Source organism: Leopardus geoffroyi, chromosome C3 (genome assembly GCF_018350155.1).
Source record: "Leopardus geoffroyi isolate Oge1 chromosome C3, O.geoffroyi_Oge1_pat1.0, whole genome shotgun sequence".
In the NCBI taxonomy this organism is placed as follows: domain Eukaryota; kingdom Metazoa; phylum Chordata; class Mammalia; order Carnivora; family Felidae; genus Leopardus; species Leopardus geoffroyi.
The window spans coordinates 38669249-38926014 of NC_059338.1; the positions used below are offsets into that span (position 1 = coordinate 38669249).

At 41.5% G+C, this 256766-nt stretch overlaps 7 protein-coding genes, 2 long non-coding RNA genes and 1 pseudogene across 26 annotated transcripts; 5 read left to right on the top strand and 5 right to left on the bottom strand.

Annotated features, from left to right (window-relative positions):
- Positions 1-4961: 4961 nt before the first annotated feature.
- NSL1 (NSL1 component of MIS12 kinetochore complex) lies at positions 4962-44381 on the bottom strand. Of its 2 annotated transcripts, none has more exons than XM_045452488.1 (6): positions 44054-44381; positions 40527-40602; positions 36695-36825; positions 35064-35118; positions 11617-11684; positions 4962-5654 (listed from the first exon to the last, which is right to left on the bottom strand). In XM_045452488.1, the coding sequence occupies exons 1-6, from the start codon at positions 44285-44287 to the stop codon at positions 5508-5510; spliced, it is 711 nt and encodes a 236-aa protein (XP_045308444.1). In that variant the 5' UTR covers positions 44288-44381; the 3' UTR covers positions 4962-5507. The 2 variants fall into 2 exon arrangements, with proteins under 2 accessions (XP_045308444.1, XP_045308443.1); XM_045452487.1 differs by lacking the exon at positions 4962-5654 and adding an exon at positions 8566-10101 and having other exon boundaries at positions 44054-44298.
- Positions 35599-35694, top strand: LOC123587084 (annotated as a pseudogene).
- Positions 44382-44403: 22 nt separating the features above from the next.
- Positions 44404-66151, top strand: TATDN3 (TatD DNase domain containing 3). Its single transcript, XM_045452489.1, is given in 11 exon segments — positions 44404-44510; positions 46017-46049; positions 46941-47014; positions 47232-47316; positions 51472-51534; positions 52664-52773; positions 52937-52992; positions 54304-54370; positions 54372-54408; positions 63119-63199; positions 65969-66151. Coding segments are annotated over 11 exon segments (816 nt in total). The 5' UTR covers positions 44404-44444; the 3' UTR covers positions 66113-66151.
- A 9170-nt stretch (positions 66152-75321) lies between these two features.
- LOC123584869 lies at positions 75322-77805 on the bottom strand. The gene is made up of 2 exons (XR_006705713.1): positions 76432-77805; positions 75322-76289 (listed from the first exon to the last, which is right to left on the bottom strand). It is a non-coding gene; the product is annotated as an uncharacterized LOC123584869 (long non-coding RNA).
- A 277-nt stretch (positions 77806-78082) lies between these two features.
- On the bottom strand, positions 78083-109131 carry SPATA45 (spermatogenesis associated 45). Of its 4 annotated transcripts, none has more exons than XM_045452493.1 (4): positions 109024-109131; positions 104515-104680; positions 84009-84323; positions 78083-78148 (listed from the first exon to the last, which is right to left on the bottom strand). In XM_045452493.1, the coding sequence occupies exons 3-4, from the start codon at positions 84283-84285 to the stop codon at positions 78129-78131; spliced, it is 297 nt and encodes a 98-aa protein (XP_045308449.1). In that variant the 5' UTR covers positions 84286-84323; positions 104515-104680; positions 109024-109131; the 3' UTR covers positions 78083-78128. The 4 variants fall into 4 exon arrangements, with proteins under 4 accessions (XP_045308449.1, XP_045308451.1, XP_045308447.1 ...); XM_045452495.1 differs by lacking the exon at positions 109024-109131 and adding an exon at positions 108667-108868; XM_045452491.1 differs by lacking the exon at positions 109024-109131 and adding an exon at positions 104827-104954.
- Positions 88698-101730, top strand: LOC123584872. The gene is made up of 3 exons (XR_006705714.1): positions 88698-88928; positions 89104-89274; positions 101382-101730. It is a non-coding gene; the product is annotated as an uncharacterized LOC123584872 (long non-coding RNA).
- Positions 109132-109196: 65 nt separating the features above from the next.
- On the top strand, positions 109197-146191 carry FLVCR1 (FLVCR heme transporter 1). The gene is made up of 10 exons (XM_045452490.1): positions 109197-110158; positions 115262-115406; positions 120991-121131; positions 129307-129374; positions 130848-130951; positions 140499-140609; positions 141105-141210; positions 141638-141749; positions 142997-143064; positions 143221-146191. Exons 1-10 carry the CDS (start codon positions 109421-109423, stop codon positions 143308-143310), a joined length of 1683 nt encoding a protein of 560 aa, XP_045308446.1. The 5' UTR covers positions 109197-109420; the 3' UTR covers positions 143311-146191.
- A 9890-nt stretch (positions 146192-156081) lies between these two features.
- LOC123586565 lies at positions 156082-178878 on the bottom strand. Its single transcript, XM_045455801.1, has 3 exons — positions 178659-178878; positions 156945-157069; positions 156082-156650 (listed from the first exon to the last, which is right to left on the bottom strand). The coding sequence occupies exons 1-3, from the start codon at positions 178876-178878 to the stop codon at positions 156360-156362; spliced, it is 636 nt and encodes a 211-aa protein (XP_045311757.1). The 3' UTR covers positions 156082-156359.
- On the top strand, positions 178870-230232 carry VASH2 (vasohibin 2). Of its 5 annotated transcripts, none has more exons than XR_006705715.1 (8): positions 178870-179152; positions 188744-188832; positions 194123-194179; positions 194743-194817; positions 202118-202499; positions 203920-204035; positions 217613-217938; positions 229995-230232. XR_006705715.1 is itself a non-coding variant. In XM_045452507.1 (7 exons), the coding sequence occupies exons 1-7, from the start codon at positions 178877-178879 to the stop codon at positions 217683-217685; spliced, it is 1068 nt and encodes a 355-aa protein (XP_045308463.1). In that variant the 5' UTR covers positions 178870-178876; the 3' UTR covers positions 217686-220730. The 5 variants fall into 5 exon arrangements, 3 of the variants coding, with proteins under 3 accessions (XP_045308463.1, XP_045308464.1, XP_045308465.1); XR_006705716.1 differs by lacking the exon at positions 229995-230232 and adding an exon at positions 220696-220730; XM_045452507.1 differs by lacking the exon at positions 229995-230232 and having other exon boundaries at positions 217613-220730.
- On the bottom strand, positions 221491-240375 carry ANGEL2 (angel homolog 2). 10 transcript variants are annotated; one of them, XM_045452496.1, is made up of 9 exons: positions 240121-240375; positions 237349-237674; positions 232539-232795; positions 231776-231845; positions 230230-230651; positions 229082-229208; positions 228619-228676; positions 225309-225472; positions 221491-223442 (listed from the first exon to the last, which is right to left on the bottom strand). In XM_045452496.1, exons 1-9 carry the CDS (start codon positions 240177-240179, stop codon positions 223291-223293), a joined length of 1635 nt encoding a protein of 544 aa, XP_045308452.1. In that variant the 5' UTR covers positions 240180-240375; the 3' UTR covers positions 221491-223290. The 10 variants fall into 10 exon arrangements, with proteins under 10 accessions (XP_045308452.1, XP_045308456.1, XP_045308458.1 ...); XM_045452500.1 differs by having other exon boundaries at positions 240162-240258; XM_045452502.1 differs by lacking the exon at positions 237349-237674 and adding an exon at positions 235433-235682 and having other exon boundaries at positions 240121-240215.
- Positions 240376-256766: the final 16391 nt, after the last annotated feature.

The following is a 256766-nucleotide window of genomic DNA, read 5'->3' on the forward strand; positions in this document are numbered from 1 at the left end:
GAGGCAGTTGGGTGATGCAGCCAGCAAGGACTCTGAGAGGGAGGGTAACCACTGGCTACTTCATGGGGAAACCAAACCTCAGAAGAGTTTGAAGGAACAAAAAAAGTGAAATGCTCAAGTTTTGTATACTTACCATCTGGTGAGGAGGGGCACGGAGAGGATCCCTATCAAGGTAGCACCAGGAACAGAAATGGACGGAGAGCTCCAGGGCCATCATGGCAGGAGTGGGCCACAGAGCCACACATGTGGGCAGCAAGGGAGGCCTTAAAATCTATGACTAGGTAGGAACCCAAAGGCATGGGAGCCATTCTCTGAATGAGGCATGAAAATACAGACTGATCCTTCACAGACATGGGGATTAGCCAGACCAGGGGACCCTGAGGGGTCAGGTTGTCTTATCTGGCTACGCCAGGCCACACAGAAGTCAAAGGAATACAACCAAAAGAAAGGAGGGCTGGAGGGAAAATACATCCGCTAGCACCATGGAGTCAATCCGAGGGGTGTGAATGCCACCTTCTGCTCTGACATCCTCAGGGATATGGGGATTAGACGTCAGCTTCAGTAGCCAGGAGACTCTAAAGCTCTCATTCAGGCAAGTTTGCCAGTCCCTTAGATCCCTTAGACCCCACCCCCTTCCATGTCTCCACTCCCCTCCTCTCGTGGTAGTTAGCCCATCTCCTAACCTCAATTAATAATGAATATGAACATGAATGCCAAGTCATTAACGTGTGAGATTGTGATCTAGGGGGAACTGACAAGTCAGAAATTTGTAGTATGAAATCATTCATTCATTCAACCAATATTAGTGAAAAGCCCACAGGGTACAAGCAATGAATTATGGGAGGACTCTTGAGCTCTGAAGTTTCAAAGGAATAGAACATTAGCTTCCCCAAATCCTTTCATAAAATCTCACCAACGTCTCCAGTAGTTCTCTAGAAAGATACTTTTTCATCATTTTGGTATGTAGAGGCTTGATAATGGAATCTATTTGCAAAACAATAGGTCAGAAAAAAACCCAACCCTCCAAAGAAACCAAAACTAAAACCCTCAGCTAAAAACAAAATCTATAAGTCTTATCTGAAATATACTGAGATAATGGAACTGAAACCCTGTAAAAGCCCCTGGGGTGTAATTTGTCTCTTAATTCTTAATGATTGGAAGAATGGAAGATAGAGTCAAAGATTATTCATATTCACTTGCATACTGTGTGAGTTTTTAAATCACTTAAAAATCAAATTTATTTTTATACAAGTATTACATGCACATAAAGAATCAAATCTATAAGGCTTATAAGCAAAAAACACCAGTCCCTTGGCCTGCTTCACCCACCTGGGTTCATTCACTTTCCACTCTCTTAGCCGTTTTTTTTTTTTTTTTTTCTTTTTTCTGGTATTTACTTGAATAATATCCACATTATGCTGTCTTTTGATTCAGCTATTTCAGAGATCATGCACTGACTTTTCATTGTGGTGAAGATTTCACTCCCCAGCATTCCCATTTCATGGCTGATATTCAGGTGACACAGTTACAACCAAATGAGTTGTTTCAATTCTACAAAATGAACTTCTATATTGGCTGGCATTGAAGCTCCCTCTGTGCCCAGTCCATGTCACCCTAGCTGCTCCAGTGCGTTGACCACCATCTGCCCTGACTACCCAGTGTCCTTCCTCTACTAATTCCCAATCCTTTCATCCTAATAGAACTCTTCCAATTTTTTTTTTAATTTTTTTTTTTTCAACGTTTATTTATTTTTGGGACAGACAGACAGAGCATGAACGGGGGAGGGGCAGAGAGAGAGGGAGACACAGAATCAGACACAGGCTCCAGGCTCTGAGCCATCAGCCCAGAGCCTGACGCGGGGCTCGAACTCACGGACCGTGAGATCGTGACCTGACTGAAGTCGGACGCTTAACCGACTGCGCCACCCAGGCGCCCCAACTCTTCCAATTTTTTATTGAATTCAGATTTGAGGTGTTCCTTATTGTCTATATAAACACGGGTCACTGTGAGGCCCATTTGTGACTATGACTACATTTCTTTTCTTGTACAATATTCTGCTTTTACTATAGTGAATAATTGCCTGATTTTTTTCTTTCTCTGAACATCTGAGTACCACACAATATCTCCTTTATACAATTTTCCAGGTAAACCATCACTCATTTTGTCAGTTATATTTCCTCTTCCTGAAAATACCTCTTCTCTAGTCCTACATGTTCATATTCCAACCTGGTGTGACTGGACTCTTCTCCAGATTTGCTGAAGTGTCCTGTGGACTTGAGCTTGCCACTCTCCATCTTGTAGCCTCTTTGCTAGACCCCATGGTTGCTGCTTTATTGTTTACCCTATGTAGCAGAGCACATTCACTAGCAGTGTCCCAAACAGCATGTTTTTGGGGTTAAATATATATATATATGTGTGTGTAATATATATATTATATATATATATATATAAATATATATATAAAATATTAGAAAAGGGGGGAGGGGCAGAGACAGAAAGAGAATCTCAAGCAGGCTCCAGTGCAGAGCCCAACTTGGGGCTCAGTCTCATGACCCTGAGATCATGACCTGAGCTGAAATCAAGAGTTGGACACTTACCTGAGCCACCCAAGTGCCCCCAAAAATATATTTTTTAAATATATACTTATTTAGATTTTGCATGTTTGAGAATGGCTTTAGGTTAACCTCTCACTTGATTGATAGTTTGGCTAGGTATAGATTGCTAGGTTGCAAATCATTTATACTGAGAGTTTCCAGGTTATATTGCTCCAGAGACTTCTAGATTAAAAATTAGTGTTTAGTAGTTTGATGCCATGCCAATGTCTCTTTCTTTATGATCTTTTCCCTCTACTGGAAGCTTTTAGGAACTTCTCTTTATCTAACGTTTCTCAGTGATGGGCCTTAGTATGGGTGATTTTGGTTTTTTGTTTCTTGTCTTTTTTCATTCCTTGTGCTGAATACTCAGTGGGGCCTTTTCCTTTCGGAATTTTGGAATCCATCTGGGGCTAGTGTCTTATATTATTTCTATTTCTTTACTCTTGTTAAATTGAGATATATTTCACATACCATATTAATTCACTCATTTAAAGGTACAGTTCAATGGGTTTTAGTATATTCACCAATCAACCACCACCAACATCAATTTTTTTTTTAATGTTTATTTATTTTTGAGAGAGAAACAGAGTGTGAACAGGGGAGGGGCAGAGAGAGAGGGAGACACAGAATCCAAAGTAGGCTCTAGGCTCCAACTGTCTGCACAGAGCCCAATGCGGGGCTTGAATCCATGGACCATGAGATCATGACCTGAGTCGAAGTCAGACACTTAACCAACTGAGCCACTCAGGTGCCCCTGCCCATGTCAATTTTAGAGCATTTTCATCACTCCCAAGAGAAACCCTATAACTCCCCATTCCTCCTAACCTCTCCCTTCCTCCATCCCTAGGCAACCACTAATCAATTTTCTGTTCCTATAGATTTGCCAATTCTAGAGGTTTCATGTAAGTGGAATTGCACAAAAGTCTTTTGTGAGTGACTTCTGTCACTTAGCATGCTTTCAAGTTTCATCCACATTAATATGTACCGTACTTATTGCCAAATAATATCCCATCAATTGGATACACCATATTTTATTAACTTATCAGTTGATAGACATTTGAGTTGCTGCTACAAACATTTATGTACAAATTATTGTGTAGACATGTCTTCAATTCTTTGAGGTTTAGAACTTAGAGTTGAATTGCTGGGTCATATGGTAACTGCATTATGTTTAAGAACTTTGACTCCTGGATTTTTTTCTGCACTTTTTTGAAAAGGGTATCAATTAGATATCGGACCCTCTGAATTTATTCTCTTTACTCTTATTTTTTCTAAATTGTCATCTCTTAATCTGGTTCTACTTTTGGGAAAATTTCATATTATCTTCCAGCCTTCATACCGAAATTCTTTCAACTTTTACACCTTTAATTTTCAAGAATTTTTTTTTAAATGAATGGAATATCGATAACTTTTTTTTTTTTTTAATGAATGGAATATCTTGTTATCTCTGGGAGGATAGTAATTATTCTGGAACTTTGTTTTGTATTTATCTCTGGCTTTTCTGAGGTCCTATTTTCTCTTTGGTTTTTGTGTTCTTGTTTTCATTCATTCAGTTAATCAATATGCATTGAGAAACTATCATATGCCAGGTACTTTTCCAGGTGCTTGGGATACATCAGAACAAAGATTACTGCCTTTATGGGACTCAGTCTTTGGTCTCTGCATTTAGACTTTCCTCAAATGTCTGGTGAATCTCAATTTGTATATTTATGATTTTTTAAAACTTATATAAAATGTGTAAATAAGTGCATAGCTAAATAATTACACTATGTATACAGCCATGTGAACAACACTCAGATCAAGATCTAGGACATTTCCTTCACCTAAAAGAATTCCTGGTGGTTATTCCCAATTAATATCTCCCCTCTCCCCATGGATAACCACCATAGATTAGTTTTGCCTATTCTGATTTCATACACTGTATGCACTCTTCTGTGCCTGCCTTCTTTTATGCAACATAATGTCTTTGACATTCATCCATGTTGTGAGTATATCAGTAATTCATTTAAAAAATTGTGTTGGGTTTCATTATAAGTATATGCTATAATTTAGTTTTTCATTCTACTACTGATGGATATTTGGGTTGCTTCCAGTTTTTTATTATGCCCACTTACTTTTGAGAGTGAAATACAAAAATGCTTCTGGAAGTTCTAGGTAAGTGGGACTCAGGCACTAAATGGCGCTACAGGAGGGTAACTGGAGTGGTCAGTTGGACATGTGGTTTGGGATCTCCAAATACCACTATCTGTATAGGTTGTTTAATTTCTCTACAGGATCGTCTAAGATACATGAGCCAAACTGCTAGTATTCTGGAACTTCAAGTCTTACCATTCCAATGGAACATTTTATTCTGACCTTCCCCCCACCACCCCCCGAGTTTCACCCTTATTGTCCAGGGACTCTTTATTTCAATTTTCTCCAGAAAGTAAGTTCCTTTGGCAGAGGCAATTACTGACAGTGAGTGGAGGGGGGACATGATCTCATTTTTAGGTTCCTCTATCTCATCTCAGCCTTTTGCAGTGTCCTCCATTCTTCAGTGTTCTAGAGATTCTGGGAGCAAATTGGCAAATTTCTCTTACCAATGTCTCTCTCTGCAGACACTTAGGCTTGATCTTCCTCTGTCCTGCTAATTCATTACTCTTTCCTCCATACACATTCCTTCTTCATATGCTATGGTCTGGGCAACATACCTCTTGGTTTCTTCAGAAGACGAGTGTGTGTTTCTCTTACTCTTGCTATTTTGGGGTAAATGCTACACAAGGAGAAAAATGGATTCAATAGATCTCCATTTCCTTTCCCCTCCTTTGTCAAAATTAATGGCTTCTCATCACCAATTCTAAAATGTACAAAGTTCTTAACAGCTGACCCTGCCTCTGTTCAAGTTCACCTATAACAAGTTTTTGTTTTCTTTTTTTAATTTTCCTTATAACAAATCTTTTTAGACAAGACCTTTACATCAAGCCTTACCTGATGGTCCTCAGTACACCATGCATTTGGTCTGACAACCACCAGCCTTGGGATATTCCCTTCACATTGCCAGGAATCCTCCTGATTATTTGCCTAAAATATCCAAGACTGCAGAAATGTTACCTCCTCCGCAAAGACTTCCATGACTTCTCAAAGTTTGCCACATATACATCCATATAGCATTTGCTGCTTTGCATGATCATTGTTCATATGGTCATTCTCTTCACTAGAATATAAACTTCTTAAAGACAATGTTTATCCTATGAACGTTTTCATTTCCTTCATCAAACCAAGTATTAATAGTGCTTACAGAATGCTCACTATGTAAACTTTGTGCCAAGTAGTAGTCTAAGGATTTTATATTATAAACACATTTACTTCACATAATAATATTAACATCGTCCCCATGTTACATTAGAGAAGACAGCAACACAGAGAGGTTAAGTAACTTGCCCAATGTTATTTAACTCTTAATAATAACCAATAGGGGAGCCTGGGTGGCTCAGTCAGTTAAGCGTCTGACTTCGGCTCAGATCATGATCTCATGGTTCATGGGTTCAAGCCCTGCATCAGGCTCTGTGCTAACAGCTCAGAGCTTGGAACCTGCTTCGGATTCTGTGTCTCCCTCTGTCTCTGCCCCTCCCTCGCTCACACTCTCTCTTTTTCTAAAAATAAATAAACATTAAAACAAAAACAAACAAAAAAAAAAAACCAATAGATGATCTGGCTCTGAGACTATGCTCTGAACCTGACTTTTGAACTGAGTAGGTGCCTCAAACATTTATTTGTTGAATGGATGAATCAACGTGAAGGTAGAGAAGGAAAAACCATGGCCTTCAAAAGAAGTCAAACAAATTCAGTCTTAGAGATAGCCATATTTTGAAGCCAACAAAAAGTTTTATTTTATTGACTTTGTTCTCCATTGCAGCCCAAGCCATAACGACCCAGAGAAAGGGGGCTAGGATAAAATTTCTGTTGTCTACTGTTATGGACTGAGTATTTGCATCTCCTCAAAATCCCTAGTTGAAGCCCTAACCCCCAGTGTGGTTCTATTTGGAGATGGGGCCTCTAAGGGAATAATTTAAGATTAAATGAGGTTATATGGGTGGGGCTCTGATCCAATAGGATTAATGTCCTTACAAGAAGAGATACCAGCACTTCTACCCCTACGTATACACAAAGGAAGAGAGACCGCACCAGACACCGAATTTGCCAGCCTCTTCATCGTGGATATCAAGCCTCCAGAAATATGAGAAATTGAATTTCTGTTGTTGAAGCCACCCAGTCTGATATTTTGTTACAGCAGCTCAAGTACACTAATATAGTTTGTAATGGCTGAAGTATGGAAAACAGATTTTCCTTCACTTCTTCCAGAAATCAGCTGCTTTAATGTGTTTTCTCTCCTTTGGAACTGGATTTGACCTTCTTGTGTTGTACTTTCATTTTTGTTTTTTGTTTAAAGGAAATTTTAAGACTCCATGCAACCCAGCCTTCTTTATACCACAAGGAGGCTGATGTTTGATTTTGTTTTCCTTCAATACTGCCTACAACTATAGATTTTCTTCCTTTTCATCATCTTAGCTAATTCATGCTTTATGCAGGAATTCAATCTCTCTTCTTAGAAGAAAATACTTCTAATCTCTCTTAGAAACGTGTACTTAACCAATACTTTTACTTGTATCAGCCATGCTTATCCTAGTTAAAAATGGCAACATACTGTCTTGTCCAGTGGTCTTTGATCCGGAACTCTCCTATAACTGTGGAATGGAACTTTGGGCTCTCTGAGGGATTTCAAGTTTCAGCTGTTTGGGACCTTTAAGGTATAACAAACTTTTTTTTTTTTTTTTTAATTATAAAAATTTCCAAACAGACAAAAGAGTAGAGGAATGGGGCGCCTGAGTGGCCCAGTCAGTTAAACGTCCGACTTCAGCTCAGGTCATGATCTCACGGTTCGTGAGTTCGAGCCTCGCGTCCGGCTCTGGGCTGACAGCTCAGAGCCTGGAGCCTGCTTCAGATTCTGTGTCTCCCTCTGTCTGCCCCTCTGCTGCTTACACTCTGTCTCTCACATTGTCCCAAAAATAAATTAACGTTAAAAAAAAATTAAAAAAAAGAGTAGAGGAATGGATACATTATACAGATCCACTATTATTAAGATTTTTGCCACATTTACTTAATCTATTCTTTTTTTCTTTGCTGACATATTTCTGAGAAAATCCAAGACATGAAGTCATTAAATTCTATGTATCTCAATATGTATCTCTTAAAAAAGGAAGACATTTTCTTAGGGGCATGTGGGTGGGTCACTTGGTGAAGCATCTGACTTTGGCTCAGGTCATGATCTTATGGTTTGTGAGTTCAAGCAACACATCAGGCTTTGCACTGACAGCTCAGAGCTTCAAGCCTGCTTCGAATTCTCTGTCTCCCTCTCTCTCTGCCCCTCCCCACTCATGCAGTCTCTCTCTCTCTCAAAAATAAGTAAATAGACATCTTAAAAAAAGGAAGACATTTTCTTATATAATCATCAATGCAATTATCCAGGAAAGTTAACAATTGTATATAGGCTATTGAAGTGAAACACCTCATACAGAATTTTATGCCATCAAAAACTTAGCACTATATTAGAATAGCAATATTCTGTAGGCTCACAACAATTTAATTTTTTTTTTAATTTTTAATGTTTATTTTTGAGAGAGAGACAGAGACAGGGTGCCAGCAGGAGAAGGACAGGGAGAGAGGGAGACACAGAATCCAAAGCAGGTTCCAGGCTCTGAGCTGTCAGCACAGAGCCCAATATGGGGTTCGAACTCACAAACTGCGAAACCATGACCTGAGCTGAAGTCGGACACTTAACCGACTGAACCACCCAGGTGCTCCTGTAGCCTCATAACAACTTTAAAGTGAAATTTAGTATGTTGAGAAATGCAGGATGCTTATTTACCATTCAACTAAAGCTGAGCTCAAGATGCCTGAGATAATTAAAAAATACATAGTTTTAAGATTTCAGTTCTTTGTACATTATTTTAATAAAAAACACACTGCTGTTACAAATATACAGATATCAAATTGTAACATTAAAATACAGAGTGAAATACAGTGGCTTTATAAGTTTTCTTCAATGAGACAGATTTTCTGTCACATTTAGACATTTATGATTAAGTCATAATAAACAAGGGAAGTACAGATTTTCCAACCTCATGATTAGTAAATTCCTCTGCAAGTGAATGAAGTCGTACAGTCATCAAAAGGAGAAAAGTTAGATGGCCCTGTCTGCATTGTATTACTGTGACAAAGAGGTACAGTAAGAGCTATAAGAAACTGTAGTGAAATGTTAGAAGTGTAGGCAACATAGCTTTCTCAGACTTCTACCAATAATTATGTCCTTGATAAATAAGCATCCTTAAATGTAAAATAGTTCAGTATGACTACATCTATTTTTGTTCCGCAATGACAATTTGTCAATGTATTAATGCGATATATATTTTTGAACTGCAATCATGTGGAAATAATGAAAAACCCTAAAAAGAAACTACTAGTCCTAAGTCAAATAATATTTAAAAGTTGAAAGGCCTGTGGAGAGCAGAAGTGTGAACAAGAAATACTGGCTCCATGCCAATTTTTATTTCTAACAGAAAGTCTTATATAAATAAGTCTTCTTTGTCTTACAAAACAAAAGAAAAACACAAAAATCCTAAAAATAACACCACAAATCCAAATTAGCTGAACTTGGAGTAACAAAGTCAAAGCCAGTCTTCTCATCTGCATATCAATGTGATAAGTCAAAACTGCATTGAAAAAAAACAAAAACAAAAACAAAACCCAAATGCATCTGCTCCTGGCTCCTAATCAGAACAGAGGATTACTTTTAGCATTTAAATAAAGATACCTGTTACACTGCTCTTTTTTAGAGAAAGATGTACACCAGAAATCTAATAGAATGTGTTACTCATGGTATTCCACAAAAGCTGTAAGGTAGCCAAGAGTTGATTACATTTAAGGACAGTAAAAGTTTGCACTCTTAAAACCCACTGATCTCTTTGTGCCAATATTCAAAAAATATGCTTTTCATCACTAAAGACAAAATGATAAGGAAACACAATGATTACATTCTATGTCAGCATAGAGCTACTATATTTGTATAAAGGTATCACTAGTTAAAGAGTTATTTGTCTTTTTAAAGGAAGCCCTGTCTAGGCATTAGGCTGTAATCTAAATGTTGATAGTGCCGAATTTCAACTCGCAAGATAAACAAAAAGAGCTGTCAAGAGGTGTCAAGATTAATTCTCTTTGGCCGCAACGGATACCATTTTCTCTGGGGACAGTCTTTAGTTTGCCTTCTTTTCAGTACCACATCAGTGGCTTTCCTGGTAGAAGTCTCTGTTGGTGTGGTTTCTATTTGTGTAATAAAGCTCTCAGGTTTAACATCTGGTTGCTTGTAACAAGCGGAAAAGACTTCTTGGTGGACTCTCTGGAGCTGGATAATAGGCTGCATCTTTAAAACTTGGGAAAATCCATTTCCTTGTTCAATTAATGCAGGCAAGGACTTAAACAAACAACAGTAATACTTAACATTAATCTCGGTTTGAAATACAACCACACAGAAACAGATACAACACTCGAGATTTTAATTCTTTAGGTCAAGGCTTTTCTAAGACCTAATTATTTGGGTCATGGATATTTGCTTTTACCTTAAAATACCAATTTTAAATGCTGAGAGATTTTAACCAAAAACTAAAACTAAAAACATATATTCTATTCCTACAATGTCTGGTAATAAAATAAAACAAAACTTTGGCAACAGGAAGTTAACAGAATTTCAGAGCCAAGGATTTGATGTCTGAGATTCCATATTTTAGGATAGTAAGTATTTTGGAAATCCTGATCATCAAGACCAGGCAGGGATCAGTACATTTTTCCTGTAAAGGGCCTCACATCCCTGTCACAATTACTCAACTCTGCCATCGTAATGTAAAGAAGCCACAGACAATAAGTAAATGGATAGGCAGAGCTGTGACATGAAGTTTTATTTACAAAAACAAGTGCAGGCTGGGTTCTTGCCTGGCTCACTAGTTTGCTAGCTAACTCCTGATAAAGAACATGCAATGGGAGAAGCATGAGCACCAGAAAATCATGGAATCAATACAAACCACAAAAGAATGTCATAGAAAATTATCAGAACAAGGAAGATTCAGGAGTTTTTTAAAAATAATTTTCATATACTAGAAATCCACATGTTTTCTTGTTTGCATAAAATAAATGTCGAGAAGATAAACAATTTTATTATAACACTGAGACTCCAAATTTCCAACATAATACAGTGATTAAGAGTATACTGGGGCTCCTGGGTGGCTGAGTTGGTTGAGCGTCTGACTCTTGATTTCAGCGCAGGTCATGATCTCACAGCTCGTGAGATTGAGCCCCACACAGGGCTCTGCACTGACAGCGAGGAGCCTTCTTGGGATTTTCTCTCTTCCTCTCTCTCCACCCCTCCCCAGTGTGCACATGCGTGATCTCTCTCTCTCTCTCTGTCTCTGTCTAACTAAATAAATAAAACTTTAAAAAAAAAAAAAAAAGAAGTAAAGGCTCGGGAGCCAAATATCCAGGGTGTAAGTCCTGACTCATTTACTTGGGCAATCTAGAGCCTCTCTGAGCCGCAGTTTCTCAACTATAAAACACAGAAATTAGCAGTACCTATCTCATAGTGTTATTTTAAGGATTAAGTAAGATAATATATGTAAAGCAGTTAGATGGTGTCTGACCCATAAATGCTCACTACATGTTAGGTGGTATTATTATCCAAAACTGTCTGATAGACTGCTAAATCTCAGAATTAAAAAATATAACCAATCTTCAAAGAAGTCAGATATATTGGCATATACTTCCTATTAAATGGTAGTTATTCTGAATGTTACTGTCACTTCATAAATTCATTAAAGATCTACTTAAAAGACTACTGAGAATTCCTGTTACAATAGACTAAAATACACATAGATGTTGAAAACGAACACCTAGCTACACATTTCATTCACTTTATAACTGTTTAGCATGTAGCTTTTACCTTCATGGCTTCACTGATCTCTTTAGCTATTGTTTCTCCTCTGCATTTCAAATTTTCCACACGAGAGGCTGCAAAGAAACCACCAAACAGTATTTTAGGTTCTTTTTCTAATACCAAGTCATAAAAGATACACAGATGCTATTTGGACAAAAATCCGTTAAGACTACCCACCTTAGCTCAATCTTTCTTAGCATACTTTGTAATCTATTACAACAAGTGTCCCATTAAATTTATCTAGATAAATAAAAAGACTATGGAAATGTTAGAACCGTAGAGTAAAACTAATAGGTATGATAGGCAACAAGAGTTCTATTAGGAGTAGTCCTAACACTATGTGCCCCTAATAGCCTAATGTTTGTTCTATATGTGATCTACCACTGTATTTAACATCTTCAAGCACTATCATCCCATTTTAAAGTAAATATAGGCTAATATTTGATATTTATTACTCTGAATTTTATACACGTAAAACACATTTGAATTTGGAATAAACAATCACATTGTATTGAGGATACTAGAGGGAATTTCTGGAAAAAAATCTGGAATAGATTGTCAATAATATTAATTTAAAATTTTAATGTTTATTTATTTTTTTTAATTTTATTTATTTATTTTTTATTAATATCCAAGTTAGTTAGCATATAGTACAATAATGATTTCAGGAGTAGATTCCAGCGATTCATCCCCTATGAATAACACCAGTGCTTACACCAAAAAGTGTCTTCCTTAATGCTCCTTACTCATTTAGCCCATCCCCCCACCCACAACTCCTCCAGCAACCCTCAGTTTGTTCTCTGTATTTAAGAGACTCTTACGTTTTGTCCCTCTCCTTGTTTTTATATTATTTTTACTTCCCTTCCCTTATGTTCATCTGTTCTTTCCTAATTCCTTGGTGCTTTACTGATTCCTAATACATTTTATTTTCTTCCAATCTTTGTTATAAATGTTCATGGCTACTTCATAACAGAACTGCATATGCAATGATATAAAAGGACAAAAATCCTACTAAACTCCAAGCAAAACTGGGTAAGAAAAATCCTTCCATTTTGAAATTATCTACAAATTAGTTTTTAGAAGAGTAGTTCTCACTGGAAATTACTTCAGATCTAAGCAAATATATAACCATGTTAGGAGAGCTACAACCTTACTGGCTTCAAGAAAGTGGCAGATAAGCCAAGCAAGAAAAATTTCTTTCATAGCTGCTATTTTCTTTTCTGACTTTCCTTAGGTCAAAAATGTAGACCAGATTTAGGAAAAAGAAAAAAAAAGGAAACGAATAGCAAAAGCACCTGGAAGAAAGAGGGTACTCAAAGAAAGGGAAAGGCAAAGGTAACAGGATGGCCTCAGAAAAAGGGTTCTTAACCAGCTTTGCTACCAGAGATGTCTTTGGCACTTGGATGAAGCCTACAGACCCTTTCTAAGAATAGTTTTAAATGTGTTAGTTTTTTTAAGTGAGGTACAATTTACATACAGCAAAATGTAGATCTCAAGTTTAACATTCAGTCACCTTTGACATATGCAAACCATACATGGGGCACTTCCTTCACCCTACAAAGTTCCCTTGTGCCCCTTTCCCAACCAACCTTCTCTACAAGAAGCAACCACTCATCTGATTTCTGTCATTATTCATCGCTTTTGCTTACTCTAGAATTTTAGAGTGTTTTACAATAAAATTTTAAATACAACTATTGAAGTGTTGTGATAGGTAATACATGTGCTTCTTTATTAATGATTTAAATAAGATCAAGTGGCAGGTCTAATAATTACCATCATACGAAAATAATGAGCATCAACAATATTGTGAGGTATCTGCAATAACTAAAATTGAAAATATCTGTAGCTTTTAGTAGCAAAAAGTTACACGTACTGCTAATTCTACCACCATGATCTACATTCAACACTGAAGGAAATGCTAAATTTCAGTATGAGGTTAGTAAAAATAACAATGTATTTTTTTCTATCCAAATTAATAATCTCCCTGTATTCTAAGGACCCTTGCCTTAGAATAATATGCTAATTTCCAATCTTTTAAGATTTGGGGATATTTAGGGGATATATCCCCAAAGTACTTAGGCAATTATTAAATTTTCTTCTGAGCATGGCGTATAAGTGATCCATCCCTTGGGACTCTTGTAGCAGTCTGGCTTCTAGCCAGGCTCTCACTTATTCTCTCCCCCTCAAACTTGCATACCTGTATGGGAGTTGCTGAGTCTTCCAACATTTATTATGTATTTTCCATGGACTAGGCCCAGCACTGGGTACTCAGAGTAAGGAAAAAGGGTCTCTGCCCCTCAAGGAACTTACCAGTTAGAAAAGAAAGACACACAGAAACACACAGAAACAAGCCAGTTTTTGAAAAGGTTAAACTTGTCCTGCACAGCCTCACATTTCCATGATCCTGCCACAAATTCCACTCTCTGCCTGAATGAGCATTCCCCTGCTACAGACTCCCACAGTGTCCTGAACAGTTCTAGTAGAATAACTGGAAAACTTCATTGCCCTGATTTGTTTAGAATAGTTTCTCAACCCTTTGAGACCCAACTTCCCCCTTTAGAACATATTTCGTAAAGTCCCCTTTACTATTCTAAAAAAAAAAAAAAAAAAAAAAAAAGATAGTATTTCTGTACATATAAATAAAAATACAACGGAAAAACAGATATAATGAAGTACTCAAATAATTGTACCTATTATCCTGAGTAAATTTGGATTTAAGAAAATTTATATTAGAAGTCATTCTACATAGAAAACAAAAGATCATAAGCAGAAATAGAAAAATTAGTGTTTTGGGGTGCCTGGGTGGCTCAGTCGGTTGGGCGTCCGACTTCAGCTCAGGTTACAATCTCGCGGTCCGTGAGTTCGAGCCCCGCGTCGGGCTCTGGGCTGATGGCTCAGAGCCTGGAGCCTGCTTCCGATTCTGTGTCTCCCTCTCTCTCTGCCCCGCCCCCGTTCATGCTCTGTCTCTCTCTGTCTCAAAATAAATAAACGTTTAAAAAAAATTTTTTTTAAAAGAAAAATTAGTGTTTTATAAGAAATAACAGTCTATATTACTTGAACATGATAAAAAAAAAAAAGAGGAAATAATGGAGTATGGATAACCTACCAAGACAAAGTATAGGCTGTTGAAATGGTGAAAATTAGGAAGTGCAGTATTACTACAAATGAGATGGCCTTATTGAAAGTGTCATGTCAAAATAATTCACCATATTATAACATGGTAAGGTATAAGGGAATTAAATCCTACTTAGAAATTCCACCATAATTCAGACTACATTCAGTATATACATTTACTTAAAAAGACTTCAGTGATCATACTGTCAAAAGGTGATGAGGAACACAGGATAGACTGGGCCAAAACAAGAATATGAGAAACTATAGAGCAGATACGTGGTTGCTCTTTATGGATACATTCTGAGTAAGAATAAACAGGAGCAATCCAAAAATATAATCGGAATTTTAAATAGATTTTTCATATTAAAATTTTTAATAGTCACATAATTTATCATTATACAAAAATATAGTTTTTAATATTTAGTGTGGCAATAATAGCAAGTATTTAAAAAATAATTGTTAATGTTTATTCTATTTTGAGAGAGAGAAAGACAAAGCGTGAGCGGGAGAGGGGCAGAGACAAAGGGAGACACAGAATCCAAAGCAGCCTTCAGACTCTGAGCTATCAGCAAAGAGCCCAATGTAGGGCTCAAACCCACGAACTATCAGGTCATGACCAGAGCTGAAGTCAGACGCTAAACTGATTGAGCAATCCAGGCGCCCCTATAATAGCAAGTATTTGAAAATCATTTCTATTAAAAAAATGAGGGGCACCTGGGTGACTCAGTCAGTTAAGCTTGTGACTTCAGCTCAGGTCATGGTCCCTGGTTCCTGGGTTCGGGCCCCGCATTGGGTTCTGTGCTGAAAGCTCAGAGCCTGGAGCCTGTTTCAGATTCTGTGTCTCCCTCTCTCTGCCCCTTCCTCATTGGTGCTCTCTCTCTCAAAATAAATAAATATTTTAAAACCTCTAATTTAAAAAAAATGAGATTTCTACTTTTGTATGTTTCCATTAATTTAGTAACTTTTGGTTCTAGTCCTATTTAAAAGCAGTCTCAAGTCTTCTATTACATATTTTCCATCAGCTTTGTTGCTTTTCTAATAACTACATACTGTACCAGAAACTTTTTCAATTAAAAATTTTGGAAATGCTCCTAAGTAATTGTCTTTGGAAAAAAGGGAGTATGAAAGTTGTTAACTGATAAAACATGGCTTTGGCTGCAAAGATCTGTTTGTTTCTTTTTAGTTCTGTTTTCCTTTACTGCACATGTTAACAAACAGAGAAAGAGTATCTGAAGAAATACGATGATGTAATGATGTAAGTCAGAATAGTGGTTACCTCTCATGGCTAGGGATTACTGACCAGAAAGGAAGATAAGAAAACTTTTTTGGGTACTGGAAGTGTCACATAGTACAGACTGCCCATAAAGTCAGGAAGCAGAATAAGTATGTATTAGTTTCAGATAATATACTATCTTTTTCTTTAAACTCAAATTACCTTTTCAGGTAAAATACTTCTAAATTTAAGACAATGGGTCCAATTGTTAATACATGAAAACTACAATAAATAGACTATTTTCCTTGTTTTTAGACTTTTTGGCCACTTTAAATTGTGCTTATTGTATACATGAAAACATAATGGGCACCTTATTTGAAAATATAAGTAACATACTGTTTAAAAATAAGTTTGTCCTGGGGCACCTGGGTGTCTCAGCTGGTTGAACGTCCCACTTTTGATTTCAGCTCAGGTCACGATCAGCTCAGGTCATTGGATTGAGCCCCATGTTGGGCTCTGTGCTAAGCGTAAAGCCTGCTTAAGATTCTCTCTCTCTCTCTCTCTCTCTCTCTCTCTCTCTCTCTCTTTCTAAAAAAAAAAAAAGTTTGTCCCATGTTTCCTAACTATACAGACACTCAGTATATCTAGATTGAGGAGGAAGCTGCATGTGTTTATGTGTATGTGTGTATATAGATTCATCAAGCTGTGCACTGTATGTTATACCTCAACACACACACACACACACACACACACACACACACACACACACACACACAATAATGAACAGAGTATTTTTTAACATTTACTCTTGAAACTCATCTTACTTTTATTTATAGGATATGGTAATTAATATTATTCTTCATTGTTACTGCATGATTTACAAAATAATCTATTACCCAAGGGATTCCTAATTTTTGCATAAACATGTGCCTCTTTGAAAAAAACTGTCTATAAGCCTACATTGATGGACACAAAAGCTGTTCTCCATCTGTAGCACAAGCAATGACAATGTAAAAGTCGCCAAGAGTAGTTTAAGTGTAAAACGGAGTTAGGTCAGAGACTTGGATAATTATAAACAGATTTTCACACATGAATTTCTGGTGGAATAATCTGAAGTTGTGCTGGACATATAAGACATTTAGTATTCCTGGCTCCTGACTATAGAATGCCAGCTGTGCCCTCTCCATTACTCTGGTAACCAAAAACTTCCCCACTTTTCAAAACTGCCTCTAGGGGGCAGTACTGCCACCAGTGAGAACCAGTGTTCTAACTTAATTTTTAGAACTTCCTTGGGAACATCATTCTCTTAACCTTGGACTCCCTAAGTGTTGAACACAATGCCTGACATGTAGAGCAGGTGCTCAGTACGTATGATGGAACAAGACTATGATAAGAGTGCGCTGTGGAGGCAAAAGAGGGGTGAGGTCAATCCAACAGGAAAACTGAAAGGAGAGAAGAAGTTTCAGAGGTGCTCTAAGAGTTGCCTTAAAAAAGGATCTGGTGCTGGATGGCTGGGGTAAGTGGGAATAGGAGGTGGATGGTAGAGGATGTGCTACACCAAAACAAGGGAATAAATCAAGAAAGAAGAAAACACAGGAACCAGGAAACAGGATTCAAAACAGAAGTACAGGAAATTCCTAGGATGATGAGAAAGGGACAAATGCGACAAAAGTTTTGCAGCAGGCCTAGAGAGCAACCAGTCCTGCTTAGAACAGGAAGACAAAAGCCTCCCAGAGGAATATCTCCAAGAAAAAGGAAAAGGTTTTAAAATGGATTTGATGGATAACCTAAAGTGTTTACCACATTGAGAGGAATTTTATAGTTCTACCGAAGTGTTTGGGAAAGAATTAGTGATAGACACAACAGCAAACAAAGCAAACAGAAAAATAAAGCCATTATCATTCTGAAGGAGGATGGGAAGCTGTTCAAGAAAGAAATATACTCATAGTAATGATTACCTGACTCATACTGAAGAACACTTATATAGTCATAACAATATAAATACTAAATATTACTGATTTCTTGACAAAAGTGAGAGATTAAAAGTGAAGCTGATGACTGTAGATTATTCTTTGAGAAACTTGGCTATGAAAAGGAAATAGGAGCACAGAGAAGAGAAACCCAATGGCATAGTAACTGTCTACTTAATCCCAACAGCCCATTCCTGTAGTAGTGTGGGGTGGCATCCATTAACAATCAATCTTGTGTATTACCATTAGTAACCCTGTGAGGCAAGCAGGTTTCATCAGCCTCCTTTTATAGATAAGAAAACAGAGCTGTGAGAACTGAGAAATGATCTAGAATAGAACTAGAACCCACATTTCCTAGAATTCAAAGCACATGCTCTTTTATGTTCTATATGTAACTTTCCAAAATAACTATTTTGTCTGGAATTATACTATACTCATAAGAATATAACAAATGGTCAAAAATTAGTTCTAACATATTAAAAATCTCTTGAAATAAAAATAAATTATGTCTGGTAAAAACTAAAAATAGAACAATTCTAGAGTTAACTCTGCTTTAACTATTAACATTATAGTACCTTCTTTTTTTTTTTAAGTGAATTAAATTCCTTTCATTGAAAATTAAGGAACATCAATAATTTTAGGAAAAAAACCAAGCACACAAAGATTTTAAAAAGCACTATAAGAGGGGAGAAAACAAACACACAATTAAAAATGATCACTAACATATGTGAATATGTTGCCTATAAATGCATCAAAATAGCATTTTCCAACATTAATATCTGCTTAGAAAATTTCAAAATATATAAAACTTTCACTCCCTCACTCAAGATTTTTAAATCAATTTTTCACTTCTCACTAGTAAGAGCATGTATGTACCCCTGTTACACAAACATCTGACTTAAGAATATATCACATGCAGAGAGCTGGCACCTGCCATGTAGGAGACTGGGGATGGGCTTCCTCTAGAAGCATTCCCAATGGCCGTCTCTCCATAGCTTTCATGGGAACATCTTTGTGACACCACTTCCCTCTCACTGCAAAGGTGTTTAGGGATCCAAACCGTTCCCCCCAAATCCTATTTAAACATCTGTAGTGGAACTAATGTACATCTGAAATGTGATTTTCCTAATATTTTTCAACATTAATGTGTAGTATTTCAGCTACATTGAAGGAAAAAAGTGGTCTTTAAAGGGTAGCCTAGAAACTTACCCATTTATAAAAATACCACTTGCGAACTTTTTCAGGGGGGAAAATATATTTCAAATTCCAAAGCTCAGGTTAAATAAGAACTTCTGAAACATAACCATTTGAAAGCGGGTTACTACCTGTAAATATTCTGGCAGTGGCTTAAGCAAGCCGGCATTATTAGGGAAGAAGAGGAACTATCTCTAAGTCTTCTACTTGTAGGGTCAGCAAAAGAACTGCAAGTATCAAGTCTACTATAGAGAAACTTAAAATAGCTCCTTGTCATCACTATATGTTTAGTGAAGGACAGGGGGAAGAAGGCAGTCTTTTCAATTAACATCAAAGAACTTAAAAAAAAAGACAATATAGAAGCAATTATTAGTTTTACTAATAGGATCACAAAAGGTTATAACTGACAAACGAAAACTCATAGGTAGACAACTAATCAGAGGATTGCTGCAAGGATATTAAAAAAAAAAAGTTTGCTCTTAAAAATGTGGAAGTTAGGCACCCTTGAGGACATTGCCTTCCCTAGTCACTTGCCTTCTAAAACATAGGGAAATGAAAAAGTGGAAATGAAAGATTGGGTAATCAACCTAGTTTTGCTTTCAGGTCACTGCACTGACTAAACTGGGAAACATGAACATCTAAAAGCCTGCACAAATTCAGACATCCAGCAAAAAAGCATTAACTGAGGTCTTCCTTTCTATTTTCAATGCATTTTATGTGCACAAATGAGCAAGCATGCATACCAAGGGATATCCCTTTCTAAAGGGATAACCAAAGGCATGAATGAGAACCATGAATTGAAAAGTAGCACCCCTGCTGAAAACGAAACAAAAAACTAGCAGTGATTTATGACGTTCTAGAAGATAACCCTTTGCTACAACTTGAACATAACTGTTGAACACACCTTCTGGGTAGCAGACACATATTCCTCTGTACCCACTCCCACCTGCTCCTCACCAGTATCTTTAGTACTGAAGAGATGTCTCTCTCTTAAGGTACCATATATTTTCACACTCCTAGCCTGTGTTTGCTGGCCTGGGCCAAGTCTCTAACAGTCTCCTGTAATGTTCTTCCTCTCTATTCCCCCCACTCTAGCCATAGTGGTCTTTTATTCCATAAATACTCAAGATCAGTCTTGACTTAGGAACCTTGTTCTAGCTCTTCCCTGATTGAAAAGCTCTTCCTCTTGATTGTCATAAGACAAATTCCTTCTTGTTACTTCCTCAGAAAGTGTTTCTCAACGTAAACACATCACCCTCTCACTGATTACTTGTTTACTTTTATATTTATTTGTACTTTTCTTCTCCCACTTGAACATAAGCTCCATAGAGCAGGGACCTTGCTTGTGTTGTTGACCACTATCTCCTCCACAGTGAAAACAGTTCTGGCATATGGTAGGCCTTCAATAAATATATTGAATACATGGATGAATAACAGTCGCTTAGTATTTATTGAGCATGGTGCTATACACTGGCCACGTAGAATGCAAACACAAAGTAAAAAAGCTCATGGAACTTTCACTTTTGTGAGACCATAAACAAGAAAATTCACAAATGTAAACAAGTGCTATTAAGGAAATAAACAAGTATTATGATGGAGTACTGGGAAAAGGCTATTGTCATTAGGGTGGTTAGGAAAGATCTCTCTGAGGAGGTACCGTTTAAAAGAGTAAGAAAAAAAAAGAAGATGCCACCTTTAGAAGCACCAAGAAAAAGCATGTGTGAAAGTGAGGCACTTTCAAAGAACTGAAAGGTGGACCATAGGTCTACAGCAAAAAGGAAAGTGGGGGCCAGATCACATAAGGGAATGTTAAGAAGTTTGAAATGTATTTTATATATGTACATATATGTATACATATTTGATTAAAAAAAATTTTTTTTATATTTTATTTTATTTTTGAGAGAGAGAGTGTGAGCAAGGGAGGGCAGAGTGATGGAGACAGAATCTGAAGTAGGCTCCAGGTTCCAAGCTGTCCAGCCCGACATGAGGCTTGAATCCATATGAACATTAAGATCATGACCTGAGCCAAAGTTGGACGCTTACCCAATTGAGCCACCCAGGCACCCCCATATATTTTTTTAATTGGAAGATTTTAGAATTTTCAGCAGAGGAATGAAAACTCTGTGTTTTTAAGAGTAGACTTCTGGTCAAGTTGTTCTTGGAAATTCACAAAACTCCCCAGCTTTGTCCAAAATATCATGGGATAAATACAGAAAATTAAAAAGACATATCCCAAAGCATATACAAAATAAACATTTCTATGAACCAAAAAAAGTAGAAGAGAAAAAGGTGTAAGTCAGGCCAAAGTTGCAGACCCACCAATAGGCAGACAGTAGGTAGGCAGTAGGTAACTAGGAATTTGCTTCCTGTAACATAAAAGGGGCCCAAAGTGCTCCAGAGGAGCAGGAAATGGGAAGAGTCAAATTTGCAGTATGAAACCACAGGTTGAGATACTGAGTTTTCCTACCCTGAAAAAGACCTGCCATTAACCACAGTCAGGAGCTGAGGCATACATTAGAAGTGATGGGAGGCAGACAATATTTCAAAGCCTGGGCCTGGACCAAGCTGCCTGCTGACTTAGTGACTAGATTCAGTATCTCCTAAAGTACACTGGAACAGGGGCCCCATGCTGCCAATGCAAGATCGGCTCTTGCCTGAGACTGTTCAGGAGCAGATGAAAGGCAACCACACAACTACCAGACAGGAAGGGGGGTGGGGGTGGGGCGGGGAAGCAGTGACAATATGAAAATAAGCACATAAATAATCTTAATGAAAGAGTGTTTGCAAATCAAAATTCCAAAATACATGAAAAAATCACAACCATGAATCACAGCCAATATAACTAATTTGAAGGTGAGAAATTTACTGCAGAGGGCATAAAAATAGAGCAATCTGAAAACAATTTTAAAAGTTTAGGATCGGGCGCCTGGGTGGCGCAGTCGGTTAAGCGTCCGACTTCAGCCAGGTCACGATCTCGCCGTCCGTGAGTTCGAGCCCCGCGTCAGGCTCTGGGCTGATGGCTCAGAGCCTGGAGCCTGTTTCCGATTCTGTGTCTCCCTCTCTCTCTGCCCCTCCCCCGTTCATGCTCTGTCTCTCTCTGTCCCAAGGATAAATAAACGTTGAAAAAAAAAAATTAAAAAAAAAAAAAAAAAAAAAAGTTTAGGATCCTCTCATAGCTAAAGGAAATCATAATAGACATGACAGCAGAAAAATAAATTATCAAATAAAAATGAGAATAATACAAAAATAGAAGAAATGATAAAGAAGCAAAGTTCAAAGATTAGGTTAAAGATTTTCTAGAAGATAGGAGTCTTCTGATTAAAAGTATACTTGGAACTGTGAGTGGAAGATGGGAGGAAAGAGGAAGCAAACAAAACAAAAAATCCCACCCCCCTCAAATATAGATATTTAAATAAAATTATGTGTGTGTGTACAAAGAAATTATGAATAAAATACATAGAGTTGAATATTTATTACGCTGTTGAGTGAAAAAAAAGTCATAGAATGTATTACATAATACTTACATAAAAAAAAATAACTCGGGGGGCGCCTGGGTGGTTCAGTCGGTTGGGCGGCCGACTTCAGCTCAGGTCATGATCTCGCGGTCCGTGAGTTTGAGCCCTGCATCGGGCTCTGTGCTGACAGCTCAGAGCCTGGAGCCTGTTTCAGATTCTGTGTCTCCCTCTCTCTGACCCTCCCCCGTTCATGCTCTGTCTCTCTCTGTCTCAAAAATAAATAAACGTTAAAAAAAAAAATTTTTTTTTAAAAAAAAAAAAATTAAAAAAATAACTCAGGGTACCTGGGTGGCTCAGTCAGTTAAGCGTCCGACTTTGGCTCAGATCATGATCTCATGTTTGTGAGTTCGAGCCCCGTGTCCAGTTCTGTGCTGACAGCTCAGAGCCTGGAGCCTGCTTTGGATTCTGTGTCTCCTTCTCTCTCTACCCCTCCCCTACTTGTGCTCTGTCTCTGTCTCTCAAAAATAAATAAATGTAAAAAAAAATTAAAAATAAATAAATAATAACTCAAACCTCCCTGTGCCTGTCTGCCCATATACAAATACACTGATAAAGATCTAATGGGGGATCTGGATGGCTCAGTTGGTTAAGCATCTGACTCTTGATTTCAGCTCAGGTCATGGTCTCATGGTTATAAGATCAAGCCCCACGTCTGGCTCTACACTGGGTGTGGAGCCTGCTTAAGATTCTCACTCTCCCTCTCCTTCTGCCCCTGCCCAGCTCACACTTCACACAGATATATACTTTCTCTCTCTCAACCCCCCCCCCACAAAAACAAACAAAAAACAAATAAACTGATAAAGATCTAAAATCAGACATATCAAACTGTTAAAAGTTGTTTATTTGAAGGTGTGTGGGATCAGGCAGACTTGGAAGGACTTTCATTTACTACTATATATACACTATTATTTTAAATTTCATATTAAACTTACTTTCACTAATTATAAAACTAATTAGCACAAAAACTAATTACAAAAATATAATTTAAAATACTAACAAAGATTTATGGCAGTTAATTGGAAGACTTCCACCATATACTTAAAAGAGTAAATTGCACATAATTTGAATACACGAATCAATTTTCTGTAAAATATATTATGCCCCAAATGTCCAGTGCATATATACTCCTGTATGATTATATGAGTAGAGAAAAATGGATAAAAGAATTCGCACCAAGTTAACAGTGTATATCTGAGAGGAGGCCAAAAACAAAAAGTAAAAAGTAGAATGCTATCCTTATTTTTAAGTGTATGACATGATATATATACACGTATACACAATTTTATGTATGTATATACATATATACACACATATATGTGTATATGTACATACGCATATATATACATACATATATACCAAACACATATATGTGTATATATATACATACACATACATAATATTGTATATTTATTTCACAAATACTTCTTGAGCGTAAAATGTCAGATAATGATCGTAGAGAGCTAGCTAGGGATATAGTAGTAGACAAAACAAAGTCTTGGTTCACAGGGGGTTTATAAAACAGTGAGGGGGAGAGATGAAGACAATAAAATAAACAGAAATTATAGTTAAGTGGTGAAAAAACAAAAGCAGGTTAAGGGGACAGAGTATGAGCAAGGGGGTCAGAAGGGGATGTGATATAGGTTGTCAGGAAAGACCTCTCTGATGAAGTAACACCTTGAACAGAGAGCTGACTGAGGTGAGTCAGGTAGGTGGTTTCAGATAGGAACCAGGGAACAGCCAGATAGGAACCAGTGCGAAAGACACAGGGCCAGTGTGTGGCACGTCCTTGGGGAAACAGCAAGAATGCTAGTGTGGCTGCAGCACAATAAGGAAAGGTGACAGTGAGAAGAGACCAAAGTCAGAGATGAAATCAGAGAATCAGCCATGGCCCAGGTCAGAGAGGATCTTATAGACCACGGAAGCAGGATGGGGAGTCACTACAGAGTGATAAGCAGGGGGTGACATGACCTTATTATGCTTTAAAAAGAATCCTTGGGATGCTGTGTGGAAAACTGGAATAAAAGGAAGGAAACCAGCGAGGAGACTATTGAAGTAATCCTGCTGAGAGAATATGGGTAAGAGAGGTAGTAATGGATTTGGTGGAAAGTGGCTGAATTTGTAATATGTTCTCAAGGTATGGGCAGAAAAATCTGCAGGTGGACTGACGGTATGGGAGTCAAGCAATAATCATGTATGTTCATATAATGTGTTTCTTATCTTTTAACATTTTTAGAATGTGAATGTATTTTAAAATAATCAAGAAAAAGCAATAAAGTCATTTTCAATGTTAAAAAAATAAGAAAAAATACACACCAAACAATACACTAGATAAATAAAAATAAACATCTAGACACATTGTGGTAAACTTGCAGAGCATTAAGAATACAGAGAAAATCTAAAAAGTCAGGAAAGAAAAAACAGACCATCTTTAAAAGAATGGCATTTAGAGTCTCAGGAGATTTCTCATCAACAATGAATGTCAGGCACCCAAATTGGAAAAGGAGAAATAAAACTATCACTATTTGCAGATGATATAATATTTTATACAGAAAATTCTAAAGAATCCACTAAAAAAATAATAGAATAAATGAGTTCCACAATGTTGCAATATACAAGATCAACAAATAAAAATCAATTCCACTCTTTTATAAAAGCAATGAACAAAGTGAAAATAAAAATTTTTTAAATTCCAATTACATTAGCATCAAAAGGATAAAATACTTGGGAATAAATGCAACAAAAGAAGTGCTAAAAACTAGAAAACTTTGTTGAAAAAAATCAAAGAAGACCTAAATAAATGGAAAGACATTTTTTTGTTCATGGATTGGAAAACTTAATATTAAGATAGCCTTACACCCAGATTAATCTACAATTTCAACACAATCCCTATGCCAATGCCAGCTGGCTTCTTTGCAGAAATTGACAAACTGATTCTAAAATTCATATGGAAATTGAAGGGACCCAGGAGAGGCAAACAATCTTGAAAAAGAACAAAGGAGAAAAAGAACAGAAGAATCAAAGTACATTCTGATTTCGAAATTTAACTGCAAAACTTTATTAAAACTTTAATAATCAAACAGCCTAAGGATATAGAGATCAATGAAACAGAATTGTAAATCCAGAAATAAACTTGCACATTACAGTTAACTGACTTCCAACAAAGTTGCCAATACCATTCAATTAGTTGAAAAAATAGCCTTTTCAACAAATGGTGCTGAAAACAGTTATACGTACATATACAAAAGAATGAAGTTGGACTCCCATCTCACACCATATACAAAAATTAACCCAAATGGATCAAAGACTTAAATGTAAGAGATAAGACTACAAAACTCTTAGAAGAATGCACAAGTATAAATCTTCACAACCATATATTAGGCCATGGTTTCTGAGATATGACATCAAAAGTGTAAGCAACCAAAAGAAAGAAAATAAATTTGACTTACCAAAATTTAAAACTTTTGTACTGCAAATAATACCATCAGAAAAGTGAAAGACAACCCAAAGAATAGGAGAAAGTATTTGCAAATCATGTATCTGATAATGGACTAGTTTCCAGAATAATAAAGAACAATTACAACTCAACAATAAAAAGATAAATAACACAATTTAAAAATGGTCAAAGGATTTAAATAGACATTTCTCCAACGGAGATAAAAAAAAATGGCCAAAAAGCACATGAAAAGATGCTCATCATTAAAAATCATCAGAGAAATGTGTATCAAAATCATAGTGAGATATCACTTTCTACCTATTAGGAAGGTTATAAACAAAAAGACAAACATAAGAAGATTTGGTGAGGATGCAGAAAAAATGGAACCCTCATATGCTCCTGGCAGAAATGTGAATGGTACAGCTGCCTTGGAAAATAGTTCAGCAGTTCCTTACAAAGATAAACAGAGTTATCGGCAACCCCATTCTTAGTTATATACAGTCAAGACAGTATATATACACACAAAACTTGTACACAAATGTTCGTAGCAGCATTATTCACAATAGCCAAAAACAAACAAACAAACAAAAAAACTAGAGACATGTCTCTATACTGGGGGTGCCTGGCTGGCTCAGTCAGTAGAGCATGCAACCCTTGATGCCATGAGTCAAGCCCCACATTGGGCATGGAGCTTATTAAAAAAAAAAAAGAGTCTTGGGATGCCTGGGTGGCTCAGTGAGTTAAGTGTCTGACTCTTGACCTTGGCTTAGGTCGTGATCTCATGGTTTGTGAGTTCAAGCCCTGCATCAAGCTTAGTGCAGAACCTGCTTGTGATTCTCTCCCTTTCTCTCTCCCCACCCCGCCTACTCTCTCTCAAAATAAATAAACTTTTTAAAAAATCCCTACACTGATGAATGGATAAATAAAAATTATATACATGAAAGGGAGTATTATTTGACAATAAAAAGAAATGAAGTAGTGATACATGCTACAACATGGATGGACTTTGAAAACACTATATTAATGGAAAGAAGCCATTCTTAAAGGACTACATATTGCATGATTCCATTTATATGAAATGTCCAAAACAGTCAAATCTATAGAGACAGGAAGAGATTGGTGACTACCTAGGGCCAGGGGAAAGAGATGAGAGATGGAGAGAATGGCTAAGGATTTCTTTCTGAAGTGATAAAAATGTTTAAAAATTGATTTTGGTGGGAATGCAAGCTGGTGCAGCCACTCTGGAAAACAGTATGGAGGTTCCTCAAAAAACCAAAAATAGAACTACCCTATGACCCAGCAATTGCACTACTAGGCATTTATCCAAGGGATACAGATGTGCTGTTTTGAAGGGATACATGCACCCCAATGTTTATAGCAGCACTATCAAAAATAGGCAAAGTATGAAAAGAGCCCAAATGTCCATCGATGGATGAATGGATAAAGAAGATGTGGTATATACATACAATGGAGTATTACTCAGCAACCAAAGAATGAAATCTTGCCATTTGCAACTATGTGGATGAAACTGCAGGGTATTATGCTAAGTGAAATTAGTCAGAGAAAAACAAACATCATATGACTTCACTCATATGAGGACTTTCAGAGACAAAACAGATGAACATAAGGGAAGGGAAACAAAAATAATATAAAAACAGGGAGGGGGACAAAACAGAAGAGACTCATAAATATGGAGAACTGAGGGTTACTGGAGGGGTTGTGGGGGGGGGGGGTGGTCTAAATGGGTTAAGGGGCTTCAAGGAATCTACTCCTGAAATCATTGTCACACTATATGCTAACTAATTTGGTTGTAAATTAAAAAAAAAAAATTAAAAATAAAATTTAAAAAAATTGATTTTGGTGATGGTTGTATAACTTTTTTTTTAATGTTTTTATTTATTTTTGAGACAGAGAGAGACAGAGCATGAGCAGGGGAGGGGCAGAGAGAGAGGGAGACACAGAATCTGAAGCAGGCTACAGGCTCTGACCTGTCAGCACAGAGCCCGATGCAGGGCTCGAACTCACGGACTGAGATCATGACCTGAGCTGAAGTTGGACGCTTAACCGACTGAGCCACCCAGGCGCCCCGGTTGTATAACTCTTAAAGCCATCGAGCTGTACACTTTAAATGTAAATTGAGGGGCGCCTGGGTGGCGCAGTCGGTTAAGCGTCCGACTGCAGCCAGGTCACGATCTCGCGGTCCAGGAGTTCGAGCCCCGCGTCACTCTGGGCTGATGGCTCAGAGCCTGGAGCCTGTTTCCGATTCTGTGTCTCCCTCTCTCTCTGCCCCTCCCCCGTTCATGCTCTGTCTCTCTCTGTCCCAAAAATAAATAAACGTTGAAAAAAAAAAAATAAATAAATGTAAATTGAGGGGTACCTGGTTGCCTCAGTCCATACAGCATGAGACTTGATTTTGGGGCTGCTAAGTTTGAGCCCCACACTGGTGTAGAGCTTACTTAAAAATAAAATAATGGGTGTAAGTGATGAATCACTAAACTCTATACATGAAACTAATAATATACTGTATGTTAACTGGAACTTAAATAAAAACTTGAAGAAAAAAATAAAATCTTTTTTAAAAATTAAATAAATAAATAAATAAATAAATGTGTAAATGTGTAAGATATATAAATTATATCTCAATAAAGCCATCCAAAACATGAGTGCCAAAGATAAGGATGTAATATATTCCCTATGGTAAATGAAAGTAAGTACAATACAATTCAAGAGCTAGGATGAAGTAAAAACTAAGAGAGTCAGGATGCCTGGGTGGCTCAGTTGGTTAAGGGTCCAACATCGGCTCAGCCCGCATTGGGTTCACTACTGTCAGCACAGAGCCTGCTTTGGATCCTCTGTTCCCCTCTCTGCCCCTTCTCTGCATGCGCACGCTCTCCCTCTCTCTGAAAAATAAACATTAAAAAAACCCCACAAAACTAAGAGAGTCTACCACCCTCAGACTTTTACTTAAATACCTAAAGAAGCACATCAGCAAGGATAGTGAACCTAGAAGGAAGGTCATGAGATTCAAGAAATAGTAATCACAGAACTTGGAAAATTTTGTTGATAAATTTAATCCTTGAGTGCAGAAAAGCAGTAATGAGTAAACTGTTTTTTAATAAAAGAAAAACTAACATTCTAGACACAAAGAAAAACATTGAGGAAGAGGTGTGCTTATTCAATGGGTAAAGTGTAATAAGGTCCTTGTCTTGCACAGAAGGGGACTTGAAATAATGAACAACTCCACACTATGTTAGATAATTTTAGAAGTCTGGTGTGCTAAAATTTTATAGGTAACACTAAAAGAAAAGAAACACAGCATATAGCTTCCAAACCAGAAAAAAAAAGAATAAAGAAAATTCTACCAACATGATAGAAGGCAAAAGAGAGAGAGAGAGAGAGAGAGAGAGAGAGAGAAAGTAGTCAAAGAAAACACCTATATTTGCAAACTAAAAAATACTCAGAGCTAGACATGTCAAGACTTGGAAATATGGCTAAAGCAGGACTTAGCAGCCTTCAATGTATTTATTGAAAAATAACTCTCAAACAAAGTGTTCAACTCAAGAAGCTATAAATTACAGAGAAAACTCAAGAAAGCAGGAAGACCATACTAAAGATAAGATCAGAATTCAAGGAACCAGAAAACTTAAAAAAAAAAAAAAAAAAAAAAGACAGACTAAAAGCTGACTTTTGAAAAGACTGTAAAAACAAACAAAACCAGGGGCGCCTGGGTGGCGCAGTCGGTTAAGCGTCCGACTTCAGCCAGGTCACGATCTCCCTGTCCGTGGGTTCCAGCCCCGCGTCGGGCTCTGGGCTGATGGCTCAGAGCCTGGAGCCTGTTTCCGATTCTGTGTCTCCCTCTCTCTCAGCCCCTCCCCCGTTCATGCTCTGTCTCTCTCTATCCCAAAAATAAATAAAGGTTGAAAAAAAAAAATTAAAAAAATAAAATAAAAAAAAAACAAACAAAACCTAAAGCAAGATATTACGAAAAAAGAGAAAGCATAATCAATGTTAAGAAAGAAAATAATCATATGCGGAGGAGACTTTTCCAATAGAAGCAGCTAGTATATACAATTTCACACCAACAGACTAAGCACAAGGATGAAACAAATACTACCAAAATATTTTCCAAACAAGTATTACCAAAATCAATTCAAGAAAAAAAAAACTGAAGAAATAAATAATCATTAACTATATTAATGGTTAGAATACCTAGCCAATGGCTAAGTCAAATAGCACCCAACCACCCAGTAGGCTCACAGTTTTATAGATGAATCTTATCAACTTTTCAAAGAGCAAATAACCTCTATGTTTACAAACTGTTTTATGAGGGCAGTGTAACCTTGATGACATTAGAAAAGGATAGCATGTTTTGTTTTTAAGTTAATTTACTTATTTTTGAGAGAGAGAGAGGATGTGAGGGCATGGCTGGGAGAGGGTCAGAGAGATAGAAAGTGAGAGAGAGAGAGAGTATCCCAAGCTGACTCCACACTGCAGAACCCAGAACCCAACTCAGGACTCGAACTCACCAACCATGAGATCATAACCTGAATCAAAATCCAGAGCCAGACACTTAATGGACTGAGCCACCCAGGTGCCCCAGAATAGCATGCTTTAAACAGCACATGTTCATTTTGTGCGTGTGACTACAGATGCAAATATACTAGAGGTAAATATATTAAACAAAGTGTAAGTATAAAGTATATGCAAACTTAATTCCACAGTGTATGAAAGAAAAAATATATTACTAAATGGGGTTTTCCCTATAAATGCAAAGATAACCAACAGAAAAATCTGTCAATGTTTATTTACCATATTAACAGAGTTAGAGACAAAAAGCATACTCTCTAAGGGCACAAGGGAACTTTATGAGTGGCAGAAAGCGTTCTATATCTGAATTGCAGTAATAGTTACATACTTGTATATATTTGTCAAAACTCAAACTGTATGCATAAAATTGATGTACTGTATTATATGTAAATTATCCTGCAATAAAGTTAGTTAACAAATACATGATCTCAGTTGGGGCAAAAAAGTATTCAATAAAATTATACACTTATTCATAATTTTAAAATATTATGACCACTATCACTGCTACTAGTCACCATTATACTGGAGATTCTAATCAATGTAATAAGACAAAAAAAGATGTGCAGGAAAAAGACAAAACTCACCATTACTTGCAAATGGTACGATTATCTACATTTTAAAAAATCTAATTGGAACTAGATAAACCATTAGAACTAATAAGAGTTCAACAATAAAAATCAATGGTGTTCTTAAACATTAGCAATATTCAATTATAATATATAATCCCAAAATGTTACCAGTTATCAACTCTTGATTTCAGTTCAGGTCATGATCTCACGGTTCGTGAGTTTGAGCCTCATGTTGGGTTCTGTGAACTGAGCATGGAGCCTGCTTGGGATTCTCTCTCTCTCTCGGTCTCTCTCTCTCTCTGCCCCTCCCCTGCTTGCACACACACTCTCTCTCTCTAAAAAAAAAAAAAAAAAGGTCCAGAAAAGACCCCCAAATATATGGAAACTTAGCATATTAGAGTGTGACATTACAAAGCAGTGGAGAAAAGATGGGGGTGGGGGGAATTATTATTCAATAAATGATGCTGGGACAACTGGCTATCAGAATTAGATTCCTTCCTAAAAAAAAAAATTCAGATGGATACAAGACCTAAACTTGATAATCGAAACAATAAATATCAAAGGACCTTTATGTCACTTGGGTAGAGGATTTCTTAAAGACACTCAAAGAACAAATCATAAGGGGAAAAACCTGGTAAATCTGATTACATTAAAATTTACATATAATGTCATTATAAATAAAGTTGAAAGACAAGCCAAAAATTGAGAGCAAGTATTTACAGTGTTTATAACCAAACAATCCAGAATATGTGTACATGTGTATGGATATGTGTCTGTATGTATGACTCTTAGAAGTGAATAAGAAAAGCTCAAACAACTCAACAGAAAAACGGGCAAAGAATATAAATAGAGGCAACTCACAGAAGAAACTGTAGGAAACATAAGAAAGTATACTCAACCTTTACTACTAAATGCCTAACAAACTGGCAAAAAAAAATTTTAAATGTGGATATGTATGTGTATATATGTATATATCAGATATACAAATATACATATAATATATATATACACATACATACATATATATACACACATATAGAAAGCTTTACAGTAACAATTATTAGCAAAATATGGACAAGAATATGTACAATGTCAAGAGGGGAAAAGTTACAGAATATGATCAGTATGATATAATTTATATAAAAATTTAAAAACAAATGCCACATATTATTTATGGTTACACATCCATAAAGTAAAAGCATAAAAATACAGATAGGAAAGAGCCACTCAGCTTGAAGATAGTGATTACTTCTAAAGTAAGAGGAAGGCAGGATAGGATGATGAGGGAGTAAAGAGAACATTTCAACTATATCCATAGCTTTTAGTTTCTAAAAAGGTCTGAAACAAATTTGGCAAAAATGTGAAGAGCCCTTAAATATGGGTGGTAGCAACAAAGATGTTCGTTATGTTATATTCCATATTTTCTATATGTTCGAAATATTTCAAGAATTTTTAAAAAATCAACTCTTCCCAGGGTATTTGGGTGGCTCAGTCAGTTAAGGGTCCGACTGTCAAGTTTGGCTCAGGTCATATCTCTTAGTTTGTGAGTTTGAGCCCTGCGTCAGGCTCTGTACTGACAGCACAGAGTCTGCTTGGGATTTTCCCCTTCTCTCCCTTTCTCTGCTCTTCCCCTGCTCACATTCTCTCTCTCAAAATAAATAAACTTTAAAAAAAAGTCAGCTTTCAAATAAATTTAGTATCATTTAATACTCTAACAAAAAGAAAAAAACTTTCAAGAAGTTCCCATAAAAGTTTTCCCATGTAGCTTATTCAGACTTTTAGGTTCTATACAAATTTATGCTTTCTATTTTCCTCCTAAGCCATTTTAATTAATTTTGCATGATTTTACCAGTTTGATGTATTATAAGCTACACAGTATCATAAGGTATGCCACTATAAATGATGGGATTTATAATAAGGTTATTATTATATCGTATTTCTTTACAAACTTGTACTTATGTATTTTAGTTCTATATTATAGAACTCCTTATCTCTTGTGATTGATAATACAACCTCAATAAGTAGGCAGAACAATGCTATAATATTTAGTGACAGAGCTGGAATTAACACCTAAAGCATCAGGCTCCAAATGCAGAACTCACCATAAAGAAACTGAGGTTAAAGAAATCAAGGGACTTGCCCCAAAATATACAGTTAATAAAACTATAAGTTAATTTTGCTATGCTTAAAGAACTTATGCTATTCTAAGTTTATAAATATTATGAAAATGTAGAATGACAAAATCTCAAAATTTATCCAAAACACAGATTCTAATTATTCCTCTGCTTAATTCTGAAGTCAGAATCATATGATACAGAGGATATTTTCCACTAGTACTACATAACTGGAATGGTAGGAATAAAATCACATAGACCTTCAAAAGATCATTTATGTAAATTTGTTTTCCCTCTTAAGATAAAAGGTTACAAATTTCTTTAGAGGAAAATTAACTATATCTAAAAAGTAATACTTGGGGGGCTCAGTCAGTAGAACATGTGACTCCTGATCTTGGGGTCCTAAGTTTGAGCCCCATGTTAAGAACAGAGTTTACATTAAAAAAAAAAAAGTAAGGGGCGCCTGGGTGGCGCAGTCGGTTAAGCGTCCGACTTCAGCCAGGTCACGATCTCGCGGTCCGTGAGTTCGAGCCCCGCGTCGGGCTCTGGGCTGATGGCTCAGAGCCTGGAGCCTGTTTCCGATTCTGTGTCTCCCTCTCTCTCAGCCCCTCCCCCGTTCATGCTCTGTCTCTCTCTGTCCCCAAAATAAATAAAAACGTTGAAAAAAAATTAAAAAAAAAAAAAAAAAAAAAAAAAGGAATACTTGGGTAATTATGATACCACAGGTATCAATTATTATTTTTACGTTGTTCAAAACAAGCATATGTCAACCACTGCATTTTGGCAACTTACCCTTTTTAGTGAGCCATGACAAGCATTAGGTCCCAGGTTAATTTTTATTTGTCAAACACAGTGAATGCTGTGATTTTAACAAACTTCAGAGTATCTTTACACTTGTACATCCCCTTCTTGGTTTATCTCATTGGCTTTAGGAGGTTTAGGAGCGGTAGGGGACATGTTAGAAAATAGTGCACAATTTGACAAAGATTAACTACTCAAAGCCGTAAGTTTATAAATAGCCCATACAAATAAATCAAGGTCTTAACTGTTTTTCTAATAGTTCAGAAATGGTACTTCTGAATGCCAAAGGAAAATACCAAAAGGTCTCTTAGGAAAATCTTTTCAAATTTTTAAATGTAAGAATACAGCATTTAAAAAAATATATAGATCCACATTTTTAGCAATGCAAATTCTATTGCTAAATTTACATAAATTTGTATCAATTTTATTTCTCTGTGTTTTAAAGGATGCATCTAAATGGAAACAGAGTTGAGTTCAAAGGTATATCAAGTATGCATATCTCTTAAGTTCAACATTATATTTTTATTGGATTTTATTTTGTAAATGATGAGAAACCAATGATGGTTATCACCGTGGGAAGTGACACTACGAAACTTTAATAGTATAACTTTAGCTGTAATTCAAAGAATGGATAGTATAGTAGCAGCTAGAAATGGGAGGGTATTACAATAGAAGTTAGAGATTGAAAAGGTTTTATATTAGTCTAGGTCAAGGGAGAGCTTTATACAAATTCAGACACAAATTCAGATACTCCTGGAGATCCTGAGTCAGTATTTTTGGAGCAAGCTCTCATAATCTTAGGTGAAGAGCTAAACACAGATGACTGGTAGTGAGAGCATCAAAGGGAAGATACCCTTCACGCTGACACCTTTAAAAGAATATCATGGACTCATAAAAATTACAAGCGATGCTTCACTTGTACCACAAATGAACACTGACTCACCTGGATCAGGGTCATATTTTAGGTCCAATGGATGTACAACAGGGTGGTACTGCTTCTAAACACAATATAAATTAAACAGATTTAATCGTTTAATCCTTCATATAAACATTTCCTTCAGCTAATGTAAGCACATATACTATTAGTCAGTAGAATCCTTCTTTTTTTTTGGAGGGGGGTGAGATGCTGAAATCTGCTGGAGAGGCGAAAAGTTCAAAGTAAGTCTGAATTACAAACTAAGTCTTTTATAGTAGCGCCACCTACTGCGTACACTAAGAAATAGCACCATTAAAAACGCTGAAGAAAAGCGAACAAGCAAATTAAAGGCACGGAGACTGGATTTTGGATTTAAAGGACAAGGTAGTCTCCAAATTACGGACAGACTGTTTTTCAAAAGTTCCTTTTAAGGCGTCTGGGACTCAGAGCTCCTATGTCCACAGCAACTCTGTTTCACGCTACCATGTCAGCACACTAAAGCCTACACAACTTTTGATACGCTGGGACTGCTAAGAGCGGAAGTACAGAAACAGGACCCACCTGCTGGCTTCGGCAGCACATTTACTAAAACTGGAACAATACAGAAAACTAGCACGGCCCTTGCACAAGGATGACACGGAACAGGATCCACAATTCAGCAAAAAGAAAAAGGAAAATGTTCCGCCTTACTCCTGTCCAAAGCCAGCAGGAGACAAAAATGTTTTCTAAAAGAGCTGTCTTTAGTATCCTTACCCCATCCATCCATTTTTCATCAGTTTTTAAACTTCCATTTCACCCAGGCCTGCTAACTTTCTCTCTTGTATGCAATACTGATTACTAGGTTTCTTTCCAGGAAAGAAGAGGGTAGTAGTAGGGAGAGAGAAAGTAAATACATTTTGAATGTTTTCCCTAGGAAACACTAAAAAGCAGTGGGGGGGAATGGAGTAGGGTATTTCTTTGAGAACTGTTATGGCAGAAAATAAATGAAAAATTCTGCTTATATTTTTTCTCGTGGAATAATGACTAAAAGTTTTAGGTAAAGTAACCATCTTTACTGTCTAAAACAATTCCTGACAAAAAAAGCAACAAGAAGATTTATACGTGAAAGTATGCTAATTTCAAAAATTAATGACAAACAGTATAACATAATCTAAAGCAACATGTATTTCTCACTCCAGAGGCAATGGCATTCCCAGCAAACCTACCCTCGTCCCATCATGACTTTTGGAGCAAAACAAATTACACACAATTCATAAAGCAAATTTCGGTGTTATGAACAGGTACTCAACCTTCATCATCAGTTTAACTAAAGGGTCTTCCAAAATATATAAACATACACAAATAATATGCAAACACAAACGACACACAGAAAGAAAAGGCTTAAAAGATAAATTTATTTTGCCTTCTTGGTCTCAGAATTGTAAAGTCATTGTCAGTCTTTCATCTTCAAATTCTATTTTAAAATCAGCTGTGTTTAAAATCTAGTATGACTTAGAATAGGAAAAAATCTTACAAGAGACAAACAGTAGTAATTGAGGAAGAAAAGGCAAAGAAAACAAAATGTCATTTATGCCACATAGATCTTATACTTTAATTTTTTTATTATAGTAAAATAGACATTACACAAAATTTACTCTCTCAAAGATAAATCATCTTACCAGAATTTCTTGTTTTGCTTTTATGGTTTTGATGACACATTCAAGGATCTTTCTGGGATACTGCTTACGTTTTGTGGCTATATCTACTATGACTTCATCAAACTGATCTTCAAGTACTTTGATATCAGAATCTATTTCAAGAGAAAAAATATTAAAAATTTTCTTAAAATACATTGGTTATATTCTATATAGTAATGTAATACAGATAAGCTAAATTTAGAAAACAAAAAATAATTAAGAAAAACAAATACGGTAAGTTAATGTATGACCCCACTTTGGTGATTAATTCATTTACTCGTTGAAAAATCAATTACTGAGCACCTATGGGAAGCTAGGCCTAAATCAGAAAAATACAAAGATGAATATAACGTGATCCCTGCTCTCTAAGGGATCACAGTTCACTGGAAGAAACAGGAAACTACAAAACAACTTGATAAATTCAACAGAGGTATGAACAAAATGCTATTCAGACACAGAACAATGGAACACTAACTCTGCTTGGGGAATTTAAGACTTTAAACAGAAAGTAACATTTGAGCTGAGCCTTGAAATCTAAATGTAAATCCATTAGATTAAAAAAAATGTAGGAAAAAAATACAGAGAGAAGCATTTTAGTCAGAGGAAGCTGTATTTGCAAGATCATAAGAGTTTTGGGGAAACTGTTCTAAAAGTTCTAAATGGCTGCAGGATAAAGCATAAGGAAAGAAGGATGATATAATTACAAAAGAACTAGACTGTAAAGGGCATTTAATGTCACAGTTCCTAACATGTTTTGAGTTTATTGTGTGCTGCACCAAAGCTGTGACAGTAGCATCGAGTTGGTAAATCTGAAATAGACACAACTGGATAAATAGTAAGAAAAAGTAAGAGACACAGTGACTTTAGAATTTCTTTGATTTAGCTAAAACTCTGTTATCCATTGCTTTCCTGTTTTAAAATAGTGACTCTCAAACTTCAGCAGAATGAAAAATCACATGGGGACCTTGTCAGAAGAACAGAAATTTTGATTCAACAAAGGCCTCTGAAACGGAGCCCCAAAATTAGACACCCCGGATGAAATGAATGCAGATGGTACATCAACCTTATTTTGAAAATCATCTTAAAAAATAAGTAGTTAAAAATACTAAAGAGCTAGGCCATTGGCTTAACTGGCCTCACAGCACATGCGTTCTGCTGTATCAAAGTCTATGCTGGAAATGTATCTATTTTATTGAGTAGAAGCTTCCTTAAGAAGTCTGAAATAGTAATATACATATTTTTGGAAACATTTCCAAACATTGTTGATATATATCAGCATATATATACATACTGGGTAAAGATTAATGACCTATATCAGGTATCTCTCATTCGTGTGACAAATACTCATTAAGTCCAACTAAATTACTTCTTTTGAGAGTATTATGAGAAAATCAGCCATTGCTTACTTTGAATACTCACTTAAGTGGGCAGCCCTCCCTAAATTTTAATTTATCCATTTAAAAAGTTCAATCATTAGCCTGAAATAATAATGTACTATTTCACAGTTAAAAAAAAGTCCCCCAGCTAAATCTTTTATGTAGGAGGAAAGTGGTTTCTCAGCGCCACCTAATGATAAAGCTACAAAACTGAAATGTATAAACAATTTGAGGAGGGAGGATTTTGTCACCCAATGTAACAAGTATTTACTAGGTACCTACTATGTGCCAAGCTAAGTGTTGGAAATATAGTGATAAGAAAAATAAATATAGCCCCTGCTCTCAAGGAACTTACGCTTTAATTCTTAAATGTACCTGGTCAAACCTAAAATCAAGTCCTTTCAGGGTAGTTACAGAGGAAAGGAGAAGGTTGATTTCACTTGTATATTCATTCATTCTTTCATTTCTCCACTCTTTTTTAAAATGATCCTCGTGAACAAAACAGACAAAAAAAACCCTCTCCTTTGTGAAATTTACTTACTGCTTCTGTGTATTAGATCAGATACAAATCCTTTTAATTCTATCTGCTGAATATCCCTTGAACACTTTTCTCTCCTTTCCTACTTAGGGCAAGTCTTCACCATCTTTTACTGTACTACTGTAATAACTTCCCTAAGATCAGCCTGCCTTGAATTTCTCTCTTCTCCAATCCAAACCCTACACAGCGGGCAGGTAGCTTTCTAAAACACAAAGCTTTTCATGTAAATTCTACTTTAAAAATCTCCACTGGTTTTCCATTTCCTACAGGATAAAATGCAAATTTCTCAGCAAACTCTCAGGGCTCTTTGTGATATGGCCCAAATTTATCTATCTGGCCACATCTGCCATTAGTTTCCCCAATTCATTTTTGGTATTTTCCAAACATATCACTCCTTTGTGCCTTTGCATATGCTGTTTTCTTTGCTTCAAATGTCCTTCCTCCTTTTCATCTAGCATGCTGTCATTTATTAAATGCATTTAATTTAATAACAATCCACTCTGTTAGGTCTTCTCCCCCTTCCCAAACAGTATAGTAATTCTTCGTCCATTTCCTTCCATTAACAATGAATTCCTAAATGGTAAGGACCAGGTATTCTCATCTACGTCCTAGAATTTGGTATAATGCCTGGTGTTATCAAGTGCCCATGAAAGAAGGTAAAATTGTAGTATTCTCAACTATTTCCCCTCACAGTTATAAGGAGGAAAAGGAACAAAGAATAACCATACTCCAGCTAGGCTGCCAATTTATTAGAAAATACATATCTTAATCTATAAATTGATGAATCATATTGCTAAAGGCAGCCTGGAGCAAACAATAAAGCAATTCCAAAGTGACTTCACAGAATAAGAGTCAGATAAAGATACAGAAAAGACTGTGTAGTTCGAAAATTCTCTTAGGTGATTGTGATACACCCCCTCTCCCCTACTAACTGGCAATCACTCTGATATTTGGGAAATCTAATGTTACTGCTTTTACCATTTTAACATATAAACCAGAAAGTGAACATCGGTGACTCTGAAGAGATAACTATAATAATCCCAAGGATTAGACATGAAATTTTCTGGGCAAAGTATTATCTTAACGTTGACAAGAAAAATTATAACCACAGAGGTTACTTGATGGGCTTGCAATCAGCTCAAGAGTATAACTGGATCAAGTGATATCAAGCAGTGATACCAAGTTATGCTGGTCAGCATCTCTAACATCACTATGGGGAAAGACAAGACACTCTGACCCTCTTGTCAGGGTAGTCCTTCTCTCAGACACTGTTGCAAAATTCTGCCTCTCTTCCCACATAGATCATTCCTTTTCTACTAATTTTGTCCTTCCTACACTGACCACTTTCTATTAAAACTTTGATTTCTTCAGATACGTCAAAATCATTAGTACAATCAAATCTTCTTTGAAGAAAATAATCTGTCTTTAAGGAGGTTTCTCCATATATTTACCTCATACTTTACATGGTACTCTTATAATTTAACTTCATACTTCTAAGGGTACTTCACTATCTACTCTAAGGATCGCCTGTAAAACTACAACTTGATTTATAAGGTATTAATCACAGAAATTCTCGGGGCCTGTTTTTTTTTTTTTTTTGTCTGGAGATAGCTGTACAGTATTTTCCAGTAAACTACTAACAAGGGTACTTTCAAAGATTAATCAGATTCTTGTTGAGAATGCCAGATAGCATATATATAGAATCAAGGTACCTACTGTATTGTTTGCTTCAGATTTATGGCTTCCATAGTCTTTTAGATTCATTTCCTTCCCCCATCCCCCTAGTGAAGGAAATTTTTTAAATGGGACACTGAAAATGGGGATTAAAATTAGCATCTGAAATAAAGTTAGCTACAAAAATAACTCAGAAATGACACAAGGAAGAAGTTAATACACATACCCATAAAACTATCTGAAGCTTCCTGCCATGCTTGCCCATTAATGCTGACATTCTCTTGCACAGCTGATTCGAAGGTCTGAAATAAATTCACAATACTCAAGTCACTAAAAATAACTTTAAATATTGAATTAAAACATTTTTCAAAATAAGAATTTCAGATTTGTAAATAATATCAAGAAAAGTAGATTAGCTTATTAGTATATTCTTTTCAATTAAGTACTATTCCATCAGTCATTGACTCTTTCTACATTTTAACTCTGATTTAGAGTCAGTTGAATCTCAAAGGTATAAGCACTACCTACATATGCTGCTAAACGAGCGTCGGTGTTAACAACAGGGAAGAATTGCTTAAAAGATAGTGAAATTAATTTCTACTTCATAAAGGACTCTATTTTTTAGAGATGTACACTGAGATATACAGAGATGAAATGGCATGAGATCTGGCGTTTGCTTTAAATTAGGAAGTGTAGAGGCACCTGGGTGGCCAGTTGGTTGAGCATCTGACTTTGGCTCGGGTCAAGATCTCACAATTGGTGAGTTAGAGCCCCATGTCAGGCTCTCTGCTGTCAGCACACAGCCTGCTTTGGATCCTCTGTCCCCCTCTTTCCCTATCCCTCTTGTGCTTGCACATGTGCTCTCTCTTTCTCTCAAAATAAATAAACATTTTAAAACAAATATACAAAAATAAAATAAAATAGGAAGTGTAGGGACACCTGGGTGGCTCAGCCAGTTGACTCTTGATTTCCACTCAGGTCATGATCTTGCAGTTTGTGAGTTTGAGCCCATCGGGCTCCTTGCTGACCATGCAGAGCCTGCTTGGATTCTCTCTCAGCCCCTGCTGATATGTCTCTCTCAAAATAAATAAATAAACTTAAAAAACAATTTTTTTTTAAATAATAAAAAGTAAAATAAAATAGGAAGTGTAATGGGGCACCTGGCTGGCTCATGTGACTATAGAGCATGTGACTCCTGATCTCAGGGTTGTGAGTTCCAACCCCACTTTGGGTGTGGAAACTACTTAAAAAATAAATAAATAAAATAGGAAGTGTAACAAGATTTTGGTAACTGTTAAATTTGGTGATGGATACAAGGGTGTCCACTGTACTAGTCTGTTTTTTGTAAGGTTAAAAATGTGTACATTAAAAAATAAAGGACTAAAGGAATTTGATAGTACCATTAAAATTTTAAATGCACACTCCCTATTACCTAACAATTTCACTTCTAGCAAAGTATCCTAAAGAACTATTCCCAAAAAACATAAAAAATGCATTAGAAATATTTATTAAAGCACTATTTGAAATTGTGAAACATTGAGGGGAAAATCTAAATCACAATTTGGAAAATGGTTAAATATACTATATCCATATCATGCAACACTTAAAAAGAATGAAGTATATCTCTAAAAACCATTGCCAAATAATAAAGACATATTTGATAGAAAAAAAAAAAAAGCTAACCTGCTACATTAGCATGACACTATTAACGTAAAAAACAAAAAACTAAAACAACAAACAGAGAGAGAGAGATGTAAAACCATAAAAAGGTATAGACGGGGTGCTTGGGTGGCTCAGTCAGTTAAGCGTCTGCCTCCTGATTTGGGGCCAGATCATGATTCCACCATTGTGAGATCCAGACCCCAAAGAGCTCTGTGCCCAAAGTGTGGAGCCTGCTGGGATTCTCTCTCTCCCTCTCTCAAAAGTAAACAAATATTAACAAAAAAAGTGGGGGGGGGGGCAGTATAGAAGGATTACACCCTCCAGGCCTTCCATAATAGTAAGTTACTTCCAGGAAGGAAGGGGGATAGGGGAGAGGAATTCAGACTTTTGTTTTATGCCTTTGTTACTATGAGAATGTATTTTACACATTTTGTATGAGTAAAAATAAGCATAAATCAAATAATGACTGATAATTATGGGTTAAATACACTTTAAAGATTTTATAAATTAAAATCCTTACTTTATCCATGGTCATTCAAAGATTATCTCAGAACACAAACTGTAATACATTTCATTGCAAAATCATATCAATCTAATCTTTTTTTAAGTTTATTTGAGAGAGAGTGTGTAAGCGAGGGAGGGACAGAGAGAGGGAGAAAGAGAATCCCAAGCAGGGTCTGCATTGTCAGCACAGGGCCTGGTGTGGTGTTCAAACTTGCAAGCCCTGAAATTGTGACAAGAGCAGAAATCAAGTGTCAGAAGCTTGACTGACAGCTACCTGGTTGCCCCAATCCAATTTTTTTTTCGAATTTCCATTACTACATTATGTGGTTTTAGCTAAAGAGATATGTCAGCATACTTAAGCCTCTGCCTTTTACCTGCTCTTAATATAAAACACAATAAATTCCTTGGTAGTTTAAGTCTTCAAATCTTTATCTTCTAATTCACTTAATCATCCGTTAAATAAGGTATGATAGGTTAAGCCAAGCTCCTTTTTTTTCTGTAAAGTAAATGTTCTAAGTACATTAGCACTTCCTAGAAAGGGACAAATTCTAAGATCATAATGCAATGAAACAGTCTTTCCCCAAAAACTACTAAAAAGGTCCTGAGGTATGTCTCTATTATCGTTCCCTTGCTTGCAAGAACGTAGTAGCAGAACTACTCTACACAAAACTGGAACACAGAATCACTACCCAGGCACTGTTCCTTCCTTCTTCCATTTAACCTTTTTTTTTTTTTTTTTTTTTTTTTTTTTTTATTGTTTGCACTGTGGTCATTCACAGAGTGTGAATGAGTTTTTGAACTTTTTTCCCCCCAACAGATAGACTGTGTGCTCCTGAAGACAGGTGGTATCTATCCCTCAATCTGTTGTGTCTTTCCCCCCCCAAAAAAAAGCTTCTTCAGGGCTTTGCAAAATATGAGAAAGGAAGGGGAAATGTTTTCAGGGCCACTGAAGTTTACAATCAAGGCCCCTTCCTTATCTACTTTAGACTTACAGAGAAAATGTTTTCGCGGACTTTACATGAAGTTCTGAAACAGGGAAATGGAAAGACCTAGTTTAGTGACTGACTGATTTCCAGGATTACCCTTTCCAGGAGTCTATGTCTGCACTGTCCAATAGGGGAGCCATCTGCCACTTTGTGGTTATTGAGGCCTTAAAATGTGGCTAGTCCGAAAGGAGATGAGCTTTAAGTGTAAGACACCAGATTTGGAAAGTTTAGTACTACCAAAAGAATATGAAATTTCTCGTTCATTTTCTATTATGACAAGTTAAAACGGTATCTTGGATACAGATAGAGCGCGCTAAATGAAACATATCATTAAAGTTAATTTCACCTATTTTTTCTTCCTTTAATTTCAAATTACATACATAGCTCCTTGTATTTTTCTACTGGACAGCGCCGGCCTTAAGCGATTAACGATACCCGGCTGACACTAGCATCTATCTCGTCCCCTTGCGTTTCTCGGGCCGCTTCTACGCGAGCGGGCGGCACCGCTAACTTTGCGAAGCCCGGGGTAGGCCCCTTCTGAGCCCTCAGACGGTGCGGGTTAAGGGGATAATAAGACAAGAGATGGCTACTGGGCCCGTACCCACTGCACATCTCGCAGCGCAGGCTCCCGAATCTCCTCTGGCAGCGCGTCCCCCAGCTTTTCCACAACGCGGCCGCACAGTTCTAGCATTTCCGTCACGGCCCGCTTCGAGGTGCAGCGCACCCGGAAGTCCTCTCGGGAGGTGGCGGCGACCGAAGCCCCGTCGTCCGCCCCGGCCACTGTCTCCACGTCCCTCGGAGGGGAAGGGACCACCAACACAGACGCCCGCGCCATTTCTCCTGTTTGAATCGCGGGCGGGAACTCTGGGAGCGGAAGGGCGGGGTCTCACTGGGGAAAGCAGCACGCGTCCGGCCGGAATCTCAACCCGCCGCTGCGGCAGCGTTCCGGCAGGTGCTCGGCGTACCAGTGGAGTGCTGCGCTGGCGGCGGCGATGGGGGCGGTGGGCGTAGGGTTGGTGGACTGTCACTGCCACCTCTCGGCCCCGGACTTTGACAGCGTATGTAAGGGCTAAGCCCTGCCCGTGGGAGCGGGGAGGCTCGCGGCCCTTTACCTTCAGATTGTTTTTGCTCTCCTCCCTTAAGACCAAGCCTCAAATCCTCCCAGGCCTGTTTATGGCCCGGAGTGACTTGCTCCCGGCTCCGTATTTAATCTCAGTCCTCATGATTTTTCTTTCTGATCCTGAATAGCGTTAAGCCCTCTGTCTCCACGTAGCTTTTATTTGCTCTTCCCGTTTGCTGGAGTGCTTTCCCCCTCCCTCCCCTTGGTCCGGCCGTTTATCCCATCCGCCTCGCAACTCCTGGCGGAGCCCCCAGTTTTCCCGGGAAAATTGTGCTTTCGGCACTTTCCCGCGCACCGTGTGTTCCGGTTCTAATGGGGAAGAGAAGCAAACAAAAGGACAGAACACACAAAAGCAGAGTTGCACAGTTGCACAGTTGCAAACTGCTCCATTGGGGATGAGAGGCTGATGATAGAGAAGGAAGAGAGGGGTGTCTTTTAGGGGGAAAACCTCTCAAGAGGGGGCACTTAAGTTGGAATTGCAAAGACAAAGAGTCGGCCAAGCAAGGAGTTGGGTGTACGGTGGTATAAAAAGCAAGCAGGTTGCAGGCCCCAGACAGGATAGAACTTGGCACATTCAGCCTACAAAAAGGCTGGTGGAGCCCACTGAGCTAGAAAGAGAGGGGTGGAAACAAGACTGGTGAAGTAGGCCAGTAAGGACAATGTGGATCCAGTAAAGGTTTTTTGTTTTTTTAAGGGAGAGGGACAAATCTGATTTCCATTTTAAAAACCGTTTTGCTAATGTGTGGCAAATAGCAAGAGTGGAAGCTAGAAAACCCTAGCTTTTGGAGGCATTTACTGTATGTAGACAGATGATGGTGGTTGCAAGGGGGTTTGAGAGAAGCAGATGTTTGGCACATGTTGAGGCCTAATATCCTTCCAAGTGGAAATGTCATGTAGTCATCTTTAAATGTCAATCTTGGGTTCAGGAGAAAACAGGCTGGAGATCAAAATTGGGGACTCATTAGCATAATGGTATTAAAACCTGTGGATGAGATCACCCGAAGTATAGAGAGAGAGGAGCATAGGGTCCTGAAATCTGGCAGAGGAGAGAGAGCCAGCTAAGGAGACTGAAAAGTAGCAGCTAGTGGAGAGCGGTGTTTGCAGGAGTAGTATAGCAGAAGCCAAGAGTGGGAAATATTTCAGGAAAGAAGGAGTGAACAAGTGAGTTCTTAATGCTGCTGAAGGTAAAGTAAGAGGAGGATAGAGAAGTGTCCTTTATATTTCACAATAACAGTTTCTGTTTTAGTAGAGTGGGAACAGAAGTCAGATTTTAGGGAGAGACGAAGTAAACAGAAGGTGCATCACTATTGCTCTTCACATTCTGTCACACTGTTCCTTGCCTTTGTTGTCATTCTTTATGGTGCCTAACTACACTGATATATACAGCCAAAGAGCTATATTATTTATTATCTAAAATAATTGTGATTACTTACACTTGTTTTAGGATCTGGACGATGTTTTGGAGAAAGCCAAGAAAGTAAGTCGATACCTATCATTGCCTTTTGTTTTCCTATTAATTTCAAGCTAGAACAGCTTGAACTTTAGAGACGGTATGCTTATGTTGCTTTGTTAATAATAAGTAACATTAATTAACTGTTTACTATATGCCAGGCCCCGAGCTAAGCCCTTTCTTACATTGTCTCATTTAATGTTTCACAACATCCTTAGGAGGAAGCTACTATTTTGTAGCCAACCATTTGGTAGATGAGAAAACTCAGACCTAGAGATTAACCTATCCAAAGACACGCTGCTAGTAATGTGATACAGATAAGATAGATAGTCTGGATCCAAAATATGTTCCCGCAACTACAGTGCTTACCAGTTATGTGGAACAGATTGGTCCATCTCTCAGTTCTGAAATTAGCTCCGGAGATCATGGAGAAATTACAAAAGTTTCCTGAGACATTTTTAATTTGTTTCAGAAAAAAATGACTAATTTTTGGAAGTATTTATGAAATTCATTATAACGACCACTTTATAGTCTTCTGTAAAAGTGATAATCAGGAATGGTTGCCAATACATTTTACATACACAGCAATCATTCACTATGGCAGCTTAATTAGGAGTTTGGAATTACACAGGCCTAATGATCTTTAGCGAGTTATTTGACTCCATCCAAAACTCTCTCCTGATCTATATAGTGGATTACAGTAGTGCCTACTTCATGGGGTTGTGTAGATTAAATGAGGTAATACTTATATTCACTGAACATAGTGCCTGAAACATAGCGAGTACCCAGTGATAGCCATCCTGATTATATTGATGGTGTGTGAGTAAGAATAACTAGAAGTACAGAAGACTTTAAATTTATTTTCAGTTATATTAAATGTGTATTGTTTAAGATTCTAACTATTCATTTTTGTTTCAGGCCAATGTTATGGCTCTTGTGGTGGTTGCTGAACATTCAGAAGAATTTGAGAAGATTATGCAGCTTTCAGAAAGGTGCTGTTTCTCTCATTAAGCATTTAAAGAGTTGCTAATAAGGATGCAGTTATGATGTCATATTTATAATATCAGAGATCATCCATTTTGAAAGAGAATAAGAAGAAAAAAAGTCACATCGATGTAGCCCTAAAAAATTCTTTCATACTTGTTCTTTAGAGTAGCATTGTTTACTAGTTTAATATTCCTGCTCTCTTAATTTGTTCTACATTTTTAGGTATAAGGGGTTTGTCCTGCCATGTTTGGGTGTTCACCCTGTGCAAGGAGTTTCACCAGAAGACCAAAGAAGTGTCACATTAAAGGTAACAGTCATATAAAACAAGAACCATAAAAAAAATGATACCTTTTTACTTTGTAATCCTCTTCTTTCTGACCTATATTCTAAGGCAATAATCCAGAAGAAGGAAATACTACCTTTCACATAGGTATTTGTTGCAGCATTATTTGTAATAGAGGAAAAAATGGAAACAGCTTAGAGGCTCAGAAACAAAAATTAATTTGTAGAATGTTAAATATACATACATACATATGGGATGCATGCATGGAAAATGAGAATTATAAGGTTTATTTTATATTAGTGATGAAGAAAATATTTAACAGTATAATATAGGGAGAAAAGCAGGATACCAAATGGTTTATTTGCTAGGAGTGACATCCAAGGAAAAATATATTCTATAAGGAAAAGACTGGAGAGAAAAACACAGAAATGGTATTAGCTGTGATGATTGGGCAGAATTATAAGTGACTTGCTGTCACATTTTTTATCATGTTGTCCTATTGCTTTGGCAAAAAAGTGATAAAATATCCAGAAAGTTACAAATTCATAGATGTAGTATTGTAAGGGAGCAAATGAGCAGTGTCTTCTTGACCATTAAGCCATTTCTATAGGAATGCTCTGATCTATCAAGCTGCGTTGCTTTTATACCATACTCTGTGAAAAAAATCCTACCTACAAGATCTCACTGACTCACAATAGCCAATGTGCCTTACATTTCAGACTTGTCTCCTGACTCAACATCAGGGTGATGCACAGTTCTTTAAATGCTTTATTACATAATGGAATTGATAGCCCCCCATTTTGAAGAAGTAAAGACTTTTTGTTACCTATGAATAAAGGAGGCTACAAGGTCTTTGATTTTTTATAATAGTGAATTTGTATTCTTACATTAGGATACGCCAGGTAGCTCTATTTATTTTGAAACAAAATTACTTTTAAGTCACTTAAGGTAAAAATAAATACTTGTCCTATAGCTCTCCTGAGTTGTTCTCCTGATATGATAGAATTAGCTAAATTGCCAAAGAGTTAAAATTCCAAAAATATTGGGGATCATAGCAAGATAGCATTTCTTTCGTTGATCTTGAGATTTCTATTAATAGGCATTCATTTAGTTAGTCAACAAGTGTTTACTGAGCACCTACTGCATTTCAAGCACTCCTCCAAGCAGCATGGAGTGAAATCCCTCTCGTGGAGGCTAGATTCTAGATAGGGGCAGACAGACCATCAACAATTAGATACACAAACAGGAAAACTTTAGGTAGCACTTAGTGCTTTAAAGACAATAAAACAAGATTATGTGATAGGGATTGTGGATGCTGGTTTTTAGATTGTAGTCAAGGAAACCCTCTCTGAGGTGGTGATGTTAGAAATGCAACCTGAATGCTATGAAGGAATTGGCCCTGCAGAGAGAGGCATCCAAGTGTTGTAGGCAAAGGAAACAACCAAGCACGAATGTCCTAAGGTAGGAACAAGAAATAAAGTGCCGATGTGACTGGTGGCAAGGGGAAGTAACAGTGGTGAGGTCAGAGGGACTGGGCAGGGATCATGTCGTAAGGGCCTTGTTGGATTTCATCAATTCAATGGGAGATTTAAGACAGGAGCAAAAGAGGAAGACAGAAGGAGCTAGGAGACTATTACAGAGAGAGAGATGGCGGTAGACTGGACCAGAGTGGTAGCAGCAGAGGTGAAAGGAGGTGGGTGGATTTGACATATTTTGGCACAGATGCAGAACTGATAGGAGTGTTTAATTTATAAAAGTAGTTAAAATACCAACAATAGATGGGTAATTCTAGATTCTTAAAGCAGATATGAACTTAGGAAATCTCAGGATAGCCCTCTGAAAAACACCACAGATAAGCAGTTACTCCTATTTTACTCCTAGTGTGCTTGTCCGTACCCTAGATTCATTTTCCCATATTGGTTAAATTATAAGCCCCTAATATGTGGTACAAAGCTAGGTATGTAGTAAGCATTTGTTAAGTTAATTTGGTTTATAAAATTAAAGTGGCCTAGCATCGCTTCCCGGCCCTTTGGCTAAGATCAAGTGCAAAGTTGCCTAGATCACACAAATCTTCCAGCACATTACTGAATTAATTCATTCAATTTATATTATTACCAGGCAGGGCTTGGACCCTGGAGATGCTTCAGGGAACCAAAATTCACTGTCTGCAATCTAGTGCCCCCTGCAAACAGGGCATGTGCTCTGCAGTTGGCTCTGGTCCCTTCTTGGCCCACTTCATTCATTTGTATTACACACCTGACCTGTTCTAAAGGTTCTGAAGACTAAACATTTTCTTTGATAAAAAATCTTTTGTAATTATTTAAAATCATTCAGAATAAATCTGCTCTCCTTCCCTTTTTCCCTTTGTCCCCTTTTTTCCTCCTCCCTCTTCCTTTTCTCTTTTTTTCTGTCAGCAGCATAGTAGGAACAGCATGGGCTTTGAAGTCAGAAAGGCCTGTCCTACTGGCTTCTGTGATCTGTGGCACTTTGCTAAGTCTTAATTCCCTCTTTTTTTTTTTTTTAAAAAAAAAGAGGCTTCATGCCCAGCGCAGAGCCCAATATGGGGCTTGAACTCACAACCTTGTGATCAAGACCTGCACTGAGATCAAGAGTTGGTCACTTAACCCACTGAGCCGCCCAAATGCCCCACAATTTCCTCATTTGTAAACCATGAATAATTATACAATAGTAGTCCTAGTCATAGATAGAGGTTTAGGATTTTTGAAGCCCCATAATAGAACCATTAGCTATTAAGGAACTTGAGACCTTATGGAGGAAGTTGGAACAGAAATGAAGTCAGAGATAGATTTATGAATGTCTTTATAAAACTTTCTACATCTATTGAAATACTAGAGACCACACACACAAATACACACATGTATTAAGTTAGTAGTATGAATTATATTAATTTCTATTTACTATCCCTGACTTGCCAGAACTTCCAGACTATTTCGTGAGAAGTTGGAACAGTCTTATTATAAATTTGTTTTGTTTTTTTTCACAGATAATACATATTCCAAGAAGCACAATTTTTCCTATATCTGGTCTTCATCCAAATGTACACCTTCTTTCTAAGACTTTCCAAATATCAGCCATTTCCTGGGTAATCCCCAACTTTTCCAGTGCCTCTGAGCTTTCAGAGACAGAGTAACTTGTATATTTGATATGGAAGAAACTTTGGATGACACTGTTTAACCTCCTCGGCTGTTGTCAGACGCCTTCTCTGGTGTCTAAGGTTTTATACTCTTAGCTCCTACAACAATGTTAATTCCTCTTCGTTGAGTCTACTAGAATGTATTTCTAAGGCCTTGATCTACTCTCTCCCTCATCCTTTCTGTCTCTAGAGGTAGAACTGTAAAATCTCCTGTTCCTTTACCATCTGTTTCACCTCCCTCTTCTTAATTCTTCTTTGTTCTGATTATCTTCAGTAGAATTCCTTTGCAATTTACATATCCTGAGACTAAAACTCTCAAAGTAGTTTATAAGATATCCAGAAGCAAATTTTCCATATATGTATTTATTTGTCTTTCCCTTTTCTTACAAGGGAACTCTCATAGGGTGAATTCTCTTTAAGTGGAAATAGTAATATCATGGAAACTAATAGTATACAGTTATTTCAGTAGTTGACAAAGAAGCATATGTGTGATATTTAGTGTTTATGCTATTGAATCTTTAGGGAAAAAATAGGCTAGGCATGACTGTAAAGACAGAAGAAATCAGTGAAAACAGTGCAGGAGGATGTATAGGATTATCACTATGAAAAAACTAAAAAAACATCCTCAGAGGTGGACATACCACAGTGCACTCCCAAAAGCTCAATTACAAGGGTGACTACCTGTCGGCTTTCTTCTCTCTTGCTCAGCTATTCCAGGAGGAAATCCAAATCAGTCTTAAATGCCAGGGAATACCTCTTAAATATTAGGAAGTGTTCTGGTGGAACTTTTCATTGAAAGTCTTGTTCTTGTAACCTGACTGGGTGTGGGATGTTTCTCAACATCAAATTTCCAAATAGTAGTATGTACCATTGTAGGATGACTATTAATACTTCTTCACTGGTTAAAGGTATTGAATGTATGTAAAGGATCCAGTATAGTACAGTGCCTGGCATATAAAATGTTTTTTCTAAAGTATCAGTTCCCTTCCTCTTTATTTAAGCAAATTTACTTCTTTTTCTCCCAGGATTTGGATGTAGCTTTGCCCATTATGGAGAATTACAAGGATCGATTATTGGCAATTGGAGAGGTAACACCAAATAGCCGATCAAATGACTTCCAATCCAGACTTAAATATGATATATGAATATAATCTTTAATTCACTGTTGGTGGTTACAACTGACTTAGATAATTATCTTCACCCTATTTAGCTGAATGATAATTTGTCAGTACTTCCTCAAAAAGCAAAATAGCTTGCGGATAAAACAATAGAAAACTTCACCATAGGCTTATGTTAATGAAAGAAAACTGCTTTGTTAGCGTTTCTAATTATTTTCTTTTCCTTTTCTTAAATAGGGTCATCTCTGTGGTAGTTAACTTGGTGTATACTGACATTAACTAGGCTAGAGTTTGTAATTAAAAAACATTTTTATTATACAATTTACAGTTGTGAAACATTTTTATCACTTGGTAATAAACTCCACTTCTAATCAAAGATAAAAGATAAGAGTAACACTTAAATTTAGAATATAGCAGTGCATGCCAAAATAGTGTCAAGGGAAACAGGCATTATAATCTTCCCTGTCCAATGTAGTAACCACATACAACTGTTCAGCGCTAGAAATGTGACTGGTCCAAACTGAGATGTGCTATAAATGTAAAATACACAGCATTTTAAAGTCTTAGTACCCAAAACAAGAATGTAAAATAACAATGATTTTTTATATTGATTTTGTATTGAAATATTATTACTATATAATAATGATGTTTTTGACATATTGTATTAATAGGATTAAAGTATATTATTAAAATTAATTTCACCTGATTCTTGTTAGTGTTTTTATTTTATTTTTTAAAAAATGTTCATTTATTTTTGAGAGAGAGAGGGAGCATAAGCAAGGGAGAGGCAGAGAAAGAGAGGGAAACACAGTCTGACGCAGGCTCTAGTCCCTGAGCTGTCTGCACAGAGCCTGATGCAGGTCTTAAACCCATGAACTGTGACATCATGACCTGAGCCGAAGTCGGACACTTAACCGACTGAGCCAACCTAGGTGCTCCTTGTTAGTGTTTTTAACAAGGCTACTAGAAACTGTAAAGTTACACATGTGGCTTGCATGTATGGCTCCCGTCATGTTTCTTGGACAGCATGGCTCCATGGCATGTCTTTTAGGTTCATTAAACCATAAACGTGTAAATCTGTTGTATTTTTCCATTACAGGTGGGACTAGATTTCTCCCCCAGATTTGCTGGCACTGATGAACAGAAGGAAGAGCAGCGACAAGTCCTAATCCGACAGGTCCAATTAGCCAAAAGATTAAATTTGCCTCTGTAGGTTAATTAATCATCTTTCTGTATTAATAGCTATGGAGCAAATTAAATAATGATTCTCCTGAGATGGAGCTTTGCATTTCTTTTTCTCTGAATTGCTTTAATAGAACAAAATAATACTTACAGATTAAGTACCTAAAAAGAATTTTTTGTTGTTAAACAGAAATGTTCACTCACGCTCAGCTGGAAGACCCACCATCAGCCTCTTAAATGAGCAAGGTATTTAGGTTCCTGAGAGAAATGTGCCTAATATTTCAGTTTGACAGTTCCAGTCCATGTTCTCACGGAATAAACCGTGTTTCACTTTGATTTCTTAAAGGGAATGAAATGGGGCAAGGGTGGAGGTGGAAACCAACTAAAGTGATTTTGCAAGTCAGTCTACTTCCAGGTGTGACTATGCCATTTAAAAGGCCAGCATAAAGCAAGTGAAAACTTGGATCAAGTAATTTATATTCCCTAATTTAAAAATTGGCAGTTCCAATTTTTTAATCAGCTTAGCCAGCTGATTAAAGACAGGAAAAAACAGAGCAAAGATGTGTTACTGTTTTGCATGTTTTCTGGCTGCTGCTTCAGAAAATGGTAATTATACAGGCTGAGGCCATGATACATAAAATGCACTGTCAACTTCAGCTGCTTCTAAAGTAAAAGTATATCTTACAGAATTACTTTTCAGACTTTATAAAGTGTTATACACAGTAAGAAATATACTTTATTTTGAGTCGCAATATATACACATGTATCCTTTTTTTGTAGTATGACTTTATTTCGAGACTTCGTATGTGTGCATAAAGAAACCTGAGAAACGTTTAAGGAGCAGTATATTTATATGGTATATATAAATATGTGTGCATACATATATGCAGACACACATACATATAAGCACATGCTGGTCAGTCGTGACTCACTAAATTGGTTTCATAGTTCACTTAATAGTCGCAATCCACAAATGATCACACCTACTATTTGAAAAAAAACAGTATCAAATAGTAAAGTAAATGTAATTGCCTGCAGCTAGAAAGTATTGTATTTCTCAGTGATGAGAATCACTGGGATTACTAAAAATTACTGGGATTTTTAGGCAGGCTGAGTGGCCATCCTTTAAGAACTGAAAGTGATCTTGTGAAGCCAGCCCTGACTACAGAATCTCTCAGTCACTGATTCCCTGTCTCTTTCACAAGCATTCTTGCGAAGGATAATTTCACTGCTTAAAGACGTAGTAGGAACAATAATTGTTCCTACTAGAATAATTTCCAAATGTCTAGAAAAGGTTTGATGATAAAGGATGTTTAGAAATTTGTTTAAAAAATTGTATTTCAATTTTATTCTGAAGATTAACAACGTGCTGTATTTTTTATTGTACTGTTTGAACACTGTACATTTACCCATTAGAAGTCCTAGAACCTCATCCTTATGTCCTAGTGATCAACATTTACTTAAAATTTACAATCTATGTTGCCCAATTTGATTAGTGGAAAAACTTCTTATTAAGGAAATGAAAGGAAACTCTAGCTTATCATTAACCTTTGACAGGTGCTGACAAAGTGCTTCTGCATGCATTTGATGGCCGGCCATCTGTAGCCATGGAAGGAGTAAGAGCTCTTCTCAATTCCTCCTTCTATCATAAGAAGTGGACAGGTAAGTTCTTTCATTAAGCCTCAATTTATGCTTTGTGAAATACACTTTAAAATACGAGCTTTTAGGGGCGCCTGGGTGGCGCAGTCGGTTAAGCGTCCGACTTCAGCCAGGTCACGATCTCGCGGTCCGGGAGTTCGAGCCCCGCGTCAGGCTCTGGGCTGATGGCTCAGAGCCTGGAGCCTGTTTCCGATTCTGTGTGTCCCTCTCTCTCTGCCCCTCCCCCGTTCATGCTCTGTCTCTCTCTGTCCCAAAAATAAATAAACGTTGAAAAAAAAAAAAAATTAAAAAAATAAAATAAAATAAAATACGAGCTTTTATTACACACTTGTAATACTTATTCTGGTTACATTACAAAAATTAATCATAGGTCCCTACCGCACACTGACATGAAAATTAACTCAAAAATGGATCAAAGACATAAACACAAGAGCTAAATCTATAAAATTATTAGAAGAAAACAGATCAAAATCTTTATAACCTTGGAATTGGCAATGGTTTCTTAGATATGACACCAAAAGTACAAGCAGTCAAAGAAAGAATAGACTTCACCAAAATTTAAAACTTCCACGGTAAAACAATTCTTGTACTTTTTATGCTAGAAGAGATACTATCGAGAAAGTGAAAAGATAACCTACAGAATGAGAAAAAGTATTTGCAAATTATATCTGATAAGGGTTTAGTGTCCAGAGTATATAAAACACCATTACTACTCACCAATTAGAAAAAAAATAGGTGTGCCTGGGTGCTCAGTCCGTTGAGCATCCAACCCTTGATTTCAGCTCAGGTCATGAATCCAGGGTTGTGGGACCGAGCCCTGTGTCAGGCTCTGCACTGGGCACAGAGCCTGCTTGGGATTCTCTCTTTCCCTCTTTCTCTGCCCCTTTCCTGTTCATACTCTTGCTCTCACTCTCTCTCTCAAAAAATAAATAAATAAATAAATAATAAACAGGCAAATAACCCAGTTTAAAAATGGACAAAGGATTTAAGTAGATTTTCTCCAGAAGACATACAAATGGTCATAAGGACGTGAAAAGACATTAGCCAAAAAGAAAGCACAAATCAAGGGTGCGATGCAGTACCACTTCATACCCACTCGGTTTGACAGTTTCTCAAAAAATTAAACACAGTTGGGGCGCCTGGGTGGCGCAGTCGGTTAAGCATCCGACTTCAGCCAGGTCACGATCTCGCGGTCAGTGAGTTCGAGCCCCGCGTCAGGCTCTGGGCTGACGCTCAGAGCCTGGAGCCTGTTTCCGATTCTGTGTCTCCCTCTCTCTCTGCCCCTCCCCCGTTCATGCTCTGCCTCTCTCTCTGTCCCAAAAATAAATAAAATGTTGAAAAAAAAAAAAAAATTAAACACAGTTAACATATGACCCAGCAATTCCACTCCTTGGTAGATACCCAAGAGAAATGAAAACATATATCCACACACAAACTTGTACGTGAATGTTCACGGCAGCAGGATTCATAATTGCCAAAAACTAGAAACAACCCAAATGTCCATCAGCCGATGAGTGGATAAACAAAATGTGGTGTACCCATATAATGGAATATTATTCAATCATAAAAAGAATTGAAGTGCTCATTCCTGCTAAAACATGGATGAACCTTGAAAACATTATGCTAAGAAAAAAGCCAGACACAAAAGAACACATATGATTCCATTTATATGAACTGTCTAGACTAGGCAAATTTCACAGAGGCTGAAAGTAGACTAATGATCGCTACTAATCATTAGTGACTACTAATAATGGGTAAAGGGTGTCTTTCTGGGGTGATGAAAAGTTCTGGAATTACATACTGCTGATGGTTGTACCACCTTGTGAATATAATAAAAACCATCGAAATGTATACTTTTATTTTATTTAAAAAAATTTTTTTAATGTTTATTTATTTTTGAGAGAGACAGAGAGTGAGCAGGGGAGGGGCAGAGAGAGGGAGACACAGAATCTGAAGCAGACTCCAGGCTCTGAGCTGTGAGCACAGAGCCTGACGCAGGACTCGAACTCACAGACCACGAGATCGTGATCTGAGCCGAAGTCGGACACTCAACTGACAGAGCTACCCAGGCGCCCCTGAAATGTATACTTTTAAAGAATGAATATTATGGTATGTGAATTCTATCAATTAAAAATGCAACAAAAACTAATTTAGGTAATTTACCATATTTTTAGACACTCTTTTTTTTAATATTTTATTGTCTTTGATACTGAGGTGCATGTTACAGTCAATGGCACCTTAAATTCTGTGAAATACGGTAAATTGTCTACCAGTATTCAGAACTAATGTAAGTAAAGAGTACAGAATTGAGGTATAGCCAAGATTTTTTAGAAATGTCTCCAAGGGGCATCTGGATGGCTAATTGGTTAAGCATCCAACTCTTGACTTCAGCTCAGGTCATGATCCCAGTGTTGTGGGATCTAGCCCCACATCGGGCTCCACACTGCCTGCATGGAGCCTGCTTACGATTCTTTCTCTCTCTCCTTCTGCTCCCTCCCTTGCTCCCTCTCTCTCTAAAATAAAATAAAATTTTAAAAAAATCTCCAGTAACAATTATTTATGTTTTATTATTTTTTGAATTGTAGTTTTTAAAATCAGGTTTATTGAGAAATATACCTATTGTGATTTGCCTTTTTTACATACACAATTCTAATGGTTTTAACAAAGGTGTGCTACCACCACATTCAAGATACAGAGTATTTCCATCATCCCAAAAAGTTGCTTCATGCACCTTTCTAGTAAATTCCTCCTTCCACCCCCAATCCCTGGCAACCACTGATTTCTGTCCCTATGGTTTTACCTATTCTAGAATGTGATCTAAATGAAATAATTCATGTAGGCTTTTGGATCTGGCTTCTTTTACTTAATGCTTTTGGATTCATCCATGTTGTTGCATAGATGAGTAGTCTATTTTGTATATGTAGTTTATTTTGATTGCATGTGGATTTTCCAGATTACCCATTTACCAGTTGATAAACATTTAGATTGTTTCCAGTTTCACACTATTATGGATAGAGCTGATATAGACATTAACATACAGATCTTTGTTTGGACATATATTTTCATTTCTTCTGTGTTAAAACCTAGAGATGCTGTTGCTGAGTCATAAGGTTAAGTGTATGTTTAACTTATTAAGAAACTGTCAAACTGACTTCCAATTGGCTGTCCCATTTTGGATTCTCAACAGCAGTAAGCCAAAGTCTTGGTTCTGCCTCCTTACTAGTACTTGGTGTTGTCATTTTTAGCTATTCTGATACGTGCATAACCATCTCTCATTGTGGTTTCCATTGCATTTCCTCAATTAATGATGTTTAAAATTTATGTTCCATGCTGACAGTGCAGAGCCTGCTTGGGATTCTCTCTCACTCCCTCTCCCTCTCCCTCAGTCTCCTTCTCTTTGTGTCCCTCCCTCACTCGTGCTCTCTCTCAAATAAAAAGTTTTAAAAAATTTAAAAGCACATCTTTGCAGGGGTGCCTAGGTGGCCCAGTCAGTACAGCATGTGACTCTTCATCTCAGAGTTGTGAGCCCCACACTGGGTGTAAAGATTACTTAGAAATAAAATGTTTTAAAAAATTTAAAATAAAAGCACATCATTTCATGTGCTTATTTAACATCCATACATCCACGTCTCTTCTTTGGTAAAATTTCATTCACATATTTTGCGCCTTTTTATTTGGTTTGTTTTTTATTGTTGAGTTGGCGAAGGTCTTTATATATTCTGGATGCAAGTCCTTTATCTGCTAAGTGTTTTGCAAATGTCTTCTCTCATTTTCTCGCAAATATATTCTTTTATTTTCGCTAGTGTCTTTCAAAGGGAAGTTCGTTATTTTGATGAGCTTCAGTTACTATTTTTCTTCTAGGATTTGCGCTCTTAGTATCATATCTAAGAAATCTATCTAACCCAAGGTCAAAAAGATTTTCTCTTATGTTTTCTTCTAGAAGACTTACAGATTTAGTTTTACATTTAGATTTGTGATCTATTTTGTATATGTTGTGAAGTATGAGGCAAGATTCACTATTTTGCCTATAGATATCTGGTTCTGGTATAATTTGCTGGAAAGATGATCCTTTCTCCCTAAAACTACCTTGGCACTGTAAAAAAAATAATTGACTGTATATCTGGATCTACTTCTCATTTTTCAATTCTGTTCCATTGATGTATATGTCTGTTCGTATGCCAATATCACACAACCATGATTATGTTAGATTTATAGTAAGTTTTGAAATCAGGTAGTGTGAGTATGCTGCAATAAAGCAGATCTCACAATAAAGCTGTGTCTCAACAGTGGGCTTAGTAATTATTGAATCCCATTGTAAACAGATGTGCTGTCATCCAAGCTTTGTTGTTCCATTTATAGAGCACAAGCAGAATAAATTTAGCATTATTCTTAAGGGCTCTAGGAGTTTTAGAATGGTAAGTAAACATTAAAGTCACCAGCTGCATTAGCACCTAACAAGAAGGTCAGCCTGTCCTTTGAATTTTGGGAGCCAGGCATTGACTTTTTCTCTCCAGCTATGAAGGTCCTAGATGGCATCTTCTTCCAATAGAAGGGTGTTCTGTCTACACTGAAAATCTGTTTTATAGCGTAGCCACCTTCCTGAATTCTCTGAGCTGGATCTTCTGGAGAACTTGCTGCAGCTTCCATGTCAGCACTTGCTGCTCCGCCTTGCACTTTCATGTTTTGGAGACGGTGTCTTTCCTTAAACTTCATGGACCAACCTCTGCCGGTTTCAGAATTTACTTCTGCAGCTTCCTCGCCTCTTTCAGCTTTCATAGAATTAAAGGGCTTTGCTCTGGATTGGGCTTTGGCATAAGGGAATGTTGTGGCTGGTTTCGTCTCCTTTCCAGGACACTCAAACTTTCTCCATATCAGCAATAAGGTGTTTCACTTTCTTATCACTTGTGTGTTCACGGGAGCAGCACTTTTCATTTCCTCCAAGAACTTTTTCTTTGCATTTGCAACGGCTAACTGGCACAAGAGACCTCACTTTCTGCCTGTCTCGGCTTTCCTCACCAAGCTTAATCGTATCTAGCTTTTGATTTAAAATGAGAGCTATGTGATTCTTCCTTTCCCTTGAACACTTAAAGGCCATTGTAGGGTGATTTATTGGCCTAATTTCAGTATTGTGTGTCTCAGGGAGTAGGGAGGCCTGGGGAGAGGGAGAGAGAGACCAGGGAATGGCTGGTGGGTGGACATACACATTTATCAGTTACGTGTACCGTCTTGTATAGGCACAGTTCGCGGTGCCACAAAGCAGTTACAATAGTAACATCAGAGGTCTCTGGTCACATATCAGCATAACAGATATAATAACAATGAAGATGTTTGGGATATTGCAAGAATCACCAAAATGCGAGACAGTGACACAAACTGAGGAAATGCTTTTGGAAAAATGGCGCTGATAGACTTGCTAGATACAGGGTTGCTGTAAACCTTCAATTTGTAAAAAAAAAAAACAAAAACAAAGCCTCGATATCTGTGAAACACAGTAAGGCAAGGTTGCCTATATATTATCTTTTTTATAGGTAAAGTATAGTTTATAGTTAAGTTTCAGATTATTTATTGAAAATCTTCCCTGTTTTCTAATATAAACCTTTAATGTTATAGTTGCATTAGCACTAACCAGTTCTTATAGTTACAATCCACAAATTTTGATGGATGCTGTATTTTCACTTTCTTTCAGCTTGAAATATTTTCTAATTTACCTTGTGACTTCCTCTTTGACCATATTGATTATTTCAAAGTGTGTTGCTTAATTTCCAAATACTTAGTAATTTTCCTGATAACTTTGTTATTAGGATCTGATCACTAATTCTATTGTGTTCAGGAAACATACATTATGTAATTTTAATTCTTCCAAATTAGTTGAGGGGGCGCCTGGATGCCTCAGTCAGTTAAATGTCTGACTTCAGCTCAGGTCATGATATCACAGTTTGAGAGTTTGAGCCCCACATCAGGCTCTGTGCTGAAGACTTGGAGCCTGGAGGCTGCTTCGGATTCTGTGTATCCTCTCTCTGCCCCACCCTCCCCCCACCCTCCCCCCGTCTCTCTCAAAAATAAATAAGCATTGAAAAAAAAATTTTTAATAAAATAAATTAGTTGAGGCTTAGTGGCCCAGAATATGGTCGGTCTTGGTAAATAGAACATACATAACTTGAAAAGAATGTGTATTCTGCTACTGGGGGATGGAGTGTTCTAAAATGTCAGTTAGGTCAAGTTAATTGATAGTTCAAGATTATTTTTATTTCTCCTATTTTTATCAAGTGTGGAAAAATTTCCTATTTGGTAATAATTTTTAGCTGTATCATTTCTTTTCCAAAACAAAAATACTATTTTTTCTAATTTTAAAGACAGTATATGTACATTATAGAAAATTGAAAGACTTCAGAAAAGAACAAATTTCAAGTCAGCCTAAATCCTACCACTCAAAGATAATCATTGATAACATTGATTCAGATCAATTCTTAGTCTTTTTGTTTTGAGTCAGCTTCATGGATATTAGTGTCTATAAATATTGATCTACTTCATCTTTAAAGTGTGTAATATTTCACACTATGGATGTACCATAATTTATTTAATCATTACTGTAAGTAAAGATTAGATCATTTCTAGTTTTTCACTGTTAATGAACAGTGCTTCAGTACTCAGCTATAAAAAAGAATGCATTCTTGCCATTTGCAACAGTATGGATGGACCTACAAGGTATTATGCTAAAGGAAATAAATCAGATAGAAAAAGATAAATACCATATGATTTTACTTTTGTGTGGAATCTAAAAAAAGAAACAAATGAACAAATAAAACCAAACAGACTCATAAGAGAACTAGTGGTTGCCAGAGAGGAAGGGAGCGGGGAAATGGGCAAAGTAGGTGAAGGAGTTAAGAGGTACAGACTTTCAGTTACAAAATAAGTCATGGAGTTGAAAAGTACAGCACAGGGAATATAGTCAATACTATTGTAATAATCTTGTATGGTGACAGTATTAGGGTAACACTTAGTAATGTAAGTATTTATCAAATCACTATGTTGTACACCTGAAACTAATATAATATTGCATGTCAACTATACTTCAATTTAAAGTACTTCAGTGGATGGGGCACTTGGGTGGTTCAGTCGGTTAAGCATCCGACTTCTACTCAGGTTGTGATCTCACAGTCATGAGTTTGAGCCCCGTATCAGACTCTGTGCTGACAGCTTGGAGCCTGGAGCCTGCTTTGGATTCTGTGCCTCCCTTTCCGTCTCTCTCTGCCCCTACCCTGCTCATGCTCTGTCTGTCTGTGTCTCTCAAAAGTAATAAACGAACGTTAAAAAACATTTTAAGGTACTTCAGTGGATACCTTTGTACATCCACAAATACACATGCACATTTGTGCAGTATTTCCTATAAACGGAATCATTGAGGAAAAGGGATACATTTTTAAATTTTTGGTTAGATTGTCACATTTCCTTAAAGGAAGTTTATGACAGTTTAGCGTTTATCTACCAATACTGCATAATATTTCAATGCTTTTTGAAATTTTAATCTTTTTTTTTTTTTTTTTAAATTTTTTTTCAACATTTATTTATTTTTGGGACAGAGAGAGACAGAGCATGAACGGGGGAGGGGCAGAGAGAGAGGGAGACACAGAATCGGAAACAGGCTCCAGGCTCTGAGCCATCAGCCCAGAGCCCAACGCGGGGCTCGAACTCCCGGACCGCGAGATCGTGACCTGGCTGAAGTCGGACGCTTAACCAACTGCGCCACCCAGGCGCCCCTGAAATTTTAATCTTAAAATACTTTATTTTAACCATGTTTCATTTTGTATCATCTGTCACCCATCTTTTACTTTTTTCACATTTTTTTCATTTGGGTATACTAGACACACAATGTTACATTAGTTTCAGGTGTACAACATAGTGATTCACTTCCCATTTTTACTTTAAAAGTGCAGTGGCAGCAGGAGAATTCTGTTCTTGCTTTAAAACTCATGAAGTTCATTACAATCCTTGTAACCCAGACAGAAAATCATAAACAGGAAAATAAAGCCATCTCCTACCCAATCTGAAACTTTAAATGTGCACATGAATTGGTAAACACAAAGCCTTGAGTGACTCACAGCGAATAGTAGGAGCAAACACTGAGCGTGGTGGGTGGTGGTGGTGGAGACACCACAGAAGTCTCTTCCTTGAGTCTCCCTTGGGCGTGTGATACCAGATGTTTGGCTTTCTTGCTGGGTGTGCTTCATCTTTGGCTATTGGTTACTACTGCTCGGGTCCCTGGAGGCTTTGGATAATTTGGGGCAATGAATGTTTCTGTTTAAATCTATCAGTTGGTAGTAGAAGGATGAGAACACAGTGAACAATTATTTTTAAAAAAAATTTTTTTTTTCGACGTTTATTTATTTTTGGGACAGAGAGAGACAGAGCATGAACGGGGGAGGGGCAGAGAGAGAGGGAGACACAGAATCGGAAACAGGCTCCAGGCTCTGAGCCATCAGCCCAGAGCCTGACGCGGGGCTCAAACTCACGGACCGTGAGATCGTGACCTGGCTGAAGTCGGACGCCTAACCGACTGCGCCACCCAGGCGCCCCCACAGTGAACAATTATTGATTGAATAGGAAAGCATGAATTTTAGGTTCCTGGAGAGTAGGATGCATTGGTATATGGGTTTGGTGCACCTTTTTTATCTTTATGGCTCATGTTTTAAACTGGCTCTCTCTTTTCTCCAAGAAGCAGAAACTTGTGAAACAGTTGCCTTTAACTTCAATTTGCTTAGAAACAGATTCACCTGCACTAGGACCAGAAAAACAGGTAAATGCTTATCTAAAATCTACATTATTTAGATTGTCTCTTTCTTTTGAGCTATTTTCAGTTTAGCCGTGTGTCTCATTACAGTGTAAATACAGTGGAATCCTATTTTAATGCTAGGTTGAGAGATTTTATTAATTATATAGCTCTTGTGCTCCAGCACATATTATTGGATATCAGCCATGTCTTAATGTATGTAATAATGAGGGCCAGACAAGTACAGTAAAAAGTTCAGTATCTAGAGTCAGAAAGACCTGGATTCAAGTCCTGTCTCTGCTACCCACTAGCTGTGTGGCTTTGGGCAAGTTGCTTAATCTCTTTGAAAGTGTGTCCTCGGGGCGCCTGGGTGGCGCAGTCGGTTAAGCGTCCGACTTCAGCCAGGTCACGATCTCGCGGTCCGTGAGTTCGAGCCCCGCGTCGGGCTCTGGGCTGATGGCTCAGAGCCTGGAGCCTGTTTCCGATTCTGTGCCTCCCTCTCTCTCTGCCCCCCCCCCCCCCGTTCATGCTGTGTCTCTCTCTGTCCCAAAAATAAATAAACGTTGAAAAAAAAAATTAAAAAAAAAAGTGTGTCCTCGTTTACAAAATGTGGGCAAAATAGTAATAAAATACTTGAGAATATTACAGTGAGTATTAAATGAAATAATGTATATGAATGTCCAGAGCGTCTGGTTTATAGTAGATGTTCAAGAAATGTTCCTTTTTCTTCTGTCAATTAGCGTGTTACAATGAGGCTCTGTTTCTTTCAGTACAAATATTGATATAATCATAGATTTATTGATGTGATCTTTGCTGTACATTTTATTATTGTAGGCCACAAAATGTCATATTTTAAGTATTGCTACCTTTTAAAATTATAACTGAAAGGAAGCCAGAGTATCTGCTCTGTTTGCTTTGGACACCGCCTATTACATTGACCTCCGAGTGTGGCTTACTGAGTGCCCTTGACTGCCCATCAGATCTGTGTCTCCATGCCTACCAGGTTCAGAGGACTGGCACTCAAGACTCAGAAGTTTGGGAGCAGTAGTGATGTGATTTTTAATAAACTATGATTATTTGCGATTGCAATGTGACTTTTGCTAATCAAAGTCCAATTAGTTACATATCTGTGTAAGTTGGCTCTTTAAAGAATATAGAAGACAGAGGAATGAGGAAATAGACGATCACAACTCCAGTTATTTTTTTGTTTGGGTATAGGACAAGATGGTACAGAATTGCTTTCCTGGTTAGCGTATACTAGAAGGAACAGAACGTAGCCATTTTCCCCCTAAACAGAAATGAATTTCAAATGCTGTTCTAAGTCAGTTTATATTTGCCTCTAGCTGATTTGACAAAAATTCTGGGTTTCTGGCATAGAGCCTTGTGCATAGCAGGTACTCAGAAATATTTGTTGAATAAATGAATTTTGTAGCTGGATATACTTTTTGTTAAGTAAAGTGCATTTGTTTAGAAAATCAGAAAGCACAGAAAATCATAAACAAGAAAATAGAACCATGTACTACTGAAAAGTTATCGCTAGAGAGCAGTGGCTACGAGCATAAACCCTGATACCAGATTTCTCAGGTTTAAACCTCATCCAGCCTACAAACCAGCCATTTAGGATTCCTTCTTATCTATAAAAAAAAGTGACGCTAATAAAGCAGATAATAATAGTACCTATCTCATAGAGTTACTTTGAGGAATAAATGAGAAATCCTATGAAAAGTTTACAACAAAATCTTGCCTACGATAAGCACTAAATAAATGTTAGTTTTTATGTCCTTCCAGCCTTCTTAATATCCATATATGTACATATATATTTTTCATAAAAATAAGAATAGCCTGAACGAATTTCATAACTTGCTTTATCTGGTAAACATCTGTATATGTCAATATGCTTTTCTTCATCATGTTTAATAACTGTGTAATATTCCAGTATGTGAACATACCATAATATCCGTAACTTGATATTGTTATTTACATTGTTTCCAACACAGCATGATAAACAACATGATGAACATCCTTGAGCAAAAATCTTGGTGCATATTTTTCATTGTTTTTTTAGGCTAATTATCAAGGTGTTTTTTTTTTTTTTTAATTTTAACAGTTATCTTATTCCCCTGAGTATTATCATCCTGAGTAGAAAACATAATCATAATAGAGTGCTACTGATTATAGATACACCACTGTTTTGTAACAACTAAGAAAGTAAAATCACTGACAATTATGCTATGACATGCCATCAAATGTAAGTAAAACCAGCATCAATTTCAGAGATATTAAACATCTTAGAATCAGTGAAATATCAGTACGTAATCTATTTATTCTTCCAGACACACAATAGCAGTTCTTGAATCCAACTGTAATAAACCTGTGAGGTGAAGAGGTCAGGCAGCAGAGCAGTGACCTTTACAAGCTAGTCACTTATACAACAGACCAAAGCACAGTTAATGCATCACACAGGCAGGTCACCAAGTGTTCACCACCTGCAGACTGCTTTATGTGCTGGGCCCTGGGCCTCAGTGTTAATACCCGAGGACTCTTTTCAAGAATGACATCGACTTACAGTCAACATTGTACAGGCCAATGTTGTGGCTGTAGCTTTAAAGCTGAAGTTCAGGGCCTTCTCCCCAGCCTTGCCTCACCTCCCCTGCCATTAAGAAAAGAAAAAACAAAAAAAACAAAAAAACCTCACTGGCTTTTACCAACTCACTTTTTTCTGCTCTATCTATGGTCTCTAAGATTGCTTCCCTTGAGTGTCATGTCTGATTCACTGTCTGCTTTGTTCTGTTTCAGGTACGAAATGAACCCCAAAACATTTCCATTTCAGCTGAATATATTGCCCAGGTGAAGGGGATCTCAGTAGAAGAAGTTATAGAAGTGACAACACAGAATGCATTGAAACTATTCCCCAAGCTTCGGCAGCTGCTCCAGAAGTAGCTTCAAAACCAAATCTGCTGCAGGGAGCAGCATCCGAGAGAAAGAAATGTTCCGATTAAAACTGAGGGTTCATGGAGGGTGGGAGGGAGGGGAGGGGGGTGATGGGTATTGAGGAGGGCACCTTTTGGGATGAGCACTGGGTGTTGTATGGAAACCAATTTGACAATAAACTTCATATATTGAAAAAAAAAAAAGAAAGAAATGTTCCGATTAAGAGTCTGAACTAGGGGCACCCAGGTGGACACCCAGTCAGTTAAGCATCTGACTTCGGCTCAGGTCGTGATCTCACAGTTCGTGGCTTCGAGCCCTGTGTTGGGCTCTGTGATGACATCTCAGAGCCTGGAACCTGCTTCAGATTCTGTGTCTCCTTCTCTCTGTTCCTCTCCGCTCATGCTCTGTCTGTCTCTGTCTCTCAAAAATAAATAAACGTTAAAAAAAGAAAAGAGTCTGAACTGAAGAAGCCATTATATAAAGGTATAGAAGATTATAATTTTGGAGAAGATATTTCTCCTCAAACTGGGCTTGGATCCCGAAACCCTGGGTTCTGATTCCACTTTGTGCTTCTTTTTAATTATTGGGGCCCTAGGAGGAGATTGGGAAACACCACTGCTTCTTACCCTCCCCATTAAGTAGAACCACCAGATGAACCGAAACCATTTCTTCTGGCAAGGGTGGTTCCCACAGGTAAGATGTGAGTGCTACCGTGGTGGCTAAAGTTTGATCCTTCACCACCTGTTATATTTCCCATAGGATTTATCTGGTGAAAGGAGATCTAGTTTTTTATACTGTCAGAAATCTCTTTTTTCTGGGTTTGTAAAATTGAATTGTCAGGACTTTGAATTACTTCTTTTTAAGAAAGAAATGTATAGGTTCTTATATTGATCTTAGACTTTGACGTGTGAGGCGAATGGTGTGTCTAATCACCATTAAATACTAAGCCCCAAAGGTTAGGTAGTAACTAAGTTTAAGATCCAATCTGAATTTTGTCACATGTTTAAAATGTACATAGGTTTGTGAAAAATGTATCTATTTTTGCATGTAGTGATATTTTATATTTTTAAGTTTTAAAAATCGTGGCTGCAAAGAGTTTTGTGAATGGATTGGTGGGGATGTATGCAATGTCCCCACCATCATACATAATGAATGTACATAATGTCATTAAACTATACACTTAGAAGTTATTAAAGTGGTAGATTTTAACCACAGTGTGTATTTTAACCACAATTTTTTTTAAATCTTATATGTAGTTGACCAGGTGTTATGGCCATACCAAAAGCTCATTATTGAATTTTACTAAATTATACAATCAGCAAATACTGGAAAAAGTACCTATCATAGAAAAAAATTGACTTCCTACAAACTAGGTGATTTTACATAAACTTAAATATTTTGAAATTATTTATGTAGGAATCGAAACTAGTTCTAGGGCAGATGGCCCAAAGTGAACTAGACTAGCTAAGAAACCAAAGAGGGTGCTTCATGAGGAGCTTAACTGCCCATCAGCATCACGAGAGATGAAATTCCTACATGTAGTGGGAGGTTCCATTAAAATCGGACTTCGGAGCTCTCTTTCACCTCTGTATTTCTTCTGCCTATTTCCCACCCCTTCTGCCCACACCCCCTTTGTCCATATCTCACCTTTAAATTCTTTAAGACCCAGCTTACATGACTTTCCCTTGCCTGGTCATCCCAGCCAGACATGACCCCTCCCTCCAAATCGGGTAGCCACTTTCTTCATTTACTCCTTAATTTATTTGTTTCATTGATTACACAAACAGTTCTTGAGCCCCTCCTTGTGTGTTTCCCACTAATCTAGGCCCATAGGCTACAGAGAGGAATGAGACATGGTCCTTGCCTTCAGTTCAAAATTTATAAAGTGGAAAAGTAATTTCAAAACTATGTTGAGAAGCACTATAATATAGGAGGAATAGAGTATAAAACCAGTCTGATGACAACATGCATTACCTTTTACCTTTTTTTTAAGTTTATTCTTTTTTTTTTGAGGGAACGCAAGTGCAGGAGGGGCAGGGAGAGAGGAAGACAGAATTGCAAGCAGGCTCCATTCTGTGCAAAGCCCAAAGCGGGGCCGGAATCCGTGACCCATGAGATCATGACCTGAGCCAAGATCAAGATCAAGGACACTTCACCGACTGAGCCACCAAGGTGCTTCAACACACATTCCTTTTTACTAGGCTTACTTTGTGCAGTCTTTCAAATCTAGAGGTTGCGGACCATGTGAGAACTACTTTCTTTTTGCATCTTCTCTGTGGCCTGAAACAAGGTTTGCAATATCATATACTCTCACTTATCTTTTAAATGTGCAAATGGAGGCAGTAAGTCCAACTGACTGCAGGTGACAAGTCAGGTATGTTATCTTTCAGTCTACTCTTTGAAATGGAGATCTCTCTTTTTTTTTTTTTTTTTAATGTTTATTTTTGAGAGAGACAGAGTGCAAGCAGGGGAGGGGCAGAGAAAGAGGGAGACACAGAATCCCAAACAGGCTCCAGGCTCTGAGCTGTCAGCACAGAGCCCTACACGGGGCTCGAACTCAACGAGCTGTGAGATCATGACCCGAGTCAAAGTCAGACACCCAATGGACTGAGCCACCCAGGCGTCCCAAAATGGAGATGTAATACTGTGTACCTTTTAGCTGGTTGGTTGGTTTGTTTGTTGTTTTGTAGATGCATATTTTTCTCCTCCAGCCTATAAATTTATTTAATACTATTCAAAGATTTTCAAAGGTTAAACATTCTGAAAAATAGGAATAAAGCCTTATGGTCTGGAAAAGCAAATCTTTTGTTCCTATAGGAACGCCCGCCCCCAGGTGAAAGGCAAAGAGGACTTTTCTTCTTCCCACACCCCAGCCCAAGCACATGGTGACTTTCCTTACTAAAAGAAACCTTTCTTATTCCAACTTTTGTCTTTTATTATTCTGGTAAGAATCAGATGAATATGTATCATTTTTTAAATTAAAAAAGAAGACTCAATACCAGCTCTTTTCTTTCATTATTATGCAACTAAATGTTCATTGGATGACTTTGCTGCTTGCTCTCGATCTCCCGCCCCCTTTCGGTCATAATCCTCCAGCCTATAGCTGTTGTGTGTTTCCTTTGCCTCTCCCAGATCCCTCTTCCAAACTAAACATAAGGGTCTTGGAGCACCTGAGTGGCTCAGTCAGTTAAGCGTCCCACTTGAGCCCCACATCAGGTTGTGTTGACAGTGTGAAGCCTGCTTGGGATTCTCTCTCCCTCTCTCCCTCTCCACTGTCTTTCTCTCAAAAGTAAATAAATAAACATTAAAAATGAAAAGTAGCATGTAGCTCTATTAAAAAAAAAAAGTCTTTTTGCGTACTTGAGCTACACTCCTACTTCAGAGTTTAATTTTTTTATTTGCCCTTTCTTGCCCCTTTCATGCTTTTGATTGAATACTTCAGCATAGCAGATGTGAAGTGACATTTCATTTACAGGATCTGAGTAACTTAGAAAGGATTTCCAGAGACTGTTCTGTGCTTTTTTAGAGCTTAGCTTTTCAAGCATAAGCAAATCTCACTGTCCTTTTTATTCCCCCCCCCCCCGGAGGGGGGGGGATGGGCTAAATTTGTAAGGGGGCATTAAGGAAGACCCTTGTTGGGATGAGCACTGGGTGTTAAACATAGGAATGATAATGTATAATTTCTTGAATCTACTCCTAAAATTATTATTGCACTATTTGCTAACTAACTTGGATGTAAATTAAAAAAATAAATAATCAGGGTGCCTGGGTGGCTCAGTGGGTTAAGTGTCCGACTTCGGCTCAGGGCATGATCTCGCGGTCTGTGAGTTCAAGCCCCGCGTCGGGCTCTGTGCTGACAGCTGAGAGTCTGGAGCCTGCTTCGGATTCTGTGTCTTCCTCTCTCTCTGACCCTCCCCCATTCATGCTCTGTCTCTCCCTGTCTCAAAAAAATTAAAAAAAAAATAATCTTTAAAAACCGGTTCAAATAACATTTCTCAAGTTAATAGTTTAGTATAATAAATATGGAGAACCATGTATAGCATATAAGAGCAAAAAGTGTTAAAAGTTTAATGTCCTCCATGGAGGACCTTTCTGTGGATTGCTCTGAAGCCCAAGCCATTTAAACAAATTGTATTAATGCTCACGGCTAATGTAGGATACATTTAGAATTATAATCCCCTGGCTTCCATTCCAGCACTTTTTCCCAAATATCCCAGTACCTCCCAATTTGATCTCTGCATGAGTTTAACATCTTTCAAAAGCCATTCTCCAGGTATTACAAATTAAGAACTCTGAAACTGAGTGGCTAGGCAGTGACTAAAGGAAGCGGTAGAAGAGAGAAGGGGCCTTCAGGTTCATATGGATGGACGTCTATCTTTTTTTGGCCATCGCGCATGTGAATTCCTTTCTGTAGAGTATCTCTCACCTTAATATGCAGAGACTGCTTCCCACTATAGAGGTCCAAAATGCCAAGCAGTCACTTTCCAGCCTTCTTTGCCACCAAGACACTGATACTCTTACCCACCCTGGATTAAAATGATGCTAGGGATGTGAGGAGGCCAGGACTGATCCGACTCCATTCTGGTGAGGGTGGGCAGTATAGCAGCAAATTTAGAGTCCAGTTTGGCAAGGTTGACAGTGTTCACTGCAGGGTCTGTGGCAGTGGTCTTTATGCTTTTGGGTCAGTGGCATGAATTTGGTTTTTTCAGCCTTCTTGGAGATTTTATGAACCACCCAGTATCCTTTGGTAAGTTCATTTCCTTAAATTAGCCAAATTCAGTATCCATTGCTTATATCTTTAAAAACCCTGATTGATGAGAACATTGACGCCCTGAAGTTGTTGTCACCAAGAGACCCTTGGGGAAATGAAGGAAAAAAAGAAGAGAAGGAAATCCGGGACTCATTACAGAGTCTGGAGAGCTTTCCATGCAGCACATGTCCCGTTCATGCTAAGGGGTGAGACACTGGCAGTCCATAGCAGATGGTGGTTGATCTTGTGAAAGAATTTAAAAAAGACATTCTTAGGGCAAGAAGGATATATGTTGATTTGGGGGATAACACAAAGATATGCTGCAGTAAACATTTTCTTTTCATCCACTTTTCCTGTACTTGCGAAATCTCTTACCTTTATGAGGCATAGCCCATCTTCCACCCTAGAAACTGAAAATGCACACTTGCTTTCCCAAATTTTCTTACAACTATGACAGTTACATGACCTAAGTTCCTCCAATAAGTTGCACCCAACCCAGACTTGGAAGCTGGATGGGATGTAAAGAAATTCAGGCCGTGTGGACGCCACGCTGCTGTGGGAGGTGACCTCTGTACCCAGATGAGGCAATGGTGCCATCGATTGTACTGCAGTATCCAGTATCCAAAGGCAGTGAGTCTTCATGTGCCTTGTGGCCCAATTTGGGCATTGTTTCTACAGAAACCTGGTTCTCTGGACTTCTTGCAGCTTGTGCGAGCTACCCAACATATTTAATAAATTCCTTGTCCGCTCAAATTATTCAAGGTTGGTTCTGTTTCTCGAAACTGAGGAATCTGACTGCTATAGTAGGCAGTGAGCCCACAAAACTCCACCATCTCCAAGTCCAAAACTTAACTTCCTTTCTTTCACTCCTGTCCTTGGCGTTTATGACTTCTTGCCCTTCTTGGCACTTTGCAGTTCATTTTGGACCTGATTCCCAGTTTTAAAATGTCAGGATGGGGAAGAAGCACATTGAATTTAGCAGGACCCCCTTAACCTTAACCCCAGAGATGATCTTGAGTCATTAGCCCTGAGGGTTTGTCATGCCTTGCAGTTCGTTCATCAGTAGCCACAATTCAGTGCCTATTTATTAGCCCTTTTATAATGAAAGGACTCTTGTTGGGGATTCAGAAGAAAAGGCAGAAATTTATTTGGCTAGAAAGCATATACCCTTTGGAATCAGACAGAGGATTGAACCTATAAAGTTGTGTCCCCAAACCCTCCACAGAACAAGCCCTAACAGAAATTTTCCCCAATCTTCAAAGTTCACAAGAGATCTCCCTTCAGGCTCGCTTCTCAAGGCTCCTCTCTGGACTGAGGGTGTCTTACATGGCTACCCTCACCACCACAACAGGGGTCATCAATGCAGTACTGTCACCAAACAAATTTCAAGTCCATCTTAACAGGTACCTTCTGAAATCAGTAGCTCCCTATAATGGAATTCTACATGTAAATCCATTTTCATCCGCTTCTTCTGACTTTCTTATCTTGGGCCCAACTGGAGGTATTTATTATGAATAGAAGGTAAGGAGTCTAGAATTGTCATTGAAATATCTAAAAGTTTAAAAACTATAGGTGTGTCTGGATGGCTCAGTTGGTTAAGCATCCGACTTAGCCTCAGGTCATGATCTAGCAGTTTTGTGAGTTCGAGCCCCGCATCGGGGTCTGTGCTGACAGCTCGGAGCCTGAAGCCTGCTTCGGATTCTGTGTCTCCCCCTCTCTCTACCCCTCCCCCACTCATGCTCTGTCTCTCTCTCTCTCTCTCTCTCTCTCTCTCAAAAATAAATAAACATTAAAAAAAAATTTTAAATATAGAGAGAAAACTTTTCATTGGTGAAATAAGTGAGGCTCAGATATTTGGATTAGCTAGATATACAATTATTGCATGAGTTAGATTTTTAAATGGCTGAAAAAAATCAAAAGAATAATATTTCGTAATATGTGAATATTATATGAAATTCGATTTCAGTGTCCATAAAGATTTACTGAAACACAGTTACACGCTCACTCATTTCCAATGTCTGTGTTCATTCTACAGTGACAGAATTGGGTAGTTGCATCAGAGATCACATGGATGTAAAGACTAAAATACCTTTTAACCTTTTACAGAAAATGGTTTGCTGCCCCCTGGCCTTTACTTTTCAGAATGATGCCTGAGGCCTGGGATTTCTTCTAGTCTGGAATTCAGCCTCTAAAGAGGATCCTGTCACCTGAATTTAACTGCAAGTCTCACTCAGTCCCAGTTACACTGGTGGTTCTCATTCCTGCCTGGCAGAGGGGCTTTTAAAAAGTTCCCATGACCCAGGTCATTTAAGTGACAACTGCTGGAATCAAGGTCTAGGGAAATGAATTTTTGAAAAGCTCACTAGATGTTTCTGAGGTGCAGCCAAAGTTGAGACCCAGGTGCTAAAAAGTGGAGTGACTCCAAGAAAGGCATTTGTGGGCGTGCCTTAAACTGCAGTGCTTTTCAAACTTGAATGTATATAGAAGTCAACTGAGGATCTGGTTAAAGGACAGATTCCATTTCAGGAGAGCTGGGGTGATGGGGTCTAGGGCAGGCCCCCTAAAATATGCCACTCTGCAAGATCGATTATTTGGGTTATTTTGAATTCAAGTGACTTACGAAGCAGTGGTGCAGGAAGGACACTCAGAGCCCCCTGTGTCCCCCTGCAAGCAGGAAGTCAGTCTCCTGTGTGAAAGGTACCCTCCTGTACCAGGGGGTAAAGAGAACTCCTTATCACCAGAGCCTGGGAATGCAGCACAGAGAGGCTGTATAAACAGCACTTGTTTTTCCTTCACCAATTTACTACCCCAAGCCCAGACTTGTCTTGTCAATTCCTCACAAATTTCTTGTATCTGGTATAAAGGTACACACACCGACTGCTTCGCTCACTTCCCTTGAGTTTCATATTTTTGTGAACTCCCATATGAAATTAAATGTGTTTCTCTCCTGTTAACCTGTCTTAATTCATAATTATATTAATTATTAATAATAAACTGATTAATAATATCAATTATCTAATGCATAGTTTAATAATTATTTAATAAAAATAATTTAGTGGATAAACAATATTTAGTAAATAAATCAATAGTATTAATATTGTTTATTAATGTTACTAAATATTGTTAATAATTGATTAATATGTCATTTAATTATTAAGCCAGCCAAAGTACCTAGAAAGGAAGAAAGGAAAGTTTTTCTCCCCTACACCTGAGATTTTGTATTTCAAAAAACTTCCAGATGTTACTGGTGCTGCTGGCCTATGGACCACACTTTGAGTAGTAAGGCAAGGGCAAGGACTTCACGAACTTATAGAACATGTTCCATGACTTATTTTTGCCTGCTTAGTAATATATAGTTGCATAACAGAGTTCTTTCTACTTTAGTTGATGCCTCTGAGGAGGCGACATGCTAGTTGAGTTGCTGAAGGTGACAAGGGGCCAGATCTGAGAAGAATGGGGAAAGAACTTCCCAGGCAGAGAGGAGCCAATGTGAAGTCTCTAAAGCAAGAAGGACTCACTTTTGAATGGCCTGTGTGAATATAGCGTGACAAATGTGATGCTCAGTTTGTTTCATTTTAGGGGAAGATAACATTTAAAAAGGGGATGCATCAGTTCTTCCTTGAAATCAGTTCTTGAAATAGAAAATCAGAGGATATTACTCACCCTGTGCTCAAGGCAAAAAGAGAGTTGAGTCCCACGACTCAAATTTTGGGTGATTCTTTTTTTGTTTATTTTAATGTTATTCATTTGAGAGAGAGAGAGAGAGTGAGAGAGCGAGCAGGGGAGGGGCACCGAGAGACTGAAGCAGGCTCCCCGTTGACAGCCGAGAGTCTGATGCGGGGCTTGAACTCATGAACCGTGAGATCATGACCTTAGCTGAAGTCGGACACTTAACGAATTGAGCCACTCAAGTACCCCCATTTTTTGGGTGATTCTAACTCCAGTGTGATATCTGTCATTCATATTTTTCTCTAGAACAGCTCCACAAACTTATGCATGAGGAAGAGGTGCCTGCGGTAAAAGAGGAATGATTTAAAAGAAATTTTCCACTAAAACCCCCAGGGAAACTTCCTTGGATTCTCTTGCTTCTCCTCTGGCACTGTAAGTGGAGTTGTTCACACTGTAGAAAGAAGAGTGAAGGTTTGGGCAATATTTTCATAACTGAGTGTCCTCAAACCTGTCCACCCACACCTCTTCATTCCCTGGGTTCACCATCCAACCCTTCTTGTTCCAAGGTCTTATTTAGCTGAGAGTCCTGATTGGTGCTGCCTGGCTTCTGGTTCTGCCTGGCCCCTCTCTTTGGACGCATCTGCAGTGCCAGAAAAGAGATGTAGCTCCCTTACTGCGGCCTGCAAGACCCTCTCCAGGGAAGAGGCATTGGATGTTGGCAGTGTTGGGATGCAAGAATTTTATTGTACCCTTCAAGATTCTTCTGGCTGGTCTAAGAATCAAATTGACATGAGATAGATTAATAGGAGAATATCAAATTTAATTATGTATGTACAGGGAATCCACATAAACATGAGAGATTCCAAAGACCAGAAAAATGAGGTATATATGTCATCCTATACTAAGGAGAAAGGGGTGGGGGACTGGGACTTCAAAGAGAAGGAAAGCAATTCACGGAAAGATGAATTGGGCCATACAGAAATAATGAGACACAAAGAGGAATTGTAGCAGACTTTTCTAGGTTCCTCACTGTTCCAAACTTGGTTCATATTACACAGTAGTTATTGATGGTGATAGCTCTCTTCCTGGAGCAGGTCATCTGTCTAAATTCTTTCAGGTAGTTAGGGGGAGGGTCAAAGTTTCTTGAGTCTTTTGGGCCTTGATGGTTTTCAGCTCAGAATAATCTACGTGCCAAAATGGCACATCTTAGGACAACTCATTCTGAACCCCAATAGCAGCTTCAACAGCAATAGTGGGCCATACCAATGTCTTTTCTGGAGTCTTGGAGGTGCCACAGGAAGACTTCCCGCACAAACATTAGTGGCCTTGACTTGGAAACTTCTTGACTTCTCTTGAGAGGAAGAGAGAGAGGGAGAGCGAGAGGGAGAATCTGCAGACAGCTCTATAGGGAGCCAGAGGAGAAAAGGAGGAAAATGCTGGTCCCCACATGTTTATTAGGGAACACGTGCATCAACAGATATGAAACATTCCTGGGAGGGGGTAGAGGAGGTGGCTGGATTTCTTGTGATTTCAGGTAGGGTCAGAGTCCAAGATATATATGGTCTTGTGACATTTCAGTTTCTGGTTTTAGCCCTTGGCTGTTGTATAGAGGGTGTATAGAGGAGGAGGCTGTGGAAACATCTATTAGGGAAAGAGGCTGGGGTAGGGATGGCTTCCAGGAGACGGTGGTGATTCCAGGAATCAGGTGAAGGAGGGACAACAGAATAAAGCAAAGAACCACGAATAATTCCTTAAAACCAGAGGTGCCTAGGAGAGAAGGTAGGACAGGATGACAGAGGAAAGAGGTTAGAAAGCTTGTTAATTGTATAATTCATAACCTGACACTCCTTTACTATGTGTTTGTTCCCCAGGATTCATCTTAGATTGGACCCAAGGAATAATGTTTTACCTGATGGTCTTTATTGGGGCTGCTAGGTGCTGGGAGATAATTCTCCATAGGTCTCTCACATTTCTGCATGTCTTGGGAGCAGAGGCACTGATAGCTTTTGTTCTAGACTATCTCTTCAAGGATGTTTGTAGTCAAGGACCTTGGATGACAGAAATAATGTCTCTCACTGTAACAGAGGGCAGGTTTATTTACCGTGCAGTATAATAAAGGTTGGGTTTCTTAAGCGCAGGGGTCCTTGGGTGTGAGGCAAAACCTCTGTGTGTGGCATTATCTGAACAGTTTCCCATCGCCTTGAAGGGGGTGGGGAAGTGCAAGGGGGGACCAACCTAAACATGAGGCTTGTGCTACTTGCTGTGCTCTGCGTAATAGAGTCTTTTGCCTCAGAGCCAGGAGTCTTCTGTCCTCTGTCAACGCTCATGAAGCTTGGTAGGCTAACCCTTCATAGCTCGTGACACTAGGTGTTTGCTTTTTGAGAAGCAAAAAATTAGTTTTGAGTCTGGCTTTTTACTGCACTCTCAGAGGTAATGAATCCTGTCCGCTGCGCCCTTGCGTAGCCCTAGCTGAGGTAGGATTTAGGCCAGTAGGATCCATATCCCTTCCAATATTAAAACGTCTTGGCTTATGAATCTGAGCTTTCTGTGAGGCAAAGGGCCACCAAATACAAGGCGAATATTTCACTGATGTAGAGACAAATGCCAAGAAGCCAGGCAGTGCTTGGCTTACCAAATAGAATAGAAGAGGCTGTTACCTCAAACTACCACAAGGAACACAAGGCAGGTTAAAATTTAAAAATTAGTCTGCTATGCAGGAAATAATGACACAAAGGTGACAGTAGCCAAATAGGATTTGGCCACGAGATGACTCTAGCAATGCCCACTTTGGGGATGGGCAATGAAATAGGACAAATTCTCTATAGGTACCTAATATTACCTTCTCAAGTAGGTACTTATTCAAATTACCAAAATGGTAGCTTTAACAGAGTAAGTTAATGCAATTTAGCAATAGAAGCAAGCATTGACTTTAGCCTTCAACTAGATTAGTAGAATTGGTCAACATATTCTACTAATTTCAGAAACAAACTATTTAAACATTTTAGGTTAGGGGTGCCTGGCTGGCTCAGTTGGAAGAGCATGCGACTCTTGATCTTGGGTCATGGGTTTGAGTCCCATGTTAGGTGTAGAGATTACTTAGATAATAAATAAACTTCTAAAAATTTAAAAGAGAAGATCACTGTAAACTATCTTCATCTTTGAAACTATCTTTAATCACTTAAAACCTCTTCAAAACATCTAAGTCTAAATAATGGGATGGAATGAATAAAAATATGTTTTATGTGGAGTGCTTGGTGGCTCAGGTGGTTGGGCGTCCACTTTGCTCAGGTCATGATCTCACAGACTGTCAGTTCAAGCCCCACATCAGGCTCTGTGCTGACAGCTCAGAGCCTGGAGCCTGCTTTAGATTCTGTGCCTCCCTCTCTCTCTGCCCCTCCCCGACCCATGCTCTGTCTCTCTCTCCTTCAGAAATAAACATTTAAAAATTTTTAAAAAATATATATGTGTTTTATGTGACAATAAAATGTTTTCTTGGTGATCTGATTAATGATTTTTTGTTTCTTTTATAATTAATGTTTGTAAATAAGACAGACATTGAAGAAGGATCAAAGAGGTTGTATTTCTGTGTGTCTCTGGAGATGCACTTTATCCAAATATGGCATTATCTGAAAAATAAAAAATCAGAAGTATTTGTTATACCACGTATACTACATTTTGTAGTTCCAAAATAACCCTGAGGGCAGACAGGATGAGTACTGCTTCACAGGTAAAAAAAGTAAGGCTTAGAAACACTAAGTGACTAAAAGCATGAGACTAGTCAATGGCAGAAGCAGAACTTGAATCCAAATGCAATGTACTGAATGTCTGTGTCCTCCTGCCCAAATTCCTATGTTGAAGCCCTAATCACAATGTGATGGAGTCAAGACGTGGGGGCTTTGGGAGGTAATTAAATCACATGAGTGGAGTCCTCATAAATGGGATTAGCGCTCTTAGAAGTAGAAATCAAAGAGCCAGCTAGCTCCTTCTGCCATGTGACAACACAGCAAGAAAACAGCCCCCTGTGAGCCAGAGAGAGGACATTTGTCAAGAACCCCACTGTGCTGGCATCCCAAAATCAGGCTTCCAGCCTCCAGAACTGTGAGAAATGAATGTTTGCTGTTTAAGCCACCCTGTCTGTTGTAACTGGTTATAACAGCCTGAACCAAAATACCTGCATCTTCTGTTTTGAAGGCTTGTATGTTTACGTAAGACTGTCCCTCTTTTGGCCTCCACATCTCCAACTAGAAGACTGAAAAGAGTTTGGAGATCTCTGGCTAAGAAAACTCATTCCCTGGGGGCGCCTGGGTGGCGCAGTCGGTTAAGCGTCCGACTTCAGCCAGGTCATGATCTCGCGGTCCGTGAGTTCGAGCCCCGCGTCGGGCTCTGGGCTGATGGCTCAGAGCCTGGAGCCTGTTTCCGATTCTGTGTCTCCCTCTCTCTCTGCCCCTCCCCCGTTCATGCTCTGTCTCTCTCTGTCCCAAAAATAAATAAAAACTTTGAAAAAAAAATTTAAAAAAAAAAGAAAACTCATTCCCTGGTCTATCATTCACTATTGATAGAAGCAAAGAGGAGTGCCCAGAAGTCCCAAGTGCTCTTAGCAAAATCTGCAACACTTCTCATCCTTAACACTCATGGCCTGACCACCGCTTGAGACCATTAAGACCAATCTCATTCTGTTCCTTTTCCCTGTTTCTTTTGGCTACCTCAAGAAGCCAGGAGTTCTGAGAGAGAGAGAAACCAAGAAACAGACTCTTCACTGTAAAGAACAAACTGACGGTTACCAGCGGGGAGGTGAGTGGGGGATGGGTCAAATAGGTGATGGGGGTTAAAAAGCACACTTATCCCGATGAAAATAATAAGAATAAGAATAACAAAATGAAAACAAAGGGGAAACAAAGAAGCCAGGAGTTCTGGGTTGTCCCACGTGCCCCGGATGCCAACCCCATGCTCTGGGAGCCCATGCATCCCTTCCCTAGCACTTCCCATCCTCCTGCTTTATGTTTCCCCATAGCACTTACCCACTTATAATACGTGCATCTATCCACTCAAATACCCACTGAAATCTAAGTTTTATAAGGCAGAGGTTTTCTCTATCACTGTATTGCCAAGCACATAGAGTAGTGCCTGACAGAAAGTAGATACTCCTAAAAATTTGCTGAATGAATGTGTTTCTTCCTCTAACACAGGTATGTATAAAGGAAAAGAGTAAAGTGCTTTCTAATTCTTACTGTATACATCCTGGGGTGCCTGGGTGGGTCAGTTGCCTAAGCATCTGACCTTTAGCTCAGGTCATGATGTCGCGGTTCATGGGTTCGAGCATCACGTCAGGCTCTGTGCTGACAGCTCGGAGTCTGCTTCAGATTCTGTGTCTCCCTCTCTCTCTCTGCCCCTCCCCCACTCATGCTCTGTCTCTCTCTCTCTCTCTCTCAAAATTAAAATAAAACATTAAAAACTTTTAATTACTGTATAGGTCCAGCAAAACATACCTTCTTATTATCCTCTTCCATTTCTAAAGATTATTCTACAGCAACAAATGTGCCCCGGGAGACTCTAAGTTTGTGAGCCATTGCCCAAGGGCACGACTATGGGTCTCAAGAGGAATGAGGTAAGATTTACCATTATTTCTGGAAAAATACATACTATGTCCTAATATTTATTCAACTACCAAATGAATATTTTCTATGTGCCTAATTTATGTCTGACACCATTCTTGGAATAGAATGGACAAAGCAGTGAAAAAACAGACATCATCTCTGCTTAACCCTACAGAGGAAAAGAAAGCCAGGTATGGTATTGCAGGATATTGGACAGTTCTTTAAAAGTGTTGTTTTTTTTTTTTAATGTGAGAGAGAGAGAATGAGCAGGGGAGGAGCAGAGAGAGAGAGGGGGACAGAGGACCCAAAGCGGACTCTTGTGTTGACAGCAGAGAGCCTAATGTGAGGCTCGAATTCCTGAACTGGGATATTGTGACCTGAGCCACAGTCAGAAGCTTAACTGACTGAGCCACCCAGGTGCCCCAGGAAATTGGAGAGTTCTATTTATATGGGATAGTTTCTGATTAATTGGATTTTGAACAAAGATCTGAATAAAGTGCGGGAAAGAGAACTCCAGGCAGAGGGAACGGCATGTGCCAAGTCCCTGAGATGGGAACCAGAATGTTATGGACCAGGAACAGGAAGAAAGCCATGGTAGTTAAGTGAAATGAGGCCAGGGACAGTGGAGAGATAAGGACGAAAAGATAATTAGGGGCTTGTTCATTGAGAGCCTATAAGCACAGGAGAAGGTGTGTGGATTTCACCTAAGTGTGCTGTGAGACCGTAGACCAGTTTTGAGCAATGAATAATGTATCTAATACATGTTTTAAAAAGACCACTCAGGCTGTTGTGTAAAGAAGTGTGGGAGGCAGCAAGCACAGAGGCGGGAGGACAGCTGGCAGGCTGTACTTTGGGAGAGAGATGATTATGGATTGAATCAGGGTGATAGTGGTCAGATTCAGGACTGATTTTGAAGGAACAATTGATAGGACTTCCAGACAGAGTGGATGTGGAATGTGGGACAAAGAAGAGTGTCAGACTCTGACACCATCCTAGATATCTGACACAAAAATCCTAGATTTTTGACCATTTTCTGAAATGAGGAGGGGGAAGGGGTGAGTATGTATGTTTGGGGGCGGAGGATAGGAATTCTTTTTGGCAATGGTAAATTTGAGATATCAAGTAGAGGTGGAAGTCCTCATGGATGCGTTTCAAACTCAGGAGAAAGGTCAAGGCCAGAAATAGAAATGTGGGAGTCATCAGAATTAGGATGTTATTTTTAAGTCCTGTAACAGGTTGAAGACCAGCAAACTGTTGCGTTGAGATCACCTAAAAACTAAGTGTAGTTGATCAGAAGCAGGTAATCTTATCTAAAAAGGATGTTATTTTACAGTTAATGGTGTTTATCATTTAATTGAGTACATATTTGTGAATGGTTTACTGGAGTAATATGTTCATCATGTTTTATAAGTAATGTCCCATCTCCTTATTTTACAAATGAGGATTTTCTCTTTGCATCTGTTGGCTTCCTGGGGGAGGGGGTACTCTCTGATATCTGTGTTCTCAGTTTAGTGTGGCAGGGCCAAACTTTTGGTTTGGAATGGGGCAAGTTCTCTCTTGGGGTGAGTTCACCGTTCACTGCTTTTAAGCCAGTTTCTCCAATATAAATAGTTTTCCAGTAACAAAGCCAACATTTTAACCTCCATCTATCTGTCAATTGATATAAACTCAGGAACAGAAGGGTCTTATTGTTGACCTTTTCAAACCTTAACAGTATTCACTCAGAATAAAGTATACACTCAAAAAAATGTTAGCGCCCTTCTCTATATCCATGCACTTTCTACTTGTGGAAATAAAAAATAAATAAGCCCCAATATCTCTTATTTATCCTTGGTGAAAATTAAAATTGAAGCCAACGACCTTGATTTTTAATTAGAGATTAATGAGAAAACCATGGGAAAAAATTCTAATAAGCTTGAGAATAAATTCTAATTCTAAATAAAATTCTAATAAGCTTGAGCACCGGGTCAGTAATTACCTACCATTTGTTCAAACAAGTGTTTCTCAACCTTTTTGGTCTCAAGATCCATTATATTCCTATAAATTATTGAAGACTTTATCAAGGTTTTGTTCATGGGTGTTGTACCTCTCAATAGTTACATTAGAAATGTAAACTGAGGAAAAAAATTAAAATTAAGAATACAAGCCCACATTCCATTTAATGGTCAGAAGAATGATGTGATTGCACATCACATTGCTTCTGGAAAACTCCAACGTACTCCCATGAGAGTAAAAAGGGCAAATAATATCTCGGCATCCTCATGAAAACTTTGACCCTGTGGGTTCCTGAAAAAGACCTGAACACTCAGTGGTTCCCACACCACCATTTAAGAATTAATAGTTTAGACTAAAAAAGAAAAAGCATGCATTTACATGCTAATTACCAGAACATTTCAATTAAGTCCATGCTTATTCTATATCTTGTCATCATAAAGTTGAATTTCTATTTAAGCCTGTTTATTTAAAAGAACAAAGAGCTTTTCTGCAAGATTTAATGTTCCAGAATTATTGGCTTATAACTTTGGTATCATTAATATTGGTTATGGAAATTATATTTGTTAGACCCTGTTTTGTAGAAAACCATGTGTATTCGTGTAAAATGTTAAACTGTGTTTGTTATAGAAGGTGGATATTACCCTCCACTATTAAGCTTGTGAGCCTAACCAACTCTATGTGGTTTAACTCACCTAGTACTGAGTAATTCAAGCAGAATAAAAGATTATGCAGATCCACTTAGAATTAGGAACACTAAAGGCCCTTGTAAAGAGTTATTTTTTGAGTAAAATTAACACATGGCTGTTACAGATTAACTTTAAAGCACAATGGAGAATCTCAGTTTTCTTTTGTTTTTAATTTTTTAATGTTTTTATTTATTTTTGAGAGAGAGAGAGAGAGAGCACAAGTGGGGGAGGGGCAGAGAGAGAGGGAGACACAGAATCTGAAGCAGGCTCCAGGCTCTGAGCTGTCAGCATAGAGCCCGACGCGGGGCTCGAACCCACGAACCGCGAGATCATGACCTGAGCTGAAGCCAGATGTTTAACCAGCTGAGCCACCCAGGCACCCCAAGAATCTCAGTTTTCAATGCCACACTGTATCACCCTCTTCACACCACTTACCAAGAGCATGGGGGTAAATGTAAAGTCACAACCCCCTCATCAAAGAAGTTAAATCTCAAAAATACTGATTTTTCTTGTTGCAGATCTAACTTAATCACGTGTTGTTTGTATTTAATACAATTACACTCTATTTTTTTTTAACATGAAAAAAATGCCATCAGTTGCTTGTCTTGACTTGGAAACAAGTATTCACAATCAAAAGTGGTCACTCTTTCTCTTCCTCCTCTTGTGAAATAATACTACCACCACCATCAACCCCCACACCAACCTCCCTCCACATTGTACTATTGTTAATCAGGGCTTTTTGTTTGATATTTGTCATCAAAATCATTTCCATTGTATCTCAATTTTGTACATGAAATTTTTGCACAGGCAACAAATTGGTGAGATAGGTAGTCTCTGGAGCTTTTGTGGGCTATTATAATTATCTATAACAGCTTCTCTCAAAATATGGTTCTCAGGCCTTCAGCATCACAATTCCCTTAGCCTGATGAAAACGCAGATTCTGGGACCAAAGGAGGGCCTACGGAATGAATCAGTCAAGAGGTGGAGCTCAGGATTCTGGAAGCACAAGAAAAAGAAAATCTCTGGTCTACAGCAGATCTTATATCCACTAACCTAGTTTACTGATGCTTTTCACCTCAGACAGACCTCCTTTAAACCGTCCCAGAACGATACTTACTGAACCTCTCTCAACCCCAGAAATTCTCCTCAAATTTATATATAAATCCCTCCTGTCAGTTGGGGATGGAATCCTACCATACATAACAACTTACTTTTTGCAGGAAAGTGCTTTTTCTCGGTGTGAACAAGGAGACTCAGTGTGACCCAGGAGCTCCTGCCACTGTCAGGAACGGGTTCTTTGATTTGGGTGTGAGTAAAGGACTGGTAGGCACCACTGAAATGCCTCTTTTGAACTCTCAATAAACTGACTTGATTGCTTCTTTCCACAAAGCAGTTGGAGTCACGCTTTTCGTTTATCTCCTCCAGGAGATGTTTTTTGCTAGCTTTAAGTTTTTTAATGATGTCATTGGTTCTGTTTTTAGAGGTCATTATGGTGACAAACTAATCGTCAAGTGATTCTTAGTATCCTGAAACAAATGAAAAAATACAATCAGTTGCTGCTTGACCTAGCAGCCAGTATTCACCATCAGGTTTTTACCAGTTCTTTCTTCTCCTCCTGTAAAATACCACCACCACTGTGCCCCTGACCCCACATCTCACTCCATTTTTATTATTGTTTCCTAAGGTCTTTTGTTTTTTGATGTTTCTTCGGAGAAAAAAAAAATCATAAAAAGAGGATTGTAGTAAGAAAAGATATTTTGTTTTTGAAATTGATACTATGTATCAATTCTTGCTTTTAGGAACTCTCATTGTTTCTTTTGATTATAAAAATAATACATAGTCATTGTAGACAATTAAGAAAATACAGAAAAGCATAAGGTAGACAAGGCAAAAATCACTCTTGATCATTGTCTAGAGACAATGAAAATAACATTTTGGATGTTTTCTTCCCAATAAATATCTAAAGGGATTTTATTATAAAAACTGCAGGGATGGGGCCCTGGGTGGCTCAGTCGGTTAAGTGTCCAACTTTGGCTTAGGCCATAATCTCATGGTTCATGGGTTCGAGCCCTGTGTCGGGTTCTTTGCTGACAACTCAGAGCCTGGACCCTGCTTCACATTCTGTGTCTCCCTCTTCTCTGCACCTCCCCTGCTTGTGCTCTGTCTCTCTCTCCCAAGAATAAATAAACATTAAAAAAAAAAAAGTACAGGGGCGCCTGGGTGGTTCAGTCAGTTAAGCATCTGACTCTTAATTTCAGCTCAGGGTTGTGAGATTCAGCCCTATGTTAGGCTCTGCACTGGGCATGGAATGTGCTAAAGATTTTCCCTCTCTCCTTCTCCCTCTGCCCCTTCCCTGCTCATTCTCTCTCTCTCTTTCTCCTACTCTCAAAATAAATCAATATTTATTTTAAAAAGTACAGAAAAAGACATTAAATTGGCTATGGCAGGACATGAACTTAAAAACTAAAGTGTTGTTAAGTATTTAGGAAGAGTTTGCTTGTTAGGGCTATAAATTTGTCTTTTCAGGCATGTGAAGTACTTAAAAAATCAAATATGTTAAATTTATGAAAGAAGTTTAAAATATTTAAAGTAGTAGCTAAGTTTGTAAATGGACTAATTACTTAGAGGTGTTTAGTATTTTCAACTTGAATTAACTGAACATTAATTTCAGAGAAAGTGAGGGTGATCAGAATTTAAACTTTTTAAATTATATCTCCTCTAACACTTTGATTGTTTATCCTGCCTAGGAGATGTACAAATGAAATCAAATTGGGACATGACTAAAGAAAAAGAAAAGAAAACAAGGTAATTGTCTCTTATGTACTTTTGAGCTGAATTTATATTCTGTTAAAAGCCCATTATATATGTTTACTGCAAATGAAATCTAGACGTCTTAGTTAAAAGCTCACTGAGGAGATCACAAAATTTAAATTCTCATTACAAATTACCTGGAAACTGGAGCCAACTAAAATTAGACACAGTAAGAGTCTAACAGCAAGAGCGTGAAGTTTTGAGTCCGATTTGGTTCCTATTCAAGCTACGCTAACTGTATGACTGCAGTTAAGTTACCTTCTCTGGGCACTCAGTTTCCTTGTTTTGCTTTTTGTTTTTAGTTTTTTAATGTTTATTTATTTATCTTGGGAGAGAGAGATAGAGTGAGCAGAGGAGGGGCAGAGAGGGAGAGAGATCCCAAGTAGGCTCCGTGCTGTCAGTGCAGAGCCAGATGTGGGGCTAGAATTCACGAACCCGTGAGATCGTGACCTGAGCAGAAATCAAGAGTTGGAAGCTTAACCCCTGAGTCTCCAGGTGCCTCTCCTTGTATGTTAAGTGGAAATAATACCCAACTCACAGAGTGTCATAAGGATTAAATAACTTAATACATACAAGAGCCTAATATAGCCAATCCTCAATAAATGGTAACTTTAATATATCAGGCACAGTGAAATAAGGGATTTGTTCAGATGGATGTACAGTATTTTTTCATTTGGGTTTGTTTGTTTGTCCCTCCAGTTATTAATCTGTTTACTTGCCATGCAGCCAGAACCAGCTACATAATTTGTGGGGCCCAGTGAAAAATGAAATTGCAGGGCCCTGTGTTGAAAATTCATGGGCCCTTTAGAACATGGGGGCCTTGTGTTAGTGCAGAGGTCACATGCCTATAAAACTGACTCTGTGTATGACATAGTAACAGGATGGTTTCTATGGTTACTTCACCCAGTTTTACAGTCTCTTAAGTGGAGATAAATAAGGTGTATAACATATGACTTTTTAGGGGCACCTGGGTGACTTGGTTGGTTAAACATCCAACTTCAGCTCAGGTCATGATCTCACGGTTTGTGAGTTCGAGCCCTGCATCGGGCTGTGCACTGACAGCTCAGAGCCCGGAGCCTGCTTCAAATTCTGTGTCTCCCTCTCTCTCTGCCCCTCCCCCTCTTGTGCTGTGTGTGTGTGTGTGTCTCTCTCTCTCTCAAAAATAAATAAAAATTTTTAAAAATTAAAAAAAACAGGGGCGCCTGGGTGGCGCAGTCGGTTAAGCGTCCGACTTCAGCCAGGTCACGATCTCGCGGTCCGTGAGTTCGAGCCCTGCGTCAGGCTCTGGGCTGATGGCTCAGAGCCTGGAGCCTGTTTCCAATTCTGTGTCTCCCTCTCTCTCTGCCCCTCCCCCGTTCATGCTCTGTCTCTCTCTGTCCCAAAAATAAATAAACGTTGAAAAAAGAAATTAAAAAAAAAAATTAAAAAAAACATGACTTTTTAAAGAGCTTTGAGTGGCACCTCGCTGACTCAGTTGGTAGAGCATGTGACTCTTGGTCTCAGTTTGGAAGCTTGAGCCCCATGTTGGGTGTAGAGATTACTTTTTAAAAATCAAAACACACACACACACACACACACACACACACACACACACACACACCTCGATACTTACAGCCTTATTACCAACAATAGCCAAACTATGGAAACAGCCCAAATGTCCATCAACTGATGAATGGATAAAGAAGATGTGGTATATATATTTATAATGAAATATTACTCAGCCATCAAAAAGAATGAAATTTTGCCATTTGTAATGACATGGATGGAGCTTGAGTGTACTATGCTCATTGAAACGAGACAGGCAGAGAAAGACAAATACCATATGACTTCACTCATATGTGGAATTTAAGAAACAAAACAGATTAACATATGGGAAGGGAAAAGAAAAACAGAGAGAGAGAGAGAGAGAGGGAAACAAACCATAAAAGACTCTTAGTGATAGAGAACAAACCAAGGGTTGGTGGGTGGGTGATGGGTATTAAGGAGGGCACTTGTTATGGAGTACTGGGTGTTATATGTAAGCGATGAATCACTAAATTCTACTCCTGAAACCAATATTACACTATATGTTAACTAACTAGAATTTAAATAAAACTTTGAAATAAATAAATACAAATAGGCAAAAAAAAAAAACCCAAAAATAAAAAAAAAAGGACTTTGAAAATATTAAGCATGTATATACAGTACATCCTCATTATTCATGAATTCCATCTTTGCAAATTTGCCTACTCATAAACACTTATTTGTTATCTCAAAATCAATACTTGTGGCATTTTAATAGTCATTCCCAGAAATGCACAGAGTAGCAAAAATCTGAGTCTCTTTGATGTGCATATTCCCAGCTAAGGTCAAACAAGGGGACACTCCGCCTTCTTGATTCAGCTTTCATCCTATAAACAAGTGTCCTTTTCCTGATCTGTTTAGTATTACTAGGGTTTTTTGTTTGTTTGTTTTTCTTTTTTTTTAGAATGCTCCCCAAGTATAGTGCTAAAGTGCTGGCTAGTGCTCCTAAGCAGCAAGAAGGCTGTAATGTGCCTTATGTGTGTTAGATAAGCTTTGTTCAAGCATGTATAGTGCTGTTGGTTGTGAGTTCAATGTTAATGAATCCACAGTATGTATTAAATAATTATACATACAGATACATACATGAAATAAGGTTATATATTGATTGGTTGACAAAAATCTTATTACCAGAGACTCACAAGGACCTATCCCTGTATTTCCCCTAAGAGCAATTGACTGAGTATTTGCTAATTCAATACTTGGGGCCACTTTATAGAACATAACTACTGCAAAAACAAGAATCAACTGCATAGATGTAGAAAATATACTCCTGTTTCTACAGGTATGTTATTATAAATTACCTTTAATGTACAGCAACCCAAAGCCTATTTGAAGTCCACTGGTTTGGATCAGCCCACTGAGATATTACCTTGGTGATGGGACATTATGAGCTAAGCCATTCCAACTTTGTTCTATTCATAGAACTCTAATTAAGAGAAGTTTTGGAGTTAGAGAGACCATTTACTTATCAGCCATGTATCCTCTAATAAATTACTCAATCTCTCAATATCAATCTCTTCATCTGGGATAAAGATACCTATTTCATTAAGCTGTAGATTTGTGTGTATACTGTAGGAGGTAGGGAAGAAGTTGGAATTCAATGAGATGTGCATGGAAAGCTCTTTACATTGTGCCTGGCATCAATTTATTACACATACTGATATTTGTTGAACACCTACTCTGTGCCTGGTGTTGTTCTGGGTACTGGGGACAAATGGATACCTATCCCAATGGAGCTTATAGTCTAAAGGTTTAAGGTAGGTACTTAGTAAACCATAGCTATTTTTATTGGTTTTATTAAAACTTCTTATTTCACTTGGGGAATTATTTTATTCATACGTCTTTTTTTTTTTTTTTTTATCAGAAGAGGAAGCCTCCCTGTAAAAAAATCTTCAGAAATACAAAAGTAATCACTTCTTTTTCTTTTTACAGGAATACAGGATAGTAGAAATAAGACTGGTATTGAAGAGAGCAGTTCACAATGCCAGAGAAATGAATTCCCTAAAGAACTATATGAAGGGTCAGCAAAAGAAGACCACCCAACTCTGATGAATTTGGTGTCTCTGATGAGACCAGTGCAGGGCAGCTGCTGAAGATAAGAAGGTATTTTGCTGTTGGTTTTGTTTTTTCGTAAAGCTCCCAGATAATCCAAAAGGCTTATCAAGAGATCTAATTAGTTGGGCACAACCCTGGCACCTGTGGGCCAGGGGCTAAATCCTCCCTCGCTAGAGTGCAACCTGGAAGAATATGTCTGCATCTGTGAGCTTCAGCGTCCTTAGCTGAAATGGGCTGATATCAGTACTGAGGTATTGTGAGGATGAAATGAGACAACAGATGAAGGGACTTGTAAACTATAAAGTATATAAAGCAAGTGTTGGGGAGGGAAAATTTTCCTCTAACTTCAAGATTCTTCTGGCTGGTCTAAGAATTAAATTGACATAAGACAGATAACAGGAAAGAATCAAAGTTAATTTGTACGTACAGAGCTCCTACAGATATGACCAAGGCTGGCAGCTTGTTTTATACAAAGAAACAATAAATTAGTGAGGAGTTGACAGGATAAAGAAAACTTATGTTTGGGAACTTTAACTAGTAAGAATTTCTAAACAGAATTTGGACTGGGACAGTAAGTTAGTAAAAGTAAGAAGGTTTGTTTATAAAGGCTTCTTCACCCTGAATTCTCTCTCTCTGATGATAAGGATGTCTCTACCTCCTGGTACAGGGAAGGTACCTTTCACATGGGAGATTAATTTCTTGCTTTCTGGAGACAAAGGAGTGTCAGGGTCTCCTTTTTGCACTGGCTGTTTCTTAAGTAACTTTAACTCACAATAATCAAGATGCCAAAGTGGCATATTTTGGGGTAGCCTTCCCTGAGCCCCAACACAAGCATTATAAGTTTTTTCTAAAATGTACATTGGTTGGATTAGTTTATCAATTCAGAAAGTTATGTGTGTTGTATCTAAGAGTAATGCTCTATCATTATTTTACAAGGCAATCATTTGTCACATAAGAGAGCCAATTTGAATAATTCTTAAGCCAACAATTTTTCCTCGCTCAAAGGTTACTCTTCCAATAAAGATTTTAGGCTACATTCTAAGGTATCCTATCCCCATTTTCCTAGATTTACTCTTATTTGCTATGATGGGTAGGCCACCACAGGATGTGATGCTTAAGCATGAGCATTATTTTGAGCCAAAAACAATCAAGGCCCAAACGGTTCAGGAAGAAACTTTGACTTTCCCCTTGGCTGCCTAAAAGAATTCAAATAGAGGACCTGGTCCAGAAAGGGGGCAATCACCGCAGATAACTACAGTATAATATGAACTATGTTGGTGGACAGGGAGGAACCTAGCCAAGTTTGTTAAAATTTCTCTATATCTCATTGTTTCTATATGGCCCTGCAAACATTTACTTACTGAAAATTTATCTTTTTCATCTTCCTGGGATTTTCCTTACTTTCCTTTGAAGTCTCAAACCCCTACTTTCATCTCCATTGTTCAGGATGACATATATACCCCCACTTTCCTGACTGTCTTTGGAATCTCTCATGTTTATGTGGATTTCCTGTACATTCATAATTAAATTGGATTCTGTCCTGTTAATCTATCTCATGTCAATTTAATTCTTAGACCAGTTAGATGAATCTTGAATGGGAGAGGAAAATTTTTCCTTCCCAACAATTGTTTTCATCTTGAAATAATCTGCACGCCAAATGGTACATCTTGGGGCCACTGTTCTGAATCCTTACAGTTCTCTCCTCTGAAACTTCTCTGGAATTTTTACATATTAAAAGCTAAGTTGGTGACTGTGGAAAGAGAAAATGGGTTAGGAGCCAAGAGATCTGCAAAGGGAGAGAAAAACAGAGTAGAATGAGGAGCAAACAGAAAAGAACAAATCAAAGCACATGTCCCATACAACATTAAACCAGTTCCCCAATTCTGGAAATAGGTCGGTGCAACAAAATGTCTGAACTTCATTTACCTGATGAAAAATATTAATCCTTTCTTTTAACAGATATAAGCTAGATACTATTTGCAGTGTTTGATTTACATGGAAGTAGCATTTTTCACTGATGATTGTACAAACTTCTCCTTGCTGGACAGTGTATCTAGGGTACATTGGTTTTGGAGTGCCATGCAGGCTAAGCTGTTAACTTCTGACTCGAGTATTTTCAAAGCTTGCATAGTGATATCAAACTCTTGTTCCATTACCACAGAGAGATTTAGGACTGCTTTTCCCAATTCATAATCTCCAAAGTTTGGAAATACGACCCTCAATGCTGATAAAAAAAACCTTGGAGTTGTGATGTACAAGCAGATTTTTTGACTTCCCAAGTGATACATTTACATAGCACGCGTTTAAGAACAGAAGAGCCCACGTTTGTAATTTGCCTGGCATTTAGGGTGGAGTATTCAGTGACAGAAGAGGCCAAGTATCCAAGTTCACATCATTCTGACCATTTAGGTGGGAACTCTTTACATACTTTGTTGCCACATAAAATAGAAAGACCAATGTGGTTTACAGACAAGGTTGGAGTTGAACCTGTAATGCCCAGGGTCTGGAGTATTCCATGACTTTTGCCATTGGTAAAGTGAACTTTCATACATTTCCATGATCCATGAGTTCCTGTCAATCTGTAAGATTGCAGAATACTATAGTTGTTATAGGAAGCCTATAGTCTGGTTTGGGCAGCTGTAAAACTTGGTTCTGTCAGTCAGCAATAAAGGCGGGTTTTAAAATTGGGTGGAGAAAGGATAAAGAGGTCTGTTTGGGGGCTGCATATTTAGTAGCTCTGTCAGTCCTATCATTTCCGAAAGATATAGCATCAGTTTTCTTAGTATGGGCTGAACAGTGAACAATGACAGTTCTAAAAGGGAGATGAAGAGCTTGTGGTAGGCAGCAATTATATGCCCATTAGCAATGGGAGTACCTGCAGAATTGAAGAATCCATAGGATTTCCAAATGGTGCCAACAGCATATTTGGACTCTGTGTAAATAGTAGCAGTTTTCCCTATGTCAAACTATAATCTCTAGTAAGAGCTGTGAGTTCAGCTGCTTGGGCTGACTTTACAGTGGGCAAAGAACATGCCTCCATTGTTTCCTATGGGGAAACTACGGCATAACTAGTTATGTTTCCCCATAAATGTCATTAACAGGAGCCATCAAAAACTAGAAGTTAAGTCTGGGTTGTCTAAAGGGATGTCTGAGAAATCCTCTCATGGCTTTGAGACCATTTCTATAGTTGTAAGGCAATCACCGGGAATAGCGTGGGCTCTCCATTGTCAGGGAGGGGTAGTAAGGTAGCTGGATTTAAAGTGTTACAACGATGTGAGATGATGGGAGGGCTAGTCAAAAGAGCTTGTTTGTAAGTGGTCTGTCACTGTGTAGAGAGGTGCCGTGTCTTATGAACTCGTAAGTGAGCAGACACAGCATGGGGAACACACAGGTGAATGGGGGAGCCTAATGTAAGAGTACTGGCTTTGTCAATCAAGGTGGCAGCTGTGGTCACCACAAATAAATAAACATGGGGGTCAAGCCAATGCCACAGGGTCTAACTGGCATGAGAAATATGCTATTGGTTGTATCCGAGAGCAAAAGATTGTCCTGGAATGCTTGCAGCAATGCCATTATTTTCATGGCAGTATAGATGAAAAGGTTTGTTAAAATTAGGTAAACCAAGAGCTGGGGGTGTTGACAATGTTAGTTTCCAGGCTTGAAAGGAGGTTAATGTCTCTGAAAGCCAGGAAATGGGCTCTGGCTGTGTCTGGGAGAAGGGCATACAGAGGTTTAACAAGGTCTACAAAATTAGGAATTCTTTGGCTGCAACAGTCAGCTGCCTCCCCTCCCCCCCCCCCCCCACCAATGTACATAACCATTGATTTGTTTCAGGGAGATAGATGGACAAAATTGATGGATGGTGTTGTGGAGTAAACTTCTGATGCCCTGAGATGTCTCATGTCCTAAGTAGTTAGTGGTTGTTTGCAACCATTGAAGTTTAGATCTGGAGGCTTTATGGTCTCACTCAGCCAGTGTCTTTAGGGGGATGAGGGAGTCTATACAAGTTCCCTACTTAGTTTGATTACCCCCTGATTAAAATCAGAGGTGACAGGTAGAGATAAATCCTTGGAGCAGATGGTAGAGAAAGTCACATGAGTGTCAATTAAGAAATCCAATTCCTGATCCTCATTTTAAGGTTAATGGTGGGCTCTGGGGTGTGACTGAGGACCGGCTGGCACTGTCATTCAAGGGGGAATTGTCCCTCAGAAGAAAAGCACACTCTCTGAGGGTGATAGGGTTTAGGGAAATTGCTTCTTAAATTTTCCTCTTCCTTAATAAAGGACAATTTCTCTTCCGGTGACCTGGATTCTTGCAATATCTGTGCTTGTCTGGAGGCGAATAGGGGGAGATCTGAATGGGCCTTGAATTACTCTCAGAGTCCTGCTTTGGCCTTTCCAAAGATTCAGGTTGCAAAGCAGGAATTGTTGCTATCAGTTCTTTTTCTCCTGCTTTCCTGCAAGCTATTTTCAAAGAATTAAGTAGCCGCCTTCAGGGGCAGCTGAGTGGCTCAGTCGGTTAAGCGGTTAAGCATCCAACTTCGGCTCAGGTCACAATCTCATGGCTTGTGAGTTCGAGCCCCGCATCAGGCTCTGTGCTGACAGCTCGGAACCTGGAGCCTGCTTTGAGTTCTGTGTCTCCCTCTCTCTGCCTCTCTCCTGCTCATGCACACACACACTCTCTCTCTCAGAGAATAAACATTAAAAAAAAATTTTTTTTTAAAGTAGCTGTCTCCATTATTATGCTTAGTGGTTGCCCTCACCAACAGAGCAGGTGGATTTGTTATTTAACATCCGGGAGAAAATTTCCCACTAAAGCAGAAATTAAAAGATTGCTATGTTCCAGGGCTTCTGGATTTAATGCAGTTTGCCTTTGAAAAGTATGTACAGAACATTCAACAAAGGCTTTTATGTGCTCAAAGAAGAGCTAAGTACATAGTTCATAGTACTATGTAGAGTGCTCAAAGGAGAGCTCAAAGAAGAGCTATTATGTGCTCAAAGAACAACTAAGTACATAGTTCAACCTCAGACCAATTTACTCTGAGGGGGAACACCTCGAACATTGCTCCTATGAAGCCTTAGATATCAGCCTCCAACTGAACTGTTTCCTGGTCATGTGCAGGAGGGGCTGGGAACAGCTAGGGCCATCTGTTTCCTTAGTGAGGGCGGTATTCTCCAGGGGACCATCTAGCTTGTCTCATAACCATCATATTGATGTGGAAATGTTGGGGATTGTAGCCAATGACCAAGATAGAATTTTTGAGACATCTTCGATGTGAAAAGGTGGTTTTATTAAAACATGGGGACAGGATGGTGGGCAGAAAGAGCTGCACTGGGGTTGTGACGGGTGACTGATTATACCAGGGGGTTAGGGAAAATGTAAGTCTCTAAGGAATTTTGGAAGCAAGGTTTCCAGGACCTCGAGGGGGCTAGCTATGGGTAGGAAAGGGCCATTTATTACTGTCTAATAAAACCTTAGTTATGAGACCCTTTAGATATCTTTCAGGGGGCCATATGCTTAGAGTATAATTGCCAACATATATCTTGGGGGGTAGAGATAAAGGAATTTCAAAAAGAGTTTTTACACGTTTAAGTAGACTTACAGGATCCTGGGGGGTTGGCTAAGAGTGCCTTTTGCCCTCAGCGAAGTGTCATCATCCAGGCAGCTGAATTCCTAGAGGAAGGTCACTTTGCCTGTCTCAAGGACTTGTCAGTGGACTGTAAATTGTAAGGAAATTTAATTGTTTTCTTTTGCCTTTCTTTCCCACGTCAATATAATCATGGGTGGGAAGAAAAGTCCTTAATAGCCAGTCTAGGCCCGTGTGAGTGGGGTTGTAAATAGCCACTAATCTTTCTAATTCTTCTGTAAATTTGGTAGGATCCTCCCAGAGCATAGGTAAAGGGGTTTTATTTTTATTTTTTTAATGTTTTTTAAAAATTTATTTTGAGAGAGAGAGCAGGGGAGGGATATAAAGAGAGGGAGAGAGAGAGAGAACACTGAGCAGGCTCTTCATTTTTCAGCAGAGAGCCCAACATGGGGCTTGATCTCAGGAACCGTGAGATCATGGCCTGGGCGGAAATCAAGAGTTGGAAGCTTAACTGCCTGAGCCACCCAGGTGCCCCTAGGGGCTTTATAATTTAAAAGATCTGCTGCTGTCCTGGGGACATGAATTCTTTGCCAGGATACATCCACAAAGGACATGGCACAGGAATGTCTGCAACTGGCAGAGCTTGATTACAGAGCCCTAGAAAGTGGGAGGAGTCGAATAATAAGAGCAAAGCCCTGTTGCTCTTCCTGGGTGCTTTTGCTCAGTTCCCTTGCTGACATTCAGTATTTACCTAAGTACGTTGTTTTCCCTAGGATTAGAGGTCAGGCAGAAGTGCTCTGCAAATATTGTCAGGAAAGGGAAATTGTAATAGGCAGCTGGTTGTTAAAATGTTTTTTTTTCCTGGGGAAGTTGGAGTTTTAGGATTCGAGGAGATGGGGCTGGGCTTTGAGAAGGGGAGTTTATTTTATTTTATTTTATTTTAAAAATTTTTTTTAGTGTTTATTTTTGAAACAGAGAGAGGCAGAGCATGAATGGGGGAGGGTCAGAGAGAGAGGGAGACAAAGAATCCAAAGAAGGCTCCAGGCTCCGAGCTGTCAGCAAAGAGCCTGATGTGGGGCTTGAACTCACAGACCATGAGATCATGACCTGAGCCAAAGTCAGAAGTTCAACCGACTGAGCCACCCAGGTGCCCCAGAGAAGGGGAGTTTAGACCAAGGGTCCAGATCCAAAACTTTGCTTTCACAGTCTATCTTTGGAAATGAACTCTCTAGATGTTTGTGAGAGCTGCATATTTTACACTGTCTTGTGGGATGCCTCTTGTGTCCTTGGTTAAGCCATAAGAAGGCTTAAGCTTGACTCACTACTGAGATGAGTAGATCCTACTCATCAGTGGCCAGACAACAGATCTTCTAAATTAGAAAAACTACTGTATTTGAAAAATTTTAGAGAGCGCTCATCCTAAAGAATTGTCTTATTAAAATTAAAAAGTAGATACAAAAGAATGTAACAGCAAACCTCAGAGAATCCTTTTTCCAAGATGAAAAAACAGAAATTAGTCCTTAGACCAAAAATTAAAACTCCGCATCCAACATAAGTTCTTCCTTCTTAAGATCCAAACAATTAAGCAGACCATCTTCTGGCACACCTGTTTATTTTATGTCTAAGAGCTGTGGTCCTGGAAACTGTAGGTACCTAAAAAGTAGGAAAAAACTAGTAAAATCTTACTAAGCTTGTTTTGTGTCCTGGGAGCTTGGCTTGGCTTTCTGCCTGCCTGGGACATGCTGGCTGTCAGTTCTTTCTTTTGGCTATCTTTGAGAATGATTCTGGATCTTGAGAAGGTAATAATCTTTGCACCCTCTTTGAAGACCCTTTGAAGGGTCCATAAAGTTGTTTAATACTGCCAGAAATATTTACTATCCATCCCAGCTAAAAATTGACAGGATATATAAAAAAAAAAAAAACATTTTTTAAGTAGCTATATGGTTAAAAATTGATCAGAAAGTGGAAGTTGATAGTCAAAGCCTGATAGGAATTTTTTTTTAGGCCTCCCCCCCCCATGCTAAAATAAAACTATATGCCCTGTTAAATGACAAAAATTCAACTGAGGACATTTTAATGGTCTAATTGGCTTTATTAGTTGATTCATGAATTGGGTAGCATCCTACCTAGGAAGTAGAGGGGAGCTCCAACCGGCCACAGAAAAGCAAAGGTTTTTAAAGGTAGACAGAAAATGGAAAAAAGAACATTATTTGCAAAGAATCCATTGTTTTAGGCAAAGTTACCTTCTTAAAGGGAATGGGAAGGGCCCATGAGTAAATTTCCTAGTGCTGACCAGGAACTTTTCATGTTGACTACGTAAAGCTTGCACTCCTGGGGGGTTGAAACTGCAGTCAGGTTAGGTACTAAGCCTTTGGGTTACGGAATTGAGACCTTAACCTAATTGATGCCATTTTGGGCCTGTGGTTTTCTTTTTAACAACTTCCCCCCCTTTTGATCAAGCTGTCTGCTGTCAGCACAGAGCCTGCTTGGGATCCTCTGTCCCACTCTCTTTTTCTCAAAAACATATAAACATTTTTTTAAATGCAGCTCTAGAGGCAATGCAAATTCTATCTATTGCTTTCACCAATCCTAAAACTTCCCCCATTTTTCTCCTAAGGCTTGTAAATTATTGACCTTAAAAAACCAAAGTTCTTCTCGGAGGAACTTACATTCTTTCTCTGTCCTTTCGAGATATAAATCTTACGTTGCCTTTGCAATATAAACACCCCAGGGGGTATCTAAAACAATGGCCACACTTGCCTAAGACTAAACGGGGTAGGAGCAGGAAAAATGACTTTTTAAAAAATACAAAGTGCTCCACAGCTTCCATAAGATTACTTGTCAAGAGCAAATACAAATCATGTGCCTTCTCCACAAATACTACTGGTAAAAAGCTTTAGCCATCCAAGTAGATAAACTTAACTAATATACTAGTGAGTTGTATATTGCTATACTTGATTCGTAGCTAACAATTTTTAATGGAAAGCTATAAAAACTCTGTTTTCTACATTACAAATATGGTGTTTTTCTACCTCCAGATGGTATTACCAGAATTAACTTGTAAAAGAGCACTATATAACTGGCTTAAAATTAAGCATTTATAATTCAAGCAGTTCTAAATCTCAAAAATATATTAGAAACTAAGCTAAATGTTTTTCAGGCTCATGTGATCTAGGAAATTTTTCAGTTAATAAAAGCAAAGTTTAAATTTGTTGGTTTTTAAAAAATTTTTTTTCAACGTTTATTTATTTTTGGGACAGAGAGAGAGACAGAGCATGAACGGGGGAGGGGCAGAGAGAGAGGGAGACACAGAATCGGAAACAGGCTCCAGGCTCTGAGCTGTCAGCACAGAGCCCGATGCGGGGCTCGAACTCCTGGACCGCGAGATCGTGACCTGGCTGAAGTCGGACGCTTAACCGACTGCGCCACCCAGGCGCCCCTTAAATTTGTTGGTTTAATAAATATAAGAAATACAGATGGCCGATAGACACATGAAGAGATGTTCAACATCACTCATCACCAGGGAAATGCAAATCAAAGCTATAAGGACAAACCACCTCACACCTGTCAGAATGACTAACATCAAAAACAAGAAACAACAGGGGCGCCTGGGTGGCTCAGTCGGTTAAGCGTCCGACTTCGGCTCAGGTCATGATCTTGTGGTCCGTGAATTCAAGCCCCATGTCGGGCTCTGTGCTGACAGGTCAGAGCCTGGAGCCTGCTTCAAATTCTGTGTCTCCCTCTCTCTCTCTGACCCTCCCCCGTTCGTGCTCTGTCTCTCTCTGTCTCAAAAAAAAATAAACGTTAAAAAACAAAACGAAACAACAAATGTTGGTGGGGATGTGGAGAAAATGGACTCCTCATGCACTGTTGGTGGGAACACAAACTGATGTAGCTACTGTGGAAAACAGTATGGAAGTTTGTCAAAAAATTAAAAATAGAACACTATATGATCCAGGAATCACACTACTGGGTGTGTACCCAAAGAAAATGAAAATACTAACTCAAAAAAATATATGCACCACTATGTTTTTTGCAATATTATTGACAACAGCCAAGATATGGAAGCGACCCAAGTGTCTATCCATAGATGAATGGATAAAGAAGATGTGATATATATGTAATATGTACAATGGACTATTACATAACATATAATATATGCAATGGAATATTCCTCAGCCATAAAAGGAATGAGACCTTGCCATTTGCAACGACATGGATGGACCTAAAGGGTATACCAGTAAGTGAAATAAGTCAGACAGAGAAAGACAAATATCATATTTCATTCATATGTGTAATTTAAGAAACAAAACAAGTGAACAAATAAAGGAAAAAAGAGACAAAAAAAACACAGACCCTTAAATACAGAGAAGAAACTGGTGGTTACCAGAGGGGAGATCAATAGGGGGATGGGTGAAATAGGTGAAGGGGATTAAGAGTATACTTATCGTGATGAGCACTGAGTAAAGTATAGAATTGTTGACTCAGGGTGCCTGGGTAGCTCAGCCAGTTAAGCCTCTGACTCTGGCTCAGGTCATGATCTCACAGTTTGTGGGTTTGAGCCCCACATCAGGCTCTGTGCTGACAGCTCAGAGCCTGGAACCTGCTTCAGAGTCTGTCTCCATCTCTCTCTGTCCCTCCCCCACTCATGCTCTGTCTCTCTCAAAAATAAATAAACATTAAAAGAATTGTTGACTCACTATATTGTACTCTTGAAACTAGTATTACATTATATGTTACTTACATTTCAATTTAAAAAAGAGAAAAAAAGTATGATACAGATGCTGAAAAAAATAAGTCTTTAGAGTTATCAGCATTAAGTATGATACTTTTCCACCTTGGTTTACTAAAAGTCAAACAAGCTCATGTTATCTTTGTTACCAAAATTGTCAGCCTAAATAAATAAATAAATAAATAAATAAATAAAGATGGTAGCTAACTGCTTTAATGTTTCATAAATTTTTCATGAGTAATCTTGGTATGATTATTTTTTTTAATGTTTTACTTATTTTTGAGACAGAGACAGAGCATGAGCAGGGGAGGGGCAGAGAGAGAGGGAGACACAGAATCTGAAGCAGGCTCCAGGCTCTGAGCTGTCAGCACAGAGCCTGACATGGGGCTCGAACTCATGGACCATGAGATCATGACCTGAGCTGAAGTTGGAAGCTTAACCAACTGAGCCACCCAGGCGCCCCTCTCGGTATGATTATTAATAAATGAATTAAATAGATGTAAATATGCATCAAACTGGGTAAATTTCTGGAACTAATGAAAAAACTGAATTCAAGCCGAACAAGAATTAATTATATGGGACCAAGTGAACTGATGAGGATGATTTTAATTTTATGACTTTTTGTTTAAAATATAGTTGGTTCTTTAATCTTCTGTTTTATAGATACAAGGAAGCCTTTCCTCTTAAGCTATGACTTATAGCAGTTTGATAAATTATACCTTTGTAACCAGAATTGAAATATCTTTTTCTCCCTATCTGATCTCTCCAGAATTCAGAAACTCTCAGTGATATTCTTATATTTTCATGGCAATATAGTTATTTGCCCAAGTTCAATAAGAATCTGCTCTCCTTGTAACATGACACAGTTGGAAGCTGGTTATATTACAAAGGCTTTGACTGGAATGTCATATTTGAAAGAGACATGCATAGATTTAGGTGTGACCAGACTGCTTTAAGGAACTAAGGTTGACTTTATGGAGTCAATAAAACTCCTTGGAAATATCAGCGTGGTACCTTCCTTGCAGGATTCCTAACAGCCTTACCAGTTGAGTAAGGAAGGTCACTTCCTGGCAGGTGCAAGCCTCTCAGGATATTCGGGGGACCCCAAGAAGAGAGTAATTAATCCAAATCTATAGGTATTACAAAGTCTGATTGCAAGTATTTGGTTTGACTTCTTCACCTTGAGAAGCTGTTAAAAGGAGATTCTTTATGAAAAGTTCCAGCAAGCAAACCGAAAGGAGCATATATAATCAATCATCACTCCTGCTGTATTTATATAATCAAGCCAAGCTTATTGAAAGTAGATTTATTTTGCAAACAAATTAGTCTTTGCTTTGCTATCTTTGGTGGAAATCACAGTATTTATAAAGAAAAATTATGTTTCAATAACATACCATTGTGGATATTAGAAGCTAATACTATTCATTGTATATTGGACTGGATCCTAAACTCTTCTAGCTATAAATTTTCAAACTATCATTTCCAATTTTTCCCTACCATTGTCTTGAAATCATTAAGAACTAAAACTGCCCTTTTTCCCAAGCCATGCAAACTAAAACTGGACAACTTGGTATATAAACTTCAGAGAAATCACCACAAGAGCTCATGTGTGGACGATCCTTGTTGACTATTACTATGGGCGCCACTCAGAAAAATCACAGAGACACTCAAACTGCAAACTAGGAAAGTCTATCAGATTGCTACTATCTGCCCTCAGTCCATCTAGAAATACTTCAAATCTAACATCTAGAAATCTCAAGTGGCTACCCTCAGAACTCAGAAACTGGTTTACAACTTGTTCTAATCATTAACCATTATTTTTCTTTTGTTTCCCAGAAATGCCTCTGATTAAATACCTGATTGTTTGCATAATATAGGCCTAACTTTGGTAGCCTACCTGAAAGATGGCCTTCTGAAATGAATTTAACTGAACTGACCTATCATCAGAACTGAGTCTAGTTCAAGGAGACTGAACAATCTACTGGCTGAACTTCTAGACGATGAAATTTCTTGAGGAAATTTCAAAGGCAGGACTGTGGAGGAGCAAAATGTACCACCCCAAAATGTGTTTCTCTGGCTCAACAAGGAGGAATTTGTGTACTCGTGGGGGGAAAATGTTGCTTCTATGAATAAAATCTGTTAAAAGATTAGTATTTTTCAGCAAATAAACTAATTTTACCCATTATATGAGACTGACCTATTCCCAGAGTAGGAGACTGATCTAACGGGGTGTGGGGTAACATGCTTCAATCTGTTCTTTTCTGTTTGTTCATCCTCATTTTCACCTGCATTGTGTTCTCCTTTTATGGATCTCTTGCCACTCAGTTACTAACTCTCCACAGCTACCAGCTCAACTTAAAAAAAAAAATATATTTGTTTGTTTATTTATTTGAGAGAGAGAGAGAGAGAGAGAGGAAGGGACAGAGAAAGGAGAGAGACCAAGAAGGCACCAAGCTCAGCACAGAGCCGAAGATGGGGCTCAATCTCATGACTATGAGATCATGACCTGAGCCGAAATCAAGAGTCGGACGCTTAACTGGCTGAGCCATCCAGGTGCCCCATCAACTTTTAATATGTGAAACATCTAAGGAAGTGTCAGAGGAAGAAACTGCTGAGGTTCAGGGCAGGCCACCCGAGGATGTGCTGCTTTGGCATGAGGATTATTTTGAGTTAAAAACAATGAAGGCCCGAAAGGCTCAGGAAGAACCTATGACTTTTCCCCTGTCAATCTTACAAATAAAATTGCCAGTTACTTTATTTGGGAATAGCAGAGGAATTGCAATTCAGGACAGGCAAACTATGGTGAACATAGGCGAGTCCAAAGAGACAAAGGGAAGGTCAGCTTTTAGTAGGTTTTAGAAGAAAATGGCAGAGGGTTGTTTTGAACAAAAGTTCGTTGGAGGAGCGCCTGGATGGGTCAGTTGCTTAAGCGTCTGACTTCAGCTTAGGTCATGATCTCTTGGTTCGTGGGTTCAAGCCCCACATAGGGTTCTGTGCTGACAGCTTGGAGCCTGCTTGGGATTCTCTCTCTCTCTCCTTCTCTGCCCCTCCCCCACTTGCATTTTTTCTGTCTCTCAAAATAAATAAACAACAAAAAAAGAGTTCATTGGAGAAGAACAAGAGTTTGGGGGTGTGGAAATTTCTCACCAGCTGTAAGCAGTGATTAGTGCTTTGTTGCTGGGGCTGGGAGGGAAATTCCTTCTTTTTCTTAAAAGCAAGAGATAAATACCTCTGTGAAAAATGCCCTCCCTTGTCAAGAGAATTCTTATCTTCCTTCTCCCTGCTGCAAGGAGGGATACAGGTGCGAGAGCTCCCCTGTCAGGGCTTTGAGACTCCATTTGAAATGAGGTTTCCTTTACTCATTCTTACACCTCAAACTTCCTAGAATAATTTAGATAGGGGATCTGCTCCAGGAAGGGAGCTATCACCACAGACAACTAACTACATTATAATATGAACTAGGTGTGGTAGGCGGGGGTGGGGGGTGGGGGGGAAGCTAGCCAAGTCAGTTTGCTAAAATTCCTCTTTGGGTCTCATTGTTTCTGTAAGGCCCAGAAAACATCTGTTCACCAGACGTGCACCCGGTTTCACCTCCCTCTGAATCGCTTCTTTTCTTTTGAAGTACCAGACCCTTACTCCTTTCTCCTTAGTTCAGGATGACATATATACCTCATTTTGCCTGTCTTTGGAATCTCTTATGTTTTGGATTCCCTGTGCGTATGTAATTAAACTTGCTTTCTCCTATTAATCTGTCTTACATTGTTTTAATTATTGGACCAGCCAAAATAGCTAAGAGGGTGAGGGGGGAAATTTCCCCCTTCCTGACAGCTACTCACTTCAGACATTACCAAGGTCTCATTTCGTTCCTACTCTAAGGTTGTAGGATACAACACCAGGCATGCACAGTCATGGCCAAATATGTAAAATTGAATTTAAAGTGTGTTTAGTTACGTTTCAGAGGGAGACAGGCCTGGTTTAACCTCTGATATAATTTCATTTTTAAAATTTTGCAATAATGGGGCTGGCCATTTTCCTAATACTAGTCACTGCCACCTAAAAACATTTGTTGAGTTAGATGCCAGTGACTCTGTATGAAATGAACTGCTCTCCGGGAGTAAAAAATTTCCTGTACCCTTCAAGCTTCTTTTATCTGGTCTAAGGATTAAGTTAACATGAGGCAGATTAACAGAAGAGGAAAAAAAAAAAACCCAAAAACCCAAAAATTTAATTATGTGCACACACAGGCCCAATAATGAAATTGAGACCTAAGGCAATGACAAGGCAGGCAGTTTTTAAACTTTTTCATCAAAGAGACAATAAACTTGTGAGGAGTAGACAGGAAAAAGAAAACATGTTCAGGAGCTTCAATTAGTAAGAAACTCTAAACAGCATGTGGGCTGAGGTAGTAAATTAGTCAAAAGTAACAGAGTTTGTTTATATGGCCTTCTTGGCTTTAAATTCCCTGTTTCTGCTGATAAGGATTCCCTATCTCTCTACCTCCTGGCACAGGGAAGGTGCCTTCCACATGGGAGATTTATTTCCCCTTTTTGCAAGACAGAGTTAGGTCAGAGTGTCCTTGCACTGGCTGTTTCTTCAGCAGCTTTAATGCAAAGTCATCAGGAAGCCATTGTGGCACCTTTTGGGGTGACCTGCCCTGGGCCCCTACATTGCCAACTAAAGAAATTGTTTAGGTACTGAGGGTGTTATAATAAGATATAAAATCCAGTCCCCAGTTTCAAGATGCTCAAATCTAGATAAGGGATAAAATATGCAAAGGAAAAGCTAAGTAACCACCGGGAAATGTTCAGTGAGTAGCTCCAAAGGTGTTACTAGTCAGAAGAGGATGACATCTCTAGGGGCTCCAATCATGGAGACAGACTAACAAAGGAGGTAGGAATGGAACTGACCTGGACCATAAAGGGTGGGTAGGATTTGGCTAAGTTAAGGGAAGATGGAGAGCATTTCTTACCAGACCATGAGGCAGACTGCAAGATAAACACAAACATGGCATACTAGAGTCACTGAGTGGACCGATACGGTGTGATTTCTTCTCTGCTGTGCCAATCCTTCTCTGCTGTTGGTTTTGTCTCCAATCTGCATACTCAGCCACATCCAGCTCCTTCTGTGATCCAGACCTAAGGCAGAGGTGGCAGGGAGGGCGGGATGGATATTAGCAACCTCCCAAGCCTGGAGATCAGGAATTAGTCTTGCTAATATATACCTACTACCATGCTAATATGTTTTAGTGATTTATAATAAGAACAATATATTTGGTCTTCACCCCAAAGTGTCTGGCACAGAACTTCTCAAATCTTGGGACTTTCCTGTGCTGATTTCTTTGTCATGTTAAGGAAGTGACTTTTGGAAAGAACCTAGGGATGGGGCCTGGTTGCCAAGGGAACCAACCTAGTGACTAAAGGGTTGGAACTTTCAGTCCCCTCCCCCTTCCATTTGGTTTCTGTGTAAGAACCCAACTGGCATCATGGGCCAAAAGGAACCAAGACAAAAATACACAGAAGGGAAAATCCTGGGATTCTTTTCTATGAATGTTTTACACACACACACACACACACACACACACACACACACACACAATGCCTTAAGGGGAAAAAAAGGGTACATAATAGGAGGATTCAGGTTTCCAGCCTCTTCCACCCCTCCTTTCCCAACTTAATCTTTCCACAGACTACAATAGCATAAATTCAGCCACTCGGGTGGATAGAGCACGGTAATGGTGGTATAAACTGAAGGTAAGGCTGCTGAAATCTACCCGCTTCCTCATGAAACATGGTGGATTTTACATCTAATAGCCTTGTTCTGGTTTGCATCTTAGCCTCTTAGACCGCAGGAGACCTTTGCTCAGGAACAGCCACATCACTCTTGATAGCATCTTGGACCTTGGTTCCTGGATGCCATTCACATCTCAGATTGCTCAACTGCTACTTATTCAAATCTCTCTCAGACTTGGCATTCCACACCCATAATGTAGCTCAATCTCCTCTTGACTCCCAGCCAAGTGATGCTCCCAATACTGTCCTCTCTGGCAGAGAGTAAGGTTTATGCTGTTATTCATCCAAATTTATGATATAAAGTATGATTCATGCCTAGCTGGTTAATAAGTATTCAGAGAGAGGAGGCAAGGTTAAGAGTCTGGGATGATACTACAAAGAGATACTGCTGAGTTTTCCCTTTTCTGTAGTCCATTCTTTACTTAGGGAACTTTGTTGAACTAAGCATATGAATTTTGTCTAATCCGTTCTTTGGAAGTATTTTACTTTTCATAAGTCATAGAAACCAAGAGTCAGAAGAAATCTTAGATCTCATATAGTTCAATTTTCTATGGAATTCAGTAATCCTATCCACAGCACACCTCGTCCAAAACAAGTACCATCTGTTGTCTAGATATGTCGCATAGTGGCCCATTCAACTGTTGACCACCTCTTATAAGAAATCTACCACTTGTTAGGCCAAGAGTAGTTGGTATACTCCATTGTGTGCTGCCCTTTCAGGGCATTCTCAGAGCACCCTCTGGGGAGGAGCTCTACAATTAGGAATTCAGTCTGAGAGAGGTTGGAGTAACTCCAGGGCAATCCAAGCAGGCTTCAATAGGCAAGATGGGATCAAATCTAAGATAACATGAGAACAAGATATAACTCTGAGGAAAGACATGAGTTGATAATAATGGCTTTGGGTAACATTTCCTGGGTATAGTACTGATTACTATAGATCAGAGGTCAGGCACTATTTAAGCACTTTATATTTATCAGCCATTTATTTCTCACAACAATTTCATGAGTATTGTCTTCATATTCCAGTTGCAGAAACTGAGGTACACTGTAACTAGTCCAAAGTCATGCAGCTGAAAGAGCTAGAATTTGAATCCAGGCCAATTGGATCAGGAGCCTGGACCCTAACCACTATATAAACTACCTTAATAACTGTAATTAAGAATGCCTAAACCATGTGCCAGCCATCATCCACTCATTTATTCCTCATAATAACAATCCTATGAAGTATATACTATCATAAAACAGCTAAGTAACTTGCCCAAGGGTGTGCAGTTAGTGAGTACTGAAGTTGGGATTCACATCCAGGTAGCCTGGCTCTAGATCTGCTTTTCTCCACTCCTCTAAACCCTCTTGATGCGATGCTCCATGTAGATGGTGACAGGGTCAGATACAGAGCTTTGCCATGGGCAGGGAAGGCAAATGACAAAGTGGGCAAGAGTAGAATAGGTGCCAGATGGTAACAAATGTGGAGGGAAATTAGATACTGACTGTGATCCAGGATGCCCAGAGGACTCTCAACACAGTCCTTCTTGCTAAGGACATAGAGAAGCCAAATCATCTCTAAATAGAAAACGCCTATATACAATCAGAAAGAATGCCCCCTTACAGAAGTACATTCAGGAAGCTGCCGCCGTGCAGAGAAGGAAGTTACTGTTCCGATCTGGCAGAAGACAAGCTCCAACACACACTGGATAATGGGGAAATGAGGCCTAATATAATCTGCCATTTTCTGGTTTCAGGAAGGGGGTGGGACATTTGCAGATATCTGAATGTTTACTGTGAACATCTGGAATGAAGGTATGACTGGGACAAGTAAAGAAAGGTCCATTTAAAATTCTACCCGTTGGGGGCGCCTGGGTGGCGCAGTCGGTTAAGCGTCCGACTTCAGCCAGGTCACGATCTCGCGGTCCGTGAGTTCGAGCCCCGCGTCGGGCTCTGGGCTGATGGCTCAGAGCCTGGAGCCTGTTTCCGATTCTGTGTCTCCCTCTCTCTGCCCCTCCCCCGTTCATGCTCTGTCTCTCTCTGTCCCAAAAATAAATAAACGTTGAAAAAAAAAATTTAAAATTCTACCCGTTGGATTCCCTTTCTAAACAGCTTTGCCATGAGCTATGTAGAAACTTTCATGGTACATGAAGGTATTTAAAAAATGCCTCTGAGTATTGGATAATAAGTCATGCAGAATGTTAAGCAGTGAAATTTGTTTTTTGTTTTTTCCAGAAATCCATAAAATAAACTTCTTAATTAAGACTGAAGTCCTTTGGATTCCACATTTGGTTATTTGTTTGTTCATTCAGAGAACACAGCTCTATAATTTGAAATATTATCTAAATCAATGTTTAGAAAATCATATTTGCAGGGAAATTTGCAAGTCGAAAAAACAGATTCATTTACAAAGCAAGTAATTATTTAAAATACTAAATAGTAATTCGATGCTTGTTAGCTGCACTCATTCAGGAAATAGCAATACATTTTCAGACTTGCCCTCATGGAGCTTACCTTCTAGTGGGGAGGGAGAAAATAACCAGAAAAAAAAAAGTAAAATATAGGACATTTTAGACAGTGGTAAGCTCTAAGAAGAAAAATTAAGTAGGGAAGGGGATAGAGGAGGATGAGGGGGAGGAGGAAAAGGAGGAGGAGGGTGGTGACATGTGGCAATTTATATAGCATGGCCAAAAACGGTATTAAAATGCACACAGTATTCCTTAAAGTTTAGGATTACATAGTATTTCACCTGTACTGAGAGGTATCTGATGTATATCTGAGGCATAGATCTGATATACACCACCAAAATAACGTTAAGAGGCAAGAGAAGATGTACAGGGTTTTAGGCTTCTAGATAAGCAGCACTTTTCAAGATTAAACCCATAGTGAGACACCTCGGATTTCAATTTCACTTTAATAATGAATATTTGGAGTCTTTCTATTTGTTTTGTTGCAAAATTAGTTTCCTAAACTAGCAGCAGGGCTAACATTTTCTCTGGAAGACTCTCAAGGCTACGAACGCGTGCTCTTGAGAGCAGGAACTATGTTTCTTTTTTGTTTTTAATTCCCCGGGGCACCACAGTGTCTGGAACATACCGTTCAAAACAAGTTCGGTACCTGGAACCCACTGAACCCACTGAATGTGCATGTCCAGTAAGTGCTAACTACAGGAGGTGGTCCAAGGGAGAATGTTGAGTCACGAGGTCTGCTCAGGCACAGCACCCGTCACTAGCCTCAGTCATCAGCAGGCTGTGTGTGTGTGTGTGTGTGTGTGTGTGTGTGTGGTGGTTTGGGGTGGGGGGGGGAGCGTTCCAACTTCACAAGGGCAGATTTCTGACGAAATCTCTTACTTGGATTGAAACCCTTTCTGGTGTTTTCCCTCTGCCGAGGTGGCACGAACATCTGAAACGTGGTCCTGTCTGCTCTAAAGGAAGGGTCCGATCTTGACAGACAGCTGTGCTGGGGCGAGGCCAAATTCGTCCTCTGACTGTGGACCTGGCCGTAGGGGAGCCCCTCTTCGTCTGCCTCTTTGTCTCCGGCGTTTCTGCCTACCCCTTGCTCCCAGTCCCGAGTGGCCGAGTTGCCCAGGCCGCCTCTCACCCTCCCGCGCACGCTTTGCACCTCCTCCCCACCTCCTTCCTCCCTCTCCCCACGTCTGTTACTCGGGGCTACAGCATCCTTCCGGGGAGGAGGACGCCCAGCCTTACCTTCCAGCCCCGCCTTCCGGCTTTCCTCCCGGCAAATTTGCTCCCGCCTCCTCCCTCACAGAAGCTCCCCGATTGGCTTACGCGCCGGGAGGAGACTCCCACTGATTGGTCAGTGGGCCGTCACCCGCGGTGACATGACGTTGTTGGGGCGGGGCCTGGCGCAGGGTGACCGCGGGCCTGGAGGCGCTCGAGTACATCTGCTTCGCCTGCGGACTCCGACTGCTCGGGCTGAGGTTCGCGGCTCACACTCGGGCTCACTCTGCCGGGGAAAGGGTCGCATGAGCGGTGGGCCAAGGGGTTGGGGTTGGGGTGCAGGGAGGGCCTCGGGTCCTGGGCCCGGGGTGCGGAGGGGGGGAGGAGGGCCGGGGCTCGAGGCGGCGCGGGGGACCCCAGGGACATGGTGAAGCTGAACGATGAGGAGGGGGCAGCGATGGCACCCGGGCACCAGCCCACGAATGGATACCTTCTGGTGCCGGGAGGCGAGCCCCCCGGAAAGGTGAGCGCCGAGCTGCAGAACGGGCCCAAAGCCGGCTGCCTGCCCCTGAATGGAGTGTCTCGGGACAGCCTCGCTGCCGCGGCGGAAGCCCTATGCAGGCCGCAGACTCCGTTGGCTCCAGAGGAGGAGACCCAGACTCGGCTGCTGCCCACGGGCCCCGGGGAAGAGACCCCGGGGACCGAGGGCTCCCCGGCGCCCCAGACCGCGCTGTCTGCGCGGCGCTTTGTGGTGCTCCTGATCTTCAGCCTGTACTCGCTGGTGAACGCCTTTCAGTGGATCCAGTACAGTGTCATCAGCAACGTCTTCGAGGGCTTCTACGGCGTCTCCTCCCTGCACATTGACTGGCTGTCCATGGTGTACATGCTGGCCTACGTGCCCCTCATCTTCCCGGCCACGTGGCTGCTGGACACCAGAGGCCTACGGCTCACCGCCTTGCTGGGCTCAGGCCTCAACTGCCTGGGCGCCTGGGTCAAGTGCGCCAGCGTGCAGCAGCATCTCTTCTGGGTCACCATGCTGGGCCAGTGCCTCTGCTCCGTGGCCCAGGTGTTCATTCTCGGCTTGCCCTCCCGCATCGCCTCAGTGTGGTTTGGGCCCAAGGAAGTATCCACGGCTTGTGCCACCGCCGTGCTAGGCAATCAGGTAAGGACTAGGGTGAGAGATGAAAATCGGATCCTTAAAGAACCACATAAAGTACTAGGCTGTATGAGCTGAGCATATGGATGGACCCTCAGGAGGCAGTTGTGTATAAATGAAGGAAAGGAGATGTGTAGTCATAAGATAGGAGGCAGTCTTGGGTTAAAGAGGACGTTCGATTTATTTGTAAGGACAGAACTTTGAAAAGCGGTTTAAAGTGACTGACTTATCATCTTGCTTTGAGAATAACCTATAAAATAATGAACTGAACTGGCCCATATAACCCTAACATCATAGAAAACTTGTCAGCATAGTAAGGAATGAGACTTAGGCAGGTATTAGGGTCACCCCCAGTGTTTTCTTTGTAAAAGGAAGGTGTTGGATTCTGGGAAGTTTGTTCTCATTTTGAGTGAGCAGCTCCTGTTTTATTTTCATTCATTCATTCATTTTAAAATTTTTATTTATCTTTTTTAGTAATCTCTACACCCAACGGGGGCTGGAACTCATGACTCCCGAGATCAAGAGTTGCATGCTCTTCCCACAAAGCCAGCCAGGCGCCCCTCCTGTTTAATTTTATATATTAGCAGTCAGCAGAGTGCCTGGCACATGACACGTATAAATGACAGCTAAGTAAATGTTCTGGTGGTAAAGACCTCACAACATTCCTGAATCCACTTAGCGATTGTTAACAGTAAGAAAATGCAAGACAGATCACAGATCACGGAACCCGTTGTAAAAGGGTGGCTTATTTTGTCAATTGTTCCTTAAAGTGCTTCATAGTCCTTCTGACACAATAGGTTCAAATTCAGCAGCATTCCAGTAGCATTCCTAAGTAGAATGGTGTGTGTGTGTGTGTGTGTGTGTGTGTGTGTTGTAGTTGAAGACTGATTCTTTTATTGTTAATACATTTTGCAAGTGGAGTTCTGTGATACTTTCTGTACATTGTATTGAGTGTTCATTCAGCTTGAGTAGAACGTAGTTAAAAGTCTGTAAACCAAGAACTTCACGCAATAAGATTTAGCTAAAAATCTATAAAAAGACTAGCTCTACATGCTTCCTACTTTTTCTTTATTTTCTTTGTCTAAAAGTACAGAAGAAAGGGTAGCTTGAACTGTAGTTGTTGTGTATTCAAAATAATTTATATAACTGATATTTTAGTTGATTGCTTTCATGTGTTTAGATAGGAACTGTTTTCTTAAAGTATTTTTCATTTACAAAATTATATTCAATATTAATACTTCATTGAGCATGACAGAAATATTAACTCCATATCTATGGATTATCTGTTTATGAACAATAAATGGAAATGTTTTCCCATAGGCAGATTTTCCCTCTAACATTTAGCACACCTCTGCCTTCTTCCTATGAGGAAGGTGTTCTCGTCCCTCCTGTGGCTCTAGTAGCTGTGAACTTGCTCATGGCCCCCATCTTCAGCCTAAATTGTGGAGTGATCATTCATAATAATATTCAGCATTATTGAATAAGAACCTGGCACTATGCTAAGTATTTTACATGCGTTGTGTCCTTGAATTTAATAATGTTAAGGTAGGAACCATTAGTCTCACCATTTTATAGATAAAGAAACTGAGACTTGAAGGGGTAAAATTATTTTCCAAAAGTCACACAGCTAATTGGTGGCAGCATTTATACCTAAGTCCATCTGATTCCAGCATCCTAACTTTTCATTCTCCATCTCTACTGCCAGGTCTGTAACCTGAGAGACCCTTCAAAAAAAAAAAAAATGCTTATTTATTTATTTTTGAGAGAGAGAGAGCACAAGTAGGGGAGGGGCGGAGAGAGAGAGACACACACAGAATCCTAAGCATGCTCCAGGCTCTGAGCTGTCGGCACAAAGCCCGATGCAGGGCTTGAACTCATGAGCTGTGAGATTATGACCTGAGCCAAAATCGGATGCTTAAACTAGTCCAAGGTGCCCCTTGAGAGACTCTTTTTATTTTGTATTTTTATTAAAAAAAAAATTAAGTTTATTTATTTATTTTTGAGAGTGGGGGCAGAGAGAGAGGGAGAGAGCAAGAATCCCAAGCAGGCTCCGCACTGTCAGCACAGAGCCCGATGTGGGGCTCGAACTCACAAACTGGGAGATCATGACCTGAGCCAAAAACAGGAGTCGGACACTTAACCAACCAAGCTCCCCAGGCACCCCAAGAGACCCTTTTTAAAACATAGATCACGGGTGCCTGGGCGGCTCAGTCGGTTGGGCATCTGACTTTGGCTCAGGTCATGATCTTGCGCTTTGTAGGTTCAAGCCCCACACCTGGCTCTGTGCTGATACCTCAGAGCCTGGAGCCTGCTTTGGATTCTGTGTCTCCCTCTCTCTGTGCTCCAACCCCTCTCGTGCTCTGTCTGTCTCTGTCTCTCAAAGATGAATAAATGTTAAAAAAAAAAAATTTTTAAAAAAGAACATAGATCAGATCCTGTCATTGCTCTGCTTTGAACTTGCCAGTGATTTCCCATAATACCTAAAATCTAAACTCTACTCGAAAATGTCTTCTTCTGTTCCTTAAACAACACTAATTTTGGATTTTGTGTAAGGGCCTTTGCAGAAACATTCTCTCTGCCTGGAATGTTCTTCCTCTTAGGGTCACATTATTACATCCTTACTCTCACTTAACTTTCAGTTTAAATTCATTTTAAATATCATTTAGTGGTGTTTCTTGAAGATCCCCTTTAGAGTTGCCCAGTCACTCATTACATCATTATACTATCTCCATATAGCACCTATCACATCTGATATATTTATATGTTTATGTATTCATTGTTATTATTCATTTCCCAAACCCGCCATTAGATTCTAAGTGTCATGAAAATAGGCGTGTGGTCTGAACGTATATAGTTGCATCTCCAGCCTTTAATGCAGTTCCTGGCACATTGTCGATTTTCTATAAAATTTTGTTGAATAAATGAATGAGCTTCAGACTCATATAGATACTGTGGGGCTGAATATTTCCATATGATTCCACCCATCAAAATTTACCTTGTCTTTTAGTTCATTTCTCTTCCCTTCTACTGCTACTGTCTTAGCTTTGGCCACCTGCAGCCCTTACCTAGAGCTTGCTGACTGATTTTCCTATCTGCAACCCTTGCTCTTTTCCTGCTACTCTGCACATTTATCCCCTGTGGTCTTCATAACATGCACATCTGTTCAGGGTACTCCCTTGCCCTCTGCAGTGGCTTCCTTTGCCTTTAGGATAAAATTCAAGCTCTGTAATGTGACAATGTGAGACCCTCCGGATCTGCTTCCTGCCAGCTCCTCTGCTTCGCCTCTGCACACCCACCATTCTTCACATCCACATTCCGTCCCTGCTCTGAGGGGAATTGTCCACAACTTGCAGCCTCTCACAAGGTCATGGTCTTTTCCTTCCTCTGTACATGATGGCCCCTTGATTGGGAACACTCCGGTTTCACTTGGCTAATTCCAATTTCTTCTTCAGATCTTAGCTCCTGCAGAAATCTTTCCTGAACCCCAAGTATATACAAGGTGCTCCTTCAAAGTAGTGTCTTAGCTAGGGTGTATACCCCAGTTTGCCTGGGATGGTCCAGGTATATAGTTGTTCATTAGGCTAATTACTCATGTAGTCCCTTTCACTCTGAATAGTCTCCTTGTTCAGATGATAGATCACATGATCATCCAGGTTTAGCACCCTCTACCTCTCCATCACTGTACTTACCACACTCTATTGTAATTACTTGTTTAATGTCTCTATCGAGCTTTTTGTAAGGGAGCAAATGAAGTATTTGGTGACTATTAGTGTCTGCCTCAGGTGCCTTTTGGAAACCTGTCTTGGGCCCTTCCTCCTCACCTTCATCCCTGAAAGAATCTATCTTTCTCTATTGAGCTCCCTTAATACTTTGATTTTATTTGGTTCATTGTGATTATCATATTCAACCTTACGTTTTTCTTACTGAAGTGAAATTCACATTACATAAAATTAACCATCTTAAATTATAGCTCAATGGTATTTAGTACATTCCCAGTGTTGTACAACCATCACCTCCCTCTAGTTCCAAAACATTTTTATCTCCCCTCAAAGAAGACCCAATACCCACTTAGCAGTCACTCCTCCCTCCCTGCTGCTTCTTTCCCCTGGTAACCACTAATTTGCTTTTTCTCTCTATAGATTCACCTGTCCTAGACATAGCATGTAAATGGAATCATACAATATGTGACCTTTTATTTCTCGCTTCTTTCACTTAGGATGTTTTCAAAGTTCATCCATGTTGTAGCATATATTAGTACTTCATTCTTTTTATGGCCAAATAATCTTTAATTGTATGGACATACCACATTTTGTTTATCCATTCATCTGCTGATAGACATATGGGTTGTTTCCACCTTCTGACTATTGCAGTAGGGTGCTATGAGTATTCATGTATAATATTTGATATTTGTTTGAATACCTGTTTTCAGTTTTTTCCACACTGGCGGCACTATTTTACAATCCTACTAACAGTGTACAAGGGTTGTAATTTTTCCACGTCTTGCCAATGTTTGTTATTTTCCAATTTTTTGTTTGTTTGTTTATTACTGCCATCCTTGTGGGTAAGAAAGGGTATCTCGTTATGGTGTTGATTTGCATTTCCCTACTAATTAACTTATGTTGAACATTTTTCTTCACGTGTTTGTTGAACATTTATATAGATCTTCTTTGGAAAAATGTGTATTCAAGTCCTTTGCCCATTTTTGAATTGGTTATCTGTCTTTTTGCTGTCGAGTTGTGAGAGTTCTCTATGTATTCTGGATAGTAGACCCTTCTTAGATATACGATTTGCAAATATTTTCTCCCATTCTATACATCATCTTTTCTCAGCCTTATGCTGCATATTCTTATTCCCCTTTTTGATTGTAAGCATCTAACGGGTAAGGACCATACCTTATACATCTTTACAGCAGACTCATTCAGATAGTAGGAGTTTGTTGAATAGGAAAGACATTTGTCAGCACTTACCCTTTAACATTAGAACATGGTGCTTTAGGGTTTACACCTTACACCTCAAATACTGGCTGTCTTCTCTATGTTGTAATAATTGCCAGTTTGTCCTTTTTTTCTCTTATACTAATGGCTATTAACAGGGTTATTTATTTTACAGCTTGGAGCTGCCATTGGCTTTTTGCTGCCACCAGTTTTAGTGCCCAACACGCAGAATAACACAGAACTTCTGGCCTGTAATATCAGCACCATGTTTTATGGAACATCATCTGTTGCCACGTTTTTATGTTTTTTAACAATAATTGGTGAGTGAATTTTTTCCCCTATTGCTTAAATAGATAAATGCATGACAAACACATGAAAATAAAAATAGCTAACCCTCAACATTTTTATGCTAATATCTCCAGTGCCATTTGCTTGTTTCATTCTTGCTGTTGCCCTTGTTCAGATAACGAGCGCTACAACTCTAGGGATATGTTATGATCGGCTACATCTCTTTAAATATTGTAAAGGTTTGAACACTAATTCATCTAATTTACCTCCCTACTAACTTTTCTTCCCTGATGACTGTTGTTGCAAACATATTAGCTGCCTCCTCTTTGCATACTCCTCTACGTGTTCTGCATCTTATGCTAACATAGCCAGGAACAAGTTCTTCTCATGCTTTAAATGATGCAAATAGGCTACAACTTTTTTTTTTTTTTAATGATAAATCCCTCCAAGGATCCCCATTTTAACAATTAACTGGATCTGAAAATGTTGACCGGTGCACGATCCTGGGCAGCAGCAAGCTGTTCAGCAGAATCTCAGACCGGCAACCGTCTGCTTGTTAGGCCACTCCAGCAAAGCCCTGCTGCCTCCAGTCGTCACTGAGTCCTCTCGTCTGGGCCTGTCTCTTGAAGCAGCCAGTCAAAATCAGCTGCAAGCAGCCATCAGCAGTTTGGAAGAAGGTTTGGGAAGGTCTGCTTTTTAAAGTTTATTTTTATTTTTTTAATTAAACTTTTAAATTTTAATTTAATTTTTTTATAGAGAGAGAGGGAAAGAGAATGAGCAGGGGAGGGGCAGAGAGAGAGAGAGAGAGAGAGAGAGAGAGAGAGAGAGAGAGAGAATCCCAAGCAGGCTCCACATTCAGCATAGAGCCCGATGTGGGGCTCGATCCCACGACCCTTGGATCATGACCTGAGCCGAAATCAAGAGTCAATGCTTAACCGGCTGAGCCACCCAGGTGCTCCTAAAGTTTATTTTTAATGGGAAACAATTTTGATTTCAGGCAAAAGGATAGGTTTTTTAAGTAATATGTTTGCTAATATAACTATAATATTGCCCTTTGGGCGCTCAGTATTGTTTAAGACTCAGTATGTCTTAAACTGATTTGAAGAAGAAAGCAACTTTAAAGTAAAAAGGCCATCTTTTAATCATTAACATTTACATCAAGTTGCATTATAGCTGGAGTTTTAAAATTTATAGATTATTTTTTACCACGGCTATAATAGTAATGAAAAATTCAAATTTTGTGATCTCCAGATATGAAATCTTTAGTTTTCAAAGAAATGTAGGCTGAAGACAGTTTTGATAGAGACTGCCTCTATAGGTGAACTGCCCATATATTTAATCTCCCAAAGATAATGAACAAAATACTCTCTTGGTAGCATATAAAGTATGCTGACACGTCCAACCAACTTACGGTTGGTTTTTATGTTTCAATTAGGGAGTGACACATTTGCCCTGTACAGACTACTGAAAAAGGACAAATTATCCCTGTACTATTTTAGCAATTTAACAAAGATATAAACAAAATCTACAGTTGGCCCTCCAACAACATGGGTTTGAACTTCACAGGCCCACTTATACATGGGTTTTTTACAGTCCTGTGAATGTATTTTCTCTTCCTTATGATTTTCTTAGTAACATGTTCTTTTCTCTAGCTTGTTTTATTTTAAGAATACCAGGGGCGCCTGGGTGGCTCAGCTGGTTGAGCGTCCAGCTTTTGATGTTGGCTCAGGTCATGATCTCGTGGTCGTGCGATGGAGCCCTACATCGGGCTCTGCACTGAGCATGGAGCCTTCATGGAACTCTCTCTCTCCCTCTGCCCCTCTCCCCTACTTGCTCTCTGGTCAGCAGTAGGCTCTTAGTTATTAAGTTTGGGGGGAGTCAGAAGTCATTCATGAATTTTCAACTGCGTAGGGGATTGGTGCCCCAAACCCCCACATTGTTCGGGGTTAACTGTTTATTTTTTAAAAACAAACTCTTAAGTCTACTTTTCTGGTAGCTGTATTTGATTTGCTAAATGAAATGTAGTTTATATGCATTGTGCATAAATGGATCCTCTGTTAGCACTAGGGATTATTAAAAACGTAAAACCCTCTTTCCTTTGATTGCTTGTGTTATCTTCACATCAGTTCTGGTTTTCCTTTTTCTATCGTCTTCAGTTGCTTGTCTCTTCGGAAGAAGTGAGAGAACAAGTTCTATAGGTGATATCTATCCATATGAAATTATGTGTATGACGCATATGTGTTTAAGCATATCTATATGAGATGCTACAAAGATAAGATACTTATTTGTCAAGGAAGGGGACAAAAAGGCAATAATAATAGGTGTGACCGTTGACATAGCACCCTGTGTTATTTGAGAAATTAAGAGACCTATTCATGTACATTATTGCTTATTTATGTACTCATGGTCTGAATAGACAGTGGAAATGGAGCAGGGAAAAAAGGACTCACTGTCAAATTTTGCTTGGTGACCTGTAATCTTAATGTCATGATGCCAAGCATAGAATAAAAGCAAGATAATTTACAGTTGTGGCCTGAAAGTCTCAGGTTGAAATTGTGATACTTAAACAAAAAATGTACTTGTTTTTCTTATTCCCAAATATTTGTGATTGAGGGAGATATGGGCTATTTTTAAAATCCCTACTCAAATGTCCTTAATCACTAAGGGACAGTCCTACTTCCCTCGAAATTCTACCCATAAATACTTTGGAAGCCCAACCAAATCTGGTAAAGTAATTTGGCTTTGCTGATGCTTTTCAGCAACGTGTCATATACTAAATGGGTATTCAGCAGTCTTTCAAAAAAGCTATCTTGAGGCTTCATGCCATGTAACCCTCCTGCCTTCCCTCATGGAACTTACATGTGAATGTAATCCGTCTAGCATTTCTAGGAATTAACCCAAGCCTTCCACTGAATTGCACACTAATACCTCATTCTTCACACCCCACATGATTATACCCTCTAACATGTGGTTGTTTTGTAAGTACCGAACATGTTTAAAGGCACGTTACATGCTGTATCCTTCAGTCTTCACAGCTGTATGAGGACGGTACTATTATCATTCCCATTTTATAGATGAGGAAAGTGAGGCACAGAACGTAAGTGAATTTAACCTATCCATGGTCACAGTAAATACTGAAGGTGAAATTTGCACCCAGGTACCCTAAGTCCATATTTAAAATGTTATGTATAAAAATAGGTCATTTTAATTTTTATTTAGTTTTGTTTTTGCTCCACTTCAAATTGCTCTTGTATAAGTGGTGATGCTGTTGTATTTGAAAGCTGTTCTTGTGCAGCACAGCAGTAAACTATATCACTTAACTCAAGTGTGTATGTTAAAATGCTTACCATCCTGATTCACTAACATGAGTGAATGAGAGAAACCAAAAGTAATGGCAATCAGCATATTTAATGTTACGGCACTTAAACACATGAATAAAGAACATGTATGCGTAATTTTACTTTTGATTCTTATGTTCAGGATATTTATATATAGGCTGCTATTATAAACTTTTAACAGAAATATGTTTCACCCAGGCTATGAGAATTTCAAGCCCCTGAGATAAAGTCTCTGACTTCTTAAAAATAAATATTCCTCAAAAAGACAATGTATTTTGTGTAGCATTCAATAATTACAAAATTATTTTGCAAATGTCACATAATCCTCATAGCAGCTTGTTGTTATTTCCATCTTATGAATGAGAAATCTATAGTTCAGAGACGGGAATTGACTTCTTCAGAGTTATACAAAATATGAGGCAGAGCCAGTATTCAAACCTTTACATGTCTTCTAATAAGTTAATATGTGTAATGTCTGCTTGAATCAAACAAGGACAAATAATGAAATCAAAAGGTAATGTTATTACCTAATTCCAAAAAGTAGAAGTACTCCTAAACACAATAGATATGCTTATTCATCATGGGAGAAAAAGTTTGAATGTGGTGCCCCCCAAATCCTTTGGCTACTTTGGAGAATAACTGCTTTAATAGTTTATTACTATCACTATTATTTATTATTATTATTATTAATTATTATTATTATGTAAGCTCTGTGCCCAGTGTGGGGCTTGAACTCACGACCCTAAGATCAAGAGTCGCATGTTCTACCAACTGAGCCAGCCAGGTGCCCCGGTAATTAATCATTTTATTGGCTCACGCTTTTGGTGGGGAGAAGAAAGTAGAAGACTATTGCTTTTTAGTTTTCAAGGGAGAAAGAAAAGCCATATTTCATCATTTGAAAGAATCAGTGCCAAGTGAACAGGGGCAGAGACCCTGTTTTCTGTTCCTCTGTTTCCTTTTCTTCGTATAGAATTAAACCTGACTTTAGTGTATTGTGTAGCTAATACAGGCCTGATTTTATCCAACAGGGCAGTTAATTACCTGAAACTAAACGATAACACGTGTATTCAGGAAATAAATTTAGTAGAGTTGAAGATTAATAAGAATTGTTTTCATTTTGAATTGGAGTTCAAAGCTGAGCCTTTTATACTTACTTTACCAGAGTAAATAAAAACCGAAGTAAGAGGCTTAAGACTCACTCAATCCCCATGACTCCCTTGTAAGCATGGTTTTTACATTCTGAAGCTTTGTTTTACAACTGTGTGAGTTGTGTATTACCAATATTAACGAAAAGAGATATCTCCTATCTTAACTAGGACACAAAGAGACTTTCAGGAAAGGACAACAGACGCCCTCCACAGTGCAAGGAGCAGATAGGGTGAACGGAAGAGGAGGGATTGCAACAACTTAAACATTTTATGTCTACCAGTCCAGTCCTCCGATGTAAGCATATTAACCAGTGAATATTCATGAGTATGTCTCCTCTTGAATTAGTTGTGACACCTGTAAAAATAGAAGTCTGTTTTAGTTTGATAAGTTTTCAGTATATCATAATTAACTGATGTTTTGGTGAGCTCTGCTGCCGTGAATCCACCTGGACCTGTTTCAATTCTAGAGGTGTAATTAGATCAGTTGATAAATTTCATATCAAAATTTAAAAGGAAATAGTTAACTAACTCAAGATAATCTTCTAAGAGTCCAATAACAGGGGCGCCTGGGTGGCTCAGTCGGCTAAGCGTCCGACTTCGACTCAGGTCACGATCTTGCGGTCCGTGAGTTCGAGACCCGCGTCGGGCTCAGGGTTGATGGCTCGGAGCCTGGAGTCTGCTTCAGATTCTGTGTTTCCCTCTCTCTCTGCCCCTCCCCCGTTCATGCTCTGTCTCTCTCTGTCTCAAAAATAAATGTTTAAAAAAAAAGTTCAATAAACATATTGGTTTGCTTATTTCTAATGTTACCTCCAATTACAAATTGAACTAAATTTAGAAATGGAATTGTTGACTACCTACTATGGTAAAAATTAATCTTGCTTAACTGAAAATGGAATAATCAGTGGGCAAGGTTGTGGCATGTTATTAATGGTTTTGCAGTTAAGTCATGTGAACTGGCCAAATCTCTGAGTTGTAGTCAGTTTCCGGGGGACCAGGAGGACATTCCTCACTTAAAAATTAATGAAACTGAAAGCCTCACTATAAGACTCTCACTACCTCTTTAAATTTAAACTGATTTAGTCCACTCACTAAATACGTGTATTTAATTTCCTTTTCATGTCTGTTTCTAGCATTCAAAGAAAAACCTCAGTATCCACCAAGTCAGGCTCAAGCAGCTCTTCAAAACAGCCCCCCGGCTGAGTACTCCTATAAGAAATCAATAAGGAACCTATTTAGAAACGTTCCCTTTGTCCTTCTATTGATCACTTATGGTAAGTGGTTTTCTTTTATTTTCTGCGATGTCTCTGTAAACCTTTGATCATTGTAGATTATTTTCATTTAATCTAGTGGTTTGAGCTTTAATGAGCTAGGTTTGTTAACTGTAAAAATAATGACGGCACAATCATAAATTTTGAACTAAAAGTGAAAACTTCAGGATGGATTTTCTTACACGTTTTTAAAACAAAAACAAATAATAGATCTCAAATAGACAAATTCTGTCAACTTGTTTGAGTTTTCACAGAGTATTTTAAGTCCTTTATAAATTACCGTAAGCTTATGGGAAACGTCACCAACAGCTCCCTTCTCTGACCCTGTGCAAACTGGCGTCTGTTTGGACCTACCCAGTCAGGACTAGACACTAATGCGATCACCTTAGCCAGTTCTAACTTGAAAAAGAATTCTCACCCTTCTAGATATTTCAGGACAGCTGACAGATACTCCTCTGACACTGTGGCCTTGACTGCAGGCTCCAACATATTTGCCTCCCTTCAGAATTTGCTGACAGTTCATTCTTTGTTTTTCTTAAAAACATTTTTTTAATGTTTATTTTTGGAGGAGAGAGAGACAGAGAGTGAGTGGGGGAGGGACAGAGAGAGAGAGGGAGAGAGAGAGAGACACAATCCGAAGCAGGCTCCAGGCTCCGAGCTGTCAGCACAGAGCCCGACGCGGGGCTCGAACTCAGGAGCCGTGAGATCATGACCTGAGCCAAAGTGGGACGCTTAACTGACAGAGCCACCCAGGTGCCCCTGTTCTTTGTTTTTCATGTTAACTCTGTTTGTATCAACTGCCAACACCCCTTATTTCTGTCTTGTCTTCAGAAGTCACTCACTGCTGTTCTCTTTTTTACATCTTTTTGGGAGTGCACACCCTGGAACATTACTGTTTTACAAGTGGTTAAAAATTATGCCCTCATCTAAACACTCACCCTTTTACCAGGATTACTTCATCTTTTTTTCTTTTTTTTTAAGTACAAATTGTTGAACACCAAAGTAGAGTGTTTAGTATGGTGAGTCCCTATGTACTCATCATCACCCAGCTTCAGTGATCAGCATTTCACCATTCTTGCTTTATTTCTTTCCTCTACTTTTTTCTTGGAATATTTTTTAAGCAGATCCGCAGATGTTATGTCATATCATCATTAATACTTTAGCATGTCATAGTTCCTTTTCTTAATTTTGCTGGTTACTTCTGTTGGTTAGCTTAACCCTAAAACACGTAACTGGGAAGTAGAGTAAATACAGTGGGTCATTTTTATCTATAAGAACAAATTCGTTTCTGTAGCCTATCATTTTTTTTTTTTAATGTATGAAATTTATTGTCAAATCGGTTTCCATACAACACCCAGTGCTCATCCCAAAAGATGCCCTCTTCAATGCCCATCACCTACCTTCCCCTCCCTCCCATCCCCCATCAACCCTCAGTTTGTTCTTTTAAGAGTCTCTTATGCTTTGGCTCTCTCCCACTCTAACCTCTTTTTTTTTTTTTTTCCTTCCCCTCCCCCATGGGTTTCTGTTAAGTTTCTCAGGATCCACATAAGAGTGAAAACATATGGCATCTGTCTTTCTCTGTATTGTAGCCTATCATTTAAGGAAGAAAGATTCCTACCTTCTTTTATCTCTCACTGTTTCCCAAGACAAAACTTTCTTTCAGTCCATTTATAACCAACCCCTTGTCACAGACACACACGTACACAAACATGCCTCCACGTGCATATACACTGTTAATACTAGTCTCTGTAATTTTGTGCCATTACTTCTTTTACCTGAAATGTGCTCCTTTTTTCCACTAAGCGATCCTACAAGGGCCAACTTAATGTTTGCCTCACTTACTGTTCATTTTGTTACTCATTCATTTATTTGTTTATTCCATCAGTAATTATCAACATTGACTGTAGAGTAGTGCTCTAGATACTGTGTGGGCTAAAAAGAAGCACAGTATGTGATGTCTTCCCTGAAGAAATTAGAATCCAACTGGGGATATAATATAAACATCTAAAAAGCGAACAACAGTTTAAGAGTCATTTCTTTTGTAACACATCATTTAGTACTTCCTTGATTATACATAAGTGATAAGGTGAAAATTTTTTATTCTTTTTGAAATTTATAAAGGACTTCCCTATATATTATTTTATCTTTTTTTTTTTTCAACGTTTATTTATTTTTGGGACAGAGAGAGACAGAGCATGAACGGGGGAGGGGCAGAGAGAGAGGGAGACACAGAATTGGAAACAGGCTCCAGGCTCTGAGCCATCAGCCCAGAGCCTGACGCGGGGCTCGAACTCACGGACTGCAAGATCGTGACCTGGCTGAAGTCGGACGCTTAACCGACTGCGCCACCCAGGCGCCCCTATCTAACTTTTTTGAGATAGAAATATTATACCTATTTTATAAAGGATCAGAGTTCTCTTTTCTTACTTCTAAAATTTTGTTTATTTGTACAAAATTTAGTAGGTTACAAAGGATGCATAGTGCACACAGTATAAAATTCACAAGGTACAAAGGGCATACAATGAAAAACCAGTCTTCCCCCATCTCTGTCCCCAGGTTACCTCTCTGTTTCCAGGGAGTTCCCCTCCCTGGAGACAATCACTGGTATCATCTGCTTCTTTGTGAGGCTGGTATAACCTTGATACCAAAATCAGGAACAGTGCAAGAAAAGAATTATAGGTCAATTTCACTTATGAAAAAAATGTAAAAATGCAAAATAAAATATTAGCTAAGCTACGTTAGCAATTTATAAAAGTGACAATACATCCTGGCCAAGTTTGGTTTAAGAAATGATGTTGTACTAAACTGATTTAGCACTAGAAATTCATGAATATAATTTATTGCAGTAAAAGATCAAAGAGGAAAATTTGCCCAATAGCTGAAGGAAAAACATTTGATAGAATTCAATACCCGTTGATTAAAGACTTAGCAAACTGCAAAGAAAAATGAACTTTATGAATCTGATAAAGTTTACCTACAAAAACTCTCTACCAGACATCATTCTAAAGGCAGAACTTTAGGAGCAGCAGTATCTTTTAAAACAAGGATGTCTGTGTCATCGCGTTTATTCATCATCCAGCTGGAAGTTCTGGCTGGCTCACTAACACAAAATTTAAAAGTAGATGAGTTGAAAAGAAGAAAGTTGCTACTATTCATAGATAATATGATTATATATACCAAAAGTCATCAAACTGTGGCCTATGAGTCAACTCTGTTGCCTGTTTTTATAAATAAAGTTTTGTTTGTTTACATATTGTCTATTGCTGCTTTTGAGCTGCAAGGGTAGCACTGAGTAGTTGCATCAGAGACCCCAGCACCTGCAAAGCTAAAGATATTTACTGTCTGGCCCTTTGCAGAGAATGTTTACTGACCCCCTGATCTATAAAAATAATGCAAGAGAACCCACAGATAACTATTAAAACTAGTAAGAATGAGTTCAGCAAGATTAGTAGATAATCTGACAATGTGAAAATATCAACTACATTCCTATGTATTTATAGGAATTGTATTCCTTTTTAAAAAGATGTTTATTTCTTTATTTTGGTGGGTAGAGGGGCAGAGAGAGAGGGAGGGAGAGAATCCCAAGCAGGCTCCACACTCAGGGCGGAGCCCAACCTAGGGCTCTATTCCATGAACCATGAGATCACGACCTGAGCCCAAATCAGGAATCAGATGCTTAAATGAATGCACCACCAAGGCACCCCGATAAGAATTGTATTCTTATAAAAAGATAATTTTATAACAGCAGCCAACACTATAAGATGTCTAGGAAAAAATCCAACAAAAGAACTTTGTAAATTAGAAAATTAGAACACATTAAAAGACAAGAGAAGACCTCAATTAAATGGAGAGCTATGTTTATAGAAGACTTGAGATTATAGTGATGGCAGTTAACGTTACAGAACCACTGTATTAATAAATGACAGTTGCAGATTTGGATTGACAGAAAAGCCAGATACAGACACTAATTAGGACACTAAACAGAATTTTCTTGTTGAAGGAATTAGAAATAAGGGGTTGGGAAAAACCGTGGAGAGTTTAATAATAATCCCCAGGACAGTTGGAAAACTTTCTTGACCTCATAGTCTTCACCAGAGGAGTAAGAGTTAGGGACCATAATTTTGAATGAGTGAGTCACATCACACCTTTTAGCAGTGCACCTGTCTCCCTCCATGTCTAGTATTATATATTGAAAGTTGGAGCAGAGTTGGACATGGGATGGTCTGGATAGGGACTATACTCCTGCGATAGGTTTTCAGGATTATATACAATATCCAAAATTTAGGAACCAAATAGTCCAAGCTAACATTGTTTTTCAGGTAGGGCTATTTGGAGAAAATTGTATCCCTTACTATGCCAACTATTGCTACTTGCTATCTGAAACTCAGAAAAATAATATATTCTAGGCTCAGATAACAATATCTCTTGCTATTATAATTCTTATCCTGACTCTTGCTATCCTTACTCCGGTCTGGAATAGATTCAAGATCCCATAGGATACAGCGCAGTAGAGGACCCCCAGGCCAGAGCACAGGCCTTCTTTGTTTTCCTTGGCCTCTCCAGGCTAACCTAGCTGGGTCCCTACATATTCCTGAACTCAATGGGACATGAGCAACAAAGGCCAGTTACTCAGGGTTTTTTGATATGATCTTTAGATAGCTATAGGTCTCATTTTGCAATCTTCTGTATACACAGGGTTTGTAATGGAACTTGACTACTTCTAAAATTCCTGTGAGAGAAGTAAGGGCCAAGAGCAAAGATAATTTTGTTGAAGACCAAGTTGAGGGCGCATTCTTATATCAGGACATATAAAACAATGATTATTAAGATGCCATGTAAAATCAGGGGACAGACTGTTAGGTTACCACAACAGAGTAGAGATCCCAGCGATCTACCCCTGTGTCTGTTTGCAGGCTAGGTTGTATTGTAGCAATGAAGTTCTGCCAGAAAAACCTCAGTGGCCTAACACATCAAAAATGTATTTATTGCCAATACTACGTGTCCATTGTGAATCGGCAGCAAGGCTCTGCTCATCAGTTAACTCAGGGATCCAGGATGACATCTTGGCACAGGCTGTTGTGATTACTAGGGCAGCGAATGGGTAACGTCACTTTTGCTCACATTTAAAGTCATATGGCCATGGCACTAGGTACCTGGAAGGAAAAAAACCACTATACAGTGATCCTCCCTTGTGCCTAGTTTCCTCTTCTGTGGTTTCAGTTACCCGCGATCAACCGCAGTCAGGAAGCGGGGTAACTCCTTCTGGCCTGTCCACAGAAGCTCAGTGGTAGCCTGACACTCTGTTACACTGTGTCATTCACCTCACTTCATCTCATCACATAGGCACTTTGTCTTTAATCCACAGTAAGACGAAAACAGTACAATAAGATTTTGAGAGAGACCACATTCACATAGCTTCTATTACTGTATATTGTTATAATTGTTCTGTTCTTTTATTAGGTACTGTTGTTAATCTCTTACTCTGCCAATTTATAAATTAAGCTTTAATATAGGTGTGTATGTATGTATAGGAAAAAAACAGTATGCATAGGGTTGGTGCCCTCTGCAGTTCCAGGCATCCACCAGGGGGGACTTGGAACGTATCCCCTGCACACAAGAGAGGACTGCTGTATTTGCAGTCATCTCCAATGACTAGAAGGTGCATATATGAAAACTAGATGTTTGGTACAAGAGAAACTATACAGTGAATTGTCTTGGGATAATTGAGCAATAAAGTCAAATTAGCTCTCTGTGTCATACCATGAACAAAAAATGAATCGCAGTGAATTAAAGACCAAAGAGTAAAAATTAGAACTTTAAAGTTTTAGAAGCACATGTTTTAGAAACTGGCTTTAGTATTCTTAAAAAGAATTTCTCATGTAAAAAACACAAGGGCACCGGGCTGGCTCGCAGAACACTCAGCTTTTGATCTCGAGGTTGTGAGTATCAAGTCCCACGTTGGGTATAAAGACTGCTTAAAAATAAAATCTTGGGGCATCAGGGTGGCTCAGTCAGTTGAGCATCCAACTCTTGACTTCGGCTCAGGTCATGATTCTAGGGTCGTGGGATCAAGCTGCATGTTGAGCTCTGCACTGAGCATGGAGCCTGCTTAAGATTCTCTCTTTCTCTCTCTCTCTCTCTCTCCTTCTGCCCCTCTCCCCCACTTAGACTCCCTCTCTCTCTAAAATAAAAAAAATAAATGGAGCACGTGGGTGGCTGAGTCGGTTAACTATTTGACTTCGGTTCAGGTCATGATCTCATGGTTCGTGGGTTCGAGCCCCACGTCGGGCTCTGTGCTGACAGCTCAGAGCCTGGAGCCTGCTTTGGATTCTGTGTCTCCCTCTCTCTCTGCCCCTTCCCCACTCACACAATGCTCTCTCTCGCAAAAATAAAAAATTAAAATAAAAAAAAAATTGTAATAAAATAAAATCTTAAAAAATAATAAGACGTAAACCCTAAAGAAAAAGATTGATAAGTATGATTACATTAAGATAATGGTCTTTTCTAAAAAGATATCACGGGGGGCCCTGGGTGGCTCAGTCTGTTGAGCATCTGACTTCAGCTCAGGTCACAATCTTGCAGTTCATGAGTTCAAGCCCCACGTCGGGCTCTGTGCTGACAGCTCAGAGTTTGGAGCCTGCTTCAGATTCTGTGGCTCCCTCTCTCTCTCTGCACCTCCCCTGCTCACACTCTCTCTCTCTCTCTCTCTCTCTCAGTAGAAAAAAATGAAATGAAAAGACACCATAAAAAGTGAAAAGACAAGACACAAAGCATGAGAAAGTGTCGGTGGTGCATATAACCAACAAAGGATTAGCACCTACAATGTAAAAATAGCTCATACCACTCAGTGAGAAGAGAACAAACAATTTAAGGGAACCAGAAGGCCTTTATGTGTTTGTGTATTACTCATGTATGATGCTAAACCTTATTATTTATCAAAGTAATGCAAATCAAGACAGAGTAAGAAATAATATTACATGTATTCAAGTTGGCAAAAAAATAAATATTTTTTAATCTAGAGAAAACAAATATGGCAAGAATATGGAGTAAAGGAACTCTGCGAGTAGTATAAACTGATAAAACTGTTCGAAAGGCCAATTTGGCTCTATCCAGAAAATAGACATTCTGCTCCTAGATACAGACTTAGAGAAATCCTTATATGTAATAACAAAAACATAATATTCATTGCAATATTATTTTAAATAGCGAAAAATAGGGAAAAGCCTTAAGTGTCTATTGACTTTACAAGAGATCATTAAATTGCAGTATTTTTCACACAATGGACTATTAAATAGTAGAGAAAACTAATGAACCAAAATTTAAAGTATTGCCTCAGGTAAATCTCAAAATCATAATATTGGGTGATAAGAGCAAGCTGCAGATGATACACATATATTATAATATCTAAAACGATAAGCACTGACATCAGGAAAGGAGTTACTTCTGAGAAAGAATAAGAGAGAAGAACAGGATTAGAGAAGATCTAAAAAATTAATCTAAAGCAAAAATGGCAAAATGTTAAGGGTTTATGAAGCTGGGTGATGAGTAAGGGTATTTGCTAAATTACTATCTGCACTATTTTCTATGCTTGAAATATTTAATAATAAAGAGAAAGAAAGAATAAACATAAGTTTTGCTAGGTTGAGAGGCTTACCTAAAGTCATGCAAGATATGCCAGGAATCCTCAAGATTCAAACGTACTCATGTGCTTTCTGATAACCAGCTGTTTTTATTTTTCCCTTTTTACATATTCTGTAATTAATATTATTTTACTAATTGCCTTGAAGTCTTTGATGCAGGGGTGACATCTCTGAAGTAGGGATTCTGTCTTCTGTTTGAACATTCATTAGCTCGAGTACACTGTAGGTGCTCAATAAGCAATCCGTTCAGTGCTTGATGGCTATGTACAGTGTTATGCATGGAGACATTATTTATGGTTGGCATATCTGAGTCTAAGTAATAATAAATGATGTAATGACAGAATTTTACTATTGTAATCTCTAGTAAGTTTAGGTATTAAATTGATCACTCCATATCCCGAAAGGGAATGGCAAGAGTTTTTAGTTTTCTGTCAGCTGTCTAGGAAATACATGCTATTTTCACAATTGCCCCAGAGGGCTCATATCACATTATGAACTAGTAAGTGGTGCATTTTCCATTTTCTGTTTGTTATTGTAGGTATCATAACTGGAGCATTTTATTCAGTCTCAACATTATTGAATCAAATGATATTGACATATTACAAGGTAAGTGTCTGTGCCGTGTCACATGCCTGGCTAAGAATGTTTCTTAAACAGTGTGATTCCTGTTAGTGTGATCATAAGATTAAAGATTTATAGGGTAACCAGCTGGCTCAGTCAATGGAGTGTGCGACTCTTGATCTCGGGGATGTAGGTTCGAGCCCCACATAGGGTATAGAGATTACTCAAAAATAAAATCTTGAAAAAAAAAGGTTTATGACCTTATTGCTTTTAAGAGATTTATATTTTAATTGAGAATACATTTAATCTAATTTATAAAGCACACAAAATGGAAAGCAGAGGTTATTATTACAGTGATGATACCTAAGTCTTTTTTTGATACTTTTTTTTTATTTAATGTTTGTTTATTTTTGAGAGAGAGAGAGAGAGCGAGCATGAGTGGGGGAGGGGCAGAGAGAGAGGGAGACACAGAATCTGATGTAGGCTCCAGGCTCTGAGCTGTCAGCACCAAGCCCGACGTGGGGCTTAAACCCGCTGATTGCGAGATCATGACCTGAGCTGAAGTCAGATGCTTAACCAACTGAGCCACCCAGGCACTCAATACTTTTTTAAAAAAATGTGACTGGTTATATGGGAAAAGACAAAGAGACAATTTTAAAGGAAACCAATCCAAGTATAAAGAAGTAAATATCAAGCTGTGACCTCTCTTTCCTTTTGAAAGGAGAAAGCAGTTATAATATATAAAAACAGATTAATCTCCTCAGACTTCTGTGAATTCTAACAAAGATCATTGCATTTTCTAACCATGGAAGAATGGGAAAAATTTCTTTTGATTTTTCCCACATTTTAGGTTTTCTTTTTTTCTGGTTTGAAAATAGAATGCCCTTCACATGTTCGTTACCTGCCCCCAAACCACTCACCCTAACAGATATACTAAATTTCCCGCTATATTCTATGCTTAATTTTATCTGATTATTTCCATTGACTGTGAAATGTATGGGAATGTGAAAGATCTATTTGAATTAGAAGTATCTGATTAACTTCTCTTGATTTTTGTTTTTTAATTAATTTATTTAAATTCAAATTAACATACAATGTAGTATTGATTTCAGGAGCAGAACCCCATGATTCATCACTCACATGTAACACCTAGTGCTCATCCCAATGAGTGCCCTCACTAATGCCTATCACCCCTCCAGCGACCCTCAATTTGTTTTCTGTATTTAAGAGTCTCTTATGGTTTGCCTCCCTTTCTGTTTCATCTTATTTTTCCTCCCCTTCCCTTATGTTCATCATCTGTTTTGTTTCTTAAATTCTACATATAAGTGAAATCATGATATTTCTTTTTCTCTGATTTATTTTGCTTAGCATAATACATTCTAGTTGCATCCACATTGTTGCAAATGACAAGATGTTCTTTTTGATTGCTGAGTAGTATTCCATTGTGTATATATATACCACATCTTCTTGATCCATTCAAGAAGTATCTGATTAACTTCTTATGAAAATTTTTTTAAGGGAGAAGAAGTGAATGCTGGAAAGATTGGGCTAACATTGGTAGTGGCTGGAATGGTGGGCTCTATTCTTTGTGGCTTTTGGCTTGATTATACCAAAATATACAAGTAAGTGATGATAGATAAATGTACGGTGTACAACCTAAGGTATTTTGGGTTTAATGGAGACTGTGATTTTTATTTTCAGAAATTTAAGAAGTGTTATTATTACTGAAAGACTTGGATTTTAGACGTTCTTAGATTCCCTTCTCTTCTAAGTGAAGTCTGTCTATCTATCTATCTATCTATCTATCTATCTATCTACCTCCCCTCTGGTAACCATCAGTTTGTTCTCTATACTGAAGAGTCTGTTTCTTGGTTTGTCTCTCTCACTCTTTTTTTTCCTTTGTTTGGTTTCTTTCTTACATTCCACATATGAGTGAAATCATATGGTATTAGTCTTTCTCTGACTGACTGATTTCGCTTAGCATTATACTCCCTAGCTCCATCCATGTCGTGGCAAATGCCAAGAGTTCATTCATTTTTTTATGGCTGAATAATACGCCATTGTGTGTATATACTTTACCCATTCATCTATTGATGGACTTGGGCTGCTTCCATAGTTTGGCTATTGTAAATAATGCTGCAGTAAACATAGGGGAACAATTATTTTCATTACTAAATGTTCCCCATGATAAATGTAGTTACCATCTGTCACTATACAAAGTTCTTATATTATTGACTATATTCCCTATTCTGTACTTTCCATTCCCATGACCTATTTACTTTATTACTGGAGGTTGTATCTCTTGATTCCTTCACCTCTTTTGCCCACACCCCCCCTACTCCTACAACCACCAGTTTGTTCTCTGTATTTATGAATCTGTTTCTGTTTGTTTGTTCATTCATTTTATCTTTTAGATTCCACATGTAAGTGAAATCATATGGTATTTCTGTATTTCCATCTGACTTATTTCACTTAGCATAATGCCTTCAAGGTCCATCCATGTTGTCGCAAATGACAAGATTTCATTCTTTTTTTACAGCTAATATTCCATTGTATGTGTGTGTATTCTTTATTCATTTATGTATGTAAATACATACATATTCTTTATTCATTCATCTATCAATGGACACTTAGGTTGCTTCAATATCTTGGCTATTATAAATAATGCTGCAGTAAACATAGGAGTGCACATATCTTTTTTTTCTCATTTTCTAGCTTTTATTATTATTTTTTCAAACATAATTTATTGTCAAGTTAGGTAACATACAGTGTATACAGTGTGCTCTTGGTTTTGGGTGTAGATTCCCATGATTCATTGCTTGCATACAACACCCGGTGCTCATCCCAAGAGGAGTGCACATATCTTCTTGAATTAGTGTTTTTATTTTCCTGGGGGAAAGCCCAGAAGTAGAATTACTGGATCATATAGTATTTCAATTTTTAATTTTTTGAGGAACTTCCATACTGTTTTCCATGGTGGCTGCATCAAGCTACATTTACCAACAGTGCACAAGGATTCCCTTTTCTCCACATCCTCACCAACACTTGTTATTTCTTGTGTTTGTGATACTAGCCGTTCTGAAAAGTATGTGGTGACATTTCATTATGGTTTTGATTTGCATTTCATTGATGATTAGTGATGTTGAGCATCTTTTCATGTGTCTGCTGGCCATCTATATGCCTTTGGGAAAATGTCTATTCTGGTCCTCAATTTTGAATTGAATTATTTGTTTTTTTGGTGTTGAGTTGTATTAGTTCTTTATATAATTTTAGATATTAATCCTTTATTGTATATATCATTTGCAAATCTCTCCCCCATTCAGTAAGTTGCCTTTTCCTTTTCTTGATAGTTTCATTTGGTATAGAAGAGCTTTTTAGTTTGATATAGTTCTAATAGTTTATTTTTGCTTTTGTTTCCTTTGTCTGAGGAAACAAATACAGAAAAATATTGCTAAGGAGAATGTCTAAGAGGTTACTATGTGTCTTCTGTTGGGAGTTTTATGATTTCAGGTCTTACATTTAGGTCTTTAATTCATTTTGATTTTATGTTTGTGTATGGTGTGAGGAACTGTTCTAGTTTCATTCTTTTGCATGTGGGTGTCCAGTTTTCCCCGCACCCAGTTACTGAAGAGACTATGTTTCTTGCCTCCTTTCTTATAGATTAATTCACTGTGTAAGCGTGGGTTTATTTCTGACTCTCTATTCTGTTTTATTGGTCTTTGGGTCTATTTTTGGGCCAGTACCATACCGTTCTGATTATTATAAATTTGTAGTATAATTTGAAATATGGGATTATGATACTTTCAGTTTATTCTTTCTCAAGGTTGCTTTGGCTATTTGGGGTTTTTGTAGTTTCATTTTCTTTTTAATACAGTTGTGAATGGGATTGTTTCCTCAATTTCTTTTCGTGGTACTTTGTTATTATTGTATAAGAACACAACAGAGTCTGTATATTAATTTCATATCCTGCAACTTTACTGAATTCATTCATTTGTTTTAATAGTTTTTGGTGGAGTCTTTAGGCATATATAGTATCATATCATCTGCAAATAGGGACAGTTTTACTTCTTTCTTACCAATTTGGATGCCTTTTATTTCTTTTTCTTGTCTGATTGTTGTGACTAAGACTTCCAATACTATTTTGAATAAAGGAGGTGAGAATGGCCATTCTTGTCTTGTTCCTCATCTAAAGAAAAGTTTTCAGCTTTTTATCATTATGATGTTAACTGTATTTTTGTCACATATGGGCTTTATTAAGTTGAAGTATGTTCTCTCTATACCTACTTTGTTGAAAGCTTTTATCATGAATGAATGTTGAATTTTGTCAAATGCTTTTTCTGCATCTGTTGAGTTGATCATATGATTTTTATTGTTCATTTTGTTAATGTGGTGCATCACATTGATTTATTTGCAGCTATTGAATCATCCTTGCATCCGTGGAAAAAATCCTACCTGATCCTTTTAATGTATTGTTGAATTCAGTTTGCTAATATTTTTGTTGAGGATTTGCAGCTATGTTCATCAGGGATATTAGTCTGTAATTTTCTTTTTTGTAAGGTCTTTGTCTGGTTTCAGTAGCATTGTAATGCTGGCCTCATAAAATGAATTTGGAAATGTTCTTTCTTATTATATTTTTTGGAATAGTTTGAGAAGTATAGATATTAGCTCTTTAAATGTTTGGTAGAATTCACCTGTGAATTCATCTGGTTCTAGACTTTTGCCCTTGGGAGGTTTTTGATTAGTGATTCATTTTTGTTACTAACAACCAGTCTTTAGATTTTTCTACTTCTTCCTGAATCAGTCTTAGAAAATTACATGTTTCTAGGAATTTATCCATTTCTTCTAAGTTGTCCAATTTTTTGGCATACAATTTTTCATGGTATTCTCTTATAATCCTTTGTATTCCTCTGGTGTCAGTTGTAATTTCTTTCATTTCTGACTTTATTTATATTGGTCTCCTCTTTTTTCTTGATGAGTATGGCTAAAGGTATGTAAATTTTGCTTACTTTTCAAAGAACTGGCTCTTAGTGTCATAATCTTTTATAGTCTCTATGTCATTTATTTATGCTCTGTTCTTTATTATTTCTTTCCTTCAACTGACTTTGGACTTTCTTTGTTCTTATTCTAGTTCCTTTAGGTATAAGTTTGAGATTTTTCTTGCTTTTTGAAGTAGGCCTGTATCACTATAAACTTCCCTTTTAGAGCTGCTTTTGCTTTGTCCCAAAGATTGTGAACTACTATGTTCCCATTTTCATTTGTTTCCAGGTATGTTAATTTTCTCTTTGATTTCTTCATTGTCTCTTTGGTTATTTGGTAGCATATTGCTTAACTTCCATGTGTTTGTGTTTTTTCCAGTTTCTTCTTGTATTTTTTAAAAATGTTTACTTTTGAGAGAGAGAGAGAGAGAGAGAGAGAGAGAGAGAGAGAGAGCATGAGCAAGCAGGGTAGGAGCAGAGAGAGGGAAACAGATGATCCGAAGCAGATTCTTTGCTGATAGCAGAGAGCCTGATATGGCGCTCGAATTCACGAACCGTGAGATCATGACCTGAGCCAAAGTCGGATGCTTAAATGACTGAGCCACCCAGGCATCATTATAATTTTTAAATTTATTCTTTATTTTTGGTTTCATACCATTGTGGTCAAAAAAGATACTTGATATGATTTCAGTCTTCTTGAATTGATTGAAGCTTGTTTCGTGGCCTAACATGTGATATATCTTAGAGAATTTTCCATGTGCACTTGAAAAGAATGTGTATTCTACTGTTTTTAGATGGCATGCTTTGTATGTATGTTAAGTTTATCTGGTTTTAATGGATCGCTCAAAGCCACTGTTTACTTATTTTCTGTTTGAGTGATTTATCCATTAATGTAAGTGTGGGGGGGGGGCACATTAAAGTCCCCTACTGTTACTGTATTACTCAATTTCTCCCTTTATGTTTGTTAATATTGCTGTATATAATTAGGACTTCTATGTTGGGTGCATAGTTATTTACAATTATTATACCTTTTTGTTGGATTGATTCCTTTATCATTATGCAATGCCCTTGTTTGTCTCCTTTTACAATCTTTGTTTTGAAGTATTTTGTCTAGGGTCGCCTGGGTGGCTCAGTCAGTTAAGCATCCAACTTTGGCTCAGGTCATGATCTCACGGTTTGCAAATCCAATCCCTGCATCAGGCTCTGTGCTGACAGCTCAGAGCCTGGAGCCTGCTTCAGATTCTGTGTCTTATCTCTCTGCCCCTCCCTCACTTATGCTCTGTCTCTCTCTCTCTGTCTGTCTCTCTCTCTCAACAATAAATGTTAAAAAAATTTTTTTTTAAGTATTTTGCCTAACCTAAATATTGCTACCCCAGCATTTTTTTTTTTTTATTTTTTTTTTGCTTCCATTTGCATGAAATGTCTTTTTCCATCCCTTCACATCTGTATGTGTCATTAGGTCTGAAATGAATCTTTTGGTGGCAGCATATAGATGGGTCTTGTTGTTTTCATCCATTCTGTCACCTTATGTCTTTTGATTGGAGCAGTTAGTCCATTTACATTTAAAGTAATTATTGATGCGGGGTGCCTAGGGGGCTCAGTCAGTTAAGTGTTCAGCTTCAGCTCAGGTTGTGATCTCACAGTTTGTGGGTTTGAGCCCCATGTCGGGCTCTGTGCTGACAGCTCAGAGCCTGGAGCCTATTTCAGATTCTGTGTCTCTCTGTCTGTCTCTGCCCCTCCCCCACTCATGCTCCATCTCTGGCTCTCAAGAAGAAAATAAAACATTAAAAAAAAGATATTTTTAGACCTTTTTTTTAATGTTTATTTATTTTTTGAGAGAGATAGAGCACAAGCAGGGGAGGGGCAGAGAGAGAGGAGGAAACAATCTGAGGCAGGCTTCAGGCTCTGAGCTGTCAGCACAGAGCCCAGTGCAGAGCTTGACCTCACAAGCTGTGAGATCACAACCTGAGCTGAATTCAGATGCTTAACCGACTGAGCCACCCAGGTGCCCCCCTGCCAAAAAAAATATTTAAAGTAATTATTGATGCATATATACTTACTGCCATTTTAATTGTTTTAGGATTGTTTTTGTAGTTCTTCTTTGTTCCTTTCTTGCTCTCTTCCTTTGTGATTTGATGACTTTCTTTAGTGTTATGCTTGGATTTCTTTCTCTTTATTTTTTGTGTATCTATTATAGGTTTGGGGTTTGTTGTCACCATGAGATTCATATATAACATCCCATGTATATAGCAGCCTATTTGAAGTTGGTGGTTGCTTAAGTTGAAACGCATTTTGAAAGCACTATTCTTTTACTCCCCCCTCCACTTTTTAGGTATATGATGTTATATTTTGTATCTTTTAATTTTTATCCCTCAGCTAATTTTTGTAGATATCATTGATTTTGCTACTTTTGTCTTTTAATGTTTATAGTAGCTTTATAAGTGATTGATCTTCCTTTACTATATGTTTGCTAATGAAACTTTTTCCTTTCATAGTTATCTTACTTCTATTTATGGCTTTTTTTTTTTTTTTTTTTTTCTGTTTACAGTAGTCCTTTTAGAGGCACCTGGGTGGCTCAGTTGGTTAAGCACCTGACTCTCGATTTCGGCTCAGGTCATGATCTCACAGTTTATTGCTTCGAGCCCTGTGTTGGGCTTCATTAGTCCCTTTAACATTTCTTGTAAGGCCGGTGTAGTGGTGATGAACTCCTTTAACTTTTATTTGTCTTGGAAACTCTTTATCTCTCCTTGAATTCTGAATGATAATCTTGCCCGGTAGAGTATTCTTCATTGTGGGTTTTTTCCTTTCAGCATTTTGAATATATCCTGCTACTCCCTTCTGCCCTGCAAAGTTTTTGCTGAGAAATCAGCTGAGAGCCTTATGGAGCTCCCCATGTACATAAGTATTTACTTTTCTGTTGCTGCCTTTAAGATTCTTTAACTTGTTGACGTTTTAATTATTATGTGCTTTGGTGTGGTCCTCCTTGGGTTCATCTTCTTTGGGGCTCTCTTTGTTTCCTGGAATTGGATGTCTGTTTTTTTTTCTCCAGGTTGTGGAAGTTTTCAGCTATTATTTCTTCAAATAAGTTTTCTGCTCTTTTCTTTTTCTGGGACCTCTCTAATGCAAATGTTAGTATGCTTGATGTTGTCCCAGAGGTCCCTTAACTTCCTTATTTTTAAAAATTCTTTTTTCTTTTTTGTTGTTCAGCTTAAGTATCTTCCAGATCGCTGATTCATTCTTCTGCATTCTCTAATCTGCTTATTGATTCCCTATGGTTTGTTTTTCATTTCAGTCATTATATTCTTGACCTCTGGTTGGTTCTTTTTTATATTTTGTGTCTCTTTTTTGAAGTTCTCAGTGAGTTCGTCCACTCTTCTCTCAAGTCCTGTGAGTATCTTTCTGACCATTACTTTGAACTCTGTCAGGTACATTACTTACTTATCCCTGTCTTGTTTAGTTCTTTTTCTGAGATTTCTCTTTTATGCTTTTCTTTGAGACATATTCCTCTCCCTTCTTTTGTCTGACCTTCTGTGTTTGTTTCTGTGAGTTAGGTGGAACAGCTACCTCTCCTGGTCTTGAAGGAGTGGACTTATGTAATAACATCCCCTGTGTAGAATTTGTGTGCCTGGCTGCTTTGGCTGATTAGCTGGAGCTGGATTTGGTCCAGGCCAAAGATCCTGGGGTGCTCCATGCCAAAGGCCACCCTGGTGGGACAAGTAGAGTTGGAGCAGATACAGTCTGGGAGGGTTCCCCTTGCAGGACAGATGGAGCTGGTGTGTGCTAGGGGCCTGGACTCTGTTCCCATCTGTGCTCTCCAGGGGGAGGAGGAATGTAAACAGTGGTGCTCACTGGCATCTCCAAACCCAAAGTGAGTTCCAGCAGTTTCCCCATTGTTTGGTAGATGTTCTAGTAGTAAAAGTTGCCCTTTAAACCAGTGTTTTGTTTTTTTATTTTGCTGTGCCCCAGGCCAGACGAATCTGCATGGGGGACAGTTCTGTGATATCTCTCCTACTGCAAATCATAGGGTCTGCAGTGGGGTTCCCATTGTTACCCTGTCTCTGTCTCTCTTGCTGTTCTCTACATGGTCCCTTTATGTTCTATTATGCAGAAACTGTTCAATCAGCCCTAAGGTCTTCTTCAGGAGGAATTGCTCTATGCATGGATTCTACATGTCTGCGGGAGGACATGAGTTCAGGGTCTTCCTAGCCTTCCATCTTGGGCCCCTAGGCCAACAGTAGCTACACTTTTTAACAGGCAGAAACTCCCCATATGCTTGGGAGAAATGAATGAATGTAACTGTGCATAAATGAGTAGAAGGAAATAAAATGAATGAATGAAATATGGAACGGTCACCTATATATCTTCTGTACCTTTCAAGGCCCAAGATCTGTTTGATACCATTATGTAAGCCCTTCCAAAGACCTCCAATGTTGAAATTCTCCAAGATAGTTTTCCCATAATTTAAGATAGTACTTGCTGTGGCTTCATTATTATGAAATGTTAGTTTACAGTGAAACCCATTCAATCTGTAGATGAAGGGAACATATGTAAAGAATTAAATTTATTTTTAGTCTTTGGCCCACTTTACAATTAGAAAACTTGCTAGGCATAGGAATATGTTCTTTTTGGCCTTGATTTTGTTCTCAGAGTAACTGCCATTCATTCACCAAACTTCTGTTGTGGGCATAATTCGTCTAGGAATTATGACAAGCAATATATGATCCCTGTCTTTAAGACACTTGTAGTCTAAAAGGGGAAAATAAGGCATGCACATATGAAAAAATAATAATATAACAGACTAAAATCAATGTCATAAGTCCAATAGATGTCTGTCATGTGACAGTTATGTAGCTACTAAAACGATAAGGGAACTTGGAAGAAGAGACAACTTTGTAAGCTGCAGTGGTTAGGAAAGGTGTTTTGGAAGAGGTAAAATTTGAACTGAATCTTGAGATACAGCTACAGAACTATCCCATTTGGTGGCACAAAAATTATTGTATCCATATGAATATTCCTTCCTGTCTGAACACTGGATGTGGTGTGAGTTTTGTTAATTGCTGCTGTTGAATCTTAAATGTAAGCTTTATAAACGTGAGCTTTAAAGTCAATGCTTTGGGGCGCCTGGGGTCGGTTAAGCGTCGACTTCGGCTCAGGTCACGATCTCACGGTCCGTGAGTTCGAGCCCCACGTCGGGCTCTGTGCTGACAGCTCAGAGCCTGGAGCCTGTTTCAGATTCTGTGTCTCCCTCTCTCTCTGCCCCTTCCCTGTTCATGCTCTGTCTCTCTCTGTCTCAAAAAGAAATAAACATTAAAAAAACAAATTTTAAAGTCAATGCTTTGTGCTATCCACAATAGCCAAAGTATGGAAAGAGCCCAAGGGTCCATGGAGTATAACTCGGCAATGGAGGATTACTCGGCAATCAAAAAGGATGAAATCTTGCCATTTGCAACCATGTGCATGGAACTAGAGGATATTATGCTAAGCGAAATTAATCAGTCAGAGAAAGACAAATATCATATGACTGCACTCATCTGAGGACTTTAAGATACAAAACAGATGAGCATAAGGGAAGGGAAGCAAAAATAATATAAAAACGGGGGGGGGATAAAACATAAGAGACTCTTTTTTTTTTTTTTTTTTTTTTTTTTTTTTAATTTTTTTTAACGTTTATTTGAGACAGAGAGAGACAGAGCATGAATGGGGGAGGGTCAGAGAGAGGGAGACACAGAATCCGAAACAGGCTCCAGGCTCTGAGCTGCCAGCACAGAGCCCGACGCGGGACTCGAACTCACAGACCGCGAGATCATGACCTGAGCCGAAGTCGGCCGCTCAACCGACTGAGCCACCCAGGCGCCCCAAGAGACTCTTAAATATAGAGAACAAACAGAGGGTTGCTGGAGGGGTTGTGGGAGGTGGGGTGGGCTAAATGGGTAAGGGGCATTAAGGAATCTACTCCTGAAATCATTGTTGCACTATATACTAACTAACTTGGATGTAAATTAAAAAATAAATTATAAAAAAATAAAAGTAAACAAAGTCAATGCTTTGGTGGAAACATTTTTCCATATAAGGGCAACCTAATTTTGAAAACCAAGGAATTTATTACTGTATGGACAGAGCAGTGGTTAGTAACATGATTTTTATATGCCTAGGAAAATCAGACAAAATACTAACAATTTTGTTTTTGTTTTAGACAGACTACTCTGATAGTTTACATTTTATCTTTTCTTGGAATGGTTATATTTACTTTCACATTGGACCTTGGATACAGTATCGTTGTGTTTGTTACTGGAGGGGTGCTTGGGTAAGCATCAAATGTGTTTAGGGGGAATGATAGCATGCTGTTATAATTGTGAAATATTACTACTATGGTTTTAAATTTTTAGTTCATCCAAATGTCCTTAAAAATATTTTAAACTTTAAAGAATCTGTGCTGTGCATATAAATTTGTAATTCTTTAGAATACAAAAAGTTTGAAAATGTTTTTTGGTGTATATGACAGGTGAAAAATGATAAGCCTTACTTAGTCCAGGTAACATTATTTAGTTAGAAAAACAATTGACTTAGCGAATCAGAGGTAATTTTTTTTCAGAAAAAGGAAAACTTAGGAACTGCTTTGCTTTTCAGTTCTTCTGTCCTTGGACTGATTGGTGAATAATAGGGGCTTGCTTTCACACATCAAGTTCAAAATCTTTAGTTATTTGATCACTAGAATAGGCTGAGAAGTAGAATGATTGCCACAGTGTATGCTATTGTCCTTCAGTTAATTGTTTCTGTAATTCTGGATTTATTTTCGTAGTTTCTTCATGACTGGTTACCTCCCATTGGGTTTTGAATTTGCTGTTGAAATCACTTACCCTGAATCTGAAGGCACCTCATCTGGTCTTCTTAATGCTGCCGCACAGGTAAACCCCTGACCTCTCTTAAATCTGAGATGAGTAGTTTACAGACTATTCTAAATTTTTTTTTTTAATGTTTATTTATTTTTGAGAGAGAGAGAGAGAGAGACAGAGCATAGTGGGGGAGGGGCAGAGAGAAACAGAGACGCAGAATCCAAAGCAGGCTCCAGGCTCCAAGCTGTCAGCACAGAACCCGATGCAGGGCTCAAACTCATGAACTGCGAGATCATGACCTGAGCCAAAGTTGGTCGCCCAACCAACTGAGCCACCCAGGCGCTCCAGTTTACTGGGTATTCTAGTGAATAAGAAGTTTAAACTTTCTGCCTTTCCAAATCATATGAATAAAATAGTTAAGAAAAGTTCTCAGGAAAACATTACACTTATTTCAAAGAAGCAAATTCAACAACAATTATTTCCTCTTATTTTATTTTAGATATTTGGAATTCTGTTCACATTGGCTCAAGGAAAACTCACAACAGACTATAGTCCTAAAGCAGGAAACATTTTCCTCTGTGTTTGGATGTTTCTAGGCATCATTTTAACAGGTAAATGAGGGTATTTTCCTGACAAAAGTATTTCAGTACCATTACTATGCATAAAAACCAAAGCCAGCGTATGAAGAGTCGGTAAAGATCTGGAATCGGCAGACCTGGACTCGAGTTCTGACTCTGCTGCTCACTCGCTGTGTGACTTTAGACAAATTGCTTAAACTCTCATATCCTCCTTTTCTCATTCACGTAATAGGGTATTAAAAAGCCTGCCATAGAGGGTTGCTATGAGGATTAACTGAAGTGGTTCATGAAAAGCTCCTAGCATGGTGTCTGGCACTTAGGACGTGCCCAGTCACGTCAGCTGTTACCAGAATGAGTGGCGGTGGAAACGGCACAAGGGATGGTTAGTCAGTTCTTACACTTCTTAGGTGTAATCGGAATAGACATGGGCAGGAACGACGGCGGTGCCCAAATTTTAGAGAAGGAGCATGTAAAAGGACTTTAATCCGTACTTTGTCCGGGTGCATGAGCATAAAAGTGGATTTAGAAGCAAGGCTTAATGTCCACAGTGTTTCCACACCCACGCTGGCTTCTACTGTTATCTCACTCTGTTAATTTCTCTCTGCAGTCCTTTTCCCTATTCAGACGGCAGCGTAAACTCTTATACAGTGTACGGATACCTACCAAGCAAACCACACTTCCTGCCTCCTCCCCCTTGTCCTTGATGCTCCAATGATCCCAAACTCCCTCTGGTGCCAAATTCTTGGCTGTTCTATTCCTGTCTCACATTCTTTGCATATCCTGTTTGCTGCCTGCCTAGATGCCTTCCTCTCTCTTCTTATCTGCTTGACAAGTTCCTACTCATTTTTCAAGTTTCAATGCAAATATGTCTTCTCTGGCAAGCCTTCCCTGAATTTTCTCTGGACTGACATGGGCTTTTTTTCTCCCATGTTCCCACTGTACCTTGTACATATGTGCATTATTGCAATTATCCTACAGTGTTATAATTGTTTGCATGGTAATATTTCCCTAGATGGGCGAGTGCTCTATGGAAAGAATTGTGCTTTTCATCTTTGGTTCCTAGCATCCTGTATTTATTCATTAATGAATGATTTGCTAATTAAGCTAATGGCTTAGAGAGGCCCTGGTATTATTTCATGCTACAAGGATGCTATTGGATATTATGGTACTACAGTGTGCTAAATTTGACAATATCAAAAAAGACTTTGTGCTGCTTAGAGAAAAGCATATCCATATATGCTCTTTGGTAACATCAACTCTTTGGGGTTTTTCTGTTTCAGCATTAATCAAGTCTGATCTCAGAAGACACAATATAAATATAGGAATTGCAAATGGTGATATTAAAGCTGTAAGTAATGAATATTTTTATGATTAAACTATTGAGAAATGTGTGAAACCTGTCTGTCTAGTCAGCTATTTTGTATTCCTGAGCCAATCATTGATCTGTCATAATGGCAGATGCCAGATGCTGTAAGTTGTTTTTATTTCCTGATTCTTTCTGCAGGTACCAGTTGAAGATACAGTTGAAGATAGTCCCACAGATCAAGAATCAAAAACTATTGTGATGTCCAAGCAGTCAGAATCGGCAATTTGAGGTGAAAAAAAAGTTAACATCATGCGATACTTGAGCAGTAAGGCTTGGTTTAAACATTATGGGATATGGATACTTACTGGAAAATTATTATGTGACCCATAATTATTATCTTGCTTAATTGTAACCTTAAGCAATATTTTGCTTAGCAGACTTTGGCTCATCTCATATTAACACTACCATTTATCAACTGAGCCTTCCATTCATAGTCCTCTCTTGTCAACCTGAATGTACGCTTCTTGATGTGTATTTTCCAAAAGTGGTTTTGTTGTGTTTTGTTTTGTTTTCTTTGTAGAAAATGGAAGGTTGGAAGGCTTTCTGAAATGATAATGTGGAGGCCTAATCCCCGTAAATCACATAGGACTTCATGCAATTTAGAACCAAGTGACCAATATATTCCTAATTGGCTCCTTTCCATTGTTCTGATCTACTGTCCAGTGACCCTCAGTAGGAGTACATTACACCAACACGACACTCCTGGCCCATCAAAGGACAGCACTGGGATGACACCTGCACGGAACCTCTAAGATTTTTCCCATTTCTTATATTCTTGTTAAACAGTGCTTTGTAACGTGTACTGTCAGTGGCCATCAAAACTATCATGGGAACAGGTTGAACCCATGACTTTGGTCTTAGACTTGAATTCTAATGAAGCTAAGGGGCCCAGACAGACTCATTATCTTGAGTTCTCTGCACTGCCTTCCTACCATGGTATAAATGCTAATACTATTTTCTCACTTCAACTTGACAGTAATTTTGTACCCACTCCCTTGCTTACTCTTTTTTCAACACGGGCAAGATTGGAGATATTGTCACTTCATCTCCATACCACTCAGAGTAAAGCAAATATCACAGTAAAGTGACTCAAATGAATTCTTTGGTTTCCCAATACACATAAAAGTCATGTTTACACTGTTCTGTAGTCTAGTAAGTGTGCAATAGACTGAAGGAACAATGGACATACCTTCAGTGAAAAAAGACATTGCTAAAAAATGCTAACCATCAGCTGAGCTTTCAGTAAGTCATAATCACCACCATTGGTCACCACAACAAATATTAATAATGAAAAAGGTTGAAATATTGCATGAATTACAAAATGTGACACAGACCCAAAATGAGCAGATGCTTGGAAAATTGGCACCAATATACTTGCTCGATTCAGGGTTGCCCCAAACCTTCAAGTTGTTGGGAAAAAAAAAACCCACAATATCTGTGAAGTGCAGCAAATCAAAGCACAATAAAATGAGGTATGCCTGTGTATATAACTTTGTAGTAAGAAAATGTCATCCTATGTGTTACTGGTTTTTTCATGTTTTCTTGTATCATCCCTAATACTTTTGCTTCAATATTGCAAAGAAATCTATGGTGACTTAGCCTAGGGGTTCTCATTTAGTGAAGACCTCTTAAGATGCTTTAATTCTCTACTAACATCTGTGTGACCATTCTCCTTTGAGGAATACTGTGCCCAGGTATGTGCTCCTGCAGTGTATTGTGGGGGTGTATCCTTTCTTCACCCGACTGTACATACTGTTCCGAAAGTCTGCTCTTTCACATGCTCAGGGTAAGGAGAATAGGACCAAATGTGCTTCTACAGTGCCTACCACCGCGTTTTGTTTACAATGAGAATTTACATGTTGTTCACGTCCTGACTCTCTAAGCTCATAGGGAATATCTTTAGAATACTAACATCTAAACAGCCATAATATTTACATTATGTCCACATAAACAACAACAACAAAAAGCCAATCAGGTGTGCCCTTGAAGTAAATTAGCAATTCTGATTTGGGCAGATTATATGCATCGCTTTATGTTGATATTATAACATTCTCTGTAATCAAATGACAGTAAATGATGTAGAATCTTACCTGGAGAATGTGTCACCAGAAGAACTTAGCTGGGAATCAGAAGCTCTGGGTCTGTGACTGTCTGGGTCACAGACCTGGGTCTGTGTCCCTGTCACTCTCTGGGCAGCATTTTCCTTATCCATATAATGAATGTATTCACTTTGATCTCAAAGACCTTTTTTGAATCTTCAATGTCATTCATCATGGGGTAGACCAAATCAGGTACCGTGGGAACTTAAATCTAGCTAGAGAAAAATCCCCTAGAGAATTGGATTAACAGCTGTGATTGTTACTTTGTGGATCTGGGGGATTTAAAATCTTTTTTTTTTTTTTTAGCTTTTTTATTCAGTTGGTGATAGCTCAGGCAGAATATACTGAATCATTAACTTCCTTAGATATTTACATTGTAGGTCTTATGACCAAAAATATATCCTAAGATCCCTCCTAAATAATTATTTTTATTTTTGAACTATCAGTGTTGTTTTAAACAATCATGTACTTGTTGAGTTCCCTAGCTTTTGAAAAAAAATTACAGATAAAGGTTGGAATACTTTATTTCCGAAAAGCATATGCGTATATGTCATGTGTATCTTTCTTTGTTGATTAGAAAAAGGATGAAACAGGATGTGACAAAACGCAAAATGAATTGATAATTTTTCTGTATTTTGAGTTAAAGTTGCCTGTAATTTGTGAAACAAGAAATGTCATATAATTCTATGTCTGATCTTTGGAAAATAGAGTTGGGTAACCATCACTTCTGTAAATTTTAACAAAATAATTTTAGAAAGAAATTGGATGCTTTCAAAAGCTGTTGCATTTATAAATTATGCAGAAAAGAAAAATACTAGCTTTTGCCTTTTGTGAATGTTGGAGACATGTCTTTAAAATATTGTTTATATGTAAACTCAGAATATGCCAGAAGAATTCCTGTCTGTATGAAGTCATCTTTCATGTTTGAAATTTTGCTTTTTGTACTATTTGTCTGTATGCTTGTTCTTCAGTGTTTCAGACCTGAAATAAATTTATTTTTTTAATGTTAATTTTGTATGGCTTTTTGAAAAAAGTTTTAAGCTGTTAATTTATTTTTTGAGAGAGAGTGTGAGCCAGGTGGGAGATGGGTGGGGCCGAGAGAAGGAGACAGAATGTGAAGCAGGCTCCTCACTGTCAGCACGGAGCCCAACGCAGGCCTCGAACCCCTGAACCTTGAGATCATGACCTGAGCCGAAGTCAGACACTTAACCGACTGAGCCGCCCAGGCACCCCTAAGTTCTGATACTTAGGTACACATGGGGAGTGGAAAGGGACTGTAAGATTTCAGAATGAGCCAAGTAGGGAGCAAGTGTTTTGTGGAGCACAGCAAGGAGACCAAGTTCACCAGGGTCAGTGCTCAAACAGCACAGCACAGCAGTGAGGGATTAATCTCCTCCCCTTGCTTTTTGGTGCCTGACCCCTCCTTGGGCAGATAGGTGCCTACAAGGAGCCATCTGGGACACTACACCTAAGCTTCAGACTTTACCCATTTCTCCTGGGAGCATGTGCCTGTGTGGTACCTTATATCTATAGCAGGTGTTAATTTTTTCTCAAGACCTTGCTGATTAACATAATAAAACCAAACTCTAATTTTCTTCATTAAAAAATAGATATGATGGACGTGCATTCTTCATAAGAGTCAGTGAGATAATACATGAAAAAACATTTAGCTGAAAGCTTGACATAGCCAACACTCAAACGTTTTGACTACTATTTTTATGCATTAATGATTGGTAACTAGCAACATATTACCACTTAAAAGTATTTGGATTTGAAGAGAAAAGTTCAAGTGACTTACATCAAAAGAATACCCATGAGGAGTGCCTGGGTGGCTCAGTCAGTTAAGCGTCTGATTCTTGACTTCAGCTCAGGTCATGATCTCATTGTTCATGGGTTCAAGTCCCTTGTCGGGCTCTGCACTGACAATGTGGAGCCTGCTTGGGACTCTCCCCATCTCCTCTCTCTCTGCCCCTCCCTTGCTCGCTCTCTCTCTCTCTCTCAAAATAAATAAACTTAAAAAAAAAAAAAGAATACCACTAAGAAAAATTGAGGTTCTGGGGAGAGAGCACAGAGAAGACACTTAGGGAGGAGGAGAATGACCTGGCAGGGGGCTGCCCCTTCCACATCCTCCTGAAGCTAGTCCTGGAGGACTAATAAACTGGTTGGCAAGGATTAAGGAAATGGTGAGATTGAGAGTGGAGGCTGGATGAAAGATTAGCCTACGGCAGTGACTTCCAAAGGTTTTGGTCCCAGAAAACTTTTACATTTAAGAATCATTGAGCAACATCAGGCGCCTGGGTTGCTCAGTCAGTTAAGTGTCCGACTTTGGTCATGATCTCACAGTTCATGGGTTCGAGCCCCACTTCAGGCTCTGTGCTGACAGCTCGGAGCCTGGAGCCTGCTTCAGATTCTTCTGTATCTCCCTCTCTCTGCCCCTCCCCCACGCATGCTCTAGCTCTCCTTCAAAAATAAATAAACATCAAAAAAAAAAAAAAAAATCATTGAGGAACCCAAAAGAACTTTTGTTTTTCTGAGTTATAGCTGTCAATATTTATCATACTAGAAATTAAAACAAAACTATTTTATTCATTTAAAAATAACTTCATTACATCATCACATAAATTATATTTTTATGACAAATAACTATTTTCCAAAACAAATATAGTGAGAACAGTGATACTTTTCAATCTCTAAAGAATACAAAAGCCTTCAATGTCTGGCTTCATAGAAGACTGCTGGATTCTCATACCTGATCCTACCTTCAATCTGTAGAGATACGCTACTTTGACGTGTTTGAAGAAAAAACCTTGTGCACATGTGCAGTTGGAAAAGGACAAGCATTTTAACAGTCTTTTCAGATAATTGTAGGTATTCTGGACACTGTGGCAAGTTGGAACTGGTAGTATCTTAAAGGTTAGTTGCTATGTGGAATCTGAAGCCATATCAATAAACTTTTCCTATTTTGTTAACATTAACATCCAATGGTCTGTCTTGTACTTTCAACAGATCTTTAACAGTGCATGGTTCTGTAACATTATGCACTGGCATTTGGAAAGTATTACTTCACTGAGTTACGCAGCTCTTCAAAAGATTGATATATCTCTGGGGCGCCTGGGTGGCTCAGTCGGTTAAGCGTCCGACTTCAGCTCAGGTCACGATCTCGCGGTCCGCGAGTTCGAGCCCCGCGTCAGGCTCTGGGCTGATGGCTCAGAGTCTGGAGCCTGCTTCCGATTCTGTGTCTCCCTCTCTCTCTGCCCCTCCCCCGTTCATGCTCTGTCTCTCTCTGTCTCAAAAATAAATAAACGTTAAAAAAAAAAAATTAAACAAAAAAAAAGATTGATATATCTCATTATATGATGCCAGATAAGTCACATTCGTTAATACCTCTGATCTCATCAGAAAGGCTTTTAAGTGTTGGGAAGCAGTCAAGCTCACGTGAGTTTCCTAAAATTTGTTTTGGCAGATGCAGGTTTTCCTGATGTTAAAGTAGTGAAAAAGGCAAATCACTTCTTTACGGTATTATTAAAGAGTTTGACACGGATTCCCTGAAAAGGGTCTTGGGGACTCCTAAGGTTCTGCCAACCACACTTTGAGAACCACTCTTCTAGAAAAGAGATTGGCTGTCATCAATGCAGTCAATGATTGACAGTGTGAGAAACTAGGGAGAGTGGACAGAAGAACAAGGTCAAAGATCAAAGGCCTCTAATGAGACAGATGGAGGAAGAGTCATTGGAGACAGAAAGGAGCTTGTGGGGAAGAAAGGTAAAAACTGGGCAGCCAAAGAGAAGAGAATAAACTGGAAGCCATAAAAAATGTTACCCATACCTCTTTTCAAACTACTTTAATTATAATTAGTGCGGTACTTCAAGATGAAGTTTCCAGTTTTATTTGGTTTTATAAATAGCTAAATGTTAAGGCGAGACATGAAATATAACGAGTACATAGCGTTGTATCTGTTACCATTACCCTCTAGTAAACAGGGCCTTTAAAATCTAAGACCCTTCTCAGTTCCCATTGAGAATCACTAGAATGACATTTAGATTGTCAGTGGAAAAAACTTTCATCCGGGAAAAAAAAAAGATACCATTCTTATTTTCCACAGCAGGCAAAGATGTATAGACAAGTAACACATTCTGAAGTCAGTACTTTCTCCTGTGACCCACCTGCCCAGTCAGCTTTCAGGACCAAGACACCTGCCTATACCACGCTGCCCCTCCCTCTCTGCAAGGGGAGACAGTCATCTGTGTAGGTGACAGTCTGCCCCGAAGTGACTTCAGGATTCTTGATAGGATCCTGTGCCTGGAAAATGCCTTTCTGACATCTCACGGGAGATACAATACCTTTGTGTCCCCAAAGAGAGGTAAGGTTTCAGAGCACACTGACCACCAAGAGGGGCTATCTTTTCTTAAATCTGTACTAAGGTCTAGAGATGTCCTTGAGCAGGTTTGAATGGAAGGGAGGAGGAGACGTGGTCTGGAGGCCCTCCTTTGATAAAGGAGGAGAACGATATGGGGGGGGGGGCATAGGGGAGCGGGAACCATTAAGATAAGGTGTGTGAGCTTCATTTTCCACTTAGACAAATGCCTGATATTGTTTTAAGTATTCATTTTCATTTTCCCTTTCATTTGTTATTTTAAGCCCATGATGAAATGGTCATTGTAAAGAGAACAAACTGTTAGAAGCTGGTAGAAACTGGATTTCTGGGGTGCCTGGGTGGCTCGGTTGAGCATCAGACTCTTGATTTTGGCTCTGGTCATGATCTCAGGGTGGTGGGATCAAGCCCCAAGTCAGGCTCCGTGCTGAGTGTGGAGCCTGCTTAAGATTTTCTCTCTCTCCCTCTGCCCCTCCTCTGCTTATGTGCGCACACACTCTCTCTCAACTTAAAAAAAAAAAATTAAAAAGGAACTTGATTTCTGGTTGGAGCCTCTGGGTCTTGATTGATAAATGCTGCTTGAGCACCTCTCTTTCTCTGGGAAATGTCTGGTTCTTCCGGGGACTGAAATGGCTCCTAATCCCTGAGATTAACGGACATATTAAGCTTTCATAAAGCCTCATGATGCACAAAAACTAAGTTGAAATAAGAGTGAGAGTTATTTCCTTTTCAGCAAAAAGCCTGAATCCTTCAAAACATATTCTTGACCCAAAACTAAGACAGATAAGCTCTGGATCATCCTGTCTAGGGCAGGATCTATGTATGGACAGAGGCTCCCAATGCATCATCAGGAGATTAGTATTAGAAAAGACATCCTTGGAGAAATGTCACATGGGCATAGATTCATTGCCTGCAAACCTATGCAGTCCTCAGTACTATTATTCATAAGACAGTTTAGTTTCCTTGTATGGTTAGATTATGTTATTTACGTACATTATTTTAGTGCACCATAGGCCCTCTGAAAGCATCCGTCATGGTACGTAGTAGGGTAAAAACATGGCCTTTGGGAACCTGGTCTTAGGTGAGAAACATGACTGTGATCTTGGGAAAGTAATTTAAACTCTGAATTTCTGTTTCTTCCCTTACCAACTAGAATAATACTTCCTACCTTGCAGGTTTTGAGGTGAGGATTAATTTTAAGTGGAAGGCACACAGTAGATCCTTAACAAATCCCATCCACTGTGACTCTCATTGTGAGAAACTGTATAAACAGGGACTGAGTGCTGATAACGCTTGAGAGGCAGTGGACTGATTTGGGAGAGCGTGTGTTTAAGTGTTTGAACTTGACATTATTTATAGCAACTGCCATTAAAATCATTGATATTCAAAGTATTTAACCACTTCCGCGTGCACGTGGGTGTGACACTGGACACTGGGCAAAGAAAATGAAACAAAACTTAATTCTGAAGAGATGGTGAGATCTGGACAGACAGGATGGGAATCAAAGGAACTTGGGCACCAAAGAACAAAACTGAGACGCTCTTGGAGGCGGGGAAAAAATGGTTTCTGTGTTACTGCACAACCCACAACAAAAGAAATTAAGCAACAAGCTGAGAAGGAAGCTACCCACGAGTCCACTACCTTTATGCAACAATTTCTCCTTGTTCCCTTTTCGTTCACATGCATGCGTAATCTCACATAGGTATAAAGCAATTTGCGTATTTAACATAGTATCACAGGCATTTTCCATGTTGTTATACGGGCTTTATAACCATTGTTTTATTCCTATTTTTATTTTATTTTTTTTTTTAATTTTTTTTTTCAACGTTTATTTATTTTCGGGACAGAGAGAGACAGAGCATGAACGGGGGAGGGGCAGAGAGAGAGGGAGACACAGAATCAGAAACAGGCTCCAGGCTCTGAGCCATCAGCCCAGAGCCTGCCGCGGGGCTCGAACTCACGGACCGCGAGATCGTGACCTGGCTGAAGTCGGACGCTTAACCAACTGCGCCACCCAGGCGCCCCCCTATTTTTATTTTTTTCAGTTTTACTGAAAAATAATTGACATATAACATTGTAGTAGTTTAAGGTGGACAATGTAATGATTTGACGTATAAATATTGTGAAATGATTACCATAAATATTGATGTATAAATACTGCAACATGATTACCATAATAAGTTTAGTTAACATCCGACACCTCACGTAATTACACATTTTTTTTCCTGTGATGAGAACTTCTAACATCTATTCTCTTAGTACCTTTCAAATAACCATTTAAAACAAAACAAGACAAACCAAAACAGCAAATAACCATTATTTAAGATAACTGCATAATATCCCAATAAGGTTGATATACCACAATTTACTTAATGTTTCTCTACTCATGGACATTCATTCATTCACTTATTTGACATTTATTGAGCATTTACAATTTTGTCAGGATTTATGAGAGGAGCTGGAAATATAAAACAGTGTCCCTCCCTCAAAATGCTGTAAGACAAGAAAACAAATCAGCTCCTGATCAGGGACTATACAGGTGCAAATGAAAAGGGAGCCCCAGAGAATCAGTATCCCCTCCTGGGGGCACCAACACGCAGCCTCTCACTCTTGGAATCGGGCAAGGCTTTTCTCTTCTTTTGAACAGAGGAGGGGGAGGATTGTGACACTTGGGAAGCCCGAATTTTATTGTTTTATGCCCCTTATGCCTCTCTGCCCACCCTCACCTTCTAGTTTGTCCAAGCCTCTCAGCTCCTTCCATCTCACTGTGATATTAAAGCTTGAAGTGTAATCCTGGATTATATTTGTATTTTATTTTATTTATTATTATTTTTAAATGTTTGTGGGTTTTGTTTTTTTTTTTTTACAGCTTCTTTAAAAAAATTCAAGTTTATCTATTTTGAGAGAGAGAATGTGCACAAACAGGGGAGGGGCAACGAGACAGGGAGAGAGAGAATCCCAAGCAGGCCCTGTACTGTCAGCACAGAGCCCAATGCAGGCCTCGAGCCCACAAACCAAACCTTGAGATCAAGACCTGAGCTGAAATCAAGAGTCAGATGCTTAACTGACTGAGCCACTCAGGTGCCTCATATTTTAGTTTATTTTTTAAAGTTTATTTATTTTGTGGTGGGGAAGGGCAGAGAGAGAGAGAGAGAGAGAGAGAGAGAGAGAGAGAATCCCAAGAAGGCTCCAAGCTGGTCAGTGCGAAGTCTGAGGCAGAGCTGGATCCCATGAACCATGAGATCATGACTTGAGCCAAAACCAAGAGTCAGAAGCCTTTGGGCTCTGTACTGACAGTTTGGAGCCTAGAGCCTGTTTCAGATTCTGTGTGTGTTTGTCTCTCTCTGTCCGTCCCCCGCTTGCACTCTGTCCCTCTCTCTCAAAAGTAAAAACTGAACATTAAAAAACAACAAAAAAAGAGTCAAACGTTTGACTGAGCCACCCGGATGCCCCTATATTTGTATTTTAAATTGGTCTAGGCTGAATGGATAAAGCTCAGACGGCCTCAGTTGGCCAGGAAGATCATGTGTGGCCTTGCACCTCCTTGTGTCCCTGAAATCATTCTGCTTTGGGCTTGTGCCTCTTCGACCGACCAGTAAATCCGGCTTTTCCTTATGAGCACTGAAAACGGGGCTGCCCGACCAGGAGACCCACTGCCACTCCAAAATGGGAGGAGCACCCCCTCTACCGGTGGTTTCATGAACTGTTCTGGACTCCTTGCCAAAATTTCACCCGATTGCTATGAGGGAGGATGGGTGTGTTTGGGGGGATGGGTGATAGGGGGATGCCAGTTCATTTTAGCCAAATCTCCAAACCGGGGGGAGTCACTTGCCCCAAAACACACACACACACACACACACACACACACACACACTAAGCAAGTGTCCTCACATTCCCACTGTCTGGGGTACACAGCATGAGAGACAGTGATGAGCATTAGCCACCAACATGTGTAGTGACACTTTCGAGGCAAATACAGGCATATCTTGTTTTACTGAGCTTTGCAGATGTTGCATTTTTTACGGTTTGAAGGTCTGTGGGAACCCCGCATCCAGCAAGTCCATCGGTGCCATGTTTCCAATAGCGTTTGCTCACTTCGTGTCTCTGGCTCACATTTTGGGAAGTCTCACACTTTTCAGGCTCTTCCATTACTATGACATGTGAACTGCTGCGATCGCATGATAAAACCTGAGCGGATGAGGAGCTGCTTCTTAAGAATGAGGATGGAAAGTGGTTTCCTGAGCTGGAATCTACGGGTGAAGATGCTGTGAGGAATGTTGAAATGACAACAGAGGACTTAGAGTATTACATGAGCTTAGGTACTAAAGCGGCAGCAGGGTTTTACAGGACTGAGTCTGATTTTTTGTTTTTATTTATTTATTTTTTTTTTTTTTTTTAATTTTTTTTTTTTCAACGTTTATTTATTTTTGGGACAGAGAGAGAGACAGAGCATGAACGGGGGAGGGGCAGAGAGAGAGGGAGACACAGAATCGGAAATAGGCTCCAGGCTCTGAGCCATCAGCCCAGAGCCCGACGCGGGGCTCGAACTCCCGGACCGCGAGATCGTGACCTGGCTGAAGTCGGACGCTTAACCGACTGCGCCACCCAGGCGCCCCATGTTTTTATTTTTTTTTAATGTTTATTTGTTTTTGACACAGAGAGGGACAGAGCATGAGTGGGGGAGGGGCATACAGAGGGGGAGACACAGAATCCGAGGCAGGCTCCAGGCTCTCAGCTGTCAGCACAGAGCCCGACGCAGGGCTCGAACTCACGAACCGTGAGATCATGACCTGAGCCCAAGTCGGACGCTCAACCGACTGAGCCACCCAGGCGCCCCCTGACTCCCATTTTGAAAGAAGTTCGACTGTGGGTAAAATGCTATCAGTGCTAACAGGGAACTCATCCATGAAAGGAAAAGTCAACCAATGTGGCAAACTTCACTGTTGTCTTATTTTCTTTTTTATGTTTATTTATTTATTTTTGACAGAGATAGAGACAGCATGAGTGGGGCAGGGGCAGGGAGAGAGAGAGAGAGAGAGAGGGAGGGAGAGAGAGGGAGAATCCCAGGCAGGCTCCAAGCTGCCAGCACAGAGCCTGATGTGGGGCTTGAACTCCCGAACTTTGAGATCATGACCTGAGCCGAAACCAAGAATCCGATGTTTAACCGACTGAACCACCCAGGCACCCCACCGTTGTCTTATTTTAAGAAATTGCCAGAGTCGCCCCAGCCTTCAGCAACCACCACCCTGACCAGTCAGTTGCCATCAGCATTGAGGCAACACCCTCCACCAGCAAAAAGACTGTGATTCACTGAAAGCTCAGGTGATGGTTAGCATTTTTTAGCACGAAAGTTGTTTTCTTTTTTTTTTTAAGTTTTTAAAAATTTATTTTGAGAGAGAAAGGGCACGAGTAGGGGAGGGACAGACAGAGAAAAAGAGACCCAGAGAGAATCCAAATAGGCTCTGCGCTGTCACCACAGAGCCCACAATGGACCGTGAGATCATGACCTGAGCCGAAATCGAGAGTTGGATGCTGAACTGACTGAGTCATCCAGGCGCCCAAGCATTAAAGTATTTTTTAATTAAGACGGGTCTTTTTTTAGGCACAAGGTTACTACACACTAGACTTCAGTACGGCGTATACATAACCTTCATACGCACTTGAAAACCAAAACATTCATTTGAATCGCTTTTCTGTGCTGGTCTGGAAGGGAACCCACGGTACCTCCGAGGCGAGCCTGAGCTGGGACGTTTGACAGGTGTGCTGCCTCAGCTCAACTGTCTGGCACAACTTCTGTAAAACGGGGAAGGTCGTGGTGTTTTTTTGCCAGAGACCGCTCCTCAGCGGAATACGTGAACCGCTCCTGTGGCCCCCGGCCGTGTGGCTTCCGGCCACGTTGCCCCAGGGCTGTCCCAGTGGCACCATGGCAGGCGTGGTTCTTCCCACAGGCATCCCCCAGCTCAGCTGTGTGCCCCCTCCATTCCCTGTCCCTGCTGACCCCAAATCGAGAAGCAGAGGGCCTGCCTGCGACACCGCGGGCTCATTTTGGGCAAAAGGGTTTGCACATAACGTTGGCCTCCATTGTCAGGTTACTCGGGAAGCGCGCTCTTCACGTCTGAGTAAATACTTATCTGTGCATCCTGCAGTAGGTAACATCCTGCTCAGCACTTCTCCCTGTCACAAGCTTCTCGGGCAGGCTCCCAAACCTCTTTCACCTGCTGGCACACCTAGAAAAGAATATTTGTACACCTCTCTAGGACCGATGGATGAGGCGGCTCTGACGGGAGTCCCCTGGCATCACCCACAATCCCCTTAGCCCTGCCTCCCACCCCAGGGCTCAGGACCTACTATCATGGCCAACTTTAGCCAAAGGTTCTCCAACTTGAGTGTCCTCAGAATCACCTGGCTTATCAAGGGGTGCCTGCGTGGCTCAGTCGGTTAAGCATCCCGCTCTTGGTCTCATGGCTTCGTGGGTTCAAGCCCCACGTCGGGCTCTATGCTGACAGCACGGAGCCTGCTTGGGATCTCTCTCTCCCTTCCCCTCTCTCTCTGCCCCTCCTCCATTTGCGCTGTCTCTGTCTGTCTCAAAAATAAATAAATAAACTTAAAAAAACATAAAGTGCTGACTGCCAAGCCCAGAGGTTCTGATTCTGCAGTTCTCAGGTGGGGCCCAATAATACATATTCCTGATAAGTCCCCAGGTGATGTGATGCCGCGGGTCCGAGGACCACACTTTGAGAACAGCTTGGCAGCAGCTGCCGGCTGGCTTTGCTTCCCCAGGCAGGCTGAGCACACACATGGCCTCTTCAGGAGTGTCCACTTGGACTGGGCACCCCTCCCCCAGAAGCTCCTCTTGGCTGCCCCAGACATGCTTCCTCTGGCCTGACTGGAAACATGAGCTGGCTCTTGTTGTCACTGTCCAGATGGGAGGCTTTTGTGTGGCCCCAGTGAAGAGGAACAAGGTAGGGATCTGGTTTCTCAGACCCTCGGACAGTTCCGAGCCCAGCAGGTGCATCTGTGATGTCGGTGGAGAAGGAACGCAGGTGGCTCGGCTGGCCCATCTCCAGCCTGCGGGGACCACAGCCATTAGGCATCTGCTTTGGTGGAGAAACAAAGTTCCGCCCACACGGAGCCCCAGGGAGGGCCAGGCTGACTCCTGGAGGGTGTCAGATGTCCCTCCTCCCTGTCAATCCTGTGTCTTTGTGCCCTCCCCTTTGCTTCCTACAGACAGCTTCAGGAAACAGGGTGGGTTACAGGTGGGAGTGGAGGAAAGGGGGCTAGAAGAATCTGCTTCTAGGAAAGCAGTTTCCTCCCTGGTGAAGACAGCACTGACACCCCATCCCCGCAGCCCCTGACTGCCATAGAGTGAGGAAAGCAAGTCACGCCCTTACCTGGTTTGGAGAAAAGACAGCGAAGGAGAGCCCAGAAACTGGGCAGGAAACCAGGAAACCCACCGCTTCCAACAGGGAGAACTCCCCGGCTTCGAGTGAAGGCCTCTTTCTTCCGGGGGAATAGCCTGGGGAGGACAGACGTGGGGAATAGCCTGGGGAGGACAGACGTGGGGAATTTAACAGGGACAAAGTGTGAGAGGGGGTGTGTGCCTCATGCTGTGGTACATTAGTGAGGATGGCCTCTGTGGGCAGAGGTGAGGTAAGCGGGAGCGGGGGAGGGAAGCCTGCGTCAGAGAGGGTGCTGGAGCTGAGTCTCACAGGAGCTGCCCCCTGTGCCCCTAGCGAGACCTCCCCTTTGTTTCTGTCTTTTCCCACAGAGCCAGAAGCAAAAGCCCGAAATGCGGTGAAAACTTGCTCTTTCCCATTCCTCCTTCAGATCTCAAGTTTCCTCCTGCACAGTCTGGACTGACTTTCCAAAAGGACACATGGCTGATATATTTTGCATGTTCCTGTCACCTTAGAGCACCCTCACGGACAGGTGAGCTCTTCAGAAAGGGGAAGGATTCTCCTGAAATTGAGGGGTTTGTAGGAAGTCTGTCCTGCACAGCAGACCAGATCCCATGATAACCTGTGTCCGAAACTCAAGTGTAGTTTTCACAACAGTAATCAGGGATGCCTTTGATTAAAAAACAAAAGGAAACACCCACAGTCTGTTCAAGCCCACTCCCAGAAACAGATTCCTCAGACCTGGGATCGTGCTGTGGGAGTTTTTGAGCATCTGACATGTTCCCGAAGCAATTGGGCAGTGGCCACCCTTTGCCTTTGGACGCTCTTACCACCTATTTGGGGGACTACCTGGGCTGTCGATGCATGGGGAGATTCCTTCTGAAACAGTGCTTTGGGGGCTTGGAAGATCTAACCACATCTCTGGGTTAGGAAGGAGCCCCCAGTTAAGAAATCGAAGCATCATCCAGAGCCGGGAGACTGCTCACTGGTGGCCTCTGCAGAAGGGTCCGTGGGCAACATCACCGATCCATTAGCAAGCAATGCTGGCCAGCGTCCCAAGTAAAAGGTTAGAGTCCTACTTCAGGAGAGGATACTAATACGTTCCATCTGTTGAGAACAGTTCCCAAAGGGGTTCATCTATATGCTCTCATCTGACCCCGTGAGGGAGGCCCGCTTTGGTTCCTATAACCACAGCGGCACCAAAAGGTGGCTGGGAGGGGCTTCAGCGATGCTGAATTCCCCAGTTCACCCCCCACAAGCCTGTGGTCTAAGTAAAATGGTGTATGTGTGCTTGTGAACAATTTCCCATCACCCCCGCCTCCTTCTTTAGGGCCCACTAAGTGCCTCCTATAAAAAAAATTCTGGAGCCTCACCAATTACAGCCATTTTGCAGAAGAGTAAACTCAGACTCAGCCTTGCCAAAAGTTGCATAGTTAGTAAAGAATGGAGTCAGGGCCTCCCTCCTCACTCACTTGGGCCTCGCTCTTCAGATGGCCCAGAGAAGGCCTCTCTCCTAGCCTGTGCTGCCTCCTTTTGAAAAGGAAAGTCAGAACCCCTAAGCCGGTCGTGGCTGGCAGCCTCTGGCAAGGGACTTCTGCCTCTCAGCACCTATGAGACAGTTGTCTGGACCGTTCCACGGAGACGCTCAAGAAAGAAGGCCTCCCATACCCAACCTGACTGGGGTAGCCACCCCCCCCTCCCCCGCCCCGACCGTTCCCTCGGGGAAGCTCCCTTTCTAAGACAACTCTACCCTCTGGGCCCCAACAGCGAGGATGTGTGTCAATGACAGAAGTTAGGGAAGGCATTCCTGGCATATAGAGGTGGACAATCGGGGCTTCTAATGATGATGAGGACAGTAAAAGCCACACTGGTGGTTTGGGGGTGTTTGGAATCTTTTGGCAAGGTCAAAAGTCCAACGAACCAACCCACATACACCTGAGCCAGAGAAGCAGAGATGATTTGAGTTCATCTATGTTAGGTTCTTCCATAATAACTGTATATTGAATAAAGTTTAAAAGGTCAATCCCAGGGCGCCAGGGTGGCTCAGTCAGTTAAGCATCTGACTCCTGATTTTGGCTCAGGTCGCGATCTCACGGTTCCTGAGTTGGAGCCCCGCGTCTGGCTTTGTGCTGACCACCCGGAGCCTGCTTGGGATTCTCTCTCTTCTCTCTCTGCCCCTCCCCACTTGCTCTCTCTCTCAAAATAAATAAATAAACTTAAAAAAAAAAACCCACATAAATCCTATCATGCTTTTCTAGGGTTGGTTTTAGTGACAGTTATGAAGTTTCAGGTCTGCAGCAGAATACTGATCTTAAAAAAGCTACCTTGGGTTTGGGTGACCTGTACCGTGAGGTGGCTGTGCCTTACCTGGTGGACTCAGGAGAAGAGCAGGCCTCCTGGGAACCACCATCCAGGCTCGGCTCAGGACTCACCTACACTTGAGGCTTGTGGGGGCCAAGCTGCTCTGGGGACCCCCTCTGTCCCTCCTCTGGTTAAAATTTTTTTTTTTCAACGTTTATTTATTTTTTGGGACAGAGAGAGACAGAGCATGAACGGGGGAGGGGCAGAGAGAGAGGGAGACACAGAATTGGAAACAGGCTCCAGGCTCTGAGCCATCAGCCCAGAGCCTGACGCGGGGCTCGAACTCACGGACCGCGAGATCGTGACCTGGCTGAAGTCGGACGCTTAACCGACTGCGCCACCCAGGCGCCCCTGTCCCTCCTCTGGTTAAATGGAGCAGTGAACTTGCCCCCTCCCCTCCTCTCCCCTCCCCCTCTCAGGCTCTGTTCTGTATCCTTGGTTGGAGAGCCCTGAGGGCAGAGATGGTCACCTTCTGGACCCTAGCCTTGCTCTAGGATGGAGAGGCTCTCCCTCCCACCTGGGGACACAGGCCAGTGTCCTGGTTTCTAAGTTGGCCGGAGCTTTCTCCCTTGTCAGAGATGCTACTGAGATACCAGTGAGGGGCCTGGGAGCACAGGGCAGGGCAGCTAAGCAAGGAGAGGCCCTATCGTTGTTGGAACCCACGGGTTTCTGGTTGCATGAACCGCCTGGCGTGATAGCCAGCCTAGGGGGATTCTGTGGTGGGGGGTGGGCAGCAGAGAGTGGTGGACAGCAAACATAGGCTTTGGTGTTAGATCTTAGGGTAAATGTTTGCTTTACCTCTTACTGGCTGTGTGACTTTAGACAGGTTACTGAACTCTCTGAGCTGAGTTTTACTGTGTGAGTGGATTGAATGAGTCCCCCACATAGTGCAGGGTGCCCTACAGACATTGGTTCCTGTACACTTCCTCCTCCCCCAGAGTCTGCCTCCCCAGCAAGCTGGGCACATCCCCTGGGAGCCCCCCAGCTACCACATCCTCCCATAAAAATGCAAAATCAGAGTCAGTCCCCAGAGTGCTGAGCCTCCTGCCCCCACTGTGTCTGAGGCCAAGGGACAAGGGAGAGAGCAAGCGGCCTTTGCCTCTGGACATCTCCTCCTCATTAAGCTCAGATGTCACCCCCGTCCCTGCAGTTCCCCATCACACAGGCAGGAGAGGGCCGCATCCTGAGAGGTCTTCACATTTCCTCTTCTCCCTCTAGCCTCTCCCCACCCTCACCTCCAAGATCTGCAAGCCCCTGGCAGAGACAGGGAGTGCCACACCAGCCCCTGGGGCCACAGGGGTCTAGCTGGCAGGGTCCCAGTGGAGTCCTGGGCCCTGTTGGAGAAGAAGGACCTCTGCTTCTTCTGGTATCCCATGAGGATGATGGAGTCTGCCCCTGATGGGGTTATCAGTCTGATCACAGAAGCTTCTCTCCAGCCAGCTGTGCCAGGTTCCCATGGAATGTAAGCGCAGGTGGGTTTGGCCTTCTAGCAAGAGTTTGGGACTGGCTCTGGGCTGGACTCTAGGCTAAGTCTTAACAGCTGTCCATGAGGCTAGACTTGGGTGAGTCCCCTGCGATGGCTGTGGATTCCCCTGTGCTTTCCAAAACGTGCTTCCTAATCTAGGTATTAGCACAGCTGTGACCTCAGCATGAGCTTGTTCCAAGCTGGAGGCTGGGCTGTTGTTTGTTGTGCAGCCACTGGGTGGCAGTGTGAAGCACTTTCCTACCCGTAGCCTCTGGCCGCTCCATTCCTTGCAGGAGGTATTCTCACACTTGTGTGTGCACCAGAATCACGGAAAAGACGTGTTAGAACATTTTTGCCCTGCCTCTTACTAGCTGCATGACTTTGGGCGGGTTACCAATCTTTCTGAGCTGATTTTCTGATTCAGCAGGTCCAAGGTAGGGCTGAGAATTTGCATCCCTAACAAATTCCAAGGTGATAGGGCTGCTGCTCTTCAGGGGACAGTTCGAGGGGCTGAGAGCTCTCCCAGATCCCTGGGAGCCCAGTGGCCTGGGATCAGACTCTCTGATTTCAGGAAGCAGGTGGACATGGCCACAGCTCTCCTCCCTGGAAGGTTCCTCTGCTGACATGGCTCCCCCCCCCCTCCCCCCAACATCTTTTGTCACTGAATCCCTAGAGCACCTCTCCACCACAGCCCTCAGTGGCCAAACAATGAACCTCTCTCCAAAGACAGGAGTTCAATAGAGGGTAGGTGCCATTGGAGAGAGAACAGGAATTGGAGGAAAGTAACTGGAGAAGGTCAGAGAGGAAGGAGAAGGAGGAGGGAGTCTGCACACACAGTGGTCCCAGACTCATCTCAGATGGGATAACCACCAGGGGTGCAGGGGGCCTGAGATCAGGAGGCAGGCCTGGCTGGCTAAGAAGACCGCTGGAGGCCAGGCCCCAGAGGCTCCCTCATGCACTTCTTCCTGGCCCCTATCCCAGGCTCTTTGCAGCATGTGACTGATTTCTGGCCAGTGGAATGGGGGTAAGTGATCATTCCCCACCTGGCCTACAAAGGGCTTCCTTGTGGTCTCCAGTCTCTCAGTGCGTGTGCCACTTGGAGGTGAAAGCCCTGGGCTTCCTTGAGGGTCACGGAGCCCCTGACATCCCACGTGATTGCATGGAACGGGGCGCCCCGCCCCCCCTCCCCACGCCAGTAGACTTTCCATGACCAAAGCATCAACTCCTACTGAAGGAAGGCGCTGAGATTTCAGGATTTCCCTGTTACAACAGCTAGCATTCTCTTGACCCGTGTATCAGAGGCCCGCCCTGACGGGAAATGAGAAAGACAGCAGATGCCGCCACAGCATACAACCTTGCTGGTCTCTCCGTGAGCCTGATCAGAACAAGCACACAGAACATCCCCTGCTCTAGGTCAGTAATAGTCACCACCTATTGAAGGTTATCAGGTGTCAGACACTGCTTTGTCTCCACTAACTCATTTACTCCTCACACCAATGTGAAAGGTAGTATTATAATAAATCCCTATTTTGAAGGTGCAGATGTGAGGTGTGCGACTGGGGAGCTGGTAGGTATGCTGTCCAGATCACATGGTGATAGCCTCTGGCAAGAGGCGGGGCCGCGATCTGAACCCAGGATGTCTGTCTATAGCCCACACACTCCAAACTATGCTATGTGTTCCCCCAAAGACTCAAGGCCCAGTCCCCAGCTGTAAGGAGCTTAAGCTGAATTGGAAAGACCTGAGGTATACTTGGGAGTGTGAATCTGGGGTTGGGGAGCAGAAGATTTCTGCCCCAAGGGTTGCTGGCTGTGATATTGTGATCTATAATAGGAAATATGTATCTGGTCTACGTCACTGTCACTGTTTCTGGCACAGGAGTCCTAAAACCCTTGGAATTTCCTGTGATAAGAGTGATAAAGTGTCTTTGGTTATGTTAATGAGAGACTTTTGGAAATTACCGAAGGATGGGGACTGGTTGCCAGGGGAACAGACCGCATGATTAGAAGGCTGGAACTTTTGGTTTCACCGCCCCCCCCCCCCCCACACACACACATCTACCTCTGGGAAGGGAAGCGGGGTTTGAGGTTGAATCAGTAGCCAATGGCCAGCGATTTAATCAATCACACCTATGTAATGAAGCCTCCATAAAACCACAAAACCTGTCTGAGAGTTTCAGACACCGTGGAGATTCAGGGAGAGCATCGTCCTTGGAGAAGGCGAGGAAGCTCCAAACTCCTCCCCCATACCTTCCCCCAGGCATCTCTTTCATTTGATTGTTCCTGAGTTATGTCCTTTTATATTAAATGGTAATCTAGTAACTAAAATGTTTCTCTGAGTTGTGAACCGCTGTAACAAATTAATCAAACCCAAGCAGGGCATCATGGGAACCTCTGATTTAGAGCCAGTTGGTCAGAAGTACAGGGCATGACCTGGACCTGCCACTGGTATCCGAAGTGGGGGTGGGAGGGGTAGTCTGTAGGACTGAGCCCTCAACCTCCAGGATCTGACCCTATCTCCAGGTAGGTACTATCAGAGTTGAGTTAAATTGTAGCACACCCCGCTGGTGTCTGAGATGCCTGGTGGTGTTGGTCACCACTGCCCCCCCCCCCCGCCCACACACACACACATGTTGGAATTGGGAGCCAGAACTGAGTTGCTAAACGCAGAGGCTGATGACCCCACAGATGAAGAGGAAGGAGGAAAGGAAGATGAGAATAACGCAACAAGGACAGATCCCCAGTAACTTTAGTTACTCAGTTCAATGACGTAATGAGTCAGTTTGGGGAACTCTGTGTGAAACACCCGATTCCCAAACTTCCCTTCCCTTCTGGCTCTCTACATCATCCTGCACCCTCCTTTTTAGCTTTGTGGTTTCAGATCCGTCCCAAGAGTTGAACACAGGAAAGGGTCTATTCGCTGTTGTATCTCCAGCACCTAGAACAGTGCCAGGCACATAGTAGGGGCTCAGTAAATACTCCTGGAATGAATGAAGGGTGCAAGAAACACATCTGGCTAGAACCTGGCAGCAAGAGCCTCTCCACTTGGGAGTCTCAAATCATGGAATCTTATGGGCAGGGGAACTCTTAAGAGACCATTTGGTCCAAGCCTTGCTTCTCCTGAGGACTGTCTCAGGAGAATCATCTTCTCTGTCCTTTCCTTAAAGACTTAATGAATGGCAAGGCTGAATGAGACCTTTAGAGACCGTCTAGCCCTGAGGGTCTCAAACTTGGCTATGTGCAGTATTCCAGGCTGTGGAATACTGATACCTGGACCCACTCCCAAAGATTCCGATTTCACTCGTCTGGGCTGCAGCACCCCCCAGGTGGTTCTCATGTGTGGGGGAGGTTTAGAACTAGGGATCCAGTCCAGCCCCTCATTTTATAAACCAAGCCTCAGAAAGGTGGGGGTTGGGGGGGTATGCTTAGGATTACCCAGCCAGTTCTCAGCAGAGCTGAGCCCCAAATCCAATGACTGCTGTTCTCTGCTCCAAACGCATTGCCATCGTCTTTACCAAAAATTCATTTAGGACCTCCTGGCTCTTGTGGTGGAAGGCTCCTCCCAAGGTCACACCTTTGAAACCCTTGTTCTGGCTAGAGTGGATTTAGATTGGATCCAGAGTTTCAGTGTAGCTCCAAACACAGCTTCACTCTTATCCTCCTTCCCGGCTCTGTGCTGTCCTTCTTTTACAACCACACCCCAGGCTTCCTGGGGAGTCTCCAGCACACCTCCCCTAGAGCGCCTCTAATTCCCCTCCCCTTGCCTGGCCAGTTCATTTCTGCTCTTTCTTCCTCCACCTCCACTGTCTTGAACCCACTCATTCTTTTGCTGGCCAAGGTCCTCCCCAGAGCATCCACCCCCACTGAGCTGCTCCCCAGGAAGACCTGAAAGGAAGTGAGTTCTGACTCCTTCTTTTGTATCCTTCTCATTGGAGACTCCCTCCAGCTCTGCAAAGGGAGGCTGCCTTCCCTCCCCCCCCAGGATCTGGCTCACATGCAAACAACTATCTTGAGTCACAGACTTGGAACACACATAATCTGCTCTCATTTATTTAAAAAAAAAAACAAACCGAAACAAACAAACAAAAAACCCAAACACCAGTAGCCAACAAAAAAAAAACCCACAAAAAAACACTCATAAAGGCTTTGGTGGAAGATGATCCAGAGTAGATAAACAGTTCCTTAATCAGTGGGGCAGTAAATAAACCCCTTTCTTGGTGGGGGGGAGTGGGGGGTGGGGAGGGGGTCGTCCCGGAGAGTATTTTGGGCAGTCTGGAGAGTTTTTAACCCTCACTCGCCCCAACTAAAAATGGCCCTACTGGAATTTTTACAGGCGGCTATTAAGCCTGAGTAGAACTTTCAGAGCGTTAGTACAAACGCTCTTACTAATTATGCCTCCAAACCGCTGGAGAGCTGTTTGGGGAGGCTGTTTTGTTCCTGGCTTCCAGGCATGGAATCTCTGGTTCCTGTCCCTCCCAGCCATGCTCCTGGGCTCTCCAGAAGGCTCTCCAGAGGCCCTCTGCTGCCTTTCACAACTCAGCCAGTTCCATTTCAGGCACCTTACAGCCGCTGAAGCCACCAGACTCCTATCTGTAAGGAGCTCAAACACCTAACATTGAGGCACCTGACGATGTATGGAAAGCACTCAGCACTTCTCTGAGCCCCACGGAAGAATTCACGATTGGCCAGTTGCCTCCTCACGCACAATCTTATTTAATCTTTCCAGAGCTCCTGTGATGTAGGTGTTTTGGGGCCAATTTTCAGAAAAGGGAATGGGCCCAGGGTCACATGGCTCAGCTGAGTTTATGTAGTGCTCTTTGCACTGACTATGCCTTAAAACATTTCTGGATCGGGGGCGCCTGGGTGGCGCAGTCCGTTAAGCGTCCGACTTTGGCCAGGTCACGATCTCGCGGTCCGTGAGTTCGAGCCCCGCATCGGGCTCTGGGCTGATGGCTCAGAGCCTGGAGCCTGTTTCCGATTCTGTGTCTCCCTCTCTCTCTGCCCCTCCCCTGTTCATGCTCTGTCTCTCTCTGTCCCAAAAATAAATAAACGTTGAAAAAAAAAAAATTAAAAAAAAAAAAAACATTTCTGGATCGTGGTGGTACTCACTTTCCTAAAAGCAGGGGGCTAAGAGTCTGCACACGGGAGGGAATATTGCCAAAGGCAGAGCGTCATGGCCAAGTGAAGAGGGAGGAGGTGTAGAAAAATCATCCAGTCCAGAGCGGGGCAAACTGGACATGGTATGCCAAACACAGCCCATAGCTATGTCTTAATTAGCCTGCACTCTGTTTCATGATGGAATGTGGGGGAAATTGTATTTCCTAAAAAAAGATCCAGATTTCCAAGTCTGTCTTGAAAACCCGTAGATCTGAGGGGTACCTGGGTGGCTTAGTCGGTTGAGCATGCGACTTTGGCTCAGGTCATGATCTCACAGTTCATGAGTTCGAGCCCTTCATCGGGCTCTCTGCTGGCAGCACAGAGTCTGGAACCTGCTTCAGATTCTGGGTCTCCCTCTCTCTCTGTCCCTTCTCCACTCGCACCCTGTTCCTCTCTGTCTCTCTGTCTCTCAAATAAACATCTACAAAATAGAACAAAGCACCTGTAGATCTGAGCACACTAACCATTTAGCCAACAAGTTGTTGAAGCTGGCAGGCAGCTGGCCTCTCTAAAGGGCCTGCCCTCTTCAGTTTGTAATGGCCCCTCTCAGCCAGCTTCCCCTCTTTCTGTTATCTGCCTGTGCCCTGTTGACATTTGAGTTTATGGCCCCTGATCTGTTTCTACCTACCTGCTTCTTACGAGAGAAGCAGGACCGTGAGAGGTGAAGGGACCCAAAGTCAAAGGCAAATGGGGTGACCTTAAGAAAACGACCTAGCTTCCCTATGCTGCAATTTCCTCATCTATAAAGTGGGAATAATACTGACAGTGCCTGTCTCAGGTCAGCTCTGGCTGCCATAATAAAACCCTACAGACCAGGGGACTTAAACCACAGACATCCATTTTCTCACAGTTCTGGAAACGGGAATAACCAAGGTGCCAGCAAATTCGGTTTCTGGTGAGAGTTCCCTTCCTGGTCTTATAGACTGCGGCCCTTTGCTGTGTCCTCACATGGCCTTTCCTCAGTGTGAGTGCTGGGGGTTGGGGGGGGGGGAACTCTGTGGTATCTCTCCTTATGAGGACACGAACCCTATCAGATCAGAGCCCCCACCCTTATGAGCTCATTTAACCTTAATTACTTCCTTAGAGGCCCCATCTCTGAATAAAGGCACATTGGGGGTAAGGGCTTTAGCCTATGAATTTAGGGTGACACAACCATTCAGTCCCTAACAACACCCACTTCCTAGGGGGGTTGGGTGAGGGTGGAATGAGCACATGCTTAAAAAGCACTCAGAGCAGCGTCTGGCACGTAGTACCTTTTCAGTAAATATGAGCAGTCATATGACGATACCATCAAGAGGGTGGGCTTCCTCTAGCTTTCCGTAGTGCTTCTTCTGCCAAAAGATATGTCACCGTGGGCACCCACTGTGCTCCCCAGACAGCTATCATCTTTCATAAGGCCAGGGAGAGTGTTACAATGAAGAAAGGAAGACGTGTTGGCACATTTCTAATGCTGACCCCTTTCCTCAAATGGGATACTCAGGAAGCACCCAGGGAGATGGTCAACGACAGACACCTCAGTGCTCTCTTCAGGGAAAGTCCACCCACCTCCCCACACAGCGCTGGGCTCACATTCTTTCTCCAGCACATCCGGCAAGACGTTCAGCCTCTGGATCCATGAATGCCTGGTTTTCCCATGTGTGTTAAGTCTCTGTTACATCTTACCTGTCCTTGCCTTTCACCTCCATGAGTGCGAACTTCCCCGGAAAGCACTGGGGCCTCTGCCTGGGTCCCAAAGACGGTCAGCAGTCATCTTCTGTTTGTCCTCAGCCCACTTCCGCTCTGCTCTCTGCCCAGGAGGATGCCGTCGGCTCTTCTTTCTGCCTCCTGCTCTCATTGGGCTCCTTCAGGTCCAGGGTAACAGCTCCGGGGTTCCTCGTCATCCTTGATGGTTCCCCTCATCTTGTCAGTGCCTCGGTTGACAGGGCACTTCTTGAGACTTCCACCTGTGTCCTTCTTGCCCCTGATGGATACGGGAGGAAGCCGATCTGCACGTAGTTTTTCAGGGGACAGAACAGACATCTGAACCCAGAGAAACTGCTCAGTGTCCAGGTGTGATAGGTTATGCGCTCCGCCTTTTCAGGGAGGATTGCCCAATTCCAATTACCAAGAATATTCATAATATATATCTTTTTTTTTTTTTTTTTTTTTTTTTTTTTAAATTTTTTTTTTCAACGTTTATTTATTTCTGGGACAGAGAGAGACAGAGCATGAACGGGGAAGGGGCAGAGAGAGAGGGAGACACAGAATCAGAAACAGGCTCCAGGCTCTGAGCCATCAGCCCAGAGCCTGACGCGGGGCTCGAACTCACAGGTCGCGAGATCGTGACCTGGCTGAAGTCGGACGCTTAACCGACTGCGCCACCCAGGTGCCCCCATAATATATATCTTGAGACATTCACTAAATACCAAGATGTGGCTACGTGCCTCACCCAGGATGTTACAGGCAGAGCTAAGATTAGCAGGTGGGGTGACCTTCATATCACATGGGTTCCTGGACCTTCAGAAGCTCCCTAGTGTAGCTCCCGTATGAGCTAAATCATGTGCCTCCATATTCATCAGCTTTAGGTCTCATCTGTCAGCTGGGCAGACCTGGGTCAGCGTGTTCCCATTTTCCTTTGGGACAGAAAGCCTCCCTCTCCTTCTCCCTCTCTCTCTGTCTCTCTCTCTCTCTATATATGTATATTTAATGTTTACTTATTTTTGAGAGAGAGAAAGAATGCAAGTGGGGCAGACTGAGAGGGAGACACAGAATCCAAAGCAGGCTCCAGGCTCTGAGCTGTTAGCACTGGGCCCAACACGGGGCTTGAACTCATGAACTGTGAGATCATGATCTGCCTGAAGTTGGATGCTTAACTGACTGAGCCACCCAGGCACCCCAGAAAGGCTATATTGTAAAACTTACTTCATTTTCATCTTCCTGAAGTACCCCAAAATCAAAAAGAGAGCTTTCTCATATAGCCCAACCATCCCACAGCATCGAGCAACTGCTCCTCTCTGTGTGGATCCCAGGAAAACCCCACAAAGGCCAAATCCAAGTATTTGCAAGACGGCTGCTGCTACAGAGTGAATATTTGTGTCCCTCCAAAATTCATTCATGAAATCCTAGCCCCCGATGTGATGGTATTAGGAGGTGGGGCCTTTGGGAGCTGATGAGGTCATAAGGGTGGAGCCCTCATGGATGGGATCAGCACCCTTATAGAAGAGGTCCCAGGGAGCTCCCTTTTGCTTTGACCACATGAGGACATGGTAAGAAGATAGTCATGGATGAGCCAGAGAGAGGGTCCTCACCAGCGCCTTGATGTTGGACTTCCCAACCTCTGGAACTGTGAGAAATGAATGTTTGTTGTTTAAAAGCAAAGAAGTTTTTGTTAAGGGGTAGGCACAGAGCCTTCAAATGCACTGTTCAGAAGGGGACAACAGGTTTCTTCTCTGAAAGCTGCCATTGTGAGAGAAGACAGTAATTTTACAGCAGACGATTCTCTTATTCTCTGGGTGAAAAGTAGCTGTAATCCAAGAAAGTCTTAAATTTCTGCTCCCTCTGGCCAAATGTCCTCAAAGGACCTTAGAACCGTAAACCTGGCCGGAAGGACCATTGTCCAGGGCCCCCGCTGCTACCAGTGGATTATTTAGGTCCCAGTGTGGTTCTTTCTCTGGTGGCTCCCCTGGTCTCATTCATTCTGTTTCTAATTCTCCTCCATGCTCCCTGCCCTCTGGCACCCCCTCTCCAGGGGATAAGTTAGAAAAATAAATAAGCCTGAAATTCAAAGGACGTCCCTTAGAATTTTGAAGCATCAGGACAGTTAAACTTTTTGGTCATCAGGACATCTACGAATTGTCTGTGATTACCATTTGAATCTATGTTCTTCTTGCTATTAAAAAAAACAGAGAGAAAAGAAGAGAAGGAAAAAGAAAAGTAGCTGATCAAGTGAATCGAAGTGTAATTCTCAGTTCTGACACTTACTAATTATATCGTCTTGTGCAAGTTCCCCAACCTTTTAAAACTTCAGTTGTTTCCTTTGTAACATGGAAATAATTAACACCTATCTCACAGGCTTATTATAGTAGACATTTATTGTGTTTTCAAGGGTTGTTCAGTCCCCCTCCTTCAAAAAATTTTTTAATTGGAAATGATTTCAAACTTAACAGAAAAGTGGCAAGTATAATAATAGTGCGTCCATAATAGTGCAAAGAACGTCCATATACCCTCTACCCAGATTCATCTACTGTTAACATCTTGCCTTATTTCCTCTATCATTTTCTCTCTGCACACATGCCAGTGCGCAGTGGTTTCTTTCTGGACCACTTGAAAGTAAGTGGCCCTTCCCCCTCTATACCACAGTGCGTATTTCCTAAGAATAAGAATCAGGATAGTCCCTATTCATCACTGTAGTTTAGTTTATCAACTTCAGTAAAGTTAATATAGATGTAATACTTTTATCTAATTGAACATCTATATTACTATTTTGTCACTCGATCCAATAATAACATTTACACTGTTTTTTTCCCTGCAGGTCAAGGTGCAGTTTAAAAAAAAAAAAAGTTTATTCATTTATTTTGAGAAAGAGAAAGAGCAGGGGAAGGTCAGAGAGAGAGAGAGAGGAAGAGAGAGGATCCCAAGTAGGCTCCCGAATGTCAGCAAGCCCCGATGCGGGGCTTGATCTCACTATGACATCATGACCTGAGCCAAAACCAAGAGTCAGGCACTTAACCAACTGACCCACCCAGGCGCCCCCTCAAGATGTAGTTTGGATCAGGTGTCACATTTGGTTGTCATGTCTCTTTGGTCTTCTTTAATATGGAACATTTCTACTGACTTTCTTTGTCATTTATTACACTGACAGTTTAAAATATATACAGTTTTAAAAACAGAACTTTCCTTATTTTGGATGGGTCCAACACTCTTTCATGATTAGATTCATCTTATGGATTTAGAAAGACTGAGCTCCCATCAATACCTCTAACTCCAATTCTCCCCCCAGGCTCCTTCCTTGTTTCTCCCCATTCCGTGTTTGCATGCTCCCTCTTCATAGTGAAAACACCAATATCAGGGCATTAACTCATTTGCTTAATCCTATAAGACATCTCAAATAGTTTCAGAATTGTGCAGCCTCTTTTGGGCACTCTGGTTACGTCTGGGGAATTTCCCACCATGTGAATCTTCTTTCTCTAAGATAAAATCTGGAAAACTCCCTAATTGTTTTTTGCAGGGAGGGCACAAACAGGTGATCTGAGTTCCACCAGTCAGATTCACTACATTCAATCAACATGCGATATTGATTCCCAACAAGACGGGGAGGACATAGGCTAAACACTAACATCCATTGTTGCACTAAACATCCATTTTGCTGGTGAGAGTGGGTGAATAGTCTGGATTTGAGGATTTTACCCTTTTTCCAAGAAAGATACAAATCCGTTCAGTTATGAAGCTCCCTTCAAGGTTGTGGCCAGTTGCAATCGTCTAGAAGCTCTTAGGGAAGAGAGTCAATGAGTAGAGCTATAGTCTGCTTGATTCAAGCTACTATAGCTGGTCCTAAGGCCGTAGTTGATATCATCATCTCCCTTCTCCATTACCTTTTCTAGACGTCCCTCACTCTTGCCCAACACTTCAGCTGGTTTATCTGGATTGGGTCATCTTCATTTGTGGGAGAAGGTCTTGAAGCTCTTAATGGAACTACCCTTATTGAATTTAACTGCTATCACTGCAAAATTATTACTTTACCAGGAGCTGTGAATCCCTCGGGTTTCCTGCAATCCAGGAGAAGCCATCCAAACCTCTCGGGGTAATTCGAATTACTATATTTTAACTCCTTTCTTTTTGCCTGTGGCCTGAAGTGGCCGGGGAGCAGTCACAGCTTCCGGATCAGTGGAACCTGCACCCTGGCAGAGCCTTCTCCCTGGAAACCAGAACCTCTCACAAAACAGAGTCCAAAGTGTCAGGGACAAAGAGCACAAATCTCCTCAAGTGGGTCACTGGCTGCAATGGTGGAAGGTGCCACTTCTACATGTCCACCTCTGTCCTTCGGTTCCTGAATTCATTCTTTTTAGCTCTTAAGGATCAGTACCATATATTGGTCATTAGCTCAAAGCGTATTAGAACCTGGAGGGCTGTGCCATAACTCTGCAAAGTGTTGTACCTTAGCTTTGCCTTAACTGAGTGTCAATGGGCTTTTTCATTATATTATCAGGTCAGCTGTTTCTGGGTATGGGATCCATGGTAAGACCAGTAGGCCACGCTCATGAGCGCATTGTTGCCCCATCTTTCACCATTAGATGGGTCTGTTGTTCTGAGGAAATGTTGGATAAGGTAACATGTCAATGGATAAGGTATTCTGGAAGCTCTCAGATGGTGATACTATCTGAAGCCCCGTGGGCAGGGAAGGCAAACCCATTTATGGTGTTTATATTAATTGGGGTAAAGTCAAGTCACTGCCTCCTCCAGGGTAGAAGGTCCATATAAATTTACCGGCCCCCAGCTGGCTATCTGAGGAATGCTGCGAGACAGAGCACCCGGTATCAGTCTTTGCAGTTGGCCAGCTGGGCTCACTCAGCAGTGGCAATAGCTTTGAGCCAGATTTGGCTTAGATTTGGAAATCAGGTGAGGGTCTATGATTCTTTGCTATGGCGCCCAGAGTAAGCCTTCTGCTCCCCAGCATTTTTTCTGATTATACAAATCAAGCAATAGCCTAAGTGACGGCTCATCTATCCCCCCCTTGGTAGGGTGGTTATCAATTTGGGATGGTCCTGGTGTATACCACTTGTCCCCATGTCATTACTACTAGTGTACCTTTTCACTCTCAAAAATAGCTCGACGTGGGAAATAAATCATATGCATACCCCTCCCTTAGGAACACCATGACCTATCAGCCAGCATTATGAGTCCATGTAGAGAAAGTGACCCTGAGCGCTCCTCTACCTTGCTGTCCGTTGTGGTATGATCACCTTTTCCTTTATGATTAAGTGCTCCCACCTCACCTCTGCAATTCTGGGATTTTTGTCATCTTCACAAATGGTAGGCAGCCTAGTTACACAGCACCCTCCTCACTACCATCCACCTTGGACTACAAGGACAGCCACTACCAACTGCGTCCATACCAGTGCATTCTTTATGGCCTTAGTGTGGGGAGTGTCTTCCGGTCTGGCCCAGGAACTAGTCAGGTGGTGGGTTCTGGAGCCATACTGAATTAACCCTTCTAATATTCCCTCCTTCCTGACTCTTCTGATGCCTTCTTCAACACCACACAAGGAAGTCTGCTTTCTCTACTTTGCTTATTGTTGAGACCAGGCTTCAGAGATCCATCCAAGCAAACACGGGGATTAGGACAAGCTCTAGGCATCCTTGCTAAAGCATGAAATGTGGAGTTCTTTTTTTTTTTTTTTTTTTTTTTTTAACATTTACCTTTGAGAGACAGAGAGAGACACAGAGCACAAGCGGGGGAGGGGCAGAGAGACAGGGAGACACAGAATCTGAAGCAGGCTCTAGCTTCAGGCTCTGAGCTATCAGTACAGAGCCCAACGTGGGGCTTGAACCCATGAACCGTGAGATCATGACCTGAGCCGAAGTCGGATGCTTAACCGACTGAGCCACCCAGACACCCCTAAATGCTTAGTTTTGTATGAGTATCCCCAAATCAGTGAGTTCTCCTCATTGAGCTTCTCCCTCCCATCCCCAAATATAATATCTTCAAGATCCACACGTTTCCACAGTTCCTGCCAGTGCACATTAGCCAACCCCTACAATATCTTTGGCAGGTATGATTTTCATCCCTGGAGCAGGGTTTCTTTTTTTTTTTTTCTTTTTCTTAAGTTTATTTATTTTTGAGAGAGATAGAGAGAGAGTGCACAGATGTGTGAGCTGGAGAGGGGCAGAGAGAGAGAGAGAGAGAGAGAGAGAGAGAGAGAGAATCCCAAGCATGCTATGTGCTGTCAGCGTGAAATCATGACCTGAGTCAAATCAAGAATTGGATGCTTAACCAACCAAGCCACCCAGGTGCTCCTGGAACGGGGCTTCTTCTTTCCCCCGTGGGCTGTGCTACCACTTGACTCTGGATATTGGTGGAGGCAATAAATGGTCTTGAGGCGAACATGCCATGGAGAGCCGCGGGGGGTGGGGGTGGGGTCTTCTCTGGGCAGGAGCATTCACAAGGGACTCGAAGGGTCAAGATACCCATCCACTGAGACATCTCTATTCCAGGATTCTGGGTCCCCCTCTTTCCCTATCAGGGCTCTGACTTTGACGTGGAAGCCTGTGAAGGTCACGTATTAGTACCCTTTGCAGTTCTGCTATCATGTGATCAGGTCCTGGGCTTGATTGGAAGAGTCTATCCTGTGGTTGCAGGAAATAAGACTCTCTCTTAAAGCTGCCATGGAGGCTCTCTGGCTTTCAGAGCATTCCGTGAGTTGGTAATTAACTGCTCTGAGCCTGTCATTTTCTGTTTCCAAGGTCTCTCACACCTTATAATTATCATTGTTTCCAAACTGATTGAGGGCCACAGCTACTTGATCTCCTCATGCCTTGCTCTCCATCCAATTGACCACAGTTAAACACAAGTGAGAGCTGTGGATCTCTTGCATATCGGAGCTATTACCTTCCTTCTCAGCATCAGCAAAGGATTCTAGTGATTTCAGACGGGTCGGCAATACAACCCCGAAATCCATCCCAAGCATGTGCTTTCTAGAACCACTTGTGGAACCCATTGTTTTAGCTCAGTTTCCCTAGAAAGCAGAACCTAGAAGCAAAGGTAAATCTGACTGAGAAGGCAGCAAGAGCGAGCCAAAAGGGAAATGGAGTAGGAAAGGATGAAACGCAACACAAGGTGGTTTGTTATCATGCAGGTAACTGCTTCATGACCAGCTGCAGAGAGCCTCGGAAGCTTATTCAATAGGTATGTCTGCTCAATCGCGCGGGACGGACAGCTCCAGACAGGCTATGTTGGAAAATCATGACTCGGAACAGTCCATAGAAGGGAGGAAGGAAAGAGAACTCACCTGCCCGGCTCCCTCCCATCTCCGCTTTCTCATTGATCAAAAGGCTCCCCGCAGGGAATTAATTCCTTAGGATGCATCTATCCTCTTCGATGGCTGCTTAGAAGCCATATCCTGCAGCGTGGCATTTCATCTGAGTCTCGAAGCAGTGGAAGAGTCGGAGACTGCACGTGTGGCTGGCCAGCCTGGCTGTGCAGCAGCAGCCAAGAGGGACTTGCCTGGGGCAAGTGACTAGCCAGGTCCAGGTGGCTGGACTGCACAAGTCTATAGCTGTGGAGGTAGCTGTAGAGCCAGGAGACAGGCAAGGTCTAGCTAACGTGAGGAGGCATATAAGGTGTGTTTGATATATCCCTTAATAGGCTGTTAACGTCAACAAGTGGTGGAACCAGAAACATGATCTGTCAGGTAGGATTCTGTCTTCAGTGTCTTTGAGACCCCAGCAGCTGACACTTGGAAAATGAGATACTCTTTGACCCGTTTTTCTGGTTCCAAACCTTCCGCTACACAGCCCTGCTATTCTGGTCATTATGTCAACAAATAGAAGAGTAGGTCAATATCATACTCTCGGAGGTTGAGCAAATAGTCGCCACGTGTCCCTGTTCAAATCACAAGTTGGCTCTGTCCCACTGTGTGTACATATGGAAGGCTATGTCACTCTTACTAACTGCTTGAACTTTCAAAACCCAGCATCTCTCTGGCCTGAGTTCAGTGTTACGTAACCTGAAATACACAAGGACGTGACGAATAGAGGTGGCTGGTCCACACAATAAGCACAATTCTCTAATGCTAAAGAATTCTCAACAAAAGGGCCCTCTGCCTCTCAGTCCTGCACTTGGACAGCACAGTTCACTGCAGAAGCCTTCTTACCACCATTTAGGGAAAGCAGCCAAATCTCAGAGCTCTCTTTATACACCGTGTCATGTGGGTCCCTACTGCACCCCACCCCCAGGGAAGAGGAGAACAGACATTTGGAATATTGGAGATGAACAACAAAGGCTTTTCCCCCCAGCTGTCAAGGAGTTCTGGGGTGCTGGGGGCAGGAACATGAACTGATAACCCTCTCTGGTCCATAGGATTTGATTCAGGTAAAGCAGGATCCAGGCCCTGGTTTAACAGGGTGATTGTACTTGTTTGGACTTGGCCTGAGTGGGACACAGGGAACTGATGCCAAGGAAGGTGAAACTTGCCAGATATTCTTCGATGTTCGCCAGCTGGTCTGATCACTTGAGCTCTGAGAGCTCAGTTTTCTCCTAAGGGATTGTGAGGTCAAATTTTCACCCTGTGCATACAGGTCTGCATCCTGAAATCCTCACCCCCCTGGATTTGAAACTCAGAGGAAGTAAGGAGAGAGCGATGGACTTGAGAGATGAGGGAGAAAAGAAGAGAGGAAGGATGTTCAAGATGAGAAGACGTCACTCACAGAGGCATGCTTTCTTTTAATCAAGAAATGAAACCTGAGGCAATTATGTGGTGAGAAGATAAGCTTCTTCCAGTTTCCTGATTTTTTTTCAGGAGTGCTATTTCACTTGCATTATTCAGATAACTTCCTGAATTGGCCCATTTCTTGTTGTCCAGATGGACCTAAATTATTATTCTCCTTGTCTAGAACCCAGGTCTCCTCCCCCTAGGCCCTGGCTGTCCACGGTACCCCAGGGCCTCTGCCCACGATGCCTCCACCATCAGTGGTTCTTTGACAACCGAATTCTTTAATTTTTTTTAACGTTTATTGATTTCTGAGACAGAGAGAGACAGAGCATGAGTGGGGGGAGGGGCAGAGAGAGAGGGAGACACAGAATCAGAAGCAGGCTCCAGGCTCTGAGCTGTCAGCACAGAGCCCGACGCGGGGCTCGAACTCACGGACCGTGAGATCATGACCTGAGCCAAAGCCAGTTGCTCAACCGGCTGAGCCACCCAGGCACCCCAAAAACAGAATTCTTAATTCCAGGTTAACTTAGAAATTGCTATCACAACTGCCTACCCTCTCAAAGCTTCCATGGAGTTTAAAGAGAAAGCATATTTGGCTAGGTTCCTAAGTGTCCCCAAAAGAAAAAGTCAGAGAATCACAGAACTTCAGAGCCAGCACAGACCTTACAGTGGGGGATCTGTTCTCTTTTTGGAAAGAGAAGTTAAGGCCCAGAACAAGCAAGTAGCTTGTCCTGGGTCACACAGCTTAGCCAAGTGACAAACCTGGACTTAGAGCCAGCCCCCAGGTCAGCAGTCTGCTGCTCTTCTCATGTAAGTTTGTTTTTCTTTTTCTTAAGAAAAAAAAAAAAAAAGATGCCTTTAAGGCAAAAGTGTTTCTTGGAGAGTGTGGAAAGGCTCCCACTCCCCCATCCCTCTCTCTGACCTTCTCTAACTCAGTAGCTATGACAGAATAGTTGGGGCCTGACTGACCTCCTGGGTTTAACTGTCACATATCAGCTTGGGCTTAGAAGGGATTTATTAATCATGACTGATGTCAGAGGGTACATGCTGTGCCCCGTTATTGATTTTGGAAAATTTGTTTAATGTGAGATAAAAAAAAAAAAAAAAGATTTAATTTTGTGCTTCGTGTGACAGCCCAGCCTAAACCATCTGTCACTCCCTGCTAGGGGCAGGTGACTGTGTGCAGCCTTCCTCAGGGAACGAAGTTCTAAGGACAAGCCCTCCTCTACCTCGGGGTCACTTCTTGGGTGGCTTTGTTTCTCCTCTGCTTCCCATAGGTGCGAACTCTCACAGTGCGACGACCCCTGGGGAAACTTGGTCTTAAGTCCCAAGGGCAACCGCCGCAGCCCCGCGGGGCTCCCAGGACAAGACAGCGATCGGATTTCTCGTGGTGGCCCAGCTCCCCCTGTTCCTCTCCCCTCCTGCCCGGGAACCCCCGGAGCCAATCAGAGCGTCGCGGAGCTCCCGGTTGTAGAGTCCCGAGCCCGGGACCCGCCCCTCTTTGTTGCGGTGGCCAATGGACGCGTTCGGAACATCGGCGGCTGCCCGGGTGACTCGGTTATATGTCACAGAATAACATTCGAGAATGGGACATGGAATGAGGCGACGGCCGCAGCAGCCCCAGCAGCCCCAGATCCAGGCCCAGCAGCCGCAGCTGCCGCAGCAGCCCCCGCCGCCCCCGCCGCCCGGAGAGGCTCCCCGGCCATGAGGCCGTCCGGCCCGAGGTAGGGTCCCGGGGCTGCGGCGCGCCTGCCTCGCGCCCCGCCCGCAGCCAGTCCCCCGGGGTGCCTGGCGCTGGAACTCGGGGAGGGGGCGGGTGGGGCCACTTGCACGGGTCCCTGGGACTGCAGCCGCCTTTCGCCCACCGGCCCCGGGAGGGCCCGGGCGGGCCTCCGGGCGGAAACGGGACCGCCTTTGCCAGCCGAGGCTGCTGCTGCGCCCTCGCGGCAGCCCAGGCGCTCACGTGCCGGCACGTTCTGGGCTCGGCTGGCGCTCGGCCACATCTGGCACCAAGGAATGCGTGGAGCCTTGTGGGGACCTCCCGCTTCTTCACGCAGCACGAGCTGTCTTTCTTCTCCCTACCCGTCCACTCCGCACCCTCCGCGCTCCTTGTATCCCCCTCCCGGTGCCTGGGGGTGTGTGTGAAGCTTTGGGACAAAATTCGAGTCGCCTTCCTCGGGAATTGCAGGGCTGGAAGCTCGTGTTCAATTCCTGAAGGGGGTCTGTCGGCGCACGGGGGGAGCGGGGAGTGACGCGGGGACACTCCAAGGCCCCACTGCCGTTGGACACAGCCCCTCCTCGGTTCCTCTGGTGTCCACTTACCCGTGGTGTGTGCTGTGTCTCCACTGATTTCAGGCTCGGCCCGTAAGCGGAGCTCCAGCCGCCGCTCCCGGTTCGCGCGTCCTGCGGCAGCCAGAAGCAATGGAGAAGGCCGTCCCGGCGGGGCGCTGATCCTCGCGCGGCGCCCGCGCGCGCACACGCCTCCCGCCGCCGCCGCCCCCTTTCCGCCCCGCGCACCCCCGCCCCGCCCTGGCCCCACCATGACCGGCTCCGCGGCCGACACTCACCGCTGCCCCCACCCCAAAGGCGCCAAAGGCACCCGGTCCCGGAGCAGCCACGCGCGGCCCGTGAGCCTCGCCACCAGCGGGGGCTCGGAGGAGGAGGACAAAGACGGCGGGGTGCTGTTTCACGTTAACAAGAGCGGCTTCCCCATCGACAGCCACACCTGGGAGCGCATGTGGATGCACGTGGCCAAGGTGCACCCCAAGGGGGGAGAAATGGTGGGCGCCATCAGGAACGCCACGTTCTTGGCAAAGGTCAGAGGCTTCGATGGACGCGAGGGGGTGGGCAAGGAGGGGAGCACTTCAGTCTGTACAAAGCAAGCGGAGGCCGTGTCCATTTTCCCGGTCCTGCTAGCGACTCCCTTCCGTTCCCTAGTCTTCCGGCCAGCCCCTGCCCCTTGGCTTCATTGAGATGTTTGTCTTAGAAATGGGGGAGGGAGAGGTAGAGGGCTTGCTGCTCTGGGACTGTGAGGTCTGGTTGTGCCAAGGTTTCTTTAATCTCCAGCCAAACTTTGTTGACTCGCCCCCATGTACATCCTCCTGCAAAAGCTGTGGCCGCCAGGTAACAGCAGCACTGCCAAGAAGGCACAAGTCCCCTAGTGATCCCACTCTACTTTTCCTCTTTGGAAACTGTAGGTCCTCCCCTGTCTCTCCCTAGCAAATGATTTATTAGGCTGTGAATGAATTTTGCAACCAACCAGACTTCTCAGCTTGAATCATTTCTAGACTTCTTGCCAATTTTTTTTTTTTTTTCATGACAGTGACTTTCACCTCTGAAGCTTACAAAGCGGTGAAGTATCTCTTTTCCTAGCTTATCTGAGGTCCCAGAAAAAAAGAAGAGTTTTGGCCATGGCCAAAGGGACTTTCCAGGACACGTGATGCATTAGTCTCACTGGATAGAGAAAGAGGCTCAGGAGTGAAACTCATTCTATCTTGGAGAGAGGCCAGTGAGCCGATTGAGTTTGGTGGCCAAGGCTATCGTTACTTAAGAGGGAGGGAGGGAGATGTGCCATGGTCACTAAGACATCAAAATTCGAACTGGGGAGAAATACTGCGCAGCCTGGGGGTTAGAGCATGGCAGATGGTTTCCCTTGCCCCCTGGGGACACTGGTGTGGCTGAGAAGATTCCTGGGCTGGTCTAGGAATGCCAGACCTGAGACCTGAAAGGCCATCTGGCTGAGGCCCCAACCTGGAGCATCTGGTGATCTGAGCATCTGAGCCCTGCAGGCCGGAAAGCTGTGTGTGCCCTTGGGGGAAGTGACAGAGCCCTTAAGCTTCCTGCTGCAGTCAGTTAGTGTTTTATTACCAGTAGGTCAAGGAGATCTTCATTATGCCCAACGAGAATCTTTCCTGCTTCAGTGTCAGCTGTAATTACTCTTGCTGAGCTCTCCTTGAGCACAAGAACAAGATTGGTCTTGGCTGGCAGTTCTGACTTCAGATTTTGCCCTTACTTGAGCGAGCCTTGCTTTACTTATGGAGGAGCTGGGAGCCCTTTAAACCTGGAAGACAGGTGGCCACAGGGGACAGAGGCCTGTTCCTGCTGTCCCATGCTGCCGTTCTAATTCAGCCTCCTTATCACCAGCCCTGCTTCTAACTGTGGCTTCATCGTCCCTCCTGGTCTTGTGTGTGGGGACCCCTTTTCTCTATGGGAATCAGGAACGTTTGTTTTGGTGGAGACCAGGCTCCCCTCCTTCTTCTTTTGCAAGATGTCCTGGGGCTGGGGGGACTCATCACCTTACAGAGCTGTCCCAGCCTGGCCAGATTTGGGTTTTGGTGGCTGGGAAACTCTTAGGTGGAACAGAAATTCGCCTTCTTCACCCTCACACCTCATCACCATTGATTCTTGTTTTGCCCTTTGAGTCAGGGTAACCCACGTCGACTTCCTTTGCGATGATGTTACGACATGGCGTTCCTGGAGTAAGGAAGGGACTTGGAGTAAAAATGACGGCACTGAATTCTAGTCCTGGTTGTGTTACCTCTGGTTTTTGTCCTCGGTCACTCGTTGAGAATCTCTGGCCTTAGTTTTCTCATCTATGAAATGGGAGTAGACCAGATTTCATGTGAACTTCTTTCCAACTCTTTAATCCCTGCTGATATGACCCAGGTATCTCCAGGTCTCCAATGATCTGTGTGACAATAGCGGTGCCCTGGAACAGGTCCTCAGAACTGTGACATTTGGTCATTCGGCATCTTCCTTTAGTTCTTTGTCCACAGGTAGCTCCTTTCATTGTTTCTTAGGTGTCATAGTTGCAGTTCAAAACACTTTCCTCATCCTCTTTCCAGGACACTTGCTAGTTTGTCACCAGACAGTCCTCTAAAATAAATACATATGAAACACAATATTCTTTTTTTTTTTAATGTTTATTTTTGAGAGACACAGAGGAAGGGCAGACAGAGCAAGAGAGAGAATCCCAAGCAAGCTCCGCGCTGTCAGCACAGAGCCCAATGTGGGGCTCGATCCCTGGAACCGTGAGATCATGACCTGAACTGAAATCAAGAGTTGGATGCTTAACCGACAGCTGCCCAGGATCCCTGAAATACAGTATTCTAAATGTTGTCTGAGCAGTTTAGAGCACAGATTACTAGTCCCTGAGACCTATACCTGTGGCTAAATGTTGTATTCTTAAAAAGAGCAAAAGAAAACAAGACCCTGTTTTTACATAGCAGCCACACCATATTGTACTTTCACAGTAACCCAGAGTTGCAGGAGAGCCCCTTCCAAGCCAGGAAAACCTGGGGCCAAACATGGATGGGCCTTGGCGTTTTGAACCTGAATTAAAAACCTAACATTTCTCTCTCTTACGTTGCATTGTAACAGCTGGTTCTCCACCCAAACTCCATCGTGACATGCTTCCTCTCCCAGGTCCTGACGTTTCCCAAACTCTTACCCCTACCTAGGTCCTAAGATGGGAACGGCTGGCTTCCAAACATCTGTTTCCGGGGGCCACTCCTGTCTGGTACAAGGTTGTTCTTGCACTCAGCTTGGCAGACTTTTTCCTTTGGGTCCTTTGGACCCTTTTCTCCTTTAACCAGTGTCTTGCTGAGGACTTTGGACAGAAGAGGAGTGGTGGGGGCTGGTAGAAGGGTTGGAAAGTTTCAGAGAGACTAACCTTTTTTGGCAATTGAATATGGACTAAGAAGGAGTGCCTGGGTGGCTCAGTCGGTTAAGCAGCCAACTTTGGCTCAGGTCATGATCTCGTGGTTCATGAGTTCAAGCCCCGCATCAGGCTCTGTGCTGACAGCTCAGAGCCTGGAGCCTGCTTCAGATTCTGTCTGTCTGTCTGTCTGTCTCTCTCTCTGCCCTTCCCCTGCTTGTGCTCTCTCTCTCTCTCTCAAAAATAAATCAAAACATTTTTAAAAAATTAAAAAAAAAAAAAAAGAATATGGACCAAGAAGCAAAAGAAAAGGACAGGGGAAGGTGCCAAAGGCTTAAGAGGAGAACTGAATGACCCTTCTTTGCGAGACCTTTTGTTAGCAGCCGTGGGAAGTTCTGCTCACAGGTCCAGGTACCCCCACCTGGGGGGCTCACCTCCCCTGCAATCCTCCTTTCCAATATGTGACTGCAGGCCTCTCCTCTGGTGGTTGCTGGGTCCAAGTCAGCAGCTAACTAGGTGACGGCCAGGGTTTTCAGGGAAAGTATGAGAAGGAGCAGGGTCACTTGGAGGATGATAGAGGAAGGAAAGGGAGAGGTGGAGAGAGTGGCTGGCCTGGAAAAAATAGCACAGTGTGCTAGGAAACAGCTCCTCCTTTCTTGACTGGCTGGAGCTGGACTCTCCAAGGGGCAACCAGGATGGATTCGACAGGAAACAACAATGGTTTCTTACAGACCCCATGGTTTTGTGCCTCATTCTCATGTTGTTTCTAAATTGGGAAATAATTCACTTTTATAGGACTCAGCTTTGTCTGAGTGAAGAAGTGTGAGACTATGAGGCGAGAGCATGCAGTCAGCCCCCCCCCCCCCCCCCCCCCGCCTGCCCCCGCTAGCTCGCTCGGGCAGCTCACTTCCTCCTCTGTCCTGGATTCAGAACCGTGGTCTGCCTTTCCTGCTTGGCCCAAGGTTGAGACCCTCGGACTTCCATACCAGGCCACCATCAACAGGTTCCTGGCTGCCCCGGATGCAGGGGCCTGGGGTCCATCCGGGGCTCATGAGTGATGTTCTATGCTTCTCCAAGTTGACAGAGAAGATTCTTCTGCCTGGTACCTGCACAGGCACTTATATTTTCCAGAACAGGAGCAGCAAAAGTCTTTGCTTTCTTCTTGTTCTTTCTTGTTAAAGATTACTGATGCTAAGCGTTCTGGCTGCCTCCTTGGCTCCTTTTCCCCCTTCGCGTGTGTGTGGGGATGCCAGTTACACACCTGTGTCCCTTCACATCACTTCTCCTTGCATTCTTTGGACAGGTAATTATGTTTGCCACGAATGGGATGAGAGAGAGCCTGACCACAAAAGCCTTGCCTGTGGTTTGTTTCATTATTCTAGAACACCTGTCTTCCCATCTGTGCCACTACTACCCTGTCCCCCACCTCCCAGGACCCCCAACCCCAGACCACAGGCACAGCACCTGTGTGGAGAGGCTGGTTTTGCTCTCTTCCCTCTGGATTCCACCTTCATCAGCTGGGCAGCGGCTTGAAGGGCCGGTTGCAGGAGGCAGGAGACAGGAACCTTGAGGGGAAGGGCCATGGAAAATCTAGGCCAGGGTTTCAGGTGAAATAGGGCTGGAAAATACCGTGAGGAGGGACTCTCAGGATCCGTCAAGGAGGGGGGACAAAAAGGGAGCGTGCCATGGACATTTTATAAAAAGGTTGTACAAATGTATGTTCCCAACGCGCTTTATAAGAGCATCCCATCAGCATTGAGTGTCCGCATTTCAGAAGATCTCTGCTAACTGGAGGTGAAAAGTGACATTTAGCAGTGGCTTTGCTTTGCATTCCTTGAATTATTAGTGAGCTTGGAAATTTTTTCCAAAAATTGATTCACTGTTTGCATTTCTTTTGTGCATTGTCTTTTCATGGCTGTTAAAGAAATTGTGGTAAATATACATAACGTATAATTTACCATTTTAACCATTTTTGAGTGTACAGTTCTATGCATTAAGTACATTCACACAGTTGTGCAACAATACCACATTCCCCCTCGGGAACTACTTCCTCCCAGCTGAAACTTTGTACCCATTAAACGCTAACTCCTGTTCCTTCCTCCCGTCAGTCCCAGGCAATCACCCTGTTCCTTTCTGTGTGTATGAATTTGATTACGTAAGAACCTCATACAGTTGTCCCCCCCCCCCCCCCCCCGCCATCCACTGTTTCCCTTTCTATGGTTTCAGTCACCCATGGTTACCCGAGATCTGCAAGCAGATGATCCTCTTTCTGACCTACGGTCATAAGGTCAATAGTAGCCTAATGCTGCATGGCAATGCCTACGTCATTCACCCCATTTCATTTCATTATGTAGGCACTGTATCATCTCATATCTCGAGAAGGGTGAGTACACAGAGAGTTGGAGAGAGATGATATTCACATAATTTTTATTGCAGTATATTGTTATACTTGTTCTATTTTATTGTTGATTGGTGTTGTTAATCTCCTTACTGTGCCCAACTTATAAATTAAACTTTATCATCGGTATGTATGCGTAGGAAAAAACGTAGAATATATATAGGGCTTGGTACTCTCTGCAGTTTTAGGCATCTCTTGGGGTTCTCAGAACGTATGCCCTGTGGATAAAGGGGGACAACTGTAGAAGCGGGATATCATACAGTATTTCTTCTTTTGTGCTTGACTTATTTCACTTAGCATAATGTCTTCAAGGTTCATCCATGTTACAGCTTGTGTCAAAATGTCATTTTTTAAGGCCAAATAATACTCCATTTTATGTATATACTACATTTTACATGTTTTGGTTTTTTTTGAGAGAAACAGAAAGAGAGAGAGTGTGTGTCTGCATGAGTGGGGGAGGGGCAGAGAGAAAGGGAGAGAGAGAATCTTAAGCAAACTGGGTGCCATCAGCACAGAGTCCGACTTGGGGCTTGAACTCACAAACTGTGAGATCATGACCTGAGCCGAAATCAAGAGTCGGATGTGTAACCGACTAAACCACCCAGGCGCCCCTATACTACATTTTAAAAAGTAAACTCCACACCCAATGTGGGGCTCAAGCTCATGACCCCCAAGATCAAGTGTTGTACATTCTACTGACCCGGCCAGCAGGTGCTCCTATACCACTTTTTGTCCATTCACCTGTTACTGGACATCTGGGCTACGTCTACCTTTGGGGGCCATTTTTTTTTCCACGAAGGCCTGAACAGTTTTATTTTTTATTTTTTATTTTTTATAATTTAAGTAGTCTCTACGCCCAGCATGGGGCTCGAACTCACAACCCCGAGATCAAGAGTCCCATGCTCTACTGACTAAGCCAGCCAGGAGCCCCTGAAGAGTTTTCTTATCACTTTGTATGAACTGTTCATGAATTAAGGATGATAACTTATGGTCAGGACGTGTCCCAGGAGGAAGTGGATGTTTTCTCCTCTTTCATCAGGGTGAGAAGGCATCTTCACGATGTTCTGAGTGTGCAGAGACCCAGGCCCTGCTGATTCTGTTTTCCAGTTTCAGAAGGTGAGGACTATCCAGGCTTCCCCAGTCTAGATCCTGAAAACACATTGTTGATGAACAATCACATAGCCTTCTGGGGCGCCTGGGTAGTTTGGTCAGGTAAGCGTCCGACTTTGGCTCAGGTCATGATCTCACGGTTTGTGGGTTCAAGCCCCGCGCGGGGCTCTGTGCGGACAGCTTAGAGGCTGGAGCCTGCTTTGGACTCCGTATCTCTCTCTCTCTCTTTCTCTCTCTGCCCTTTCCCTGCTTGCACTCTCTCTCTTTCTCTCAAAAATAAAACATTAACATTTTTAAAATCTATAATAAAAAAATAATAATCACCTAGCCTTCAAGAGCACCAAATGCCAATCTCCAAGTTGCCTGCTTTTTAGTTGAAATTTATTTATTTATTTTGAGAGAGAGAGAGAGAGAACGCAAGTGGGGAAAGGCAGAGAGAGAGAGAATCCCAAGCAGGCTCCACACTGTCAGCACAGAGCCCGATGGAGGGCTGGAACTCAGGAACCATGAGCCCATGACCTGAGCTGAAGTCGGATGCTTCACTGACTCAGCCACCCAGGCTCCAGCCTGAAGTTGCCTGCTTTATACATTGGGGCATATAATCCTCACAGCCCAGAAGGTTTGAAGTAGGTGACACTCTCCAATTTTATCAGGAAAGAAACAGGCTTAGAGAGGTCATGCAGCTTGACCAGGGTCCACAGTTAGGTGGCAGAGCAGGGACTGGGGCCTTGTGTCTGTCTCCTAATTACCCACCAAGGAGCCCACCTGGCTTATACTCATCCTGTGGGGGCATCGGTGGCCTGAGATGCTGGCTGGGAGCTGGCCCCCAGCCCGAGCCCCAGCCAGTCGTCCCAGACAGCAGGGTGAGTTGTAGCCTGATGACATCATCCCCTCAGCTGCTTCGGCTTCTCTCCCCACCACAGCCCTGATCCCCAGCTGGGGCTTGGGGAATGTGGCCGCCACTCCTGCACTCTTTCGGCCGGGGCTGAGGTAACCAGGCAGCTGTTTTTAAAAGCCCTTGGGCGCCACTGGGCTGCTATTCTGAGGACCAGCTGCCACCTGGTCCCATCCCACCATCTGGCTCTCGTGGGTTCTGCTGGGCTTGGGGGAGTTGAAATAATTTGGTGGTTGGCCCCTCTGGCTACCTCTGAACCAAGTCCCTCTGGCTATGGCGGGGCTCCGGCCAACAGACACCCCTCCAAGGATCCCTTAGGTGGCTGGTGATTCTTTGGGACATTTCCCCACACTTAACATCTTTTCTATTAAGTAGGTACAAATAGCACTTTTCTGTATAGAAACATGCTTGTGCCTTCATGCTGGATAACTTCCCTCCTTCCTCTGTCTCTGTGCTCCCCTGCCACCACCTTGTACTTGGCCTAGAGCTTGGAACGTAGCAGGTGCTAAAGAAATGTTCACATCTCCCCTTCTCTCCTCACTTCCCTGTGAAATCTCTGGCACAGTCTTACACAGAATTCCAGGTATGGGTCGATCCGTAGGTGTTACTGCAAAAAACGACAAGCTTGACACCTCTAGCGTTTGCAAGGGAAGAACCATATTTTGACTCCGTGTGTGTGTGTGTGTGTGTGTGTGTGTGTGCGCGCGCGTGTGTGTGCATGTGGGAGGGTCATGTAAGTAAATGGTCAAATTGGATCACTTTGCTCGAAAAATTACTCTCCGAGACAGGAATGTGGCTTGAGTTGATACGTTGTAAACAAAATGCAGTTTGCAGAACAGCTGTGCAAGCTTGCGCCGGCACCTCCTACATTCCCTCCCGGGGGCGCACACACACTCAGCACCTTGGCTGTGAAGTAGGGCGTGGGACTAGTTTCCTTTTGCTGAGGGGCAGTTGCTGTCGAGTAGGAAGTCAGTTGCAAAGCCAAGAGAGAAGAGAGGCACTGAGAGGAAAAGAATGTCAAGTAGCGTTTTAAGTCAATGCAGCCAAAGGTGTGGACGGTGGAGAAGTATGGCAGAGCCCCCTCCCCCGCTCCCACCTGCCGCAGACCCAGGGGCAGCATCCCTGTGGGGTCTGAGCCTGGAGCACCGCGTCGGGGAGAGGGGGGGAACATCCTTCAGCGGCGTCTGGCTCTGGTGTCCGGCCAGGCTGCCCGGCGCTGTCCCCAAGAAGTTTCTCCACCGGCGGCTCCACCTTCCATCAGCTAAGCACTAAATCCCCAGGGCCTCCCTTTCCCTGTTTTCTCTAGGATGAACTAATCCGCCCTGGGGCCCCTTCTGCTCCTCCCTAAGTGGCTTATGCCTGGAGGAGTCTCCTCTTTCCCTCCTGGCGGTGGCACTGCTCACCAGAGCCTGAGGCCAAGCTTAAGAGCCTAAGAAATGGGGAATAAAGCACGCACTGCATCATCCCTTGCCTCCCAGGAGTGGCTGGATTGGAAGCCCCTGCCCTTTCTTGCTCTGGGCCTCGTTGGCAGGGTTACTCAGAGCCGCCTGGTGTCTCAGAGCTGGTGTCTTAGCTCTAAATTCCTGTAAAGAGTCACTTACCTCTCCCTTTCCTGTCCTTGTTTGCTGTTGCTCCTTTCTCCTCCCAACAGAGCTTAGAACTGTGTGCCCTCGGTTGTAGACACTGGTGAGTGTTGACCAAGACTAGGAAAGGGAGACTGGCAGCTGTCAGGGGTGAAAGGGTAAGGTGGCTTACGGGTCACAGGGGCTGCACTGAACTGGGAAGAGTCAGGGCATGAGGGGAATCTTTACTAATCCACGTGGGCCAGACTCGGAGAAGGGCCGCGATGGGCGTGGTGTTGAGGAGAAATGGCACGTCGGAGCGCCATGTTGCATTTTTTCAGGGTACCATTCATCTTGTGTTCAGTGGTCCCCTTGAGCATAATGGGTCATACCAGCCATGCAGGAAAACATGCAGTCCCTGCAGTAAAACTCTGAGGGTTAACGGAGCACTTCTGTGAACATCCTGGGCCAGGCTCGGTGGGGGACACTATAGGACATAGTCCTTGGCTTCAAGGAGACACTGAGGCTCCTGTGGGAAAGCAGGCTGTGTTCACATTCACAACACACAGAGGGCCCTAGAGAGCCACAGTGACCCAGGGCAGGTGTGTATGGAGGGAACATACAAGGAAAACTTCGGCAAAGGACCGGCTGGTCTGGGGGGCCCTGTGCAGGTGGCCATCTGCTGTCAGAAGCAGCTCTCTGGTGCCTTCAGTCCTGTGCCTGCCCTCAGAAATTGGGCCCCAGAGCATCTCCTTGATAAAAAGTTCTCTCTGTACTTCTTTGCAGCCTTCAGTGCCCCAGGTTCCAAACTACAGGCTGTCGATGACCATCCCAGACTGGCTCCAGGCAATCCAGAACTACATGAAGACACTACAGTATCCTTCCAACCAGGCACTGGGCAGACCCGGCCAGGGAACGGGCATGGTGAGCTCCAGTCTGGTGGCGGGTCTGTCCCCAGTCGGTCAGCACATGCTCTCTAAGATTGGTGAGGCCGGGCACGAAGGGATGTCCCAGCGTGAGTGTCTAGAAAGCACCATAATAGAGGGTGTAATTGCAGTGGTCAGACCCTTCCCCCTTTAGGCAGGTACGGGCCAGGACAGCAAGGTGCGGTGAGGCAGCGGTGGCCCCCTGGATCCCCTCTTCTTTCCTTCCCCTCCTGTCTCACCACCTCCCCTCCTCGGTCATCTTTGTTTCCTTCCTTCTGTCTTCCTCTACTGTCTGTCTTCCTCCCTCTTCCCTCCTGGGCTTCTTTCTGCTCTTTTGCTTTCCTTTTCACTTTTTTGTCTTCATCTTGACCACTCACAATCTGGAAGAGGCCCACTTGGCACTGCCTTTGGCAGACCGGTGGCCTTGCCTCCTTCTACAGGAATACGTGGGGCTCTGGGATGAGGGTGAGTTTGAAAAGGTGCCGAGGAGCCCAGTGGGTCCAGGCTGGATTCAGACCAGCTGGACTTGCGTCCTTCTCTCCGCCAGTATGCTCGGGTTGTTCGTAACCAAGATTAGATCCGTCCTGTGTGCCGTACCAGCAGCATCGTAAGAACGAGGGGGCAGGGGTGGGTGGCTCCTGCTGATGTTTTTTCAGGGACAGGAATCAGATGGGAGCTGGCTGACAGAGTTGTCTGTGGGAGGGACACACCGTTTGCTCGAGTCAGTGAGCATCTCAGAGCTAGGCCGGCCTCAGACCCCTTAGCCCCTAGCACATTGTCCAGGAGGTCAATTCTTTGATGACCTCTGTCCTTCCTCCCTAAAGACAGAATTCAGCAGAAAAGATTTCACTGGGACACTGCACACGTGTTCCACGTGCCTCGGAAGAGGCCCTTCCTCTCTGGGCTATCGGCAAGAATCGTGGCTGTGGGTTTTTGTGTCTTCTCTGAAGGGAAGAACATACCAGAGGGGAGTAACACCGATTGCTGCTCATTTGGGCAGGCAGATGACTTCATTAGCTTCTCGGGTCCTGTGTCACAGATGAGGAACTCCCCTGCATGACATCTTCCCGGTGGAATCCTGAAGCAATAGGAGAAGGGGAGGTGGACACCCCTGAGCAGGCTATCTGGTATTGGTGCTGATCCCCAAACTGGGGCCCCTGGGGAGCTCCGTGTGGTCCAGAGCATAAACCCCTACCAGAGTAGACCTGGACCCAAAGAGCTAAGCCTTCCTGGAGGTGACCGGCTCTTCACAGAACATTTCAGAAGGTGACAGAAATTAGAACGGCTCCCCATTTCTTTTTTTTTTTTTTTTTTTTAAGTTTATTTTTGAGGTGGGGATTGGGGATCCAAAGCACAGAGGATCTCTGTGCTGACAGCAGAGAGCCCGATACAGGGCTCAGACTCATGAACCGTGAGACCCTGACCTGAGCCGAAGTCAGACACTTAACCGACTCAGCCATGCAGGAGCCCCTGGCTCCCCACTTCTATCTAGGAAGCCATCTTCACAAGGATCATCCAGCCAGAGATGAAAGAAAATGATCCTGGCTGGGAATGCCCTGATAGGGGCAAATTTGCATGTGCCTTACGTATCATAGGCTCTGTCTCCCCGTAAGCCCTGCAGCACATTCTCAGCCACGTTTTCACTGTTGCCTTGAAGGATCTGCTTTTTCATTCTCTTCTCTGACCCGTGATGCTGGTCACTGACCTGATCGCTGACTGCAGAGAGGGTGGGAAGAGGGAGAGCACCCAACAAGCTGCTGGGATCCTGCGCTCCAGGTCACCCGGCCCTTGGAGCCACCACACAAAGAAGGCAGAGTGTGGCCTCTGTGGTTTCTCTTCTGACCACACTTTCACAGGCAGATCTCGAAGACCTTTGAGGTTTCGGTTCCAGACCACTGCAAAAGAGCGAATGTGGCAGTAAAGTGAATCAAGTGAATTTTTTGTTTCCCCAGTGCATATAAAACTTATGTTTACACCACCCTATAGTCAGTATATTACGTGTGCAGTAACCTGTCTAAAATAACAATCTACATACCTTAATTAAAAAGTTTTAGGGGCGCCTGGGTGGCGCAGTCAGTTAAGCGTCCGACTTCAGCCAGGTCACGATCTCGCGGTCCGTGAGTTCGAGCCCCGCGTCAGGCTCTGGGCTGATGGCTCAGAGCCTGGAGCCTGTTTCCCATTCTGTGTCTCCCTCTCTCTCTGCCCCTCCCCCGTTCATGCTCTGTCTCTCTCTGTCCCGAAAATAAATAAACGTTGAAAAAAAAAAGTTAAAAAAAAAGTTTTAGGGGCTCCTGGGTGGCTCAGTCGGTTAAGTGTCTGACTCTTGATTTCGGCTCAGGTCCATGATCTCATGGTTCGTGAGTTCAAGCCCTGCATCGTGCTGTGTGCTGACAGTGCAGAACCAGCTTGGGATTCTCTCTTTCTCTCTCTCTCTCTCTCTCCTTCTGTTTCTCCCCCGATTGTGCTCTCTCTCTCTCTCGGAATAAATAAACTTTAAAGAAATAAAATAAAAAGCCTTTATTGTTAAGAAATACTGACCATCATCTGAGGTTTCAGTTGAGGCATAATCACTGATTGATTACAGGTCACCGTAACAAAATATAATCATAATGAAAAAGTTTGAAATGCTGTTGAAAATTACCGAGATGTAACACAAAGACACAAAGTGAGCAAATGCTGTTGGAAAAATGGTGCCAACAGACTTGCCTGATGCAGGGTTGCCACAAGTTCTCAGTCTGTAAAAAAACAAAAACAAAAACAAAACCCCATCGTTTCTATGAAGGGCAGTATAGCAAAGGACAATACAATGCTTGTATTTAGTTCCTTGGGACTTCTTACTGCTTTGTCCTGGACACAGGAACACATGATTGGGCACCAGGCCAGCCCTGACTCTAGACGGGCTCCTTTGGGGACAGGAGAGGACAAATTCTGACAGCTTCAGAATGCTAGCCATAAGTGGATCTTGCATGGGGTTCTGGAAAGACAGGTGCCCCCTAAGCTCTCTGCATGGGGAGAGACCTTCTGAGGATCAGCTCAGGCTCAGTAAGTCACTCCCTCTGAAGGTGATGTTTACAAGAGGCTCTCTTCTCCAGCTCACTTTCTGGAGCGCGTAGCTATAAGGAACTGAGCAAGGAAGGCCAGGCAATTTTTTATTATTTTATTATGGATTTGTCTCACTTTACATGCTAGATGTATAGATTAGATCTATGAAAAGAAAGAAAGCTAGGCATATAAATAGATTTTTTGCTCACTGAATTCTACTTTAACTACACCAGGAATCTCACTATTTAAAAATTTCTTTATGTTTATTTATTTTTGAGAGAGAGAGAGTGCACAAGCTTGTGCACGTGGGGGAGGGGCAGAGAGAGAAGGAGACAGAGGATCCAAAACAGGCTCTGCACTGATGGCGGAGAGCCTGATGGGGGGCTCAAACTCCCGAACCCGTGAGATCATGACCTGAGCTGAAGTTGGGAGCTTAGCCCCTCGTTTTTCTCTTTTACCTCTAAGGGTTTTTATATTGCAGTTTTCAATAGCTGGGCAAGCCTGTACTGTTATTGGCTGTTCTTATGGCTCATGCTGATAATTTCCAGCTTGGTGAGCTTGTTAAAATCATCTTTCTGGCTCTCACCTTGGAACCTCCAACAGAACAGTCCCAGGCAGGGTGACTTGGAAATGACATCTAGGGTTAAGATCGTAGCCTGGGGGTGCCTGGGTGGCTCAGTCAGGTTAATCAGGTCATGATCTCACAGTTCATGAGTTCAAGCCCCACATCAGGCTCTGTACTGACAGCTCAGAGCCTGGAGCCTGCCTCAGATTCTGTGTCTCCCTCTCTCTCTCTGCCCCTCCCCTGCTCTCACTCTGTCTCTCTCTGTCTCAAAAGTAAACATTAAAAAAAATAAATAAATAAAACCGTTAGCCTGAAATTGGAATCTCCAGAGGTGGATCCCAGAATCTGCCTATAATGAGCTCCTCCTCCCCCTTCCCCCTGCCTGGTAGTTCTTACGTGTGCTTGTGTCTGACTGGTCAGGCATGCCTGTGCTGGGAGGGGAATCCTCACCCTCCTCAGAGAGGGTGTGCAGGGCATTTAGGTGCTTGGTGCCACCTTCTGCCACTGCCTGTACCACTGTAGGGTCACACATCTAATCTCATGTACGCTGCCAGGGTTACAAGTTCATGGTTCGTTAGCATCTTCCCGACATGCACTTTTTCTATAGGACTTTGTTTGAGACAGGAAAGAGAAATGTGTAAAGCAACTTTTCTTCAGGCTCTGAAGAAAATCAAGATCCAGTGTCAGAGAGCATGACATCAAGGAATCTTTGGTCTCCTTCAGAATGACCTGGTGCAGGCTTGCCAGTCCCTGACACTTTCTGGGCGAGCAGCTAAATCCCAAGTTGTGGGTAATGGTGTCATCTTCTCAGACTTCATAATCATTGTCTAGTATCAGTCCAGTGAAATTAAAGTGAGGTCTCCACAGTAAGCTTTGCTGCAGAGACAGTGCGCTATTGAGAAACCCTACCACCCACCCACCCTTCTATCCGTCATCCTTCCATTCCATCCATCCATCTGTCCATCCAGCCACCCACCTACCTATCCATCCATCCATCCATCCATCCATCCACTCCTTCTATCCATCCATCCATCTCTATTATCTGTCCATCCATCCACCCTTCCAATCAGTCACCCTTCCGTTCTATTCATTCTTTCCATCCATCCATCCATCCATCCATCCTTCCACCCACCCACCTTTCCATTTCATCAATTCGACCCTTCCTTCCTTCCATTCATCCATCCACCCTTCCACCAATCCACCCATTTTTCTGTCTGTCTACCCATGTATTCATTTATTCCTCATGCATTTAATCATATTTGCTAACTGGAATATGTTGGGCTTGTGCCAGGCATTACGGGTTATATAAAGATAATCAATAAATGATCCCAACTCTCAGAGTTGGTAGTCTAGTAGGTGAACTGAGACATGTATTCCCCTAAGCAGAATACAGAGCAGATTGAAATAGCTATTATAAAGATCCAAGCTGTTTGGGGGCTTGAGTTAGAAACTGGATTTTCAGAGCAGGACATTGAGGAGTAAGAGGCTCTTGGCTACCTTCTGGCCGCTGAACACTTTCTGGAAAGCCCCTTACTACTTTATCCCTTTGAGAAACCAATGTACAGCTTCCTCTGCTGGATTGCTGGGGCCTTTGGAGTTTTCTGTCACTTTCCCTTTACATACTTCACACAGATACAATCATACAGGGACCCAGTTCTTTGAAATTAGGAAAATGAGACCGCTGAGTGGGTAAGTGGTGCATGATCTGTGGGCCAGGTGACGTCTCTCCTACTTGAAAGCTGCCCGCTCCCTCTCTCACTCTTTATCCCTGTATCCCAGTGCTCAAATATCCAGTTTGTAAGGGACTGGGATTGGGGGGGGGGTGCCCTGGGGCCAGGTTGGAGGTGGGGCTAGGGCTTGGGCCACTCTGACAGCTAAGCTCCATGGTGGAGACTAACTCTTCCAGGGATGGGGGAGGCGTGTGAAATTAGTTTTCTGTGGTGTCTTTTACTTTCTCTTTGTCAAGCCCCTTGTCCTGTGTAATGCCCCTTGCCCTCCCCTTGGGAGGATGCTGGGGAATATGGGCACTAACCTCCAGGAACTAACTCTTGGAGAGAGCAGTGGAGAATTTAAGAATTTAGTTCTGCCAGTGCAGATGTGCTTTGGTTCCATCCTCCACGCCGAGCTCTCCCCTTTTCTCTGCAATCCTGCATGGCACCTAATGTGGAGACAGGCACACTGACGGATTGACAGACGGACTGACTGCATGATGAAACGAGTCCTGAGATGCTTTGTTGTGCTCTATCCTACAGGTTAATGGAAACAGCAAAAGAAATGACTCGGGAGTCCTTGCCTATCAAATGCCTTGAAGCTGTCATCCTGGGCATGTATCCTTTGAGTTATGTTTGCTTAAGTTTACTCCATAGATGGCGGCCTCAGAGTGAGGCCAATTGTGCCTTCATTGTCCTAGATTCGCAGAGATGATGCCCATTGTCTCCTTGGGGGAAATTGGCAAGCTCCCCTGGTGCCTCTCTTTAACTTTCACCTTCTGGAGTTGAACCAAATCAGAGCTTGATGGGACCATTGTCTATGTAACCTGTTAGCTGAAGCCAGTACCACCAGCTCAGGCCACATCCACTAGGCACAAGGAGAATTCCAACTTAGAGGGACTGGAGAGAGAGTGTGTATCATTATCTTTTGCATTCATCTGGCTTTATAACAGGATAGACACTCAGGAGAAATAGGATTATCCAAATGCATCTCTGGGGAAGATTCTAAGAGTAGACTGTGGAGGAGACCAAGCAATGGCGTAGAGTCCTGACTCCGCAGAACATAGAGCTGAAACAAGGGTCTGGTCTCTCCCATACGTTCTGTTCCATTTTCCCCAGACTCCTGGCCCGGCCTAAGGGGAATATGGTCCAGAAAAGTTGTGACAGCACTGACTTAGTTAGTGATGATGGCAATAAAACATGATCTGGTACAAGAGCAAAGAAACTTGTGGTCCTTTGGGTTGGACAGCTGGAAGGGGGCACTAACCAAGGAAATGCAAAAAGACGTGAACTTGGTAGATGGTCCCAGGTAAGACTGGTTAGGTCCTTGAGGGCTGTGCTGAGAAGTGGGAACTTTCTCCAGAAGGCAATGGGAAGCCCACGGGAAAGATCTGGAGCAGAGGCATGACACGCTCAGGCATGTTCTTTTTTTTTTTTTTTTTTTTTTTTAATTTAAAAAAAAATTTTTTTTTTTAACATTTATTTATTTTTGAGACAGAGAGAGACAGAGCATGAACAGGGGAGGGGCAGAGAGAGAGGGAGACACAGAATCTGAAACAGGCTCCAGGCTCTGAGCTGTCAGCACAGAGCCTGACGTGGGGCTCGAACTCACAGACCGTGAGATCATGACCTGAGCCGAAGTCGGACGCTTAACCGACCAAGCCACCCAGGTGCCCCCAGGCATGTTCTTTAGAGAGGTGGTTCTTAGGGCAGATTGAAAGGCAGACTGAGCTGTTCCCTGAGAGAAACGGTGGTGCTTGAACCATGGTCCTGGCCATGGAAGCAGGTGTGAGGGGACATCAAGGAGACAGGATGTACAGGATTTAGAGGTCAAATGAGGGCAGGAGTTGATGAGGAAGAAATCAACCAATACACCTTTCTGGATTCCAGATTGGGTGACGGTCTGTGGAGGATGGGCTGGATGGATGAGGGATACAGAGAGGTGAGATACTTCTGCCCAGGAGCCATCAAGGTGGAGGAAGGAGTTGGGGAATCATTGGCACCACTTGTGGGCTGAGTAGCTGTAAGAGTCAGAGGAGACAGAGGCAATGAGCCCACATTGCGGGCTTGGAAAATTGGGTGATCGGATAAGTGTGCTGCAGCCCAAGGGAAGGATGTAATGGGGAGAGGTGGATTCAGGGGGAGATGAGCTCGGGTTTGAATATGTCCCATCTGAGACACCTGTAGGTTGTTGAGGGAGGGGGTGTTTAGAGTGTGGCACTCAGGACGGGGGTCTGCACCGGAAGTAGAAATTTGGGAGCTGTGAGTATTTAGGGGGTGGTAGCTGCTGTTCAAGGAGTAAGAAGAGAAAAAGATCAAGGATGGATTCTCAGTACTTTTTGCTTTGGTTGGACACGGTGAGCCTGTGATAGAAAAGTTAGAGAGGTAGAAGGAAAACCAGGAGAGAAGAAGATTCCAAAGTCAGCAGAAGGACAGGTGACTCCCAAATCGGACTGGGGACAATAGGACAGGTGCAGTCTGTTGGTTTGGTCTCCTGGATGTTTTCTAAAAATTTTTTAATGTTTATTTATTTTTGAGAGAGAAAGAGGGGGAGCGCAAGCTGGAGAAGGCCAAAGAGAGAGAGGGAGACAGAGGATCTGAAGCAGGTTCTGTGCTGAGAGCAGAGAACCCGGTACGGGGCTTGAACCCATGTACTGTGAAATCATGACTTGAGCCGAAGTCAGACGCTTAAGCGACTGAGCCACCCAGGCGCCCCAGTCTGCTGGACATTTTCACGGGAAGGGCAGTTTCTGGCCGTCTGCAGCCTGCAGAACACTGGCCAGGCCTCGTCTGAAGTACGATTGTCCACAGGTGCCCAGGCTGACATTTGAAAAATGGAAACTTGAGCCGTATTGAGGCCCTGCCCCACTCTCCTGTCATACCTCCATCCTGCTCCTCACAAAGGAGATGAAACGTGTGCTGGGGAGCCCAGCAGGAGGGCAGAACGGGGTGGGGACAGCAGATGGCCCAGGGCCCTTTTCTGGCAGGAGTCCGCCACAGCTGTTGGGCACAGCCCCCTGCAAGTTTAATGGGGGTGAACAGCTGTTGGGGATTTGCCGGAGGGATCAGTGAGGGAGAGCACGAGCACGGGCCCTTCCCTAGGTGGCCCAGCTACCCTCAGACTCTGCTGACGGGTGTCCGGGTGTACCTGGACAGAGGTCACCTTGCTTTACACAGTAGCCGTGTCCCTGCACAAATTGTATAAACCCAAACACGATTTTGGATTACTGGGATTACTTAAATCTTTAGGGACTGTGAGGGATACACCTGTGACTGGTGTCTGGGCCAGCCCAAATGAGGGGACAGTGGCTCTTGGTTTTCCCTCGTTCTTACTGGTGTGACGTTTTAGAAAAGGGCAGAGGAGGGGCGCCTGGGTGGCGCAGTCGGTTAAGCGTCCGACTTCAGCCAGGTCACGATCTCCAGAGCCTGGAGCCTGTTTCCGATTCTGTGTCTCCCTCTCTCTCTGCCCCTCCCCCATTCATGCTCTGTCTCTCTCTGTCCCAAAAATAAATAAACGTTGAAAAAAAAAAAAATTTAGAAAAGGGCAGAGGAGGTGGGAAGGGTGCAGAAACATGGCTCGCGCTGCTGAACTCAGGGAAATTTGACTCTTGGACACAGACAAGAAACCCAGACCTGAATTCTAAAAGTTACAGCATCTTTGTCTTTTCCCTTTGCTCTTTGTCAGCACCCCTGTGGCCCACTTTTCTCCCGAGCACAGTGAAGGACATGGCTTGAGTCAGATGTCCGTGTCTCCCACAGGCCCCTCTGCAGGTCCTGGGAGGCAAATGGCACTTCAGCAACTTTGAAACAGGTCAGCTTGGCTGCTGCTTAGAGCCCTGTGTCCCCTGTCTTGTCCTGCCTTGTTTCCTCTCGTCTGACGTGAGGCCACTGTTCAGGATTCGTTCACGGAGAGCCCCTTCTTTCGATCTTGCCTCAGTGCGTGTGCACACTCTCACATGCCTGCCGGAGAGATAGACCTTTGGTTCCAAGTTATCTTCTAATTCCGGCAGCAATTTCGGGGGCCTTGCTGACCCTGAAGGGGTTAATCATGGTACCAAAGTTCTGTGCCGGATTCAAGTGGCAGGTGTGTTCTTAGAGGTGGGGTAGGCACATGCCCAGCCGGCTGGATTCCGGGTGGATCTTCCAGGAGCTTGGGCACTGCTGTCTCCCTCTTCCCTAGAAAAGCCCAGACCATTCCTTGCCCTCATCCTTGTCCCCTCCCTCTCCGAGCCCAGGTCCTCTAGGTCCCAAGGCTTTCCTGATGGCCATCAAGATGGAACAAATCCTTGAGACCGGTCTTTCCTGCACCCTCCTCACTCCCTCTTCTCCACATGGCCGACTCTGCTTGTCCCACAAGACTAACTTTGGCATGGTCACCACATGACCTCTTCTCTGCTCTCCCTGCGTGCGCTGGGCTTACCTCTCTGACAGTACACATCACACTGGGGTGGTTCCTTTCCATTTTATCGAGATCCCATTGATGTACAGCACTGTGTAAGGCTTGACATACGTATATAGTGAGTGTGGGGGTTTTTAACTGCAGTAAAATATTCATAACACAAATCTACCATTCTGTTTCTAAATGTACAGTTCAGTGGCATTGAGGACATTCATGCTTTTGTTCAGTCGTCAGCACCCTCTGCGTCCAGAACTTCATCTTCTCCAACTGAAACACCCATTGAACACTAACTCCCCATTTTCTCCCCTCTCCCCTGCCAACCACCGTTCTACTTCTGTCTCTATGAATTTGATTACTCCAGATACCTCGTAAAGTTCAATCGTACAGTATTTGTCCTTTTGTGGCTGGCTTATTTCACTTAACATAATGTCCTCAAGGTTCATCCATGGAGCATGTGTCAGAATTTCCTAACCTTTTAAAAAGTTTGTTTATTTATTTATTTATTTATTTATTTATTTATTTATCTAGAGAGAAAGAGAGAGAGTGCAAGAGAGGGGCAGAGAGAGGAGAGAGAATCTCAAGCAGGCTCTGCACTGTTAGCACAGAGAGTGACACAGGACTCAAACTCACGAACTTTGAGATCATGACCTGAGCCAAAATCAAGAGTCGGATACTTAACTGACTGAGCCACCCGGGTGCCCCAGAATTTCCCAACTTTTTAAGGCTGAATATTCCATTGTATGTATTCTCCACGTTTCCTGTATCCGTTCACCCGCAGACCCTTGGGTTGCTTCCTCCTTGGAGCTGTTGTGAACAAAGCTGCCATGAACATGGGTGTGCAACTATCGGTTCGAGTCCCTGCTTTTAGTTCTTTGGGGTACATACTCAGAAGTGGACTTGCTACATCCTATGGCAATGGTATGTTTCATTTTTTTGAGGAACTGCTGTACTGATCATATTGTGTCCACTTTGAGTCTGTCTCCCCGAGAGACTTCCAGAGAAGGGTTGGATCCTTCATCTTTGGCTCCACAGCCCCACCTGTGGGCTGTCTGGCACAGGAGATGTGCACCCAGTAAGTGTTTGTTATACTGACTAAAACAACTAAGGAGTGCCCTTATTCCAGCCCCAGAGAGCTCGTCCCAGAAAACAAGCAAGAATCGATGTAAGAGGGCTCAGAAGGATATGATTTCACTCCCTTCCTGCCGGTTAACGTCACATGAGGAAGTGAAAACAGGTAACCATTTTTATAGAGAGGAGCCATCTGTGCCTAAATTGAGGCTGAGGACGAGGCTGACCTCAGGGCTGTGGGCTGGCTTCTGTTAGTTCCTGTCTTTCAAGGGAACCTGCGTTGGCCCCCACTGACGCAGTCTTTTGAAGTGTAAGGAACGTATGTTCACAATGGAGGTTTATCCATTCAACAAGCATGAAGCAAGCACCTCTGTGTGCCAGGCCTGCGCTATGCCCCGGGGAACACCAGCATGTGAAACAGAACTCCTTGCAAGAGGCAAACAAATAAACAATTACAATAGTGGGTGATTAAGCACCGGGTACTACAGGGGTTCTTGAGTGGGACTGGGGGTGGTACTTAACCCACACAGAGGAAGGTCAGAGAAGGGAGAGGAAGGGGGAGGGGATAGCAGTGAGGCTGTTCCAGTTGGGGTGCAGCCTGTGGAAAGAGGATAGGGCCCACAGCATCCTTATCACTCACGATTCCTAGGAGTTCCCAAAGGAATTGAGTCCCCTGCCCTAGAAGGCTGATGTGCAGTGAAGCCATAAGACAAGTTATACTGCAGTTGGGGGCATCATGTAGTGCGAAAAGTGTTTAGTGGCATTTTGTTCAAAGTTTCGTAGGTCGCTTTGGTCTCATAGCTTTGTGCTGTAAAGGCCATTTAAAAGTCATTTAGGAATTTCAGTTACATTTGACTTCACATTATGAGGGATTATACGTGCTGAGGGCACAGGTGTGGATGCTTTGCGGTCCCGGCGTATCCTTCAAAAAGTCACGGGTCGCCCTTGGGTCCGTGTGCTAGTCCAGGGTGTGGCGGAAAGGAGATTGCACAAAGGAATAATGAGCAGGGGCTGAATCGTGGCAGGACTTTTGTAAGGGATTTGGGCTAAGTCTGGGGAAAATGAGAGACACTGAAAACTTAAGCAGAAGAGCTGACATGTACCAAATTTTGGCTTGAATAGACCACTCTGGCCTTTGTGTGGAAAGCACGTTGGAGTGGGGGCAGGAAACGGTGAAGAGAAATGCTCAGAGAGTGGAAGACCGTCTCTATTAACTGAGCCCTTATCATGCCCTGGCTACCATGTTCAACACCTGGATGATTATTTACCTTAGAAACACTCTGGAGTCACCAAATGTTTTCAGCAGAAAAGTGACACCAGTGAGTTTTCCGCATCACTCTCCAGAAAACCGGGTCCTGGCCAGGGCTATCCTGGGACTTTGAGATGGGCTTGTGGATGTGGCACTTCTTGCCCCTGGCTCCAGCGTGTGGAGTCACGGGGGGTAGTTACTTGGAGCTGCTTGGAGTTACTTGGAGTTACTTGGAGCTGCGCTCTGTGGGGGTTACTGGTCCCAAACTGAGGCAGCGGTAAGAGGCTGAGTTAGTCCATCCAAATGGGCTGATAAGTGGAGAAAGCCAAGCTGTGATCCCAAGCACGTTGGGGATGAGGGGAGTCTGTGGTTTGTGTGCTGGAGGCAGCTTTCTGTGTGGTACCCAAGGCTGTCGACATGGGTGTGCCGGGGCCCGTGAGAGGAGCAGATGAGGTGCAGGTATGAGCCCTTGCCATCCAACTAATCAACCAGTCTGTTTCTTTTATGTCCGCATTGCCTTGCCTTGATTCTGGTTTTCATTTCTTCTCTGGAGCATTGCAGAGGCTTTCGGTTCCTGGTCTGTCCCACACGCTCCAGCCAGAATTAATGTCCAAGAACATCATTGTGATTACATTAAAAAAGCCTTTAATACTCATCATGCCCTGTAGAAGACTGAGGGAGAGGGAGAGATCATTGTTTCATTTTGCATTTATTTAGTTGCTAAAGTAGAGGGCAAGTTTTTCTCTTTGTCCCATATTAACTTGGCTCTGATATGCTCTGTATACTAGGTACTCAAAGATATCAAGTGAATCCTTTCTAAAAGGATCAGTCTCGGGGCGCCTGGGTGACTTAGTCGGTTGAGCATCCGGTTTCGGCTCAGGTCATGATCCCGCGGTCCATGAGTTTGAGCCCCGTGTCCGGCTCTGTGCTGACAGCTCAGAGCCTGGAGCCTGCTTCGGATTCTGTGTCTCCCTCTCTCTCTGACCCTCCCCCGTTCATGCTCTGTCTCTCTCTGTCTCAGAAATAAATAAATGTTAAAAAAATAAAAAAAAAAAAGGATTAGTCTGGAAAGGTAAGGTGTGGGCCCACTCAGAGGCAGGGGGATGGACACTTTGCCTGTATGGGCCACTTCCATTACTGGGAGTCCAAGCTCTGTGAATTTTCAAGGTCTCCTTTCTCTTCCTTGACTCAGATGGTCTAAGATACTTAACCAATGGACAGCCTTCCATCGAACGATTCCCCATCAGCTTTAAAACCTACTTCTCAGGAAACTACTTTCACCATGTTGTGCTGGGGATTTATTGCAATGGCCGCTATGGCTCACTGGGCATGAGCCGAAGGGCTGAGCTGATGGACAAGCCGTTGACCTTTCGGACTTTGAGTGACCTCATCTTTGACTTTGAAGACTCCTACAAGAAGTACCTGCACACAGTCAAGAAGGTCAAGATTGGGCTGTATGTCCCCCATGAGCCTCATAGCTTTCAGCCCATTGAGTGGAAGCAGCTGGTCCTCAATGTCTCAAAGATGTTGAGGGCTGACATAAGGAAGGAGCTGGAGAAATATGCCAGGGACATGAGAATGAAGGTAGGTTCTGGGAAGACAAATGAGCAATGCAAAAGAGTTCTATCCCTGTCTTCTGTCTCTCTCCCTCTTGCCTCATGCCCCGTGTTTCTGGGACGGTCAAAATCTCCCTGAGGTTGTCTTACTTAGTAGCCACCCTATTAAAACAAAAAATCGAAATCATTTGCTATTTGACACGGATAATTAAAGTTTCTCTTTGCTTATGCTACTTCAAACACTGGAGCTAAAGTTGATTTAGATGTTATAATTACAGCAGCGTCTTGGCCTACAATTCCTTCTATGCAATCAAATCTAAAATGTTAGCCATTTATTTTTATTTTTTTAATGTTTGTTTACTTTGGGAGACAGACAGAGTGGGGGCAGAGGCGGGCAGAGAGAGAGGGAGACACAGAATCCGAAGCAGGCTCCAGGCTCTGAGCTGTCAGCACAGAGCCCGATGCGGGGCTTGAACCCACGAACTGTGGGATCATGACCTGGGCCGAAGTCGGACACTCAACCGACTGAGCCACCCCGTCGCCCCAAATGTTAGCCATTTTAGATGAAGGTTATAGTTTTGTTGTGTTCTGTCTTTACTATAACAGGGTGATCAATCATCCCAGTTTGTCTGAAACTGAGAGGTTTCCCAGGACATGAAATTTTTAGTACTTAAAACCAGAAGGGCCTGTGCACAGCAGGATGAGTGGGTCAGCTGGTTTATCATCTCTTGGAGAGTTGCATTATATCTCTGCTTTGTAAGTTGCAACGCGTTTTGGCATAAAATCCTGACCCAGTGTCACAATAGGAAAGAAGCATTTACTGTGCTGGCTTTATATAAACTACACTCGTAAAGCCTTCTTGCTTCTGCCGTGTCACTTCCATGGTGACACGATGCCTGCTTGTCCTTGTCCCTCCAGGGCTTGTGGAGTCACTGAGAGAAAGCCTGTGCCTACACTGAGGACCACAGGGGAAAAGAGACTACGCTGACTTCAGACTTAGTTCTGTTTAGCTCTTGGGGACCTGTCATTTTCACTCTGAGGGACCTGGAAACGAGATTCTTGATAAATTGAAACCACTCTGTGCATGTGTGTGGGGTGGGAGAGTCAGAGGAAAAACAAGCTGGTTTCTGGAGCAATGTAGATGGGACTTGGCTTTGACAAGACAGCACCCAGCACCCAGATGCAGCCTCAGGGGAGCTGAGGCCTTGGGCTCTGCTTCTCTGCTGTGGAAAAGGGGGCATGGTATAATCATTTCAGCCCCTGGGAAGCGGCACCTTTGCTCCTTGCCAGTGTAGACTGAGAGAGGAGCATCTGTCAGACCTCCTGTTTGGAAGGCCTTCCAGCTTCAGTGCCTTCTAAGCCACGGGATCTTGGTGGGCTGAGGGCAGGAAGACATGAGGGCAGGGTCCTTCAGGAGCCAGAGTGGTAACTCCTTACTTCTCCTTCAGATCCTGAAACCTGCAAGTGCCCATTCTCCAACCCAAGTGAGAAGTCGGGGGAAATCCCTGTCCCCCAGAAGGAGACAGGCAAGCCCCCCAAGACGGCTCGGCAGGAGAGACAAGTCGTGAGTAGTATTTCCTCTTTCCCGAAAGCCCAACACACACATCCGTGGGGTTGTCCTAGCCCACGGGGACGAAGCTGTGTCGTGGGCCTTGGCATCTGAAGCTGACCGAGATCTCCAAGAGGACCGCCCCTCACGCAGGGGGCATCCCCTGTAGAGAAGGATCCCCCCTGCCCGTCACTCCCATTGTGCTGACGCCACCACCTGTCAGCTATAGACTCAGAAGAAGAGCCCAGCCCCAGACTGCAAGAGATGAAGGGTAGCCTGAAATCCTGGCACCATGGGAACAGCACTGGCTTTAGAATTAGGAAGCCTGGGTCTGGGGCCAGCTCAGCTCCTTCTGAGCTACGTGATGTTAGGCATGTCATGTAACCTTCCTGGGCTTCAGTTCTCGCAGCCAGAAGAGCCTGTTAGAATCGATGAAACCTTCCTAAAACCCCGCAGCCCTCTGTGCCCAGCAGAAAGCGTGATCATGGTTTGGATCACAGCGTCAGAAATACCCACTTCTTCTTTGCTGACCCTAGCTCCCCTGTTTTAGCCCCGAGGCTAGTGATTCCACACCTACTGCTTAGGTCAAAAGGACCCACTTGAGAAGTGACAGATTGGAGAAGCTGAGGAAGCCCAAAGTAACCAGTGATAATCCACTGGCAAATATTTGGGCCATACTTATACAGGGAAAAAATATTACTTTTATTAATACCAGCAGCGTGCTGGGTCACAGGAGGCTCTCGCCGCACCAGGGATGATGTGGGTACAGTGCAGTGGTCTAGGCTGAGCCCGGGCTCTGCTGCTCATTAGCCTTATGGCCTGGGGAAGCCCTTCCCAAGGATAAAAATGCTGTCCCTGCCCATCTCACAAGGAGTCGTTAGGATCAACTGAGAAGTTGTAATGAGAGCGGTTTATTCATGGTGAACTGCTTTCACGCAAGCACGTTATTATTGTCACGTCCACACTGTAGAGTAAGAAGGGAGAGCTGTAGTTTTCACTTTCAGAGGAAGAAAGCCGAACACTGTGCTGTTGTGCAGCTGGTCGGTGATGGGACTGGGGCTGGAACCCAGGTCGGCCCTGGGACGGTGGCAGAACAGGGAGTGTTGGTTCTGCTTTTGGAAGAACAGGACAGGATGGGGTGTTGTCAGTTTCGAGGAACGTTCCCTATTTGTCCTCATTCCCCATCCCACTGCTGAGCCCAGGGTTCAGCTTCTAAGCCAGAAAGGTGTTGGCTGAAATGATGGGGGTCCCGGCTTTGAAAGGGGAGGGATGATGAGATGGGTAGGGGTTGGGAACTCCTGTAGCAAGAGAGGTTGGAGAACAGGGGGGATTCAGCATGGCTTTGTCCTTTTAGGGAGAAGGTTGGCTTCAGATCTTTCACACATGCCTCTGACCCTAATCCTGCCTCTGATGCTGATCATGGCCCTTGACTCTTGACCCTGACCTTAAATTAACCCTAACCTTAACTCTTGACTCTTAACCTTGACTCTTGACCCTGACCTTAAATTAACCCTTTCTCTCCCCACTCTGTGATGCAGTCATCCACCCATTGACGTCCCTGAACAAAGTAGCAGTTGTCTCAGGGGACTATGAATATGTCAGCCGTTCCCAGAGGGTCCTGTAGCATAGAATTCCAGAAGTAGGAATCTGGTTACTCAAGAAGCAAGGAAGGGGCCCTTTCCTTTGATTTGCTAGCTTTTCTGCTCCTGGAGGGGGCTTCCCTTTGGAGCTCCCAGTATACAGTCCATTGAATAGTCCATAAAGCCCTGCTTTGCCCTCTAAAGTCCTGAGCACATGAAGTCCTGAGCACTTGAAACCCTAAGCATTCTATGTCATGGATTGATGCCCCGAATGGCAGCTGTGGGTTTTTCAAATGATCCCTGTTGGATCGATTTTGCTTGCATCCACAGGAACTCTGCAGTCCAAGCCGTGTTCAGGTTTTAACCTGAAAAAGTTACCATGAGTGTCCAGGAATGGTAAAGCCAGCAAGATATCAGAAACTGGTTGTGGAGACAGTAGTCAGGATGATGTGCCGGGTGCTGGGCATCTGTGAACAGTGGAGGAAGAAGGTGCATTTGAGTCTGGACTGTGGGATTTGAGGAGCTTCTCAGGCATCCTGGGACAGTGTCCTAGAAGCTGCTGAGAGTGCAGTTCTGGAGTTTGAGGAAGTTGAGGAGTAGAGAGAATGACATTAGAGCCGTCTGCTGAAAAGCGACCGTTGGAGCGAAAGTTGGATAAGTTGATGAGGAAGGAAGGAAGTGCTGGCAGGCCCTGAGTAGCCCAGAGGAAGAAAAACCAGAACAGGAGATGGGGAAGGAATAGGCAGAGAGGATGGATCTGGAGTGTTAAGGAGCCTGTCTGCACCTGCAGGAGACAGCTGTTAAGGTCGTCGGAGCAAATGAAGGGGGGAGATGAGGAAGAGTTTAAGGTAGATGAGGAGGTAGAAGTTGACAGACTGTACATTAAATGGCTTTTATCCTGCTGGTGAGGGATGTGCGTCATCAGGTGGGGTGAGCGGGCGGGTGGGTTACCCGTACAGGGTAGGAGGGTAGGAAGGAGGGGCTGCACACAGCATGAGGGCCCAGCTGAAGAAGGATGGAAGGATCCACACCCTGTCCTCAAACCTGAGCAAGCACAGGGTCCTCAGAGGGCTTGTTAAAACAGGTTGCCAGGCCCCTTCCCCAGTGCTTGTGATTTAGCTGTTGTTCTGGCAGGTTCCCAGGTGAGGCTGATGCCGCGGGTCCAGGGACCACTCTTGGAGATCCATGGTTTGATCAATCAGAAGGAGAGAAGTGATCGGGGGGTTGACTTTATTTTTTATTTTTATTTTTTACTCTATTATTATTATTATTATTATTATTATGAGAGAGAGAGAGAGAGAGAGAGAGAAAGTCTTAAGCAGGCTCCATGTCCAAGGTGGAGCCCGATGCAGGGTTCCATCTCACGACCACGAGATCAAGACCTGAGCCGAAATCAAGAGTCGGACGCTTAACCAACTGAGCCACCCAGGTGCCCCAAGGGGGTTGGTTGACTTTAAAACACAACAGAATGTCAAGATGAAGGTACTGGGTCTGCTGAGGCCCGAGCATGACTCCAGACCGGCCTGGGCCTCTAGAGATTGAGGTGCTGAGGTGAAACTAGGGGGTGGGTCCCCAGCCTGACCCTCCAGCATGGGGCTCCACTGAAGACACTCTGGGAGGAGCCCGACTGTTCATCCTCCTAGGGGCCAGATAGAGAAACTGGTTTTCAGTCACCCCCAGGCCATGCCCGTAACCTAATCTCTGGCTGCTCTGTCACGCAGCCGAGGCAAGCGCCTGCAGAGGACGGCGCTCAGACTGCCGCAGTTGTGAGTGTAAAGCCACCTTGTAGTGTTGGGGCCCCACTCGTGCTCTCCCCTCCTGTCCACCGGAAACAGGGAGCGGGCCTGGGGAGGGGGAGAAAGTCACTAGGGAGAGGGGGGTAGTCATTGGAGGGATCAGGAAGGAAGACCTGCAGGAAGATGGGGGTTCAGTTCCTCTCTCTTCCCTCTATGTCCCGAAACTGACCCCAGCCTCAGCAAGACAGGCCCCAGGAGCACAGAGGGGACGGCTCATGGTTCAGTGAAAGCATAAACTTTTCCAAAATGGTGGAGGGTAGCTGCAACCAGCCCCTGAACCCCCAGGCCCTTACCCTGCCCCCACAGCCCTTTCTCCTGGGCACAACACTGGTTCCCAGGAGTCTTCCTTCATCAACTTTCCCCAGCGGGTCAGGCTTCAGGCATTTTCTTTTTCACAGCCAGAGCCGGGGGGGTGGGGGGAGGTTGGAAGAGTTTGACCATCAAGAGAGGCCAGGTGGCTTATGGGTTCCTGTGGACCATTTTATATGAGCTGATCTAGTAAGACCATGGCCATCCTTGGGAGTGGAAGCCCTTGCCACTTCTTGTTCCAGTTTGAAGGTCAGGAGGGGAATCTAGAGGGCAGACATCTTGGCTGAAGTTTCAAGTGGATTGAGCTGTCACAAGGAGAGAAGATTCTTTTCCCTAATTCCTCCTCAACCCTGCTTTCTGAGTTGCAGGGCTGGGTAGGGGCTACCAAGTAGGAAGAGAGCGGACAGAGAGGCAAGAGTTGAAAGTAAAATGAAGGGCTGCGTGAGGCAGGGAGCACAAGAGGGATGGCAGCCCCTCCCTCCCCCTCCAGATCCCAGCTTCCGCCATTGCTGCAGACTAGAACCCAGGGCACCCTGGTTCCTAGAGGTGTGTCTGGAGAGGAGCAGCTTCTCAGCTTCTACCCGTGGCCTTCACCAAGCAGGCTTTTCTCCAGGTAATCTTGATTTGGTGAGGAAACGAAAAAGGGATGCCTTTGGTTGTGACCCAATAACTCCGCCAAATTCTGGCCGTCCTACCGTCGAATGGCCAGGACTAGGAAGGGTTTGTGACTCTGTCACTGTGTTATTTTTTTAGCATTACGCAAGGCCATCAAATCATTTCTAAATGTGTTGGGTGCCATACGAAGCTTGGGAGTGGCCCAAATGGTGGAATATTACCATAACAGGCAAGAGGCCCATCAGCTGTGGGGTCCCAGCCCCTTTCTGTGCTGGGATAATTTTAGTGGCTTTATATCCCTGACGATCTCATCCCTACAGCTGGAGCTACTTCCAGCCCTGCATTCCTCTCCATTTTTGCAGTTGTCTGAATAATCATTCTGGAAAGGAGGTTCAGTGTCCCCGGGGTTGACAGAAGAGTCAGCTGGGTTGGAGGGCGAGTGGTGAAGACTGCATTAGTGTCAGATCAGGCAAGGTTTTGAGAGGGAGGCAGGGACCCTCCCCCCTCCCCCCACAAGTCCTTTGTCGCACTCGGCTCCCCTAGGAGCTTTTAAAGCAAACCTTCCGCACAGAACCATCAAGTTGGCTCCTCTGGTTCTAAAAGAGACAGGGAGATGGAGGTTGAGATCCACGTTTGAAAGGCCTGCTGTGCACTTCCACAAACTCCTTCCCCATGCTGGGCCTCCCTCCCCTTACAGCTCTTCACTGAGGGCCGCCATGGTGCTTCTCAGCAGCAGCCAGACACCCTCGGGATGGGGGGCGTGTTGGGCACAAGGGTTAGACCTGCGGCGGGAAGGGAAGTTTTTGCTTGTCACAGTGATTATTCTCAGGGGTCCGGGATGGTAACCTTCCTGCAAAGCTCATCCTCCTCCATTAAGAAGCTTTCCACCTAAAATGCCAACAGTTGCCCTCCTGAGAACCACGAATGCTCCCGGGGGGGCCCTTCTGTCTCTGACAGTCCGCAGCTCTTGGCTTGCTGCCGATGGGCTGAACCTGGGAGCTTAGGGGGTGAGTGGGCAGTGGTTTTCTGCCTGGGCTGCCTGTGTCAGCATGAAAGCAGCTCATTCCAGTTGGAGCAACCGCGTGGAACATTCTTCTCAAGTGGGGCAAGAGTCCCTGAGGACCTGTGAGAACATCTCTGTTCTGTCTCTGCTGTCTGGCTCCTCTTCCTCCTCCATCCCTCCTCTGCTCTTTTTTGCTGTTTATGTTCCTTTTCCTCCCTTTGTCTTCCCCTTTGGTTTCCCTTCTTGGTCCTCTGTCTCTGTGGCGGTCTGTGGCTCTCCCGGGCTTTGCTCCCCCTGCTGGAGACCCTCAGGCTCACAGAGGTTACTAAGCTCCATCTTAAGATCTCCCTCCTTTCACTGCTGGCCCCAAGCTCCACAACGGAGTTCCTGCCCCATTCTGTCTTGAAGGATCACAACAGTTCCTCCAGGCAATTGCTCAAGTGAGGCCATGATGTCATAACGAAGAAATAGAGAATCACCTGAATTCTAATTGCATTGAAGATACTCTGAGTGAGGCCTACGAAGTCATTCTCTTTGGATTCCAAATGAGAAAATGTCCCAAAAGGTGGAAAGGAGAAAATTTTCTTAGCATGGAAATTAGAGGGGACCCCCCCACCAACACACCAACACACACACACACACACACACACACACACACACACACACAAAGAGTAGAAAGGCTGTGGAAGGAGAAGTAGGCTCTTCTGGATGATGTGGAGTTTCCTTCTCGAAGCCCAGACAAGGTAGTTTCAACGCAGAGGACTGCCCAGCTTAGCTCCCCTGGGATTTCATAGGGGCCAAGGTCGCTGGGGATGCTTGGAGAAACCGGGATGGATGGGGAGTCTTGACAGGAGAGACCTCCTGAGACCGAGTGAGCAGGGAGCCTCCTGCAGGTCAGATAGCACCGGGGGTCCTGGCCGGGTTCTCCGGAGCAGCAAGGAGGGGAATTGCAAACAGTGGCTTGTGGCGCTTGGTCTCTGGCCAGAGCCTCCTGCCTCAAGAGGACTTGGAAGAAAGGGCAGATCCTGGAGAGTCTCTTCTGAGCCCAGTCTCTCAGGCTGAGGCCTGTTTGCTTACATAGCAACTTCAGCTGTCTGCCCTGCAGCTGCCAGAGGGTGCCTGCCATCCTGGGAAGTAGGGCGTGTGAATGAGGAGCGGGACTGGCTTTGAATGAGGGTGACAGGTGGGGAAGAACCAGTCCCCCGCTCCCAGTGCCCCTCCAGCTGAGGCCTACCCAGATAGGTCATAAGTCCTAAATCGGTGCCTGGCCTGACCTCATTCCTGCCACAGTAGACAAGAGAGGAGGGTCTGGGGTCTCTGCTTGAACTAGTAAACGCTGGGCCAGCACCATCCCTGGTTTAATCTGTTCCTCACCCTTAACGCTGAGGTCTGAGAAGTCAATGTTAGAGTTGCACCCTTACTGTAGAACCCTCTCTAGAATCCTGAGTCCACAGAGAATACAGCTAAACTGGTCCTGATGGGCATGTTTGTGTGGGAAGGTGAGTAGATGAACACGTGGGCATGTCCACTAAGAGTCCACTAAGGGGCTCTGACCTTGGGGAGACAGGAGCAAGCAGTACGAACAGAGTGGTGGCCTGTGCGTCCCAATCAAGCGGCCCTGAACTGGACATAGAAGGATAGTGTCCCTGAAGTATCCTCATACGACAGAAGCAAGAGGCAGATTTCCCTCAGAAGGAAGGGAATGGACCTTGGCTCCAGGGAAAGCTGTTCGTCCTAGTAACCCAAGATCTACAAGGCACTTGGCACAAAGTGCTGCTAAATGAATTCTTGTGGGCTGGGGCGCCTGGGTGGCTCAGTCGGTTAAGTGTCTGACTCTTGATCTCAGCTCAGGTCTTGAGCTCAGGGTCATGAGTTCAAGCTTTGTGTTGGGCTCCGTGCTGGGCCTGAGGCCTACTTAAAAAAAAAAGAAAAAAAAGAAAAGAAAATCCTGTGGGTGAGAAAGTAGCAAGCAAGCTACAGGAGCCTGTTCTCCCGGCTGCCACCCAGGCCCTCTGACCTTTGCTCCCCCATCAACTGCCAAGCAGAGAGGGGGTGGGCATTGAAAAGTGAGGAGAGGAGGTGCCCCAGACACAGGCCTTACACAGAGTTGCAGAAAGGGGACTGGGGGTTCAGGGAGGATCCTGTAGGCTTTCCTTCCACTTCCTGCTTCTTCTCTTAAACCCAGTCTCACACAGACACACGGCCCTGGGGTGTGAGGTCCCCACTTCAGTCCCCGACATGCTGCCATGAAATTTCTGGTTCTGAGCCTCCTTGTGGCTTCACTGCCACCAACATCCAATCTAGCCAAGCTCTTCCTGGGCACCGAGGCCGCCTCAGGGTGTGAGAGACTCGAGGTTCGACGTGATGGTTCACTCTCCCCAGACTCTCAAGGTTTAGGTAGCAGTGGCGAACACTCCTAGCGTTTTATAGATATATTTAGATTAAGTGAACGAATCACAAGCCATATAAGATTGAGACAAACTGGAAAACTCAAAGCACCATATCTACTCCCAGCTACCTGGGATGAGAGGTCACGTTAAAAATGTGGGGCCACGTCAGAAGAGCGTGGGGGCACCTGGTTGGCTCAGTTGGTACAGCATGCGACTCTTGACCTCAGGGTTGTCAGTTCAAGCCCCGCGTTAGGGGTGGCGCTTACTTACAACAGAAAACCAGAATGTGAATTTCCACCGTGTGCCAGACTAAGGTTTCTGTGCTACGGAATACCTTCTCTATTGGAACCAGCATAGAGAACCTACCTACCTTCTGAACGGCCTCTACTGTTCACACGTGGGACCAGGCCATCGAGCAGTCACCCTAAGTCACCCTGGATACGTTTCCATGACAACAGATGAGGCTGGGACCATCCATTTGTGTGCTGAGGGAAGTGCCCCCTTCTTCCTTGCACAACGTGTAGTACTGGAAACGTGAAGTCCTCTACCCCATTTTCCCTAAAGCAGGAGGCGGGCTGAGAGCCCTTCAAAAGGAAAGGTCTTTGAGGTCTTTTCCTTGTCTGGACTGGGGAGGGGTTTGGAGAAATACGTTGTTCAGTCTAAAATAATAGCCGTGGATCTGATGAGAGGTTCTGGGCAAGTGCAGATCCGGCTGAATCATCATCCTGGTGCTTGTGTTTCTTAAAAATATATCCCTTTGCAGAATTCTAATTATAGCCAGGGGAGCACTTGGAGGAGGTCTCTCCACGCACAAGCTCTGGCCCTGAGATGAGCTGGCCAGGAGGGAACTGTATTTCTGGCTGGGCCCCACAGGCACTTCTGCCCTTCTGCCCTTCACCAGGCCAGGAAATTGCAGCCAGTATCACTGTGAAAGAAAAGGGTTTCCTCTTTCAGGCAGTTCACTGGGGATCTCAGTGGAACTCCTTTTCTGCCAGTATTAGCCTTTTGTTCTCCCCTGGGTTCTGGATGCCTAGGGGGACATGGTCGGGAAGTGGGATACAGAGGACGGAAACAATCTAGTCCCTTTCTTTTGGAAGCCCTCAAGCTCTCTGTCATTGCAGAACCACATTCCGCTTTCCAAGCAGGCAGGTTCCCCAGGCGGCTTTTAGAGGTAAGGTAAAGCTCTTCCTGCACAGGAAAAAAAAAAAAAAAAAAAAATTCTTCCTACATGTTAATTCTAAGAATGTTGTTATGGTGACTTGAATTTCTGGCTTAGGACTGTGTTTAAAACATCCCATCATAAAGGTAACATAAATGAAGCCCTATCAGGCATTTACCCGTTAGTGAGAACTTGACCCGAGTCTATTGAGAACTACAGGGTATTCAACAGTGGGGATTCCTAGGTGAATTTACTTGATCCCTGCTGTCGATTTGTTCAGTCTCCGAGGCAGGGATAACGATTATGAACCTGCAGGATTCTTTCGCAGAGGTACCGGACATACCGTAGCATATAGGGGCAAGGAGTAATGCATCGTGAGGGAAGGAAAGTGAGAAGATGCTTAGGGGAGAAGTGGCATTTGGGCTGGACCTCGAAGGTATGACAAGAAGGCATGGGGGAGGTGCAGAGACGGGGGTGGTTGTGGTATATATCCTTAGGTGCTTGGGAGGATGCTTTGGGTGGCCAGCAGGAGGATGGATCGGTTTTCTTCGTGGTTAAGGGCATGGGCTCTAGATTCTGGGGATGAGCTCTGGCTCCGCCACTTGCTAAACGTGTGACTTTGCTTTCCGCAAGTTTGCTACCTTTCAGTGCCTCGCTTTCTTCCCCTGTATCAACCCCATCGGGTTATGGTGAGAATTAGTTAATCCCTGTAAACCCCTCAGAGCAATGCCTGGCGCCTAGTTAGTGCCAACTAAATGAAAGCTATTTATAATGGTGATTTCTCAGCACCTGGAAGATGGGGGTGGGGGTGGGGTGGGGAACTGGTGGAGGTGCTAAGGAAAAGTTTAGAAAAAGGAGGCTAAAGACCCCCCCCCAAATTAAAGTACATCTGTTTTGGGGGGTGCCTGGCTGGCTCCATTGGTAGAACCTGCGGCTCTTGGTTTCGGGGTTGTGAGTTTGAGCCCCACGTTGGTGTGGAGATTGCTTAAAAATAAAATCTTAACAAACAAACAAAAAAAGTACATCTGGTTTCAAGGGAGCCAGGAGTGGACCAAGGGTAAGGGTAAAGTTTTAGGAACACAGACTTTGAAAAATGTGGTGAAAATTGTTTCCTCAGAGCTGATGGGCTCCAAGGTGAGGAAGTCAGGCGAGTGGGCAAAAAATGGCTTCCAGGCGGTGGCGTAGCGGTGGCTACCTGGAGCTGTGGTCCCCAGCGAGCCCACATTCCAGGGCGGAGCGGCTAGGGTGTGTTGTCTTCTAGACCTCCTTGACTCTGTGGACCAATCCAGCAGGCACTGTTGGTCACAGGACTGAGGGAAAGGACATAGGTCAGTGCAGATCTGTTCCAACACCTGAGAAACCAGGTTAGGCTCCTGTCTTGCTAGCGCTATTCTCACACATGAGGGTCAGCACATTTATTGGAGTTTCAAGAAGGAGAGATGTGACTCGGTGTTGAGAAGGAGGCCAGGTCGGGAAGAAAGCATGGGCAGGAAAGGTGCAGACACTGGGGTGAACCCACTGGGAGGTGCTCAAGGACCCTGGAGTGGGGATTCTCTTGGTAAACACAAGGAACAGACAAGGGGAGATCTAAAGAGCCACTATGGCTTAGGTCCTACACAGTGTGCAGGAATCCAGGGAAGAAAAATGACTCTAATTTTTTTTTAATTTCTTAATGTTTATTTATTATTTTGAGGGAGAGAGAGAGAGAGCGCGCGCAAGAGAGAACATGAACAGGGGAGGGGCAAAGAGAGAGGGAGACAGAATCTGAAGCAGGCTCCAGGCTCTCAGCTGTCAGCACAGAGCCCGACACGGGGCTCGAACTCACGGACTGCGAGATCATGACCTGAGCTGGAGTCGGATGTTCAACTGACTGAGCCACCCAGGCACCCCAGAAGACTGACTCTTATAAGTGAGTCTCTGGACTTCATGCAGGGTGTGGCCACATCTCCGGAGTGGAATGCTTGAGAACTTTCTAGGCATGTGTTCTGACTCCACATGTGAACCTTCTTCAGGCCAACTCGACTGGCATCGTGTCTGGACTGGTGTTGTATTAGTGAGTTAATGGAGGGAAAGAAATGATACCGGTCAGGCTCAGATTTGGCGGCAGGTGAGGTTGGGGTGACTTAATCGTGATTCGCCATGATGTGAAAGAAGGTCGGCGGAGGTAGTGGGGGCATCTTACTGCTCTGCCTCTTTATTGTGCTGCCGTGAGGGCCGAGCTCCAGCCATCGCTTCCACAAGAAAGAAAGAAAAAATGATGAAGGGCACATGCCGTTGTTCTCTGAACAGGCGTCTGGTAACCTCCACTTTAGTCTCATTGGCTGCAACGTAGTCCAACGCCTTGCCCGGCCTCAGGGGGCCTGGGAAATGTAGTTTGTATTCTAGGCGGCTCTGTGCCCGGTGAAAAATCTGGGTTTTGCCAAGGAACAATGGAGGAGTGGAGTGGATGTTGAGGATGTGGGTGAGTGGATGTGACTCTGCCACACGGAGATGATTAAAAACGTGAGGTTTAAAAAAAAACAACAAACCCATTCAATACAAATGTAATTTATATTTGGATAAGGAATATATGCTTACGTAGTTCTACTACCGGGAAAGACAATGTGGAGATTGTATTTTGATTGCTCTAGGAAATGACCTCCATTTAATGCTTTTGTAAAGCAAGGAATGCATAGGGATACTTCAGCCTTATCCATTGGCAAGTGAATTTTTGATTGCTCAGCTTCCTAAAAGTGGAGACCATTGAGGAGGGGAGAAGTAGATTTGCCTTTCTAGGCACCTTTGCCTCACGAGGATGCAACTTACGGGGAGTCTCTCTGAAGGAGAAAGTCCCATATTCGCTGTTTGAAAAGATAACATACCTCAGGCAAGGAAACCAAACAGAGACTTTATTTCAGGCTGTATGAAAAAATGAACGAGATACAAATGGACTCTGAGCCAGACTTGTCTGCAAGAGCCCTGGTTCTCTCCACGTTAGCGGGCTGAGGGCTAGGGCAGAGACATAAATGTCAGTTTGAACCCTCAGGCAAAAGTGTCAACTCAAGAATGGTCCTGACAGTGGCCCCTGGGGGCTACTCTGCCCGTGGCTCTGTTTATAGGGAATGGCTGATGTCTAGGGCACATATGGCTGGAGGACACCATCACCCTGCAGCTCAGAAGCCTTGAGCTCTTTGATGCGGTGAGCAGGGGTCTACACGTAAGGAAGCATTGAGACTTCTGTCCACTGGCAGCCATATTTATCAGCATCATCTGTGTACGTTGGGCACCATGAGCAGAGACACAAAGAAACAAAGGCATGATTCCTGATCCATAAAGCAGGACACACGATCACGCTGAGAAATCAGCCCCATGCAACACAGAGACAAGTAAGTTGACAAGTTCTTTAGTAATGCCACATAGTCAGTCAGGGAAGGTTTCTTGACCACTTTGAATAATCAGGTTTCAGAAGGGATGTTCGTAAACTGTTGACACGGGATATGTCTGAAAAAAAGACAGAAAGGGAGGGAGGTGAAGAGGAAGAGAGTGAGAGGAGATGGAGGTAGAGGGAGAGACAGAGAGAATGAGAATATGTAGGGGGTAGAACTTGTTGCCAAAATGTGAAGCCTATCCTTAAGCAGCACCCTAGATGGAAGCTAGCTGTTCATTTCTGGCTCTGATAACGTTGAATGAGTTGGACCACGTTCATGCCAGGGGAAAACTGTTTGCTGTTAGGAAGCCTTTCAAAGGATAAAGCACGAAACTTTTAAACAATTATATTTTCATTTTGGTCTCTTTTCTTCAAACACTTAAAACAAGGTTCACGTGTAGTGTAAAAATGTCTTCAGTCTTCTTATAAACTTTTGAATTAGGACTCACTAGCCACACTGAATATGCTAAAGTTGGTTGGTTTTGTTTTGTTTTGTTTTTTTGTTTTGCTAAACTTGGTTTTTAATCTCAGTTCTCTCTTATCAAAGAGGGTAGGAGGCTCACTGAGAAATGGGGAAACTGTGAGCTAAGTCGTCGAATGCTTAGGCATAGTTTTATATTGGGAAATCATCAAGGAAATGTCTTTAATGAAGACAGATGATGCGCCTTCTGATTTTCCTTTACTAGCTTGAAGTACTTTCTTACATGACTTCACATAAATGCTTAGTACTTCAGAAAACGTATTTAGAGAGGAGATGATTTGCCACTGAATGAGTTTCCACACCTGACATGCTTTTTCAGATGAATTGTAAAGGATTTGCCCCGACTTTGTGCATTCAGGCCTGAACAGTAACCCTCTATCAAAGATAGTAGAGAATCTCTCCCTGCGAATCTGTCACCTGAGCGGTCTTGAAGTTAGTGGCTGGGCTTCCCCCGGGGCACAAACACCAGGAAGCTAAGAATTCAAAGAGAATCTGGCTCAGGTTTTTAGTTCTACCGTATTAGATGTAACTTTTTAGACCCTTGCAAGGTTTACGGATAACTGGGTTTCAGAAGTTAGAGTGTGACCGAATTCAGGCTTCAGGTTGGACAAACTCATTTGGCAACCCCAAAATGCTTTTGAACTGTACATCAAAAGCCTGTGAAAATGTTCCCTAGATCCCATAGAAGTGGACCTGAGAACACGAGGTTGAGCTGGGAACTCAGGCTGGTGGGGGGGTGGGGGTGGAGGGGACAAGCACCAGAAGGGTTAGGAGAAAGAAACAGAGTTCCCAGAGTCTAAGTGACCTTTCTCTCTCCCATGCCCTCACTCTACCACCTTTCTTGGTCCCTTAGGCCTGCACTGCCTGAGAAGAAGGTGGCTGACCTCGGCACGCTGAATGAAGTGGGCTACCAAATCCGAATTTAGGCAAGCCATATCAGCCAACAAGGGGGCTTCTCTGGTGCTTCTCTCTGCACTTTACCCCAGCATCTTCAGGAGGAACTGCAACTATTTATGGAGAACCTGTGGATTTTATTTTTACGGATTCACTTGGATGTGGAAGCGGAGTGGGTGGCAACAATTGACTTTGAAAGAAAATTCACGAAGGGGCAACCATGGAAAGGCTGAAGTAAGAAAGCCCACTGCGGTTGGACTGACTCCCTCACTACAGATAGAAAGGGTAATACCATAAACTGTAGTTTTATGTTTTCCCACTCACCTGTTTTTGTTGACTTGCTTTTGAACATTATGCCTCACCGGTAGGAAATGTTAATGAAACCCTCCCTCCTACTTTTGATATAGTAAGGTAACTCAGTCAGTATTAATGTCTTTTTCAGCAATAACAGAGGCAAAGATTGGTGGGATTTTTTTTTTTTAAGCAGTCAATATTACCTCAGCATCTTGACATCAGATATGCAAACTTAATGGTGTTTTCATTTTTTTTATATTCTATTTGTATTGCTTCCCCGATATTTCCAATGGGGATCTCCACAAAGTTTGGAATTTTTTCCTGGTGCGCACATAATGAGATTTAAGGTATTATATCAAGTGTTTTACTAAAAAAAAAAAAGCACTGAAATTCTTCTGGCAGTACGGGAAACTATTTTCAGGATGTTGGAACTACTTCTTAATCTTTCTTAAAGCATTCATGGACAGCAGTTTCTGTTCTTTCAAAACAAAACAAAAAGCACGTGCAGGAGGTAGTCTATGTTCTGTCACTGACATTTAAACTTTGCAAACTCCAGCAAAAAAGAAAAAAAAAAAAAAGCACAAGAGGTCATAGCGCCGCGACACAAAGTGAGCATTACTGCAGCGACATCTGACAGTCACACACTCAGAAAGGCAGAGGCCCGCAGTGGATCAGTAGAGAGCCTGGAGAAGCAGATAACCTTTCTCTTCAACGCTCCATCTGATTTTTGAACTCTGAGTCAGACCTTGATTCTGAAGGACTCACGGCTGGTAGAGACGTGTTCCGATGTCTTATATTAAGACCAAGCGTGGCACGATGTGATCATTTTCCAGTACCTTGCTTTTTAAAGTACCACTTCGTGACATTTAGGAACTAGCAATTGGAAAATGCAGTGAATGAGAGAAGCAGAACCTTTTTTAAAATGGAAAAGTCTCTCAGGTACAGGGTTACACCTCATAGCCTGATGTAGTCCATCAAGGGCAGTAGGAGCATGTGGCCTGCATATGGTGGGCACAGTGGAACTTCCGGTTGCGGGCCACACAGAAGAACTCTAACAGCCAAATCTGTGTTAGCAATATCAGGAGTATGCTTCTGTTGCATCTATGTTTTCTCAGCCGCCATGCCAACTCGTGAGGCCCACAGGCGTATTTAAGTGAAGTCTACTAGTCAATGAAAGTGTTATGTTAGTCTCAGTGCTTCCTCTCTGGCTTTCTTTCACTGAAGGGGATTTCAGAAAGGGAGTAAAAAAAGTAAGAATCTGCTTGATTCTTGACCAATAAAACCACCGAAGGTGACTTTGTCCTTTGGCCACGTATGCACGAGCTCGCTTTATGCTAAAACTCGATGGCATCAACGGAAAGTATTTTCTTGAAAAAGAAGGACGTTTAATGTCCTTTACATGAAAAGTACCGAGTAAGCATACATCTCAATTAGGTGAAGATACAGAAGTTAAAAATTCTGAACTTGGTCACTTTAAGAATACTATTATCAGAGTTTAAAATGAGGTTTCTTTATACGTCTTCATAAGGCAAACTCATTTGACTTAGTCAATTCGTTCTTCTTCTAAAACAATCCCGACTTAGCTCCTTTTATGTATGAAAAACAAGATTTACATATCTTATGTTTATCAATGTGAAATCTTGTTATCTCCAATAAGTATTTATACCACTGCACTTATACCACTGCAGTATAAGTAGCTTAGAGTAAGGATTTTCTAAGAGCCTGGAACAGGATTTTCCAAGTGTTGCTCAAGTGCTGTCCCATCCAAAATAGAAAAGGCCAGTAGTTGCAGAGCCTTGTTTCCCACAAAAATGGGTAAAAGAACAGGAACACAGACCATTTCTAATATTCTGATGTATAAGCCTTAAAACTGCCAACTGTCTTGATGATTCAATTAGTAACCTGATTTTTTTCCACTCCTTGATTTTAAGATTCATTTCCCCAAAGCAAGTGTTCGTGGCAGAAACAGGAAAATTAATTTAAAATGCTCTTAGTTTTCATTCTATTTTCATTGCCTATGGAATTATGTTAATTTCTAAAAGATCTGAGACAGGCACCAAACTCCTAAATTCTAGTGCAATAATTTAATTAAAATGATACTAAGGTTAAAAAAAACAACAACAACAAAAAAAAAACCATGACATGATTTACCCCCCAAAATGGATTTTAAGACTGGCTATAATTCAAAAAAAGGAAATCTATGAGATGATTTGAATCTAGTATTGAAAGTTATTCATGCAAGAGAAGTTTTGTGCTCAAGCCATTATGGGGATACATGGCAAAGTTTAAATGGATGACAGAAATCTTGATTTTAGACTACATGCTGTGCTGTTTTGAGTACACTTTATTTCAGAAAGTGATATTTAGTATTTTCTATACACTTTGAAATCATGAGCATTTCACTTTTTCTAAGTCAATTATTTCATAAGGATTTTATTAATAGATATTGGTAAATAGAACTTTGGAGATCTTAATTCTGTATTCTTACTATACCCGAGGCTTTTGTAAGCTATAGTTTTATGTACAACCTTGTACAGTTTTTTTGACACACAATTCAGAATCTTGTTTATTCTCCTGGACTTTGTTCTGGCCAATACATTTTTTTTAAATCTTTAAGGAAAACTGTGATTGTTTTAGTGGGTATTTTTCTAAGTAAAGGAAAACTTGTATAATGGTATTTTAGAGAATGCCAGATAAGTGCATGTTTCAAGTTAACGTTTTTCTCATCACTTGTATGTTTATACACAGCATGGGACTTTAATAAAACCATCCTGGAAACTGAAGGATTGTTCTTCTTCCAAGAATGTAAGATGGTGTGATTTATTTTTTTTCTTGTCCTTTGACTACATACTTGTCCTGGCAAACATGTTTATCACTCTCTCATCCCTGTCTTCCACAATTTTCAGACTCTTTATTAAACACTGTTCTGTTTTGCCACATCTTAATTCACTTACATCTCAGCATCACCCTAAGTAATACAGGCTCAGGGTAATGAAATAGTTTAGAAGGGGCAACAGCCCAGCATATGCAGCTTAGCACGTCTGCCACAAAACCTTCAGCCATAGATGCACTAGTGTAGTAATTTATTAGGTGATTCACAGGGACACAGTGCAAATGACTTGACTTCTCTGTTCGTTCAACCCCTTGAACTCTCTGGATCTCTAACTTGGGTTTTTAGGAAAGCAAAGGGTTAAAAGCAGACAGCTGCTAAATTCCGAAAAAAAGACAAGATTTCAAACATGCATAGTATGTTGATATCAAAAGGTATAGTAAAACCAAAATTCATTACTCAACAGTGTCTCTTTCCATTTTAAAACTTGGATAGTACAGCACTTCAGACTGGGGGGGATTTGGCTTCCGCGATGAACCAGGTTTAAATGCTCTTGGCAGGTAAGTACAAGGCTCCAACAGAGTTTCCAATTCTTCTGACCATAAAAAGGAAAGACAAGTAGATAATTTTAGTGGAGCTTTAAAAACCTGTGGGAAGGTTATTACATGGACGCTTTGGCCTCCAGTTCACAAAACACTAGTACACTTTATAGGTTAAAGTAGAAAGCATTTTTATGGATTAACTCTACAAAGTGAAGCACATGAAAAGGGCCTAAAGTCAATATATTAATCAGGATATAAAACATTAAGTTTTCACAGAGGTTTTCAGGGATGTTAGTTTGCCAACAATGACCTATACACAAAATTATTTGTTAATAAACTCACGTAACACAAAGCGGTACTTAATGAATTTTCTTTTTTCTTTCCCCAATATTAAAAGGGATCAATTACACTATTATTATTTGACGGCAACAATATCTGCTAATTAGAACACTGAATATTCTGCAAACTGTTACTAGAAAATGTGGAAAATCTTAGAACTACAGGTAATACTGTAAGTAAAAACCCAAAAAAGTGAGAAATGAAACATTTAAAAATAATTGCTTATTACAATTTTTACTAGGCAAATCCTTATAACCCACATGCTTTGTTCAGGTAGTCATCTGATTTATTTTGTTAAAAAATAACTGTAGTCAATATACTTTCGTACAAAAACCTTTGAAGTCCAGGACTTGGAGGAACTACTGCTTTCTAATTTCACAGGAGTCATTCTACGAAGAATGCCCATTGTAGAAACTTTTATAATTCAGTGTAATTCAAATATAAAATTACTACTTAGTAAAAACGCACATAACTCTTTGATCCTAATGCCTCAAAAAAGGGGACATTTTCACTTTTCCGGTTTTAAAATTTTTGATTCAAACATTCACATAGTGCCAGCTGTGAGACTAATTAGACCTGCTCTTAACCATTTTACAAAAAAAAATGTCAGCACCATGCACCCTGCGGCCTCATGATAAAAGAAAACAAAGTAGCTAACATCTTAGAAACAAAATCACTAAGCTTAAATTACTACTTGAGAGTATTAGGTCTCCAAGTTGGTATCTCCCCACTAGTTCTGCGGGCTTCCTAAGTATCTGAGGCAAAACCAAAATAATCTTATAGCTGACATTTTGTTCTAAAGACAAGCTTCCTAATAAAATAAATTTCTATAGAACTGGTTCAGAAAAATAAAGTCTCTCCCCCAACCTAGGGATGTCTTCCTGAAATGGAATAGAAAAAAGGAAAAAAAAATTGCTAGGGAAACGAAAGCGTTAAAACCCAGTCTCTGCCTCTTTCCGGCATGCTGGAATGGTCTGTCCCACAGGATGGAAAAGAGAGGGCATGTGTAAAACTCTCCTACTACATTTCCCAACAAAATGTAGACACATTACATGGCTCAGGATAGTAATAAGCTGGATTAAGCAATTTGTACAATTTTAGAAAGCATCATTACGCCCCCTCAAAACCAAACTAAAATGGTTGGTTAGACACTTGTGAACGACCCAGTGATTTCTGAGATGAATTAGGACTTGACAAACAGATGGTCCGCACAATGAAATCAAGCCTTCTGGAAGGGAAATGAGTTGTGGTTTGCAAGAACTCAGAGATACTTTGGATCCACTGTAAAGCTTGCCAAAAACATCAACTGAAATTCTTTACTAACACTAGAGGATGCACTATATTTAAAAATCACTGTCAATTTTACTGGGATTTAGGATAAAAAATATTTACAACTCTTTTACAATAAGGAGGGAGCATTTAGAACTCACTGGTCAGGAAAATACTTTTTCATTATTACAAAGAAAATTGTTGTAAACTTGTTTCTTCCGACATCTGTTTGAAGCCTTGAACAGAACCTCTTCCGAAACTCCACAGCGCAAAAATAAACATGCAAACTCTCAAGAGCTATTTTACACTTTGTGAAAAAGAATACAAATTGGACACAAAAGTATATGTGTCATCAAAGAAGAGTCACAGCTCAAGTCTGAACTTAGCCAATAAAGGCAGATGATCCGAAGAGTTATTTTCATTTGGAAGTCCGTTAACAGTCCATAAGTCTTGTTCTGTAAGGAGTGATAGTCTGGCCAGAAGTTTCAAGCCACCAACCAGAGCAACTTCAGCTCCTACATTAAAGAAACACATTAATATTTAGCATAACTGTGTCAACAGGTCACTGTAAATGAATCACACAAGTCTTTATTTTTTTAAAAAATGATGATCAGGAACTTCAGATCCCTCTAGAAGTCTAATAGGAAACAGTTCTTAGAATATGACTAAATTTCATTTAATTTTTTGAAGTTTATTTATTTTGATAGGGAGAGAGAGAGGGAGTGCACGTGTGAGTAGAGGAGGGGCAGGAAGAGGGAGAGAGAGAACCTCAAGCAGGCCCAGTGCTGTCAGTGCAAAGCCCGATGCGAGGCTTGATCCCACAACCCTGGGATCATGACCTGAGCCAAAATCAAGAGTCAGATGCTTTAACTGACTGAGCCATCCAGCACCGCATGATTAAATTTCATATTGAGTTATAACCTAATTATAATTCTCAGACACACAGCAGTTTCAGATGTTTGTTTTTTTCTAGTTCAGAGTTTTTTGTTTTCAGTTCTACGAATAATCTTATTTTTCTGTTTGTTTTTTTTAGTAATCTCTATACCCAACATGGGGCTTGAACTCATGACCCTGCGATTAAGCTCTGCCAACCAAGCCAGCCAGATACCCCTGCAAGTAATCTTTAGAAAAAGTATCAGTGTAAAGATAATGTTAGAAGTAATTTGGGATTGACAACTACATAAATTCATTTATCAACTATTCTGTAGTTGTATAAAGCAGAAAGATCCAGCCATGGTGGAGTAGGAAGTTTATAAGGTGACTGGAGAGAGAATAAATTAGTAAACTTTGGGGACACCTGGGTGGCTCAGCCAGCTGGGTGGCATTGACAGCTGGCAGCACAGAGCCTGCTTGGGATTCTCTCTCTGCCCCTCCCTGCTCATGCTCTCTCTCTCTCAAAAATAAACATTAAAGAAAAATTAGTATACTTTGGTCCCACAGAGTCAATGCCTACAGTAGAGAAAGAGGATGTATTCTAACAGGATCATTGGAGATGCTGGTCCATGGCACACTCCCGCCACCTAGTGAACACTTACAGCATGACAACTACCCCTACAACAAATTCAAAGCAGGAAGACTATTTCCTAGACTCGCTCTAGTGGGCAGGGTAAACCAAGTCCTGAGTATTACTAATAGTTATCCTCAGTAGGAAGGAAACCACAAATAGGAGAAAAAAGGAAAAAAGTAGTAAAAAAAAAAAAAAAAAAAAAAAGTAGTAAAAAAAAAAGGGGGGGGTGGAATCAGAAAAGACAAAACATCTGCCCGCATTTTGGACTTTCGAAGTTTTCTGAATGGTATTTTTTTGACTGCCAGTCATTTTAAACTGCATTTTCTTCTCCACATCAAATCATTTGGTTAATATTTAAAACCTTACTTTCACTGAATCATACAAGGAAAAGTGTTTTATCACCTTCGCTTTTTGAAACCACATATTCACATAATGGACTTATCGATCTGGAAAGATCCAGTATTCCAGGGTCAACAGGACAACACTATTGCTGGCATTATAGGCAAGGTCCTCCAATGAAGGCAGCATGTCTCAGTAAAACTTAAGTACAACACTATCTGATGTTGCTGTCACAAGAAAAACAGTACACTTATGGCAAGTAAAACCAATAAAATGAAAACCAAGAAGCTGACTGGAACTGGAAGGAGGCACTAAGGACAGACATCGTAGGCAATAACTTGCTTTGAGGTGCATCACTGCCTCTGTGTTTTGCAGGGGATTAGCTGATAAACTCAAACATATTACCAATTTCAAAATATTTTAAACTTTTAAGTCTAGAACTTCACCAGATGTTTAGCTGACCCTCTCAGCCTCAGCCCTTAGGTTTTAGTTACTGTATTCTCAGGCACAATGTAAGATCACACGCATTCTTTACCTGGCTGCCCAGCAACGTCTTCCTTTTCGGCAGAATAGAAAATATAATCCACAGTTATGGCACTTCGGGAATGACAAGTGGTCACTTCTGGAATTCCAGTGTCAGGAAAATAATGTGAATAAACAGACGACAAGCTGAAATGGTGGTGTAAATTTGAAGATAATCTAAAATGAAAAGAAAAAGTGCTTAGCATCCATCAAGTTTTTGATTTTTAGAACTCCTCCTATTTATTTATTTTTATTATTATTTGTAATGTTTATTTATTTTTGAGAGACAGAGGGTGAATGAGGGAAGGGCAGAGAGGCAGAGAGAGAGAGAGAGAGAGAGAGAGAGAGAAAGGAGACACAGAATCTGAAGCAGGCTCCAGGCTCTGAGCTATCAGCACAGAGCCTGATGCGGGACTTGAATCCAGACCACGAGATCATGACCTGAGCTGACGTCGGAGGCTCAACTGACTGAGCCACCCAGGCACCCCTAGAATTCCTCCTTTTTAAAAACATTTTTTTTTTTCAACGTTTATTTATTTTTGGGACAGAGAGAGACAGAGCATGAACGGGGGAGGGGCAGAGAGAGAGGGAGACACAGAGTCGGAAACAGGCTCCAGGCTCTGAGCCATCAGCCCAGAGCCCGACACGGGGCTCGAACTCACAGACCGCGAGATCGTGACCTGGCTGAAGTCGGACGCTTAACCGACTGCGCCACCCAGGTGCCCCTAGAATTCCTCCTTTTTAAAGCACTTTCTCACTTAATATCCAGACAAAACCAGGCATTCAGAGAAGCTTTTTAAAAGAGACAATATCACAATCTGACATTCATTTATTCATGTAGGGATATCCAAAACCCATTAACAAGGCTGTGACACACAGAGGGAAAAAGCTCAATAATTAACATACTAATGTGATTATTAATTGTAACATATTTGAGAGCCCCCACTTATTAATACGTATTCTAACACAATTTATAAGTTATTTGTTGTTATAAATTTAATTTAATTTAATGACAGCACACAAATGGGGGAAAGGTACAGAGGAAGAAGGAGGAGGGGGAGAGACAGGAGAGAGGCTCGGGGGCGGGAAGGGAGAGAGGGAGAGAGAGACAATCTTAAGCAGGATCCATGCTCAGTGCGGAGCTGATGCACGGCTCGATCCCGTGACCCTGAGATCATTACCTGAGATGACAATCAAGAGTTGGATGCTCAACCAACTAAGCCACCCAGGCGCTCCTGTTGTGTTTTTAAGAAAAAGTAGCCTTTATGAATGTTATGTAGAGTCCGCCAGACTTTCATTGTCAGAGGGCCATATTTTTCTATGATTATTCTTGCTGTGATATATCAGATAATTTTGTACTGCATCTTAAAACAGGTTCTGTAATGGTTTATATTTATCCCATGCTACACATACATGTGATATACTAAATAAAGGGTTTAAAAATCATTTCCTATAAACATATCTTGAAGATTAAAGGTCTTTTATATCATGGAAAATTTTTTTTTAACTTTCTAAAATTCAACAAAAATTTAACAAATATCTACTAAGTTCTAAGCACTATCTTAGGTGCTTAAGATACACATATAAAGATGCTGCCCTGCTTTTTAAAAAGCTCAATGTCAGGGGCGCCTGGGTGGCTCAGCTGGTTAAGCATCCAACTTCAGCTCAGGTCATGATTTCACAGTTCCTGAGCTCAAGCCCTGTGTTGGGCTCTGTGCTGATAGCTCAGAGCCTGGAGCCTGCTTCGGATTCTGTGTCTCCCTCTCTCTCTGCCCTTCCCTTGCTCGCGCTCTGCCTCTCTCAAAGATAAACATTAAAAGAAAGAAAAAAGCTCAATGTCAAAGAACAAAGGTAACTGTTTCAAAATGCCCTTACTTTCAAGTTTTAGCAACATTTTATGTCTAAGGACTTATATTTACAACACTATTAAATGTAAAATATGCCTCCTGCAAACTGTTCTCTATCAATTTTTTGGTTTATAGATATAAGCTCTGCATATAAACACACTATATTTATATACAGATACTTAAAAGTATCTTTTCTTATACCCCATTTTGTTATAAAAACATTTTAGAATTACTCAAAACCAAATATTTGTTAGTCAGATTAGCCTTTTTATTAATCTTACTCAGGGAAGTTTTTACTATATTTGAAAGGTTTAATCACGAATTTTTAAATATTCTTTTTTAAAATTTCAAAAACTATTACTTCCTATCTTACTAGGTTCTTACATATGAGAGAATATTTTGTCAAAACAAGGTATGCAAAATATAGTAAGACTGAGAAGAAAGCAGATAAAATGAGTAAGAGGTGATTCTAATTTGGTCCCTAAATATAAATGTTAAAACAAACATTAAAATACGAATAAAAGGGCTACGATATAAAATCAAGACATTTCAAGAATCTCCCAAAGAGATAAGATAAGACCTCCATCCCGTGGTATTAATATTCATCTGTTTCTCAACCATAGCCCCAAATATTCATGCATCTTTGATAACCGGTAATCCAGGCATCTTCACCCCTCCACCTTTGACAACCCCTTCCTGTAGTTTAAGAGATGTGAATGTCTTTATAAAGTATTTATAAAATTTAAGTATAATTATTTATGTTGGTATATCCTTTTTTTGAGTCAATTCCCCTACAAACTGTAAGATCCAGTAAGTCAAAGGAGGCTAAGCATGGTATTTTCCTGTGATCTTGACCTTTGTAAAAGCACGTAATAGCGATCAATTTCTGAGTACTAGCTGGCCCAGGTGCAGGGACAGGCTCTTTGCTTTAAATAACACTGCCTTGGGGCGCCTGGGTGGCGCAGTCGGTTGAGCGTCCGACTTCAGCCAGGTCACGATCTCGCGGTCCGTGAGTTCGAGCCCCGCGTCGGGCTCTGGGCTGATGGCTCGGAGCCTGGAGCCTGTTTCCGATTCTGTGTCTCCCTCTCTCTCTGCCCCTCCCCCGTTCATGCTCTGTCTCTCTCTGTCCCAAAAATAAATAAACGTCGAAAAAAAAAAAAAAATTTAAATAACACTGCCTTAAGCCCCTCATAAGAGTCAAACATCAAGCTTTCCATGCTTTATCTCACGCTATCCTCACAACTACCCAAATTATAGGTAAGGAAACTGAATCGCAGAGATCTTAATTTTCTTGCTCAAAATTACACAGCTAAAATGTAGCAAAGTTAGGACTGGAACGCAGGTCTATTTGACTCAAGAGCCAGTTTTCTTCATCAGCATGGAATTTTCATTTTTTATCCAAAGAGATTTTTGAGAAATGATTTTTTTACCCAACTAAAGTTAGTAAATGTCTATTGTTGGCTTTTCAGAACTCACTTTTCAGCTGTCACTAGGACCTCTGTTTTGTCCAGCTCTGTTTGTGTCAGATCACCATCTGTAAGAACAAAGAGAAATATATTAAACTATCAATATACTCTTTTGTTCTAGTTTGCCACAGAATAGTCCTCTTACGCTAGGAACGATATTTAAGATATATCTAGTTTAGACAGGATGCCTAGTTAAATGTTTCATCCGGGAATCTGTATGTTTTGATGGTCTCCATAATTAGCAAAACTGATTTCCAAAACAACATGCAAGTAATTCATGCAGATAATTCTGGAAGGCCAACTTAAAAATGGTAAATTTAGAGTTCTTTAACAAAGAATTGAACAAGTAAGCATTATGTTTTTATATATGAATATTCATCCCTGAGATGGCATCCCTTGAAAAATTTAGTTTTAGGTCTTCAAAGGGAACACTACTATCAAGGAGACTGGCAAAATATACTGCAAACACTTACCTGTCTTTTCTACTTTTGGTAACTGCTGTACCTCATACACACAGTTCTGTGAGATACCTAGGTTTGGGGGCCAAATTGGAATAGATAAAATTCTTTGTCCCCGTGAAGACTGTTCCTGGCCAGATACCTAAACAAAATTTCAACAGGTATCTTAAGTGAACAGATTTTAAGTAGTTTATGTATTGAAAAGTTTATGTCTTAAATAAGAAGAGGAAATCCAAGAATGGTAAATATTACCCTTTCTTTATCATAGAAAGTGATTATTTGTGCTTTACAAAATCTTATTCAAATATAGGTCAGAAAAAAGTTACTGTTTACATAAAAATGGCAATCTTTTCCCACACGTTATTCTAATTTGGACATCTACATGGTCTATAGCTTTAGACTAATGCTGCACCCCCCTTTTTGCTCCCTGCAACAGAGCTCCTATTATATAAAATACTTAGAGAGATCAACTCTCACAAAATTTTAAACCATCACTGAAAACTCAGTGGTGGAGAGTTTATTTTGGTTAAAATCCTGAAGATGAAATAAATGATCTGAAGCAACAGAGAGCACAAGGAAGAAAAAAACATGGGATAAACACGGGATATAGGCAGCTAAGGAATTAAAATATTTACCATTATGAAAAGGAAGATGTGCATACTAAAGAAATATTAAATTACTGTTTTGCCAACTACACTGTCCACATCCAGCATTCAAAATTCCGTTCTACCCCCTTATGAATAGTTCCTTATTTATGAAGTATTTTTTTAAAAGTTTTAGTCTTTCAGTATGCTCCGCACGCAACGTGGCTTGAACTCACGACTCTGAGATCAAGAGTCACATGTTCTATTGACTGAGCCGGCCAAGCGCCCCTTTACGAAGTACTGTCTGTCAATGCTTTAATTTTTTCTTCTTCTCCCCCATTTAGGATATTCTGCTGCCTGCCAATTCCTCCAAGCAGAATGTTGCCACAGATAGATGGGAAAGCTGAAATTCAACCAAGTGAACACAATTACTCATTAGTAGTTGGGAAAATCATCATAGCTTGGTGAAGTGAGGGTACTGGGTCATCTGAGGTTTTCAACAGCCGTATGACCACGATCCTCATGCTATAGGAACAGAGACTACGTCCGTTTCCTACTAACCATGAAGCAAGCACTTACCTTTCCGATGGCGAGTCCTTCATAATTCAATTTTCCTTCCTTTATAAAACTATAGAGTGGAGAACCAGGAACAGAATTAAAGTCACCGCACATCACGATAGGGCAGAAGCTGCCGTCTTTCTGATGGGCAACACTGGAAATCTCTGCCAGAAGCATCGCCAGTTGGGTCAGTTTAATATCCCCTCGCCTTGGATTATACAAGAGATGTGTGTTAGCTACACAGATCACAGGAGAGGCAGCACGTGGAAGTTTGGGCTGCAGGAGTAACACTAATCCAACGTTGTCTCTGTCCAACAGAGGGACATCACGGCGGTAGAATTCCACCGGGTTCACTGATAAGAGTGAAAACTTGGAATGTTTGAAGCAAATGGCACAGCCGTCGGGTTTCCTTCCTGTCCGCATCTTGTATTCACAGTGATAACCTATAAGAAAGGCATAAATTTAACACGAGGGACTACCACTATAAACATACATATGGCAAAACACAGCTCTCCTGATATCTTTGAACAACGTTTATCAAAGTATATCCTGCAAAACATTAACAATGTAGGATGTTAAGTTTGGGACTGGGTCTAGGTCCTAGGAATGGGTCTCTTTACTTGCAGACTTTAGTCTCCAATATGTTAATGTGCATCATCACGCTGTCATTTCCATCCTAGTAAAAGTTGTGACAAAGACTACATAAGGGCTTACGATAAGCTACCACCACCATCCCCACCCCCTGCTATGACACAGCTCTGACCTTTTTGCCTATAACTCTTCCCCTGTTCCACTCAACACGCACCTGCCTCCTCACCTGCCTTGAAGCACTCCTACGTCAGGGTCTTTGCTTTGCTATTTCCGCTGTCTGGAATGCTATAGGCATGGCTTGTTCCTTCACCTCCTTCAAGTCTTTGCGCGAATGTTACCTACCTTCTCTGATCATTGTTTAAGAGTGAAACCTGACCCATTCTACTTTCCTGCTTTTCTCCAAAATTATCATTACCTAGTGTGCTATTTAAGTATTTATTTGACTTGTTGTCAGCCTTCCTCCACCAGAATGTAGGCTCCACAAGGACAGAGCCTTTTTATCTATTTGCTCACTGCTGTACCACCACAGTGCATAGGATATAGTAGGCATTCAAAAAATATTTGCCGAGGAAGGAATGCAAAGTAGGCAGCAGTTCTCAAACAGATGCACTGTTTCTAGAAGTGTTCACTTATCAAGCAGGTTTTTAGCTTCTACCCATTAGCTAACCAGACAGAATGATCTCTGATATAGAACTTAGAATCTGAGACGTCTAGCTGTGGGTAGAGCAACTACTGGAAAGGAAGCTAATAAGAGATTCTCACATGCTTTTTTGTTTGAATTAAAATGCTATATGAACACAAAAGTTTCCACTTGAAATACCTCAATCTCTTCCTGACTTTTTGAAATGGATATTAAGTTTTTTCAAAATTAAGATTTTTTTGCCCAATATACCACACATCTTTGTTAGCAAGTATTGCTTTCACAGCACGCAGATCTTCCAAAATAAATCTGGCTAAAATAAAAGTTACATTGTACCCAAAGATTCCAAACTGGGTCTGATTTCTGCTCCATAATGATCTTCTTGAACTTCTTGCAAACAAAGTACCTTGGAAGAAAAACATGGTGTGAATTAAAACAGAGCCCAAATATGAACTTTCTGGTGCTTTCATCTTTAAAAACAGGCTTTTAAAATTCTAAAAACCTAATGAAACTTGAAATAAAAGACATAATCCTTTTCTTCTTTTTAACTATCAAATTAACGTTTCCAAATTTGATCAGTCCCCAAACCCTGGCCTTTAAATACATGAAGCTTTGTCTCTTACTATCTGAAACTTGTATTTCCCAAAAGAAATCTTTTTAATTTACATATTGGAGTCTTTTTCTTGAATTAAAATGTTCTTTTGTACTAAGTCCTTCTTGAATTAAAATGTTCCTTAGTACTATGTCCTTTTAGTACTTTCCAGAGGTCATTTCTTTGAATGCCATCATCTAGATTTTTACAAGAATGATTTACATTTCAAGTCAAAGGAAACCGTTACTAAATAAATACTTCATATACTGCCAGTCTCTGTCTCAAAACTGACGGATAAGTAGAACTTTTTGGATCTTTTTTGAAATTTTAGTGATTATTTATACCAACAACCATTAGCAAATGACTCTTTGGAAGTCATGTTACGTTGTTAAAAACTGTTCCATCACTGTATTTAAAACCTTCTCATACCACAAACGAAAGGGATAAAACCATTCAGTACACAAGTGAACTTTTATGTGAAGAATTTTGATGATATTCTGCACTTACATCTGCATCAAAGTGTTTAATTTCTTTCAAAATATTGGGAAACCTAAAACTCCAGTGTAAAACTGGCTGCCGGCAGTGTCTATAGAGGTGTGAATTGTCTTCCAATAAATCTTGTGAAAGTATATTATAGGACATCACTGAGAAGTCAAACTTGTTATCGCTGTCTTCACATTTGGGGTCAACATTTTTGTCTCCTAGGATCTTCGTCTTGTCTTTATTATGGTTACATATATATTCCCAGTGCCGTTGTATTGTGCCTGTTAAAATATATTGAACAACATATAAAGAGTTAATGAAAAACAAACCATCAATTTTCCTTATGTCAGTTTTTTTCTTGCCTTTTAAAAACTCCTACAGGCAATGAACAGAACGTTTTCCCCTAGGAAATGGCAACATAGCACTAAGTAACTGGAAGTTGTCATCAAATTGATTACAAAGGCAGTAAAATGATATAATGACTGACCAACAGGTACAAAACAAGTTTAAAAGGATCTGGCAAGTCATTTTGGAGACTTGAGAGTGTGTTAATAAAGCTAAGACTGAATAGGGGTCCTAGTTTCTCACTTACTTATGGTTAACAAGTGGCTCTGCCAGATAAGCTCAGCAACTTCATAACCATAACAATATACAGTTGACCCTTGAACAATGCGGGGGGAGGGGGGTCAAAAGCACCTCAAAAGCATCTGCATAAAACTTCTGACTCCCCCAAAACTTAACTAGTAATAGCTTACCGTTGACTGGAAGTCTTACTGGTAACATAAATAGTAGATTAGCACATAATTTGTATGTTATATGTGTTATATACTGTATTCTTACAATCAAGTAAGCTAGAGAAAAGAAATCGTTATTAAGAAAATCATAAAGAAGAGAAAATACATTTACAGTGCTGTGTCATACTTATCAGAAAGGCACACGTGTAAGTGGACCTACGCAGTTTGTGTATTGTTCAAAGGTCAACTGTATTTGAATGTCACAGTTGACTGTTCAATAAGATGATTTTGCACTATATTTTATTTCCTATGAGTAAGATAAGATCATCAAATGATTAAGTTCTAGCAAGAACTCATCTCAGAATTCTGGTTTAGACATGAATGAAGGGTGTATGATGCCAACATGTGGAAGCAGTATTTAGTGGAATGATGCAAACGAAATGAACACAAGAATTCTTTTTAATGCACACCAAAGCAAAAGTTAGAGAGAACACAGGTGCAGAATGCTAGTAAATGGTAAGGGCTGGCTGAAAAGCCCAGCATGCAGTGAGCGACCAGGAATTGTGATAGTTTACATTCTGCAAAGACACAATACGAGAGGAGAATCAGACAGCACGAGATTTTTCAACTATAGGTAGTCCTCGACTTAGAAACGACCTGCACACACACGCAAATGTACATACACCCCTTTGACCTTGTCTCTCTCACCCCACCATTAAGGAGGATACTCTTACTGCCATGGAAACCATGAAGAAAAATGTGGAAGTTTTAGAGATTCCATGAGCTCAACAGAAGGGGAAAACAAAGGGAAGAACTTGGGAAAACAGGTTTGGAGATGGGACTTTCAAGCATGATTAAAATTACATGAAAAACCTCAGTCCTAGAACATCTTCCTTCTCCTACATGAAGGTTTTCGCTTCACTGGATTACAATACCTAGGATTCCACTAATTAAAAATTAAATTGAGGAAAAATATTCTATACATAGGGGAAAAAAAGACCAAAAGGAAATACACCAGTATTTTTAAGAGCGGTTATTTCTGAGTGGAAGGACTGTGGATGATTTTTCTAAATCGTCTACAATGATGATATATTTACAATCAGAGTATCAATAAACTCTGTAGAAATGCCAATAAAGTAAAAAAATTTTAAATATCCTCTGGTAAACATGTTTAATGTCTGCTGCATGGGGGGAATAGAGATTTTGACCAGAGGCTCAAAGAGGAAGATAATTTTTATGAATAGTGAGGTCTGGGTGGAACGTGGTGCTGGGAGACATACGATACCATGAAGGTACTAAGCGCCTGAGAAGAGTAAAGAAAAAAAAGGTGGAAGGAAAGAAAACCAAACTCAACAAAAGTCTTCAAGGATTACAGAACTTAGCCTACAGCTTGTCCTATACCCAGGAAAGGGATGGAAACCATATTCTTCCCTATCCTTCACTGAATAAAGAGAATCCTACCTGCAAAGGCCCAGAACTACACCTAATTGTACTGACTCCACAGAACTACCCTGAGATTTGTAACATAGTTTGTATGGGGAAAACGGAAACTGATGATCCACAACTGATTCTCAAGAACTAATTATCTAGAACACAATTCATTCATAAATTGGGGACTGTCTATTGATGGTTTTTAGCCACAAATCATAGTCTTTGTATGTATACGAGATGCAAAGGGCTCTAGTCATGCAAACAAAATGCAAGCCACCATCACAAAGTTACAGCCCTACCCTGGAGCCACCATCATATTAAGATACGAAAAATGAAGGTCTAAAAAAGGTGTTCATATTTTCCTATAAAATATGTATATGTAAGGGCACAGAAATGCACTGAGAATTGTATAGTCCTGGCAAGTGTTTGTAAGCCAACTCTTCTTGCAGTTCCATTTCTGAAGTAACTGAAACCATCAGATTATCTAATTAAAGAGTGGCTTTCAACCTTCTCAAGCTTGTATAACTCTTTGGCATTACTTTCGTGTCATGGCCATCAATCCCTAATAGACTGGGGCTGGCTGATGGGGTAAATACATATTTTCTCCTGACCACATTTGCTTTTAATAAACATATAGAAATGTGTTTGAGAGCTAGGGTTCCATGGAAGACAATCGGAAGACGACTGAGAGAGGACAGTCTTTGGCCTTCATCTACTTCACAACATACAGTCACACTACAAAAGCTTATATACCTTCCATGTCAGGAGGAACAAGGTGATCACAGCAGAGAAGACAGATGAATCAAAGAAAGTAAGCAATAGGCCTGATCAGGTTTTTAGGGCGCCTAATTAAAAAGTCATAATTGTGTCACACAATTCCTTCAAATACCACTTTAAAGTGATAGGCAAGTTAGAAGGCTGTTCTCTTGATTGAAAAGTATTAGTGAATTATCGGAAGTCACAAATATGGCTTAACGAAGAGCATTTTCCTTATTCACAATACCTAGGAAGAATGGACATATAAAGAGTCAGGTCGCAATCAAAGTTTATCAGTATGTAAATGTCATCCCCCATTCATTAAAGGGAAAACACCACCACCACGATTTTCTGAGTACCTACTATGAAGCCAACAGTGTATTAGGCACTTTGATATGTCTCATTTCATCCTCAACAGGCTTTCAAAGTAGGCATTATTTTACACTTGGAAACCAAGGAGCAGAGAGGCTCCATAACCTGTCCAAGCTGACACAATTAGTGGTGGGACAGAATGAGAGCAGGGAGTGGTTCCTGAGCCCATGCTTATGTCAGTAAGCCACAACTCCACCTGGGAGCACACCAGATTTACAAAGGCTAAGCAAGAGAGCAGTGTGCTGACCTGATCAACAACGAATACATGAATGAAAAGCCATCTCATGTCATCATACAGCCCTAGATTTACAGGTTATGGATTGACTGTTCTTAGGAACCTAATTTTAATGCCTCTACAATACATCTTTTGTTCATTCAAAAGAATATTGACTTATGAACACATGCTGTGGTTAAATATTATACAAATAGATTTTCACTTTCAGTGCTTACAATTTCTACTCAAATGTGTAGTAGAATTTCTATTTAAAAGAGCACTAATTAATCGTCTAGCTAACCTTCGAGCTCTGACTTCCAAGTGAGACTAACTCTGTACGTCTTCCTTTGACAAACTTATGTCAGCTCTCTACACAGAAACACTTATACGGTCTATTTTCAAATATCTCCAGAGGAATTATCTTCACCGAAAACATAGCCCAGTAAGAAAGACAACTCCAAGTTCCACTTAGATAATTCATACATACTTTGGGGGAGGAGGCAGGGCTGGCAGCACAGAGCGAGTCTAGTGAATTGCAAACAATCTGACAAATCTAGAAATAATCAACATATTTAGAAAAAACTCATTCTCAAAGCTGAAAAAGTTGTGGTTCCCTTATTAAAAGATAAGACATCCCACAGACTCAAGATTATGTGTATAAACCTCAGTACAATAAATACATTGAGTAAGCTAAAATCTTACTCTGTAAGAAAATATCTTTCAATTAATGATTGTGTGTCTTTAAGAATATCCTTTGGTCTTACATTAAAAAGTTAGCATTAAAAATAAAAACATGAGGGGCACCTGGCTGGGTCAGTCAGTGGAACGTGCGACTCTTGATCTCAGGGTTGTGAGGTCGAGTCCCATGTTGGGTGTGGAGATTACTTAAAAATAAAATCTTTAAAGTAAATAAGCAAATAATAAAAACCTGAAATTTAATTTTTTTATAGATCTGTGGACTCCCAAGAACATATACCAATTTCTAGAAAGTCTAAGGACCTGTTTTTAAATCAATGGATTTGATAACTATTCTTAAACTTAATGTTTTAATCTAGTCCTACATTCTTTCCCAACCTCATTCTCCCCCTCTCTCTTTATATATAGTTTCCTGTATTTTTACTGTCAGATATACACAAAAGATAAAAATAGATATAAATCAAGACGTCATTTAAAAAAATAATTTCCTTTTTCCTAATAGAAAACTATGGGTTGAAAACAAATACTAAACCCCTCCAAAACCCGGAGGAGGTTTTAAGGATTATCAGATAGGAAAGTTTCCTTCTATGGCTTACATCTATTTTTCCACCAAGATAAACGTCACCTTTACCTTGGTGTTTTCTTCGTTTTGATGAAGGCTCATCTCCCTCAGAGTTCATGATGTAACTAGAGAGATGAATCAAAGAGCTGTGGCTCAGGCTGTCAGGTCTCCAGTTCCAGTACTGAAACGGAGTTCTAGACTCAAACAAACAAGGTGGTCTCCAATGTAGTGAAAAATGCCTACTACTGAAGTATGGGTAAGGAGCACGAGAATAATGTCCAGGCCACCTCATACAACTAGAAATATGTCTGTTCCAGCAACACCTTTGCAGATTCTCCCACGGTGTAGTCCAATCTCTGCCCAGACTCTTCTGGTGATGGGGAAACATGGGGTATCTAAAAGAAATAAATACACTCCTTGAGGTACCACTTTTTGTTCAGCTATAGCACATTAAATCCAAATCTGTCTCCTCAAGGCAAGATAATGCCTGATATTTAAACTTTGGCTTCTAGGGTGGCTGAGTTGGTTAAGCGTCTGTCTCTTGATTTTGGCTCAGGTCATGATCTCATGGTGGTGGGATCGAGCCCCTTGTAGAACTCTGAGCTGAGCATGGAGCCTGCTTAAGATTCTCTCTCTCCCTCTCTCTTTCCCTCTCCGTCTGCCCCTCTCCCCTGCTCATGTGCTGTCTCTCTCTAAAAATATATATATATATGTATATATGTTATATAATATAATTATATTTTATATATATATACATATATATATATGAATCTGAAAAAAAAAAATCTTCAAGATCTATGAAGGACAGGCAAAAGCAGCCATGATTTAATTATTAGTAGCAATACCTCAAAGCTGTCCTTCAACACCTATGAATGGTATTCTAAATACTTAACATAGACTCCACCAGGCTCCCAAAACACCACATACACTTCAAAAAGTCCTCAGTTCAACTGAGAGATTAACCATCAAACTGGTTTTCAGAGTAGCCTTCTAGTATCTAATAAACTCTGGATAAATAAAATCCACAGCAAACATAAGAATTAAATCACTATGGAATACATGAGCTGACTACAATTAAAGCCAATCTCTCCTCCAACTTGGGTTTGTAGTAAAAACAGGCTTCTGAACAGTTGTTTTTAACCAAGATTACATTTTCCAAACATTTGTATAGCTAAGAAAACAAAAACCTATCACAACTTCACCAAACTACCTTTCTTGCTAATCAGCAGGTGGATAATTTATTTTCCATCTTTTTTTTTTTTTCATGGCATGCTTCTCCTTGAGGGAAATGAAATGGGATAGAGCTTACTCATTAATAATTCACCAACATTCCAACCAATATACTGATCATCCAAAACATCGCCAAAGTAGTGTTATCATTAACTTGAATAATTTGTTCTCAGGCACTCTTAAGAAACAATACAACTCAAGCACCATCTTCTTACCATACTATTCTGGCAAAAATTTTGGATTCAGAGGACTTCTATCCTTTCCTAGAATTCATTAAAGGTACACTTGAAGACAGTGTTAATAATGTTCACTTCTACCACCAAAGAAACTTAGTTTAAATAGTATTTACTGTTTTTTTTAACTTTTATATGTTAATTCAAAGGCATTTAAAATTTTTATCATATACTTTTGCTGTTCTATATAATTTATTATGAACTTTTGCATTCTCCAATTGTTCTCTAAATTCAACTTAATTGTAAATCTTTAAAGGCATGACATGGGCATGCTACTCTGCTTTGTGACAACTCTGAAAGCCATAGAGATTTGGGTGCTTGGTCCATGCTAATAAGCTACCATGTTGCCATATAATACTCGTGGCTGCAAAACTTATTCTTTGTATTTGTAATTACTTATAGAGACGTCTTTTGCTCTTAAGATGATAAGCTCCTTCAAGGCCAGAGCTTTCTTACTCATTTTAATCCTGGCCTCTTCCCAAGTGCCTAGCACAGTGCCTGGCACACAGCTGGTACTCAGGAAAACACTGTTGAACTGAATTGTCATCAAGCCCGGACTATAGGAGATTAAAACCGGATCCCCATAATATATAATAATTAATACAGTGCTGTTTCCCAGGTGCGGTATACCAGTCCGTTTCATACGGTACACAATTAAACTTTTCGATTTTTCACATCTAAGTATTTATTAGGAAAAAAAACCATAATCAGTACATCAAACCCAAGATTTCACGGGTACTGCTTGGGGCGATGCTAATATAGGCAGCACTACTTAAGTGCTTTTTCAAAAAAATGAGTCAATTTCAAGGAAAATGCAGTAAACACAAGTGTGGAACGAGAATTCGGTAATAATCGTAAAGGCTGGTACACAAATGACTCAAGTTTGAGAGAGAGACACTAACATCGCAAACAGCAAACCCCCGGGCGTGCGTGCGATGCGCGCGCCTCTCGGGGTCAGGCCGCCCCGGGACCTACTGCGGACGGGCGGCTTCCCCGCGGACGCTCAGCTCCCGGCGGGTGCCGAGGCCTGGGAGGAGGCCGGGGACCGGGGCGGGGGTTCAGGCTGGCTCGGGGGCAGGGCTGGGGGAAAGTGGGCCGGGGCTCCAAGGCCCAGCCAGGTCGGGAAGGCACTAGCCCTGCGGGCGATCGATCGCCCCGGGCCCGACCCGGGCCCGGCCCGGCCCGCGTCGGCCAAGCGTCCCGCCGGCTCCGCGCCGGGTTTACCTATCCCTCGGGGTCTCCGGAGGCTCGTCCCGGCGGCACCGCCGCCCGGACCCTCTTCCTCCTCCTTCCTCCCCCAGCCCGCCCCGCCCCGGGTTTACCCGGGCCGCCCGCCCCCGCCCCTCCCTCCTCCCTCCTGCCACCCAGCCCTACTGACCGGCCTCTTCCCACCACACAGCGGCCGTAGCCCCTCCTCACACAGCGCCACGCTTCCATTTTCTCCTCTGCGGTCGTCCAATTCCCAGGCTCGGGGCTCGACCTCTACACCTGATGCGGCGGCCGAAAGCACCAGGGGCTCCCCATCACTAGACGTCGGGACTCCCGGCCGGGCTGCAAGGCATGCTGGGAGGTTCGGGCTCGTCGGCCGCCAAGTCCCCATCTTGCGCCGCGAAAGTCTGCGAATTACAACTCCGAATTGCGTTCAAGTAGCATGCGCAGAGCGGGGGAAGCATGGGCGGCCATTTCGGAATAGGGCAAACACCCGACTTCTGTCTTAAAGAAACAAGAACTAAACTAAGAGCCGAACAGCTCTGTGTAGGCCTACGGGAGGGTAGGAGGTGGTGACTTTGTGAGAGCTAAGAAGAAAAAAACGTGTTTTAGCGTATTTTTATGATGTCCTTGGGAGATTCAAAAGGCGGACGCCCCAGGTGGGGAACAGTGTACCCGTAGAACTGTGATACCAAGGGTTTTTGCAGTTAATTTTGGAACGCATCCTCAGGGCTCACTTTTAAGTGTGTGTGTGTGTGTGTGTGTGTGTCTCGTGTCTCTCAATATTAGTATAGGACTCTAGATTATTGGAAAACATTCTTTAAGTGGAGACCCTTCTGAAAGGGAGAGGGGGAGAAGGAGAGGGAAAGGGAAACTGAGGAAGGAAGAATAAAGTGGGGGAGAGGGAGAGGGAAACTGAGGAAGAAGGAAGAATAAAGTGGGGGGGGGGAAGGTTACTGCAATTGTAGGCTCTTTGGGAGAGCAGTGAGTGGAGTAAATTCTTGGGAAGGCGTTTTTGTTGTTGTTCTCTTGTATGTTAATAAGGAAATCGGATGTACTTGAAAAACATTTTTCCTCAGTATAAGTATACTTGATTGCCATCATTTGTGATTGTTAATGTTCTATAACGTTAGTGCCAACGCCGTAATAGTGAATACCGAACAATTGCTTCTAGTGGGGATACAGGGCTAGGTTCCCCTGAGCCTCTGGTCGCATTTTAGCCACCTAATTGATACATAACCTTGGTTTATATGTGTTTCTGCTTAAAGACACTTCATTTAGTATATATTTTTGACTCCTTAACGTTGAATTCGTGGCCGAGCCTGAGTGAAGCTTAGCTAACATATTTTCTCCATAAGCACATCACAGAATTGTGCTTAGGATCCTAAGCACTTAGGACAGCGTTTCAGCACTACCCTTGGGGACCATTTTTAACAGCAAAATCACCAACAAAAGCACAAAAATGTGGAAAACATAGTACTAAATAGACTGTGAAGAGGACAGTTGTTTATAATGTGAGGGCTGAAACAGGAAGGCAAGCTTTGCTTCCTTCAAGCTCAGCTGGGAGTATGCAACAACAAAAATTTTCACCACTCTGCATGTGTCCATGAATGAATGCAAAAGCACTTGCAAGTATTGGTTTTGGAGTTACAGATAAATTTTAGTAGGTAGGCAAATTCACAAATACATAGTGCATCAATAATGATGGTCAGATGTATTTCTATTTTATATTGCCCTCTTTTCTGGTTGTACTAAAAATTTTGCAGTTTATTATATTTATTGGCTACTTTCTTGTATGTCTTATTTCCATAATGAGATTGTAAGTTCCTTGTGAGCAAGGACCATGACCCATTATCTTCAAAATTTACCCCACCTAGTGCTGTGCCAAGTACACAGTAGATTGTAGGTATTTTTGAATGAATGATAAACACAGGACCAGAAGTAGAGCAGATCTGTGAATGAGCAGAAACTTCTCCCTCTAGTACATCCTATGTCCTCTGGTTTGTAATGTGTTAAGGAGAAATGTAACACTTTGAAATAAGCAAAAAAGATTAATGGATGTCCTTTCAATGGAATGCTGGAGTTTGGAGGATTGTCTGATCCTGAAAGATACTCACCTTTATCTTGAATCAGACTATTTTAGAATTCTGTAGTGATTAAAGTTAACTTGTAGAGAACAGATGGTAATACAAATGATTGTTATCTGTGAACATGTGAGTCGAGTTCTAGCCAATGGAGAGAGAACTCTCCTTCTCTGCAGAAAAGCCAGTTTTGCATCCATTTGCAAGGTCAATATTACTGATCTGTAAAGTGTCGGCTGTTTGGATTCTCCTGGAACAAATTGTAACATCTATCTGAGAAGGTTAATAAAAGAGTTAAATAAAATCCTTTTGTATAACTATTTTTAAAATTATTTCTTTTAGAGTTATCCTTTAACAGTTTTGCAGTTCCCACCAAGATGCCCGATGTATTCATTGGACAGAACCAGATCAACTTATGACTAGGGAGCTCTAGCTCATGGATTACCAAGTCCAGGTATTTCTTTTCCTGCTTTCAGAGGTGGATCTGAAGCACAGCAGAATTTTCTTCAATTTCTGTTTTCCTAATTTTAATTTTCTTCTCCACTGGTTTTGTGTTTTGGTTTATATATGGTCAATAAATTATGCCTCTCCTATGGCAGCAGTGATTGGCAATTTGGTAGTGTGGTCTGGCCACTTGGTGATCTCTGTAAAAGGATTAATGGCTTACAGAGGTCTTTTTTGCATGGAGTGAAAGACAGCAGAGAATCTGGCTTGTTATTCTTGTTCATTTGTCTGTCTATTTTGAGCTCAAGAATTCTGTGCCCACTGGGAAAAACAACTCTTTGGCATCTCGACTAGTGAGATTTTGTGCTTCTGTGTTGACTCTTGACACGTGGCTGAAATTGTAGACTCAAAGCCATAAGTTCTCTATTTGCCTGTGTGTCTATGTGTCTGTTATTTACGAAGGGCTTTACCTCTCATTATATGAACGTGAGATGTCCTACATCTGGAAGATATTAATAAGTGAAATTATGAAGTTTATTTTACTAAAGGAGCTGTCCTACATCTGGAAGATATTAATAAGTGAAATTATGAAGTTTATTTTACTAAAGGAGCTGCGCTCTAATTGGTTTATAGAGATAAATTAGCACTTGTATAAATATTTTTAAAACATTTTATTTTTAAGTAATCGTTGCACCCTGTGTGGGGCTTGAACCCACAACCCAGAGATCAAGAGTCGTATGCTACACTGACTGAGCCAGCCAGGTACCTTAGCACTTCTATAAGTTTAATTCCTAAAATTACTTGAAAAAAAAGATAAATACACTTTAAATATGATATACTTAAAAGAAAAATATATTATTATAGAAACTAATAAGAAATGTTGTAAGAATCAAAGTTTACATAATTAAGGTCAATCTCTAGTGAGCAGGTGATTTCTTTCTTGAAGTAGTTTAATGTTAACTAGAAATGGGTAGAGACATTAATTGATGTTTCAAAATACCATCCCATCATAGTTGCACAGATAGTCATGGATTGAGGCAGTGAAGAAGGGTGGTCAAGAAAACTTCAGGGTCCAAGGTCTCTACTAAAAGGAAACCAAGTTGTTTGGACAAGCATACAGATACTCATCAGCTACTAGGGGACTCCTTAAGACCTCAGGAACTTGAATTGACTGGACTGGGGTGTGAGTAGCAAATATGGCAAAAGTGTGAGTTAATAAACCTCTCCCAGAGGGACTGATGTTTAAAAGAAAGTGGAAGTGCTTGAAATCCCACATTTCTGTGATATGGGGACTCTCAAGAATTCCTAGACTGATGAGTTTTTGTGTTTCTGTGTTTACTCTTGGTCCATGAACGTTCTTCCTGCCCAAACTTTAAAGCAGGTAAGACTGCTGTCTTTCACTAAAACTGCCAAGGCTGATTATGAAGAGAGATGAGATGGAGAGATGCAGTGGCATGAAGTCAGAGAGTGTCTCTCCTCCTAAGGAGTAAGTCACTAGTGGAGGCACTTTTCAGGGTGTAACAGAGGTTCAGCGAAGCTCATGAAGGAATTAAGTACTGTACAACTAGAAATAGACATGGCTAGAGCTATGGAAATGTGGCCGAAGAGAAAATAATACTCAGAATACAAATTTTGAACAATAGCAGAGAGACTTAGAATTATTTGAAAATTGTTTTTCCAATCCTTAAGCAGGGAAGTGACCATTTCAGCCTCTGGACTGGGATGTCCAGATTGGATCGGCAAACAAGGCAGAGCCAGGAGAAAGAAGAAAAGTCCAAAACAAACTGAAACAGAAACGTTTTACTTTGACACAACTGGAGAAGGCCTTCGCTTGTTTCTAGAGGACAGAAAGAATCAGAAGGTAATACCGTATTGGTCAAAGGTTACAAACTTGCAGTTATAAGATGAAGTTCTGAGACCTACTATATAGCATGGTGAGTATAGTTAATGATAATGTATTGTATATTTGAAATTTGCTAAGGGAGTAGATCTTAAATGTCCTGAACACACACACACACACACACACACACACACACACACAAATAGTAACTAGGTGAGTAGGTGAGGTGATGGGTATGTTAAGCTTGATTGTGATAATCATTTAAAAATGTATACATATATTAAAACATCATGTTGCATACCTTAATATATAGTTTTTAGTTGCCAGTCATACCTCAATAAAGCTAGGGGAAAGAAAATAAGTTGATACCATAACAAATGCATAACATTTGTAGTTTGTTAAGTTCCAATTTAAATAATCTTTCCAGGTACTATTTTAGTTATACCTCTTTATCAGGTATACTCCGATGACATTTGTGGTTAAAATTCATTCACTCATTCGTTTATTCATTTATCCCTACACCCAGCTTAAGAAGTCAAGTGTTTCAAGAGCCGCCTGGGTGGATCAGTTGGTTAAGCGTCCCACTTCAGCTCAGGTTATGATCTCACAACTCATGAATTCAAGCCCCATGTCAGGCTCTGTGCTGACAGCTCAGAGCCTGAAGCCTGCTTCGGATTCTGTGTCTCCCTCTTTCTCTGCCCCTCCCCTGCTTGTGTTCTCTCTGAAAAGAAATAAAATAAACTTAAAAAAAAAGAAAATATTACGAGTATAGTTGAAGCCTCTTGGTACCCCATACACAATGCCATTCCCCTTCATCTTCCCAGAGGTAACTACTATCCTGATTTTGGCTCTTTTCACTCCCATGTACTGTTAAGTTTTCCATTGATTTTAAGTATTATATACAACATATGATATTTTAAAACTAAATTTTAAACATTTTAAAACTAGAATGTTATACTCTGCATCTTTCTGCGACTTGTTTTTTATTCTCAACGTTATAAGATTTTACTCATGTTTCACTTCTAATTCTGGTTCATTCACTTTTTCCTACTGCATACAGTATTCCAAATACAAATCACAATTTACTAATCCTTTATTCTGCTGATACACATTTACGTCGTTTATAGTTTTTTACTATTATTACTAATGCTGTTATGAATATTCTTGTATGTCTCCTTGCTTGCATTTGTGATTTTTTTAAACATTTTGTTTCTTTATTAATGTTTATTTATTTTTGAGAGAGAGAATGAGGCAGACTGCCAGTGCAGGAGGGGCAGAGAAAGGGAGACACAGAATCTGAAGCAGGCTCCAAGCTCTGAGCTGTGAGTCCGATGAGCCCAATGTGGGACATGAACTCACAAACAGAATTGAGAGATCATGACCTGAGCCGAAGTTGGATGTTCAACTGACTGACTGAGCCACCCAGGCGCCCCTGGGATGTTTTCTTTACATGTTCCTAGAATTGGAATTGCTGGCTAAGAGGGAATAATACATCCTCATCTACTAGAAATTGCTCCCCAAATTGGTCGTACTTCTACTAGGTGTGTATAAAAATTCCTTAATGCCAAATACTAATTTCATTTCTATTCCTAACAAAATATCTAATAAAAATCTTATTTCTGTCTTCTTCCCAAATAAGACTTTACTAGAAGTTAACTTTTCACTAAACATTGCTACCCGTATTTCTTAGTTTATTTTGTTCCCTCAAAATTAGCCTTTTAATAGTAAGCAAATTCACCAACATATTCAAAAAAATTTCTTTGCTCTTTCTTGTTTCTTAGCAAATGTTTGTGATAAGGTCTCTTAGTTTTGTGTCACTGATAATATCTTTACTTTGGTTTCTTTCTTGAATGATATTTAGGGTTTGATATACTTTGAGACCCACAGTTATTTTTCCATAGTATTCTTAATTACTCATTGTGTTCTAACATCTATTGTTGCTGATTAAGTCTGCTGTAAGTCTACTTTTTTTTATTTTTATTTTTTTTATTTTTTTATTTTTTTAACGTTTATTTATTTTGGGGACAGAGAGAGACAGAGCATGAACGGGGGAGGGGCAGAGAGAGAGGGAGACACAGAATCGGAAACAGGCTCCAGACTCTGAGCCATCAGCCCAGAGCCCGACGCGGGGCTCGAACTCACGGACCGTGAGATCGTGACCTGAGCTGAAGTCGGACGCCCAACCGACTGAGCCACCCAGGCGCCCCAAGTCTGCTGTAAGTCTAAATGTCATTCCATTGCAGCTAACCTGTCCTTTCTCCTGTTGGTTTTTAAGATCTACTTTGTATATGTGGAATTGCTTTTTTCTTTTTTTTCTTAAAGTTTATTTATTTATTTTGAGAGACCTAGAGAGAGAGCACAGGTGGTGGAGGGGCAGAGAGAGGGAGACAGAGGATCCAAAGCAGGCTCTGTGCCGAGAGCAGAGAGAGCCTGATGTGGGGCTTGAACTCATAGACCATGAGATCATGACCTGAGCCAAGGTCAGAATCTTAATAGACTGAGCCACCAGGCGCCCCAGAATTGCTTTTTACTAATTAGCATTCAATGTGAACTTTCATTCTGAAAACTTCTTTGTTCAATTCAGAAATGTTGACCCCATTATCTCTGTGAATATTGTTTTTCCCACCATTTCCTCTATTATCTTTTTCTGGAATTCCTATTAGATCACTATTAAACCCTCTTCATTCTTTTGTCTTCTGAGTACTCTTTTTTTTTTTTTAATTATTTTTTTTTTTTCAACGTTTATTCATTTTTGGGACAGAGAGAGACAGAGCATGAATGGGGGAGGGGCAGAGAGAGAGGGAGACACAGAATCGGAAACAGGCTCCAGGCTCCGAGCCATCAGCCCAGAGCCTGACGCGGGGCTCGAACTCACGGACCGCGAGATCGTGACCTGGCTGAAGTCGGACGCTCAACCGACTGCGCCACCCAGGCGCCCCGTCTTCTGAGTACTCTTAACCGCTCCTCCTGTCCTCCTCCTTCTCTTTCCTCTCCTTTTCATCTTATCTTGCTATGTGGAGATCTGGGTGAATCCTCAGTTCTATTAATTTACTAAACTTTTTCTTCAACTGAGACCAGAGTGTATTTTGTCTATTGAGTGTTTATTTCAACGACTATATTTTGTTATTTCCAGGATATCTAGTAGATGCTTTTCCATGTGAACCTTTTGTTTTTCTCCTTGCTTTTATAATTCCTTGTATTTTTTCTTTTAACTTTCTTAGAGAATACTTAAATATGCTTACATGCTTATTTAAAACTCATTTTCAAATCATTTTCTTATGTTCATTTCATCTGGGATGAACTTATCTTCTCTAATTTTGTTGGTCACTGTTCTAAGTATGAATTTCCTTATATGTTTTGGAATTTTGATATGCAGACATCTTGATCAGGAAATTTGTTTGTTTGTTTGTTTGTTTTCCTCACTCTTTGTTAACTCTTAGTTGCCTCCATTTTTCCCCAAGGAACTCCCAGACTAGAATTAGGACTTATATTCCTGGCTTAGGCTTGTCTGGCTATGCTATTAAGAGAAATTACAGATCCAGTGTCTGAACTAGTGGGCAGCTTGGCCCAGGTCCTGGGTGTGGTGCTGTGTCACCTTTCTCCTGGCTCCCTAAGCCATGGCTCTAGAAGGAGTCACTGCAGCCCTTTTTAACTTTTTTTCATGGGTGAAGAAGCCCCTGGTTTCAGCAGTGAACTTGAATCCATCCCTTCCCTTTCTTGGGAGGATTTTTGGTCCCTGTACACAGCAGTACAAAATTCCTAGATGGGGAGCCCAGCAGGCCTCAGCTTTGGTGTTCTGGGCCTCAGAGAGGTTTATATGGTTTCTGAGCATGATAATGGTTTGTATCGTTTTTAATTTAGTTTGAGAGAGAGAGAGAGAGAGAATGAATGAATGAATGAATGAATCCCAAGTAGGCTCCAAGCCCAGCATGGAGCCCAGTGTGGGGCTTGATCCCACAACCTGTGAGACCATGACCTGAGCCAAAATCAGGAGTTGGATGCTCAACTGACTGAACCACCCAGGCACCCCTCTTTATTTGTTTCATAATTTCTCTTTTTATATTTTATGTGTCATTGATATGTGTTTGGAGCAGAGGATGTCTTCAATGCAAGAAATTACAGGTATCTTAGCTGGAAGTATAGATATGTTGGATTATATTGCATTATATATTGCCTTATTGTCCAGAAACAATTTATTTATTTATTTGTAAGTGCAAAGTCTGTGCTTCAAGAATTATGAGGACGTTGAGATTCAATGTAACATAGGAAATGGGAAGACTCTCAGGTGTCAAATAGACCTGGGTTTTAACACAGACCTGACACTTCCCTGTGGAAGTAGCAAATATATCATCTCCTTGATAACAGTTACTTCATCTCTAAAAGGGGGACAATAATACCTGTAAAATATTGTGAAGCTTGAATAAATGATAGCTGTGAAGTATCTGTTATAAGACACAGAGAGACAAATGTTTTGTTTTATTTTACATCCGCTTTGTAGGCAAAATAACATTGAAAACATACACTTTGTTAAGTAAACTAGCATATACCAGGTAGATAATACACATGTAGCAGAACCGTATACAGACTCTTTGGGAAATGGTACAAAGGAAATTAAAAATAGAAGATAAAAATGTTATGAAGTCAAATGAGAAGTAATATAGTATGGATACAATACATGACAGAAATATCTATCTGATACTTTCAGATTTTTAAGCCAAGGATGGGTATGCAAATATATAAACTATTTTGAGCCATTAATTGTTACAAATTTCCCCTGCTTGTCAAGAAACTTTGTATTCTTTGTTAATGAGTGAAGTTACATAAATACACACATGTACCTAATGCTTATATATGAACATGGGATATAAAAATTACTTTTATCCCTTTGCCCTTAAAAAACAAGATTTGGCAACATGTAGATTGCAAGGAAAAGCTGAAAAAAAAGATGAAAATCCAAATTTGAAATGTCTCTCAACTCCCACACATGTTCTTATATATTACTTTCAGCCTCCAAATTATGAAAAATGTTTCTGTAGAACCTATCAACTCTCTCAATAAAAATATCCCAGGTTGTCATGGTGACATAGTTCTTTCCCCTGCAGAATCCTGTAGTCTGGTACAGTGATTTCCTAATTCTTTATGGTTGTGGAATGTTTCCTTTCTTTTTTTTTTTTTTTTTTTTTTTCACATGGTTTCTCATTTTTCCAACCTAAGATTACATCTTAGCCTGCTACGGTGGTGGCAAACTAAAGATTTAATTTGAAACAAGGAAGATTTAAATAGTGGTCTTATAATAGTAAGTTAATCTGGAAAGCTGATGGAATGTATGTATGAGTGTATGTTCTGCAGTCGTCTTTGATGAAAACATTACAGCACTCACCCCTTGCTAGAATCTATTTCTTTCCTAACCTGTGTGGGCTGATTAAATTAAGAACTCTCAATGTCCAGGCTTTTAAACCAGAGGTACAATTCTAGGAGTTTGGTAGTCAGAATATGAAATTTAGATTAGCCTTTTTCTCCTCTCTATCCCAAATGCTTTTGTTCTTCCCATCTCTCAATCCTGAATGGGGCTTTGCAGATTTGTGAGTCCCTATAGTGCAGAGACTTGTGGATGTTATGGAATAGAGCTCACCTCTGACAAATTATCTTGCTGCCTGGTTTGGTCTGTTTTAGGGCTCCTAGGGTTATCTTTCTGGGAAGATATTAAGGAGTAAGAGCAGCCCTCAGCAGGGGTTCCTTGGACACCGGGGAGAACGAAGAGACTGAGCAATGGAGCGTCAGAGGAGAGCATGAGAAAGCTGCACGTAAGAAAGAGCAAAAACACTCTGTGGTTGTTTAATGTCTACTTGAAGAGAGGGACTTCGTCTTTTGTTTGTCTAAATAATGAGTAAGTCAGTGGCTGTTTGGTGGTGACTTTACCAAGTGTTTTGACTCTGCCTGTGCCACTGGACATTTAGCTGGAAGGATCCTTTGGTGAAGGCTAACATCAAAGTGTAAGGTAGGTATTAACTTTCTTTAATGAATTTTTAGTTCATAAACAGTTACCTTAAGCTTGGGAAATCTGGGGTCATGGATGTCAAAAAAAAAAGATTTAAGGGAATCTTTGAGCTATTATAATATTTTGAAAAATCTCATAGGATAATTTTAATGGGACTATGGATGAATTGGAGGCAGGTAGGTAGACCGGGGTAGTTTTTATTTTCTTTGAAAATTTAAAAAACTTACTAATTGGGCACATAAGTACATAAATCTTAAATGTTCAGCTTGATAAATTTTCATGTGTGTGCACTTATGTAACTGCTAACCGGAGCATGAACTTTCCAGTGTCCCAGACATCTCTCAGGTGCTTCTCAGGCGATGCCCATTGTACTTTTCACCGCCTGCCCCCTCTCCATCCTCTGTGGATAACCACTATTCTGATTTCTATCACCATAAAATTGTTTTAGTTTCTTGAATTTTCTGTGAATGGGATCATAGCGTATACACTCTTAGGTCTGGCTTCTTTTGCTCAACGTTATGTGTGTACATTCATCCTTGTTGATACATGTACCAGTAATTCTTCCTTTTTAATTGCTGTGTAAATTCCATTGCGTGATTTATACCACATTTAACTTATCCATTTTACTGATAATTGACACTTGGGTTGTGGCAAATTTTCAGACCTTCTGAATAATAATGCTGTAAACTTTCCTGTGTGTGTCTTTTTAAATGGATATACTCACTCACTTTTCTTGTGTATATCTCCAGGAATGAAATTGCTATTATTATCAGTATTTTTACCTTTAGTCATTCTGGGACCACAATCTGTTAGGTGGACATTTGAGTTGTTTCCATTTGGGGGCTATTATGAACAGAGCTGCTATCAATATTCACATGTAGGTCTTCATATGGAGATATATATATATATATATATATATATATATATATAATATATATTATTTCTCTTGGGTAATATATATATATATATATTATTTCTCTTGGGTAAAATACCTATGAGTGAGATTGCTGGGATATATAGTAAGTGTATGTTTAACTTTATAAGAAACTGCCAAATTGTTTTCCAATGTGGCTGAGTCATTTTGAATTCCCACTGGCAACCTATGAAAGTTTCAGTTGCTCCTGTCCCTGTCAACATTGGGTAGCAACAGTCTTTAAAATGTTAGCCATTGATGGGGCGCCTGGGTGGCTCAGTCGGTTGAGCTTTCAACTTTGGCTCAGGTCATGATCTCACGGTTCGTGGGTTAGAGCTCTGCATCGGGCTCTGTGCTGACAGCCTGGAGCCTGCTTTGGATTCTGTGTCCCCCCTCTCTCTGCCCCCCGCCCCTCATGTTCTCTCTCTGTCTCTTAAAAGTGAATAAAGATTTAAAAATTTTTTTTTAAATGTTAGCCATTGTTTTGGTCGTAAGGTGATACCTCAATGTAGTTTTTTTTTAAATTAAGGTAAAATTCACATAACATAAAAGTCACCATTTTAACCACATAAAGTATATAACTCAGTGGTTTGTAGAATATTTGCAAGCTTGTGTAATCATCACCACTAATTCCAGAACTTTCCATTATCCTTAAAAGAAACCCCATACCTCCCAATTTCCTCATTCCCTTTCTCCCTCCATCCCTTGTCAACCACTAATCTCCTTTCTGTGTTCACAGATTTTTCAATCTGGACACTTTATATAAATTAAATTATGTACTAGTTAGACTTTTCTGTCTGGCTTCTTTCACATAGCGTAATTTTTTCAACGTTCATCGATGTTGTAGTATGTATTAGTACTTTACTCCTTTTTATGGCTGAATAGTACTTCATTGTATTGGATAAACCATATTTTGTTTGTCTTTTCATCAGTTTATGGATACTTGGGTTATTCCTACTTTTTAAAATTTTTTTTAATTTTATTTTTTTAATTTACATCCAAATTAGTTAGCATATAGTGCAACAATGATTTCAGGCGTAGATTCCTTAATGCCCCTTACCCATTTAGCCCATTCCCCCTCCCACAACCCCTCCAGTAACCCTCTATTTGTTCTCCATATTTCAGGGTCTCTTATGTTTTGTCCCCCTCCCTGTTTTTATTATTTTTGCTTCCCTTCCCTTATGTTCATCTGTTCTGTGTTTTAAAGTCTTCATATGAGTGAAGTCAAATGATATTTGTCTTTCTCTGACTAATTTCACTTAGCATAATACCCTCTAGTTCCATGCACGTAGTTACAAATGGCAAGATTTCATTCTTTATGATTGCCAAGTAATACATATATATGTATATATGTATATGTACCACATCTTCTTTATCTATTCATCCATCCATCAATGGACATTTGGGCTCTTTCCATACTTTGGCGGTTGTTGATAGTGCAGCTATAAACATTGGGGTGCATGTGCCCCTTCGAAATGGCATACCTGTGTCCCTTGGATAAATACCTAGTAGTGCAATTGCTGGGTCGTAGGGTAGTTCTATTTTTAGTTTTTTGAGGAACCTCCATACTGTTTTCCAGAGTGGCTGCACCAGCTTGCATTCCCACCAACAATGCAAAAGAGATCCTGTTTCTCCGCATCCTCGCCAACATCTGTTGTTGCCTGAGTTGTTAATTTAGCCATTCTGACAGGTGTAAAGTGGTATCTCATTGTGGTTTTGATTTGTATTTCCCTGATAATGAGTGACGTGGAGCATTTTTTCATGTGTCGGCCAAGTGAATGTCTTTTTTGGGGTTATTCCTACTTTTTGCCTGTTGTATATAATACTGCTAATAACATTCACGTGCAGGTTTTTTGTGGACATATTTTTCAGTTCTCTTGGGCATAGTTAGGAGTGGAATTGCTGGATCATATGGTAACTCTGTGTTTAGTTTTTAAGAAATTGTAAAAATTTTTTCCACATGAGCTGCATCATTTAAAATTCCCATGAGCAATGTATGAGGGTCAAATTACTCCACATCTTCAGTACCAACTTGTTATTGTCTATTTTTAAAAATAGCCCTCTGTATTAGTTTGCTAAGGCTAATGTAACAAACTACCACAGACTGTCCACAGGCTTGGACAATGTATTTTATTACAATTCTGGAGGCTGGAAGTATATCAAAGTGTTGGCAGGGCTAGTTTCTTCTGAAGGTCTCTCTCCTTGTTTTGTAAATGGCCATCTTCTCTCTGCGTCTTCACATGGTCTTTCCTGTGTATGTGTCTTAATCTTCTCTTATGAAAACATGAGTCATATTAGATTAGGACCCACCCAAACCATCTCATTTTACCTTAAATGCCACTTTAAAGGACCTTCCTCCAAATACAATTGCATTCTGAGGTAACAGAGGTTAGAACTTCAACATATGGATTTTTGGGGGACACAATTCAGCCCATATCACCATCCTAGCGGGTATGACGTCTTATCAGATTGTGGTTTTGATATGCATTCCCTGATGACCAATGATGCATCATTTCATGTGCTTATTGGTCATTTGTATATCTAATTTGGAGAAATGTATATTCAGATCCTTTGCTTATTTTTTTTTTTAATTTTTTTTTTGTTTTTTGTTTAGCCTTTATTTATTTTTGAGACAGAGAGAGACAGAGCATGAACGGGGGACTGTCAGAGAGAGGGAGACACAGAATCCGAAACAGGCTCCAGGCTCTGAGCTGTCAGCACAGAGCCCGACCCGGGGCTGGAACTCACGGACCGCGAGATCATGACCTGAGCCGAAGTCGGCTGCTTAACTGACTGAGCCACCCAGGCGCCCCTCCTTTGCTTACTTTTAAATAGGGTTATTTGTTCTTCATTGTTGAGTTAATCTGGATACTAGACCCTTGCAGATACATATATTTTCTCCCATTCTGTAGGTTCCCTTTCACTTTCTTCATAGAGCCCTTTGATGTATGAAACATTTAATTTTGATGAAATAACTTTATTTTTAGTTTGGTTGCTAGTGCTTTTTGTGTCATAGCTAAGAAACCATTTCCTAATTCAAGGTTAGAGGTATACACCTGTTTCCTTCTAAGAGTTTCATAGTTTTAGTTCTTACATTTAAGTCTTTGGTACAATTTTAGTATATGGCGTTAGGTAGGAGTCCAGATTCTTTTTGATGTGGATGTCCAGTTTTTCCAACACCATTTGTTGAAAAGACTATCGGTCCCCACACCATCCACCTCCATCCTTGTTGACAATTATTGGACTATAATGTATGAGTGTATTTCTGAGTTCTCAACTCTATGCCATTTATTTATATGTTTATCTTTATGCCACTATCACATTGCCTTGATAACTATAGCTTTGTAGTAAGTTTTGAAATCAGGACATGTGAGTCCTTCAACTTTTTTTTTTTTTTTTTTTTAAGATTGTTTTGCCTATTCAAAGGCTTTTGCATTTCACATGAATTTTAGGATCAGCTTGTCCATTTCTGGAAAAAGAGCAGTTGAAATTGCAGTAGGGATTACATTGAATCTATAGATCAATTTGGGGAATATTTCCATCTTAACAATATTCCAGTCCATGAACATGAGATGACTTTGTATTTATTTAGGTCTTCTTAAATTTCTCTCAGCAATGTTTTAGAGCTTTCAGTATACAGGCCTTGCATTTCCTTGGTTAACTTTATTCCCAAATGTTTTATTTTTGATGATAGAATTATTTTCTTAATCTCATTTTCAGATTGTTTATTGCTAGTGTACAGAAATAAAATTGATTTTTGTGTAATGATCTTATATCCTGCAATTTTGCTTAACTTTATTATCTCTAATAAGTTTTTTTGTTTTTTGTGTATCCTTTAGAATTTTCCAAATATGAGATCATATCACTTGCAAATAAGAGTTTTACTTCTGTCTTTACAATCTGGATTCTTTTAGTTTGTCTTGTCTAATTGCCCTGGCTAGAAATTCCAGTACAGTGTTGAATAGGTGTGTAAAGAGTATACATCTTTGTTTTGTTTCTGATCTTAGGGAGAAAAGCTTTCAGTCTTTCACCATTATGATGTTAGCTATGAATTTTCCATCAATGTCCTTTGTTGGGTTGAGGAGTTTACCTTCTACTTCTAGTTTGTTTTGTGCTTTTATCATGAAAGGGTGTGCTTTTATCATGAAAAGGATTTTGTCAAATTCTTTTTCTGCATCTAATGAAATAATCATGTATTTTTCTGCTTTATTTCCATTATTATGGTCTATCACATTGATTTATTTTCATATGTTAAACTTACCTTGTATTTTTGGGATTTATGCCATTTGGTCATTAGTATTTAATATTTTTAATATGCTGTGGCATTTGATTTGCTAACATTTAGTTGAAGATGTTTGTATATATTCATAAGGGATATTGGTCTGCAATTTTCCTTTTTTTGTGATGTCTTTGGCTTTGGTATCCAGATAATACTGACCTCAAAAAATGAGTTAGTAAGTGTTCACCCATCTTCTATTTTTTTGAAAGCGTTTAAGAAGAAAAATTTGTTTTGGGGTGCCTGGGTGGCTCAGTCGGTTGAGCGGCCGACTTGGGCTCAGGTCATGATCTCGCAGTCCGTGAGTTCGAGCCCCGCGTCGGGCTCTGTGCTGACAGCTCGGAGCCTGGAGCCTGTTTCAGATTCTGTGTCTCCCTCTCTCTGACCCTCCTCCGTTCATGCTCTGTCTCTCTCTGTCTCAAAAATAAATAAATGTTAAAAATTAAAAAAAAAAAAAAGAAAAAAGAAAAGAAAAATTTGTTTTAATTCTTTTTTAAACAATTGGTAGGATTTACCAGTGAAGCCATTTGATCCTGGGTTTTTTCTTCATTGAAGTTTTTTGATTACTGATTCAATATCATTACTTATTATAGGTCTTTTCAGATTTTCTGTTTCTTCTTGAGCCAGTTTTGGTTTTGGCTTTAGTCAGTTTGACAGTTTTCTCTAGTAATTTGAACACATTTAAAATAACTGATTTAAGTCTTTGTCTAGTAAAGGACATTTGGGCTTCCTCATAGACATGGTTTTAATTTTTATTGATTGCTTTTTTTCTCCTGTGTGTGGGCCATCCTTTCTTGTTTTTTAGGCTGCCTTATAATTTTTTGTTGAAAATTGGACATTTTGAATATTATAATGTTTCACCTCTGGAAATCAGATTCTCTTCCCTCTCCTGAGTTCATTGTTATTGTTTGTTATTATTTGTTTAGTAACTTTTCTGAACTAATTAAAAAAAAATTTTTTTTAATGTTTATTTATTTGTGAGAGAGAGAGAGAGAGAGAGAGAGAGACAGAGCATGAACGGGGGAGGGGTAGAGAGGGAGGGAGACACAGAATCCGAAGCAGGCTCCAGTCTCCATTGGCACAAAGCCTGACATGGGACTAGTTTTCTGAACTAATTTTATAAAATCTATTATTTGTTGTGTGTGGCCACTGAAGTCTCTGTTCTATTAGCTTACTGGTCAGCTAATGATTAAACAGAGATTTTCTTAAATGCCTGGAAATAAAAAAAATAAAATATTTAAAAAATTTAAAAATCTCCCAGTC

Coding starts and splice junctions, on each gene's coding strand:
- NSL1 (XM_045452487.1), bottom strand. CDS start 44,287: ATGGCGCGGGCGTCTGTGTTGGTGGTCCCTTCCCCTCCGAGGGACGTG. Junction 40,603..44,053: donor CGCTGCGAGATGTGCAGTGG/GTACGGGCCCAG, acceptor AATTTATTTCAG/ACCTTCGAATCAGCTGTGCA. Junction 36,826..40,526: donor AGCTTCAGATAGTTTTATGG/GTATGTGTATTA, acceptor CTCTTGAAATAG/ATTCTGATATCAAAGTACTT.
- SPATA45 (XM_045452493.1), bottom strand. CDS start 84,285: ATGACCTCTAAAAACAGAACCAATGACATCATTAAAAAACTTAAAGCT. Junction 78,149..84,008: donor AAAGCACTTTCCTGCAAAAA/GTAAGTTGTTAT, acceptor TTTATTTTTCAG/ATAATGCCATATTTGGATAA.
- FLVCR1 (XM_045452490.1), top strand. CDS start 109,421: ATGGTGAAGCTGAACGATGAGGAGGGGGCAGCGATGGCACCCGGGCAC. Junction 115,407..120,990: donor ATGTTTTTTAACAATAATTG/GTGAGTGAATTT, acceptor GTCTGTTTCTAG/CATTCAAAGAAAAACCTCAG. Junction 143,065..143,220: donor CAAATGGTGATATTAAAGCT/GTAAGTAATGAA, acceptor TTCTTTCTGCAG/GTACCAGTTGAAGATACAGT.
- VASH2 (XM_045452507.1), top strand. CDS start 178,877: ATGACCGGCTCCGCGGCCGACACTCACCGCTGCCCCCACCCCAAAGGC. Junction 179,153..188,743: donor ACGCCACGTTCTTGGCAAAG/GTCAGAGGCTTC, acceptor ACTTCTTTGCAG/CCTTCAGTGCCCCAGGTTCC. Junction 194,180..194,742: donor AAAATGAGACCGCTGAGTGG/GTAAGTGGTGCA, acceptor TCTATCCTACAG/GTTAATGGAAACAGCAAAAG.
- LOC123586565 (XM_045455801.1), bottom strand. CDS start 178,878: ATGGTGGGGCCAGGGCGGGGCGGGGGTGCGCGGGGCGGAAAGGGGGCG. Junction 157,070..178,658: donor AGACACAGCACACACCACGG/GTAAGTGGACAC, acceptor TGTCCTCCCCAG/GCTATTCCCCCGGAAGAAAG. Junction 156,651..156,944: donor CTGTCTTTTCTCCAAACCAG/GTAAGGGCGTGA, acceptor TCTCCACCAAAG/CAGATGCCTAATGGCTGTGG.
- ANGEL2 (XM_045452496.1), bottom strand. CDS start 240,179: ATGGAAGCGTGGCGCTGTGTGAGGAGGGGCTACGGCCGCTGTGTGGTG. Junction 232,796..237,348: donor AAAACGAAGAAAACACCAAG/GTAAAGGTGACG, acceptor ATATTTTAACAG/GCACAATACAACGGCACTGG. Junction 223,443..225,308: donor AGACGTTGCTGGGCAGCCAG/GTAAAGAATGCG, acceptor TCTTTAATGTAG/GAGCTGAAGTTGCTCTGGTT.